General features: G+C 44.1%; 8 protein-coding genes across 11 annotated transcripts; 4 read left to right on the plus strand and 4 right to left on the minus strand.

The window, feature by feature from the left end:
• Positions 1-10,694: 10,694 nt before the first annotated feature.
• Positions 10,695-11,713, minus strand: LOC130297903 (DNA damage-regulated autophagy modulator protein 1-like). Its single transcript, XM_056550752.1, has 2 exons — positions 11,450-11,713; positions 10,695-11,363 (listed from the first exon to the last, which is right to left on the minus strand). The coding sequence occupies exons 1-2, from the start codon at positions 11,572-11,574 to the stop codon at positions 10,763-10,765; spliced, it is 726 nt and encodes a 241-aa protein (XP_056406727.1). The 5' UTR covers positions 11,575-11,713; the 3' UTR covers positions 10,695-10,762.
• A 26,693-nt stretch (positions 11,714-38,406) lies between these two features.
• On the plus strand, positions 38,407-41,243 carry LOC130297896 (gastrula zinc finger protein XlCGF17.1-like). The gene is made up of 2 exons (XM_056550744.1): positions 38,407-38,704; positions 40,318-41,243. Exons 1-2 carry the CDS (start codon positions 38,476-38,478, stop codon positions 41,166-41,168), a joined length of 1,080 nt encoding a protein of 359 aa, XP_056406719.1. The 5' UTR covers positions 38,407-38,475; the 3' UTR covers positions 41,169-41,243.
• Positions 41,244-56,060: 14,817 nt separating this feature from the next.
• LOC130297890 (zinc finger protein 605-like) lies at positions 56,061-61,871 on the minus strand. The gene is made up of 5 exons (XM_056550735.1): positions 61,775-61,871; positions 60,968-61,094; positions 60,820-60,884; positions 59,816-60,653; positions 56,061-57,764 (listed from the first exon to the last, which is right to left on the minus strand). The coding sequence occupies exons 2-5, from the start codon at positions 61,053-61,055 to the stop codon at positions 56,239-56,241; spliced, it is 2,517 nt and encodes an 838-aa protein (XP_056406710.1). The 5' UTR covers positions 61,056-61,094; positions 61,775-61,871; the 3' UTR covers positions 56,061-56,238.
• Positions 61,872-72,198: 10,327 nt separating this feature from the next.
• LOC130297920 (uncharacterized) lies at positions 72,199-218,002 on the plus strand (the record flags this gene model as incomplete). Its single annotated transcript, XM_056550769.1, is given in 15 exon segments — positions 72,199-72,558; positions 97,669-97,774; positions 97,858-97,922; positions 98,518-98,800; positions 105,468-106,309; positions 111,433-111,800; positions 113,028-113,253; positions 138,092-138,740; positions 159,531-160,870; positions 201,281-201,454; positions 204,081-204,207; positions 204,291-204,355; positions 204,522-204,783; positions 216,835-217,418; positions 217,420-218,002. Coding segments are annotated over 15 exon segments (5,913 nt in total), but the record flags the coding sequence as incomplete, so codon positions are not given.
• LOC130297897 (oocyte zinc finger protein XlCOF8.4-like) lies at positions 118,416-129,481 on the minus strand. The gene is made up of 3 exons (XM_056550745.1): positions 129,358-129,481; positions 128,894-129,274; positions 118,416-119,010 (listed from the first exon to the last, which is right to left on the minus strand). The coding sequence occupies exons 1-3, from the start codon at positions 129,443-129,445 to the stop codon at positions 118,424-118,426; spliced, it is 1,056 nt and encodes a 351-aa protein (XP_056406720.1). The 5' UTR covers positions 129,446-129,481; the 3' UTR covers positions 118,416-118,423.
• LOC130297908 (gastrula zinc finger protein XlCGF66.1-like) lies at positions 133,828-138,082 on the plus strand. Of its 2 annotated transcripts, XM_056550759.1 has the most exons (5): positions 133,828-133,963; positions 135,292-135,439; positions 136,308-136,487; positions 137,633-137,759; positions 137,843-138,082. In XM_056550759.1, the coding sequence occupies exons 2-5, from the start codon at positions 135,362-135,364 to the stop codon at positions 137,935-137,937; spliced, it is 480 nt and encodes a 159-aa protein (XP_056406734.1). In that variant the 5' UTR covers positions 133,828-133,963; positions 135,292-135,361; the 3' UTR covers positions 137,938-138,082. The 2 variants fall into 2 exon arrangements, with proteins under 2 accessions (XP_056406734.1, XP_056406733.1); XM_056550758.1 differs by having other exon boundaries at positions 137,633-138,082.
• Positions 182,538-199,057, minus strand: LOC130297893 (oocyte zinc finger protein XlCOF7.1-like). 2 transcript variants are annotated; one of them, XM_056550739.1, is made up of 7 exons: positions 198,985-199,057; positions 197,285-197,432; positions 196,329-196,487; positions 194,959-195,085; positions 194,811-194,875; positions 194,284-194,644; positions 182,538-183,449 (listed from the first exon to the last, which is right to left on the minus strand). In XM_056550739.1, the coding sequence occupies exons 2-7, from the start codon at positions 197,360-197,362 to the stop codon at positions 182,596-182,598; spliced, it is 1,644 nt and encodes a 547-aa protein (XP_056406714.1). In that variant the 5' UTR covers positions 197,363-197,432; positions 198,985-199,057; the 3' UTR covers positions 182,538-182,595. The 2 variants fall into 2 exon arrangements, with proteins under 2 accessions (XP_056406714.1, XP_056406713.1); XM_056550738.1 differs by having other exon boundaries at positions 194,272-194,644.
• Positions 218,003-235,314: 17,312 nt separating the features above from the next.
• LOC130297894 (oocyte zinc finger protein XlCOF7.1-like) lies at positions 235,315-247,389 on the plus strand. 2 transcript variants are annotated; one of them, XM_056550740.1, is made up of 5 exons: positions 235,315-235,422; positions 241,076-241,202; positions 241,286-241,350; positions 241,517-241,880; positions 246,342-247,389. In XM_056550740.1, exons 1-5 carry the CDS (start codon positions 235,363-235,365, stop codon positions 247,361-247,363), a joined length of 1,638 nt encoding a protein of 545 aa, XP_056406715.1. In that variant the 5' UTR covers positions 235,315-235,362; the 3' UTR covers positions 247,364-247,389. The 2 variants fall into 2 exon arrangements, with proteins under 2 accessions (XP_056406715.1, XP_056406716.1); XM_056550741.1 differs by having other exon boundaries at positions 241,517-241,868.
• The last annotated feature ends 27,143 nt before the right edge of the window (positions 247,390-274,532 follow it).

A 274,532-nucleotide genomic window follows, 5' to 3' on the forward strand; every position in this document is an offset into this window, starting at 1 on the left:
CACCTGCTGTGGCCTGACTTTTACCTGCGCAATTTTCTACTTTGGATATAAAACATTACAGGAATTATTCTATGATGATGAAGACTGGGACGAGATCCGTGAAATCACCACCATAATCATCGAGTGGGTGATGCTTCTACTGATCCTGATAAACACCGTGACCTATTATTCCACCATGCAGAGGTTAATGTTAACCGTCTCCAGGAACAGCTGCAAACTCTCTCTTAGAGTAAGAATTGATGACTTCGGGGTGTAGACCACCACGTGGGCCATCAAGTGGACTTCTGGGAGAGATACTGCACAGGACACGGGAAAACCATAAAAAAAATAATATGAGCTGGTGATATTACCTATACAAAAAAATAATATGAGCTGGTAATATTACCTATACAAAAAAATAAAAAAAACATAAAAGAAAAATATTGGTGTGTGATGTGTAATACCTACCGTATATACTCGAGTATAAGCCGAGATTTTCAGCACCATTTTTCGTACTGAAAATGCCCCCTCGGCTTATACTCGAGTGATCTCTCCGCCTGTCAATCCCTTCTCAGTGGTCTTCAATAGTGTTGCTCGCGAATATTCGCAATTCGAATATTATTCACGAATATCGCATATTCGCGAATTTCGCGAATATAGCGCTGTATATTCGTAATTACGAATATTCGTTTTTTTTTGTTTTTTTTTCTTCACAGTACACATCACAGTGATCACCCCTCTCTGCTTCCAGCTTGTGTGGTGTAAAGAAGGCTGTAATACTACTGTGTGAGACTGGCGTGCGAAAATTTGCATATGCGACAATTAGCATATGCTAATATTCGCATATGCGAAAAATTGCATATGTTAATTTTCGCATACGCGTATTTCCGCACACGCGAAAATAAAACGAGAATATAACGAATATGCGAATATTCGCGAATATATGACGAATATTCGTCCATATATTCGCAAATATTCGCGAATTCGAATATGGCCTATGCCGCTCAACACTTGTCTTCAACCTGCGGACCTCCAGATGATGCAAAACTACATCCAGCCCCCTCCTTTTGTCATTGCGGGCTGTCCATTAGTTAGTGGATGCGGGCTGTCCATTTTCACCAGGGGGCCCTCTTTTCCACGCTTCGGGTCCGGTCACGGACTAGTGACGTTGCCTTGATGACGACGCACAGGGACGTTCATGCACAATGTCCCTGTGCATCGTCGTCAGGGCAACGTCACTAGGACCAGCTCACCCTAACTTCCTGCCGAGGGGAGGCGAGTACAAAACAAAAAGGTGAGGGGGGGGGGGGGGGTGGGGGGCTGGATGATGACGAAGGCCGCAGTGGTCTTCAACCTGCGGACCTCCAGAGGTTTCAAAACTACAAATCCCAGCATACCCAGACAGCCGATGGCTGTCCGGGCATGCTGGGAGTTGTAGTTTTGCAGCATCTGGAGGTCCGCAGGTTGAAGACCACTAATGAAGGGATTGACAGGCGGTGATGATGCAGGGGGTGGGATGATGACGGGGGTCTGGATGATTACATGGGGGGATGATGTATTTCCCACCCTAGGCTTACAGTCGGGTCAATAACTTTTCCTGGGTTTTTGGGGTGAAATTAGGGGCCTCGGCTTATATTCAGGTCGGGTTAGAAAACCAGAATCAAATTCATCAGATTCTTTTCATTTGACCGAATGGAATGTTCTTCTTCCATTGTTTCCGATGGCAACTGTTAAAGTCGAGGTAGCTGTTTGCATCCACCTTCTCAAAATAGGTGTCAGTATGCAGACAGCCATCCGGAATATAGATATTTAAATCCAGGAACTCAAATGTTTTGGGGGGACTGATGCAGCTCTGCCTTTGGCAATCTCTGGCTCTGCCATAGCGCTTTTTTTGAAGGGGCGTGTCGGCTGCCGCTTCGTCTGGTGGTCAACACGCGCTATCTGGCCAGCGAGCCAGGGCCCCGTACAGGAGATCGCGGGGGCCCACCAGCGGTCGGACCCCTCGCAATCTGAAACTTATCCCCTACCCTTGGGATAGGGGATGCTTTTCAGCACTGGACTACTCCTTTAATGGCCTCCAAAATGAAGTTCCTCCGATGTATGGGCATCAAGGGATCTTCCACTAAAAAAGATGACACAGCTTCCACTCCTCTGTCATGTGGTATATTACTATATAATGAAGAAACATCTAGTGTTGCCCACATATAGTCCTCTTCCCGTATGATATCTCTCAATAGGGTTAATAAACGCCCTTTATCTCTGAGGTTTGCTGGTAAAGACCCCGCACATTTCTGTAACTGATGGTCTATATATTCAGATAAACATCAGGCAACTATCGGACAACAAGGGGATTTTTTTTTCCCGGTCTTTATGTACCTTAGGTAGAAAATAAAAATAAGGTACATTTGGGTTGGTTTTAAATATATATCATGTTTTTCCCTCTTAACCCCTTAAGGACTCAGCCCATTTTGGCCTTAAGGACTCAGACAATTTAATTTTTACGTTTTCATTTTTTCCTCCTCGCCTTCTAAAAATCATAACTCTTTTATATTTTCATCCACAGACTAGTATGAGGGCTTGTTTTTTGCGCGACCAGTTGTCCTTTGTAGTGACATAACTCATTATATCATAAAATGTATGGCGCAACCAAAAAACACTATTTTTGTGGGGAAATTAAAACGAAAAACGCAATTTTGCTAATTTTGGAAGGTTTCGTTTTCACGCCGTACAATTTATGGTAAAAATGACGTGTGTTCTTCATTCTGAGGGTCAATACGATTAAAATGATACCCATTATTACATACTTTTATATTATTGTTGCGCTTAAAAAAAATCACAAACTTTTTAACCAAATTAGTACGTTTATAATCCCTTTATTTTGATGACCTCTAACTTTTTTATTTTTCCGTATAAGCGGCGGTATGGGGGCTCATTTTTTGCGCCATGATCTGTACTTTTTTTTGATACCACATTTGCATACAAAAAACTTTTAATACATTTTTTCTAATTTTTTTTAAAATAAAATGTATTAAAAAAGTAGGAATTTTGAACTTTTTTTTTTTCGTTCACGCCGTTCACCGTACGGGATCATTAACATTTTATTTTAGAAGTTCGGACATTTACCCACGTGGTGATACCAAATATGTCTATAAAAAAAGACTTTTTACGCTTTTTGGGGGTAAAATAGGAAAAATCTGACGTTTTACTTTTTTATTGGGGGAGGGGATTTGTCATTTTTTTTTAACTTTTACTTTTACATTTTTTTACATTTTTTTTTACACTTGAATAGTCCCCATAGGGGACTATTCATAGCAATACCATGATTGCTAATACTGATCTGTTCTATGTATAGGACATAGAACAGATCAGTATTATCGGTCATCTCCTGCTCTGGTCTGCTCGATCACAGACCAGAGCAGGAGACGCCGGGAGCCGGACGGAGGAAGGAGAGGGGACCTCTGTCCGGCGTTCTGAATGATCGGATCCCCGCAGCAGCGCTGCGGGCGATCCGATCATTCATTCAAATCGCGCACTGCCGCAGATGCCGGGATCTGTATTGATCCCGGCACCTGAGGGGTTAATGGCGGACGCCCGCGAGACCGCGGGCGTCGGCCATTGCCGGCGGGTCCCTGGCTGTGATCAGCAGCCGGGATCAGCCGCGCATGACACGGGCATCGCTCCGATGCCCGCGGTTATGCACAGGACGTAAATGTACGTCCTGGTGCGTTAAGTACCACCTCACCAGGACATACATTTACGTCCTGCGTCCTTAAGGGGTTAAAGGGGTACTACGCACCTAGACATCTTATCCCCTCTCCAGAGGACCCCCGTGATCTCGGTTGCAGCACCCTGCTGTCAGCAAACTTGCTCTGTGTGTAATGACGGGTGATACAGGGGCCAGAACATCGGCATAGCCATTGACTGTCCTGGCATGCTGGGAGTTTTGCAACAGCTGGAGACACCCAATTTGGGAAGCACTGCCGTAGGGTAATTTGGTGGTGGATGCAAATCCCTAATTTAGGCCTCAAATGCGCATGGTGCTCTTTCACTTTGGAGCCCTCTCATATTTCAAGGGAACAGTTATGGGTTACACATTTTTTTTCTCTTCTTTTACCCCTTAAGAAAAGGTAAATTTGGGGTCTACACCAGCATGTTAGTGTAAACAAATTTAATATTTTACACTAACATGCTGGTGTTGCCCCATACTTTTAATTTTCACAAGAGGTAAAAGGAAAAAAAAATTGTATATTTTGACGCAAAGTGCTCTGCAGGCGCATAACATGGCTCAGAAGGGAGAGTGCACCATATACATTTGAGGCCTAAAGTCACAGCAGTTCTGACATAAACATAAAAAAAACACCCACATTGACCCCATTTTGAAAACTACATCCCTCACGTACAGTAACAAGGGGTATAGTGAGCCTTAACATCCCACAGGTGTTTGACAAATTGGAGGCGAAAATAAAAAAAATTAATTTTTTTTAACTAAAATGCAGATGTTACCCCAATTTTATCATTTTCCCAAGGGGTAATAGGAGAAAAAGCCCTGCAAAATTTGTAACCCCATTTCTTCTGAGTCAGAAAATACCCCACATGTGGATGTAAAGTGCTCTGCGGGTGAACTACAGGGCTCAGAAGAGAAGGAGCACCATTGGGCTTTTGGAGAGAGAATCTGGCTGAAATTGAAGGTCATGTGAGTTTAGGCCTCCATGGTGCCGGAACAGTGACCCCCCCCCCCTACATGTGACCCCATTTTGGAAACTACACCCCTAATAAGAGGTGCAGTGAGAATTTACACCTCACAGGTGTCTGATAGATTTTTTGAGCAGTGGTCTGTGAAAATGAAAAATGAAAATTTTTCATTTGTACAGCCCACTGTTCCAAAGATCTGTCAAGTGCCAGTGGGGTTTAACATACACATATGAGGTATTTCCTTACTCGAGAGAAATTGGGCTACAAATTTTGGGGGGCTCTTTCTCCTATTACCCCTTGTAAAAATTCAAAAACTGGGTCTACAAGAACATGCAAGTGTAAAAATATTGAGATTTTGAATTTCCTCCTTCACTTTGCTGCTATTCCTGTGAAACACCTAAAGAGTTAACACACTTACTGGATGTCATTTTGAATACTTTGAGGGGTGCAGTTTTTATAATGGGGTCATTTGTGGGGAATTTCTAATATGAAGACCCTTCAAATCCACTTCACAACTGAACTGGTCCCTGAAAAATTCCGATTTTGAAAAGTTTGTGAAAAATTGGAAAATTGCTTCTGATCTTTTAATCCCTCTGATGTTTTCCAAAAGTAAAAACATCTCAACTTTATGATGCAAATATATAGTACACATATTGTATTTGTGAATCAATATATAATTTATTTGGAATGTCTGATATCCTTACAAGCAGAGAGCTTCAAAGTTAGAAAACTGCAAAATTTTCAATTTTTTCATCGAATTTTGGAATTTTTCCACCAAGAAATGATGCAAGTATCGACAAAAATTTATCACTCACATAAAGTAGAATATGTCACGAAAAAACAATGTCAGAAACAGAATGAAAAGTAAAAGCATCCCAGAGTTATTAATACTTAAAGTGACAGTGATCAGAATTGCAAAAAATGCTCCCGTCCTTAGGGTTATAATGGGCTCCGTCCCCAAGGGGTTAAGAGGGAAAAACATGATATATATTTAACCCCAACCTAAATGTACCTTATTTTTATTTTCTACCTAAGGTACATAAAGACCGAAAAAAAATACATCAGAGGAACGTCATTTTGGAAGCAATTAACCCCTTCCCGACCTATGACATACCTGTACGTCATGGGTGGCAAGGTGTTCCCGACCCATGACATACAGGTACGTCATGAACATTTTTGCCGCTACTCGCGGCATCCCGCAGCGCCCGGAAAGATGGTGGCTATCACTGATAACCAGCCATCTTACCATGCGACCACGGGGGGTTTCATCCCCCACCCCCCCCCCCCCCCCCCAGCGATCGCTGCTATCAGCTGGTCAAATCTGAATACTTAGCAGCGCGGTGTGTGAGTCCCGATCACGGGGAGCGGGACACACACCGCTCTGCTAAGTGTCCCTGACCTGTCCCCCGGCGTCACTTACCCGTCCGAGCAGTGTCCCGAGCGGTCCCGGCGCGAGCGGCGTCCTCCATGCGGTCCCGGCGGCGCTGCGTCCCGGAGGTGAGTTTCAAAACTGGGAGTTTCAAAACTGCAACTCCCAGCATGCCCAGACAGCCTTTGGCTTTCTGGGCATGCTGGGAGTTGTAGTTTTGCAACATCTGGAGGTCCTCAGTTTGGAGACCACTGTATAATGGTCTCCAATCTGTGCTCTTCCAGATGTTGCAAAACTACAAATCTCAGCATGCTCAGTCTGTCCAGGCATGCTGGGAGTTGTAGTTCCCTAACATCTGGAAGAGCACAGATTGGAGACCATTATACAGTGGTCTCCAAACTGTGGACCTCCAGATGTTGCAAAACTACAACTCCCAGCATGCCCAGACTGCCCAAGCATACTGGAAGTTGTAGTTCGGCAACATCTGATCCTTCAGATATTGCTGAACTACAACTTCCAGCATGCCTGGGCAGTCTGGGCATGCTGGGAGTTGTAGTTTTGCAACAACTGGAGGCACACTAGTTGGGAAACATTGTCCGTTTCCTACCTCAGTGCCTCCAGCTGTTGCAATTGTTGCAAAACTATAACTCCCAGCATGCACTGACAGACCATGCATGCTGGGAGTTGTAGTTTTGCAACAGCTGGAGGCACACTGGTTTGGAAACACTAAGTTTGGTTGCAAAACACTTGAAAGTTTATTACTTAACTTAGTGTTTCCAAACCAGTGTTCCTCCAGCTGTTGCAAAACTACAACTCCCAGCATGCACGGACAGCCAAAGGGCATGCTCGGAGTTTGCAACAGCTGGATGTTTGCCCCCTCCCCCCAATGTGAATGTACAGGGTACACTCACATGGGCGGAGGTTTACAGTGAGTGCTGCAATGGCGCAAATTTTGCGCTGCAGCTCAAACTTCCAGCGGCAAACTTGCTGTGAACCTCTGCCCATGTGACTGTACCCTAAAAACACTACACTACACTGACACTAACCTAAAATAAAAAGTAAAAAACACTACATATACACATACCCCTACACAGCCCCCCCTCCCCAAAAAAATGAAAAACGTCTGGTACACTACTGTTTCCAAAACGGAGCCTCCAGCTGTTGCAAAATAATAACTCCCAGTATTGCCGGACAGCCATTGACTGTCTAGGCATGCTGGGAGTTTTGCAACAGCTGGAGGCACCCTGTTTGGGAATCATTGGCATAGAATACCCCTATGTCCACCCCTATGCAAATCCCTAATTCAGGCCTCAAATGCGCATGGCGCTCTCTCACTTTGGAGCCCTGTCGTATTTCAGGGCAACAGTTTTGGGACACATATGGGGTATCGCCGTACTCGGGAGAAATTGCCTTACAAATTTTGGGGGGGCTTTTTCTTCTTTAACCCCTTATGAAAAGGTGAAGTTGGGGTCTACACCAGCATGTTAGAGTAAAAAAATAAATTATTTACACTGACATGCTGGTGTTGCCCTATACTTTTCATTTTCACAAGAAGTAAAAGGGAAAAAAGACCCTCTAAATTTGTAATGCAATTTCTCCCGAGTACGGAGATACCCCATATGTGGGCGCAAAGTGCTCTGGGGGCGCACAGCAAGGCCCAGAAGGGAGAGTGCACCATGTACATTTGAGGCGATTTGCACAGGGGTGGCTGATTGTTACAGCGGTTCTGACAAACGCAAAACAATAAATATCCATATGTGACCCCATTTTGGAAACTACACCCTTCACGGAATGTAATAAGGGGTACAGTGAGCATTTACACCCCACTGGTGTATGATAGATTTTTGGAACAGTGGTCTGTGAAAATGAAAAATAAAATTTTTGATTTGCACAGTCCACTGTTTCAAATATCTGTCAAACGCCAATGGGGTGTAAATGCTCACTGCACCCCTTATTAAATTCTATGAGGGGTATAGTTTCCAAAATGGGGTCACATGTGGGGGGGGGGGGTCCCCTGTTCTGGCACCATAGGGGCTTCCTAAACGGGACATGCCCCCCAAAAACCCTTTCAGAAAAACTCACTCTCCAAAATCCCATTGTCGCTCCTTCCCTTCTGAGCCCTCTACTGCGCCCGCCGAACACTTTACATATGCATATGAGGTATTTCCTTACTCGAGAGAAATTGGGTTACACATTTTAGGGTGATTTCTCTCCTTTTACCCCTTGTAAAAATTCAAAAATTGGGTCTACAAGAAAATGTGTAAAAAATGAAGATTTAGAATTTTCTCCTTCACTTTGCTGCTATTCCTGTGAAACACCTAAAGGGTTAAAACACTTACTGAATGTCATTTTGAATACTTTGGGGGTGCAGTTTTTATAATGGGGTCATTTATGGGGTATTTCTAATATGAAGACCCTTAAAATCCACTTCCAACCTGAACTGGGCCCTGAAAAATTACGATTTTGAAAATCTTGAGAAAAATTGGAAAATTGCTGCTGAACTTTGAAGCCCTCTGATGTTTTCCAAAAGTAAAAACTTGTCAATTTTTTTATGCAGACACAAAGTAGACATATTGTATATGTGAATCAATATGTAATTTATTTGGAATATCCATTTTCCTTTCAAGCAGAGACTTTCAAAGTTAGAAAAATGCTAAATTTTCAAAATTTTCATGAAATTTTTAGATTTTTTACCAAGAAAGGATGAAAATATCAGTGAAATTTTACCAATAACATAAAGTAGAATATGTCACGAAAAAACAATCTCAGAATCAGAATGATAAGTAAAAGCATTCCAGAGTTATTAATGTTTAAAGTGACAGTGGTCAGATGTGCAAAAAATGCCCAGGTCCTGAAGGTGAAAATGGGCTGGATCATGAAGGGGTTAAAGGAGTAGTCCAGTGCTGAAAAACATCCCCTATCCCAAGGGTAGGGGATAAGTTTCAGATTGCGGGGGAGGGGTCCGACCGCTGGGGGCCCCCGCGATCTCCTGTACGGGGCCCTGGCTCGCTGGCCAGATAGCGCTTGTTGACCACCAGACGAAGCGGCAGCCGACACGCCCCTTCAAAAAAAGCGCTATGGCAGAGCCAGAGATTCCCAAAGGCAGCGCTGCATCAGTCCCCCCAAAAATTTGAGTTCCTGGATTTAAATATTTATATTCCGGATGGCTGTTTGCATACTGCCACCTATTTTAAGGAACTACCTCGACTTTAACAGTTGCCATCGGAAACAATGGAAGAAGAACATTCCATTCGGTCAAATGAAAAGAATCCGGAGGAATTGTTCTTCCACACAAAAATGCCAGCAACAACTAGATAACCTGGAGGATCGTTTTAAACAAAAAGTGTATCCCAAACCCCTTATACAAGGAGCACGCCAGAGAGTGGACGAATTAGAACAAAGTGCTTGCTTGAAAAATAATAAACAGGGTAATGCAGAGGGAGGTTATAATGATGAATTTGATTCTGGTTTTCTAACTACCGTATATACTCGAGTATAAGCCGACCAGAATATAAGCCGAGACCCCTAATTCCCCCCCCCCCCCCCCCCCCACCCCCACCAAAAAAAAAATAAAAAATATATATATATATATATATATATATATATATATAGAAAAGTTATTGACTCGACTATAAACCTAGGGTGGGAAATACCTCATCCCCCCATGTAATCATCCAGACCCCCGTCATCATCCCCCCCCCCCTTCATCATCATCGCCTGTCAATCCCTTCATCAGTGGTTTTCAACCTGCGGACCTCTAGATGTTGCAAAACTACAACCCCCAGCATGCCCGGACAGCCATCGGCTGTCTGGGCATGCTGGGAGTTGTAGTTTTGAAACCTCTGGAGGTCCGCAGGTTGAAGACCACTGCGGCCTTCATCATCATCCCCCCTTAATCATCATCCCCCTCCCTTTCATCATCACCGCCTGTCAATCCCTTCATCAGTGGTCTTCAACCTGCAGACCTCCAGATGTTGCAGAACCACAACTCCCAGCATGCCCAGACAGCTATCGGCTGTCCGGTCATGCTGGGAGTTGTAGTTTTGAAACCTCTGGAGGTCCGCAGGTTGAAGACCACTGTGGCCTTTTTGTTTTGTACTCACCTCCCCTTGGCAGGAAGTTAGGGTGAGCTGGTCCTAGTGATGTTGCCTTGACGACGACGCACAGGGACGTTGTGCATGAAGAGGGCCCTCCGGTGAAAATGGACAGCCCGGAACGAGTATCCCTCCCCACCGGATGGTCCCTGCAGCATAGATGGCCCGGACCAGCTCTAACTGTGGGGGGGGGGGGGGGGTGAGTACAAAACAAAAGAGGGGGGGGGGGGCCTGGATGATGACGAAGGCCGAAGTGGTCTTCAACCTGCGGACCTCCAGAGGTTTCAAAACTACAACACCCAGCATGCCCAGACAGCCGATGGCTGTCTGGGCATGCTGGGAGTTGTAGTTTTAGAACATCTGGCGGTCCGCAGGTTGAAGACCACTGAAAAGGGATTGACAGTCGGAGAGATCACTCGAGTATAAGCCGAAGGGGGCGTTTTCAGCACGAAAAATGGTTATACTCGAGTATATACGGTAGGTATTACACATCACACACTAATATTTTTTTACATTTTTTTTATTTTTTTGTATAGGTAATATCACCAGCTCATATTTTTTTTTATGGTTTTCCCGTGTCCTGTGCAGTATCTCTCCCAGAAGTCCACTTGATGGCCCACGTGGTGGTCTACACCCCGAAGTCATCAATTCTTACTCTAAGAGAGAGTTTGCAGCTGTTCCTGGAGACGGTTAACATTAACCTCTGCATGGTGGAATAATAGGTCACGATGTTTATCAGGATCAGTAGAAGCATCACCCACTCGATGATTATGGTGGTGATTTCACGGATCTCGTCCCAGTCTTCATCATCATAGAATAATTCCTGTAATGTTTTATATCCAAAGTAGAAAATTGCGCAGGTAAAAGTCAGGCCACAGCAGGTGCATCTACTATGGTGGATGACTTTGTTTGCTCCTGGTAATTTATACATCTGGATGGACTGCCCAAGGTAGTATAAGGCTTCACATGTAATGGAAATTATCGTGCTGACAAAGTGTATCCTGGGATATTCTTCGGGGGACAATACATGCATAACAGCTGTACCAAAACAGGAGGCCCACACAATGGCCAGCAGGATCCTCTGGATCAGGACCTGATGACCCCTGAACTCTTCAGTATGCATAACCATATACTTATAAATAAGAAAGGTTAGTACCAAAGTGCCAATGGATGTCCCTATGAAACCAATTCTCAATAATATGTTTTCGGGAAAGAAATTTCCCACGTCACTGTGAAGGAAAAGAAACCAATGTTATTGTGGATATTTCCTCACTCCCAACCCATGAAATAAGAATCTTGTGCTTGTTTATCTTACCTGATGTGCATCAGTGGCGAGGCGGCATGGCCGAGGACGACCGTCACGATGTAGCTGGTGGCAAGCCAGGCCGCACACCAAAACGCCAACAGAAGGGGGACGAACCCCAAACCTTTTAGCTCCATCTCAGTCAAGAAGAAGAAATAGAAGTTGCTAATCGCACTGTAACAATCTACAGAATGAAGGCTCGGGCGGCTGTCAGTGGAATGTCAGGACTCCAGCTGTCTATGACATCACATGTCTGATGTCACGATGACTGCTTGTTTCTTAGAGCTGCCATGATTTAGTATCTGCTATGGACAGAACCTGATGTTTCTACTATGGACCTTACAGACCCCAGAACCCAAGTAATTAGCGCAGGGGCTCCATTTTGATCATCTCATATTTCACATTATTTGAGTTCCAGGGCTCGGATACATTTGCACCCTCTATAGCAGTGGTCTCTAAGCTGTGAACCCCCAACCGCTGCAAAATGTATGAATATAGGAATAATTCCATATAAGATACAAAAAGTTGGCATCCTCCATTTCTGGAAAAGTTTCTGAGTTGCCAATAGCAACCAATCAGATTGCTTCCTTCATTTTTCAGAGGTCTTTTAAAAAATGAAAGAAGCAATCTGATTGGTTGCTATGGGCAACTGCATAACTCTTCCTCTACACTGGTTTTGATGAATCTCCCCCATAGAGAGAGATTTATCAAAACCTGACCAGAGGAAAAGCTGCTGAGTTGCCCATAGCAACCAATCAAATTGCTTCTTTTATTCTTGAAAAAGCCTATGAAAAGAAGCGATCTGATTGGTTGCTATGGGCAACTCAGAAACTTTTCCTCAGGACAGGTTTTTATAAATCTCACTCTATGGGGGAGATTCATCAAAACCAGTGTAGAGGAAGAGTTATGCAGTTGCCCATAGCAACCAATCAGATTGCTTCTTTCATTTTTGAAAAGGCCTCTGAAAAATGAAAGAAGTGATCTGATTGGTTGCTATGGGCAACTCAGAAACTTTTCCAGGAAAGTAAAGTTTAACCACAACCAGGGGCGGATCCGGAGTCTAGTCTCGGGAGGGGCACTATTAGAGAATTTTGCGTTGGCGGACAGAAAATAAGGTGTTTCTTAAAGAACTTACAATATTATTAAATGTATCCAGTATAATAACCAAATACACCAATTGCCACAGAATGGGAAAGCGCTAAAGATGTTTTTACCATTTAAAACTACAGCTCCCAGTATGACCTAAGCAGTGGTGAGGAGATGCTGGGAGTTGTTGTTTCACCCATCATTACTGCAAAACTTACAAGTGACTACAGCTCTGATGGGACAGTCAGGACAATACACAATGATATCAGTGACTACAGGTGACGTCTTCTCTATAGTCTTTCCTTATCTAATTCAGATGGTACATACCGCCTGGTCCAGCTAAATGTTCTCGCTGAAGAACTTGACGCCCAGACGGCTCCTCACTATGTCAGCGCATTCTGATCCTCTATATGAAAAAAGTATTATTGTAATACTGCCAAACACCATATCCTTTGAATATAATTCTGACACACTGTACCCTCCGAATATACTACAACTCACTTTACCCTTTGAATACAATACTGCCACACACTGTACCCAATGAATATAATACTGCCACACACAGTCCCCTCTGAATATAATACTGCCACACACGGTACCCACTGAATATAATACTGCCACACACTGTACCCACTGAATATAATACTGCCACACACGGTACCCACTGAATATAATACTGCCACACACTGTACCCACTGAATATAATACTGCCACACACGGTACCCACTGAATATAATACTGCCACACACTGTACCCACTGAATATAATACTGCCACACACTGTACCCACTGAATATAATACTGCCACATACGGTACCCACTGAATATAATACTGCCACACACTGTACCCACTGAATATAATACTGCCACACACTGTACCCACTGAATATAATACTGCCACACACTGTACCCACTGAATATAATACTGCCACACACTGTACCCACTGAATCTAATACCGCCACACACTGTACCCTCTGAATATAATACTACCACACACTGTACGCTCTAAATATCCCTCTGAATACAATACCGTGATGTATTGTGGCTAATGAAAACCGTACTACCCCAGAAATTCCTTATACTCTGTGCCCCTCATATATGGTAGTAATGCCCCATCCTGTGCCCCCACATATAACTATGACCTGTCCTGTTCCCCCTCATAATAATTATGCCCTCTGTCCTGTGTCCCTACCATATAATGCTCCCTGTGCTGTGCCCCTCACATAAACTGCCCCTGCAATGTTCCCCTCACATATAATGCCCCTCAATCCTGCTCCCTCAGGGGGCATTATAAGTGAGGGGAACATAACAGGGGGGCATTATAAGACAGGACACATTATATGTTAGGGGCACATGACAGGGGAGCATTATATGTGAGGGGTACATGACAGGGGGTTCCTCACTTATAATGCCCCGCTATCATGTGCCCCTCACATATAATGCCCCTGTAATGTTCCCCTCACATATAATGCCCCCTGTCCTGCCCCTTCAGGGTGCATTATAAGTAAGGGGCACATAACAGGGGGCATTATAAGTTGAAGTACATTATATGTTAGCGGCCTAAGACAGGGGGGCATTATAAGTGAGGGGCCCAAGACAGGGGGGCATTATAAGTGAGGGGCTCAAGACAGGGGGGGTATTATAAGTGAGAGCCTGTTATGGGCCCCTCACTTATAATGCCCCCCTGTCATGTGCCCCTCACATTTAATGCCCCCTGTTATGTGCCCCTAACTTAGAATGCCCCCCTGTTATGTGCCCATCACTTATAATGCCCCCATGTCATGTGCCTCTCACATTTAATGCCCCCTGTCATGTGCCCCTCACATTTAATGCCCCCTGTTATGTGCCCCTAACTTATAATGCCCCCTTCATGTGCCCCTCACTTATAATACCCCCTGAGGGTGCAAGACAGGGGGCATTATATGTGAGGGGAACATAACGGGGCATTATAAGTCGAAGCACATTATATATTAGCGGCCCAAGACAGGGGGGCATTATAAGTGAGGGGCACGTGACAGGGGGCATTATAAGTGAGGGGCACATGACAGAGGAGCATTATAAGTGAGGGGCACATGACAGGGGGGCATTATAAGTGAGGGGCACATGACAGGGGGGCATTATAAGTGAGGGGCACATGACAGGGGAGCATTATAAGTGAGGGGCACATGACAGGGGGGGCATTATAAGTGAGGGGCACATGACAGGGGAGCATTATAAGTGAGGGGCACATGACAGTGGGGGCATTATAAGTGAGGGGCACATGACAGGGGAGCATTATAAGTGAGGGGCACATGACAGGGGGCATTATAAGTGAGGGGCACATGACAGTGGGGCATTATAAGTGAGGGGCACATGACAGGGGGCATTATAAGTGAGGGGCACATGACAGGGGGGGCATTATAAGTGAGGGGCACATGACAGGGGAGCATTATAAGTGAGGGGCACATGAAAGGGGGGCATTATAAGTGAGGGGCACGTGACGGGGGGCATTATAAGTGAGGGGCACATGACAGGGGAGCATTATAAGTTAGGGGCACATGACAGGGGGGCATTATAAGTGAGGGGCACATGACAGGGGGCATTACAAGTGAGGGGCACATGACAGGGGGGCATTATAAGTGAGGGGCACATGACAGGGGGGCATTATAAGTGAGGGGCACATGACAGGGGGCATTATAAGTGAGGGGCACATGACAGGGGGGCATTATAAGTGAGGGGCACATGACAGGGGAGCATTATAAGTGAGGGGCACATGACAGGGGGGCATTATAAGCGAGGGGCACGTGACAGGGGGGCATTATAAGTGAGGGGCACATGACAGGGGAGCATTATAAGTGAGGGGCACATGACAGGGGGGCATTATAAGTGAGGGGCACATGACAGGGGGCATTATAAGTGAGGGGCACATGACAGGGGAGCATTATAAGTGAGGGGCACATGACAGGGGAGCATTATAAGTGAGGGGCACATAACGGGGCCCTGTCAGTCTGCCGGAACTGGCCATTCCAATGTCCCCCGCAGGAAGCTCCGTGCAGGGTTCAGCACCCCCTTCCATCAGACTGCAGGGGCCCTGTTCAGGAGATTGTAGGGGGTCCTAGCGCTCGGATCCCGCACAATCTATAACTTATCCTCTGTCTCTGCGTCTAAATAGGCTGTAAGTAAATGAAAAATAGATGCTGGCAGCAGTGGGATAGATATGATATAGATATGTAGATAGATATGAGATAGATAGATAGATATGAGATAGATAGATAGATATGAGATAGATAGATAGATATGAGATAGATAGATATGAGATAGATAGATAGATAGATAGATAGATAGATATGAGATAGATAGATAGATATGAGATAGATAGATATGAGATAGATAGATAGATAGATAGATATGAGATAGATAGATAGATATGAGATAGATAGATAGATATGAGATAGATAGATATGAGATAGATATGAGATAGATAGATATGATATAGATATGAGATAGATAGATAGATAGATATGAGATAGATAGATATGAGATAGATAGATAGATAGATAGATATGATATAGATATGTAGATAGATAGATAGATAGATAGATATGAGATAGATAGATATGAGATAGATAGATAGATAGATAGATATGATATAGATATGTAGATAGATATGAGATAGATAGATAGATATGAGATAGATAGATAGATAGATAGATATGAGATAGATAGATGATATATGTTAGATAGATGATATATATTAGATAGATAGATAGATGATAGATATGAGATAGATAGATAGATATGAGATAGATAGATATGAGATAGATAGATATGAGATAGATAGATAGATTATATATATTAGATAGATAGATAGATAGATAGATAGATGATAGATATGAGATAGATAGATAGATAGATAGATAGATAGATAGGAGATAGATACATACATAGATATGAGAGATAGATAGAAGATAGAAAGCCTCCAGCTGTTGTAAAACTACAACTCCCAGTATGCCCACAAAGCCAAATACATGCTGGGAGTTGTAGTTTTACTACAGTTAGAGGCCTCTGCTGGGAAACACTGATAAGAGTTCCCCTTTATCTGTCTCCCGAGCCTGACCCCCCAAAGTTACTTACCACGAAGGGCAGCATCAGGGTGGGCAGGGGGGTCCGGAGGCATTGGGTGGGTGTCCGGGTCTGTGGTGGAGGGCAGTAAGCTGAGCCCGGCCTGCAGGAAACACAGAGGGGTGAGAGGGGGAGGAGCTTATCTCTTCCCAGCCCCCGCACAGTGTAATGGCTGCAGACTGAATGATGCTGAGACCGGAGCATTCTCAGCACTGACAGGCAGACCGTGCGGCCTGCAGAGAATTTTGTCCTGCAGAGAATGGTGTCCTGCAGAGAATGGTGTCCTGCAGAGGATGGTGTCCTGCAGAGAATGGTGTCCTGCAGAGAATGGTGTCCTGCAGAGAATGGTGTCCTGCAGAGAATGGTGTCCTGGAGAGAATGGTGTCCTGCAGAGAATGGTGTCCTGCAGCTGCAGAGGATGGTGTCCTGCAGAGAATGGTGTCCTGCAGAGAATGGTGTCCTGCAGAGGATGGTGTCCTGCAGAGAATGGTGTCCTGCAGAGAATGGTGTCCTGCAGCTGCAGAGGATGGTGTCCTGCAGAGAATGGTGTCCTGCAGAGAATGGTGTCCTGCAGAGGATGGTGTCCTGCAGAGAATGGTGTCCTGCAGAGAATGGTGTCCTGCAGAGGATGGTGTCCTGCAGAGAATGGTGTCCTGCAGAGAATGGTGTCCTGCAGAGGATGGTGTCCTGCAGAGGATGGTGTCCTGCAGAGGATGGTGTCCTGCAGAGGATGGTGTCCTGCAGAGAATGGTGTCCTGCAGAGAATGGTGTCCTGCAGAGAATGGTGTCCTGCAGAGGATGGTGTCCTGCAGAGGATGGTGTCCTGCAGAGAATGGCGTCCTGCAGAGAATGGCGTCCTGCAGAGGATGGTGTCCTGCAGAGAATGGTGTCCTGCAGAGAATGGTGTCCTGCAGAGGATGGTGTCCTGCAGAGGATGGTGTCCTGCAGAGAATGGTGTCCTGCAGAGAATGGCATCCTGCAGAGGATGGTGTCCTGCAGAGAATGGCGTCCTGCAGAGAATGGCGTCCTGCAGAGAATGGTGTCCTGCAGAGAATGGCGTCCTGCAGAGGATGGTGTCCTGCAGAGGATGGTGTCCTGCAGAGGATGGTGTCCTGCAGAGAATGGTGTCCTGCAGAGGATGGCATCCTGCAGAGGATGGTGTCCTGCAGAGAATGGTGTCCTGCAGAGAATGTTGTCCTGCAGAGAATGGTGTATAACCAAAATACCTCCTAAAGGGTCTATGGGCACTTTAATCAGAAACAAAAAACCTTGGGGATGCAACTCCCCTCAGGGTAAACCCTGAATAGAGACCCTCTCTGGTCTAAAACTTAACTTTTAATTTTACAAATAATAACTATATTGACGTGCTCAAAATTGCCCACTAGGTGGCAGTGTGTGATTAAAATTACAATCCCGTATTCATTTGTGTTAGTTTTATGGCATATTTATGCTTGGATGTATTTGACCAGGGGGCTCTGTATGCAGTGCTCTGCTCAAATGCCGTCTATAGACTTAGCATCTCAGAGCTCCGTGGTCCATCCATATGTTACTGCCGGGATTGAGCTAAAATCTGTTCTCCTCTGAATCAACGTTTCGCCGGTGAGACCCGGCTTTTTCAAGAGTTTGAGGTACACTGCGTTATGGCCGCTTTCTTATTTATGCCCTCGCTACTAACGCGCTGATTGCTCGGCGTTCCGCTTCTACCAATAGCACATCGTACTTTTACTTACATGATCCTCCGTCACTCATTCCGCTCATATTCATTGGAGGTTGTCATTTCTTTTTTTTAAACACGTTTTATTGAAAAGTAAGGAACAATCGGCACACAGGCCCACTAAAGTGTCAACATGGTATTACACGTTACATTGATTCAAGAGCGCCTGAGCAAAGTACAGTCTGACAGAATGTAAACGACAGGGTTACTTGTCTTAGAGTGCAAAATAAAGAACATTAAACAGGCAACCGCAAACCGGGAGAACCCGGGATACTCGAGAAACTAGGAATTGGAGCACCCCCACGGAGCATACCCTGAGTAAAGTTGTGTACCATCATAGTTAAGAGAAAAAGGTAAGAGATGGAGAGAGAGAAGGGGGAAGGTGGGAAAGAAAAGAAAGGAAAGAAAGCAGACCCGTGCAAGAAAAGAGAGCAGAGAGGACCAGCTAACATATCACATAAAAAGAGAGAAGATGGCAAGCGCACCATGCAATCACACACGATCTCCAAGAATCGGAGATGGAGGCCCACGAGGAGACATAGAGTATGAGCATTGCGTGGACGGAGAGGAGCACCACTCACCCCACACTGAAAGAAATTTACCGGGACATTTCCTATGTTTATATACCAAACGGGAGAAGGGTATCACTGCATTCACCAAAGCCTTCCATTGAGATAAAGTAGGAGGGCCGGGGTCCATCCACTTAAGTGCAATAGCCTTCCTGGCCATGAATAATGTTTCCCTCAAGAAGACGCGGACATGATGAGTCCACATCTCCTCATCTAAAACACCAAATAGACAGATTAAGGGGTCAGCAGATAAGGGAGGCTGGGCAAGCGTGTTGAGGAATCGAATAACCTCCCCCCAAAATGCCTCAATAGTGGGACAAGCCCAAATAAGATGCCAAAAGTCCGCTCCGGCATCACCACAGCGGTGACAGGCATCAGAGTCGGAACGACCCATTCTAAACAGTCTGAGAGGGGTAACATAGCTGTAATGAATGACATTCAATTGAATTAATTTATTATTAGCCGCTGGGGACACCAGCATATGCGTATAAAATATTTCCTCCCAGATCTCTGTAGACACATTGGGGATGTGAGACTCCCAATGCCGGACTGCCGGCAACTGGGATCCGGAAATCTTGGCCTGAATGAGGTGTGTATATAGGATGGACACCAGCCCCCTAGGACCCTGAGATCGCAGCACACCTATTAGAGGGAAGGCTGAGATAGGGGCGCTGCCCACAGGGAACTGAGCATTAAGCGCATGGCGCAACTGTAAATACCTGAAAAAACAGTGCCTGGGCAAAGCATGGGTGGATTGCAACTGATCAAAGGAACACAGTAAATTGTCACGGTACACATGGTCTAAAGTAAGAATCCCGAGCCCCCTCCAAAAGGGCGGGTCCAGAGAGACAGTAATGTGTGGGAGGAAGGGGTTGTCCCACATCAGGAGATCCAATGGCACACCAGTATAACCATAGAGCACCTTAGCTGCATGCCAAACCTTGATCGCCAGTTTATGAAGGGGTAGGTAAGCCCGCCCGCCAAGGGTGGGACTCTCCAGTAGAAGTCTCGGGGTCAAGAATGGGACAAAGCTAGTTAAGGATCGCTCCGGGCCTGTTCCAACATCCTCTCCTATCCATTGCCTGAGATATCGTAGCTGGCCCGCCAAATAGTAAAGGTAGAAGTCGGGTAATGACATACCTGCCGCTAATTTAGGGCGTTGCAAAGTAGAAAGTCGAATTTTGCGTCTATTCGGGCCCCAAATAAATGGGGACAGAAGAGAGTGAAGGGAGTCAAAGAAACATTTAGGGACAGGCCCAGAGGCGTGTTCCAACATATATAGGCATTTAGGAAGGATAATGAGTTTAATAAGATTAACACGCCCAGTAACAGATAGCGGTAACGTAGCCCAAACTCTAAATTTGGATTTGACATATGGGATCAGTGAGAGGATGTTAGACGATAGGTCACCAGCCGGGTCCCTGTGGATGAAGATCCCCAGGTACTTAAACTCCGTTACCACTGGAAGGCCACACATAATGGGGGGCCAAGTTTTACGCAGGAGGGGCATAATAACGGATTTAGACCAGTTAATGAGCAGCCCAGAATAGAATCCGAACCTATCCAGTAAGGCCATAGCATACGGCAGTGTCGCCAACGGGTCTGAAAGAAAGAGCACTGTATCATCCGCGTACAGACCAATGCGTTCTTCCCTGTCTCCCACCGGCATACCACGGAAACCAGGGTCCTGGCGGATACGCAGTGCAAGGGGCTCCACCGCCACCGCAAACAGGAGCGGGGACAGAGGGCACCCCTGACGCGTACCCCTGCCCAAGGGAAATGGGCGCGAGCAAGTACCATTAACCAGGACCTGGGCCCGCGGACACCGGTAGAGGAGGGAGACCCACTTCCGGAAAGCAGGACCAAAACCGAACCTAGAGAGCACTGCCTGCAGGTACCCCCACTCCACCGAGTCAAAAGCCTTGGCAGCATCTAAAGATGCCAAGGCCCAATCACCACCCAGAGCCCCTCCCACCTGGACGGCAGTTTGAACCCTACGGATATTGTCCGATGTGGACTTGCCCGGCATGAATCCGGTCTGATCTGAGTGTATAATGGACACTACTACCTGATTCAACCGCTTAGCTAAAACTTTTGTGAGAATTTTATAATCCAGATTTAATAAAGAAATCGGCCGATAGGAGCCACATTCTAAGGGATCTTTGTCAGGTTTCAAGAGGACAACTATGGTCGCCTCGTACATAGAGTCAGGTAGAATATCATCTATAAATGCCTTTTCAAACATAGCCAACAGGGGAGGAAGGAGAATCTCCGAGTACCGAAGATAAACCTCCAATGGGAGGCCATCCGGGCCCGGGGACTTACCCCTACTCATATCAGCTACTGCTTCCTGCACTTCCAGAAGCATAAGAGGGGCATCTAACATGTCTCTATCACTATCAGATAAAACAGGGAAATCTATGCCGTCCAGGTAAGAGGCCAGCTCCGCATCATCATATTGAACCTGCGAAGAATAGAGGTTAGTATAAAAAGCAGAAAAACTTTGTGTCATCTCCTCCACCCCCAGCAGCATAGACCCATCTGGGGCTTTAAGTCTAAGAACCTGAGCAGCTGCAGTAGATTGCCGTACTATGTGAGCTAACAGTTTACTGGATTGATTACCATGTTCGAAATAGAATTGCTTGGTGAAAAACAATTTCCTATTGGCTTTTTCGTGAAGATGTAGCATATATTGTCTGCCCTCCCGCAGCCAAGCCGCCTTATTTGACTCTGAGGGGTCCGCCACATATCTGGCCTCCAGAGCGGTGCAGGAACTGGCCAGTTCCTCCTCCCGCCGAGATGCAGATTTCTTAATAAAAGAGATCGTAGATCGCAGGCAGCCCCGCAGGTATGCCTTTAGAGTCTCCCACACCAGTACAGGAGAACCTCCAGGAACATTGGCTTGAAGGAACACCTGAAGCTGGTCCGGGATACGGTCATTTGGGCCAATCTGATCCAGCCAGAAAGGGTGTATTCTCCATCTATGCGGTGTAACAGAATCGGCCACGCGAATGTCCAGCAATAATGGAGAATGGTCAGATACAGCACGCGGTTCATACGAAACCGCCGAGACCTGAGACATGAGAAGCGGATTACCATAGGCGAGGTCGATTCTGGACAGCGCATTGCGACCCAGAGTGTGGCAGGAGAATTGTCTAGTATGAGGATGGCGATCCCGAAAGATGTCCACCCAGCCAATTTCATCTACCAACAAAGAGAGAGGAGTGGTGCCAGTACCCGAAGGAACCCCCCTGGTACTGTGGCGATCCATGACCATGTCAGGCACCATATTAAAATCTCCCATACACAGCACACGAGCGGAAGGGTAGCCAGAAGCAAAAGTGACAGCACTATGCAATATCTCCATGGAGGCCGGCGGGGGATTATAAATACATAGCAGCACATAAGGCACATTGTTAATATAGGCATACACAAAAAAAAAACGACCTTGTGAGTCCCTCCGCACAGTTACAGGATCCCATCTCACTGACCTAGCAACCAAAAGTGAAACACCCCTAGAAAAAGATGCATGGAAGGAGTGGTGAGACCACTGCACCCAAGGTTTGGTAAACTGGTGGGCTCTGTCTGGGGTGAGATGTGTCTCTTGTAATGCTATCACATGAGGGCGAAACTTCCTAATATGTGCAAAGACCATTGTACGTTTACGAGGGGCCCGGGCCCCCCGTATATTCCATGACATTACTCTAAGGTCCGCCATGGCAAAAGAGAGTAAACACAAAGAACACAGCATGAGACACAGAAAGACAACACAAACATCAGCCATCCACACCAACAGAATATTACAAACACACACGGGTCCATGAAAATAGAAAGGGCACCAGGGTGGTGAGAGGTAGAAGTGGTACAAGATAAGCTCCATTGTGAATGCACATTCTGACAAGAGAAACCTCCCCTAAACATGGGGAACAAACATAGAAGAAAACAAGAAAAGCAAACATAACCACTGCAGGAAAAGCAGTGAGAGAGCAACAGCTTCATCTAGTGGGGAGAGCCTGCTCAAACATGGGGTAGATGAGAGCCTCTGGATTATATAAATTGCAGAAGGGGCAAGGGGGACAACAGATAGAAACAGGAAGGAAAAACAGGGAAACAAATAAAGAAGCGAGGGGGGGGGGGGAAGAAAATGACCACCAATGAAATAAAGAGGCAAGGGGAGAAAAAATAAAAAAATAAAAATAAAAAAAAATAAAAAATAAAAAAAGGGGGGGGGGGGGGGGAAGGAGGCTTAAGGTATGATACTCAGGAGGGGGAAGAAACCAAGGCAGGAAAGAGGAAACAGATGAGGAGACATCAGGAGACAGAGCGAGAATTGGAGGAGTAGAAAGTATAATAAACAGTGCAAAACGACCACCATTAACACCAGTCTCCCGCCACCCACCCAGCAGGAGAGCAGTCATCATAACCCACACCCCATTTAACCCATAAAGGGCACATGGAAGTGACCTCGCTTCAGAGGTCAAGCAGGGGCATAGGGAGGGAGGGAATTCAGCATTAGGAATGTCCAGGCAGGGGGATCCAATTTGTGGGGGGAACTGGAAGAAAGTCTTGAAAGTTCCATCCAATGAGGGTAACCAAAAACAATGGGGAGAGCAGTCCGGGTATGAGGGTCCAGCCGACCGGAGGAAAGACAGAGGGGCATGCTCCCCACAGAAGTCTGGCCCAGTCCCACGTGGGCAAACTTAAAACGTCCCAGGGGTAATAAAAAAAAAAAAAAGGGGAAAACACAGGGCAGTCTGGACTGGAGGGGAGAGGGTGTAAAAAAAAAAGGGGGGTGACAAATAGGTGGGATAGCAGGGAAATACACAGTACCTCAAACACTGCAGGGAACCAGGGTAGACAGGAGATGTAGAAAAGGGACACATGCTGGGACTCCATGGCTGTCACCCACAGCAATCCGATCAGGCAGCTAGGTCTCGCCAGGGGTAGCAGGTTCACCTCCGCCTACTCAGCCATTCATCTGCATCCTGCGGGGTGGCAAAGAAAATCGCCCGGTCTCCATCCACCACCCGGAGTCGGGCAGGGTAGACCATGGAATACGGCACCCCCCTGTTCACGCAACCGCGCCTTAACAGAAGTGAAGGAGGCCCTCTTGCGCTGGAGATCGGAGGAGAAGTCCGGGAAGATGGACACCTTGGCATTCTGGACCGTGATCTCCGGCAGCCGTCGGGCAGAATGGAGTATCAGGTCCCGGTCATTGCAATTGAGGAATCTTGCTAGCAGCGGGCGAGGAGGGGCCCCCGGTACAGGTGGTTTCGCCGGCACTCGGTGCGCCCGCTCCACCGCATAAGCAGCAGAGAAGGGAGCATCTGGCATGAGCTCCCGAATCCATGTTTCCACGAAGGCCCCGGGATTCTGGCCCTCTGCGCGTTCCGGGAGACCTATCACCCGTATATTGTTCCGGCGCAGCCGGTTCTCGAGGTCGTCATTCTTCTGGCGGGCCGACTCCAGCTGCTCCTGCACCGCTCGTAGGGAGGAAGGTAGGGGCTGTACCGTGTCCTCTAGAGTGGAGATGCGGGTCTCCGTCTCCCCAACCCGCTCCCGGAGACTCTGCAGATCTTGCCGGAGAAGGCCGACATCCACCCTGACCTCCTCCATCTTGCCCGTAAGTGAGGTCCGGCACGTCTGAATGGCCATCAAGAGGGTGTCGCTCACCTCCCGGAGGGTCAGCTCAGGGCCGGCAGAGTCGTCATCAGGTAACAAGGCCTCTCGCTCCTCTGCTTCCTCCGCTCGACTCTGCGGCCCAGCCCGCCCAGCGCCATCTTGTTTCACCGCGCGGGCATAGTCTCGCAGCTTCTCCACCGCAGATCTATCCTTCTGTTTTGTAGGATCCAGTTTAGGTGCCATCGTTCTGGTCCTGAGTCGGGTCAGCGGAGTCAGAGGCTCCAGGATTCAGTACAGGATAGGTAAAATGCAGGCTCTAAGCGGGAGCACCTACAATGTGCGACCGCTCATCTCAACCGCCAGGCCACGCCCCTGGAGGTTGTCATTTCTATGTTGGCCAATGTGAATTGTTCCTCTGCGCATGGCAAGGAACTTAGTTCTGCCGACTAACTTTGCTTGCTTGTCGTACTTGTTTCTGGGCATGTCTTTGAACTTATACTATTTTCCAATGCCGAATTAACTCTGCGCATGTCTTTGGACTTAGTTTAGAAAAACTAAGTCCAAAGACATGCGCAGAGTTAATTCGGCATTGGAAAATAGTATAAGTTCAAAGACATGCGCAGAAACAAGTACTACAAGCAAGCAAAGTTAGTCGGCAGAACTAAGTTCCTTGCCATGCGCAGAGGAACAATTCACATTGGCCAACATAGAAATGACAACCTCCAATGAATATGAGCGGAATGAGTGACGGAGGATGATGTAAGTAAAAGTACGATGTGCTATTGGTAGAAGCGAACGCCGAGCAATTAGCGCGTTAGTAGCGAGGGCATAAATAAGAAAGCGGCCATAACGCAGTGTACCTCAGACTCTTGAAAAAGCCGGGTCTCACCGGCGAAACGTTGATTCAGAGGAGAACAGATTTTAGCTCAATCCCGGCAGTAACATATGGATGGACCACGGAGCTCTGAGATGCTAACTCTATAGACGGCATTTGAGCAGAGCACTGCATACAGAGCCCCCTGGTCAAATACATCCAAGCATAAATATGCCATAAAACTAACACAAATGAATACGGGATTGTAATTTTAATCACACACTGCCACCTAGTGGGCAATTTTGAGCACGTCAACATAGTTATTATTTGTAAAATTAAAAGTTAAGTTTTAGACCAGAGAGGGTCTCTATTCAGGGTTTACCCTGAGGGGAGTTGCATCCCCAAGGTTTTTTGTTTCTGCAGAGAATGGTGTCCGGCAGAGAATGGTGTCCTGTGGAGGATGGTGTCCTGTAGAGAATGGTGTCCTGCAGAGGATGGTGTCCTGCAGAGGATGGTGTCCTGCAGAGGATGGTGTCCTGTAGAGAATGGTGTCCTGCAGAGGATGGTGTCCTGCAGAGGATGGTGTCCTGTAGAGAATGGTGTCCTGCAGAGGATGGTGTCCTGCAGAGGATGGTGTCCTGTAGAGAATGGTGTCATGCAGAGGATGGTGTCCTGCAGAGAATGGTGTCCTGCAGAGAATGGTGTCCCCGGCGGTTTACACGCTGCAGGTGAGGGGACAGTGCAGCCGGGGCTGACAGCTCCCGCTCATCACTAATATAGTATCGGGAGGGGCAGCAATCTCTGTTTTACATGCCGTGACATCCCCATAGACCACAATGGGCCTATTGGTTTCAATGGGCAAAAACGCACAGAGTTAATGCACTAGTCACAGTTCCCTATACCATTAAAGAAGGAAGGGCTCAATATTCACGAATATGCGCATAAATTTTCGCATATGCACAAAAAAATGAATATTCGTAATTACGAATATATAGTGCTATATTCTCAATATTCGTGAATTCGCGAATATGCGATATTTGCGATTAAAATTCGAATTGCGAATATTCGCGAGCAACACTATTCCCCATCCCCCATCGTGCTCAGCTAACGTTAAAGAAACATATTTCATTCTCGTACGTTTCCTGCCCCAAAGTAGTGAATTTAAGAAAGAAATAAGAGCTTGGAACCATTTTTCTGATATCCATACAGGAGATGCTTTTAACCCCTTAAGGACATAGGGCGTATCCATACGCCCCCGTTTCCAAGTCCTTAAGGACCGAGGGCGTATGGATACGCCCTGAGCATTTCCGGCCCCCGCCGCTAGCCGGAGGGGAGTCGGGGCCGGATGCCTGCTGAAATCGTTCAGCAGGCATCCCGGCATATCGCCCAGGGGGGTCATTATGCCCCCCCATGTCGGCGATTGCCGCAGATCGCTGGACAATTCAGTGACCCAATGACCCGGAATTACTGGCTGATCGGGGCCGTCAGAGACGGCCCCGAACAGCCAGAGCTTGCAGGGGTGAGGTGGCACTGGTGCCACCTCACAATCGCCCTGATTCGTCGGCCGGATTACCGGCCGACCAATCAGGGCGCCTGCTGCGGGTGTCACTCCCGCACCCGCTCCGCCCCTCTTCCGGAGGACGTGAGCGGGTGCGGGACGTGCACCCCGGGTGCTGGGGACCCCGATCCCCGGCATCCCTGTTGGGATCGGGGCCCCAGGAGCGACGGCGGCGGCGAGGGACTGACCTGTGCGGCGGCATCGTGGAGCAGCAGCAGGAGGTGAGTGACAGCCTCCTGCTGTTGCTTAGCAACAGCTCCCAGCATGCAAAAAGGGCATGCTGGGAGCTGTAGTTATGCAACAGCAGGAGGCAGACCACCACAACTCCCAGCATGCCCTTATGGGCATGCTGGGACTTGTAGTTTTGCAACAGCTGGAGGCACATTTTTCTATGGAAAAGTGTACCTTCAGCTGTTGTTTAACTACAACTCCCAGCTTGCACAATCAGCTAAAGTGCATGCTGGGAGTTGTAGTGGTGCATCTGGTGGTTGCATAACTACAACTCCCAGCATGCCCGTTGGCTGTCAGTGACTGCTGAGAGTTGTAGTTTTGCAACAGCTGAAGGCACACTGAGTTAAGTAGCAAACCAGTGTGTCTCCAGCTGTTGCATAACTACAATCCCCAGCATCCCCAGCCAAAGTATTATGCCTCCGGCTGTTGCATAACTACAAGACCCAGCATGCCCTTATGCTGTCCGTACATGCTGGGGGTTGTAGCTTTTGCAACAGCTAAAGGCACACTGGTTGCAAAACACTGAGTTTGTTACCAAACTCCGTGTTTCACAACCTGTGTGTCTCCAGCTGTTGCAAAACTACAGCTCCCAGCATGCACTGATAGACCGTACATGCTGGGAGTTGTAGTTTTACAACAGCTGGATGTTTCTCCCCCCCCAATGTGAATGTACAGGGTACACTCACATGGGCGGAGGTTTACAGTAAGTATCCGGCTGCAAGTTTGAGCTGCGGCAAATTTTCTGCCGCAGCTCAAACTGCCAGCGAGAAACTACTGTGAACCCCCGCCCGTGCGACTGTACCCTAAAAACACTACACTACACTAACACACAATAAAATAAAAAGTAAAAAAACACTACATATACACATACCCCTACACAGCCCCCCTCCCCAATAAAAAGGAAAAACGTCTGGTACGTCACTGTTTCCAAAACGGAGCCTCCAGCGGTTGCAAAACTACAACTCCCAGCATGCACTGATAGACCGTACATGCTGGGAGTTGTAGTTTTGCAACAGCTGGATGTCCCCCCCCCCCCCCCCCCACAATGTGAACGTACAGGGTACACTCACATGGGCGGAGGATTACAGTAAGTATCCGGCTTCAAGTTTGAGCTGTGGCAAATTTTCTGCCGCAGCTCAAGCTGCCAGCGAGAAACTACTGTGAACCCCCGCCCATGTGACTGTACCCTAAAAACACTACACTACACTAACACACAATAAAATAAAAAGTAAAAAACACTACATATACACAAAACCCTACACAGCCCCCCTCCCCTCCCCAATAAAAATGAAAAACGTCTGGTACGTCACTGTTTCCAGAACGGAGCCTCCAGCTGTTGCAAAACAACTACTCCCAGTATTGCCAGATAGCCACTGACTGTCTAGGCATGCTGGGAGTTTTACAACAGCTGGAGGCTCCCTGTTTGGGAATCACTGGCGTAGAATACCCCTATGTCCACCCCTATGCAAGTCCCTAATTTAGGCCTCAAATGCGCATGGCGCTCTCACTTTGGAGCCCTGTCGTATTTCAAGGCAACAGTTTAGGGCCACATATGGGGTATCGCCGTACTCGGGAGTAATTGTGTTACAAATTTTGGGGGGTATTTTCTGCTATTACCCTTTTTAAAAATGTAAAATTTTTGGGAAAACAAGCATTTTAGGTAAAAAAAATATATATTTTTTTTTTTACATATACAAAAGTCATGAAACACCTGTGGGGTATAAAGGTTCACATTACCCCTTGTTACGTTCCCCGAGGGCTCTAGTTTCCAAAATGGTATGCCATGTGTTTTTTTTTTTTTGCTGTTCTGGCACCATAGGGGCTTCCTAAATGCGGCATGCCCCCAGAGCAAAATTTGCTTTCAAAAAGCCAAATGTGACTCCTTCTCTTCTGAGACCTGTAGTGCGCCAGCTGAGCACTTTTCACCCCCATATGGGGTGTTTTCTGAATCGGGAGAAATTGGGCTTCAAATTTTGGGGGGGTTTTCTGCTATTACCCTTTTCAAAAATGTAAAAATTTTGGGAAACCATGAATTTTAGGTTAAAAAAATTTTTTTTTTTCACATATGCAAAAGTCGTGAAACACCTGTATGGTATTAAGGTTCACATTACCCCTTGTTATGTACCCCGAGGGGTGTAGTTTCCAAAATGGTATGCCATGTGTTTTTTTTTTGCTGTTCTGGCACCATAGGGGCTTCCTAAAGGTGACATGCCCCCCAAAAACCATTTGTCGCTCCTTCCCTTCTGAGCCCTCTACTGCGCCCGCCGAACACTTTACATAGACATATGAGGTATGTGCTTACTCGAGAGAAATTGGGTTTCAAATACAAGTAAAAATTTTCTCCTTTTTACCCCTTGCAAAAATTCAAAAATTGGGTCTACAAGAACATGCGAGTGTAAAAAATGAAGATTGTGAATTTTCTCCTTCACTTTGCTGCTATTCCTGTGAAACACCTAAAGGGTTAAAACGCTGACTGAATGTCATTTTGAATACTTTGGGGGGTGCAGTTTTTATAATGGGGTCATTTATGGGGTATTTCTAATATGAAGACCCTTCAAATCCACTTCAAAATTGAACTGGTCCCTAAAAAATAGCGAGTTTAAAAATTTTGTGAAAAATTTCAAAATTGCTGCTGAACTTTGAAGCCCTCTGGTGTCTTTCAAAAGTAAAAACTCATAAATTTTATGATGCAAACATAAAGTAGACATATTGTATATGTGAACCCAAAAAAAAATTATTTTGAATATCCATTTTCCTTACAAGCAGAAAGCTTCAAAGTTAGAAAAATGCAAAATATTCATTTTTTTCATCAAATTTGGGGATTTTTCACCAAGAAAGGATGCAAGTTACCATAAAATTTTACCACTAAGTTAAAGTAGAATATGTCACGAAAAAACAATCTCGGAATCAGAATGATAACTAAAAGCATCCCAGAGTTATTAATGTTTAAAGTGACAGTGGTCAGATGTTAAAAAAATGCTCTGGTCCTTAAGGTGAAAAAGGGCTCGGTCCTTAAGGGGTTAATATAGAATCATAGAATGTGTCGGCAGATAAGAACCATTTGGCCCATCTAGTCTGCCCAATAATCTGAATCCTATCAATAGTCTCTGGCCCTATCTTATATGAAGGATAGCCTTATGCTTATCCCTATCTTATATGAAGGATAGCCTTATGCTTATCCCATGCATGCTTAAACTCCTTCACTGTATTTGCAGCGACCACTTCTACAGGAAGGCTATTCCATGCATCCACTACTCTCTCAGTAAAGTAATACTTCCTGATATTACTGCAGAAACCTTTGCCCCTCTAATATAAAACTGTGTCCTCTTGTGGTAGTTTTCCTTCTCTTATATATTCTTTCCTCCTTTCCCGTGTTGATTCCCTTTATGTATATAAAGTCTCTGTCATATCCCCTCAGTCTCTTCTTTCTTCTATACATGTAAAGGTCCTTTAACCTTTCCTGGTAAGTTTTATCCTGCAATCCATGTACTAGTTTAGTATCTTCTCTGAACTCTCTATAGAGTATCTATATCCTTTTGGAGATACAGCCTCCAGTACTGTGCACAATACTCCAAGTGAGGTCTCACCAGTGTTCTGTACAGAGGCATGAGCACTTCTCCCTATACACCCATGAGCACTTCTCTATACTGCTTATACCTCTCCCTATACATCCATGAGCACTTCTCTCTTTCTACTGCTTATACCTCTCCCTATACATCCATGAGCACTTCCCTCTACTGCTTATACCTCTCCCTATACACCCATGAGCACTTCTCTTTTTCTACTGCTTATACCTCTCCCTATACATCCAAGCATTCTACTAGTGTTTCCTGCTGCTCTACTACATTGTCTTCCTACCTTTATGTCTTCTGAAATAATTCCTCCTAAATCCCTTTCCTCAGATACTGAGGTCAGGACTGTGTCAAATATTCTATATTCTGCCCGAGGGTTTTTATGCCCCAGGTGCATTATCTTGCACTTATCCACATTACATTTCAGTTGCCAGAGTTCTGACCATTCTTCTAGTTTGCCTAAATCCTTTTCCATTTGGCGGATCCCTCCAGGAACATCAACCCTGTTACATATCTTTGTGTCATCAGCAAAAAGACCAATACCTTACCATATAAAGAATCTGTGGGAGTAATATCATCTTGGTGATAGGGGCCCTGTCTGCCATTGCAATGGGAAGTCTAAGCCATGTATCAATTGTATTTTTTAATGTTATTTAATAAAGGGGATACATTTTGTTCAGGAAAAAGGCCTGGGTTCATTCTAACTGATTTCCCAAGATACTCAATAGTATTGTCAGGCTCCAAGACTTTCAGCCCGACCCCAACTCAATTACTAACTATATCAAACAGTAATAGGCTCGACTTGGACCAATTAACCTTCAATCCAGAAAAATTCCCAAAACATTCAATTGTTTGCATAGCTTTCGGGATTGATTTTTCAGAATTTTGAAGCGTAAGAAGCAGATCGTCTGCGTAGAGCAAGAGTTTACTATCCTTACTGTAAATACCAACCCCCCCCCATCTCCTCCGTTTGCCTAATAGCTATTGCAAGGGGTTCAATGTATAAAAGAAATAGAAGGGGGGTCAGGGGGCACCCCTGTCTAGTCCCTCTCTCCAAATTAAATGTTTCTGTATGATTCCCATTGACTATAAATTGAGCTGAAGGTTGATCATACAGGACTCTGACTTATTCCAAAAATCTGCCACCCAACCCAAACCTCTCAATCGCTGCCTGAGGTAGCTACAATCTACCCTGTCGAAGGCCTTCATGGCATCTATCGACAGGATGGATCGGAGCCCCTACTCCGGCATATGAATATTAGCAGACAGCTTAATCAAATTATCATGACTATTTCGGCTCGGTACAAAGCCGGTTTGGTCAGTAGCAATAATTTTGTTACAAACCTTTGCCAATCTCATTGCCAAAACCTTGGCAATAGTTTTGGCATCTGAATGTAATAGAGAGAAGGGTCTATATGAATCAGCTTTTATAACAGCAGAATTATGTTTGCTTCACGCATAGTCAATGGGAGAGACCTACTAATACAGGATTTTATTACAAGCAAGAGGCGAGTATTATAGTGCCAAATCTTTCTTTAAGTAAAAAACAGCAGCATTAGAGGGCAGTGTCAAAGATCATTAGGGCAGTAGTGCAGATCATTAGGGCAGTAGTGCAGATCATTAGAGGGCAGTGTCAAAGATCATTAGGGCAGTAGTGCAGATCATTAGGGCAGTAGTGCAGATCATTAGAGGGCAGTGTCAAAGATCATTAGGGCAGTAGTGCAGATCATTAGGGGGCAGTGGTGCAGATCATTAGGGCAGTGTCAAAGATCATTAGGGGGCAGTGGTGCAGATCATTAGGGGGAAGTAGTGCAGATCATTAGGGGGCAGTGTCAAAGATCATTAGGGGCAGTGGTGCAGATCATTAGGGGGCAGTGTCAAAGATCATTAGGGGGCAGTGGTGCAGATCATTAGGGCAGTAGTGCAGATCATTAGAGGGCAGTGTCAAAGATCATTATGGCAGTAGTGCAGATCATTAGAGGGCAGGGTCAAAGATCATTAGGGGGCAGTGGTGCAGATCATTAGGGGGCAGTGGTGCAGATCATTAGGGGCAGTGTCAAAGATCATTAGGGCAGTAGTGCAGATCATTAGAGGGCAGTGTCAAAGATCATTATGGCAGTAGTGCAGATCATTAGGGCAGTAGTGCAGATCATTAGGGCAGTGTAAAAGATCATTAGGGGGCAGTGGTGCAGATCATTAGAGGGCATTGTCATAGATCATTAGGGCAGTGTCAAAGATCATTAGGGCAGTAGTGCAGATCATTAGGGCAGTGTAAAAGATCATTAGGGCAGTAGTGCAGATCATTAGGGGGCAGTAGTGCAGATCATTAGAGGGCATTGTCATAGATCATTAGGGCAGTAGTGCAGATCATTAGGGCAGTGTCAAAGATCATTAGGGGGCAGTGGTGCAGATCATTAGGGGGCAGTGTCAAAGATCATTAGGGCAGTAGTGCAGATCATTAGAGGGCAGTGTCAAAGATCATTAGGGCAGTAGTGCAGATCATTAGTGTTGAGCGGCATAGGCCATATTCGAATTCGTGAATATTCGCGAATATATGGACGAATATTCGTCATATATTCGCGAATATTCGCATATTCATAATATTCTCGCTTTATGCGAAAATTAACATATGCGAAAAAATTCGCATAGACAAAAATTAGCATATGCGAAAATTTGCACGCCAGTCTCACACAGTAGTATTAGAGCCTTCTTTACACCACACAAGCTGGAAGCAGAGAGGGATGATCACTGTGATGTGTACTGGGAAAAAAAAAAAAAACAATATTCGTAATTACGAATATATAGCGCTATATTCGTGAAATTCGCGAATTCGCGAATATGCGATATTCGCGAATAATATTCGAATTGCGAATATTCGCGAGCAACACTACAGATCATTAGGGGGCAGTGTCAAAGATCATTAGGGGGCAGTGGTGCAGATCATTAGGGGGCAGTGTCAAAGATCATTAGGGCAGTAGTGCAGATCATTAGGGGCAGTGGTGCAGATCATTAGAGGGCAGTGTCAAAGATCATTAGGGGGCAGTGGTGCAGATCATTAGGGGGCAGTGGTGCACATCATTAGGGGGCAGTGGTGCAGATCATTAGGGGGCAGTGTCAAAGATCATTAGGGCAGTAGTGCAGATCATTAGGGGGCAGTAGTGCAGATCATTAGGGGGCAGTGGTGCAGATCATTAGGGGGCAGTGGTGCAGATCATTAGGGGGCAGTAGTGCAGATCATTAGGGGGGCAGTAGTGCAGATCATTAGGGGGCAGTAATGCAGATCATTAGGGGGCAGTAGTGTGGTAGTCGGGTGATACAAGCTAGCTGCAGGGTCTGGTGGTATTAACCCGGTGTGGGGGCGAGTTGGTATTAACCCCTTACTTGTATCGTGACGCCGGGGTGAAGGTTTTTCCAGTTGGTTCACTGCCGCTAATCTGCCCAGAAACGGTGATGGAAGTAATAGAATGTCCACGGCTGAAGTTATGCAGAACGTTAACTCTTTACTTGTAGCTTGTGCAGCAATAACAACCATTAACAGTCTTTACGGTTCTGAGGTCTCTGGTTTGCAGGTAACCTCGCACATTTGTCAGGACTGAGCATACACTTGAGTGAACCACTGTGCTACTGTTACTTTGGCTTGGAAGTAGTCCCGGAGTTATAAGTGGCTGCTGTGAGATGGCTTGAGGCCTATCTGAGATGAGTAGAGATAAGAGATAAATCTGTGCTTGTCTTATCTGATGATACCGGAACTAACACAGGAACAAACAGGAAGAAGGATCAGAATACAGCCCTTTATATAGTGTGGGCTAGACTAATGCTCATTGGTGGCAAGTTACTTAGTTACCTGTGACCATTCAATCATGGGTACATCACATGACTCGCAGGTCCTAACATATAACTCCATACAAATATCACGATAAACGTATCACATGACTTAAGGTCCTATATAGCACCAATCACATATACTATACAATTTATAGAACTTCAATTATGACTGGCAGAGAATATAGAAGAAGAAATAGGGTTCTTGTCATAAGTGGGACAGGGTTCAGAGCCAAGGGCATGAAGTGACTCTGATTAAGGGGACCCTTACCATGGGACAGAACCATGTTCTGTACCGGGACACCACAAACCCCCTTACTTAAAAGAAGTCGTCCCCGGCGTAAGTCCTCTGGCAGAGGAACGGAATGTCCAAGGCCTAATGCAGTCCTTGAGCTCAAGTTCGTTAGTGTCCATTCCAGGCTGATGTGGAAAAATAAATGAGCAAAGTAAACAAAAAGTCTCTTGTATTCCATAAGAAAGTCCATGTATGCTTTGTATGCTCCGGCACTGTTTTGGAAGTGTCCATGCCTATAGAACCGGATAAAAGACATATATATATATATATATATATATATATATAAATATATATATATATATATATATATATATATATATATAGCAGAAAAGAAGGAAAGAAGCACTTCCAGGTGATCAAATAGTAGGTGCACGCCAGTCTATGGGGTCCCGGTCACGGCCCAACATACATCCAAAATAGCAAGGCGACTGCGGCACACAGAATTGTGAAAAATGAAAGTTGTGTTTATTCCATGAACCAGAGCGACGTTTCGGTGTTCTCACAACACCATTCTCAAGCTAAATAACAGTGATCCAACCAGGTATTTATACATACAAGTGCAAATCAATTACAATCAATCAGTGCACATAATCATACAAATTCAATTAATACAAAACCATAAAAAATGTGCAAAAACATTATAAATATAAAATACCCAGATATAGTGATTAATATAATAAAATTACTACACAATTATGTAGCAAAGGTAAAAACAGAGAATGGTCTGTTAATTACAAACATGTGCTTATTAATGTAAAATAATACTTATGTTTGGAGAGGGCGGGATGTTCAGGACGCTTCACATGTAAACGAATGTGTATCCGCCATATCAGCATGGGTGATTCTGCACTGCGGCTGCGCCGCATTCTGCGTGACTATGGTAACAATGGTTGTGAGAAAATATGACCAATCAGGGGGCGCCACATCACCTATCCCACAATACTCCTGTGGCGATCACCTGATCGGTCATGTGATCTACAGGTTGTGTTGCTTCGATCTCCAATCAGGGGTGGTAACGTGGCAAACATGTGATCTGTGTCAGAGATCGCATGGGGCCGGGAATACACGCACAGGCGCATTGGGTCATCGATCCGCCGCGCATGCGCGTTGTCATCTGGAGGAGAGCCGACTTCCATCTTGCTTCAGGGAAGGTAAATAAACGAAAAAAATAAATGATACAAAATATGAATAGATAAAAAGCAAAAAACAAAAAACACAAAAAACTAAATATAATGAGAATAAATAAATAAAGAAATATATCAACAAATAATATAAAAAAATATAAAAAATATATAACTAAAAAAATAATAGTGTAGATGACCCATCAACCATGGAGAGAGACAGGAACAAGATGGCCGACAGGATCATAAACCTCACCCTACAGATACTCTTCCGGCTTACTGGAGAGGTGAGGGATTCTGGGAGTGATGTCACATGACCTCATTCTTATCTATGTAATAACAGATGGATATGACCGGAGAGGTGAGGGATTCTGGGAGTGATGTCACATGACCTCATTCTTATCTATGTAATAACAGATGGACATGACTGGAGAGGTGAGGGATTCTGGGAGTGATGTCACATAACCTCATTCTTATCTATGTAATAACAGATGGATATGACTGGAGAGGTGAGGGATTCTGGGAGTGATGTCACATGACCTCATTCTTATCTATGTAATAACAGATGGATATGACTGGAGAGGTGAGGGATTCTGGGAATATATGTAGTGATATTAATGTGTCTCTCCATACACAGGATTACACAGTAGTGAAGAAGTCCTCTAGTGGGCGCTGTCGGGCCCCTGTGTGTGAAGGTTGGGGTAGAACCCTGAGCCCAATCCCGGGGCCCCCACCTCACTCCCTGATACATGAGGAAATGGATGAACAGAAAATCCGAGAACTCATCAACAAGATGATGGAGCTGCTGACTGGAGAGGTGACCCTGCTGGGACATTATACAGTAATGGAGGGGTCTGGTGATGACTGGAGAGGTGACACTGCTGGGACATTATACAGTAATGGAGGGGTCTGGTGATGACTGGAGAGGTGACCCTGCTGGGACATTATACAGTAATGGAGGGGTCTGGTGATGACTGGAGAGGTGACCCTGATGGGACATTATACAGTAATGGAGGGGTCTGGTGATGACTGGAGAGGTGACACTGCTGGGACATTATACAGTAATGGAGGGGTCTGGTGATGACTGGAGAGGTGACCCTGCTGGGACATTATACAGTAATGGAGGGGTCTGGGGATGACTGGAGAGGTGACACTGCTGGGACATTATACAGTAATGGAGGGGTCTGGTGATGACTGGAGAGGTGACCCTGCTGGGACATTATACAGTAATGGAAGGGTCTGGTGATGACTGGAGAGGTGACACTGCTGGGACATTATACAGTAATGGAGGGGTCTGGTGATGATTAGAGAGGTGACACTGCTGGGACATTATACAGTAATGGAGGGGTCTGGTGATGACTGGAGAGGTGACACTGCTGGGACATTATACAGTAATGGAGGGGTCTGGTGATGACTGGAGAGGTGACACTGCTGGGAATGTTGGAACATTATACAGTAATGGAGGGGTCTGGGGATGACTGGAGAGGTGACACTGCTGGGACATTATACAGTAATGGAGGGGTCTGGTGATGAATGGAGAGGTGACACTGCTGGGACATTATACAGTAATGGTGGGGTCTGGTGATGACTGGAGAGGTGACCCTGCTGGGACATTATATAGTAATGGAGGGGTCTGGTGATGACTGGAGAGGTGATCCTGCTGGGACATTATACAGTAATGGAGGGGTCTGGTGATGACTGGAGAGGTGACACTGCTGGGAATGCTGGGACATTATACAGTAATGGAGGGGTCTGGTGATGACTGGAGAGGTGACACTGCTGGGACATTATACAGTAATGGAGGGGTCTGGTGATGACTGGAGAGGTGACACTGCTGGGACTTTATACAGTAATGGAGGGGTCTGGTGATGACTGGAGAGGTGACCCTGCTGGGACATTATACAGTAATGGAGGGGTCTGGTGATGACTGGAGAGGTGACACTGCTGGGACATTATACAGTAATGGAGGGGTCTGGTGATGACTGGAGAGGTGACACTGCTGGGAATGCTGGGACATTATACAGTAACACCACTGGAGGGGTCGGGGTGATGACTGTATCATTATGTGTCAGGTTCCTATAAGGTGTCAGGACGTGGCGGTCTATTTCTCCATGTAGGAGTGGGAGTATGTAGAAGGACACAAGGATCAGTACAAGGATCAGGTCATGATGGAGGATCAGCAGCCCCTCACATCACCAGGTAATAGACATGACTATATACACACGTCCTCTCATTATTTGTATGTAAAGAATGAATTCAGTCTCTGTATATGTTCCCTACAGTCAGATCCAGTAAGAGAACAGCACCAGAGAGGTGTCCCCATCCTCTTGATCAGCAGAATATGGAGGTCATTACTACAGGGAAAAATCGGATCTATATTAATGCTACAGATATAAAGGAAGAGACGGATGTGAGCGGTGATGAGCAGTATAAGGAGGACAAGGGCATTTCTACAGGGAAAGGTCTGACTTATATAAATGCTACAGACATAAAGGAAGAAGAAGAGACAGATGTGAGCGGTGATGAGCAGTATATGGAGGACAAGGACAGTCCTATAGGAAAAGATCTGATCTATATGAATGCTTCAGACATAAAGGAAGAAAAAGAGACAGATGTGAGCAGTGATGAGCAGTATAAGGAGAACATTCCTACAGGGAAAGATCTGATGTATATTAATGCTACAGACATAAAGAAAGAAAAAGAGATGGATGTGAGCAGTGATGAGCAGTATAAGGAGGACATTCCTGCAGGTAACCGCCCAGGTGAGTATTGACTACTAAATACAGAGAAGGGTCACAGATTCTATTCAGTCACCGGCTACAATAATATTTTCGGGAAGTATTGGTGTAACTAGAATCTCCAGGGCAAATACTATCCCCCTCCCCCCTATATTGACTCTATAGCAGTCGACTTGATCACATCACCACTACATAGTGACTGAATAATACCGCCATACTGTTTATGAATCAAACACATTATATACAGACTAATATTCCCCCATATAGCAGTAGATACCAGCTCTCTGTCGCTCTGTCTCTCTGGAGTCGCTATCTTTCCTTTTTCATCCTGAGGATAGGGAATAAGTGTCTGATCGTGGGGGGTCCGACTGCCGGGACCCCCTGTGATCTCCTGCCCAGCACCCCAGCTCTCTCCAGGCACAGGTGACCTCCGCTCCGTGCAGGGATTACTGTCAACCACCGCACCAAGAGGTGCCCGACATGTCTCTCCATGAATCTCTATGGGAGAGCCGGAGATACACAAATGGGATGCCAGGCAGGAGATCGCGGGGGTCTCAGTGGTCGGACATATATCCCCTATCTTCATTAGTGGATAAGGACTCATGTACTAGAATTTTCCGTTAATCCCTTAACGACGCAGGATGTAAATGTACGTCCTGGTGAGCTGGTACTTAACGCACCAGGATGTACATTTACGTCCTATACATAACCGCGGGCATCGCAGAGATGCCCGGATCATGCGCGGCAGGTCCTGGCTGATCGCAGCCAGGGACCCGCCAGTAATGGCGGACATCCGCGATTGCGCGGATGTCCGCCATTAACCCCTCAGATGCCGTGATCAATATAGATCATGGCATCTGCAGCATTGCGGACACTAAAATGGATGATCAGATCGTTCGCAGCGCTGCCGCGGTGATCCAATCATCCAGAACGGCGCACGGAGGTCCCCTCACCTGCCTCTGCTGCCTTCCACGGGTCTTCTGCTCTGGTTTGCGATCGAGTAGACCAGAGCAGAAGATCACCGATAACACTTATCAGTGCTATGCCCTATGCATAGCACTGAACAGTATTAGCAATCAAACGATTGCTATAAATAGTCCCCTATGGGGACTATTAAAGTGTAAAAAAAAGGATTTAAAGAAACTAAAATAAAATGTGAAAAATCCCCTCCCCCAATAAAAACATAACTTGTCCCATTTTCCCTATTTCACCCCCAAAAAGTATAAAAAATAAATATATATATACCGTATATATATTTTATATACATATTTGGTATCGCCGCGTGCGTAAATATCCAAACTATTAAAATAAAATGTTAATGATACTGTACGGTGAATGGCATGAACGTAAAAAAAAAAGTCCAAAATAGCTGCTTTTTTATAACATTTTATTCCCCCAAAAAATTATAAGAAATGTATTAAAAGTTTTATATAAGCAAATATGGTATTAAAGGGGTATTCTAGGCCAAAACTTATTTTTTATATATCAACTGGCTCCGGAAAGTTAAACAGATTTGTAAATTACTTCTATTAAAAAATCTTAATCCTTCCAATAGTTATTAGCTTCTGAAGAATGAAAAATGTCCTGGGTTGTTAAGGGGTTAATACTGATAATAAAATCTGTGTTATTCTCTGCAGATTTTTGTACCAGGAGATCAGAGGAGAATCTTATATCTTCAGATTATAAAGCAGATGATGATATCACACAAGATACATATGAAGAACATTCCATTATCCCAGATACACCCTCAGCCCTTCACAGCCAAGATCTGTCATCTCCTCCTTATATACAGGTCCTGTCTTCTCAGTCATCACAGGATGTTCAGCTAAATAAAGGTCACAAAAGGAATGATGGAGATCAACAAGCTCATACAGGAAATAAACCATATTCATGCTCAGAATGTGGGAAATGTGTTACTTCTAAATCAAGTCTTGTTAAACATCAGAGAATACACACAGGGGAGAAGCCATTTGCATGTTCACAGTGTGGAAAATGTTTCACGCAGAAATCATATCTTGTTGAACATCAAAGAACTCACACAGGGGAGAAGCCATTTTCATGTCCAGAATGTGGGAAATGTTTTACTAATCAATCAAGTCTTCTTCAACATCAAAGAACTCACACTGGAGAGAAGCCATTTTCATGTCCAGAATGTGGGAAATGTGTTACTAATCAATCACATCTTATTCAACATCAAAGAACTCACACTGGAGAGAAGCCATTTTCATGTCCAGAATGTGGGAAATGTTTTACTAATCAATCAAGTCGTCTTCAACATCAAAGAACTCACACTGGAGAGAAGCCATTTTCATGTCCAGAATGTGGGAAATGTTTTATTGATCAATCAAGTCTTATTCTACATCAAAGAACTCACACTGGAGAGAAGCCATTTTCATGTGCAGAATGTGGGAAATGTTTTACTCAAAAATCAGGTCTTATTCAACATCAAAGAACTCACACAGGGGAGAAGCCATTTTCATGTGCATAATGTGGGAAATGTTATACTGTGAAATCAAAGCTTGTTAAACATCAAAGAACTCACACAGAGGAGAAGCCATTTTCATGTGCAGAATGTGGGAAATGTTATACTGTGAAATCAAATTTTGTTAAACATCAAAGAACTCACACAGGGAAGAAGCCATTTTCATGTGCAGAATGTGGGAAATGTTTCACTGATAAATCTAAGTCTTATTCAACATCAAAAACTCACACAGGCTAGAAACCATTTTCTGTTTCAATAGTTTTTATTGAATATTTTTTGACAATCTAAAAGAACAATGCAAGTCCCTTCCAGGGAACTAAGTAGAAGAAAAGCAAGTATATAAACAGGTAAACATACAAGTAAAAAAAAATTAAAAGAACCTAAGAACAAAGGTGGAATAAGTTGACTTGTACAATTGCAAGAATATATGGCAATGTGTCTTTGAACTCTAATGGGCTAGTCATATAGTAATAGCGAGCGTTGACCTACTACAGGGTTTGAGTGTCAAGAGTTTAGTTACTCTGCGTGGCATGTAAACAGTCTACATCCTGATATCTATCTCAGTAGGAAATGATGGGAGCGGTAATGGAGGGTAAAGGAACAGGTAGGGGTAGGAGGGTGTAGGGGTAAGAGGTGTAAGGAGTCAGGAGAAGGTGTTGAAAGGATAGGCAGGTAGGGGGGGGAGGATCGTAGAAAAGGGACCCGCGAAGGAAATGTAAGTGATCTCAGCAGGTTATATAGTACCAGTAGCGTGTGTTGTGGAAGACCACCTATTCCATCACTTGTAAAATATGAGCCGTTACCATAGGCGATGATGCGTTCATATGTGTAGGTGGTATTTACTTTATTAATGTCCATGTCTATAGATGGGGTGTTGGGTGATTTCCACATGCTGGTAAGTGAAATTTTCATCACAATTAGGATAATACATATTAAATCTCTCTCGGCTCTAGGTATATCAGATAAATCGAGAAACAATAGAATCTGCTGTGGGGTCCAGGCCCTCTCCTCCCCTAAAACCTCATTCAAGAGCTGTTTGCAGGTGAGCCAGTAGGCTTTAATGGAGGGATATTCGCACAAAATGTGTAACAATGTGCCCCTCTGTTCACAATCACGCCAACATAGTCCAGTCATTTCTGAGTAGATGTGGGACAGGGGCTCAGGAGTGTAGTACCACCTCAATATGGTCTTCATAGCAGACTCAACATGTGAAACACATTGAAAGGCTCTACGTATATTCTGGAAAGCCGCTCACCATTGGGATTCAAAGATAGATTTTCCCAGCTCGTTTTTCCAGGAACGAAAGGGGTGTGATTTGCGAAATTGGGAAGTATGGGATACATTAGAATATAAGGGGTGAAGGCCCTTTAGGTTGCTAGAGAGAAAAATTTAAGAGGGTTTATGTAACTGGATGGAAGATGGTGGAGTATGAAGTAAGAAATGATGCAAGCGCAGAAACTTGTAGACGTCAGAGTGAGAAATAGAAAAGGTAGAGTGCAATTCTGAAAAGGGTAGTAGGGTTTCAGATAAATAAAGTTGGTGGAGATGTGTAAGCCCACTGTGAATCCATGGGACCAGCGATATGTCAGGGCTCATGCTTTGTATAAGAGATATGGGAATGAGAGTTTTGTCCGTGGTTGTGGGGGTGTCCACTAGGGAGAGGTTTGTTACCCATGCCTTATATGAGGCCGCCACAATAGCGTTGGAAGAGGGGGCGGTGTGTGGAGACCAGTATGGCAGAAAAAGAACGTCTTTAAGTAAGTATGGGGAAACCAAGGAGTTTTCTATATGGACCCAAGCAGTGGTCAAATCTTCCTTGCGCCAGCCTCTCAACATCCCCACCAGGGTGGCAAGATAATAACACCACAAATCTGGTGCCCCAAGTCCTCCCATGTCTCTGGACTTAGTCAATATGGATGCGGCCAATCTGCGCCTGTGGCCTGACCACACAAAGGATGACTAAATGGCTTGTGCCTTAGAAAAGAAGGATTTAGGAACAGCAATTGGGAGGGTTCTAAAGAGATAGAGGAAGCGGGGTAGAAGAAGCATCTTAAAGGCTGCTACTCTGCCTGTCCAAGATATGTCGAAAGAGCTTTGTCTGTCCGCTTCAACGCCGATGGTCTGTAGGAAAGGTTCATAGTTATTGGAGTATAGTAGGTTATGAGGGTATGTTAGTTTGATTCCTAGATATTTAACACTAGTGGTTTACCAATCAAAGGGATGCACATTTTTAAGGGTATCTACCAGGGCGGGGTGAAGGTTTAGAGGAAGGGCCTGAATTTTAGTGGCATTAAGGTGGTAATAGAAAAGCTGACCAAAGTGAAGTATGGAGGTCATGGCAGCCGGCACAGAGACAGAGGGATCAGTAAGTGATAAAATAATATCATCTGCATATAATGAGATGATGTGATGTCGTCCTGCGATGGAAACTCCAGAGATTTGTTCTTCCTGCCTCAGCGCCTGCGCTCATGGCTCCAGACATAAATTAATATAAGGGGTGAAAGGGGGTGTAATAGATTTATCTGTGTAAAAAAATGTTCATTTAGGAGGCCCCCCTTCCCCATCTGTTTTCCCTCTCTGCTCCTTCCGGTATCTTGGCCCCCGCCATCGTGTGAAGACTGAACAAAAGAGACTTGTGAAACAGTTACAGGAAGTTGAGAGACACGAGGACAAGGCACATCCCCCATGCTATTTGCTCACTCCATATATGCTAGAAAATCCCCTAGCAGGGGGTGGGAACTTATGTTAATGACAAAGGTGATATAAGCTTGAACGATTTGAAATAAACGCTGAGTGGACAGAACACAGGGAACGCTAAAGCACAATGGCTCTGTCTGATTTATTTCTCTATGCTTCGGTATATACATACTGTATACGGATTTGGTAAGATAGTTACAAAAACGCTGAGTTAAATCCACCACAGATGTCGCCCAATGTCGTGGGGCTGGATTATAGGCCTCATGTGCAGGTCTGGTCGCAATACCCAGACCAGACGATTGAACAAAGGCGGACGCAGATGGGATTCAACTCCAGCCGTACGGTAGGACATACTTGTACCTAGCCAAAAGTACCCATGTCTCCCCTTTGTTTTGTCATGCTGATCTAGCTGACTTGCATGTGACATTACAGAGAAAGATAGATACATTCTCGTCCAGAGACAATTACCCATGTATAATGTAGCTATCTTACTGCCCGAGTGTGTATGAAATGTGTGTGAGTGAATAAGTGGAATTGGGACTGTTCATTGGGGAGTTGAGTTGCGGAGTACGTTGTCATAGATAAGCATTGGGATGTTAAGGCATCATCAGAATGTTTAGGACAGAGTCATAAACAGATAAGTGATCTAGGACGCATATGGTGCTGGTTGCCTGGTATAACGTCATAATTATAGCTTATCTAGGACTGGGGGTACAAGGGATTTTCCCGGCAATAGCAGATTCCTGGAACTTGTCCCATTGCAACTGATTGAATATGTGAGATGTGTCTTGTCTTGTGTGTGTGTGTCCATGGATTATTGTTAAATTAGCTAATTCAGACGAAGAGGGGGAAATAACTTCCCTTCTAATACTAGATCTAATGTATTAGTGTTTTAAAGATATCTCCTAAAAGTACAGCAAGGTTTTTGAGAGGGTTTTAGTTGGCAACAGCTGGGGGCACCCTAGCGGTTGTGGGCTTTTTGGAGGAGACAGAGGGGGCTGAAGAGAGCTGCAGGGCTTTGGAATGTGCAGAAGTAACCTGAGCTCACTGAGGGAATTGCACGGAGTTGTATAGAAGGAAAATGCAGTTTGATGGAAAGCATGTGGTGAGTTCAAAATGGAATTGATAAATTATAGATATTAAGGCAGTTGCAAGTTTGAAATATTGCTGGTTGATAGGATAAGAAGCTTTATATATATGGCAGTGTAATATACAGTTATATATAACAGCGTGATTCTTGAGAACAATTGTGATTTGACTTAGTTATATTGTAACCATCTGAATGGATATAGATAGGCAAAAGAATGTGAGGTGAATAGATAGGCATAAGGTGTTGGCTGCAAGTATGATGCAAATATTTAGGTATTGACGTTAACACCGATGTACAGACATACATTTGTTTCTAAACTGGTGATAGGATATGTGAATTATCATATTTTCAATTAAGAGGGTCTTTGTAGTAAGCAGAGGGGAGGGACTGTGAAAATTGAACTACATGTATAATATTATTAATATTATGGAGCTAAGAATCCCTTATGGAGTGACACCCTAATACTAATTCCTAAAGTTATAAACCCAGATCTTACCTTTCTTCATTCCATGCTTTTTTTCTCTCTCTTTCCATGAGGCTGCTAGTCTCTGCCACATGCTTATTCTGTATGGGGAGGCAGCCATGTTACCACTCCCAGAAGTGAAGTTCCTCCCCCAGCAGCCATTTTAGCTCATGCAATTAGTTCTCACCTCCACTCTCCAGCAGCCATTTTAACACACCTAGTCAATTGAAGCATATATGATAGATTAGGAATACATGGAGAATGACCAGTGAATGGATTTAGGTGAAACTGGGTATGTACATGTTTATGTCATAATGAAACTACTTGATGATATTTTATTAATCTCTTAATAAGTTTGTTTTCGCAGGAGTGCAAGATGGATAAAAAAAAAAAAAAGGAAATTTATAAGGAAATGCAATTACCGGTCTGATTATATTATAGGAGTAACAAGAGAAGTTTGGCCAAGGAGAATAAAATAAAACGTAAAATAAATGAAAAAGTGATCACTGTTTAATTAATGAATATTACTTTAAGCATTTAAAATCAGCTAATGGTTTATTGATTATAAATAATGCACATTGACGATGATTTTTTTTCCCAATTTTTGAAAGAACTCTGTATATTTTTTATTCTTTTACATTTTGTTTTTGGTGAGAATGTGGGCCCTGTGCGTGTTGTATGTTGAGTATTTGTAAATGCTGGTATTGTTGCATGTGACATGTGTATGGTATGTCTTCATGTAGGCACTGATTGCTCAAGAATTTTTGAAGAATGAACAAACTGAAAGAAAGACAAAAAGCCAGACTCAAAGGGGTGGTGACCAGTGACATAGGAGTAGGAGGAGAAAGGTGGGGCTTATAGGAAGATTGACAGAACAGCCTTGGTCTAATGAAACACATTCATATTAAATTGAGGGAACTACAAATCTATGGTTTAAACTTGAATGTGTTATAGTACCTGCATACGCAACGTGATATACCTGTACATTCTACATTGTATTTATTTGAATAACATAAATTTTAAGTGGATAACTTTATAATGATATTTAGTGTAATACGAAGATGCTGATTGTCTTAAACTTATAAGATTAAAAAATAAATAAATTAAAAAAATTAATTTCAAGAGCCATGATAGGATATTGGAGAATCCATGGTTAATGCTGAGTTATAAATGTAAGTTTGTTCTAAGTAATGTAAAGATGTAATACATAAGACAGGATATATGGTGACCACACGCAGAATGAAGTTCTACTGCAATAAACCACTCGATCTGAGCTGGTGGTTCAGAGAAGTAGAGTTGAAGGTATTCACTGAGATGTGTAAGATATCTGAAGGTATGACACAATGAGTACGGGTCCACTTTAATTACCGCCCACAAGTATGGGCCTATTGACGTAAGAGTGTTCTTGAATACCTGAGCGAACCAATCTGTAGTTTGTAATTCAAGTGTTCAAAGTCCGAGAGCTGCCAGAGAAAGTGGCCATCGTAAAGATCAGAGACACATGAAGGAAACAGCCCCAGAAGCCAAGGGGACTGAATGGTGAAGGAGGCTGCCAAGGCTGCAGTGCCCCTGTTCCCCCACAATGATGGTACAAAGTGTACAGGTGGATGGGCAATGTGGAATTTTCTGGTTAGGTCTCTTGCGGGAACCAGCTATGCATGCTGAGAGAGACCAATGGAAGAAGAAAGAGGTGGTACAGGGCAAAGAAGGCATCCGGAAAGAGTTGGTAAGAAAATGTATGTGCCAGCAGTCTTGTACCCCATGGTAACATATATGACCCCATACACTAAGCAGAGGGGAGCTATGTGCATAGTAATGTCAGTACATTGGGTCGCCTCAGGATTCTACAATGCAGAAAGAAGGTTTGTACAGACGTCATCATTTACATCTGACATATGACCTAGGTGAAAACAATAAAGGTACCTGACCAACACTCTCCATAATCATCTTACCTGTTTCAGAGAATATGAGTAGACTTCATCTAACTGCCTGGGGTAGGTCAATATCAGTATCTCCTTGTCTAATTGTACTAATCCCTAACCATAGATACAGTGAAGTATACAATTAAGAACCTTTTTGTGAAACTACCTAGTTCAGATTCTGTAATTGTCACCCATTTCTTCAAAACCTATGCAGGAAATAAGTAAGGAAAGAGAAGATTGCATATGATGATCCCGTATAGATGTATCTCTGATAACTGTTAAATCTATGTCTGTGCATAACCATGGTTGTTCCAAAGGGAAAGATAATCACAACGGATTGTTAGGATGTGACGTTGTATGAGGAGAATCAGTAGGTGAACATGTACAAAAAGCGGGGTGCAACAAGTATTTCAGTGAGTGATAATGTTATAAAGGAAAGGAATACTTGGTGTAAGATTATAGAAAGGATAGACCTAGCTAGCCAGATGAGTAAATAGTAACTATCGTAAAGTATGGGATACTTGGGGATATGAAGTTTAGAGTTAAATTAGAAAGGAATTAAACTGGGGAATACACATTAGTCACGACACGACTGCCCATACACACTTCCATTACAGAACCTACAAAGAAATCTAAACCACACTTTAGAGGAAAACATACAGCCCCTGCTGGGAGTTTCGATCCCTTTGTGTATATTGATGTTAAAGGAGTCCCAAGAGGGGCCCCAGATGAGTTTATAGCTAGAGGACAAATAAAAAGATGGAGTTGAGTCAATAATATCCCAGATTTCCATGAGTAAAATTAATTACATCTATTATAACCAACTAAGATTAATACATTTCTTTGTAAATGCTTTTCAATGTTAGACCGAACAACTAAGAGTCACATCCACTATAATATTCCAAAATGGTACGGCATTAGATATGATGTATGGTGTAAAAGGAAAAAGGGGGGTATACAAGATGTTTGGGAGACTTGTTGCACGTATATCTCAGCCAGTATAGGACCAGTAAAATAACCATACTTCTAATTCTAATAATCTTGCTTTGTTGTGTTTTGCCTAAAGAAGAAGTGTGAGACAACCGACAAGAATACCACGCCAGTAATGACAAGTGAGGACTTTGAGATTACAGATGAAGCCTATACCCCATTACAGAGCTTCAATGCCATCTATAACACCAGTGACCCATAGGGACAGCATCTGACTCCATATGTGTAAAGTCTGAGGCTAAGGGGGTCCATGGATAAGCCATGGGTCGTCTAAAGTACAGTGAAAACACATTGGGGCAGATGAGTTAGGATGATGGAAATTAGGGAAAGGGAAAATTGGTCATTTTAGGGGGGACTGTGATAGATATTTACATGTGTGTATACATACATTTTATATACTGTATATGTAAAATGTCCATTTAGGATGAAGACTCCACATTTCTGTTACTTGTCCACTCCTCCCCTATCTGCTCTCTCCCCATCTGTTCTCTCTCATATCACCCCTCCCATCATGTGAAGAGTTTGAAAAAAGGAAGCCCGGGAAAGTTACAGGAAGTGGAGTGCCATGAGGACACGGCACATTCCTCATGATATTTGCACACTCCCGAAATCAGTGATGGCGAACCTATGGCACGCGTGCCACAGGTGGCACACCGAGCCCCCTCTGTGGGCACGCGGCCACAGGCCCCCGTCACATTCCGGACATCCTTGTGTCCCGAAAGGTCATGTCGGGACACAAGGATATCCCGGTTACCTCTCTGCGGTCCCGCGTTCGCTTTAAAAATGCAGGGACCGCCGGGAGGTAGAGCACGCAGGGACATCACGTCACTGACGTCGTATGCGTGCGCCCATAAAGCAGAGCGGAGCATCGGGGAGAACTGAGGATGACACGCGTCTGGTAAGTGACCAGTGGGACGTCATCTTCGGTGTTCTGACACACACATACAGCCTCCAGCCATACACTGTATATGGCTGGAGGATGTATGTCGGTGGGGGGACACTGCCTGCCTAATGTGGGGAAACACTGCCTGTCTAATGTCGGGGAACACTGCCTGTCTAATGTCGGGGAACACTGCATGTCTAATGTGGGGGAACTCTGCCTGCCTAATGTGGGGGGAACTTTACTGCAGACCTTGTGGGGGGAATTATACTGCCAACCTTGTGGGGGGGAATTATACTGCCAACCTTGTGGGTGGGGGGGAAGTATACTGCCAACCTTGTGGGTGGGGGGGAAGTATACTGCCAACCTTGTGTGGGGGGAATTATACCGCCAACCTTGTGGGGGGAAGTATACTGCCAACCTTGTGGGGGGAACTATACTGCCAACCTTGTGGGGGGGGGGGGAATTATACTGCCAACCTTGTGGGAGGAAGTATACTGCCAACCTTGTGGGGGGAACTATACTGCCAACCTAATGTGGGGGGAACTATACTGCACCTAATGTGGGGAACTATACTGCACCCAATGTGGGGGAACTATACTGCCAACCCTAATGTGCGGGGAACTATACTGCACCTAATGTGGGGGAATTATACTGCCAACCTTGTGGGTGGGGGGGGGAAGTATACTGCCAACCTTGTGGGTGGGGGGGAAGTATACTGCCAACCTTGTGTGGGGGGAATTATACTGCCAACCTTGTGGGGGGAAGTATACTGCCAACCTTGTGGGGGGAACTATACTGCCAACCTTGTGGGGGGGGGATTATACTGCCAACCTTGTGGGAGGAAGTATACTGCCAACCTTGTGGGGGGAACTATACTGCCAACCTAATGTGGGGGGAACTATACTGCACCTAATGTGGGGAACTATACTGCACCTAATGTGGGGGAACTATACTGCCAACCTAATGTGGGGGAACTATACTGCCAACCCTAATGTGGGGAACTATACTGCCAACCTAATGTAGGGGAACTATACTGCACCTAATGTGGAGAACTATACTGCCAGCCTAATGTGGGGGAACTATACTGCAAACCTAATGTGGGGGAACTATACTGCACCTAATGTGGGGGAACTATACTGCCAAGCTAATGTGTATTCTGATTTAATTTCTGTGCTGGCACTTTGAGGGGAAAAAAGTTGGCGTGCATTACGATTCGGGCACTCGGCCTCAAAAAGGTTCGCCATCACTGCCCTAAATGCTAGAATATCCCCTAGCAGGGGGTGGGAACTTATGTTAATGACAAAGGTGATATAAGCTTGAACGATTTGAAATAAAGCCAGTGGACAGCACACAGAACGCTAAAGCACAATGGCTCTGTCTGATTTATTTCTCTATGCTTCAGTATATACATTACGTACAAGAACGATGAGTTAATCTACCACAATAGTAACTGTTGACCTGTGTTCTATATGAGGGTTCATGGGTGACTGGTGTATATTGGTCGTGGTACCTGAGGGTGCTGGGCCAGAAAGATTATTGAGTTGTGTCGATGGTGGTGTGGATATGGCTGAAATGTTCTCGGGCCGAGTCGGTAGTGAAGTGGATATGACAGGAGTGTTGGAGTTATGTATCGGCATACTCTGTCCAGACTCTGGTTTATTATTATGTTGCGAGAGTATTTGTATTTACTATTGGTGAAATGACGTGGATTTCTAATGTGGTTGCCAGGGGTAACCCGTTGATATTGTGATTTAGAAAATGGTGGACAATTTTCAGATACTTTGGAGTATGATCTGGGAGGGTTTGTAGTGGTGTTGGTGTTATTAGAGTTGCAGAGGTTATGATTATTGTTATTATTTTTGTTGTTATTTTTATGCCAGGACCATGGGTCACCAGTGTTATAGTCGGTGCGGTCTCTGTTATATTTATTGGCTTATTTCTCTATCAACTCAGTTTCTAGTTTGATTAGCCGAGTGGATATATTATGATTAATTTTATCAAAGTCATGGAATGAAGAAAAAGATTTAAGTTCATTTTGTAAACTTAATATTTCAGTATTGAGTGTAATGCAACGTGAAATTTGTTTCTCACAGATATTCTTTAATAAGCAATGCATGCCAATTAGTAACATATTACTATCATCATGAAAAGAAGGGTTAAAAGTCAGTCTTAGACCCCGTGGGGTAATTTTCTCTTTGAGATATAGTTCGAGGAAATTGGCATCAATATGCTGCTGCATCTCTTCTTTTAATTTGTTTTCCAATGAATGAAAGAGAGATGTCATAGTCTGAACATCAATTGGATCTTGAACATCTATCGTTTCAATAGTATCTGGTGCGGTAGTACCATTATAAAAAGACAAAGTGAGCCTGGAGATAAGCTGCTCCCGCTGGCTCAACCGATTAGCATAGTAATTCATGATGTCTGGTCCTGGCGCGGCAAGCCTCGAGTGGAATGCAATTCAACCGGTCACCAGATAAGTGCCATGGAATAACTAATATATAAATGGAAAAAAAAAAACAACAAGAGGTGTGCCCATAGTGAGGACCGTTTAACATGAGTGAGGAGATGAGACAAAGATGGGTTACCCCTAGGTGTTGCACTCAGAGCACAACACCTACAATAGCGTCTGGATGTAGATAGTCAGATGGAACCGCTGCCACGAGGAACTTCCCGGTGTGACGTCAGTCGGACTGGAGGAATAGGATAGCAGGAGATGTGTGAATAAGTTCCTCTACAAAAGGCGCTGGTAACCAAAAGTGGAGATAAAACTTCTTTATTTGCTACGCGTTTCGATCCCGAACCGGGATCTTCATCAGGCATAAAATTCCGTGCAATACAGTTACATTTATAGTCTAAGAAGATTGATGACCACTTCCGGAACACCGGAAAAAGACGTATCACTAAGATAATGTAATTGTGCAATAAATGCAATGTATAAGAATCAGCGCAATAGTATTGTTAAAATCATTAAAGATTATTAATATTTTATGTTAAAAAGTATTAAAAACAAGTCAAACCAGCCTCCACTTTTTATCCTTTTTATAAACAAGCTCCTTATATTGAAGTTTTTAAGGAAAAAATTTATCAAGTACCCAGAAAGAAACCGAATATTACCAAACATGAGCAAAAAGCACTAAAAGATCTTCAAAATAATAGAAACATTGTACTACGACCGCCAGATAAGGGTGGCGGCTTAGTTATTATGGATCTTGATTATTATGAAAATGAATCTACTAATATTTTATCCAATACATTATATTATAGCATTACTGATAATGATCCCTTTATGAAAGTAGAAGCAGACCTCCAGAATCTCATTAATGATGCTTTCAAACAGAGTATTCTCACCAAAGAAGAACGCAATTATATTACTATAAAAAAATGGCAATAAGCCCTATTTCTACTTCTTGCCTAAGATCCACAAGGATGTAAAAAAAAAAAAACAGGTCGTCCTATTGTTTCCTGCACATTATCAGCGACGAGCAATTTAGCTCACTATATAGATTTAAACCTACAAGAACATGTTCTGAAATTGACGAGCCATCTCCGAGATTCATCTCATCTGATTGAATACCTTTTAGATATAAAGTGGAAGCCAGGATGGAAGTTTATCACCTGTGACGTATCAGCGCTCTACAGCAATATTAATCACGATAGAGGCATCCATTGTGTCAAAGAATTTTTAGAGCAAGATGCCACTTTGTCCATCCCACATAAAGAATTTCTCATTAATGGCCTGAGTTTCATTCTAAAGAATAACTATTTCACCTATAATGGAAAAATATACCATCAGGAAACAGGCACGGTGATGGGCGCGAAAGTGGCACCTTCGTTCGCTAACTTATTCATGTGCTCTTTTGAAATTTTTTTTATTTGGGATAATCCCATTTTATTACCCCATATTAAACGTTATCTTCGTTTTATAGACGACCTGTTTTTTATATGGGAAGGAAATGACGGATCAGAGGCTCTTTTACTGGAAATATTAAATAACAATGACTGGGGCATTTCTTTTACATGGAATCAAATTTTAACAATATCACATTCTTAGATTTATGTATATCACATGATGACCACAGTATTTTTACATCTACTCATTTTAAATCCGTTGATGCGAACAGTTACCTAGAATTTCAGAGTGGGCATTACAAGAAATGGATCAACAATATTCCCTTCAGTCAATTCCGGCGTATCAGAAAAAACTGCACAAAAGATAGTGATTTTTTACCCAGTCACGTATTTTAAATAAACGTTTTAAATCTAAAAAATATCCCGAACAAATTATTCAGAATGCTTTTGAGAAAGCCAGAAATTTACATAAAAAAAGATTTTTAGCCCCCAAACAGAAGAACACCAAAAAAGAGGTTAATAAATTCTCTACAAATTTTATTACAACTTTTAATAAAAAACATATCGTCAATTAAACATATTTTAAAATCACACTGGCATGTCCCACAACAAGATAGCGATCTCAAGCAACATCTACCAAACAGACCACAGTTTACCTTTCGGAGAGCACCAAATCTGAAAAGTTTACTATCCCCGAGCCAGTTACGCCAACACCGCTCTCAAACCAATGATAACTGTAAAAATCCTTCTACAAAACCCGGCAGTTATAAACATTACAGCAAAAACTGCACGTGTTGTAAAGAAATCACACACGGCTGTACTTGGATCACCTCTAAATAAACAGGGGAAAGATTCAATATAAAAACCCGCCTGACATGCCAGTCAGATTTTGTGATATATGTCATTCAATGCATATGTTCACTTCAATACGTTGGAAGAACCACTCAATCACTCCTCAATAGGTTAAATAAACATCGATATAACATCAAGAATAAGGTTGTACTTCATGGAGTTTCAAAGCACTGTGCTCAACCTGATACAAACAATCCGATCACCATTACCCCTCTGGAGGCTATACCACAAAATGTCTCCAATAGATTCCAGCAATTAAAACGCAAAGAAGTGTATTGGATATATAGGATGGGAACTTTGGTTCCCGATGGTCTTAATGAACTCTCTGAAGTTATTTTAGAATACATTAGATCACTTCATGCTAAAAGATAGAGGGATTCTTTTTCTCTTTTAAACACCTTGTCAATTATCTATATATATTCATTGTGTACATCTAATTATATATAAAATAGATATTAATTCATCTTTTCTCTTTTAAACATCTGACCAACTATATATATTTATTGTATACATCCAACTTATTATTATATCCATTACTATTATCCACATTAATTTTTCCCACTCAAATAGTAGATGTTCCGTCCACGCATCTAGCTGGAGTCTTTTCTCTGCTTTTTGCTGCGCATGTCACTTTAACTTATGTAAAAACACAGGGTTTCATTGCCATCTAGTGGTGTTTTTTGAGTACTAACACCACACATTGTCTTTAGAGATGAGCGAACTTACAGTAAATTCAATTCGTCACGAACTTCTCGGCTAGGAAAGAGTCTCCTAGGACTGTATCCACCTTTTCCAGCCCACGGGAGCACCTGAAAGCTGAACTCATTTATGCAGGATAAGTCATCAACTGCCGAGCCGAGAAGTTCGTGACGAATCGAATTTACTGTAAGTTCGCTCATCTCTAATTGTCTTCTCCACATCATTGTACTACAACACTGCCACCCAATGGTTGTTTTGAGGTACTGTTTTTCATTCATTTTTAATCAGTTTCACAAATAAAAGTTTTTAATACTTTTTAACATAAAATATTAATAATCTTTAATGATTTTAACAATACTTTTGCGCTGATTCTTATACATTGCATTTATTGCACAATTATCTTAGTGACACGTCTTTTTCCGGTGTTCCGGAAGTGGTCATCAATCTTCTTAGACTATAAATGTAACTGTATTGCATGGAATTTTATGCCTGATGAAGATCCCGGTTCGTGATCGAAACGCGTAGCAAATAAAGAAGTTTTATCTCCACTTTTGGTTACCAGCGCCTTTTGTAGAGGAACTTATTCCCACATCTCCTGCTATCCTATAATATAGAGCAAGATCATATATCTCTGCTAATCAGTCTTAATGTCTTACCAAGATCATGTATAGAAAATAGTCCAGAATGGGGCGGAAGTATATTACATTTCTTCCATGTTTATTTCCTTAGATGGATTTGCCCATTCTTGGAGTCATGTGATTTGTAGTTGGTTAGAAGGGGGCGGAGTGTATTTAGCATTCCATATTGATATGTCTATGATTAGATATTGCCTATCTTAATATCATGAGGTTCCTCTGAATAGAGTGATATGTAACCTTTTTCTTATATCATATTCCTAACCTAGTAGATTTTGTTTTATTGTAACAAGTTACTTACTACTCACATGTATTGTTCTACTATATGTAGTCAATTAACAAGCTTGTAATGTTTACTAATATATAATTGATATTCATTTGCATATATCATTGTGTTTGTTACTAATTTATGTCTATAACCTAATAACCAATAAATCTGCATACTTTTATAATACCTGTGTATTATTGTATATTGCAAAACTTCATCCTTAAGCGTTACCGTCATCCCGTCATAAAAAGAACTTGTTGATATCTGAGGAAATAGTCAGACTCAGATGTGAATTGTAGAGATGAGAGAACTTACAGTAAATTTGATTCGTCACAAACTTCTCGGCTCGGCAGTTGATGACTTTTCCTGCATAAATTAGTTCAGCTTTCCGGTGCTCCGGTGGGCTGGAAAAGGTGGATACAGTCCTAGGAGACTCTTTCCTAGGACTGTATCCACCTTTTCCAGCCAACCGGAGCACCAGAAAGCTGAACTAATTTATGCAGGAAAAGTCAGCAACCGCCGAGCCGAGAAGTTTGTGACGAATCGAATTTACTTTAAGTTCGCTCATCTCTAGTGAATTGTATTGATTAGCTTTGTCTACAATTCACCAGGTCATAATTTTGATATTTTTAATAATTTTCAATTGTTTTAATTTTTCATAATTAATATTTTATGACCATAATTCATAATTGAGTTCTTACCGCACGACAATACATACAGATGTGTTATTTGGATTCTATTTGCATTTTGGAAAACAGACATTTCTGTAGGTGTATAACAAGATGTGCTTTCCGAGTAAAACATTTCCCACATTCAGAACATGGAAACGGCTTCTCCCCTGTGTGAGTTCTTTGATGTTCAACAAGAGTTGATTTCTTAGTAAAACATTTCCCACATTCTAAACATGAATATGGTTTTTCCCCTGTGTGAGTTCTCTGGTGTTCAATAATATTTGATTTAGAAGTAAAACATTTCCCACATTCTGAACATGAAAATGGGTTCTCCCCTGTGTGAACTCTCTTATGTTTAACAAGCCGGGATTTAGAAGTAAATTTTTTTACACATTCTAAACAAGAAAATGGCTTCCCTCCTGTGTGAGTTGTTTGATGTTCAACAAGATTTGATTTCTTAGTAAAACATTTCCCACATTCTGAACATGGAAATGGCTTCTCCCCTGTGTGAGTTCTCTGATGTTCAACAAGCCGTGATTTAGAAGTAAAACATTTCCCACATTCTGAACATGAACACAGTTTCTCCCCTGTGTGAGTTCTCTTATGCTGAACAAGCCATGTTTTAGAAGTAAAATGTTTTCCACATTCTGAACATGAAAATGGCTTCTCTCCTGTGTGGGTTGTTTGATGTCCAACAAGATGCGATTTCTGAGTGAAACATTTTCCACATTGTGAACATGCAAATGGCTTCTCCCCTGTGTGAGTTCTCTGATGCACAACAAGATCTGATTTAGAAGAAAAACATTTCTCACATTCTGAGCATGAAAATGGCTTCTCTCCTTTGTGAGTTCTCTGATGTGTAACAAGACTTGATTTCTGAGTAAAACATTTCCCACATTCTGAGCATGAATATGGTTTCTTTCCTGTGTGAATTCTCTGATGTTCAACAAGCCGTGATTTAGAAGTAAAACATTTCCCACATTCTGAACATGAACACAGTTTCTCCCCTGTGTGAGTTCTCTGATGCTGAACAAGCCACGTTTTAGATGTAAAATGTTTTCCACATTCTGAACATGAAAATGGCTTCTCTCCTGTGTGAGTTGTTTGATGTCCAACAAGATGTGATTTCTGAGTGAAACATTTTCCACATTGTGAACATGCAAATGGCTTCTCCCCTGTGTGAGTTCTCCGATGCACAATAAGATCTGATTTAGAAGTAAAACATTTCCCACATTTTGAACATGAAAATGGCTTCTCTCCTGTGTGAGTTCTCTGATGTGTAACAAGACTTGATTTCTGAGTAAAACATTTCCCACATTCTGAGCATGAAAATGGTTTCTTTCCTGTGTGATTTCTTTCATGTCCAACACCCCTTCTGTGACCTTTATTTAGCTGAACATCCTGTGATGACTGAGAAGACAGGACCTGTATATAAGGATGAGATGACAGATCTTGGCTGTGAAGGGCTGAGGGTGTATCTGGGATAATGGAATGTTCTTCATATGTATCTTGTGTGATATCATCATCTGCTTTATAATCTGAAGATATAAGATTCTCCTCTGATCTCCTGCTACAAGAATCTGCAGAGAATAACACAGATTTTATTAATAATTGTGCTCATATTTATAGTCTTTTTAGTAGAACATTATAAGTGCAGCATGTGACATCATGGAACCTTCTCCCCGTCCTCCGGATAATAAATAGTTAATGTAGACATAATATAGGGTCTTCAGGTCACATACACCCCACTCCTGGACCCCATCACACTCCCATCCAGCAGCAATGAACAATCCATAGGGCACAAATCAGACGACAGCCGAGGCGGTTCAGAGCCCCCAGCAATACAGAAGTGCTGGGAAATATCCCAAATTATTCCTCTAGTCGTCTACATGGAAATCCTGCTGACTATATAAGATGGAGACAACAGGGACAATAAACACAACAGCGCAAGGACTTTAACCCCTTAATGACAATGGACGTTAATGTACGACCTGGTGCGGCAGTACTTCGCGCACCAGGATGTACATTTGTGTCCTGTACATGACAGTGAGTATCGGAGTAGTGCTCACAACATGCACGGCAGGTGCTATCAGCAACAAGGGAACCGCCGGTAATGGCGGACATCAGCAATAGCGCTGATGTCCACCGTTAACCCCTCAGATGCCGTGATCAATACAGATCACGGCATTTGTGGCGGCGCGGCACTTGTAATAGCTGATCTGATTGTCGGCGGCACGGAGGTCCCCTCACCTGCCTCCACCGCTCTCCCGGGGTCTTCTGCCCTGATTTGCCTTCCAGCAGACCAGAGCAGAAGATCGCTGATATTACGGATCAGTACTATGCCTATGTATGGAACGGAACAGCATTGACAATCTAATGATTGCTATAGATAGTCCCCTATGGGGACATAAGGAGTTAAAAAAAAAAGTTAAAAAAAAAGTGTAAAAAGTAAAAACAATACATTTAAAATCCACCCTAAAAAAATGTAAATCATTATTTTCCCCTTTTTTACTCAAAAAAGTATTAAAAAAAATAATTATTAAACATATTTGGTATTGCTGCCTGCATAAATGTCCGATCTATCAATGTTAATGATCCCGGTGAAAAGCGTAAACATAAAAAAAGTACAAAAAATTGGAACAAAAAAAAAAAACTACAGGTCATGGTGCAAAAAACTGAGCCCTCATACCGCCCCATATACGGAAAAATTAAAAAGTTATAGGTTGTCCAAATAGGGAGACTGATTTTGTAAAAAAAAAAAAAAAAAAAGAAAAAGTTTGAGATGTTTTAAAAGCCGGACAATAATAGAAAAGTGTATAATCATGGGTATAATTTTCATCGTATTGACCAACAGAATAAAGAACTGTAAAGGGTACAGTGTGAAAACCAAACCCTCCAAAATCAGCAAAATTGTGGTTTTCATAAAAATTTCCTCACAAAAAAAAAAATTGGGGTTTGCCGTACACTTTATGGTAAAATGATTGATGTTATTACAAAGTACAATTGGTCGCACAAAAAAACAAGCCTCTTATGGGTCTGTGGATGTAAATTTTAAAGAGTTATGGATTTTAGAAGGTGAGGAGGAAAAAGCGAAAAATAAAAATAAAATTGGCCTGGTCCTTAAGGGGTTAAAGACAAAACGCATGCTCAGTATCAATAAGGGCCACACTTTGAGACCACGGATCTAAAACATAATCCTGTCCGGCTGCAGCATCATCTTTGTCCCAGCTGAAGCACAGACCTGGCAGGACTAGTACTCCTCTGTGCTCACTCCTGTCCTATCAGACTGCAGCATGAAAGCAGAGAGGAGGGGGTTACAGAGCAGACTGCAGTGATTGGATAAAGAGACCCGGCACAGCAGACCCAGGGAGGAAGTGAATGAATGGTGAGTGAGGGCCGGCTCAGTGCTTGCCTCGGACACTCCCCTTCCTGAACAGTTTACGTCAGAATAAGTGAGCAGCAGAACAGAGGGATTTGTAAGCCAAATACAGAAGACAAATAAAACAGACCTGTATAGCATCTGGATGACCTAGTGAGTAACATATATGAACATTATTTTTTTATGTGATTACTGCAGCTGTGACTGAGTAGAATCTGTGACTCTTCTCTGTATTTAGTGGTTACTACTCACCTGGGTGGTTACCTGTAGGAATGTCCTCCTTATACTGCTCATCACCGCTCACATCTGTCTCTTCTTCTTTCTTTTTGTCTGTAGCATTAATATAGATAAGATCTTTCCCTGTAGAAATGTCCTCCTTATACTGCTCATTACTGCTTACATATGTCTTTTCTTCTTCCTTTATGTCTGTAGCATTAATATAGATGAGATCTTTCCCTGTGGGGCTGTCCTCCTTATACTGCTCATTACCGCTCACATCTGTCTCTTCTTCTTTCTTTATGTCTATAGCATCAATATAGATCAGATCTTTCCCTGTAGGAATGTCCTCCTTATACTGCTCATCACCGCTCACATCTGTCTCTTCTTCTTTATTTATGTCTGTAGTATTAATATAGATCAGATCTTTTTCTGTAGGAATGTCCTCCTTATACTGCTCATCACAGCTCAAATTTGTCTCTTGTTCTTCCTTTATGTCTGTAGTATTAATATAGATCAGATCTTTTCCTGTAGGAATATCTTCCTTATACTGCTTATTACTGCTCACATCTGTCTCTTCTTCCTTTATGTCTGTAGCATTAATATAGATCAGATCTTTTCCTGTATTAATGTTTTCCTTATACTGCTTATTACAGCTCACATCTATCTCTGGAGCATTAATATAGATCAGATCTTTCCCTAAAGGAATGTCTTCCTTATACTGCTCATAACCGCTCACATCTGTCTCTTCTTCTTCCTTTATGTCTGTAGCATTAATATAGATCAGATCCTTCTCTGTAGGTAAGTTCTCCTTATACTGCTCATCACCGCTCACATCTGTCTCTGTAGCATTAATATTGTTCGGATCTTCACCCTGATTCATAAGATGTGGAAGAAATATAGTAAAAGTCATCAGACATTAGGAGAAGTCACGTGGGATGTTATAGATGAGCAGGAGATGAGGAGTCATGGAGGGTGAGGGGACTGACCACAAGAGCTTCACAGCCCTTCTACAGATCATAGGGAATATCTCCATCTACCTGATCATCCTGTGGAAGAAGACGACGGGGACACCTCTCTGGTGCTGTTCTCTTACTGGATCTGACTGTAGGGAACACATACAGAGACTGAATTCATTCTTTACATACAAATAATGAGAGGACGTGTGTATATAGTCATGTCTATTACCTGGTGATGTGAGGGGCTGCTGATCCTCCATCATGACCTGATCCTTGTACTGATCCTTGTGTCCTTCTACATACTCCCACTCCTCCATGGAGAAATACACCGCCACGTCCTGACACCTTATAGGAACCTGTATTGTGAATAAACATTTAATTCTATACAATTCCAGGATGTTATATGGAGACATTTGAGGGGATATTCCTGCACATGATTTATCTTCTCGCTCTCGGATGATGAGGTGAATACTTGTCGGGGCAGATCCTCTATATTATGGTCACATGTCCCGAACTGACCGCAAGTCTGATGATCCAGCTGTCAGTTCAGGTCATTATACCCAAAGCGCCCGTCCCATGGAGTGTAAGGAGTTAAGTGATATTTCATAGTATCACTGCTCCCCTCCCCCGGGACTATATAGATGGCTGCTTACTGTCTGGCCCCTAAGGATAGAATTGGCAGTGCTGTGCGCCACTTAACCCTAGCTAGACTGGTTGCTCTTATCCCAGCGAGTAGAAGGGACAATAAGCAGCTATCTGTATAGTGTGTGGCCCCAAAAAAGTTAAGGCAATTCATCACCACCATTTAACTCCTTCATGGCTGACTGGGCAGGAGGTATATAATGTATAGCCATGGGCCCAGCTCCGGAGCAGGAGACGCATCAAATCTGACATATCTTCTGCTCTTGTGCAGGAAACCCCTTCAGAGCAGGGACTCCTGTCATTAAAGTGATAAGATTTGGAGGGGAGGGAGGCCGCTGCCAGTCTATGAAGCACAGTCAGGAGTTCAGCACGATTCATAGTCCCTAGGTCCTACCTGCTATCAGCATCTGGGACTCATTGCTAATGCCGGACATCACCAATGCCAAAAATCTATTTCCGGTAGCTCAGTGGAGCTGATAATGACACCCACAGTGAAATAGCGGGGTCCTGGTCAGCTGAGAGAGCGGGTGGAGGTCCCTAACCTCGCTCCACGCTGTCTGAACGACGCTCCAATCCTGCAGGCAGCCTCAGCATCACAGCATTGATCAGTGTATGTAATCTATAGATTCCATGTAATAGTCTACTACAGGGACTAAAAAACTGGGAATAAGGTAAAAAGAACATTAACTTAATGTGAATAAGCCCCTCCCCTAATAAACGATTAATCTTCCCCATTTACCAATTATTATTTTTATAAAAACATATACATATGTTTAACCGCACGGTCAATGGCGTAAACGTAAAAAAACACCACTTCATGGACCAGAAAAAATTCATAAAAAGTGATCAAAAAGTCTCATCAAAACTAAAGTGGTTCCGATAAAAATTACAGATCACGGCGCAAAAAATGACTTTCATACATCCCCGTATACGGAATAATAAGAGAGTTATAGGGGTCAAGGTAGGACAATATGATGCATAATAATTTTTGTACAAAAAGTTAGAATATTTTTTATATTTTAAAAGTGTTAAAATAAAACCTATATAAATCATTTATCATTGTAATCGTTTAGACCTACAGAATAAAGAGAATTATTACCGTAATGTGCACTGCGTCCAAACAGAAGACCCCACATTTTAAAAATCTGTAATACGATTTTAAAAATTTTAATATTTTTTTGGCCCTTGTTTTGCAGTAAAATGAGTGATGTCATTACAAAGTACAAATCTGTGGTGCAAAAAACAACAACAAAAACAACAATCTTCTTATGGGTTTGTAAAGAGGAAATTACAAGCCTTCTGCCTATTAGAAAGCGAGGAGGAAAAAAGTTAAAATCGCTGTGTCCTTAAGGGGTTAACAATCAAAACTGCCGAGTCCTGAAGGGGTTAATAGTACAAAAACCATCTGACAGCCTCCACATGTGACCACACACATACCTCCACATGCAGACTGTACAGGAGCCGTGTGCTTACAGGACCTGCATGATGTCACCGTCATGTCATCAGTCACATGGAGGAGGAGGAGTCACATGATCAGGGGCTGCTGCTCTAGGCTCATCTGCTCAGTGTATGCAGGACTCTGCTGTCATATGACCATTATCACAGGACCTTCACCCGCAATCCTGCACTGCTGAGCTCCGCCCACTCCTGTCACATGATCCTTCCCACAGGTCCTTTAGCCACAGTCACATCTAGGCTGCTAAATTTGCCCGCAAAATGTACTGGTCACATGATTGTGACATCATCACAGGTCCTACACCTCCAGCATGTAGCAGATACAGAGCAGGTCCTGTTGGGGCAGTCACTGCTGTTGTGTGTGGAGATCTCTCAGAGCAGCAGCCCCTGATCATGTGACGACTCCTCCTCCATGTGACTGATCACATGACGGTGACATCATCGCAGGTCCTGTAAGCACACGGCTCCTCTACAGATACAGGTATGTGTGTGCGGTCACCATCAGATCAGAATTATTGGGGATGTTTATTATTAACCCTTAAGGACATGATATATATTTACATTCTCCGCCCCATATGGGACTTTGAGGTGAGCTCAGGAGCTATAAGCAGCCAGGACTCACCACTAATGACGCTTATCACCATTAACCCTTTAGATTCCGAGATTAAAGTTGATTACAGGATCTAAAATGAGTAAAATGCAGTTGTTGGGGGCGGAGTCTAGATCAGCTGAGATGACGGTCCGGGGGGCCCCTTACCGTGCTCTGTGCTCAGATCGGTGCTCTAAGTATACAGACACCTCCACAGCCTGTATAAGCCGAGCACCGATAACACTGATCACTATGGCAGAGCGTTATTCAGGGTTTGTAATAGAAGCCCCTCCCCTAATAAGTTTATATCCCATTTTTGTAATAAAATGATGTAGGTGGGCGTGGCTTAGACATGGCGCTGTGCGGTTGTTTTTCTAGGGAGCGCCGTGCCGACCAGCGGTTGTTTCCTGATTTCCTGCCTATACTGCCCCCCAGGGGATGTCTGGATGGTGAAGGTATCAGGTCACTTACCCGCCCATCCTGTCACCTGGTCAGTCTCTTTTCTCCGGGTATCAGCCACTTCTTCCATACAGGACTATGTAAGCATCAGGTTTTTTAAGTTTCTCCCGCGCCCCTATTATTACTATAGACAGTGTTTCCAAACCAGCGTGCCTCCAGCTGTTGTGAAACTACAACTCCCAGCATGCCCTGACAGCCAAATGCTGTAACAGCTGGAGGCACCCTGCTTGGGAAACACTGACTCCGGTGATGGCCCAGACCCTGCGTGTGTAACGGTATATGATGCTCGGCCTCTGCTGCAGGTAATAGCAGGTTCTTCCGGGGGACATATCACAATTCACATAAAATCCTGATGTAATTGTGATGTATATTGTGCCCCCTAGTGGACACATTTCAGTATTCTCCATTGGACAATGTCATATTGAATCCCTCTATTCTTCTCCCTGCTCTGATGAAGACGTTCTGAATACACCGCAGCCTCAGAGATTAGGAGAAATGGATTCACAACGTCTTCAGCAGAGCAGGGAGAGCGACCTCAGAAGACCTGGAGGACCAGAGCGCCACCACTGGACGGGAGAGGGGAGTGCGCTCTAGTCTCTTATTTTACAGCCCTCGGACAATGGATTTTGTTTTATAGAGAAATCTGAAAACTCCTATAATGTCTCCTCAGATGTTTCCCCAGATTATCTCCAGGAAATGGATTTTATTTCTCCATAGAATCTGGTGCGGTTTATCATCGTCTCCTCTTCTTCCCTTCAGGTTTCTCCAATCCAGGATCCTCTGCTGATATCTTCTATATAAGAGAATTCTCCTGGATGACCCATCAACCATGGAGAGAGACAGGAACAAGATGGCCGACAGGATCATAAACCTCACCCTACAGATACTCTTCCGGCTTACTGGAGAGGTGAGGGATTCTGGGAGTGATGTCACATGACCTCATTGTTATCTATGTAATAACAGATGGATATGACTGGAGAGGTGAGGGATTCTGGGAGTGATGTCACATGACCTCATTCTTATCTATGTAATAACAGATGGATATGACTGGAGAGGTGAGGGATTCTGGGAGTGATGTCACATGACCTCATTGTTATCTATGTAATAACAGATGGATATGACTGGAGAGGTGAGGGATTCTGGGAGTGATGTCACATGACCTCATTCTTATCTATGTAATAACAGATGGATATGACAGGAGAGGTGAGGGATTCTGGGAGTGATGTCACATGACCTCATTCTTATCTATGTAATAACAGATGGATATGACTGGAGAGGTGAGGGATTCTGGGAGTGATGTCACATGACCTCATTCTTATCTATGTAATAACAGATGGATATGACTGGAGAGGTGAGGGATTCTGGGAGTGATGTCACATGACCTCATTCTTATCTATGTAATAACAGATGGATATGACTGGAGAGGTGAGGGATTCTGGGAGTGATGTCACATGACCTCATTCTTATCTATGTAATAACAGATGGATATGACTGGAGAGGTGAGGGATTCTGGGAGTGATGTCACATGACCTCATTCTTATCTATGTAATAACAGATGGATATGACTGGAGAGGTGAGGGATTCTGGGAATGTATGTAGTGATATTAATGTGTCTCTCCATACACAGGATTACACAGTAGTGAAGAAGTCCTCTAGTGGGCGCTGTCGGGCCCCTGTGTGTGAAGGATGGGGAAGAACCCTGAGCCCAATCCCGGGGCCCCCACCTCACTCCCTGATACATGAGGAAATGGATGGACAGAAGATCCGAGAACTCATCAACAAGATGATGGAGCTGCTGACTGGAGAGGTGACCCTGCTGGGACATTATACAGTAATGGAGGGGTCTGGTGATGACTGGAGAGGTGACCCTGCTGGGACATTATACAGTAATGGAGGGGTCTGGTGATGATTGGAGAGGTGACACTGCTGGGACATTATACAGTAATGGAGGGGTCTGGTGATGACTGGAGAGGTGACACTGCTGGGACATTATACAGTAATGGAGGGGTCTGGTGATGACTGGAGAGGTGACACTGCTGGGACATTATACAGTAATGGAGGGGTCTGGTGATGACTGGAGAGGTGACACTGCTGGGACATTATACAGTAATGGAGGGGTCTGGTGATGACTGGAGAGGTGACACCGCTGGGACATTATACAGTAATGGAGGGGTCTGGTGATGACTGGAGAGGTGACACTGCTGGGACATTATACAGTAATGAAGGGGTCTGGTGATGACTGGAGAGGTGACACTGCTGGGACATTATACAGTAATGGAGGGGTCTGGTGATGACTGGAGAGGTGACCCTGCTGGGAATGCTGGGACATTATACAGTAATGGAGGGGTCTGGTGATGACTGGAGAGGTGACACTGCTGGGAATGCTGGGACATTATACAGTAATGGAGGGGTCTGGTGATGACTGGAGAGGTGACCCTGCTGGGAATGCTGGGACATTATACAGTAATGGAGGGGTCTGGTGATGACTGGAGAGATGACACTGCTGGGACATTATACAGTAATGGAGGGGTCTGGTGATGACTGGAGAGATGACACTGCTGGGACATTATACAGTAATGGAGAGGTCTGGTGATGACTGGAGAGGTGACACTGCTGGGACATTATACAGTAATGGAGGGGTCTGGTGATGACTGGAGAGGTGACACTGCTGGGACATTATACAGTAATGGAGGGGTCTGGTGATGACTGGAGAGGTGACACTGCTGGGACATTATACAGTAATGGAGGGGTCTGGTGATGACTGGAGAGGTGACACTGCTGGGACATTATACAGTAATGGAGGGGTCTGGTGATGACTGGAGAGGTGACACTGCTGGGAATGCTGGGACATTATACAGTAATGGAGGGGTCTGGTGATGACTGGAGAGGTGACACTGCTGGGACATTATACAGTAATGGAGGGGTCTGGTGATGACTGGAGAGGTGACACTGCTGGGACATTATACAGTAATGGAGGGGTCTGGTGATGACTGGAGAGGTGACACTGCTGGGACATTATACAGTAATGGAGGGGGTCTGGTGATGACTGGAGAGGTGACACTGCTGGGACATTATACAGTAATGGAGGGGGTCTGGTGATGACTGGAGAGGTGACACTGCTGGGACATTATACAGTAATGGAGGGGTCTGGTGATGACTGGAGAGGTGACACTGCTGGGACATTATACAGTAATGGAGGGGTCTGGCGATGACTGGAGAGGTGACACTGCTGGGACATTATACAGTAATGGAGGGGTCTGGTGATGACTGGAGAGGTGACACTGCTGGGACATTATACAGTAATGGAGGGGTCTGGTGATGACTGGAGAGGTGACACTGCTGAGAGTGCTGGGACATTATACAGTAATGGAGGGGTCTGGTGATGACTGGAGAGGTGACACTGCTGGGAATGCTGGGACATTATACAGTAACACCACTGGAGGGGTCGGGGTGATGACTGTATCATTGTGTGTCAGGTTCCTTTAAGGTGTCAGGACGTGGCGGTCTATTTCTCCATGGAGGAGTGGGAGTATGTAGAAGGACACAAGGATCAGGTCATGATGGAGGATCAGCAGCCCCTCACATCACCAGGTAATAGACATGACTATATACACACGTCCTCTCATTATTTGTATGTAAAGAATGAATTCAGTCTCTGTATGTGTTCCCTACAGTCAGATCCAGTAAGAGAACAGCACCAGAGAGGTGTCCCCGTCCTCTTCTTCCACAGGATGATCAGGTAGATGGAGATATTCCGTATGATCTGTAGAAGGGCTGTGAAGCTCTTGTGGTCAGTCTCCTCACCCTCCATGACTCCTCATCTCCTGCTCATCTATAACATCCCATGTGACTTCTCCTACTGTCTGATGACTTTTACTATATTTCTTCCACATCTTATGATTTAGGGAGAAGATCTGAACAACATTAATGCTCCAGAGACAGATGTGAGCGGTGATGAGCAGTATAAGGAGGACATTCCTACAGGGAAAGATCTTATCTATATTAATGTTACAGACATAAAGGAAGAAGAGACAGATGTAAGCTGTGATGAGCAGTATAAGGAGGACATTCCTACAGGAAAAGATCTGATCTATATTAATGCTACAGTCATTAAGAAAGAAAAAGAGACAGATGTGAGCGGTGATCAGCAGTGTAAGGAGGACATTCCTACAGGAAACGATCTTAACTATATTAATGCTACAGACATAAAAGTAGAAGAAGAGACAGATGTGAGCGGTGATGAGCAGTATAAGGAGGACATTCCAACAAGTAACCGCCCCGGTGAGTAGTAACTTCTAAATATAGAGAAGAGTCACAGATTCTACCACCATTCTGTCTTCTGTCAGATTGTTACCTCGGCTTTCAAACCATCCCCCCATGCCTCCTGGTTCCAGATCATCTTTAAAGGGGTACTACGACCCTAAGACATCTTATCAAAAGGATAGGGGATAAGCTGCCTGATCATGGGGGTCCCGCTGCTGGGGACCCCCACAATGTTTTATGCAGCATCCTGTTATCATCAGCCTGCGGAGCGATCATCGCTTCGGGTCTGATGAATCACGATCTCAGGGCCGGAGTTTTGTGATGTCACGGCTCCACGACTTCCTCCACACCCCCTCCCATAGGCTTGCATTGAGGGGGCGGATCGTGATGTCACACAGGGGCGGGGCCGTGACGTCACAATACTCAGGCCCCGTGATCGTGATTCATCAGACCCGGAGCGATGTTCGCTCTGGAGGCTGAAGATAGCGGGGTGCTGCATGAAAGATTGCAGGGTTTCCCAGCGTCGGGACCCCGGCGATCAGGCATCTTATCCCCTATCCTTTCAATAAGAGGTAAGATGTCTTAGGGTCAAAGTACCCCTTTAAAGGTCAAACCAATGCAGCTCAGGTCCACCCCCCTTTCTGCGGAGGAGAGGGATTAGAGTAGGAGGTAGGGGCTGTGTCTTTATTGTGGCAAATCGGGCCCTTAGCTCTGATCATGCCAATCCTGGCCGGGAAACACTTGGTCCTGTTCCATGCCAGGGACAACTTTTGGGTGGGCTTTCTTCATCCACAGAGATCCTCAAGGACAAACCTATGAATAAGATTATCCTCTCATGGGCTAATTCCTCTGTGGTCACGCAGGTCCTCGTGGTCTCCAGTGCCGATGGGTATTTTGATTATGTGTTTTTAGCTTCGGGTCCTCACCTCCTTCCATTGAAGCAATTGATTGACGACCCTTACAGCCCCCTCACCCTATTCCTGAGACAGTTCCCTTGTCTGTGTTGCTCGGGCCTCAGTCACTTCCAGGACTGGAGACGAGACGTTATGTCCCACCCCCTCGTTTCGTGGGGATGTGGCATTTTGTCACATCTCCAGTCCACACAGGATATCACCAGGGTACTACAAAGGATGCGCTAAGACCCAGGCGCCCAGGGTGTACCTGTACGCCCTGAGTCCTTTAGAGGTTAAAAATAAATAAAACTTTGGCTTTTTATTCATTTTTTTATGGTATAAAAAGTGACCAAAAATATACTTGGAATATATTTATATTTATTTATGTTTATATTAAATTTTATTTACATTTTTTTTTTTAAATGGGAAAAGGGGGGTGATTTAAATTTCTATTTGGGAAGGGGTTAAATCGCATTTATTAACTCTTTTTTACACTTTTTTTTGCAATGTTATAGCTCCCATAGGGGGATATAACATGCAGTACATTGATTGCCAGCACTGATCAATGCTATGCCATAGCCTTGCATTGATTAGTGTTATCGGATGTCGATTGCTCAAGTCTGGATCTCAGACTTGGAGCAATCGCTGATCGGAGGCAGGTAAGGGACCCTCCGCTTGCCTCCCAGCGGATCCAGACACTGCGGTGGTCCCGATCAGCCCGACTGAGCTCCCGGGAATACTTTTTTTTACATTTTAGATGGGTTAATACTGGACATCACCGCGATCTGGGATGTCTGGTATTAGCCCTGGGTGCCAGCTACCGTTAGCCGCTGGGACCGACCCGATATGACATGGGGTCACGCAGGGCCCCTGCGTTACATCGCGGGAGCGGGCGCAGGACGTACAGGTACGCCCTGTGTCCCCAAGAGGTTAAAGACAGCGTGCGGGGAAGGGAGCAAGTAGGAGGGCAAAAAGGTGTATTAGAACCACGTACGGGAGATACAAAGGTCTCAGTAGAATAATAGATACAAGGTTAATGTCCTAAGCTGATCTGAGAATTTTTCGGTTTTTTTCCATTCCTGGATAACCCCTTTAAAGGGGTACTCTGGTGAAAAACTTTTTTTTTTAAATGAACTGGTGCCAGAAAGTTAAACAGATTTGTAAATTACTTCTATTAAAAAATCTTAATCCTTCCTGTACTTATTAGCTGCTGAATACTACAGTGGCAATTCTTTTCCATTTGAAACACAGAGCTCTCTGCTGACATCACGAGCACAGTGCTCTCTGCTGACATCTCTGTCCATTTTAGGAACTGTCCAGGGTAAAAGGAAATCCCTATAGAAAACATATATGCTGATCTGGACAGTTCATAAAATGGACAGAGATGTCAGCAGAGAGCACTGTGCTTGTGATGTCAGCAGAGAGCTCTGTGTTTCAAATGGAAAAGAATTGCCACTGTAGTATTCAGCAGCTAATAAGTACAGGAAGGATTAAGGTTTTTTAATAGAAGTAATTTACAAATCTGTTTAACTTTCTGGCACCAGTTGATTTAAGAAAAAAAGTTTTTCACCGGAGTACCCCTTTAAGGCTTTTCCGAGTAGATTGTGTAGGGTTTATTGTGTCACATGTGTGTTGCGCCAGAATTTCCAACAAAAAAAATCCAAAAACCCCACTAACTCTCCACTTTACTCAGAAAACCCTACAAAGGGGACGGGGCCATTAAGGAAATATATATATTTTCAAATGAAATCTACAAATTTAAGTTTCTGCATAAAACGTGGTGAATTTGAGCTCTGGAAAACACAACAGCTCAGAGCAATTGTAAGAAGAGGAAAACGTAGGGAAATGGCGAGTATGTGCGTCTGTTACTAATGGGGATCACACTAAGGGCTCGTTCACACGAGAGGATTTATTTGCAGGTTTCCCGCTACTTGTTATAAAGGGGGCGGGCTATCCGCAGGAGATTTTCGGCTGTGGAATTTCCGATGCGGAAAACTCGCCGCCAGCCCCATTGAAGAGCCCATCCCCCTTTCTAACACGAAGCAAGAACCGTGTATATAAATCAGCTCGTGTGAATGAGCCCTAAGTGTGTGCGGCAAGATGGTAAGACGCACTACTAGCTCTACTATTTTCTATTTTATTTACTGTATTTTTATTAATTAAAATGTTATTCCTAAAATGTTATATTTTTTACATTTTATTTAATGTTTCATTTAATTTTATTTTTTTCTATTTACTTTTTTCTTATTTTACCAGATTTTTTTTATTTTATAAATTTTTTATACTTTTTTTATTTTTCTGTCATTCCTTTTTTTTTTTATCTATCCCATTCTATCTATATTAATGTCCCATTATAGTTATGTTAATATTTAACCACAATACATCATAATTTTTTTGTTGATTTTTAAGTTTAATAATTTCACCTTTTTATCCCCACAATCCTAGAGAACTAATTTTCCACTATAAACTACAATACGTCACGTAAAAACAATATCAGAATCGCTTCAGTCAGTAAAAGCGCCCAAAGGTAATACAACATAGAGAGACATCGGTTACATTTGAAAATGGGTCTTGGTAATTAAAGGGGAACTCCGGTGGTAAACAATTATTATTATTTTTTTATCAACTGGTGCCAGAAAATGAAACAGATTTGTAAATTACTTCTATTAAAGTAAATGAATAGGACTTATCAGCTGCTGTATGCTCCACAGAAAGTTGTGTAGTTTTTTCTGTCTGACCACAGTGCTCTCTGCTGACACCTCTGTCCATGTCAGGAACTGTCCAGACCAGGAGAGGTTTCCTTCAAAGGCTTCAAGGAAAGTAATTATAACTATTTGCACAACTATGTTTTTTGACAAGTACTACAACATTACATAGGGTCTTTAGGATGTGAATACTCCTTTAAAGTTATTAAAATCTGTGTTATTCTCTGCAGATTCTTGTACCAGGAGATCAGAGGAGAATCTTCTATCTTCAGATTATAAAGCAGATGATGATATCACACAAGATACATATGAAGAACATTCCATTATCCCAGATACACCCTCAGCCCTTCACAGCCAAGATCTGTCATCTCATCCTTATATACAGGTCCTGTCTTCTCAGTCATCACAGGATGTTCAGCAAAATAAAAGCCACAGAAGGGGTGTTGGACATCAACGAGCTCATACAGGAAAGAAACCATATTCATGCTCAGAATGTGGGAAATGTTTTCCTTTTAAATCAAGTCTTGTTCAACATCAAAGAATTCACACAGGAGAGAAGCCATTTTCATGTTCAGTATGTGGGAAATGTTTTACTCAGAAATCAGACCTTGTTGTACATCAAAGAACTCACACAGGGGAGAAGCCATATTCATGTTCAGAATGTGGGAAATGTTTTAGTGTTCAATCACATCTTGTTCCACATAAAAGAACTCACACAGGAGAGAAGCCATTTTCATGTGTAGAATGTGGGAAATGTTTTACTGCGAAATCAACACTTAAATATCATCTAAGAACTCACACAGGAGAGAAGCCAATTCAAAGCAATAAATGATGCAGATAACACATCTATATATTCACCATGTACATAGGATATCTGACATTTATACATATATCATATACTGCATCTCCAAACTTGTTACCAATTGTTAATAAAAGTTTTCTTTCTTATATGATTTATTATTCTTATATTCATCTCCGCACACTGGACTTATAATAAATGTAATATTGTCCCTGACGTTGTATATAGGGAATGTAACGCGTCAGTGTTGTCCCCGCCCCCCTCTCATTATGATTATAGAGACTTTAATTCAAGGCATCAGACAGGATCCGCGCGTCTCCCTTGAAGATCGTCTCTTCTGAACATAAGACGCTGCAGATACTTTTATTTATCACAAACCCTAGACCAGCGTTTCCCGTCTTGACGTCTATTTACGTAATTTTTTAATCAGATTTTAAAATACATTTTTCTAAATCAGAAGCCGTTAATAATATTTGCCGCTTGTTATATATGGTAAAATCTGAAGACAGGTTCCTATTAAATAATTGTTTAGTTAAAGGGGTATTTCTGTGCTCAAGCGTTCTTGAATTTTGTTCAGGACGCTGGGAGTCGGTGGCCGTGGTAGTGATGTCATAGCCACGCCCCCTAGTGATGTCATGCCACATCCCCTCCATTTATGTCTATAGAGATGAATAGAGGGGGAGTGGCCGGGAGGTCACCACCACTGCTGCACGGACCCGGCGTATGTTTAGAACAGCAGCAGGACCCCCACAATCAGACCTCTTATCTTCTATACTTTGGATAGAGGATTAGATGTCTAGCAGCGGAGTACCCCTATAAATAATTGTTACGTTTTAGGCGAGATGTCGGGATTTTGTATTTATTTTCCTATCTATTTCTTCTTTTTTTTTGTCGTCTTTCTTGTTCTCTTTATAAAGTGTTTATATTCATCTTTTTTTATTGTGGCAATATGAATATTACTGTTTGGCCCTTTTCACACTACAAAATTACTCCGTTTTATAAATCTGTTTGAAATTCCTTTAGAAAATATTAAAAAAAGGATGTTCTACGTCTGTTACAAAATCCCATTAAAGTCTATGTGATTTTTCTATTATCCATTATGACCTGTAATAGTTCGTTATAACTAACGGAATTTAGTGGTGACGGAACATGTGACGGGATGTGCACTAATTATTTATCCGTTTCAAGAAACGGATAAATTAACATCCGTTATATTTTAACATTGAGGTCTATGGCTGACGGACGTTACCAAATACATCCGGAAATGTCCGTTATTGTAACGGACATTGGTTTTACTGAGCATGCTCAGTAAAGCCTTCTCTACCCTGAAGTCACATGGTGTAGTGCTCACACCCCCCTGTTAGGACATCCTAAAGATTACTATGTTATCCCGGATTAAATACATTTATTTCTCTACCTTATATTTTAGCTCCTATAAAGTACAAAACAATAAAGGGAACACTAAGATAACACATCCTAGAGCGATCATCGCTCCTTAACCCCTTCCCACAAATGGACTTAATTGGACGTCCATTTTTTTCTGTGCGTTCCTGCAAATTGACGTACAATCGCGTCCAGTCACGATCACAGCGCCGCGGGTGTGCGGCGGTAATCAGCGGCGGGGGCGGCGATCTACTTTATAAGGAGAGAATCTGAAATTCAAAAAAAATGCTAGATTTTAAATTTTTCATGAAATTTTTGGTGTTTTTCACACTAATGCAGAATGTATGGACCAAAATTTACCACTAACATTAAAGGGTATTCCAGGAAAAAACTTTTTTTTTATATCAACTGGATTCAGAAAGTTAAACAGATTTGTAAATTACTTCAATTAAAAAATCTTAATCCTTTCAATTATTATCAGCTGCTGAAGTTGAGTTGTTCTTTTCCGTCTGGCAACAGTGCTCTCTGCTGACATCTCTGCTTGTCTCGGGAACTGCACAGAGTAAAAGAGGTTTCCTATGGGGATTTGCTTCTAAACTGGGCGGTTCCTGAGACACGTGTCATCAGAGAGGACTTAGACAGAAAATAACTCAACTTCAGCAGCTCATAAGTACTGAAAGGATTAAGATTTTTAATAGAAGTAATTTACAAATCTGTTTAACTTTCTGGAGCCAGTTGATATATAACAAAAGTTTTTTCCTGGATAACCCCTTTAAGTACAATGTGTCATGAAAAACCAATCTGAGATTCCCTTTGATAATTTAACGTTCCCGCAGTTATTACAACATAAAGGGGACAGGACAGGATTATAAATGAGCCTTGGTTAACATCAGACTGGATTCCCTTCGTCAGTTGGTATCCATAGGGGGCGCTCTCTGTGTACACTACTTTCCCTGTCTCACATATGCACCAAGCACATAGCAGGCTGCATTAACTGACAAAAGCATCAGCCAATCGGAGTGCTGGGCCAGTGCAATATGCAAATGAGCTGCCACAGGTGACGTAACCGCCCCCTTTCTGTCCCGTTTTATAAAAGAAGGAAGATGTTTAGTCTGTGAGAGGGCGGAGGAGGGGCGGGCGGAGGAGGTCGTTCTCTTGTCAGGTCCTTTTCCATTCACTTGTCATATACACCTCTCCCCAAGTACAAGGTCTCCCCCCCCCCCATGGGCCCATAAATAGAGCGGCTGTTATAGTAGAGGACGGTAGGTGAGATGTGGACAGTCATCTAGGAGCCACAGAGCCTCTTTGCTGGTGGACAAACAATGTCACATCCCTTGTGGGCAAACTGAGCCGCACTCTCATTGGGTACCTACCTTATTAAGCTTAGGATTCACACCCTAATTCCTACCAACATTATTATTGCTTTTGGAACCCAACAGGTTGGGGGGGAGGGGCAGAGTTTCCAAAATCCCGGGGTCCAGCCCTTTGGAATGACATCTACATGTTATCCGTTTGGGCTTCGCTGGTAGGATTGGCCGCACCTAACACAACCACAAGTAGGACCCATCTTAGTGTTCTCCAATCTAATATGTGGCAGGAGGCCTGATAGTCCCCTGAGGGGCAGAGACATTGATCTGGGTGAGAGGAGGAGACAGGGGCCTGTGTACAGAGATGGACAATGCACAGTCCCACTTACCTGGCTGCCGTGATAGAGACATGGCGCCCCACTGGCCCCCGCACACACAGTCGGTGTGATGACTGTGTAATGTCTGATGTCTGCCATAAGCGGTGAGTCACGGCTGCTTGTAGCAGCTGATACTCAGAGTCTATAAGGCAAGTGCAGGGAAAGTGTCCGGTGTCCAGACAGAGTTTGTGAGAGGAGTCTTTACTCTTTCTGGTAGCCAGGACTGTGAATAAGTGACCCTGAGCCCATTGTATGTGCAGACTATTGGGTAGAGTCCTGAGCACTTGGATATGACTACCTTACCGGCTGGCACCCGTATGGTGGCGCTAGTGAGCAGTTCTCCAGTGTAATCCAGGTAATAGCGATGATGACTGTGATGATGTCATGTCCCGGGCAGAGAATGAAGCGCTGACTGTGAGATCAGGGGAAAACACTAATCCCAGATGTCTGGTGGGTGACGACTTCTATACCGCAAGATGGCTGAGTGGTTAGTGCTCTTGCCTTACAGCGCCGAGGTCGTAGGTTCAAATCCAACCAAGGACGACATCTGCAGTGAGTTTGTATGTGTTTACGTGGGCTTCCTCCAGGTACTCTGGTGTCCTCCGGTTGGGTAATGTACATGTAGCTGAGCTGTATGTGTACACAGTAGTGCTGTATATGTGTAATGTACATGTAGCTGAGCTGTATGTGTACACAGTAGAGCTGTATATGTGTAATGTGCATGTAGCTGAGCTGTATGTGTACACAGTAGAGCTGTATATGTGTAATGTACATGTAGCTGAGCTGTATGTGTACACAGTAGAGCTGTATATGTGTAATGTACATGTAGCTGAGCTGTATGTGTACACAGTAGAGCTGTATATGTGTAATGTACATGTAGCTGAGCTGTATGTGTACACAGTAGAGCTGTATATGTGTAATGTACATGTAGCTGAGCTGTATGTGCACACAGTAGAGCTGTATATGTGTAATGTACATGTAGCTGAGCTGTATGTGTACACAGTAGAGCTGTATATGTGTAATGTGCATGTAGCTGAGCTGTATGTGTACACAGTAGAGCTGTATATGTGTAATGCGCATGTAGCTGAGCTGTATGTGTACACAGTAGAGCTGTATATGTGTAATGTACATGTAGCTGAGCTGTATGTGTACACAGTAGAGCTGTATATGTGTAATGTACATGTAGCTGAGCTGTATGTATACAGTAGAGCTGTGGATAGGAGACTACGTTCTAAAAGAAAACTTTTATTAACAATTGGTAACAAGTTTGGAGATGCAGTATATGATATATGTATAAATGTCAGATATCCTATGTACATGGTTAATATATAGATGTGTTATCTGCATCATTTATTGCTCTGAATTGGCTTCTCTCCTGTGTGAATTCTTTGATGCTGAAGAAGAGCTGATTTCCAAGTAAAACATTTCTCACATTCTGAGCATGAAAATGGTTTCTCTCCTGTATGAGTTCTTAGATGACTGATAAGGTTTGGTTTGCGAGTATAACATTTCCCACATTTTGAACATGAAAATAGTTTCTCCTCTGTGTGAGTTCTTTGGTGTTTTTTAAGATTTGATATTTTAGTAAAACATTTCCCACATTCTGAACATGAAAATGGCTTCTCCTCTGTGTGAGATTTTTCATGTTCAGCGAGAGTTGATCTGTAAGTAAAACTTTTTCCACATGCTGAGCATGAAAATGGCTTCTCCCCTGTGTGAGTTCTTTGATGTTTAAGAAGATTTGCTTTCTCAGTAAAACATTTCCCACATTCTGAACATGAAAATGGTTTCTCCACTTTGTGACATCTCTGATGTTTAAGAAGATTTGCTTTATCAGTAAAACATTTCTCACATTCTGTACATGAAAATGGCTTCTCCCCTGTGTGAGTTCTTTGATGTTGAACAAGATGTGATTTCTGAGTAAAACATTTTCTACATTCTGAACATGAAAATGGCTTCTCTCCTGTGTGAGTTCTTAGATGTACAATAAGACCTGATTCAAAAGGAAAACATTTCCCACATTCTGAACATGAAAATGGCTTCTCTCCTGTGTGATATCTCTGATGTCTAACAAGACTTGATTTAGAAATAAAACATTTCCCACATTCTGAGCATGAATGTGGTTTCTTTCCTGTATGAGCTCGTTGATGTCCATCATTCCTTCTATGACCTTTATTTTGCTGAACATCCTGTGATGACTGAGAAGACAGGACCTGTATATAAGGATGAGATGACAGATCTTGGCTGTGAAGGGCTGAGGGTGTATCTGGGATAATGGAATGTTCTTCATATGTATCTTGTGTGATATCATCATCTGCTTTATAATCTGAAGATATAAGATTCTCCTCTGATCTCCTGCTACAAGAATCTGCAGAGAATAACACAGATTTTATTTTTGAGTATTAACCCCTTAACAACCCAGGACATTTTTGCATTTCTAAGCAATAGTACTTTGTACCCTTCATTTTTAAATAAGATTTACTGCAAAACTGAAGAAAGATAGTTGCTATGATAGCGGAGCAGCCATACAACAGTGGTGTCAAACTGTGGACCTCCAGATGTTGCAAAACTTCAACTTTCATTATGCCTGGACACCAAAAGTTTTGCCTGCCTCCTACAGAGGATGCACACTGTCCCCGAAAGGTAAATCAAGGCTTCCCTCTCATGGTATCCCTTAGTGCGGTGGTCTTCAAACTGCGGCCTTCCAAATGTTGCAAAACCCAGCATATCCGGGAGTTGAAGTTTTGCAACATCTGGAGGGCCACAGTTTGACACCACTGCCTTACAAGAAGCAGGGACACCCGTCTTTGACAATCATGTGGACACAGCCTCAGGGAAAATCACTGTTATGGGGCCCAGTCAGGGACCAAATGACCGTGCCCCCCAATCCACCTGACCCCGCAGGTTATAATGGAGCAGTCATCCAAACCGCCCTCTTTATAATCCTCATGCCAGCCAGAGAATTCAGGCAAAGGATAGGGCAGTGGTTCTCCCCCAGGGGTACTTAGCAATTCTCCAGGGGGTACTTGAAAAAACGCAGTAATGGCAGCCACAGCCACTGGTTACTGGTCTGGACCACTTTGAAAGAAATGGTCGGCTGACGTCACTGCACAGAGGAGCGGAGGACAGTAAAGGGGAAGAGCGGGCACTGGGTGCTGTGGGCAGGAACTACCATCAGCTTTGTTGCTCCACTGTCCCTGCAGACCGGGGACCTACTGCTCTGAGCCATAGGAATAGGTCCCCAGACCAGAGGAGCAGTGGACACCAAAGCGGGAAAGTATGGGGGCCTACAGCTATATATGGGGACAGTATGGTGGCCTACAACTATATATGGGGACAGTATGGTGGCCTACAGCTATATATGGGGACAGTATGGAGGCCTACAGCTATATATGGGGACAGTATGGAGGCCTACAACTATATATGGGGACAGTATGGAGGCCTACAACTATATATGGGGACAGTATGGAGGCCTACAACTATATATGGGGACAGTATGGTGGCCTACAACTATATATGGGGACAGTATGGTGGCCTACAACTATATATGGGGACAGTATGGTGGCCTACAGCTATATATGGGGACAGTATGGTGGCCTACAGCTATATATGGGGACAGTATGGGGGCCTACAACTATATATGGGGACAGTATGGTGGCCTACAACTATATATGGGGACAGTATGGGGGGCCTACAGCTATATATGGGGACAGTATGGAGGCCTACAACTATATATGGGGACAGTATGGGGGCCTACAACTATATATGGGGGCAGTATGGGGGCCTACAACTATGTATGGGGACCTACAGCTATATATGGGGACAGTATGGTGGCCTACAACTATATATGGGGACAGTATGGTGGCCTACAACTATATATGGGGACAGTATGGTGGCCTACAGCTATATATGGGGACAGTATGGTGGCCTACAACTATATATGGGGACAGTATGGTGGCCTACAACTATATATGGGGGCAGTATGGAGGCCTACAACTATATATGGGGACAGTATGGAGGCCTACAACTATATATGGGGACAGTATGGTGGCCTACAACTATATATGGGGGCAGTATGGTGGCCTACAGCTATATATGGGGGCAGTATGGTGGCCTACAGCTATATATGGGGGCAGTATGGTGGCCTACAACTATATATGGGGACAGTATGGGGGCCTACAACTATATATGGGGACAGTATGGAGGCCTACAGTTATATATGGGGGCAGTATGGTGGCCTACAGCTATATATGGGGGCAGTATGGTGGCCTACAACTATATATGGGGACAGTATGGTGGCCTACAGCTATATATGGGGGCAGTATGGTGGCCTACAGCTATATATGGGGGCAGTATGGTGGCCTACAACTATATATGGGGACAGTATGGGGGCCTACAACTATATATGGGGACAGTATGGGGGCCTACAGCTATATATGGGGACAATATGGTGGCCTACAACTATATATGGGGACAGTATGGTGGCCTACAACTATATATGGGGGCAGTATGGGGGCCTACAACTGTATATAGGGACAGTATGGTGGCCTACAACTATATATGGGGGCAGTATGGTGGCCTACAACAATATATGGGGACAGTATGGGGGCCTACAACTATATATGGGGGCAGTATGGGGGCCTACAACTATATATGGAGGCAGTTTGGGGGCCTACAGCTATATATGGGGACAGTATGGTGGCCTACAGCTATATATGGGGACAGTATGGTGGCCTACAGCTATATATGGGGACAGTATGGTGGCCTACAACTATATATGGGGACAGTATGGTGGCCTACAACTATATATGGGGACAGTATGGTGACCTACAACTATATATGGGGACAGTATGGTGGCCTACAACTATATATGGGGACAGTATGGAGGCCTACAACTATATATAGGGACAGTATGGAGGCCTACAACTATATATGGGGACAGTATGGAGGCCTACAGCTATATATGAGGACAGTATGGTGGTCTACAACTATATATGGGACGGTATGGTGGCCTACAGCTATATATGGGGACAATATGGTGGTCTACAACTATATATGGGACAGTATGGTGGCCTACAACTATATATGGGGACAGTATGGTGGTCTACAACTATATATGGGACGGTATGGTGGCCTACAGCTATATATGGGGACAATATGGTGGTCTACAACTATATATGGGACAGTATGGTGGCCTACAACTATATATGGGGACAGTATGGTGGTCTACAACTATATATGGGACAGTATGGTGGCCTACAACTATATATGGGGACAGTATGGTGGCCTACAGTTATATATGGGGACAGCTTGGCGGCCTACAGGTATATATGGGGACAGTATGGTGGCCTACAACTATATATGGGACAGTATGGCGGCCTACAGGTATATATGGGGACAGTATGGTGGCCTACAGGTATATATGGGACAGTATGGTGGTCTACAACTATATATGGGGGCAGTATGGTGGCCTACAGCTATATATGGGGACAGTATGGGGGCCTACAACTATATATGGGGACAGCATGGTGGCCTACAACTATATATGGGGACAGCATGGTGGCCTACAACTATATATAGGGACAGTATGGTGGCCTACAACTATATATGGGGACAGTATGGTGGCCTACAACTATATATGGGGGCAGTATGGGGGCCTGCAACTATATATAAGGACAGTATGGGGGCCTACAGCTATATATGGGGACAGTATGGGGGCCTACAACTATATATGGGGACAGTATGGTGGCCTACAACTATATATGGGGGCAGTTTGGGGGCCTACAACTATATATGGGGGCAGTTTGGGGGCCTACAGCTATATATGGGGACAGTATGGTGGCCTACAACTATATATGGGGGCAGTATGGTGGCCTACAGCTATATATGGGGACAGTATAGTGGCCTACAACTATATATAGGGGCAGTTTGGGGGCCTACAGCTATATCTGGGGGCACAGAGGGGGACCTAACAACTTTATGGGGACACAATGCGGGTCCTATTACTGTGAGTGACAATAAACATGGGGAGTTAGTAAATAGGTGGGTATTGTACTGCAGAAAGGAGCCTAAAATGTCTGTTTGTCTGGTTCTGTGGAGACGTCTTGGAGAAATCTTCATGGCGGTCTAGGCCAGATAGTGAACATAAGAAAAGTAAACAACTCCGGTTAGAGAAGACGTCACCTGTAAATCAGGGACTGGGGGGATATGGAGAGGAACAGGGGCCTGTTATAGAGGAAAGTATATGAATGATACTATAATCATTACAAATGTCTCTAATATGGGGGGACAATTTTTTGGGAATGGGCTGTTAAGGGGAACTCAGGCAAAAAAGAACCAGTGGGATAGGGGATACATTATAGATCACGGGGTCCGACGTTTGGGACTCCCAGCGATCTCCTGAATGGGGCCCTGGCAGTCTGCTTGAAGGGAGCAAACCAACCCCCGTATGGAGCGGTGGCCGACACGCCCCCTCAAAGTATCCCATAGAAATACATGGAGTAGGTGTGTCGGCCGCGGCATCCTGTGGGGTTTGGAACGGCCACTTCCGACAGACTGCCAGGGCCCCATTCAGATCGCGGGGAGTCCTAAGGGTCGGACCCCCGTGATCTATAACCTATCCCCTATCCTGTCTAGGCAGAGAGTATCACATTTTTGTCTTTTGACTATTAATGTGTATAGAAAGACTTATGTCCTAATAAAGTTAGTGAAGTTTTCCAGGAAACAAGTTATAAGGGGAACCTTTATTTTTAATGATTTTCGCTCTCGGCTCGCCAGCCGCACCTATACCTCCATTTGGACCCACACAGGTGACCCGAACCGGAACATTTCCATATCAGAGGGAAAGAATGAAGGGATTTAAAGGGGTTCTCTGGTGCTAGACATCTTATCCAAAGGATGGGGGATAAGATGCCTGATCGTGGGGTCCGGCTGCTGGGCCCCCCAGGATCTCCCGCAGCACCCTGCGTTCTAAACAAAAGGCAGATTCCTGGAGCAGTGGTTGTGACGTCACGGCCACGCCCCCTAGTGTTGTCGCGCCCCCTCCCATAGACATGAATGGAGGGGGTGTGGCCCTGTATCTCCGGCTCTTCCATAGATCTCCCAGCAGCAGGACCCCTGTGATCAGACCCTAGTTGTCTAGGGGCGGAGTACCCCTTTAAAGACCAGTGCACATACCATTCATCAGAAAAAGGCTCATGCACGGAACTTGCTGGGTGTCCTACAGTGGCCTCGAATCCTGTGGATAGTGGATATATGTTTGATCACTGGGGGTCCGACCACTGAGACCCCTGCCATCTCCTGCCTGGCATCCCGTTTGTGTATCTCCAGCTCTCCCATAGAGATTCATGGAGAGACATGTCGGGCACCTCTTGGTGCGGCGGTCGACAGTAATCCCTGCACGGAGCGGAGGTCACCTGTGCCTGGAGAGATCTGGGGTGTCGGGCAGGAGATCATGGGGGTCTCGGCGGTCGGACCCCCACAATCAGACACTTATCCCCTCTCCTCAGGATTCTTTGGAAGGTACCAACGCATCTTGTGTAGCGGTTCGGACATAAGTTTACAGCTTCTTTGTCGCTGACTGACCCCTGACCCCATAGCTGGGGTAACTGAACTAAGGCTTTTTGGGGTCTTTGGGGCAGAAGAAAGTGTCCAGGACAATTAAAGACATGGGATCTATGCAGAGTTACTACAACGAGTCCGCTCAGCGTACAAAAGGGAAGAGAACGACTCCAGGAAGACATCACCTGTTTGCCCGGAAGTCCCAAAGATTCTAGTTACAAAAATACTTCCGAAAAATATTATTGCAGCCGGTGACTGAGTAGAATCTGTGACCCTTCTCTGTATTTAGTGGTTACTACTCACCTGGGCGGTTACCTGTAGGAATGTCCTCCTTATACTGCTCATCACTGCTCCTATCTGCCTTTTCTTCTACTTTTACTATTATGTCTGGAGCATTAATATAGATCAGATCTTTCCCTGTAGGAATGTCCTCCTTAAACTGCTCATCACCGCTCACATCTGTCTCTTCTTCCTTTATATCTGTCGTATTAATATAGATCAGATCTTTCTCTGGATGAATGTCCTCCTTATACTGCTCATTACTGCTCACATCTGTCTCTTCTTCTTCTTCCCTTATGTCTGTAGCATTAATCGAGATGAGATCTTCCCCTGTAAGAATGTCCTCCTTATACTGCTTATCACCGCTCACATCTGTATCTTCTTCTTTTATATCTGTAGGATTAATATAGGTCAGAGCTTTCCCTGTAGGAATGTCCTCCTTATACTGCTTATCACCGCTCACATCTGTCTCTACTTATTTCTTTATGTCTGTAGTATTAATATAGATCAGATCTTTCCCTGTAGTAATGTCCTCCATATTCTGCTTACCAAGAGGACAGGGACACCTCTCTGGTGCTGTTCTCTTACTGGATCTGACTGTAGGGAACACATACAGAGACTGAATTCATTCTTTACATACAAATAATGAGAGGACGTGTGTATATAGTCATGTCTAATACCTGGTGATGTGAGGGGCTGCTGATCCTCCATCATGACCTGATCCTTGTACTGATCCTTGTGTCCTTCTACATACTCCCACTCCTCCATGGAGAAATAGACCGCCACGTCCTGACACCTTATAGGAACCTGACACATAATGATACAGTCATCACCCCGACCCCTCCAGTGGTGTTACTGTATAATGTCCCAGCATTCCCAGCAGTGTCACCTCTCCAGTCATCACCAGACCCCTCCATTACTGTATAATGTCCCAGCAGTGTCACCTCTCCAGTCATCACCAGACCCCTCCATTACTGTATAATGTCCCAGCAGTGTCACCTCTCCAGTCATCACCAGACCCCTCCATTACTGTATAATGTCCCAGCAGTGTCACCTCTCCAGTCATCACCAGACCCCTCCATTACTGTATAATGTCCCAGCATTCCCAGCAGTGTCACCTCTCCAGTCATCACCAGAACCCTCCATTACTGTATAATGTCCCCGCAGTGTCACCTCTCCAGTCATCACCAGAACCCTCCATTACTGTATAATGTCCCAGCAGTGTCACCTCTCCAGTCATCACCAGACCCCTCCATTACTGTATAATGTCCCAGCATTCCCAGCAGTGTCACCTCTCCAGTCATCACCAGACCCCTCCATTACTGTACAATGTCCCAGCAGTGTCACCTCTCCAGTCATCACCAGACCCCTCCATTACTGTATAATGTCCCAGCATTCCCAGCAGTGTCACCTCTCCAGTCATCACCAGACCCCTCCATTACTGTATAATGTCCCAGCAGTGTCACCTCTCCAGTCATCACCAGACCCCTCCATTACTGTATAATGTCCCCGCAGTGTCACCTCTCCAGTCATCACCAGACCCCTCCATTACTGTATAATGTCCCAGCAGTGTCACCTCTCCAGTCATCACCAGACCCCTCCATTACTGTATAATGTCCCAGCAGTGTCACCTCTCCAGTCATCACCAGACCCCTCCATTACTGTATAATGTCCCAGCAGTGTCACCTCTCCAGTCAACACCAGACCCCTCCATTACTGTATAATGTCCCAGCAGTGTCACCTCTCCAGTCATCAGACCCCTCCATTACTGTATAATGTCCCAGCAGTGTCACCTCTCCAGTCATCACCAGACCCCTCCATTACTGTATAATGTCCCAGCAGTGTCACCTCTCCAGTCATCACCAGACCCCTCCATTACTGTATAATGTCCCAGCAGGGTCACCTCTCCAGTCATCACCAGACCCCTCCATTACTGTATAATGTCCCAGCAGTGTCACCTCTCCAGTCAGCATCTCCATCATCTTGTTGATGAGTTCTAGGATCTTCTGTTCATCCATTTCCTCATGTATCAGGGAGTGAGGTGGGGGCCCCGGGATTGGGCTCAGGGTTCTTCCCCATCCTTCACACACAGGGGCCTGACAGCGCCCACTAGAGGACTTCTTCACTACTGTGTAATCCTGTGTATGGAGAGACACATTAATATCACTACATACATTCCCAGAATCTCTCACCTCTCCAGTCATATCCATCTGTTATTACATAGATAAGAATGAGGTCATGTGACATCACTCCCAGAATCCCTCACCTCTCCAGTCATATCCATCTGTTCTTACATAGATAAGAATGAGGTCATGTGACATCACTCCCAGAATCCCTCACCTCTCCAGTCATATCCATCTGTTATTACATAGATAAGAATGAGGTCATGTGACATCACTCCCAGAATCCCTTACCTCTCCAGTTATATCCATCTGTTATTACATAGATAAGAATGAGGTCATGTGACATCACTCCCAGAATCCCTCACCTCTCCAGTAAGCCGGAAGAGTATCTGTAGGGTGAGGTTTATGATCCTGTCGGCCATCTTGTTCCTGTCTCTCTCCATGGTTGATGGGTCATCCAGGAGAATTCTCTTATATAGAAGATATCAGCAGAGGATCCTGGATTGGAGAAACCTGAAGGGAAGAAGAGGAGACGATGATAAACCGCACCAGATTCTATGGAGAAATAAAATCCATTTCCTGGAGATAATCTGGGGAAACATCTGAGGAGACATTATAGTCACAATGATTTCGGATGAGTTCTCCTCTATGATGACGTCCTCGGAAATTATCAGAAAATCTTTCAGAATCTTTGGCGGCAAAGAATCAAATACAGAAGAACAAACACCGAGAACACGAAAAGAAAGACAAGAAGGTAAACGTAAAGAAAAGAGAAGGAAAAGGGAGGATAGAGGGTGAAGGGAAACAAGGGGGGAGGAGCATAAGGCGGGAATGGGCGACCAATCACATGACCCAGCAATATAGCAGAGAACACGCTGGAGGACACAACAGGACGGCGACTCCACAGGATCCTGGAATCACATCCACGGGGGCCACGTCTGGTAGAATCTATCATGAGACTCATGGATGGCGACTAATCTATCACCTTGGACACCAGAGCCGGAGGAGATGGGAAGATTTATAGGATGTGGAAGATGAAGGGTTAATGTATAATTTTACTATATTTTAGCTCAATGTCTGTCCCCTCCCCCAGAGAGAGGAGAAGATGTCTGGGGGCGGAGTCACCTTTATAAGGGTTCATTGTGTCACGTCACAGCCACACCCCCTCGTGATGTCACAGCCACACCCCCTCATGATGTCACAGCCACACCCCCTTGTGATGTCACAACCACACACCCTCGTGATGTCACAGCCACACCCCCTCGTGATGTCACAGCCACACCTCCTCATGATGTCACAGCCACACACCCTCGTGACGTCACAGCCACACCCCCTCATGATGTCACAGCCACACACCCTCGTGATGTCACAGCCACACCCCCTCATGATGTCACAGCCACACACCCTCGTGATGTCACAGCCACACACCCTCATGATGTCACAGCCACACCCCCTCATGATATCACAGCCACACCCCCTCCTGATGTCACAGCCACCCCCCCTCCTGATGTCACAGCCACCCCCCCTCGTGATATCACAGCCACACCCCCTCCTGATGTCACAGCCACCCCCCCCCCATTCATGTCTATGGGAGGGGGCGTGTCGGCAGAGCCTGGATCCACAGAGGAGTCGGCCCAGTTCTCCATAAACCTCCTTCTACAAGATGGCGGCGGCCGGGGAGACATGTGGACACCGCGGGGAGAGAACCAGAAGGAGAAGAAGAACCTGACATATTAGAGGTAAAGACATAACAGGAATAGGGCCACAAGGACAGGAGGGCGGGGCTTCTAGCTGGGGGCCAACTGGGCGGAGATATAGGAAATGAGTAAAGATGGCGGAAAAACACAAACAGCAGCAGAAACAACACAATATATTAACCCTTCTCTCACCAGGAGCAAAGATAAAATAATATTATAGTAAAAAACACAAAAATACATAAAAATAATCCCCAAAGGAGAAATCACAGGATGAGGGGATCGGCCTCTATATAGGGGAGGGGGTGCGATTAACCCTTGTAAGGTTTTATTGTCAGTACAATGCATGGGTCATACCAGGGTGCGGGGGGAGGGGAGGAATATACCATCTGTGCTGCTGGAGGGAGATAAGGGAATATGGACAGGGAGAGAACACACATACCTGTATCTGTAGAGGAGCCGTGTGCTTACAGGACCTGCGATGATGTCACCGTCATGTGATCAGTCACATGGAGGAGGAGGAGTCACATGATCAGGGGCTGCTGCTCTAGGCTCATCTGCTCAGTGTATGCAGGACTCTGCTGTCACATGACCATTATCACAGGTCCTTCAACTACAATATCTTCTCGACAACACTGCTGAGCTCCGCCCACTCATGTCATATGATCCTCCCCACAGGTCCTTCAGCCACAGTCACTTCTTTACTGCTAAACTTTACCCCCAAATGTACTGGTCACATGATTGTGACATCATCACAGGTCCTACACCTCCAGCATGTAGCAGATACAGAGCAGGTCCTGGTGGGGCAGTCACTGCCGTTGTGTTGTGTGTCGAGATCTCTCAGAGCAGCAGCCCCTGATCATGTGACTCCTCCTCCTCCGTGTGACTGATCACATGACGGTGACATCATCGCAGGTCCTGTAAGCACACGGCTCCTCTTTTCCATCCCCTTTGTTACCACAAACAACGTGTTCCAGATGAAAAGGATCCATAACGTGGGTACCTGGAGGGACAACATCCACGTCAGGATTCAAACTCCCGACATAGTGTCGTACCAACCCTGGATACCAGATTGGATTTCTGCTCAGATTCTGGACAATTACGTAACATTCCTGGACAATAATTCCCAGTGTGACGCGCATTCAACTATGATCCCTCCAACGCTTTATGTGAACTAAAGTACGAAAAGCACAGAGAAGTGTCATGTGACCATGTCAGAAAAGTCTTTACAACCCCTGAGGGGAGGCACAATGGTTTGTTTGCAGTAGGATACATACAATGAAGGAATATCAGGTCTAGATGTCCTCAGTCCACTATGAGAGAAGGTGAGATGAGGTAAAGCCGCTCACAATAAGCGTATACGTATGTATATAATAGAAGGTGATAATGTGAGAAAATCCTTGGAATTAGTAGGAGGCAGAAGGTCTCGATCCTGTGTGGAAATATCCCGGATGGATGATCCCTTTATCAATGATTCCAGTGCGGTGTCACCAAATCCCTTATATGTGTAACTGTTTATTGTCTGGAGTCCTGATATTTGGCGCCCTCCAGTGGTCGGGGTAAACACCTAGTTGGCATCAGAATAACTGACTATAGTTAAAATAGGATGGTAAGAGAAGGTGTGTGACATAGGACAGTGACCTCCTGACCTCCGACGATGACAGGTCACATCTACTGGATGATGAAGAGTCCTCAGACACTTTGTCCACCATTTCCCTCTTCTCACCACTCGTGGCTTCTGGTATTACCTGGATAACATGGACAGTGGATTCCTGTCTCAATATTCTACCCATCCCCCATAACTCCGCCCCAGACTATGATGGATCCCCTGAATAGGTTTATAGCCTCCATGATTGTGACTATAATGTCTCCTCAGATGTTTCCCCAGATTATCTCCAGGAAATGGATTTTATTTCTCCATAGAATCTGGTGCGGTTTATCATCGTCTCCTCTTCTTCCCTTCAGGTTTCTCCAATCCAGGATCCTCTGCTGATATCTTCTATATAAGAGAATTCTCCTGGATGACCCATCAACCATGGAGAGAGACAGGAACAAGATGGCCGACAGGATCATAAACCTCACCCTACAGATACTCTTCCGGCTTACTGGAGAGGTGAGGGATTCTGGGAGTGATGTCACATGACCTCATTCTTATCTATGTAATAACAGATGGATATGACTGGAGAGGTGAGGGATTCTGGGAGTGATGTCACATGACCTCATTCTTATCTATGTAATAACAGATGGATATGACTGGAGAGGTGAGGGATTCTGGGAGTGATGTCACGATTCGGCAGGCTGGAGGTGGATCCTCTGTGCCAGAGAGGGATTGGCGTGGACCGTGTCGGTGGACCGGTTCTAAGTTGCTACTGGTATCCACCAGAGCCCGCCGCAAAGCGGGATGGTCTTGCAGCGGCGGTAGCAACCAGGTCGTATCCACCGGCAACGGCTCAACCTCTCTGACTGCTGAGATAAGCGCGGTACAAGGGAGTAGACAAGAGCAAGGTCGGACGTAGCAGAAGGTCAGGGCAGGCAGCAAGGATCGTAGTCAGGGGCAACGGCAGGAGGTCTGGAACACAGGCTAGGAACACACAAGGAAACGCTTTCACTGGCACAATGGCAACAAGATCCGGCAAGGGAGTGCAGGGGAAGTGAGGTATAAATAGGGAAGTGCACAGGTGAAGGTACTGATTAAAACCCATGCGCCAATCAGTGGCGCACCGGCCCTTTAAATTGCAAAGACACGGCGCGCGCGCGTGCGCCGGGTCAGCACGGACGGGGAACGAGTCTGGTAAGCGAGTCGGGATGCGCATCGCGAGCATCGCATCGCAAATCGCATCCCGGCTGGGAACATTATCGCAGCGCACCCGGTCGGCAGGTCTGACCGGGGCGCTGCGAATAGGAGAACGCTGTGAGCGCTCCGGGGAGGAGCGGGGACCCGGAGCGCTCGGCGTAACAGTAACCCCCCCCCCCCCTTGGGTCTCCCCCTATTTTTGGAACCCGAGAATTTGAGGATAAGGTTCTTGTCAAGGATGTTGTCCTCGGGTTCCCATGACTTCTCCTCTGGGCCGCAATTCTCCCAATCAACAAGAATTTTTTTTTTACCTCTGACCGTTTTGGATGCCAGAATTTCTTTCACCGAAAAGATGTCAGAGGGCCCGGAAACTGGAGTGGGAGCAACAACCTTGGGAGAGAAGCGGTTAAGGATGAGTGGTTTAAGGAGAGAGACATGGAAAGCATTGGGAATACGGAGAGAAGGAGGCAGAAGGAGTTTGTAAGAGACAGGGTTGATTTGGCACTTGATTTTGAAAGGACCAAGATAATGTGGTTCCAGTTTATAACTGGGGACACGAAAGCGGACATACTTGGCGGAGAGCCACACTTTGTCTCCGGGAGAAAAAATGGGGGGAATTCTTCTTTTTCTATCGGCATGTTTCTTCATCCGGGATGAGGCCTGTAAGAGAGAATTTTGAGTCTCTTTCCAGATGGTGGAGAAGTCCCTAGTCACCTCATCAACAGCGGGCAAACCAGAAGGCATGGGGGTGGGAAGGGGGGGGGAAGAGGGTGACGGCCGTACACCACAAAAAATGGAGATTTAGCAGAAAACTCAGAGACTCTGAAATTGTACGAGAATTCGGCCCATGGTAGAAGATCGGCCCAGTCATCCTGGCGGGAGGAAACAAAATGTCGCAAATAGTCACCCAGAACCTGATTAATTCTTTCCACTTGCCCATTGGATTGGGGATGATAAGAAGACGAGAAGTTTAATTTGATTTTAAGTTGATTACAGAGGGCCCTCCAGAATTTTGACACAAATTGAACGCCTCTATCCGAGACGATATGCGTAGGAAGCCCGTGAAGGCGAAAAATGTGTATAAAAAATTGTTTCGCCAACTGAGGCGCAGAAGGAAGACCTGGAAGAGGGATAAAATCTGCCATCTTGGAGAATCGATCAACGACCACCCAAATAACTGTGTTGCCATGGGATAAAGGTAAGTCAGTAATAAAGTCCATACCAATCTGAGACCATGGTCGCTCAGGAACAGGCAGAGGATGGAGGAGACCAGCAGGCTTCTGGCAAGGGGTCTTGTCTCGGGCACAGACTGTACAAGCCCGCACGAAATCAACAACATCAGCTTTCAGGGTAGGCCACCAATAAAATCGAGAGATGAGCTGCGAGGTGTGGGGAGTGTCCCCACTTGAGAATCCTGAGGCGCTGGCGTGGAGAGACGAAGGTCTTCCCTGGAGGAGTTTGTCTGATGGAGGCTGGAGAAGTGGAGATTAGACAGTCCGGAGGAATAATGTGTTGCGGGGAAGCTTCCACTTCAGAGGCATCCGATGAACGAGAGAGGGCGTCAGCCCTAATGTTCTTGTCAGCAGGGCGAAAATGAATTTCAAAGTTAAAACAGGCAAAGAACAACGACCACCTAGCCTGGCGAGGGTTCAGCCGTTGGGCAGACTGAAGATAAGAGAGATTCTTGTGATCAGTGTATATAATAACTGGATATTTGGATCCCTCCAGCAGGTGCCTCCATTCTTCAAGCGCCAATTTTATGGCCAGTAGTTCTCGATCATCAATAGAGTAGTTTTTCTCCGCCGGAGAGAAGGTCCTAGAAAAGAAACCACAAGTAACAGCATGTCCGGAAGAATTTTTCTGTAGGAGTACTGCTCCAGCTCCCACCGAGGAGGCGTCTACCTCCAGCGAGAAGGGCCTAGATGGATCAGGTCTGGAGAGTACGGGAGCAGAAGAAAAGGCAGTTTTGAGATGATTGAATGCATCTTCCGCTTGAGGAGGCCAGGACTTAGGGTTGGCGTTTTTCTTGGTTAGGGCCACGATAGGAGCCACAATAGTGGAAAAATGCGGAATAAATTGTCTGTAATAATTGGCAAACCCCAAAAAACGTTGGATAGCACGGAGTCCGGAAGGGCGTGGCCAATCCAATACGGCTGATAGTTTATCTGGGTCCATTTGGAGTCCCTGGCCAGAGACTAAGTATCCTAGGAAGGGAAGAGATTGACATTCAAAGAGACATTTTTCCATTTTGGCATATAATTGATTGTCCCGAAGTCTCTGAAGAACCATGCGGACATGCTGGCGGTGTTCTTCTAGGTTAGCAGAAAAAATCAAAATATCGTCTAGGTAGACCACAACACAGGTATATAGAAGGTCCCGAAAAATTTCATTTACAAAGTCTTGGAAGACGGCAGGGGCGTTGCAAATCCCAAAGGGCATAACCAGATATTCAAAGTGTCCATCTCTGGTGTTAAACGCGGTCTTCCACTCGTCCCCCTCCCTGATGCGGATGAGATTATATGCACCTCTTAAGTCCAGCTTGGTAAAGATGTGGGCGCCTCGTAGGCGGTCAAAGAGTTCCGAGATAAGAGGTAGGGGATAGCGTTTTTTTACAGTGATTTTATTAAGTCCGCGGTAATCAATGCAAGGACATAAGGAGCCGTCTTTTTTGGAAACGAAGAAAAATCCAGCTCCGGCAGGGGAGGAAGACTTGCGGATAAACCCCTTTTTTAAATTCTCTTGGATGTACTCCGACATGGCTTGTGTTTCCGGATCAGACAGAGGATAGATTCTGCCCCGGGGTGGAGTAGTACCCGGGAGGAGGTCAATAGGACAGTCATAAGGCCTGTGAGGAGGCAAAGTCTCTGCTTGTTTTTTGCAAAAAACATCAGCATAGTCCAGATAGGCCTTGGGGAGACCAGGTATCGGAGGAGCCACAGGGTCTTGACTGACAGTACAGGGAGCAGGCTTAAGACAATTCTTGTGGCAAGTAGTACCCCAGTTCTTGATCTCCCCGGTGGACCAATCAAGGGTTGGGGAATGGCCTTGAAGCCACGGTAGTCCAAGAAGAATTTCCGAAGTGCAGTTAGAGAGGACCAGAAATTCAATCTTTTCGTGATGGGGTCCAATGCACATTAAGAGGGGTTCCGTGCGGTAATGCACAGTACAGTCCAATCTTTCATTATTAACAGAGGCGATGTAGAGGGGTCTGGCGAGACTGGTCACCGGGATGTTGAACCTGTTGATGAAAGAGGCCAAAATAAAATTTCCTGCAGATCCGAAATCCAAGAAGGCCACAGCTGAGAAGGAGAAGGTAGAAGAAGAAATCCACACAGGCACAGTAAGACGTGGAGAAGCAGAGTTCACATCAAGAGCTGTCTCACCTTTGTGCGGAGTCAGAGTGCGCCTTTCCTGACGTGGAGGTTGGATAGGACAATCCTTCAAGAAATGTTCGGTACTGGCAAAGTACAGGCAAAGTTTCTCCATGCGGCGTTGTGTCCTCTCTTGAGGTGTCAAGCGAGACCGGTCAACTTGCATAGCTTCCACGGCGGAAGGCACAGGAACGGATTGCAGTGGACCAGAGGAGAGAGGAGCCGGGGAGAGAAACCGCCTCGTGCGAACAAAGTCCATATCCTGGCGGAGCTCCTGACGCCTTTCGGAAAAACGCATGTCAATGCGGGTGGCAAGATGAATAAGTTCATGCAGGTTAGCAGGGATTTCTCGTGCGGCCAGCACATCTTTGATGTTACTGGATAGGCCTTTTTTAAAGGTCGCGCAGAGGGCCTCGTTATTCCAGGACAATTCGGAGGCGAGAGTACGGAATTGGATGATGTACTCGCCAACAGAAGAATTACCCTGGACCAGGTTCAGCAGGGCAGTCTCGGCAGAAGAGGCTCGGGCAGGTTCCTCGAGGACACTTCGAATCTCCGTGAAGAAAGTGTACAGAGGCAGTGACAGGATCATTGCGGTCCCAGAGCGGTGTGGCCCATGACAGGGCTTTCCCAGACAGAAGGCTGACTACGAAAGCCACCTTTGACCTTTCAGTTGGAAACTGGTCCGACATCATCTCCAAATGCAGGGAACATTGTGAAAGAAAACCACGGCAAAATTTAGAGTCCCCATCAAATTTGTCCGGCAAAGATAAACGAAGGCTGGATGCGGCCACTCGCTGCGGAGGAGGTGCAGGAGCTGGCGAAGGAGATGGTTGTTGAAGCTGTGGTAGAAGCTGCTGTAGCATCACGGTCAGTTGAGACAGCTGCTGGCCTTGTTGCGCTATCTGTTGCGACTGCTGGGCGACCACCGTGGTGAGGTCAGCGACAACTGGCAGCGGGACCTCAGCGGAATCCATGGCCGGATCTACTGTCACGATTCGGCAGGCTGGAGGTGGATCCTCTGTGCCAGAGAGGGATTGGCGTGGACCGTGTCGTTGGACCGGTTCTAAGTTGCTACTGGTATTCACCAGAGCCCGCCGCAAAGCTGGATGGTCTTGCAGCGGCGGTAGCAACCAGGTCGTATCCACCGGCAACGGCTCAACCTCTCTGACTGCTGAGATAAGCACGGTACAAGGGAGTAGACAAGAGCAAGGTCGGACGTAGCAGAAGGTCAGGGCAGGCAGCAAGGATCGTAGTCAGGGGCAACGGCAGGAGGTCTGGAACACAGGCTAGGAACACACAAGGAAACGCTTTCACTGGCACTATGGCAACAAGATCCGGCAAGGGAGTGCAGGGGAAGTGTGGTATAAATAGGGAAGTGCACAGGTGAAGGTACTGATTAAAACCCATGCGCCAATCAGTGGCGCACCGGCCCTTTAAATCGCAACAGACGGGGAACGAGTCTGGTAAGCGAGTCGGGATACGCATCGCGAGCGGGCGCGTCCCGCATCGCGAATCGCATCCCGGCTGGGAACATTATCGCAGCGCACCCGGTCGGCAGGTCTGACCGGGGCGCTGCGAATAGAATGCTGTGAGCGCTTCGGGGAGGAGCGGGGACCCGGAGCGCTCGGCGTAACAACCTCATTCTTATCTATGTAATTACAGATGGATATGACTGGAGAGGTGAGGGATTCTGGGAGTGATGTCACATGACCTCATTCTTATCTATGTAATAACAGATGGATATGACTGGAGAGGTGAGGGATTCTAGCTTGTCTACTCCCTCCCATTGTATGTGTGCCTAGTCCACACTGCAGGTGACTGAGGAGCAATCTGCAAGTCGGACCTATGACTGCCATATTTTGGTTCCTGGTTTTATTTATCTGGCCAGGTAGGTTAGCTGATAGGTCCTGCACCATCTGAGAAACCTTGGCGTGGTGTGTGGGCTCAAGTGTGTCCTTCATATAAGGATATACTGGCTAATGTCTCAGTTTTACATCAGTTTTGAGGGTTAGCTAATGTCATTGTTCACATTAACCACAGTAGTGAAACCATATTGCGAGCCATAGGTGCAGGTCCTCCACTCCAACGTAGGTGCACAACTGCACTTGGGGTTGAGCACCTTGTGTCACCTTAGATCACATCAATGTAAGTGATGTCACATGACCTCATTCTTATCTATGTAATAACAGATGTATATGACTGGAGAGGTGAGGGATTCTGGGAGTGATGTCACATGACCTCATTCTTATCTATGTAATGACAGATGGATATGATTGGAGACGTGAGGGATTCTGGGAGTGATGTCACATGACCTCATTCTTATCTATGTACTAACAGATGGATATGACTGGAGAGGTGAGGGATTCTGGGAGTGATGTCACATGACCTCTTTCTTATCTATGTAATAACAGATGGATATGACTGGAGAAGTGAGGGATTCTGGGAATATATGTAGTGATATTAATGTGTCTCTCCATACATAGGATTACACAGTAGTGAAGAAGTCCTCTAGTGAGCACTGTCAAGCCCCTGTGTGTGAAGGATGGGGAAGAACCCTGAGCCCAATCCTGGGGCCCCCACCTCACTCCCTGATACATGAGGAAATGGATGAACAGAAGATCCTAGAACTCATCAACAAGATGATGGAGCTGCTAACTGGAGAGGTGACCCTGCTGGGACATTATACAGTAATGGAGGGGTCTGGTGATGACTGGAGAGGAGACACTGCTGGGACATTATACAGTAATGGAGGGGTCTGGTGATGACTGGAGAGGTGACACTGCTGGGACATTATACAGTAATGGAGGGGTCTGGTGATGACTGGAGAGGTGACACTGCTGGGACATTATACAGTAATGGAGGGGTCTGGTGATGACTGGAGAGGTGACACTGCTGGGACATTATACAGTAATTGAGGGGTCTGGTGATGACTGGAGAGGTGACACTGCTGGGACATTATACAGTAATTGAGGGGGCGTGGTGAGGACTGGAGAGGTGACACTGCTGGGACATTATACAGTAATGGAGGGGTCTGGTGATGACTGGAGAGGTGACACTACTGGGACATTATACAGTAATGGAGGGGTCTGGTGATGACTGGAGAGGTGACACTGCTGGGACATTATACAGTAATGGAGGGGTCTGGTGATGACTGGAGAGGTGACCCTGCTGGGACATTATACAGTAATGGAGGGGTCTGGTGATGACTGGAGAGGTGACACTGCTGGGAATGCTGGGACATTATACAGTAATGGAGGGGTCTGGTGATGACTGGAGAGGTGACACTGCTGGGACATTATACAGTAATGGAGGGGTCTGGTGATGACTGGAGAGGTGACACTGCTGGGACATTATACAGTAATGGAGGGGTCTGGTGATGATGGGAGAGGTGACACTGCTGGGACATTATACAGTAATGGAGGGGTCTGGTGATGACTGGAGAGGTGACACTGCTGGGAATGCTGGAACATTATACAGTGATGGAGGGGTCTGGTGATGACTGGAGAGGTGACACTGCAGGGACATTATACAGTAATGGAGGGGTCTGGTGATGACTGGAGAGGAGACACTGCTGGGACATTATACAGTAATGGAGGGGGCGTGGTGAGGACTGGAGAGGTGACACTGCTGGGACATTATACAGTAATGGAGGGGTCTGGTGATGACTGGAGAGGTGACACTGCTGGGACATTATACAGTAATGGAGTGGTCTGGTGATTACTGGAGAGGTGACACTGCTGGGACATTATACAGTAATGGAGGGGTCTGGTGATGACTGGAGAGGTGACACTGCTGGGACATTATACAGTAATGGAGGGGTCTGGTGATGACTGTAGAGGTGACACTGCTGGGAATGCTGGGACATTATACAGTAATGGAGGGGACTGGTGATGACTGGAGAGGTGACACTGCTGGGACATTATACAATAATGGAGGGGTCTGGTGATGATTGGAGAGGTGACACTGCTGGGACATTATACAGTAATGGAGGGGTCTGGTGATGACTGGAGAGGTGACCCTGCTGGGACATTATACAGTAATGGAGGGGTCTGGTGATGACTGGAGAGGTGACACTGCTGGGAATGCTGGGACATTATACAGTAATGGAGGGGTCTTGTGATGACTGGAGAGGTGACACTGCTGGGAATGCTGGGACATTATACAGTAACACCACTGGAGGGGTCGGGGTGATGACTGTATCATTATGTGTCAGGTTCCTATAAGGTGTCAGGACGTGGCGGTCTATTTCTCCATGGAGGAGTGGGAGTATGTAGAAGGACACAAGGATCAGTACAAGGATCAGGTCATGATGGAGGATCAGCAGCCCCTCACATCACCAGGTAATAGACATGACTATATACACACGTCCTCTCATTATTTGTATGTAAAGAATGAATTCAGTCTCTGTATGTGTTCCGTACAGTCAGATCCAGTAAGAGAACAGCACCAGAGAGGTGTCCCCGTCCTCTTCTTCCACAGGATGATCAGGTAGATGGAGATATTCCCTATGATCTGTAGAAGGGCTGTGAAGCTCTTGTGGTCAGTCCCCTCACCCTCCATGACTCCTCATCTCTAGTGTTGCTCGCGAATATGCGCAATATTATTCGTGAATATCGCATATTCGCGAATTTCGCGAATATAGCGCTATATATTCGTAATTACGAATATTCGTTTTTTTTTTTTTTACTTCACAGTACTCATCACAGTGATCATCCCTCTCTGCTTCCAGCTTGTGTGGTGTAAAGAAGGCTGTAATACCACTGTATGAGACTAGCGTGCGAAAATTCGCACATGCGAAAATTCGCATATGCGAAAATTAGCATATGTTAATTTTCGCATATGCAAATTTTCACATGTTAATTTTCGCATACGCGTATTTTCGCATATGCGAGAATATAACGAATATGCGAATATTCGCGAATATATGACGAATATTTGTCCATATATTCGCGAATATTCGCGAATTCGAATATGGCCTATGCCGCTCAACACTACTCATCTCCTGCTCATCTATAACATCCCACGTGACTTCTCCTACTGTCTGATGACTTTTACTATATTTCTTCCACATCTTATGAATCAGGGAGAAGATCCGAACAATATTAATGCTCCAGAGACAGATGTGAGTGGTGATGAGCAGTATAAGGAGCACATTTCTACAGGAAAAGATGTGATCTATATTAATACTACAGATATAAAGGAAGAAGCAGAGACAGATGTGAGCGGTGATGAGCAGTATAAGGAGGACATTCCTACAGGGAAAAATCTGATCTATAGTAATACTACAGATTTAAGAGAAGAAGAAGAGACAGATGTGAGCAGTGATGAGCAGTATAAGGAGGACATTCCTACAGGTAACCGCCCAGGTGAGTAGTAACCACTATATGCAGGGAACAGTCTCAGATTCTGCCCAGTCACCGGCTGTAATAATTTATTTATGGAATCTTTTAAAGGGGTACTCCGATAGAAAAAAATTTTTTAATCAACTGGTGCTATAAAGTTATTCAGAATTGCAAATTACTTCTATTTAAAAATCTTAATCCTTCCAGTACTTCCACAGAAAGTTGTGTAGTTCTTTTCAGTCTGATCACAGTGCTCTCTGCTGCCACCTCTGTCCATGTCAGGAACTGTCCGGAGCAGGAGAGGTTTGCTATAGGTATTTGCTTCTGTTCAGGAAAGTTCCTGAAATGGACATAAGTGGCAGCAGAGAGCACTGTGGTCGGACTGGAAAGACCTACACAACAAAAAGAACATACAGCAGCTGATTATCCTTTCAGTACTTAAGATTTTTAAATAAAAGTAATTTACAAATCTGTTTAACTGTGCTCATCAGACCACATGGACCACCCAAAGGATAGGGGATAAGATGTCTGATCGCGGGAGTCCCTCCGCTCGGACCCCCTGCGATCTCCATGCAGAGATTTCACTGCGGCGGTCCCGACCAGCCCACTGAGCTAACCAGCATGTGTCTTCTTCTTTTTTAGATGCCGCGACTTTGATGCCGGACACCAGCCTGATCGGCGATGTCCGGTATTAGCCGCTGGTCCTGGTTGCTGATAGAAACAGAGACTCATCGGGTATGAAGCGCGATCAGCTCCTGAGCGCGCTTCACATAATGGGAGCCGGGAATGGATGTAAACATATGTCTATTGTGTTTAAGGTTCCCGGTTTAGGTTGTATTGTGTTTTTAGTCACTGACTGTGTTATGCAGCTGTCCTCACTCTGTATACATCATGCTGTGCTGAATGGGATTTTGTCATAGACTTCCATGGTCTGTACTTACACTGTACGTCTCTTTACTCACTTTTATAGTAAAATGAGTTTAAATTAAAAAAAAGAGTTAAAGATAACGCTATGTTATACATAGGGATCGTACCAACCTGATCTATGAGGATAACAAGTCAATTTTACGGCACATAACATGATTGTTCCCGCAAAAAAAAAGCAATAGGGTCTGGAGATGGAAAAATGAGTGATGGCTCTTAGGAGAGGAGGAAACAAATGAAGATGCAAAAATGTATTTTCCTGGATCGTTATGGGATCTAACTAGTGTAAGGCACCATTGAAATTGTGCTGTGGAGCAGGGACACCTGTCAAAGACAATGTCTCTGTTCCTTGTAAGGTGTCTCTGCATCAGAGATGCTTTGTAATAGAAGTAGCAGAGACCGATACCTGCAGATATTAGCAGAGAATAAGAGACAAGAGATGAAGCAGTGATTTATGGGACGACTTATATATTACACAATGGAATCAGATGGTTAAAAGTGATTGATGAAAGTGCATAGGTCATGTGATCTGTACATGGGGGAGGGGAGGAGAGAGCGGCCGACATGGGGAGAATCCACTGAAGACATAAATGGGGTGTAGGTATGAAAGTGAATGTAATGAAGAAGACCTATGGTGTATACAGGGGTAGGGGCACATACATGGGAACAATGATAGAATGACAGAGGGAAGGAGACTGGGAACGAGGAGGAGATATACACAGCGAAGAGAAGATTATCATGGAGACATTACAGGAGACTATACACAGCGAGGAGAAGATTATCATGGAGACATTACAGGACTATACACAGCGAGGAGAAGATTATCATGGAGACATTACTGGAGACTATACACAGCAAGGAGAAGATTATCATGGAGACATTACAGGAGACTATACACAGCGAGGAGAAGATTATCATGGAGACATTACAGGACTATACACAGCGAGGGGAAAATTATCATGGAGACATTACAGGAGACTATACACAGCGAGGAGAAGATTATCATGGAGACATTACAGGACTATACACAGCGAGGAGGAGATTATCATGGAGACATTACAGGAGACTATACACAGCGAGGAGAAGATTATCATGGAGACATTACAGGAGACTATACACAGCGAGGAGAAGATTATCATGGAGACATTACAGGAGACTATACACAGCGAGGAGAAGATTATCATGGAGACATTACAGGAGACTATACACAGCGAGGAGAAGGTTATCATGGAGACATTACAGGACTATACAAAGCGAGGGGAAGATTATCATGGATACATTACAGGAGACTATACACAGCGAGGAGAAGATTATCATGGAGACATTACAGGAGACTATACACAGCGAGGAGAAGATTATCATGGAGACATTACAGGAGACTATACACAGCGAGGAGAAGATTATCATGGAGACATTACAGGAGACTATACACAGCGAGGAGAAGATTATCATGGAGACATTACAGGAGACTATACACAGCGAGGAGAAGATTATCATGGAGACATTACAGGACTATACACAGCGAGGAGAAGATTATCATGGAGACATTACAGGAGACTATACACAGCGAGGAGAAGATTATCATGGAGACATTACAGGAGACTATACACAGCGAGGGGAAGATTATCATGGAGACATTACAGGAGACTATACACAGCGAGGAGAAGATTATCATAGAGACATTACAGGAGACTATACACAGCGAGGGGAAGATTATCATGGAGACATTACAGGAGACTATACACAGCGAGGAGAAGATTATCATGGAGACATTACAGGAGACTATACACAGCGAGGAGAAGATTATCATAGAGACATTACAGGAGACTATACACAGCGAGGGGAAGATTATCATGGAGACATTACAGGAGACTATACACAGCGAGGAGAAGATTATCATGGAGACATTACAGGAGACTATACACAGCGAGGAGAAGATTATCATGGAGACATTACAGGACTATACACAGCGAGGAGAAGATTATCATGGAGACATTACAGGAGACTATATACAGTGAGGAGAAGATTATCATGGAGACATTACAGGACTATACACAGCGAGGAGAAGATTATCATGGAGACATTACAGGAGACTATACACAGCGAGGAGAAGATTATCATGGAGACATTACAGGAGACTATACACAGCGAGGAGAAGATTATCATGGAGACATTACAGGAGACTATACACAGCGAGGAGAAGATTATCATGGAGACATTACAGGAGACTATACACAGCGAGGAGAAGATTATCATGGAGACATTACAGGAGACTATACACAGCGAGGAGAAGATTATCATGGAGACATTACAGGAGACTATACACAGCGAGGAGAAGATTATCATGGAGACATTACAGGACTATACACAGCGAGGAGAAGGTTATCATGGAGACATTACAGGAGACTATACACAGCGAGGAGAAGATTATCATGGAGACATTACAGGAGACTATACACAGCGAGGAGAAGATTATCATGGAGACATTACAGGAGACTATACACAGCGAGGAGAAGATTATCATGGAGACATTACAGGACTATACACAGCGAGGAGAAGATTATCATGGAGACATTACAGGAGACTATATACAGTGAGGAGAAGATTATCATGGAGACATTACAGGACTATACACAGCGAGGAGAAGATTATCATGAAGACATTACAGGAGACTATACACAGTGAGGAGAAGATTATCATGGAGACATTACAGGAGACTATACACAGCGAGGAGAAGATTATCATGGAGACATTACAGGAGACTATACACAGCGAGGAGAAGATTATCATGGAGACATTACAGGAGACTATACACAGTGAGGAGAAGATTATCATGGAGACATTACAGGAGACTATACACAGCGAGGAGAAGATTATCATGGAGACATTACAGGAGACTATACACAGCGAGGAGAAGATTATCATGGAGACATTACAGGAGACTATACACAGTGAGGAGAAGATTATCATGGAGACATTACAGGAGACTATACACAGCGAGGAGAAGATTATCATGGACACATTACAGGAGACTATACACAGCGAGGAGAAGATTATCATGGAGACATTACAGGACTATACACAGCGAGGAGAAGATTATCATGGAGACTATACACAGCGAGGAGAAGATTATCATGGAGACATTACAGGAGACTATACACAGCGAGGAGAAGATTATCATGGAGACATTACAGGAGACTATACACAGCGAGGAGAAGATTATCATGGAGACATTACAGGAGACTATGCACAGCGAGGAGAAGATTATCATGGAGACATTACAGGAGACTTTACACAGCGAGGAGAAGATTATCATGGAGACATTACAGGAGACTATACACAGCGAGGAGAAGATTATCATAGAGACATTACAGGAGACTATACACAGCGAGGAGAAGATTATCATGGAGACATTACAGGAGACTATACACAGCGAGAAGAAGATTATCATGGAGACATTACAGGAGACTATACACAGCGAGGAGAAGATTATCATGGAGACATTACAGGAGACTATACACAGCGAGGAGAAGATTATCATGGAGACATTACAAGACTATACACAGCGAGGAGAAGATTATCATGGAGACATTACAGGACTATACACAGCGAGGAGAAGATTATCATGGAGACATTACAGGAGACTATACACAGCGAGGAGAAGATTATCATGGAGACATTACAGGAGACTATACACAGCGAGGAGAAGATTATCATGGAGACATTACAGGAGACTATACACAGCGAGGAGAAGATTATCATGGAGACATTACAGGAGACTATACACAGCGAGGAGGAGATTATCATGGAGACATTACAGGAGACTATACACAGCGAGGAGAAGATTATCATGGAGACATTACAGGAGACTATACACAGCGAGGAGAAGATTATCATGGAGACATTACAGGAGACTATACACAGCGAGGAGAAGATTATCATGGAGACATTATAGGACTAGACACAGCGAGGAGAAGATTATCATGGAGACATTACAGGAGACTATACACAGCGAGGAGAAGATTATCATGGAGACATTACAGGAGACTATACACAGCGAGGAGAAGATTATCATGGAGACATTACAGGAGACTATACACAGCGAGGAGAAGATTATCATGGAGACATTACAGGACTATACACAGCGAGGAGAAGATTATCATGGAGACATTACAGGGACTATACACAGCGAGGAGAAGATTATCATGGAGACATTACAGGAGACTATACACAGTGAGGAGAAGATTATCATGGAGACATTACAGGGACTATACACAGCGAGGAGAAGATTATCATGGAGACATTACAGGAGACTATACACAGCGAGGAGAAGATTATCATGGAGACATTACAGGACTATACACAGCGAGGAGAAGATTATCATGGAGACATTACAGGGACTATACACAGCGAGGAGAAGATTATCATGGAGACATTACAGGAGACTATACACAGCGAGGAGAAGATTATCATGGAGACATTACAGGACTATACACAGCGAGGAGAAGATTATCATGGAGACATTACAGGAGACTATACACAGCGAGGAGAAGATTATCATGGAGACATTACAGGAGACTATACACAACGAGGAGAAGATTATCATGGAGACATTACAGGAGACTATACACAGCGAGGAGGAGATTATCATGGAGACATTACAGGAGACTATACACAGCGAGGAGAAGATTATCATGGAGACATTACAGGAGACTATACACAGCGAGGAGAAGATTATCATGGAGACATTACAGGAGACTATACACAGCGCGGAGAAGATTATCATGGAGACATTACAGGGACTATACACAGCGAGGAGAAGATTATCATGGAGACATTACTGGACTATACACAGCGAGGAGAAGATTATCATGGAGACATTACAGGAGACTATACACAGCGAGGAGAAGATTATCATGGAGACATTACAGGAGACTATACACAGTGATCATTAACACAAGGTAGGATGATGATTGTTCCATTACATCATATTCTGGACAAGATTTAACTATGAGTATATGAAACGTTTAACTCCTTAATGACCCATTATGTTTATTTACCTTATGGGGCAGTTAAGGGTGTATGGGGTGGGCCCGGGACCTGTGCCCCCTCTGACATAGAGCAATCTCTGGTGCTGGCTATTAACCAATTAGATGCTACAGTCAAAGCTGACATCAGCATTTATACAGCCTCAGTGATAATCATTGGTGAAGCAGTGGTAAGTATTGGCTCCCCACAAAGCGAATATGGGGGGGGCCTATCCATCATCATGGCAGCCCGAGGCCTTTGCTAGGACTCTGCTATTGATACAGCCTGTCTATGGTCGGCTCTAATGGGTCAATGTAGTAAATATGTACTGCACTGATCTGTATGAGCAATCCAATGACTGCTTATACAAGTCCTATAGAGGGACCAAAAAGTGTAAAAAATAAATAAATTCAAAAGATGTTTTTAAAAATGTAAATGAACCCCCTCCAATAGTATTTTGACATTATTTTGTTGTAATTGTTTTTAAAAAGTAACGCGTAACGAAAACTATGCAAATTAGATATCGCTGTGATCATATGGACCTGACATATATTTTAATGCTTGTTAATACAATGTAAGATCGGTCCCACAAAAAACAAGCTCTTAAACACAGTGTAGATGGAAAAATAAAAGAGTTATGGCTATGAGGAGAGGAGAGAAAAAGAAAACACAAAAGCTTAAATGTCCTGGGATGTTAAGGAGTTAATACTAATAGTAAAATCTGTGTTATTCTCTGCAGATTCTTGTACCAGGAGATCAGAGGAGAATCTTATATCTTCAGATTATAAAGCAGATGATGATATCACACAAGATACATATGAAGAACATTCCATTATCCCAGATACACCCTCAGCCCTTCACAGCCAAGATCTGTCATCTCATCCTTATATACAGGTCCTGTCTTCTCAGTCATCACAGGATGTTCAGCAAAAAAAACGTCACAGAAGGGGTGTTGGACATCATCAAGCTCATACAGGAAAGAAAACATATTCATGCTCAGAATGTGGGAAATGTTTTACTAAGAAATCACATCTTGCTGGACATCGAAGAACTCACACAGGAGAGAAGCCATTTTCATGCTCAGAATGTGGGAAATGTTTTACTTTTAAATCAAATCTTGTTGTACATCAGAGAACTCACAAAGGAGAGAAGCCATTTTCATGTTCAGAATGTGGGAAGTGTTTTACTCGGAAACCAAATCTTATTGAACATCAAAGAACTCACACAGAAGAGAAGCCATTTTCATGTTCAGAATGTGGGAAGTGTTTTACTCGGAAACCAAATCTTATTGAACATCAAAGAATTCACACAGAAGAGAAGCCATTTTCATGCTCAGAATGTGGGAAATGTTTTACTTTTAAATCAAGCCTTGTTGTACATCAAAGAACTCACACAGGAGAGAAGCCATTTTCATGTGCAGAATGTAGGAAATGTTTTACTGAGAAATCAAGTCTTGTTGTACATCAAAGAACTCACACAGGGGAGAAGCCATTTTTATGTTCAGAATGTGGGAAATGTTTTACGTTAAAATCAAGTCTTGTTAAACATCAGAGAACTCACACAGGAGAGAAGCCAATTCAGAGCAGTAAATGATGCAGATAACACATCTATATATTAACCATGTACATAGGATATCTGACATTTATACATATATCATATACTACATCTCCAAACTTGTTCCCAATTGTTAATAAAAGTTTTCTTTCTTATATGATTTATTATTCTTATATTCATCTCCGCACACTGGATTTATAATAAATGTAATATTGTCCCTGACGTTGTATATAGGGAATGTAACGCGTCAGTGTTGTCCCCGCCCCCTTCTCTTTATGATTATAGAGACTTTAATTCAAGGCATCAGACAGGATCCGCGCGTCTCCCTTGAAGATCGTCTCTTCTGAACATAAGACGCTGCAGATACTTTTATTTATCACAAACCCTAGATGAGCGTTTCCCGTCTTGACGTCTATTTACGGTCTCAGATCATAAAATCCATTTTTCTATATGAGAAGTCGTCAATATGTCAGCGTCCCCCGGGTTCAGTAAACATCGGTGTAATTCTTTTCCTTTTCTTTGTCCTCCCCGGGGTATAAAATCCCTAGAGATCTGATCACATCTGGTACAAGATCTCTTTACTTCACACTTTGCGCCATTATTACACGGATTGAAGACCCAGTTACACGCTCGTAAATTCCCATATATGTCGTGGATTGGAAGGAAAAAGGTTCTTAAATCTTATATTTACCAATAATATTTTATATTTGTACAGTCCGTCCCTATCATAGTACGGAATTGTTATTTTTCTTCTATCCGATGGTTATTTAGTAATTTTGTTATGATTCAGAAGAGACCACGTGTCCCGTATAGACGCTCACCCTGAAGACATTAGACGGCGGTTTTGTGTTTCCGGATTTACACACTTATTATAAAGCTTTTCCTTCGTCTGGATTATTAGAGCTCGTTCGCTCTTCTTTTTCTCATCCTCCCCTTTATATTCCTCCTCATGTGGATATGGAATTCTCCTCAGTCTCTCCTTCTATAGGGCCCATTTTGTGGCCCCCGCACTCCTCCTTGGCCTCTCTAGTTCTTTCCTCTTTTATACGTAGAACAAATAGGAGCAAAAATACCAATGAGGCCCAATAAGATAAAACGTGACTTTTACTGCTACATTAGAATATTACAAAAATACACAATATAGAATTTACAGTAAATGGAAATACAGATACATCAAATGTCAACAAATGTATAATAGTAGTAACAATGAATGAAATTATGCCATCAATAAAGAATCAATAGGGGGTGGGGGCAGGGGTACAGGTGACCATCCCTAATCTCCGCCCACTAGAGGCTATCCCTACCTAACCGATACTTACCCTTACCTAATATAATGTGTGGAAGGGTATAGGAAAGTTAGTATTGAGTGGTTATATGGTCTCCGAGATAACTATATGGTTCACACAAAACCGTATCACTAAATCTCTGACTCCTTCTTCCAACGTGTTTCTCTCATAATACCATTTGAGTTAATCAGGGATGGAGGAGATATGCATAGAACTATATACAATGTGAGTGGAGAACAGACACAAAAAACATACAATAGACTATTATACAAAAACATAGGAATATTGAAGATTATTAGTAAATAACCATCATGTTAATACATTTCCTGTAATTAGATAGACATGAGGACATAAGATCGGTAACAAATGATCATTGGTGAAGATTCCATCCAGTATTCATAGTATGGTCCAGTATATAAGAATTAAGAGCCAGAACAAAAAGATAGAATATATTATTCCCAAATCCTTATTAATAGAACCTTAGGGTATAGAGAGAATAATACCAAGTAGTTCTCATATATCCCAAGTAGATGAATATTCCACAATAGGAACAATCTGCAGCCGCTATTCCTGCAATTCCTTATTATGGTTCCCACATAGTGATAGAGGCTCCGCACAAACTCACAGAAGTGATGGAGTATAGAGAGGTATATGGGAAGAAAGACGCCATTAATGAGGAGACGATATATATAGAGATCATGAAGTCACACAGGATAGTGGGAATAGATAGATGGACAAATAGTAAGAAGAAAACAACAATATCAAGGACTCAGGGGATGTTAGGTACCAAACTGCTAAATATAAGATGTACAGGAATGGTGGATGGAATAGATAGAAATGATGGGAGCGACCTGAGAAATGGGAAGGACCATAGAAAATGTCCCAAAAATACATCATGATGGACCTGAGGACACATTACACATATACAGCTCTACTGTGTACACATACAGCTCAGCTACATGCACATTACACATATACAGCTCTACTGTGTACACATAAAGCTCAGCTACATGTACATTACACATATACAGCTCTACTGTGTACACATACGGCTCAGCTACATGTACATTACACATATACAGCTCTACTGTGTACACATACAGCCCAGCTACATGTACAGTACACATATACAGCTCTACTGTGTACACATACAGCTCAGCTACATGTACATTACACATATACAGCTCTACTGTGTACACATACAGCTCGGCTACATGTACATTACACATATACAGCTCTACTGTGTACACATACAGCTCAGCTACATGCACATTACACATATACAGCTCTACTGTGTACACATACAGCTCAGCTACATGTACATTACACATATACAGCTCTACTGTGTACACATACAGCTCAGCTACATGCACATTACACATATACAGCTCTACTGTGTACACATACAGCTCAGCTACATGTATATTACACATATACAGCTCTACTGTGTACACATACAGCTCAGCTACATGTACATTACACATATACAGCTCTACTGTGTACACATACAGCTCAGCAACATGCACATTACACATATACAGCTCTACTGTGTACACATACAGCTCAGCTACATGTGCATTACACATATACAGCTCTACTGTGTACACATACAGCTCAGCTACATGTACATTACACACAGCTCTACTGTGTACACATACAGCTCAGCTACATGTACATTACACATATACAGCTCTACTGTGTACACATACAGCTCAGCTACATGCACATTACACATATACAGCTCTACTGTGTACACATACAGCTCAGCTACATGTACATTACACATATACAGCTCTACTGTGTACACATACAGCTCAGCTACATGTACATTACACACATACAGCTCTACTGTGTACACATACAGCTCAGCTATATGTACATTATACATTGTGAGAAGGTGAAAGGGATCATAGTGGATGGACGCTATGTGTCACCAAGGCTCCTGTCCTTGGTGAAGTAAAGCCGAGTTTTTCTCTAGTGTCTGCTGATGCAGCTGGACACTAGGGCTGTCGTGTGGCTGGAAGGCCAATATGGGACGGCTTTACTGGGAATGACCAAGTGTAGGGTGGGGGTCATTCCCCACAATCCAGGCCAGCTTTTTCCTGGCTTTAAAAGGTAGCCTACCTCACCAGGTGAGGGGGATTGTCTTTTGGCAGCTGACACTGCATGGAGAGGCTGTGTGTGGAGCTCTGCTCTGGAGGTCAGGAAAAGCCCTTGCTGTGTGCCACACCGCACAAACCCCAGGTGTGAACAAACACCAAAGAGAGTGAAGGTGAACTTTGTTATGCTGTTTTCCTTTATCCTACATTAAAGACTGTGTTTGCTGTTTATTTAAGTGTCAATAAAACACTGGACTTTGATTTAAAAACACTGTCTACTTACCTCAATACTGCAACCGCATCTATTTGCAAGAGCGAGTCTTCACATTTGGTGGAGGATGCGGGCAATGCAGTGAGGCCAGCGTTGAAGTTGCAGTACGCTTTTGACAAGAGACGCTGATGGTGTTGCTAGGGCCAACTGCATGATAAAGACACTGCAATTTAATTCTGTGGACATTTAGAAGGCCAGAAGCGTATGTCCTGGGTGAAAGCTGCTGCTGCACTTTAGGGCCCATCCAACACCATGGAAGAGGCGATTAGACAGCTGATACAAGCACAACAGCAGTCCATGGCACTCCAGCAGGAGACCACCAGGCAACACCAGCAGACCATGGCAAAACAACAGCACACCTGCATGAGACCAACCAGCTACTGTTGCAGCAGATGATGGCGCTGCAGACCGCAGCAACGACAAGGACCTACTATGACGCCCGGATGGCTGTACGGATGTCGATGCCAAAGATGACAGCGGCCAATGATGTAGAGGCTTATTTGGCGGTGTTGGAGAGAGTGGGCTGAGAGGGAGAAGCTACCCCATGACCAGTGGGCTGAGGTCATCACCCCCTTCCTGACTTCTCAGTCCCAGCAGGCCTACTTTGATTTGCCAGATGACCAAGCGGCAGACTACAGCACGGTGAAGGGTGAAATACTCGCAAGACTGGGGGTTACTGTGTAGGTCTGGGCCCAGCGTGTGAGGGAGTGGGAATATAATCTGGCTGAACCTGCCCGGCCGCAATACTATGACTTGTTGTAGCGGCTCCAGAAGTGGCTACAGCAAGAGGTCCTGCTGTCCCCCTCTGCTATGCTTGACCATTTCCTGGCCAACATGTTTTATAGGGCTTTGCCCACTCCCCTCCGGAGTTGGGTTGGCCAGATATCCCCTAGCAATGCCCTGGGCATGGTGGACTTGGTGGAAAGGTACAAGGCCACCAACAGACTGTGGGAGGAGGCGGTTAAACCCCGGAGGACCCCATCCTTGCCCAAGATGTCACTAGTCCCTAGGGTTCCCCGGGAGGTATTACCTAAAAACCCTGCCCCGTTGCTGTGTTGGGGCTGTCACGAACCAGGACATGTCTAGGCCAATTGTCTTAACCTGGGAGAACCTATGGACGTTAACCTTGCTCACTGCCCCTCCATGTATGCCCAGAGACTATGTGCCGCAGGAATCCCCAAGGCAGGAGAGTCAGGACACCTGTGCAGGGTGAAGTTGAGAGGGCGTGAGGTGGAGGCACAACTGGACTCGGGCAGCATGGTGACTCTGGTGAGGTCGGAGTTGGTACCCCGCATAGACTATACAGGATGTGCATACACGGGGACTTGAGAGACTACCCCACCGCCCTGGTGACTGTAGCATCCCCATCCGGCCAGTGGACCCATGAAATGGCTGTGGCTACAAAACTCCCTCACAAACTGATCATTGGGAGAGACTTTCCAGGTTATGTGTTTTTTTGGCCCCAGATAAAAGTCCCCCAAACCTGTGAGGCAGGTGCTGTCCCCAATAGATTGGCCTTATTCAGGGGTGACCCCAGAACCTTGGGAATCTGATCCTGATGTACCCACGGTAGGGGTGACCACTCACAGAGAAGAAGACACACAAGCGTCTCCCTTGCATGTAATGGTGGGAGATGTAGAGGAGCTGCCTCCAGGGCCCGAGTTGGCAGACCTCAACGTCTCTGGGGGCAATTTTGGTACTGCCCAACACCAAGACCCAACGTTGTCTCGGGCCTGGGAAAATGTCTTGGTGGTGGAAGATGCACCCCAACAACCGGGGGCCGAGACGGTATATCCCCATTTTGTGGTTCACCAAGGGATGTTGTACCGGGTAAATCAGGTACAGGGTGAGAATGTGGAACAGTTGGTGGTAAAACAGCTACGGACCTCGGTGTATCACCCCCAGACAGATGGCCTGGTAGAAAGATTCAACCAAACATAAAAAAATATGTTAAAGTGAGTGGTGGCTAAAGATGGGAAGAATTGGGATCTTTTGCTGCCCTATCTCATGTTCGCAGTGCGAGAAGTGCCCCGGGCCTCTACTGGGTTCTCGCACTTTGAACTGTTATACGGGAGACATCCACGTGAACTATTAGACATAGCTAAAGAAGCATGGGAACAACAGCCTACCCCGCACAAAAGTGTAGTTGAGCATGTCACTCAGTTACGGGAACGAATGGAAACAGTGTTGCCCTTAGTCAGGGTTACATATGGAGGCCGCTCAGCGAGCTCAGAGCAGGGTTTATAATCGTCAGGCTAGGGTATGGAATTTTAACCCAGGAGATCGGATTCTGGTTCTCGTACCAACGGTTGATAGTAAGTTCCTGGCTAGGTGGCAGGGTCCCTACGAGGTGGTTGAAAAGGTAGGGGAAGTAACCTACAAGGTACACCAGCATGGATGAAGAAAGCCAGAGCAGGTATACCATGTAAATCTCCTAAAACCTTGGAAAAATAGGGAGACTGGTGAGAATGACAGCTGCCGGCCAGACTTATTAGGGGTAGAGGTTCCTGTCCCTCAGTCTTGTGCAAGGGAAGCGGCGGCCACAGTAAAGATGGCTGACAGCCTTTCCACTGCACAAACTCTGGAGGTCATGGAGTTCGTCAGTAGGAACACCGATGTGTTCTCAGATCTCCCGGGATGTACTTGTGTCATCGCCATGACATTGTCACTGAACCTCAGGGGAAAATACGGTTGAAACCATACCGGGTACCTGAGGCGCGGTGACAAGCCATCGTGGAGGAAGTACAACAAATGTTGAAGTTGGACGTTATTGAGGAATCGAAAAGTGAGTGGGTTAGCCCGATAGTCTTAATACCCAAACCAGACGGTACGTTACGGTTCTGTAACGATTTCCGGAAACTGAATGAAGTTTCCAAGTTCAATTCGTATCCCATGCCCAGAGTGGATGAGCTTATTGAGAAGCTGGGACAAGCCCGGTAAATTTCTCTTTTGGACCTCACAAAAGGGTACTGGCAGGTACCCTTGATGGAGGCTGCCAAGGAGAAAACCACATTTGTTACACCAGAGGGCCTGTTCCAATACAAGGTGTTACCCTTTGGTCTACATGGTGCTCCCCCTACGTTCCAAAGGTTAATGAACATTGTGCTCCGACCACATCGTCGGTATGCTTCAGCCTACCTGGACGATATCGTCATTTACAGCGCAGATTGGGAAAGTCATCTTCCAAAAGTGCAGGCCGTGGTAGACTCCCTCAGGAAAGCTGGGTTAACGGCTAACCCCAAAAAAATTGCCATTGGTCTGGAAGAGACCAAATACCTGGGGTACATCATTGGGCGTGGGGTTGTTAAACCTCAGGTAAACAAAGTGGAGGCCATACGGAATTGGCCACGTCCTGTCACTACCCGACAAGTGAGTTCATCCCCATTTCGCTACAGTTGCTGCGCCCTTAACGGACCTCTTGAAAGGACGCAAGTCGGTAATGGTGGGGTGGAATGAACAAGCAGAGCAGGCTTTCTCCGCTTTAAAGCCGGCCCTATGCGGGTCTCCGATTCTGGTGACACCCGATTTCAAAAAGGAGTTTATAGTGCAGTCCGAGGCCTCTGAGGTAGGTCTCTGTGCTGTACTCTCACATGAAGTCAATGGGAAGAACATCTCGTTGTCTTCCTCAGTCGCAAACTTGCCCCGGCCGAGACCAGGTATAGTATAGTGGAGAGTACCTGGCCATTAAGTGTCTGGCCACAAAATTTTAAATTCACAGTTGAGCACAGGACTCGGTTGCTTGGCAATGCCGATACCATGTCCCGGGTACACTGTTACATGAGTGTTCACCCCCTCAGGCTTGAACAAAGGGGGGGGGGGGGGGGGTATGTGAGAAGGTGAAAGGGATGGTGATTGATGGACGCTATGTGCCACCAGGGTTCCTGGCCTTGGTGAAGTAAAGCCACATTATTTATCTAGTGTCTACTGCGGTGCAGCAAGTCGATAGTTCTGTAGTGTGGCTGGAAGTGTGGCCAACCTGGGACGGCTTTACTGGGAATGAGTAGGGTGGGGGTCATTCCCCACAATCCTGGCTTTAAAGGGGCGGGGGATTGTCCAGTTCGGCAGCTGACAGAGCAAGGACAGGCTGTGTGAGGAGCTCTGCTCTGGAGTCCAGGAAAAGCCTTGGAAAAGCTAATGTACATGTACCTGAGCTGTATGTATACACAGTAGAGCTGTATATGTGTAATGTACATGTAGCTGAGCTGTATGTGTACACAGTAGAGCTGTATATGTGTAATGTACATGTAGCTGAGCTGTATGTGTACACAGTAGAGCTGTATATGTGTAATGTACATGTAGCTGAGCTGTATGTGTACACAGTAGAGCTGTATATGTGTAATGTACATGTAGCTGAGCTGTATGTGTACACAGTAGAGCTGTATATGTGTAATGTACATGTAGCTGAGCTGTATGTGTACACAGTAGAGCTGTATATGTGTAATGTACATGTAGCTGAGCTGTATGTGTACACAGTAGAGCTGTATATGTGTAATGTACATGTAGCTGAGCTGTATGTGTACACAGTAGAGCTGTATATGTGTAATGTACATGTAGCTGAGCTGTATGTGTACACAGTAGAGCTGTATATGTGTAATGTACATGTAGCTGAGCTGTATGTGTACACAGTAGAGCTGTATATGTGTAATGTACATGTAGCTGAGCTGTATGTGTACACAGTAGAGCTGTATATGTGTAATGTACATGTAGCTGAGCTGTATGTGTACACAGTAGAGCTGTATATGTGTAATGTGCATGTAGCTGAGCTGTATGTGTACACAGTAGAGCTGTATATGTGTAATGTGCATGTAGCTGAGCTGTATGTGTACACAGTAGAGCTGTATATGTGTAATGTGCATGTAGCTGAGCTGTATGTGTACACAGTAGAGCTGTATATGTGTAATGTGCATGTAGCTGAGCTGTATGTGTACACAGTAGAGCTGTATATGTGTAATGTGCATGTAGCTGAGCTGTATGTGTACACAGTAGAGCTGTATATGTGTAATGTGCATGTAGCTGAGCTGTATGTGTACACAGTAGAGCTGTATATGTGTAATGTGCATGTAGCTGAGCTGTATGTGTACACAGTAGAGCTGTATATGTGTAATGTGCATGTAGCTGAGCTGTATGTGTACACAGTAGAGCTGTATATGTGTAATGTGCATGTAGCTGAGCTGTATGTGTACACAGTAGAGCTGTATATGTGTAATGTACATGTGGCTGAGCTGTATGTGTACACAGTAGAGCTGTATATGTGTAATGTACATGTAGCTGAGCTGTATGTGTACACAGTAGAGCTGTATATGTGTAATGTACATGTAGATGAGCTGTATGTGTACACAGTAGAGCTGTATATGTGTAATGTACATGTAGCTGAGCTGTATGTGTACACAGTAGAGCTGTATATGTGTAATGTACATGTAGCTGAGCTGTATGTGTACACAGTAGAGCTGTATATGTGTAATGTACATGTAGCTGAGCTGTATGTGTACACAGTAGAGCTGTATATGTGTAATGTACATGTAGCTGAGCTGTATGTGTACACAGTAGAGCTGTATATGTGTAATGTACATGTAGCTGAGCTGTATGTGTACACAGTAGAGCTGTATATGTGTAATGTACATGTAGCTGAGCTGTATGTGTACACAGTAGAGCTGTATATGTGTAATGTACATGTAGCTGAGCTGTATGTGTACACAGTAGAGCTGTATATGTGTAATGTACATGTAGCTGAGCTGTATGTGTACACAGTAGAGCTGTATATGTGTAATGTACATGTAGCTGAGCTGTATGTGTACACAGTAGAGCTGTATATGTGTAATGTACATGTAGCTGAGCTGTATGTGTACACAGTAGAGCTGTATATGTGTAATGTACATGTAGCTGAGCTGTATGTGTACACAGTAGAGCTGTATATGTGTAATGTGCATGTAGCTGAGCTGTATGTGTACACAGTAGAGCTGTATATGTGTAATGTGCATGTAGCTGAGCTGTATGTGTACACAGTAGAGCTGTATATGTGTAATGTGCATGTAGCTGAGCTGTATGTGTACACAGTAGAGCTGTATATGTGTAATGTGCATGTAGCTGAGCTGTATGTGTACACAGTAGAGCTGTATATGTGTAATGTGCATGTAGCTGAGCTGTATGTGTACACAGTAGAGCTGTATATGTGTAATGTGCATGTAGCTGAGCTGTATGTGTACACAGTAGAGCTGTATATGTGTAATGTGCATGTGGCTGAGCTGTATGTGTACACAGTAGAGCTGTATATGTGTAATGTACATGTGGCTGAGCTGTATGTGTACACAGTAGAGCTGTATATGTGTAATGTACATGTAGCTGAGCTGTATGTGTACACAGTAGAGCTGTATATGTGTAATGTACATGTAGATGAGCTGTATGTGTACACAGTAGAGCTGTATATGTGTAATGTACATGTAGCTGAGCTGTATGTGTACACAGTAGAGCTGTATATGTGTAATGTACATGTAGCTGAGCTGTATGTGTACACAGTAGAGCTGTATATATGTAATGTACATGTAGCTGAGCTGTATGTGTACACAGTAGTGCTGTATATGTGTAATGTGCATGTAGCTGAGCTGTATGTGTACACAGTAGAGCTGTATATGTGTAATGTGCATGTAGCTGAGCTGTATGTGTACACAGAGCTGTATATGTGGAATGTACATGTAGCTGAGCTGTATGTGCACACAGTAGAGCTGTATATGTGTAATTTACATGTAGCTGAGCTGTATGTGCACACAGTAGAGCTGTATATGTGTAATGTACATGTAGCTGAGCTGTATGTGCACACAGTAGAGCTGTATATGTGTAATGTACATGTAGCTGAGCTGTATGTGTACACAGTAGAGCTGTATATGTGTAATGTACATGTAGCTGAGCTGTATGTGTACACAGTAGAGCTGTATATGTGTAATATGCATGTAGCTGAGCTGTATGTGTACACAGTAGAGCTGTATATGTGTAATGTGCATGTAGCTGAGCTGTATGTGTACACAGTAGAGCTGTATATGTGTAATGTGCATGTAGCTGAGCTGTATGTGTACACAGTAGAGCTGTATATGTGTAATGTACATGTAGCTGAGCTGTATGTGTACACAGTAGAGCTGTATATGTATAATGTACATGTAGCTGAGCTGTATGTATACACAGTAGAGCTGTATATGTGTAATGTACATGTAGCTGAGCTGTATGTGCACACAGTAGAGCTGTATATGTGTAATGTACATGTAGCTGAGCTGTATGTGTACACAGTAGAGCTGTATATGTGTAATGTACATGTAGCTGAGCTGTATGTGTACACAGTAGAGCTGTATATGTGTAATGTACATGTAGCTGAGCTGTATGTGTACACAGTAGAGCTGTATATGTGTAATGTACATGTAGCTTAGCTGTATGTGTACACAGTAGAGCTGTATATGTGTAATGTACATGTAGCTGAGCTGTATGTGTACACAGTAGAGCTGTATATGTGTAATATACATGTAGCTGAGCTGTATGTATACACAGTAGAGCTGTATATGTGTAATGTACATGTAGCTGAGCTGTATGTGCACACAGTAGAGCTGTATATGTGTAATGTACATGTAGCTGAGCTGTATGTGTACACAGAAGAGCTGTATATGTGTAATGTACATGTAGCTGAGCTGTATGTGTACACAGTAGAGCTGTATATGTGTAATGTACATGTAGCTGAGCTGTATGTATACAGTAGAGCTGTATATGTGTAATGTACATGTAGTTGAGCTGTATGACATGACATAGCTGCATAAGTTTCAAAAGAAAACTTTTATTAACAATTGGTAACAAGTTTGGAGATGCAGTATATGATATATGTATAAATGTCAGATATCCTATGTACATGGTTAATATATAGATGTGTTATCTGCATCATTTATTGCTCTGAATTGGCTTCTCTCCTATGTTAATTCTTTGATGCTGAAGAAGAGCTGATTTCCAAGTAAAACATTTTCCACATTCTGAGCATGAAAATGGTTTATCTCTTGTGTGAGTTCTTTGATGACTAATAAGTTTGTTTTCCAAGTATAACATTTCCCACATTCTGAACATAAAGATGGCTTCTCCACTGTGTGAGATTTTTCATGTTCAACGAGACTTGATCTGTAAGTAAAACTTTTTCCACATGCTGAGCATGAAAATGGTTTCTCCCCTGTGTGAGTTCTATGATGTTGAACAAAACTTGATTTCCCACATTCTGAACATGAAAACAGAAGAGAAGCCATTTTTAAATCAAGTCATTTTGTACATCAAAGAACTCAGAAATCAGTAAAACATTTCCCACATTCTGAGCATGTATATTGTTTCTTTCTTGTGTGAGCTTCTCAATGTCCAACAGCTCTTCTGTGACCTTATTTTTTTTCTTACCATCCTGTGATGAATAAGACGACCGGACCAAGGTTTAATGTATAATATTCTAGTACCTGGTGACATATATACAGATGTGTTATTTGGATTCTATTTGCATTTTGCGTAACAGACATTTCTGTAGGTGTATAACAAGATGTGCTTTCCGAGTAAGACATTTCCCACATTCTGAACATGGAAAGGGCTTCTCACCTGAGTGAGTTATTTGATGTGCAACAAGATGTGCTTGCTGAGTAAAACATTTTCCACATTGTGAACATACAAATGGCTTCTCTCTTGTGTGACTTCTCTTATGTCTAACAAGATCTGATTTAGCAGTAAAACATTTCTCACATTCTGAACATGAAAATGGCTTCTCTCCTGTATGAGTTCTCTGATGTACTACAAGACTTGATTTCTGAGTAAAACATTTCCCACATTCTGAGCATGAATATGTTTTCTTTCCTGTATGAGCTTGTTGATGTCCAACACCCCTTCTGTGACCTTTCTGTGATGACTGAGAAGACAGGACCTGTATATAAGGATGAGATGACAGATCTTGGCTGTGAAGGGCTGAGGGTGTATCTGGGATAATGGAATGTTCTTCATATGTATCTTGTGTGATATCATCATCTGCTTTATAATCTGAAGTTATAAGATTCTCCTCTGATCTCCTGGTACAAGAATCTGCAGAGAATAACACAGATTTTATTATCAGCATTAACCCCTTAACAACCCAGGACATTTTTGCATTTCTAAGCAATAGTACTTTGTACCCTTCATTTTAAAATAAGATTTACTGCAAAACTGAAGAAAGATAGTTGCTCTGATAGCGGAGCAGCCATACAACAGTGGTGTCAAACTGTGGCCCTCCAGATGTTGCAAAACTTCAACTCCCTGCATGCCTGGACACCAAAGGTCTGTCTGCCTCCTCCAGAGGATGCACACTGTCCCTGAAATGTAAATCAAGGCTTCCCTCTCATGGTATCCCTTAGTGCAGTCATCTTCAAACCGAGGCCCTCCAAATGTTGCAAAACTTCAACTTCCAGCATGCCCGGGAGTTAAAGTTTTGGAACATCTGGAGGGCCACAGTTTGACACCACTGCCTTACAAGGAGCAGGGACACCCGTCTTTGACAATCATGTGGACACAGCCTCAGGGAAAATCACTGCTATGGGGCCCGGTCAGGGAACAAATGACCGTGCCCCCCAATCCACCTGACCCCACAGGTTATAATGGGGCAGTCAACCAAACCGCCCCCTTTATAATCCTCATGCCAGCCAGAGAATTCAGGTAAAGGATAGGGCAGTGGTTCTCCCCCAGGGGTACTTAGCAATTCTCCAGGGGGTACTTGAAAAAAATCAGTAATGGCAGCCACAGCCACTGGTTACTGGTCTGGACCACCTTGAAAGAAATGGTCGGCTGACGTCACTGCACCGAGGAGCAGGAGGACAGCAAAGGGGAAGAGCGGGCACTGGGTGCTGTGGGCAGGAACTACCATCAGCTTTGTTGCTCCACTGTCCCTGCAGACCGGGGACCTACTGCTCTGAGCCATAGGAATAGGTCCCCAGACCAGAGGAGCAGTGGACACCAAAGAGGGACAGTATGGGGGCCTACAGCTATATATGGGGACAGTATGGGGGCCTACAACTATATATGGGGACAGTATGGTGGCCTACAACTATATATGGGGGCAGTATGGTGGCCTACAGCTATATATGGGGACAGTATGGTGGCCTACAGCTATATATGGGGACAGTATGGGGACCTACAACTATATATGGGGACAGTATGGTGGCCTACAGCTATATATGGGGACAGTATGGAGGCCTACAACTATATATGGGGACAGTATGGGGGCCTACAACTATATATGGGGACAGTATGGTGGCCTACAGCTATATATGGGGTCAGTATGGTGGCCTACAACTATATATGGGGACAGTATGGGGGCCTACAGATATATATGGGGACAGTATGGAGGCCTACAACTATATATGGGGGCAGTATGGAGGCCTACAACTATATATGGGGGCAGTATGGGGGCCTACAACTATATATGGGGACAGTATGGGGGCCTACAGCTATATATGGGGGCAGTATGGTGGCCTACAAATATATATGGGGACAGTATGGAGGCCTACAACTATATATGGGGGCAGTATGGGGGCATACAACTATATATGGGGACAGTATGGTGGCCTACAACTATATATGGGGACAGTATGGTGGCCTACAGCTATATATGGGGGCAGTATGGTGGCCTACAGCTATATATGGGGACAGTATGGTGGCCTACAACTATATATGGGGACAGTATGGTGGCCTACAACTATATATGGGGACAGTATGGTGGCCTACAACTATATATGGGGACAGTATGGTGGCCTACAACTATATATGGGGACAGTATGGGGGCCTACAACTATATATGGGGGCAGTATGGGGGCCTACAACTATATATGGGGACAGTATGGGGGCCTACAACTATATATGGGGACAGTATGGTGGCCTACAACTATATATGGGGACAGTATGGTGGCCTACAACTATATATGGGGACAGTATGGGGGCCTACAACTATATATGGGGACAGTATGGTGGCCTACAACTATATATGGGGACAGTATGGTGGCCTACAACTATATATGGGGACAGTATGGGGGCCTACAACTATATATGGGGACAGTATGGGGGCCTACAGATATATATGGGGACAGTATGGGGGCCTACAACTATATATGTGGGCAGTATGGGGGCCTACAACTATATGTGGGCAGTATGGGGGCCTACAACTATATATGGGGACAGTATGGGGGCCTACAACTATATATGGGGACAGTATGGGGGCCTACAACTATATATGTGGGCAGTATGGGGGCCTACAACTATATATGGGGGCCTACAACTATATATGGGGGCAGTTTGGGGGCCTACAGCTATATATGGGGGCAGTATGGTGGCCTACAACTATATATGGGGACAGTATGGTGGCCTACAGCTATATATGGGGACAGTATGGTGGCCTACAGATATATATGGGGACAGTATGGTGGCCTACAGATATATATGGGGACAGTATGGGGGCCTACAACTATATATGGGGACAGTATGGGGGCCTACAACTATATATGGGGACAGTATGGGGGCCTACAACTATATATGTGGGCAGTATGGGGGCCTACAACTATATATGGGGGCCTACAACTATATATGGGGGCAGTTTGGGGGCCTACAGCTATATATGGGGGCAGTATGGTGGCCTACAACTATATATGGGGGCAGTATGGGGGCCTACAACTATATATGGGGGCACTATGGTGGCCTACAACTATATATGGGGACAGTATGGTGGCCTACAGCTATATATGGGGACAGTATGGTGGCCTACAACTATATATGGGGACAGTATGGTGGCCTACAGATATTTATGGGGACAGTATGGGGGCCTACAACTATATATGGGGGCAGTATGGGGGCCTACAACTATATATGGGGACAGTATGGGGGCCTACAACTATATATGGGGACAGTATGGTGGCCTACAGCTATATATGGGGACAGTATGGTGGCCTACAACTATATATGGGGACAGTATGGAGGCCTACAGCTATATATGGGGACAGTATGGAGGCATACAACTATATATGGGGACAGTATGGTGGCCTACAGCTATATATGGGGACAGTATGGAGGCCTACAACTATATATGGGGACAGTATGGAGGCCTACAACTATATATGGGGACAGTTTGGGGGCCTACAACTATATATGGGGACAGTTTGGGGGCCTACAACTATATATGGGGACAGTATGGTGGCCTACAACTATATATGGGGACAGTATGGGGGCCTACAACTATATATGGGGACAGTATGGAGGCATACAACTATATATGGGGACAGTATGGAGGCCTACAACTATATATGGGGACAGTATGGAGGCCTACAACTATATATGGGGACAGTATGGAGGCCTACAACTATATATGGGGGCAGTATGGGGGCCTACAGCTATATATGGGGACAGTATGGTGGCCTACAACTATATATGGGGGCAGTATGGTGGCCAACAACTATATATGGGGACAGTATGGGGCCTACAACTATATATGGGGGCAGTATGGGGGCCTACAACTATATATGGGGGCAGTATGGGGGCCTACAACTATATATGGGGCAGTATGGGGGCCTACAACTATATATGGGGACAGTATGGAGGCCTACAGCTATATATGGGGGCAGTATGGTGGCCTAGAGCTATATATGTGGACAGTATGGGGGCCTACAACTATATATGGGGACAGTATGGCGGCCTACAACTATATATGGGGGCAGTATGGAGGCCTACAGCTATATATGTGGACAGTATGGGGGCCTACAACTATATATGGGGACAGTATGGAGGCCTACAACTATATATGGGGGCAGTTTGGGGGCCTACAGCTATATATGGGGACAGTATGGTGGCCTACAACTATATATGGGGACAGTTTGGGGGCCTACAGCTATATATGGGGACAGTTTGGGGGCCTACAGCTATATATGGGGACAGTATGGAGGCCTACAACTATATATGGGGACAGTATGGGGGCCTACAACTATATATGGGGACAGTATGGGGGCCTACAGATATATATGGGGACAGTATGGTGGCCTACAGCTATATATGGGGACAGTATGGGGGCCTACAGCTATATATGGGGGCAGTATGGGGGCCTACAACTATATATGGGGACAGTATGGAGGCCTACAGCTATATATGGGGACAGTATGGTGGCCTACAGCTATATATGGAGACAGTATGGTGGCCTACAACTATATATGGGGACAGTATGGTGGCCTACAGCTATATATGGGGACAGTTTGGGGGCCTACAACTATATATATGGGGACAGTTTGGGGGCCTACAACTATATATGGGGACAGTATGGAGGCCTACAGCTATATATGGGGGCAGTATGGTGGCCTACAGCTATATATGTGGACAGTATGGGGGCCTACAACTATATATGGGGACAGTATGGAGGCCTACAACTATATATGGGGACAGTTTGGGGGCCTACAGCTATATATGGGGACAGTTTGGGGGCCTACAGCTATATATGGGGACAGTATGGAGGCCTACAACTATATATGGGGACAGTATGGGGGCCTACAACTATATATGGGGACAGTATGGGGGCCTACAGATATATATGGGGACAGCATGGTGGCCTACAGCTATATATGGGGACAGTATGGGGGCCTACAGCTATATATGGGGACAGTATGGTGGCCTACAGCTATATATGGGGACAGTATGGTGGCCTACAACTATATATGGGGGCAGTATGGTGGCCTACAACTATATATGGGGACAGTATGGTGGCCTACAACTATATATGGGGACAGTTTGGAGGCCTACAACTATATATGGGGACAGTATGGTGGCCTACAACTATATATGGGGGACAGTATGGGGGCCTACAACTATATATGGGGACAGTATGGGGGCCTACAACTATATATGGGGGCAGTATGGGGGCCTACAACTATATATGGGGACAGTTTGGGGGCCTACAACTATATATGGGGACAGTATGGGGGCCTACAACTATATATAAAGAAGAAAATGTCCAGCGCAGAAGGTGCAGTGAAAACTCGCTTTATTTTCTTTGGCAAGAAGACATAGTGCAAATCAGGAACGTCTGACGCGTTTCGCACCAGCCGGTGCTTAATCGTAGTTAAAATAACAAAATACAAGGGTCACATGTATCAATACCTCACAATTAGAGATGAGCGAACTTACAGTGATTCGATTCGTCACAAACTTCTCGGCTCGGCAGTTGATGACTTTTCCTGCATAAATTAGTTCAGCTTTCAGGTGCTCTGGGGGCTGGAAACAGTGGATACAGTCCTAGGAGAGAGTCTAATAGGACTTTTCCACCTTTTCCAGCCCCCAGAGCACCTGAAAGCTGAACTAATTTATGTAGGATTAAGTCATCAACTGCCGAGCCGAGAAGTCCGTGACGAATCGAATCACAGTAACTTCGCTCATCTCTAGTCACAATGAAATCCTTACAATAACCAGACATGGATATACGGATTGTGTCCTTCTTGTGAACCCATTCATTGGTTTTCTCTGAACAAGAAGATATTTCCATGACTTCAGACAAGCGGCTCATTAGACCTGGGAACTTCTCATTTCTTTTACCTGTAATCACCTGTATATTCATATGGAATCCTGTAGGAAATCTAGATTCATCCTGACAGATTAGACACAACCCGACCATATACAGACCAGAAAAGGATCAGACAGATTTTATATATTACAGTCACTGTTTATTATTTACAATACTTCTTATCAATTACCATTGGGATTAATGTATTTATATGTAATGTAATCAGGACTGGGGTAATGTAATATATTCCAGTGTACATCAGGGTATATACCAACCTCAGCTGAATGCGGGAAACGTTCCTTATCAATTACCATTGGGATTAATGTATTTATATGTAATGTAATCAGGACTGGGGTAATGTAATATATTCCAGTGTACATCAGGGTATATACCAACCTCACCTGAATGCGGGAAACGTTCCTTATCAATTACCATTGGGATTAATGTATTTATATGTAATGTAATCAGGACTGGGGTAATGTAATATATTCCAGTGTACATCAGGGTATATACCAACCTCACCTGAATGCGGGAAACGTTCCTTATCAATTACCATTGGGATTAATGTATTTATATGTAATGTAATCAGGACTGGGGTAATGTAATATATTCCAGTGTACATCAGGGTATATACCAACCTCAGCTGAATGCAGGAAACGTTCCTTATCAATTACCATTGGGATTAATGTATTTATATGTAATGTAATCAGGACTGGGGTAATGTAATATATTCCAGTGTACATCAGGGTATATACCAACCTCAGCTGAATGCGGGAAACGTTCCTTCTTATCAATTACCATTGGGATTAATGTATTTATATGTAATGTAATCAGGACTGGGGTAATGTAATATATTCCAGTGTACATCAGGGTATATACCAACCTCAGCTGAATGCGGGAAACGTTCCTTCTTATCAATTACCATTGGGATTAATGTATTTATATGTAATGTAATCAGGACTGGGGTAATGTAATATATTCCAGTGTACATCAGGGTATATACCAACCTCAGCTGAATGCGGGAAACGTTCCTTCTTATCAATTACCATTGGGGTTAATGTATTTAATATGTAATGTAATCAGGACTGGGGTAATGTAATCCATTCCAGTGTACATCAGGGTATATACCAACCTCAGCTGAATGCGGGAAACGTTACTTATCAATTACCATTGGGATTAATGTATTTATATGTAATGTAATCAGGACTGGGGTAATGTAATATATTCCAGTGTACATCAGGGTATATACCAACCTCACCTGAATGCAGAAAACGTTCCTTATCAATTACCATTGGGATTAATGTATTTATATGTAATGTAATCAGGACTGGGGTAATGTAATATATTCCAGTGTACATCAGGGTATATACCAACCTCAGCTGAATGCGGGAAACGTTCAGGGATATTGTACCCGATTCTCTATGGAGATTCCCATCTGCTATGTCAGTCTGTCATAATGAGGTCTCGCCTCCTGTTCACACCTTGTAGATGTCTGGTGTGGAGGAGAAACATCCGGTAAGTCTCCCTATTGATGAGTCTCCTAACATCTCCCCCTCTTACACCTATTTTAACTGTTTCCGCACCAGACATGTGCAAAGAATCCATGATACCCACATGTACTTACCTAAAATGCCGGACAACATTGATAATATATCCACAAGGTGTGAACAGGAGGCGAGACCTCATTATGACAGACTGACATAGCAGATGGGAATCTCCATAGAGAATCGGGTACAATATCCCTGAACGTTTCCCGCATGCAGCTGAGGTTGGTATATACCCTGATGTACACTGGAATATATTACATTACCCCAGTCCTGATTACATTACATATAAATACATTAATCCCAATGGTAATTGATAAGAAGGAACGTTTCCCGCATTCAGCTGAGGTTGGTATATACCCTGATGTAGACTGGAATATATTACATTACCCCAGTCCTGATTACATTACATATAAATACATTAATCCCAATGGTAATTGATAAGGAACGTTTTCTGCATTCAACTGAGGTTGGTATATACCCTGATGTACACTGGAATGGATTACATTACCCCAGTCCTGATTACATTACATATAAATACATTAATCCCAATGGTAATTGATAAGAAGGAACGTTTCCCACATTCAGCTGAGGTTGGTATATACCCTGATGTACACTGGAATATATTACATTACCCCAGTCCTGATTACATTACATATAAATACATAAATCCCAATGGTAATTGATAAGAAGGAACGTTTCCCGCATTCAGCTGAGGTTGGTATATACCCTGATGTACACTGGAATATATTACATTACCCCAGTCCTGATTACATTACATATAAATACATTAATCCCAATGGTAATTGATAAGGAACGTTTCCCGCATGCAGCTGAGGTTGGTATATACCCTGATGTACACTGGAATATATTACATTACCCCAGTCCTGATTACATTACATATAAATACATTAATCCCAATGGTAATTGATAAGAAGTATTGTAAATAATAAACAGTGACTGTAATATATAAAATCTGTCTGATCCTTTTCTGGTCTGTATATGGTCGGGTTGTGTGTAATCTGTCAGGATGAATCTAGATTTCCTACAGGATTCCATATGAATATACAGGTGATTACAGGTAAAAGAAATGAGAAGTTCCCAGGTCTAATGAGCCGCTTGTCTGAAGTCATGGAAATATCTTCTTGTTCAGAGAAAACCAATGAATGGGTTCACAAGAAGGACACAATCCGTATATCCATGTCTGGTTATTGTAAGGATTTCATTGTGACGTATTGATACATGTGACCCTTGTATTTGGTTATTTTAACCATGTTATATCTGGAACTTAGTCTACGATTAAGCACCGGCTGGTGTGAAACGCGTCAGACGTTCCTGATTTGCACTGTGTCTTCTTGTCAAAGAAAATAAAGTTTTAGCTGCACCTTCTGCGCTGGACATTTTCTTCTTTGGACTTTGTCTATGAAACCGGGGCGGGGCCGACAGGTCCGATGGCGCAGGTGTCAGCTTAAGGTTGGTCCAGGTGAGTGGACAAAAACAATTTCTCTGTCTACAACTATATATGGGGACAGTTTGGGGGCCTACAGCTATATTTGGGGCACAGAGGGGGCCTAACAACTTTATGGGGACACAATGCGGGTCCTATTACTGTGTGTGACAATAAACATGGGGAGTTAGTAAATAGGTGGGTATTGTACTGCAGAAAGGAGCCTAAAATGTCTGCTTGTCTGGTTCTGTGGAGACGTCATGTACGGGAGAAATCTTCATGGCGGTCTAGGCCAGATAGTGAAGATAAGAAAACAACTCCGGTTAGAGAAGACGTCACCTGTAAATCAGGGGACTGGGGAGAGGAACAGGGGCCTGTTATAGAGGAAAGTGAAGCATATGAATTATACTATAATCATTACAAAATGTCTCTAATATGGGGGGACAATTTTTTGGGAATGGGCTGTCAAGGGGAACTCAGGCAAAAAAAGTTGAGAACCACTAGGATAGGGGATACATTATAGATCACGGGGGTCCGACCCTTGGGACTCCTTGCGATCTCCTGAACGGGGCCCTGGCAGTCTACTTGAAGGGGGCGGACCAACCCCTGCATGGAGCGGCGGCTGACACTCCCCCTCCATGTATCCCATAGAAATACATGGAAGCAGTGTTGCGGTCCACTTCCTGCAGACTGCCGGGGCCCCATTCAGGAGATCACGGGGAGTCCCAAGGGTCGGTCCCCCGCGATCTATAACCTATCCCCTATCCTGTCTAGACAGACAGTATCACATTTTTTGTCTTTTGTCTATTAATGTGTATAGAAAGACTTATGTCCTAATAAAAGTTATTGAAATTTTCCTGGATCCAAGTTAAAAGGGGAACCTTTATTTTTAATGATTTTCGCTCTCGGCTCACCAACCGCACCTATACCTCCATTTGGACCCACACAGGTGACCCGAACCGGAACATTTCCGTATCACAGGGAAATAATAAAGGGATTTAAAGGGCTACTCCACTGCTAGACATCTTATCCATTATCCAAAGGATGGGGGGATAAGATGTCTGATCGCGGGGGTCCGACTGCTGGGGCCCCCCAGGATCTCCCGAAGCACCCCGCATTCTAAACAAAAGCCAAATTCCAGATCACTGCTGGTATCTACTGCTATATGGTCTCTATATGGAGTAATATTAGTCTGTATATAATGTGTTTGATTCATAAACAGTATGGCGGTATTATTCAGTCACTATGTAGTGGTGATGGTATCAAGTCGACTGCTATAGAGTCAATATAGAGGGGGAGGGGGATAGTATTTGCCCTGGAGATTCTAGTTACACCAATACTTCCCGAAAATATTATTGTAGCCGGTGACTGAATAGAATCTGTGACTATTCTCTATATTAAGTTGTTACTACTCACCTGGGCGGATACCTATAGGAATGTCCTCCTTATACTGCTCATCACCGCTCACATCTGTCTCTTCTTCTACTTTTACTATTATGTCTGGAGCATTAATATAGATCAGATCTTTCCCTATAGGAATGTCCTCCTTATACTGCTCATCACTGCTCCTATCTGTCTCTTCTTCTTCCTTTATGTCTGGAGCATTAATAAAGATCAGATCTTCCCCTGTAGGAATGTCCTCCTTATACTTATTATCACTGCTCAAATCTGTCTCTTCTTTCTTTATGTCTGTAGCATTAATATAGTCCAGATCTTTCCATGTAGTAATGACCTCCATATTCTGTTCTACAAGAGGACGGGGACACCTCTCTGGTGCTGTTCTCTTCCTGGATCTGACTGTAGGGAACACATACAGAGACTGAATTCATTCTTTACTTACAAATAATGAGAGGACGTGTGTATATAGTCATGTCTATTACCTGGTGATGTGAGGGGCTGCTGATCCTCCATCATGACCTGATCCTTATACTGATCCTTATGTCCTTCTGCATACTCCCACTCCTCCATGGAGAAATAGTCCGCCACGTCCTGACACCTTATAGGAACCTGACACATAATGATACAGTCATCACCCCGACCTCTCCAGTGGTGTTACTGTATAATGTCCCAGCATTCCCAGCAGTGTCACCTCTCCAGTCATCACCAGACCCCTCCATTACTGTATAATGTCCCAGCAGTGTCACCTCTCCAGTCATCACCAGACCCCTCCATTACTGTATAATGTCCCAGCAGTGTCACCTCTCCAGTCATCACCAGACTCCTCCATTACTGTATAATGTCCCAGCAGTGTCACCTCTCCAGTCATCACCAGACCCCTCCATTACTGTATAATGTCCCAGCAGTGTCACCTCTCCAGTCATCACCAGATCCCTCCATTACTGTATAATGTCCCAGCATTCTCAGCAGTGTCACCTCTCCAGTCATCACCAGACCCCTCCATTACTGTATAATGTCCCAGCAGTGTCACCTCTCCAGTCATCACCAGACCCCTCCATTACTGTATAATGTCCCAGCAGTGTCACCTCTCCAGTCATCACCAGACCCCTCCATTACTGTATAATGTCCCAGCAGTGTCACCTCTCCAGTCATCACCAGACCCCTCCATTACTGTATAATGTCCCAGCAGTGTCACCTCTCCAGTCATCGCCAGACCCCTCCATTACTGTATAATGTCCCAGCAGTGTCACCTCTCCAGTCATCACCAGACCCCTCCATTACTGTATAATGTCCCAGCAGTGTCACCTCTCCAGTCATCACCAGAACCCTCCATTACTGTATAATGTCCCAGCAGTGTCACCTCTCCAGTCATCACCAGACCCCTCCATTCCTGTATAATGTCCCAGCAGTGTCACCTTTCCAGTCATCACCAGACCCCTCCATTGCTGTATAATGTCCCAGCAGTGTCACCTCTCCAGTCATCACCAGACCCCTCCATTACTGTATAATGTCCCAGCAGTGTCACCTCTCCAGTCATCACCAGACCCCTCCATTACTGTATAATGTCCCAGCAGTGTCACCTCTCCAGTCATCACCAGACCCCTCCATTACTGTATAATGTCCCAGCAGTGTCACCTCTCCAGTCATCACCAGACCCCTCCATTACTGTATAATGTCCCAGCAGTGTCACCTCTCCAGTCATCACCAGACCCCTCCATTACTGTATAATGTCCCAGCAGTGTCACCTCTCCAGTCAGCAGCTCCATCATCTTGTTGATGAGTTCAAGGATCTTCTGTTCATCCATTTCCTCATATATCAGGGAGTGAGGTGGGGGCCTCGGGATTGGGCTCAGGGTTCTACCCCATTCTTCACACACAGGGGCCCGACAGCGCCCACTAGAGGACTTCTTCACTACTGTGTAATCCTGTGTATGGAGAGACACATTAATATCACTACATACATTCCCAGAATCCCTCACCTCTCCAGTCATATCCATCTGTTATTACATAGATAAGAATGAGGTCATGTGACATCACTCCCAGAATCCCTCACCTCTCCAGTCATATCCATCTGTTATTACATAGATAAGAATGAGGTCATGTGACATCACTCCCAGAATCCCTCACCTCTCCAGTCATATCCATCTGTTATTACATAGATAAGAAGGAGGTCATGTGACATCACTCCCAGAATCCCTCACCTCTCCAGTCATATCCATCTGCTATTACATAGATAAGAATGAGGTCATGTGACATCACTCCCAGAATCCCTCACCTCTCCAGTCATATCCATCTGTTATTACATAGATAAGAATGAGGTCATGTGACATCACTCCCAGAATCCCTCACCTCTCCATTCATATCCACCTGTTATTATAGATAAGAATGAGGTCATGTGACATCACTCCCAGAATCCCTCACTTCTCCAGTCATATCCATCTGTTATTACATAGATAAGAATGAGGTCATGTGACATCACTCCCAGAATCCCTCACCTCTCCAGTCATATCCATCTGTTATTACATAGATAAGAATGAGGTCATGTGACATCACTCCCAGAATCCCTCACCTCTCCAGTCATATCCATCTGTTATTACATAGATAAGAATGAGGTCATGTGACATCACTCCCAGAATCCCTCACCTCTCCAGTAAGCCGGAAGATTATCTGTATGGTAAGGTTTATGATCCTGTCGGCCATCTTGTTCCTGTCTCTCTCCATGGTTGATGGGTCATCCAGGAGAATTCTCCTATATAAAAGATATCAGCAGAGGATCCTGGATTGGAGAAACCTGAAGGGAAGAAGAGGAGACGATGATAAACCGCACCAGATTCTATGGAGAAATAAAATCCATTTCCTGGAGATAATCTGGGGAAACATCTGAGGAGACATTATAGTCACAATCATTGAGGCTGTAAACCTAGTCAGGGGAGCCATCATAGTCTGGGGCAGAGTCATGGGGGATGGGTAGAATATGGAGACAGGAATCCAATGCTGTTTAGTTCTTACTGACGTGTCTATGGGGGGGGGGGGGGGGTTAGGTTTTTGGCTTTTTAACTATATTTTTTCCTGGCAACAGGAACTTTCGCTTTCTCTTTCCTGCATTCTACACAGGATCCGGCCCGTTGTCTTCTCCGAGCTCCAGGAACAGGACCTCACTTTCTCTGTTGGACGGTGATCACATGGGGGATGAGAAGGGATTAATGGACATTTTAGATTAAAATAACTATTGGTAATCGCTGTCGACGATTTCCTTTACCAATAAATTGTGCACCAATTAGTTGTTTCAGAAATCCTCAAAAGTAGAGCGCAGCATACCACGGTGACATCATCATTACGGATGACCATTGGGGCCGTACGGCTGGGCTTATGATCTAGAAGAAATGCCAAGTCAGGGTTAATGACTATTTCCCAGTTTCGGAAGGCGTCTCCACTCCCCCTCAATGTCCTCTATCTCCCAGGATACAGAGCACGATCATAATCCTGGAGTTACGGGAGACGGTCGGGCGATGACTTTCATCAGGACTTGATCATTGGATATAACGGTCATATTGGGTAAACGGCGCTGACATCTGTCCTGTATTATAACAGCGTTTACCACATTGTCCTCAGTTATTGACGCGGTCACATGACACATTTCTGTGCTTTTCGTACTCGGATTCACATAAAGCGTTAGTGGGATCATAGTTTAATGGATCCGCGTCACACTGGGAATTATTGTCCCGGAATGTTATTGAATTGTCCAGAAATGGGGCAGAAAGCCAATCTGGTCTCCAGGGTTGGTACGACACTATGTCGGGAGTTTGAATCCTGACGTGGATGTTGTCCCTCCAGGTACCCATGTTATGGACCCTTTTCATCTAGAACACATTGGCCCTCATTTACTATTCTAAACCCGACCTCTTTTGTCGGGTTTTTTTGGCGCATCTTTGTCTGCGCCATGTCGCAGACATCGTGTGCCAGTCTGCAACACGATGCGACATTTTTTCCCGACGGACCCGATGTGGATTCTCCCAAACCCGAAAAAGGGGCGTAACCCGACAATTCTGAGATTTCCCACGTATTTATAAAGGTTTCCAACCCGAATTTGTTGAATTGTTGTGGATTTTTTCCCGACAACTCAGAGGAGTTGGAAACCAAAACCTACAAAACCCACGTGCGACAAACAAGATGCGACATAATAATAAATACCAGGGGGGAAAATGCAGTCGGGTAAGAAAGCAACATAGACTTACAACCCGATTTTCTAAGTAAATGAGGGCCATTGTTTTTGGTAACGAAGGGAGGTGGGGAGATCCACCTGGACCACAGTGGCGGCCATCTTAGATTAATATCTGGAGGCCGCTCAGGATCGTAACCTCCAAATGAAGTGTCCGATACCGGAGGAAGAAGACTGATCAAGTGACAGGATGGGCGGGGAGGTGACCTGCAGCTCTTCACCATCCAGACATCCCCTGGGGGGCAGTATAGGCAGGAGATCAGGTAAATGAGTGCTGGCCGGCACAAAGCTTCCACAGAGCTTTGATTGTGAGATCTAAAGGGTTAATGATGGTGACCAACACTAGTGGTGAGTGCTGGCTGCTTATAGCTCCTGAGCTCACCTCAAAGTCCTATAGAGGGTGCAGAGTGTTATTATATACTGTGTCCTTAAGGGGTTAATAATAAACATCCCCAATAATCCTGATCTGATGGAGACCGCACATACATACCTGTATCTGTAGAGGAGCCGTGTGCTTACAGGACCTGCGATGATGTCACCGTCATGTGATCAGTCACATGGAGGAGGAGGAGGAGGAGTCACATGATCAGGGGCTGCAGCTCTAGGCTCATCTGCTATGTTACTATGTTACATTCTCTTCTCTCCTGCACTGTTGAGCTCCGCCCATTCCTGTCACATGATCCTTCCCGCAGGTCCTTCAGCCGCAGTCACATCTATACTGCTAAACTTTACCCCCAAATGTACTGGTCACATGATTATGACATCATCACAGGTCCTACACCTCCAGCATGTAGCAGATACAGAGCAGGTCCTGGTGACAGTGACGTCATCGCAGGTCCTGTAAGCACACGGCTCCTCTACAGATACAGGTATGTGTGTGCGGTCACCATCAGATCAGGATTATTGGGGATGTTTATTATTAACCCTTAAGGACATGGTGTATATTTACATTCTGTGCCCCATATGGGACTTTGAGGTGAGCTCAGGAGCTATAAGCAGCCAGGACTCACCATGAAATACGCTCATCACCATTAACCCTTTAGATTCCATGATCAAAGTCGATTGCAGGATCTAATATTAGTAAAATGCAGTTGTTGGGGGGGCGGAGTCTAGATCAGCTGAGATGATGGCCGGAGGGCCCCTTACCGTGCTCTGTGCTCAGATCAGTGCTCTAAGTATACAGACACCTCCACAGCCTGTATAAGCCGAGCACCGATAACACTGATCACTATGGCAGAGCGTTATTCAGGGTTTGTAATAGAAGCCCCTCCCCTAATAAGTTTATATCCCATTTTTGTAATAAAATAATGTAGGTGGGCGTGGCTTAGACATGGCGCTGTACGGTTGTTTCTCTAGGGAGCGCCGTGCCGACCAGCGGTTGTTTGCCTGATTTCCTGCCTATACTGCCCCCCAGGGGATGTCTGGATGGTGAAGGTATCAGGTCACTTACCCGCCCATCCTGTCACCTGGTCAGTCTCTTTTCTCCGGGTATCAGCCACTTCTTCCATACAGGACTATGTAAGCATCAGGTTTTTTAAGTTTCTCCCGCGCCCCTATTATTACTTAAGACAGTGTTTCCAAACCAGCGTACCTCCAGCTGTTGTGAAACTACAACTCCCAGCATGCCCTGACAGCCAAATGCTGTAACAGCTGGAGGCACCCTGCTTGTAAACACTGACTCCGGTGGTGGCCCAGACCCTGCGTGTGTAACGGTATATGATGCTCGGCCTCTGCTGCAGGTAATAGCAGGTTCTTCCGGGGGGACATATCACAAATCACATAAAATCCTGATGTAATTGTGATGTATATTGTGCCCCCTAGTGGACACATTTCACTATTCTTCATTGGACAATGTCATATTGAATCCCTCTATTCTTCTCCCTGCTCTGATGAAGACGTTCTGAATACACCGCAGCCTCAGAGATTAGGAGAAATGGATTCACAACGTCTTCAGCAGAGCAGGGAGAGCGACCTCAGAAGACCTGGAGGACCAGAGCGCCACCACTGGACGGGAGAGGTGAGTGCGCTCTAGTCTCTTATTTTACAGCCCTCGGACAATGGATTTTGTTTTATAGAGAAATCTGAAAACTCCTATAATGTCTCCTCAGATGTTTCCCCAGATTATCTCCAGGAAATGGATTTTATTTCTCCATAGAATCTGGTGCGGTTTATCATCGTCTCCTCTTCTTCCCTTCAGGTTTCTCCAATCCAGGATCCTCTGCTGATATCTTCTATATAAGAGAATTCTCCTGGATGACCCATCAACCATGGAGAGAGACAGGAACAAGATGGCCGACAGGATCATAAACCTCACCCTACAGATACTCTTCCGGCTTACTGGAGAGGTGAGGGATTCTGGGAGTGATGTCACATGACCTCATTCTTATCTATGTAATAACAGATGGATATGACTGGAGAGGTGAGGGATTCTGGGAGTGATGTCACATGACCTCATTCTTATCTGTGTAATAACAGATGGATATGACTGAAGAGGTGAGGGATTCTGGGAGTGATGTCACATGACCTCATTCTTATCTGTGTAATAACAGATGGATATGACTGGAGAGGTGAGGGATTCTGGGAGTGATGTCACATGACCTCATTCTTATCTATGTAATAACAGATGGATATGACTGGAGAGGTGAGGGATTCTGGGAGTGATGTCACATGACCTCATTCTTATCTGTGTAATAACAGATGGATATGACTGGAGAGGTGAGGGATTCTGGGAGTGATGTCACATGACCTCATTCTTATCTATGGAATAACAGATGGATATGACTGGAGAGGTGAGGGATTCTGGGAGTGATGTCACATGACCTCATTCTTATCTATGGAATAACAGATGGATATGACTGGAGAGGTGAGGGATTCTGGGTGTGATGTCACATGACCTCATTCTTATCTATGGAATAACAGATGGATATGACTGGAGAGGTGAGGGATTCTGGGAATGATGTCACATGACCTCATTCTTATCTATGGAATAACAGATGGATATGACTGGAGAGGTGAGGGATTCTGGGAGTGATGTCACATGACCTCATTCTTATCTATGGAATAACAGATGAATATGACTGGAGAGGTGAGGGATTCTGGGAGTGATGTCACATGACCTCATTCTTATCTATGGAATAACAGATGGATATGACTGGAGAGGTAAGGGATTCTGGGAATGTATGTAGTGATATTAATGTGTCTCTCCATACACAGGATTACACAGTAGTGAAGAAGTCCTCTAGTGGGCGCTGTCAGGCCCCTATGTGTGAAGGATGGGGAAGAACCCTGAGCCCAATCCCGGGGACCCCACCTCACTCCCTGATACATAAGGAAATGGATGAACAGAAGATCCGAGAACTCATCAACAAGATGATGGAGCTGCTGACTGGAGAGGTGACCCTGCTGGGACATTATACAGTAATGGAGGGGTCTGGTGATGACTGGAGAGGTGACCCTGCTGGGACATTATACAGTAATGGAGGGGTCTGGTGATGACTGGAGAGGTGACACTGCTGGGACATTATACAGTAATGGAGGGGTCTGGTGATGACTGGAGAGGTGACACTGCTGGGACATTATACAGTAATGGAGGGGTCTGGTGATGACTGGAGAGGTGACACTGCTGGGACATTATACAGTAATGGAGGGGTCTGGTGATGACTGGAGAGGTGACACTGCTGGGACATTATACAGTAATGGAGGGGTCTGGTGATGACTGGAGAGGTGACACTGCTGGGAATGCTGGGACATTATACAGTAATGGAGGGGTCTGGTGATGACTGGAGAGGTGACACTGCTGGGACATTATACAGTAATGGAGGGGTCTGGTGATGACTGGAGAGGTGACCCTGCTGGGACATTATACAGTAATGGAGGGGTCTGGTGATGACTGGAGAGGTGACACTGCTGGGACATTATACAGTAGTGGAGGGGTCTGGTGGTGACTGGAGAGGTGACACTGCTGGGACATTATACAGTAATGGAAGGGTCTGGTGATGACTGGAGAGGTGACACTGCTGGGACATTATACAGTAGTGGAGGGGTCTGGTGAGGACTGGAGAGGTGACACTGCTGGGACATTATACAGTAATGGAGGGGTCTGGTGATGACTGGAGAGGTAACACTGCTGGGACATTATACAGTAATGGAGGAGTCTGGTGATGACTGAAGAGGTGACGCTGCTGGGACATTATACAGTAATGGAGGGGTCTGGTGATGACTGGAGAGGTGACACTGCTGGGACATTATACAGTAATGGAGGGGTCTGGTGATGACTGGAGAGGTAACACTGCTGGGACATTATACAGTAATGGAGGAGTCTGGTGATGACTGGAGAGGTGACACTGCTGGGAATGCTGGGACATTATACAGAAATGGAGGGGTCTGGTGATGACTGGAGAGGGGACACTGCTGGGACATTATACAGTAATGGAGGGGTCTGGTGATGACTGGAGAGGTGACACTGCTGGGAATGCTGGGACATTATACATTAACACCACTGGAGTGGTCGGGGTGATGACTGTATCATTGTGTGTCAGGTTCCTATAAGGTGTCAGGATGTGGCGGTCTATTTCTCCATGGAGGAGTGGGAGTATGTAGAAGGACACAAGGATAAGTACAAGGATCAGGTCATGATGGAGGATCAGCAGCCCCTCACATCACCAGGTAATAGACATGGCTATATACACACGTCCTCTCATTATTTGTATGTAAAGAATGAAATCAGCCTCTGTATGTGTTCCCTACAGTCAGATTCAGTAAGAGAACAGCACCAGAGAGGTGTCCCCGTCCTCTTCTTCCACAGGATGATCAGGTAGATGGAGAAATTCCCTATCATCTGTAGAAGGGCTGTGAATCTCCTGTGGTCAGTCCCCTCACCCTCCATGACTCCTCATCTCCTGCTCATCTATAACATCCCACGTGACTTCTCCTACTGTCTGATGACTTTTACTATATTTCTTCCACATCTTATGAATCAGGGTGAAGATCCGAACAATATTAATGCTCCAGAGACAGATGTGAGCGGTGATGAACAGTATAAGGAGGACATTCCTACTAGGAAAGATCTGAACAATATTAATGCTACAGATATGAAGGAAGAAGAAGAGACAGATGTGAGCAGTGATGAGCAGTATAAGGATGACAATCCTACAGAGAAAGATCTTATCTATATTAATGCTACAGACATAAAGGAAGAAGAAGAGACAGATGTGAGCAGTGATGAGCAGTATAAGGAGGACATTCCAACAGGAAAAGATTTGAGCAATATTAATGCTACAGATGTGAAGGAAGAAGAAGAGACAGATGTGAGCAGTGATGAGCAGTATAAGGAGGACATTCCAACAGGAAAAGATCTGAACAATATTAATGCTACAGATATGAAGGAAGAAGAAGAGACAGATGTAAGCGGTGATGAGCATTATAATGAGGACATTCCTACAGGGAAAGATCTGATCTATATTAATTCTACAGACATAAAGGAAGAAGAAGAGACAGATGTGAACGGTGATGAGCAGTATAAGGAGGACATTCCTACAGAGAAAGATTTGATCCATATTAATGCTACAGACATAAAGGAAGAAGAAGAGACAGATGTGAGCAGTGATGAGCAGTATAAGGAGGACATTCCTACAGGTAACCACCCAGGTGAGTAGTAACTACTAATTGCAGAGATCAGTCACAGATTCTGCTCAGTCACCGACTGTAATAATTTTTTATGGAATTTTTTTAAGTGGTACTCCGATGGATAACTTTTTTTTTTAATCAACTGGTGCTAGAAAGTTATTCAGAATTGTATATTACTATTTAAAAATCTTTAGCCCTCCAGTACTAATCAGCTCTTATCCACCTCTGTCCGTGTCAGGAACTGTCCAGAGCAGGAGAGGTTCGCTATGAGGATTTTCTCCTACTCTGGACAGTTCCTGACATGGACAGAGGTTTCAGCAGAGAGCACATCCTGTGGTTTCAGTGTGTGCAGCTGTCGGGTGTGGCTCCATTTGCTCTCCAGACTTCCAGGCAGAGAAGCAGGTTTTTACATCGGGCTTTCCCAGGAGCGTGGCAGGCTCCTTGGGAGGGCTTTCCTGCATGGAGCCTCGGGCTTCTACCTCTCATTCCCGGCTGGCGAGAGGGGGGAAGAAAGTGTCTACAGCCGGATTCAAGGTCGGGGTGAGATGTTCCAGCAGGGCCCGCAGAAATGTGGAGCCCACTCCCCTGACCGGATCAGAGGGACATAAGGCATCAGCAAAGACCAGCGGTCCTTCTGTTACCCCGGAACCCCAGCAATGGGGGGCACGGGGACCAAGGGAGTCATTGGCGACATATGGCTCAAGCATACAAGCAAAGATGGCGGAGTACGAAGAGCTGGGCAGGAAGCTGAGGAGTCTGAGAGAGGACCTGAGATTTGCCCGCTACCAGGCTGACCAGGGCCCTACAGGTAAGAGGCAGAAGTTCACTGCCCAGGTGCGGGCTCTGAAGATAGAGGTGGCGGAGGTGGAGGAGGCCAAAAGAAAAATCTCTGAAGGGGCAGGATTCCTAAAAGAAAAACTGGTTAATGAGGAGAGATTCAAGGAAAGGAAGTATGGTGCATGCTGCCCTCAGGAGAGCAGTGAGGAGGAAGGAGGGGAGGAAGATGGCGGAGAGTCGGCTGTGGGAAGTGAAATGGATGCCACCCCTAGTGTGTGTGAGCCCCAGCCCCCCCAAGATAGCTACCCTGAGCCAGCCCAGGTGGCGCTACCCTCCAGTGATGGGGAGACAGAGGAGAGCGGTGAGGAGGAGCTGGCCAGTGGGGGTTTGCTGCAAGCCATTATACAGCAGGAGTCCCCTACCCGTATGGAGGATTTTACCTTTGGTGAGGATCTCGGTAAAGATGATCTAGTAAAGAAAAGGAAGAAAAGGCAGAAGGTTCAGGAGACTGTGACTTATGTGTTTCGTCCTTTCCAGCAGTCCGGGCCAGCTGTAAAGTTGGTTCAGACTGCTGGGCCCCCCAAACTGCCAGTCCCCGTTTCTGTGGTGAAGCAGGGCCAGAAAGGGGGGTACAGCATGGCGTCCAAGACGGCAGAGGACGCTATAGAGCCAGCAAGTCCTATTGGGCTTAAGGTGAGCAGCCCTGGTGCTGCGGGAGCGCCCCAGGGTGGTGGGGGGCGTGTCCAGGCACCAGGGGCAAGCTATGCTACTGTTTGCTTGGGGAGCGGTTCCCCAGGTGTTGCTGGCACTGAGGGGCACTTCCCTGTGAGGGGGGGGAGTGTCCAGATAAGTGATATGTCTGTGTGCTTGGGGGGCGGTCCCCCGAGTGCCGTGGACATTACTGGCGCTGCAGGGCACTCCTCTGTGAGGGGGGGGGAGTGTCCGGGCATCGGGAGTGGAAAACGGTCGGTCTGTGTGTTCTGTGGGTGCTGCGGGGCACTCTCCTGTGAGGGGGGAGAGTGTCCGAGTGCCAGTGCCAGCCTCAGAGCCCGTGCAGTCGGGAAGACATGGTGATGGCGTTGTGGGAGGAGCTGGGGTGCGCTCGGAGGGGCAGCCCCAGGCTCAGGCAGTAACATCGCCCATGGAGGAGGAGCCATCAGAGTCGACCCCAGCAACAGCAAAGCCAGCAAAAAAGACTCTGTTAAAACCGGCAGTACTACAAGTCCCAGCCAGCCCAGGATATGTTAGGCACAACGCGAGTGTAGGGGGTGAGGATGATGGGTGTGGTAGTGTTGTGAATGAGAAGAGTGCATGTGGGAGTGTTAGTGGAGTGAATAATGGTGGGAGTAGTGGTGGTATGAATACGAAGTCTGGTATGGATGATGAGAATTGTGGTGTGAATGTTGGTGGGTGTAGTGGTGTGAATGGTGGTCCTGGGTCTGAGTCTGGTTCGGCTGCCCCCCGGTAGTGACTGCTCCTAGGAGCTATGCTCATGTCGCTGCCGGGGGGTCCCCCTCTCCATCCGGCCCCGGGGGTCACTTGCAGCAGCGCCTCCTGGAGGCTCTACGTAGGGGCGACAGGTCAATCGAGGTAGAGGGAAGGGGTGAGGTCGACCTGTCTTTCTGGATAGAGAGGCACGGTTTGGGGGCATTCCGAGAGCAGAATGGGGAGGTGGGTCTGGTCCCTCCCGACACCCGGGCAGGACAATAACCGTAGGAACGTGGTCCGTCTGATTTGGAGGGGCAAGGATGTGTGCCCGCCTCGCGCTAAAGTGGTTGAGCTCCTCCTCCAGATGGAATTCAGGGCGAGTGACATCTTTGCCCTGATTCACCCCTATGGTTCGTCCGAATTTGACGTCAGTTTTGTTCGACCGGAGGGTCTCGAACTCTTCTGGTCGAACTACGAAGTGGCGAAGAATGAGCCCGGCTGGCGGGATTTTGCTGTAAAGGCTATTTCCCGTCAGAACTCAGTCAAGAAAGTGACCGTTTTGACTCGTAACGAGTCACTCTCCTGCTATGACATCATGACCTGGCTGGGACGGTATGGGGATGTGACGGACATGCCCAAGAAAAATCTAGATGAGCACGGGATCTGGTCTGGGGCCTGGACGTTTTCCGTCAAACTCAAGCGTTCAGGTAGTACAGTTGCCCACATTCCGTCAGCTGCCTTCCTTGGACGTGACAGAATCCAGGTCTTTTACCAGGGGCAGCCTAAGGTCTGTCACAGGTGCGGTAGCCCCACCCATTTTAGTGCAGCCTGTACTGTACAGGTTTGTGCTTTGTGTGGTGGGGTGGGTCATCTGGCTGCATCCTGCAGACAGATCCGGTGCCACCTGTGTGGTGTCCTCGGGCACCCTTTCAGCCGTTGTCCAAGCGCCTTCGCCCGTGCTGGGGCCGCTCCGGCCGGGGAGAGCTGTGAAGTTGCCCCGGCTGGGGAGGGTACGAGCAGGGATGGGGGCATAACAGGGCTAGTGACGAGGAAAAAGGGCCCTGCCAAACTAAGGCGGGAGGAAAATCGTAGGAGGAGTAGGGAGCTGGAGAGTGCCCAGGTGACTGGGGTAGCTCCGGCCCCTGCTCCTGAAGCTGGCCCTGTAACCACTGAAGCCCTGGGGGAGAACGTGCTGGATGAGGAGATCAGGAGGCTGCGCAGAGAGGAAGGCAAAATGGCCGACCCTTCTGATTCCTCCCACTATGAAAGTGTGGATGAGGAGAGTGGGGAAAGGCCAAAAAAGAAAGACAAGGGCAAAAGGAAAGGGAGAAAGAAGAGGTCGGAGCCCTCTGTTAAGCCTTGTACTACGGACCAGGTCCAAAACGGAAGCCTGACTGCCCCCCCTCTGATTGACCTGTCAAACCGGTACCTCGTCCTCGATACCATCTCCTCCCCCTCCTATTAATTGTGCTAGTATAAAGTCTGATACGGCTAGATTCGCAGCCTTCAATTTTCTTGGCCGTGTTGAAGCCGATATTTTCTTTTTACAGGAGACCAGGTTGTCAGATCTAGCCTCTCTGGTGAAAGCCAGAAGAGAGTGGAGGCGCGGGCCCTCCCACTGGTCTCTTGCGGCTGAGCCGTATAGTGGGGTGGCGGTCCTTTTTACCGCTCCGGTTGAATGCAGACGGGTTATTGAGTTAGAAATGGGGAGGTGCCTGATCTTAGATGTCCTCATGAAGGGACAAGAGCTCCGGCTCATAAACATCTATGCCCCACAAACTAAGCTGGGCCGTAAAAATCTTTTTATGAGGATTAAGCCCTTCCTTTTTACAAGCCGGCAAGTGATCTTTGGAGGGGACTTCAATAATGTCACGAGGTCCCAAGATAGGAGAGGTTCCAATGGTCCGCTGGATTGCGATAGTGTGGTCCTTAATAATATAGTTAGGGAAGCTCGCCTAGAGGACGCCCACATCCGGAGCCCCTCAGGCCACGCGGGTTTCACCTATCATCAAGGTAGTCGCAGGTCTAGGATAGATAGGTTTTATTTGAAGGAGGAAGCCGTCTCTTCCGCAGTGTCCGTGGTTGAGGTGGAGTTCTCCGATCACTGTATGATTTTGTTTTCCTTGAATGTTTCAGAGACCCCCCGGATGGGTAAAGGTTATTGGAAGCTGAATTCGTCCCTCCTGGAGGAAGCAGAGATAAGACAGTCCTTTGAGGATTTTCTTCAGAGTCAGGTACCTTTACTGGGCCTTTGTAGTAGTAAGTCAGAGTGGTGGGAGATATTCAAGAAGCGGGTTGCGGGGTTCTTCCGCCAGCTCTCGAGCCTCAGGTCCCTGAACAGGTATCGCTTGTATCAGGGTCTGAGGAGGAAACTCGAGCTCCTTGTCTCGACTGGAGGTAGTCGGGAGGATATCTCCAGAGTGAAGTCCTTGCTGATGAGGTGTCAGTACGATAGGCACGCATCTTTGGTTTTTGAGAGGGATTTCGGGAAGTACCGCTCGCCCGACCCTTACAGGAACTGCAAGATGTCAGTGAGTAGTAAAGTAGTCTCAGGACTGGTTGATAGTACGGGATCCCTGAATCGGTCCAGATCAGGGATCCTGGAGGTCGTCAGATCTTTCTACTTGCACCTCTTGGGGAGGAAGGATCTAGATCGAGACAGGATGTCGGCTTTCCTGGCTGAAACCATTCCTGAGCCAGGGGTAGACCCCTCTCTTGATGTTTTGGCAGAAGATATCAGGGAAGAGGAAGTGAGACTGGCGATTGAGGGGCTCGCCCCCAAGAAGTCGCCAGGTCCGGATGGCTTAACATCCGAGTGGTATAAGACCTTTAAGGAGTCTTTAGCTCCCCTCTTGACCAAGGTATTCAATGAGTGTCTCTCCTCGGGCACTCTGCCGAAGTCAATGAGGAGGTCGGCCCTGATTCTTCTCTCAAAAGGTAAAGATCCCAGCCGTATTGAGAATTGGAGGCCCATAGCTCTTCTCAATACGGACAGGAAGCTTCTGGCCAAGATACTGTTTAATCGGCTGGTGAAGTTTGCACCCCGGCTCCTTTCGGGGGCTCAGCACTGCTCTGTTCCAGGCCGAAGCACTTTAAGTGCTGTCCTCAGTGTCAGGGAGGCAGTGGAGCGGAGTAGTGCGGGTCTCTGGAAGGGGTACTTACTGTCCTTGGATCAGGCCAAAGCATTTGATCGGGTGAACCACGAGTACCTCTGGTCCGTCCTCCTGAGGTATGGCTTACCGTGTACTTTTGTTAATTGGCTTAAGATCTTGTATGCCGGGGCAGAGAGTTTCCCACTGGTGAACGGGTGGTCTGGCCGCTCTTTTGAGGTGGGGTCCGGAGTCCGTCAGGGTTGTCCTTTGAGCCCGCTTTTATACGTATTCGCGATTGATCCCTTCGTCCGGAGGGTAGATCGTGGGCCGTTGGCGGGAGTCGGGATGAGTCTGGTGGAGCTGGATGTCACCCAGAGAGTGGTGGCGTACGCTGATGATGTCACTATTTTCGTCTCCTCGAGGGAGGAGGTCGATGTGGTGATGTCAGAGGTGGAGCGCTACTCGGAGGCATCCGGGTCCAAGATCAACCGGGAAAAGTGTGAAAGTCTCTGGCTGGGAGGGGGGGATCCCACGTTTGATCTCCCGCACACCCTCCCAGGGCCCCAAGACTCAGCAAAAATTCTAGGCATCACATTCGGCCAGGATGATTATTCCACCAAAAACTGGGACGGTAAGCTCCATGATGCCACTCAGAGGGTGAACCAGTGGAAGGGTTGGTCTATGACCCTCAGGGAAAGGGTGCACCTGATCAAATCATACCTGCTCCCCTTGTTTATCTATCTGGGCAGTGTATGTATCTTGCCAGATGCTTACTACACTAGGGTCTACAGCCTGTTTTTCCAACTGTTATGGGGGAACAGGTTGAATCTAGTCAAGAGGGAGGTTACGTACCGTACGAGGAGACTAGGGGGTTTATCTATGGTAAACCCTGTGGTGTTCTTAACCAACACCTTCTTGAAAGCTAACATCTCGAACCTCTGGAAAGAGAGGGCTCCTCCGTGGGTACTCTCCTGCAGGGAATGGTTTCGGCCTTTCTTCCAGGAATGGGAGAGAGGAGGGCAAGTGAAGGACCTCCGTACACCACATGGATATCTTCCGGCTTACGCTACCCCGACTCTGAAGGCGATACGTCGGTGGGGTCTGGGAGTGTGGGAAATCAGGACCCAGTCAAGGCAGTTCCTTGACAAACGGGTTCTGTTGACCCACTTCCAGAAGCCTCTGGCGCTCAGGGACTGCCCAGGTCGGGATCTGAGGGTGGGGTTGTATCTTTTAAACTTGAAAAGGATCCCCCAGAAGTTTTGGGACTTGGCCTGGCGCTGCTTTCAGGGGAAGCTAGGTGTAAGGGACAACCTGAAGTACAGGAACTCTGATGACCGGGGGTGTCCACGAGAAGAGTGTGTGGACACGCTGGAAAGCATGGACCACTTCCTGCTTCATTGTCCCTTTAACGTAGGGGTCTACAACCGGGTGGGCGCTTCCATCGGCTGGAGTCAACTTGCCGGCCTTACCTATCCAGAGTGGGCTTATGGGGCATTCAGGACCCTCGGTGGCCGAGATCGGGGCACTTTATTTTTAGTCAGCTTAGTGGTTAAGTATCACACGTGGAATGCACGGTGTTTAGTGTCCACCCAGCAGAAAGTCCTCTCCGAGGTGGAGGTCTGTAGGAACATCACCGGTGACCTCGGGAAGATCAGGTCTTTGGAGTATGGCAGTCTTGGTACCAGTAGGGCTTCTCTCCTATGGAGAGGGTTTTCTTTTCATGTGCCCTAGGTACTAGACCTTTTTGGTAGAGTACCTTTATTTTGGTTAGGGACAGGCATACAGGGATAGAGATAGGGTGATAGTAGGGTCAGTTTTAATGAAGGGATAGAATTAGGGAGAATAGTAGGGGGAATTAGGGAAAGAGTTTAAATTTCTTCAGTGTATCAGATCTGCCATCCTTCTCCCTGGTGGTGGGCTGTTGCATGTGCACCATAGCTTTTTGTTTTGTTTACAGCTGATATGGTATGAAGGGCTTACAGGCACTGAACTTGGGCCTAAATTGGGTTGTGGTCTTGTATATAAGGTTGTATTTAGTTTGTTGGTTGGAGTGCTAGGTGGGGAGGGGGTGTTTTTTTTTTTTTTTTTTTTTTTTTTTCTCCTTAGGGGATCTGACATGGGTCAGTTAAGGACTGGACTTAAGAACTGTACGAACGGTTATGGACTGACCCATGTACAGGAGGGGTGGTGTGGGAGAGGGCACAGTTTTAGTGTAGGATTTATTTTAGGGTTTTTGTAGGTATTTTTGTGAGGCACATTTATTATATTTGTATGTATACTGTGCTATGTTTATTGTTTTATATTATTTATTTGTTGGTATAGTGTGTCATGTATTTTGTTTTATATTGTTGCATTAGCCATAAGAAAAGGGCAGTCGGACCAGTTGTAGTTCTGTATTATTATTATTATTATTATTATTATATGTAGGTGTTTTTGTCTGTGTATATATAACTTATTTAAAAAACGTTTTATTTTTTAATTTTTTTTTTTTTTTATTATATATATATATATAATTTTTTTTTTTTTTTTTTTTTTTGATAAGCCAAGTTGTGCTGTTGTTATGTTCATTCTCAATATGTGTGTGTGTGTGTGTGTTTGTTAGTTTTGGAGATTATGCGTGTGTTATGTTTTCTGTTGCTTGATTTATTTATTTATTTATTTATTTTCCCAAGTATGGATCATTTTATCATTTTGAGTTATAGCCAGGTGGTGCTGAATTTTATGTTGGTTTATTTATTTCATTTAATTAGCCAAGTTGAGCTAATTTAATTTTTGTATATTTTTTTTATTTTTATTATTATTATTATTATTTTTAATGTTATGTGTGTGAGTGTGAATTTCATAGTTTGCTTAGGTGTATAGGTATAGTATAGTTGTAGTTTGGTATATTTTACAATTTATTAAAGCTGGGCTGGCCGGTTAGGCAGGGTTTTATTTTATTTTGCATTTCTGTTGTAGCTGGTTAAGCTTGTTTTGTGTTTTTGTTTTTTGGAATTGTTTTGTATTTTTATAATAAAAAAGAGTGTCAGCAGAGAGCACTGTGGTCAGACAGAAAACAACTACACATCTTCCTGTGAAGCAGACAGCAGCTGATAAGTTCTGGAAGAATTAAGATTTTTAAATAAAAGTAATTAAGAAACCTGTTAAACTTTTGGGGACCAGGTGATTTAAATAAAATTGTGTTCCACTGGAGTACCCCTTTAAGCCCCGTGTCCTGTCAGTCTTTTCTGCTGTATATTCCTTTATTCAGTCAGAATATAAACTATAAATGATGAGAATGTGAGACGGTTGAGAATATAATAAAGGTGATTTGTTCTGATCATCTCCATCTGGTTTTGTGGTTCCTGACATTACACAAGGGCCATGAATCCGGATGATGCAGACAATCCACCAGCACCAAACATTTTCACTATAATGGATCTGCAGGATCAGAGGATTGAGCAATTGGCACTTGTAATGCAGACGCTTTAGAATCGTACGTCTCCCCTAGAGCCTCCTGTGCCTCAACCGGCAGCCACCTACCCTCCTGCTCTGACAACTATTTCTGCTGCCATAGAAGCCATTGCCTCCTGTGGGTTTACTGGATCTGCCCCGCTTCCCCAGCATTATGGGGGCGATCCTAATGAATGTAGAGGCTCCCTGAACCAAGTGGGCATTTATCTGGAAATGGTCCCGCAGTCCTGTCCTAATGATAGAAGTAAGGTAGGATTCCTGATCTCCCTCCTTACTGATAACGCTTTATCCCGGGTGAATCCTCTTTGGAGACTGATAAACGTATTATCTACGACTACAGAGACATTTCATCTCCCTGTCCGTTCTCCCTCTGCGGCAGAGCAGCTCATGTCCATGTAACAGGGGACGAGAACTGTGGCCAAGAATTCAATAGAGTTGTGTATTCTAGCAGCAGAAGTGTGCTGGGATAAGGAAGCGCTGGTGGACACGTGCTCTAGTGGACTCTCCGATATTATACAAGATGAGATTGTGGCCTCCTGGATCATCTGAAAGGGTGAAACCAATGCAGCTCAGGACCACCCCCCTTTCCGTGGAGGAGAAGGAATATATTAGGGGGGAGGGGATGTGTCTTTATTGTGGCCGTTTGCTCGGATCATGCCAAACCTGGTGAGAAAACACTTGGGGTCCTGCTAGAGACAGATATTGGGTGGGCTTTCTTCATCCCCAGAGTTCCACAAAGACAAAGCTATGATTAGGATTATCCTATCATGGTATATTTCCTCTGTGGTCACGCAGGTCCCCGTGGTCTCCAGTGCTGATGGGTATTTTAAGGATCATGTGTTTGTAGCCAAAAACTCTATCCCACTCCAGCTTTGGGTCCTCTGGCCATGGAAGTGATTTATAGAAGACCCTTACAGCCCCCTCACCTTATCCATGAGACAGTTCCCTTGTCTGTGGTGTTGGGAGCACTTTACCAGGAGACCCTCTAGTTCCAGGTGATTATCTCTCTGCATTATCCTGTTGTGCTCGGTTCTCTTTGTTTCCAGAGACATAATCCCCGTTTGGACTGGGTCACAGCTGAGGTTTGTCTTGGTCCCCTCAGTTTGCTTCTACCTGTATATATAGATCGGTTTGGTTGGTTTGTATCTCCTCGGTCTGTCGTATAATTGTACACGACAAAGATCTTCTCTTCCTAAAGTATACCAGGAGTACAACAGCAATGTGTTTGATAAGATGTAGGCGGGGGGCACTACCTCCCCACAGACCCCATGATTGTACCATTGAGCCTCAACCAGGTGCTATACCCCCAAAGGGCCGAGTCTACCCTCTGTTTGTGGCAGAGAACCAAACCATAGAGGAGTATGTTACAGATGGACTGTCCCAGGAGTTCATCCAGAAATCTAGTTGAGGCCCCTGGGATTGGTGAGTTGAGGCCCCTGGGATTGGTGAGTTGAGGCCCCTGGGATTGGTGAGTTGAGGCCCCTGGGATTGGTGAGTTGAGGCCCCTGGGATTGGTGAGTTGAGGCCCCTGGGATTGGTGAGTTGAGGCCCCTGGGATTGGTGAGTTGAGGCCCTGTATCAATCGCAGGGGCCTCAATCACATTACAGTCTTATCCAAAGTAACTTATAGAGAATCTGACCCCTTGTTCTCCACACTAAAGCCAATATACGGGGTTATAGTGGGGTAAACAGCTTTACAAAGAGGGGTCACTTACTCACATCCGTTTAGTATATGCAGAGTTCCGGCGCTGTAATCTTTAGCTGCATTGCTACGTTGCGAGAGATTGTTCTGTATTACAAACTGGAGAAATGTGAATTCCACGAAGGTCACAAACGTTTTCCACCCTGAAAGCTGCCGTCACCACAGCTCCCATCCTGGGTCACCACAACCCAGCTTTCCCGTTCATACGATGCGTCTGAGACAGAATAGGTGTCTCACCTTCCTACCCCAGAGAGACCATTTTATCCTTATAGCTTTATTACCAGGAATCTTTCCTCAGTGGCCATCATTTGTCCCTCAAGGAGTGGCCGCACTTGTCTGTGGGTACTACCGGACCTATTCTAATTCTTCTGGATCACAAACACTTCATTTACCTCCCTGCGGCCAAATGTTTATCTCTAGGACAGGCTAGGTGGCCTCTCTTCTTCTTCTCCCCATTTTATTATGTGTCTCCTTTCTTCTTGGCACTAAGAACACTAAGGCCGGGTTCAAATGGCTGAAAATGTGCGGAATGAACACCCAGAAAACACGGGCGACATTCCGCAGATTTGAAGGATCCGATGGTCGTCTCATTTCCGGACAGAATCTGCAGAAAGAATAAACAAGTCTAATCTGGAGATTCCATCCATAGAGATCAGACAGAAAGTTTTCAGTTCCATAAAGGAACAAGACAGGGACGTCCTCTCTCGCTCTTCTTATTATTTGTGGAACCTCTAGTATTTTTGGTGAAAGATATCGTTCCCTATGAGGGATTTGGACTGAAAGACACGTCTCAAAAAATTCTTGCTTATGCAGATGACATTTAACTTTTTGTAAAAAAATCTGCCCCAGGACCTCATATCAATCATGGCAGCAATTGAAGGGTTTGGCGGTTTTGGGAATGGAAATAAACTGGAATAAATGAAATTTCCTCCCTCTTGATAATGAGATAAGGGAAAGCTTTGTCCCTCTTAAGATACTTAAAAAGATCGATAGTATAGAGAACCTGGGTGTGAAGATTACGCCTTTAACCCCTTAAGGACCCAGGGCATATGGGTACGCCCTGACTTCCTTGTAGTTAAGGACCCAGCGCGTACCTGTACGCCCGTGGGAATTTCGGTCCCTGCCAGGCACCCCCCCCCCCATGTCGGCGATCACACCGGCGATTTGCGGCTATTCCGGGTTATGCGGATCTACAGTGACCCGGAAAATAAGGGGGATCAGGGTTGTCCAAGACACCCACGATCCCCCTGAAGGGATAGGAGTGAGATGGCAGAGGTACCACCCCTCCTATCCCCGCTATTGGTCGTCTAGACGCGACCACCAATAGCTGATCGGGGGCGGGGGGGTTAACTTTCGGTTTCCCCGTTCTGCCCACCCACAATAGGCGGGGCAGAACGGGGAAACTGGCGCCGAAGGTCCACTTACCCATTGGCGGCGATGATCGGCGGGCGGCAGTGACTTGCGGCTGACTCCCTGGATCCTATGGAAGGCGGTGAGTTGCCTAGCAACATCTGGAGGGCTACAGTTTGAGACCACTATACAGTGGTCTCTAAACTGTAGCCCTCCAGATCTTGCAAAACTACAACTCCCAGCATGCCCAAACAGCAAACAGCTGTCTCGGCATTCTTGGAGTTGTAGTTGCGTACCTCCAGTTGTTGCATAACTACATCTCCCAGCATGCCCTTTGGCGAACAGTACATGATGGGAGTTGTAGTTTTGCAACAGCTGGAGGCACACTGATTAGAAAATACTGAGTTAGGTAACAGAACCTAACTGAAGGTTTGCCAACCAGTGTGCCTCCAGCTGTTGCAAAAGTACAACTCCCAGCATGCACGGTCTGTCAGTACATGCTGGGAGTTGCAGTTTTGAAACAGTTTTGACCCCCCATTTTGTATGTACAGGGTACATTCACATGGGCAAGTTTACAGTGAGTTTCCTGCTTCAAGTTTGAGCTGCGGCAAATTTTTCGCCGCAACGCAAACTCCTAGCGGGAAACTCAGTCACCCGCCAGTGCAAATGTACCCTAAAAACACTACACTACACTACACTAACACATAATAAAGAGTAAAACACTACATATACACCCCCTTACATTGTCCCCCCCAATAAAAATGAAAAACGTCTTTTACGGCAGTGTTTCCAAAACGGAGCCTCCAGCTGTTACAAAACAACAACTCCCAGCATTTCAGGACAGCCACTGACTGTCCAGGCATGCAGGGAGTTTAGCAACAGCTGGAGGCACCCTGTTTGGGAATCACTGGCGTAGAATACCCCTATGTCCACCCCTATGCAATCCCTAATTTAGTCCTCAAATGCGCATGCTGCTCTCTCACTTTGGAGCCCTGTCATATTTCAAGGAAACAGTTTAGGGCCACACTGCAAATTTTGGGGGGCTTTTTCTCATTTTACCCCTTATGAAAAGGAAAAGTTGGGGGCTCCACCAGCATGTTAGTGTAAAAAAAAAAAAAAAAAAAATGTACACTAACATGCTGGTGTTGCCCTATACTTTTTATTTTCACAAGAGGTAAAAGGAAAAAAAGACCCCCAAAATTTGTAACAAAATTTCTCCTGAGTACGGAAATACCCCATATGTGGGCGTAAAATGCTCTGCGGGCGCACAGCAAGGCTCAGGAGTGAGAGCGCACTATGTACATTTGAGGCCTAAATTTGCACAGGGGTGGCTGATTTTACAGCGGTTCTGACATGTGACCCCATTTTGGAAACTACATCTGTCACCAAATGTAATAAGGGGTATAGTGAGCCTTAACACCCCACAGGTGTTTGACGAATTTTTGTTAAATTTGGATGGGAAAATGAAAAAAAAAATTTCACTAAAATGCTGGTGTTACCCAAAATTTTTAATTTTCACAAGGGAAAATAGGAAAAAGCCCCCACCAAAATTTGTAACCCCATTTCTTCTGAGTAAAAACATACCCCATATGTGGATTAAAGTGCTCTGCGGGCGAACTACAATGCTCAGAAGAGAAGGTGCGCCATTGGGATTTTAAGAGAAAATTTGTCCGGAATTGAAGGCCACATGTGTTTGCAAAGCCCCCATAGTGCCAGAACAATGGACCCCCCCCCCACACACACACACGTTACCCCATTTTGAAAACTACACCCCTCATGTAATGTAATAAGGGGTACAGTGAGCATTTATGCCCCACAGGTGTCTGACAGATTTTTTGGAACAGTGGTCCGTGAAATTGAAAAATGTAACTTTTCATTTGCACAGCCCACTGGTCCATCTGTCAAACGCCAGTGGGGTGTAGATACTCACTTCACCACTTATTAAATTCTGTGAGGGGTGTAGTTTCCAAAATGGGGTCACATGTGGGAGGGTCAACAGTTCTGGCACCACGGGGGGCTTTGTAAATGCACATGGCCCCTGACTTCCATTCCAAACAAATTCTCTCTCCCAAAAGCTCAATGACGCTCCTCCTCTTCTGAGCATTGTTAGTTTGCCAGCAGAGCACTTGACGTCCACACATGGGTTATTTCCATACTCAGAAGAAATTGGGTTACAATTTTTGGGGGTCATTTTCTCCTATTTCCCCTTGTGAAAATGTAAAATATGTGGAAAAAACTACATTTTTGTGAAAAACCAGCATGAATTTTTTTTCATTTACACATCCAACTTTAACAAAAAGTCATCAAACATCTGTGAGGTGTTAAGGCTTAATGTACCCCTTGTTACGTTCCTTGAGGGGTGCAGTTTCCAAAACAGTATGCCATGTGTTTTTTTTTTTTTTTGCACCATAGGGGCTTCCTAAATGCGACATGCCCCCCAAAAAACCATTTCAGCTCAATTTGCTTTCCAAAAGCCAAATGTGACTCCTTCTCTTCTGAGCATTGTAGTTCGCCCGCAGAGCATTTTATGTCCTAACATGGGGTATTTCCATACTCAGAAGAGATGGGGTTACAAATTTTGGGGGGCATTTTCTCCCATTACCCTTTGTAAAAATTGTAAATTTGGGGGGGAAAACTGCACTTTAGTGAAATGTTTTTTTTTTTTTCATTTATACATCCGACTTTAATGAAAAGTCGTCAAACACCTGTGGGGTGTTAAGGCTCACTGGACCCCTTGTTACATTCCTTGAGGGGTGTAGTTTCCAAAATAGTATGCCATGTGGACGTTTTTGTTGTTCTGGCACCATAGGGGCTTCCCAAATGCGACATGATCCCCAAAAATAATTTCAGCAAAATTAATTCTCCAAAATCCAAAATTGTCGCTCCTTCCCTTCTGAGCCTTCTACTGCGCCTGCTGAAAACTTTACACATATGAGGTATTTCCTTACTTGAGAGAAATTTGGTTACAAATTTTGGGGGACTTTTTCTCCTATTACTCGTTGTAAAAATTAAAAAACTGGGTCTACAAGAACATGCGAGTGTAAAAAATGAAGATTGTGAATTTTCTCCTTCACTTTGCTGCTATTCCTGTGAAACACCTAAAGGGTTAACACACTTACTGAATGTCATTTTGAATACTTTGAGGGGTGCAGTTTTTATAATGGGGTCATTTATGCGGTATTTCTAATATGAAGACCCTTCAAATCCACTTCAAAACTGAACTGGTCCCTGAAAAATTCCGATTTTGAAAATTTTGAGAAAATTGAAAATTGCTGCTGAACTTTGAAGCCCTCTGATGTCTTCCAAAAGTAAAAACATCTCAACTTTATGATGCAAATATAAAGTAGACATATTGTATTTGTGAATCATTATATCATTTATTTAGAATTGGTTATTTTCCTTATAAGCAGAGAGCTTCAAAGTTAGAAAAATGCAAAAAATTTTATTTTTTCATCACATTTTGGAATTTTTCACCAAGAAATGATGCAAGTATCAACAAAATTTTACCATGAACATAAAGTAGAATATGTCACGAAAAAACTATCTCGAAATCAGAATGAAAGGTAAAAGCATTCCAGAGTTATTAATGCTTAAAGTGACAGTGGTCAGATGTGCAAAATATGGCCGGGTCCTACAGTGAAAATTGTCTGGGTCCTTAAGGGTTTAAAAGGTACTCGGTGCAAAACATCTTATCCCCTGTGAAAAGGATAAGATGTTACATCGTGGGGGTCCCACCGGGGATCCTCGCAATCTAACATCTTATCCCCTATCCTTTTGATAAGGGATAAGATGTCTAGGGGCGGAGTACCCCTTTAATTTAAAACCAACTATTAAAAAGATGGAGAAAAAAATGGAGGTATGGTTAAAACTTCCACTTTCTATGGCTGATAAATAGTATTATCCAAGATGATTCTTCTTCCTACTATTTTATATGTTATTAACGCATTTCCAATTCCTATTAAGGAAATCTGGTTTAAAAAGAATCGACAGGATTCTTAATTCCCTTCTATGGGAAAGAAAGAGAGTCCGTATTAAACTTAAAGGGGTACTCCGGTGAAACCTTTTTTTCTTTTAAATCAACTGGCTACGGAAAGTTAAACAGATTTTTACATTACTTCTATTAAAAAATCTTAATCCTTCCTGTACTTATTAGCTGCTGAATACTACAGAGGAAATTCTTTTCTTTTTGGAATGCTCTCTGATGACATCACGAGGACAGTGCTCTCTGCTGATGTTATAATAATAAGTCTTTATTTATTTTATTGTTGTCCTTAGTGGGATTTGAACCCAAGGCCCCAGCACTGCAAGGCAGCAGTGTTATCCACTGAGTCACCATGCTGCCCTTAGCATACATCTCCTATGCAAGGTTGCTAAAATGGACAGAGATGTCAGCAGAGAGCACTGTGGTCGTGATGTCATCAGTGTTCCAAAAAGAAAGGAATTTCCTCTGTAGCATTCAGCAGCTAATAAGTACTGGAAGGATTAAGATTTTTTAATAGAAGTAATTTACAAATATAGAATGCAAAGAGAGACTTGGCACCACCTCTGTGAGCACTAAGGATACAACAATATACTCGGCTTCCCTATGTCTTCCCTTGCAACAGCTGGAGGGACTTCGGTGGTGCTCAACGTGCAAAGCAAGTCCATACAATATACATGCAGTAGAAAAGGAGCAAAACGGAGCAACTCACCACACCGACCCAGGTATTCTATGCAAGTGGTACTTTATTCCAAAGTTTCAACCATGGAAGACAGGCAGGGGAGAGTGAAGGTAGGACGTGGGGGTATTCTCTCTCCCCTGCTTGTCTTCCATGGTTGAAGCTTTGGAATAAAGTACCACTTACATAGAATACCTGGGTTGTGTGGTGAGTTGCTCGTTTTGCTCCTTTTCTACTGCATGTAATTTACAAATATGTTTAACTTTCTGGCACCAGTTGATTTAAAAGAAAAAAGGTTTTCACCGGAGTACCCCTTTAAAGGGGTACTCCACTGGAAAACTTTTTTTTTTTTTAAATAAACCGGTATCAGAAAGTTATACAGATTGAAAATTTCTTGTATTAAAAAAATCTTAATCCTTCCAGTACGTACCAGCTGCTTTTATGATCCACAGAAAGTTATTTTGTTTTTGAATTTCCTTTCTGCCTGACCACAGTGCTCTCTGCTGACACCACTGTCCATTTTAGGAACTGTCCGGAGCAGAAGCAAATCCCTATAGAAAACCTCTCCTGCTCTGGACAATTCCTAAAATGGACAGAGGTGTCAGCAGAGAGCACTGTGGCCAGACAGAAAGGAATTTCAAAAAGAAAAGAACTTCCTGTGGATCATGACAGTAGCTGATAATTACTGGAAGGATTAAGATTTTTTTAATAGAAGTAATTTACAAATCTGTTTAACTTTCTGGCACCAGTTGATAAAAAATTTTTTTCCAGTGGAGTACCCCTTTAAATACTTGATGATTCCAGGGAGGTTAGGAGGGCTCTCAATTCCAAATTTCAGAATGTATCTTTAGTGTCACATTTGGGATTTATCGTCAATGAGGTTGGACAGGGCTGGATTCAATACCTAAGGGGAAAATCTATTAGAATTATTAGAGACTAATTTGACTGCACTAGAGGTAGGTCGTAAATATCCCACATTAATTAGTATTCATAAGTCTTGGGGTAAAATTAAGATTTTGTTAGAGGTAAAGAGAAGTCTTCCTTCCACGACACTGATGAACAATAATTACTTGGTGGAATTTTTAAAAATTGGTGGATATTTGACATGGAAAAAATGGGGGTTGATACAAGTGGCACAATTTATTGAAGATGGATACAGCTCATCCAATTTGATACATTTAAGAGAATGTAGGGGTTAAAGGAAAGCTTTCAATTTTATCAAAATCAACAGCATTTATTGCTGCTATTAATAAAGATAGGTTAAAGATAAAGATCTTCTAGGGAATATAATTAGAAGTCAATCTTTTTTATAATAAAATTAAATAAAATGATCAATGATTCTGTCTCACGAAGAATTGAGTTTCTTAGCAAGAAGAATTGGGAAAGGGAAATGGGTGAAATATCTAAACTTAAATGGAGCTCTATAGTAAAAAGTCTGAAAATTGTTTTGAGATTCAAATTATAATGAGAATCATAAAATAATTAAATCTAAAACTATTCATAGGTTATGTTATACACCGGAGATGTGGTGTGAGAGCCTCTGCTGAATGTCCTTGTTATAATATACACCGGAGAGTCTATATAATGTGGTGTGAGAGCCTCTGCTGAATGTCCTTGTTATATTATACACCAGAGAGTCTATATAATGTGGTGTGAGAGCCTCTGCTGAATGTCCTTGTTATATTATACACCGGAGAGTCTATATAATGTGGTGTGAGAGCCTCTGCTGAATGTCCTCGATATATTATACACCGGAGATGTGGTGTGAGAGCCTCTGCTGAATGTCCTTGTTATATTATACACCAGAGAGTCTATATAATGTGGTGTGAGAGCCTCTGCTGAATGTCCTTGTTATATTATACACCGGAGAGTCTATATAATGTGGTGTGAGAGACTCTGCTGAATGTCCTTGTTATATTATACACCGGAGAGTCTATATAATGTGGTGTGAGAGCCTCTGCTGAATGTCCTTGTTATATTATTGTTACGCCGAGCGCTCCGGGTCCCCGTTCCTCCCCGGAGCGCTCGCCTCATCCTCGTTGCTGCAGCGCCCCGGTCAGATCCACTGACCGGGTGCGCTGCGGTACCGCCTCCAGCCGGGATGCGATTCGCGATGCGGGTGGCGCCCGCTCGCGATGCGCACCCCGGTCCCCGTACCTGACTCGCTCTCCGTCGGTCCTGTCCCGGCGCGCGCGGCCCCGCTCCCTAGGGCGCGCGCGCGCCGGGTCTCTGCGATTTAAAGGGCCAGTGCACCAATGATGGTGCCTGGCCCAATCTTCCCAATTACCTTGATTAGTTTCCACCTGTGCACTCCCTACTTATACCTCACTTCCCCTGCACTCCCTGGCCGGATCTTGTTGCACTTGTGCCTAGTGAAAGCGTTCCCTTGTTTGTTCCTAGCCCGTGTTCCTGACCTCCTGCCGTTGCCCCTGACTACGATCCTTGCCGCCTGCCCCCGACCTTCTGCTACGTCCGACCTTGCTTCTGCCTACTCCCTTGTACCTCGCCTATCTTCAGCAGTCAGAGAGGTGAGCCGTTGCTAGTGGATACGACCTGGTCACTACCGCCGCAGCAAGACCATCCCGCTTTGCGGCGGGCTCTGGTGAAAACCTGTAGTGACTTAGAACCGGTCCACTAGCACGGTCCTCGTCAATCCCTCTCTGGCACAGAGGATCCACCTCCTGCCAGCCGGCATCGTGACAATTATACACCGGAGAGTCTATATAATGTGGTGTGAGAGCCTCTGCTGAATGTCCTTGTTATATTATACACTGGAGAGTCTATATAATGTGGTGTGAGAGCCTCTGCTGAATGTCCTTGTTATATTATACACTGGAGAGTCTATATAATGTGGTGTGAGAGCCTCTGCTGAATGTCCTTGTTATATTATACACCGGAGAGTCTATATAATGTGGTGTGAGAGCCTCTGCTGAATGTCCTCATTATATTATACACCGGAGAGTCTATATAATGTGGTGTGAGAGCCTCTGCTGAATGTCCTTGTTATATTATACACCAGAGAGTCTATATAATGTGGTGTGAGAGCCTCTGCTGAATGTCCTCGTTATATTATACACCGGAGAGTCTATATAATGTGGTGTGAGAGCCTCTGCTGAATGTCCTCATTATATTATACACCGGAGAGTCTATATAATGTGGTGTGAGAGCCTCTGCTGAATGTCCTTGTTATATTATACACCGGAGAGTCTATATAATTTGGTGTGAGAGCCTCTGCTGAATGTCCTTATTATATTATACACCGGAGAGTCTATATAATGTGGTGTGAGAACCTCTGCTGAATGTCCTCGTTATATTATACACCGGAGAGTCGATATAATGTGGTGTGAGAGCCTCTGCTGAATGTCCTTATTATATTATACACCGGAGAGTCTATATAATGTGGTGTGAGAGCCTCTGCTGAATGTCCTCGTTATATTATACACCGGAGAGTCTATATAATGTGGTGTGAGAGCCTCTGCTGAATGTCCCCGTTATATTATACACCGGAGAGTCTATATAATGTGGTGTGAGAGCCTCTGCTGAATGTCCTTGTTATATTATACACCGGAGAGTCTATATAATGTGGTGTGAGAGCCTCTGCTGAATGTCCTTGTTATATTATACACCGGAGAGTCTATATAATGTGGTGTGAGAGCCTCTGCTGAATGCCTTGTTATATTATACACTGGAGAGTCTATATAATGTGGTGTGAGAGCCTCTGCTGAATGTCCTTGTTATATTATACACCGGAGAGTCTATATAATGTGGTGTGAGAGCCTCTGCTGAATGTCCTTGTTATATTATACACTGGAGAGTCTATATAATGTGGTGTGAGAGCCTCTGCTGAATGTCCTTGTTATATTATACACCAGAGAGTCTATATACTGTGGTGTGAGAGCCTCTGCTGAATGTCCTCATAAAAAATGAAAATATACGTATTAGGCATATGTGTTTTATATTTGCTGATTATTTACCCAGGGTCTATGGAAGTGTTGCATATGTTTTTTCATACATGAATGCTTTTTTTACATTTACATATGTATGAAATGTAACAAGTGGACGTATTTATGTTTAATATTTTTATGAATGCAATAAAAAAAGTTATGATAATAATAATAAAAAAGATATCATTGTGATTGTATTGACCTTATATTTTAATGCACAGTGAATGAAGTGTTAATACAATGTTCGATTGGTGCTGCAAAAAACAAGCTCTCAAACTGCTCTGTAGATGGAAAAATAAAAGATTTATGGGAATGTGGAGAGGAGGAAAGAAGAAAACACAAAAGCTTAAATGTCCTGGGATGTTAAGGGTTAATACTGATGATAAAATCTGTGTTATTCTCTGCAGATTCTTGTACCAGGAGATCAGAGGAGAATCTTATATCTTCAGATTATAAAGCAGATGATGATATCACACAAGATACATATGAAGAACATTCCATTATCCCAGATACACCCTCAGCCCTTCACAGCCAAGATCTCTCATCTCATCCTTATATACAGGTCCTGTCTTCTCATTCATCACAGGATGTTCAGCTAAATAAAGGTCACAGAAGGGGTGTTGGACATCAAAAAGCTCATACAGGAAAGAAACCATATTCATGCTCAGAATGTGGGAAATGTTTTACTCACAAATCACATCTTGTTCGACATCAAAGAACTCACACAGGAGAGAAGCCATTTTCATGTTCAGAATGTGCGAAATGTTTTACTCAGAAATCAAGTTTTGTTGTACATAAAAAAACTCACACAGAGGAGAAGCCATTTTGCTGTGCAGAGTGTGGGAAATGTTTTATTGTGAAATCACAACTTGTTCAACATCAAAGAACTCACACAGGGGAGAAGCCGTTTTCATGTTCAGAATGTGGAAAATATTTTTCTCAGAGATCAAATCTTGTTAAACATAAAAGAATTCACACAGGGAAGATACCGTTTTCATGTTCGGAATGTGGGAAATGTTTTGCTCAGAAATCAGATCTTGTTAGACATCAAAGAACTCACACAGGGAAGAAGCCATTTTCATGTTCAGAATGTGTGAAATGGTTTGCTCAGAAATCAGATCTTGTTAGACATCAAATAACTCACACAGGAGAGAAGCCATTTTCATGTTCAGAATGTGGGAAATGGTTTTCTCAGAAATCAGATCTTGTTAGACATCATAGAACTCACACAGGTGAGAAGCCATTTTCATGCTCAGAATGTGGAAAATGTTTTACTGAGAAATCAAGTCTTGTTAAACATAAACGAACTCACACAGGGGAGAAACCATATTCATGTTCAGAATGTAGGAAATGTTTTTCTAACAAATCAAGTTTTGTTGTACATAAAAAAACTCACATGGAGGAGAAGCCATTTTGCTGTGCAGAGTGCGGGAAATGTTTTAGTGTGAAATCACAACTTGTTCAACATCAAAGAACTCACACAGGGGAGAAGCCATTTTCATGCGCAGAATGTGGGAGATGTTTTATTAAGAAATCACATCTTGTTCAACATCAAAGAACTCACACAGGACAGAAGCCATTTTCATGTGCAGAATGTGGGAAATGCTTTACTCAGAAATCACATCTTGTTAAACATAAAAGAACTCACACAGGAGAGAAGCCATTTTCATGTTCAAAATGTGGGAAATGTTTTAATTGGAAATCAGGTCTTCTTCAGCATCAAAGAACTCACACAGGGGAGAAGTCAAGTCAGAGCAATAAATGATGCAGATAACACATCTATATATTAACCATGTACATAGGATATCTGACATTTATATATATATCATATACTGCATCTCCAAACTTGTTACCAATTGTTAATAAAAGTTTTCTTTCTTATATGATTTATTCTTTATATTCGTATACAGGAGAGTTCATATAAGTTATATTGTCGGGGGTATCGGACTCCTCCTCTCCTTTTGTCACAGGGTATTCCAGAATCTTCTCAATGTTGGAGGTGTGGGATTGAGTCGTGGACTCTTTTACATATACAGGGGTCTTGCTTGAAAATGTAATCATTCTGGCGGGAAGATATTTTGATTACCGTATATACTCTAGTATAAGCGCGTTTTTTCATTGTGAAAATTCCCCCCTCGGCTTAAACTCGAGTGAAAAAAAAATTAGTACTGACATCAGTCCAGGCGTACAGATGGTGGTGGTCTGGGTCGTCCATTTTCACCGGGAAGCCCCCCTTCTCCGCTTCGGGCCGACTCCGGACTCATCTATGGTAGGGACTGTCTGCACAGGGACCATCTGCATACTGGCAGGAAAAGTGAGCTGATCTTGTCCGTCCATCCGGCCCCTGACTAGTGATGCTGGGGTAGGGTTCGCCACCACGCAGGGATTCCCCTGACGACACGGACCTCTCCCTTTCCCGGCTCCCAGGCAACAGGAAAAGACCTGCCGCCGCCGAGAGCTACAACTGGGGAGGTGATTAGACGATAAGAGAGGGGGATGGGTAATGACAGGAAGGGGATGGGTGTTTGTTGCAGTGGGTGATGATAGGCTTATACTCGAGTCAAGAGGTTTCCCCCCCCAGGTTTTTGTGGTAAAATGAGGGGCTTCGGCTTATACTCCAGTATATACAGTATTTTCTTGGTTACAACAAAAAGAGATAAATTTTACTCTGGAAATGGTTCTTCTTGCGGTTACATCTTCGGATTTATGTCCTATGTCGACTTGCTGAATCACACACCTACTATTGGTGACTAGACGGCTTATTCCGATATACTAGAAATCTTCTACCTCCTCCAACCATTTCGCAGCGGTGCCAAAAAAAAGTTCCCAGTTCAAAATTTGAATGTTATGGGGTATTAACACAGAATGTAATTATCGTTATATATGATGTGATTAAAAAATAAAAACCAATGATTTGTAACTTTTTTTTAATCTTTTTTTTATCTTTTGTTAACAATAAAAGAGACATTGGGGGAAAAAAAGTGTTTCTTTTATAAGGTAGTCACCGATCCAGCGATGTCATCTCTATAATTTTACATGGGAGGAAAAGAGTCTCATATATGGCTACAAGGTAACAGGACATGAGCAGATTAGACATATAAAATCACTTCTATCTTCTGGCTTCTACGACCTTCTGATCCTATAGGTCAGGGGTCCTCAAACTACGGCCCGGGGGCCACATGTGGCCCGCTGAGGACATTTATCCGGCCCACCGCTGCCTATGGACATCCCTGTGTCTCGAAAGATGTTTTCGGGACACAGGGATGCGCTCTCTGCAGCGGCCCCTGCGTTTACTTTAAAATGCAAGGACCGTCGGGAGATGACTGATGTCCCGTGTGTGCGCCCATAGCAACAGAGCGCGGGTCACTGACATCCCGTGTGTGCGCCCATAGCAACGGAGCGCGGAGGAGTGGAGCATCGAGGAGGACGTGCACTGGCCAGCTTGGTAAGTGTTACCAGCGGCACGTCAGCTTCGGTGCTCTGACCACCGCTCCCGGGACCTACTGCTATGGCCGTACCAGAGGAGTAGTGGTTGGAGCACAGAAGTGGGGCAGTACACCAGCATACAGCCTCCAGCCATATACTGTATGGCTGGAGGCTGTATGTCTGTGGGGGAACATACTGCCAGCCTAATGTGGGGGGAACTGTACTGCAAACTAAATGTGGGGGAACTATGCTGCCAACCTAATGTGGGGGAACTACAACCTAATGTGGGAGAACTTTACTGCCAACAAAATGTGGGGAGCTATACTGCACCTAATGTGGGGAACTATACTGCCAACCTAATGCGGGGAGAACTATACTGCCAACCTAATGTGGGGGGAACTATACTGCACACCTAATGTGGAGGGAACTATACTGCACACCTAATGTGGAGGGAACTATACTGCACACCTAATGTGGAGGGAACTATACTGCACACCTAATGTGGAGGGAACTATACTGCACACCTAATGTGGAGGTAACTATACTGCACCTAATGTGGGGGGAACTATACTGCCAACCCTAATGTGGGGAGAACTATACCAACCTAATGTGGGGAGAACTATACTGCCAACCTAATGTGGGAGGAACTATACTGCCAACCTAATGTGGGGGAACTATACTGCACCTAATGTTGGTGAACTATACTGCCAACCTAATGTGGGGGGAACTATACTGCCAACCCTAATGTGGGGAGAACTATACTGCCAACCTAATGTGGGGGAACTACAACCTAATGTGGGAGGAAATATACTGCCTACCTAATGTGGGGGAACTATACTGCTAACTAAATGTGGGGAACAACAACCTAATGTGGGGGGAACTATACTGCCAACCAAATGTGGGGGAACTACAACCTAATGTGGGGGGAACTATACTGCCAACCTAATGTGGGGGAACTATGCTGCCAACCTTATGTTGGGGAACTATACTGCCAACTAAATGTGGGGGAACTACAACCTAATGTGGGGGGAACTATACTGCCAACAAAATGTGGGGGAACTACAACCTAATGTGGGGGGAACTATACTGCCAACTAAATGTGGTGGAACTATACTGCCAACCTAATGTGGGGGTAACTATACTGCACCTAATGTGGGGGGAACTATACTGCACCTAATGTGGGGAACTATACTGTCAACCTATTGTGGGGGAACTTTACTGCCAACCTAATGTGGGGGAACTACAATCTAATGTGGGGGGAACTATACTGCACCTAGTGTGGGGGAACTATACTGCGAATCTAATGTGGGGGAACTATACTGCCAACTAAATGTTGGGGAACTATACTGCCGACCTAATGTGCGGGGAACTATACTGCCAACCTAATGTGGGGGGAACTATACTGCACACCTAATGTGGGGGAACTATACTGCCAACCTAATGTGGGGGAATATACTGCCAACCTAATGTGGGGGAACTATACTGCCAACCTAATGTGGGGGAATATACTGCCAACCTAATGTGGGGGAACTATACTGCACACCTAATGTGCGGGGAACTATACTGCCAACATAATGTGGGGGAATATACTGCCAACCTAATGTGGGGGAACTATACTGCCAACCTAATGTGGGGGGAACTATACTGCCAACCTAATGTGGGGGAATATACTGCCAACCTAATGTGGGGGGAACTATACTGCACACCTAATGTGGGAGAACTATACTGCCAACCTAATGTGGGGGAATATACTGCCAACCTAATGTGGGGGGAACTATACTGCACACCTAATGTGGGGGGAACTATACTGCCAACCTAATGTGGGGGAATATACTGCCAACCTAATGTGGGGGAACTATACTGCACACCTAATGTGCTGGGAACTATACTGCCAACCTAATGTGGGGGAACTATACTGCCAACCTAATGTGGGGGGAACTGTGCTGCATACTTAAAGGGGTAGTCCACTAATAAAATATATAAGTGGGCATAGGAATTTGTTCATAGTTTTTTTTTTTTAACTATAGTCAGGCCCTCCAACGGTCTGAGGGACGGTAAACTGGCCCCCCTGTTTAAAAAGTTTGAGGACCCCTGCTATAGGTGTTAGATTAGTGGGGTCTCCTACTCTACACAGGGTCCTTCCTTAGGTTATAGAGGGAAGAACAAGTTGCATTCGGCCGAAGTGCGGAGAAGAATTAACCAGGTGGCGCTATGGTTGGTTCCCAGCTCTCTGAGGGGCTGAAGCCAGCTGTGCTCTCTCCGTTAAAGGAAAGGACTTGTTAGACGGAATTTGTTAATTTAAAGGGGTATTCCAGGAAAAAAAAATTTTTTATATCAACTGGCTCCAGAAAGTTAACAGATTTGTAAATTACTTCTATTAAAAAATCTTAATCGTTCCAATAATTATCAGCTGCTGAAGTTGAGTTGTTCTTTTCTGCTGACATCTCTGCTTGTCTCGGGAACTGCACAGAGTAGAAGAGGTTTGCTATGGGGATTTGCTTCTACTCTGGACAGTTGCCGAGACAGGTGTCATCAGAGAGCACTTAGACAGAAAAGAACAACTTAACTTCAGCAGCTCATAAGTACTGAAAGGATTAAGATTTTTTAATAGAAGTAATTAACAAATCTGTTTAACTTTCTGGAGCCAGTTAATATATAAAAATGTTTTTTCCTGGATAACCCTTTAACCCCTTAAGGACACAGCCCATTTTCACCTCTAGGACGGAGCCCTTTTTTGCACATCTGACCACTGTCACTTTAAACATTAATAACTCTGGAATGCTTTTACTTATCAATCTGATTCCGAGATTGTTTTTTCGTGACATATTCTACTTTAACATAGTGGTAAATTTTTGTGGTAACTTGCATCCTTTCTTGGTGAAAAATCCAAAATTTGATGAAAAAATTGAAAATTTTGCATTTTTCTAACTTTGAAGCTCTCTGTTTGTAAGGAAAATGGATATTCCAAATATTTCTTTTTGGGATTCACATATACAATATGTCTACTTTATATTTTCATCATAAAATTTATGAGTTTTTACTTTTGGAAGACATCAGAGGGCTTCAAAGTTCAGCAGCAATTTTACAATTTTTCACAAAATTTTCAAACTCGCTATTTTTCATGGACCAGTTCAGGTTTGAAGTGGATTTGAAGGGTCTTCATATTAGAAATACCCCATAAAAGACCCCATTATAAAAACTACACCCCCCAAAGTATTCAAAATGACATTCAGTAAGCGTTTTAACCCTTTAGGTGTTTCACAGGAAAAGCAGCAAAGTGAAGGAGAAAATTCAAAATCTTCATTTTTTACACTTGCATGTTCTTGTAGACCCAATTTTTGAATTTTTACAAGGGGTAAAAGGATAAAATTTATACTTGAATTTGTAGCCCAATTTCTCTCGAGTAAGCACATACCTCATATGTCTATGTAAATTGTTCGGCGGGCGCAGTAGAGGGCTCAGAAGCGAAGGAGCGACAAGGGGATTTTGGAGAGTACGTTTTTCTGAAATGGTTTTTTGGGGGCATGTTGCATTTAGGAAGCCCCTATGGTGCCAAAACAGCAAAAAAAAAAACATGGCATACCATTTTGGAAACTAGACCCCTTGAGGAACGTAACAAGGAATTAAGTGAGCCTTAATACCCCACAGGTGTTTCATGACTTTTGCATATGTAAAAAAAATAAAATAAATTTCACTAAAATGTGTGTTTCCCCCCAAATTTCACATTTTTGCAAGGGTTAATAGCAGAAAATACCCCCCAAAATTTGTAACCCCATCTCTTCTGAGTATGGAGGTACCCCATAAGTTGACCTGAAGTGCATTACGGGCGAACTACAATGCTCAGAAGAGAAGGAGTCATATTTGGCTTTTTGAGAGCAAATTTTGCTCGGGGGGCATGTCGCATTTAGGAAGCCCCTATGGTGCCAGGACAGCAAAAAAAACCGACATGGCATACCATTTTGGAAACTAGACTCCTTGAGGAACGTAACAAGGGATAAAGTGAACCTTAATACCCCACAGGTGTTTCACGACTTTTGCATATGTAAAAAAAAAAAAATTTTTTTTACCAAAAATGCTTGGTTTAGCAAAAATTTAACATTTTTAAAAAAGGTAATAGCAGAAAATACCCCCCCAAAATTTGAAGCCCAATTTCTCCCGATTCAGAAAACACCCAATATGTGGATGAAAAGTGCTCTGCTGGCGCACTACAGGTCTCAGAAGAGAAGGAGTCACATTTGGCTTTTTGGAAGCAAATTTTGCTCTGGGGGCATGCCGCATTTAGGAAGCACCTATGGTGCCAGGACAGATAAAAAAAAAACACATGGCATACTATTTTGGAAACTAGACCCCTTGGGGAACGTAACAAGGGGTAAAGTGAACCTTAATACCCCACAGGTGTTTCACGACTTTTGCATATGTAAAAAAAAAAAAAATTTTTTACACTAAAATGCTTGTTTTCCCCCAAATTTTACATTTTTACAAGGGATAATAGCAGAAAATACCCCCCAAAATTTGTAACCCCATCTCTTCTGAGTATGGAAATACCCAATAAGTGGACGTGAAGTGCACTGGGGGCGAACTACAATGCTCAGAAGAGAAGGAGCATCATTGAGGTTTTTGAGAGAGAATTTGGCCATGTGCATTTCCAAAGCCCCCCCGTGGTGCCAGAACAGTGGACCCCCCCACATGTGACCCCATTTTTAAAACTACACCCCTCACGGAAGGTAATAAGGGGTGCAGGGAGAATTTAAACCCCACTGGCATTTGACGGATCTTTGGAACAGTGGGCTGTGCAAATTAAAAATTTTATTTTTCATTTTCACAGACCCCTGTTTCAAAGATCTGTCAGACACCTGTGGGGTGTAAATGCTCACCGTACCCCTTGTTACATTCCGTGAGGGGTGTAGTTTCCAAAATGGGGTCACATGTGGGTATTTATTGTTTTGCACTTATGTCAGAACCGCTGTAAAATCAGCCACCCCTGTGCAAATGACCAAATTAGACCTCAAATTTACATGGTTCATTCTCCCTTCTGAGCCTTGTTGTGCGCCCCCAGAACACTTTGCGCCCACATATGGGGTATCTCCGTCCTCAGGAGAAATTGCGTTACAAATTTTGGAGGCTTTTTTTCTTTTACCGCTTGTGAAATTTTAAAGTATGGGGCAACACCAGTATGTTAGTGTACAAAAATGTTTTTTTTTTACACTAACATGCTGGTGTAGACCCCAACTTTACCTTTTCATAAGGGGTAAAAGGAGAAAAAGCCCCCCAAAATTTGTTAGGCAATTTCTCCCGAGTACGGAAATACCCCATATGTGGCCCTAAACTGTTGCCTTGAAATACGACAGGGCTCCAAAGTGAGAGCGCCATGCGCATTTGAGGCCTAAATTAGGGATTTGCATAGGGGTGGACATAGGGGTATTCTACACCAGTGATTCTCAAACAGGGTGCCTCCAGCTGTTGCTAAACTCCCAGCATGCTTGGACAGTCAATGGCTGTCCGGAAATGCTGGGAGTTTTTGTTTTGCAACAGCTGGAGGCTCCGTTTTGGAAACACTGCTGTAGGATACGTTTTTCATTTTTATTGGGGGGGAAGGGGTGGTGGTGGTGGGGGGGGCAGTGTACGTGTGTATATGTAGTGTTTTCCTCTTTATTTTATGTTAGTGTAGTGTTTTTAGGTTACATTCACACTGACGGCGGATTACACTGAGTCTCCCGCTAGGAGTTTGAGCTGCGGCTGCGGCTGGAACTCACTGTAATCCGTCGCCAGTGTGAATGTAACCTGTACATTCACATGGGAGGGGGGGGGGGAACTACAACTCCCAGCATGCACTGACAGAACGTGCATGCTGGGAGTTGTAGTTTTGCAACAGCTGGAGGCACACTGGTTGGAAAATACTGAGTTAGGTAATAGAACCTATTACCTAACTCGGTATTTCCCAACCAGTGTGCATCCAGCTGTTGCAGAACTACAACTCTCAGCATGTACTGATTGCCAAAGGGAATGCTGGGAGATGTAGTTATGCAACAGCTGGAGGCACGCAAGTACAACTCCCAGCATGCCGAGACAGCCATTTGCTGTTCCTGAATGCTGGGAGTTGTAGTTTTGCAAGATTTAGAGGGGTTCAGGCTGGAGATCACTGACAGTGGTCTCTAAACTGTGGCCCTCCAGATGTTGCAAAACTACAAATCTCAGCATGCTAAGACAGCAAACTGCTGTCTGGGCATGCTGGGAGTTGTAGTTTTGTAATATCTGGAGGGCTACAGTTTGGAGACCACTGTCAGTGATCTCCAGCCTGAACCCCTCTAAATCTTGCAAAACTACAACTCCCCAGCATGCCAACACAGCAAACAGCTGTCAAGGCATGGTGGGAGTTGTAGTTTTGCAACATCTGGAGGGCGACAGTTTAGAGACCACTCTCTAAACTGTCGCCCTGCAGATGTTGCTAGGCAACAGACTCTGCACACGCGGCGTCATACTTACCTCCACCGCCGCCGTAATCACAGCCGCCGCCGCCGGGTAAGTGACCGCCGCTGCCGCCGCTATTACACGTTTCCCCCCGCTGTGCCCGGACACCGATGGGTGGGCATAGCGGGGGGAACCGAACTTTAACCCCCCCGCCCCCAGTCTGCTATTGGTCGGCCGCTCCGCCGATCAATAGCAGGGATAGGAGGGGTGGCAACCCTGCCACCTCACTCCTATCTCTTCAAGGGGGATCGAGGGTGTCTTGGACACCCCCGATCCCCCTTATTTTATCGCGGCGCCGCGATTGATGGGCAGGGGGAGAGCGCTCCCCCTGCAAACACCGTAGATGCCGTGATCAGAACTGATCACGGCATCTATGGGGTTAATGCTGCCGGGACCGGCGCGATCGCGGCCCCGGCAGCTGCGGTGGGACTCCGGCTGTGATTGACAGCTGAGTCCCACCCGCGATCTCCTGCACTGCCCGCGGCCGAGCAGGAGATCGCTTGGACGTATGCATACGTCCAATAGCGGGAAGGGGTTAAAGATCATGGCATCTGGAACAACATAACTGGATAAGACATATTCTCTCACATTTCCATCCATAGGTCATGCTCCTCCCAGTTCCCCATTAAAGGGGTATTCTAGTGCTCCAGCGTTCTGAACATTTTGTTTGTGATCGTGACGTTACAGCAACTCCCCTCGTGATGTCCTGCCACGCCACTTCCATTCATGTCTATGGGAGGGGGCGTGTCAGCCGACATGCCCCTCCCATAGATATGAATGGAGGGGGCGTGGCATGACCTCATGACCACTGCTGCAGAAACCAGGAGTTTGTTTAGAACACCCGATGCTGCGGGAGATTGCAGAGGGCCCCAGAAGCTGGACTCGTGATCAGACATCTTATCCCCTATCCTTTGTATAGGGGATAAGATGTCTAGCTGCGGAGTGTCTCTTTAATGTTCTCACTTTAGGTAAATTCCCACAGTATAACTTCTAACAAACCGAATCGGTGAGCAGGAAAACCACTATTCCCTAAGTTAGTGAAGACAATGTCCTTCTCTTAGTGCATACAGGAATACTTAGGGGATAATAGTATTATACGTGATAGCCAGCATGGGTTTACTAAGGATAGTCAAACACTCACGGCAGTAGTGGATCTGCAGGGCCTGTGTGGAAGATGACGTGGGCTGTGCCAGGGAGCGGAGCCTTAGGTGCAGAGATACCCCTGGCACGACTCGTCCATATAGGTTGCTGAGATGTAATGTGGTACAGGAGGCATACGGCAACTCGTGGTCAGGATAGCAGAAGGTCAGGGCTGGCAGCACAGGTGAGTGGTCATGAATGTGGCAAGAGATCAATAGGTAGGCGGCACTGGAGCAAAGTATGGTATGGTATGGCAAAGAAAGAACACTTTCTTTAAGGCACAATGGCAAACAAAGATCCGGCAATGAGTGCCGTCCTGTTTTAGTAGTTTAAATGCTTTATTTTTGTCATTTATTGCCCCCTTAACATTTTTATTCATCCATATTGGTTTTCTTTTATTTGTGACCCTTTTATTCCCATAAGGTAGATACATCTTACAGTGAGAGTTTAAGATATTTTTAAAAGTCTCCCATTTAGTGTCAGTATTGTTGTTTTTGAGGACATTATCCCAATTTATATTGTTAAAGGGGTACTCCGGTGAAAACCTTTTTTTCTTTTAAATCAACTGGTGCCAGAAAGTTAAACATATTTGTAAATGACTTCTATTAAAAAATCTTAATCCTTCCAGTACTTATTAGCTGCTGAATGCTACAGAGGAAATTCCTTTCTTTTTGGAACACTGATGACATCACAACCACAGTGCTCTCTGCTGACATCTCTGTCCATTTTAGCAACAGTGCATAGCAGATGTATGCTAAGGGCAGCATGGTGGCTTAGTGGTTAGCACTGTTGCCTTGCAGTGCTGGGGCCTTGGGTTCAAATCCCACTAAGGACAACAATAAATAAATAAAGACTTATTATTATAATAAGGTCAGCAGTGCTCGTGATGTCATCAGAGAGCATTCCAAAAAGAAAAGAATTTCCTCTGTAGTATTCAGCAGCTAATAAGTACAGGAACGATTAAGATTTTTTAATAGAAGTAATTTACAAATATGTTTAACTTTCCGGAGCCAGTTCATTTAAAAGAAAAAAGGTTTTCACTGGAGTACCCCTTTAACCCCTTAAAGACACAGCTCATTTTCACCTTAAGGATGCAAGCCTTTTTTGCAAACCTGACCACTGTCACTTTAAGCATTAATAACTCTGGGACGCTTTTAGTTATCATTCTGATTACGAGATTGTTTTTTCGTGACATATTCTACTTTATGTTAGTGGTAAAATTGTGTCGATACTTGCATCATTTCTTGGTGAAAAATTAGAAAATTTCATGAAAAATTTGAAAATGTTGCATTTTTTTTTACTTTGAAACTCTCTGCTTATAAGGAAAATGGAAATCGCAAATAAATTATATATTGATTCACATATACAATATGTCTACTTTGTGTTTGCATCATTAAGTTGACATGTTTTTACTTTTGGAAGACATCAGAGGCTTCAAAGTTCAGCAGCAATTTTCAAATTTTTCACATTTTCAAAATCAGAATTTTTTAGGGACCAGTTCAGTTTTGAAGTGGATTTGAGGGGTCTTCATATTAGAAATATCCCACAAATGACCCAATTATAAAAACTGCACCCCTCAAAGTATTCAAAATGACATTCAGTGTGTGTTTTAACCCTTTAGGTGTTTCACAGGAATAGCAGCAAAGTAAAGGTGAAATTTCAAAATCTTCATTTTTTCCACTCGCATGTTCTTGTAGACCCAGTTTTTAAATTTTTACAAGGGGTAAAAGGAGAAAAATCTTCCTAAAATTTGTAACCCAATTTCTCTCGAGTAAGGAAATACCTCATATGTATACGTGAAGTGTTCTGTGGGTGCACTAGAGGGCTCAGAAGGGAAGGAGCGACAATAGTATTTTGGAGAGTGAATTCTTCTGAAATGGTTTTTGGGTGGGGCATGTCACATTTAGGAAGCCCCTATGGTGCCAGAACAGCAAGAAAACCCACACATGGCATACTATTTTGGAAACTACACCCCTCAGGGAACATAACAAGGGGTCCAGTGAGCCTTAACACCCCACAGGTGTTTGACGACTTTTCGTTAAAGTTTGACGTGTACACGAATTTATTTATTTTTCTAACTAAAATGCAGTTTTTTCCCCAAATTTTACATTTCTACAAGGGGTAATAGGAGAAATGCCCCCCAAATTATTAACCCCATTTCTTCTGAGTATGGAAATACCCCATGTGTGCACTAAAAGTGCTCTGCTGGCGCATTACAATGCACAGAAGAGAAGAGAAGCGCCATTGAGCTTATGGAGAGAGAATTTGGTTGGAATATTAGTCGGGGGCCTTGTGCATTTACACAGCCCCCCGTGGTGCCAGAACAGTGTTCCAAAAATCTGTCAGACACCTGTGGGTCGTAAATGCTCACTGTACCCCTTATTACATTCCGTGAGGGGTGTAGTTTCCAAAATGGGGTCACATGTGGAGGGGTCCATTGTTCTGGCACTATGGGGGGGGGGGGGTTTTGTAAACACACGTGGCCTTGAATTCCGGACAAGTTTTCTCTCCAAAATCCCAATGGCGCTGCTATTCTTCTGAGCATTGTAGTTCGCCCGCAGAACACTTTCCATCCACATATGGGGTATGTTCTTACTCAGAAGAAATGGGGTTACAAATTTTGGGGGGCTTTTTTTTTTCTATTTTCCCTTGTGAAAATGAAAAATTTAGGGTAACACCAGCAAAGTTTTTTCTTCATTTTCCCATCAAACTTTAACGTAAATTCTTCAAACAACTGTGGGGTGTTAAAGCTCACTATACCCCTTGTTACGTTCCGTGAGGGGTGTAGTTTGCAAAATGGGGTCACGTGTGGGTATTTATTTTATTGCATTTATGTCAGAACTGCTGTAAAATCAGCCACCCCTGTGCAAATCACCAATTTAGGCCTCAAATTTTCATAGTGCGCTCTCACTCCTGAGCCTTGTTGTGCGCCCGCAGAGCATTTTACGCCCACATATGGGGTATTTCCGTACTCAGGAGAAATTGTGTTACAAATTTTGGGGGTCTTTTTTTTCCTTTTAATGTTAGTGTAAAATTTTTTTTTTTTTTTTACACTAACAAGCTGGTGTAGCCCCCAACTTTTCCTTTTCATAAAGTTGGGGGCTACAGGGCTCCGAAGTGAGAGAGCGCCATGCGCTTTTGAGGACTAAATTAGGGATTGCACAGGGGTGGACATAGGGGTATTCTATGCCAGTGATTCCCAAACAGGTTGCCTCCAGCTGTTGCTAAACTCCCAGCATGCCTGAACAGTCAGTGACTGTCTGGAAATGCTGGGCGTTGTTGTTTTGCAACAGCTGGAGGCTCTGTTTTGGAAACACTGCCGTACGATGTTTTTTATTTTTATTGGGGGGGACAGTGTAAGGGGGTGTATATGTTGTGTTTTACCCTTTATTATGTGTTAGTGTAGTGTTGTGTTGTGTTTTTAGGGTACATTCACACTGACAGGTTTACAGGGTGTTTCCCGCTAGGAGTTTGCGCCGCGGCAGAAAATTTGCCACAGCTCAAACTTGAAGCAGGAAACTTACTGTAAACCTGCCCGTGTGAATGTACCCTGTACAATCACATGGGGGGGGGGGGCGCAAACCTCCAGCTGTTTCAAAACTACTTTTGCAACAGCTGGAGGCACACTGGTTGGAAAACCTTCAGTTAGGTTCTGTTACCTAATTCAGTATTTTCCAACCAGGGTGCCAACTGTTGCAAAACTACAACTCCCAGCATGTTCTGATTGCCGAAGGGCATGCTGGGAGATGTAGTTATGCAACAGGTGGAGGTACGCAACTACAACTCCCAGCATGCCGAAACAGCTGTTTGGGCATGCAGAGATTTGCAGTTTTGCAACATCTGGAGGGCTACAGTTTTGACTCCTGCACACTGATCTCCAAACTGTGGCCCTCCAGATGTTGCAAAACTACAAATCCCAGCATGCCCAGACAGCAATTGGCTGTCTGGGCATGCTGGGAGATGTAGTTTTGCAACAGCTGGAGGCAAACAACTACAATTCCTAGCATGCCCAGACAGCCGTTTGCAGCCGGGCATGCTGGGAGTTGTAGTTTTGCAATATCTGGAGAACCACTGTTTGGAGACCACTGGGTAGTGGTCTCCAAACTGTGATCCTCCAGATCTTGCAAATCTACAACTCTGGGCATGCCCAGACAGGCATTGGCTGTCTGAGCATGCTGGGAGTTGTAGTTTTGCAACATCTGAAGGATCACAGTTTGGCGACCACTACACAGTTGTCACCAAACAGTGGTCCTCCAGATGTTGCTAAACTACAACTCCCAGCCTGCCCAGACAGCTAATGCCTGTCTGGGCATGCCAGGAGTTGTAGTTTTGCAGCATCTGGAGCATCACTCACTGGCCAGTCAGATCCCGCCGCAGCCTGCAGGATCCGCCACCGGGTAAGAAGGATTTATTCCCTCTGTGCCCCGCTTTCCCCGGACTAACACATGTGGGCAGAGGTCTGGCAGCGGCGATGGCGGGTGCGTGGCGATGGCGGGGGCACTTACCCCCGCCATCGCCGCTGCCAGACCTCCGGATCGCCGCTGCCGGACACACGGATCGCCGGTCATCAAACGCCCACCCCCTGCCGACCACCTCCCACCGCCCCCTACACACCCGATCGCTGATTGGGTTAATCAAATGGGGTGTCGGGCGGGAGTGGTCTCCTGCCGGACACCCGGGACTTTAGCTAATTAACCCGATCAGCGCCGCGGGAGCGCGCACAAAGAACGCGGAATGCGCAATGGTATCACGTTATCCGCCGTATAAATGCGGCACCAGCCCGACGGGGGTTAAGCTGAACTTCTCACCTGCCGGAGACAACCGGAGGTGAAAAGTTCAGCCCCCGGGATGCAGCAGCAACTGCAATTATGTGAATGACGGGTATACTCTGCACGAATGCACTTCAGCAGCTGACGGGTATACCCGTCATTCTGCGTTAAGGGGTTAAAGGGGTATTCCAGGCAAAAAAATTTTATATATATATCAACTGGAAAGTTAAACAGATTTGTAAATTACTTCTATTAAAAAATCTTAATCCTTCCAATAGTTATTAGCTTCTGAAGTTTTCTGTCTAACTGCTCAATGATGATGTCACGTCCCGGGAGCTGTGCATGATGGGAGAATATCCCCATAGGAACTGCACAGCTCCCGGGACGTGAGTCATCAGACAGCAGTTAGACAGAAAACAGCAACTCAACTTCAGAAGCTAATAACTATTGGAAGGATTAAGATTTTTTAATCGAAGTAATTTACAAATCTGTTTCACTTTCCGGAGCCAGTTGATATATAAAAGAAAGTTTTGGCCTGGAATACCCCTTTAATCCTTTGCAGTACTTATTAGCTGCTGAATACTACTGAGGAAATTCTTTTCTTTTTGGAATGCTCTCTGATGACATCACGAGCACAGTTCTCTCTGCTGACGTTATAATAATAATAATAAGTCTTTATTTATTGTTGTCCTTAGTGGGATTTGAACCCAAGTCCCCTGCACTGCAAGGCAGCAGTGCTAACCACTGAACCACCATGCTGCCCTTAGCATACATCTGCTATGCACAGTTGCTAAAATGGACAGAGATGTCAGCAGAGAGCACTGTGCTCGTGATGTCATCAGTGTTCCAAAAAGAAAGGAATTTCCTCTGTAGCATTCAGCAGCTAATAAGTACTGGAAGGATTAAGATTTTTTAATAGAAGTAATTTACAAATATGTTTAACTTTCGTGCACCAGTTGATTTAAAAGAAAAAAGGTTTTCACCGGAGTACCCCTTTAAGATTTTTTAATAGAAGTAATTTAAAAATATGTTTAACTTTCCGGAGCCAGTTGATTTAAAAGAAAAAAAGATTTCACCGGAGTACCCCTTTAAAGTCCCCCATTATTATCACCTCATTCTGATTTGCTGCCATGTTTATTTGCCTCGGTAATTGATCTTCTGCTTCTTCCATTATGTTTGTGGTTTATAACAAACCCCTATCAGAATTTTATTATTTTTATCTCCATATATTTCTACCCATAATGACTCCACATTATCGTTTCCCTCCCATATATCCTCCCGCAGTGCGGCCTTCAGACTGGACTTTACATAAAGACAGACTCCTCCCCCTTTCCATTTTGTCCGATCCTTCCTGAATAGACTATAACCCTGTATGTTACCGCCCAGTCACAGCGATCGTCCAACCAAGTCCCTGTTATACCCACTATGTCATAATTTTCCTCAGACATAGTTACATAGTTACATAGTTAGTACGGTCGAAAAAAGACATATGTCCATCAAGTTCAACCAGGGAATTAAGGGGTAGGGGTGTGGCGCGATATTGGGGAAGGGATGGGATTTTATATTTCTTCATTAGCATTAATGTTATTTTGTTCCAGGAATGTATCTAATCCTGTTTTAAAGCTGTTAATTGTTCCTGCTGTGACCAGTTCCTGAGGTAGACTGTTCCATAAATTCACAGTCCTCATGGTAAAGAAGGCGTGTCGCCCCTTTAGACTAAACCTTTTCTTCTCCAGACGGAGGGAGTGCCCCCTCGTCCTTTGGGGGGGTTTAACCTGGAACAGTTTTTCTCCATATTTTTTGTATGGGCCATTTATATACTCACATACATTGATCATATCCCCCCTTAAATGTCTCTTCTCAAGACTAAACAAATGTAAGTCTTTTAGCCGTTCCTCATAGCTGAGACGTTCCATGCCCCATATTAGTTTAGTCGCATGTCTCTGTACCCTTTCCAACTCCGCAGTGTCCCTTTTATGGACCGGTGACTAAAACTGAACAGCATATTCCAGGTGAGGCCGTACCAATGCTTTATAAAGGGGGAGTATTATGTCCCTGTCCCTTGAGTCCATGCCTCTTTTGATACATGACAATATCCTGCCGGCTTTGGAAGCAGCAGCCTGACATTGTGCTATTCTGTAGTCTGTGATCTACAAGTACATCCAGATCCTTCTCTACCAGTGACTCTGCCAGTTTAATCCCCCCTAAGACATACGACGCATGCAGGTTATTAGTATACACAGCCCCCCTCTATATACACAGCCCCCCTCTATATACACAGCCCCCCTAAGACATATGATGCATGCAGGTTATTAGTACCCAGATGCATAACTTTACATTTATCCATATTGAACCTCATTTGCCAAGTGGATGCCCAGACACTTAGTCTATCCAAGTCATCTTGTAACTTATACACATCCTCTATAGACTGTACCCCCCCCCTCTATATACACAGCCCCCCTCTATATACACAGCCCCCCTCTATATACACAGCCCCCCCTCTATATACACATCCTCTATAGACTGTACCGTGCTACAAAGCTCGGTGTCATCTGCAAAGATAGAAACAGAGCTGTTATTACCATCCTCTATATACACAGCCCCCCCTCTATATACACAGCCCCCCTCTATATACACAGCCCCCCCCCACTATATACACCTCCTCTATAGACTGTACCGTGCTACAAAGCTTGGTGTCATCTGCAAAGATAGAAACAGAGCTGTTAATACCATCCTCTATATCATTGATAAATAAATTAAACAGCAGCGGGCCCAGTACTGAACCTTGGGGTACACCACTAATTACCGGGGACCAATCAGAGTACGAATCATTGACCACCACTCTCTGGGTACGATCCATGAGCCAGTGTTCAATCCAGTTACAAACTAAAGTTTCCAACCCAAAGACCTTAACTTACCTGTCAGACGTCTATGAGACGATTAGCAAAATCCAAAAACACTATGGGGGACATTTATCAATGTTTGCTTATGTATTCCTTTTTTTAGTTTGTTTTTTCTTACAATTTTTTTGCTTATGTGCAACTTATTTATCAACTGCTTTCAGCCTGTTGATAAATTTCTTTCATGTAATCAATTTTTCTTTTTTTGCTTTGGTAGTGGCTTTTTCTGCTCCAGGTCTGGGCTGGAGTAAATTTAGTAGTTTTTTTCATGTTATTGCTTAGGACACATCACAATCAAAAAGTCGCAGAAAAAAGAGAGTAGTCGCAAGTGCGACTTTTTTGCGACAATTTTAAGCAAAAAGAAACTACTAAATGCTTTGATAAATTTCCCCCTTTATCCACAGCCATTCCTCTGTCAAGGCTTCTACTCACCTCTTCATAAAAGCAAATTAGATTGGTTTGACAACTTCTATCCTTAGTAAACCCATGCTGGATATCACTTATAATACTAATAACCCCTAAGTATTCCTGTATGCACTAAAAGAAGGACATTGTCTTCACTAACTACGCTGATAGACATCTTATCCCCTATCCAAAGGAAAAGGGATAAGATGTCTGATCACGGGGGTCCCACTGCTGGGGCCCTCTGCGATCTCCCGATCTAAACAAACACCGTGTTCCTGCAGCAGTGGTCATGATTTCACACCACGCCCCCTCCCATAGACATGAATGGAAGTGGCGTGGCGTGACATTATGAGGGGCGTTGCTGTAATGTCACGATCACGAACAAAATATTTAGAACGCTGGAGCACCAGAGTACCCCTTTAATGGGGAACTGGGAGGAGCATGGCCTATGGCTGGAAATGTGAGAGAATATGTGTTATTCAGCTATGTTGTTCCAGACGCCATGAGTGTTAAATGAACAAATGACGTCTAACAAGTCCTTTCCTCTAACGGAGAGCGCACAGCTGGCTTCATCCCCTCAGAGAGCTGGGAACCAACCATAGAGCCACCTGGTTAATTCTTCTCCGCACTTCATCCGAATACAACTTGTTCTTCCCTAAAAACACTAAAAATCTTCATTTTTACAGTGAAATTGTTTCATCCACCTCCCTTCTACTCTATGTAAATTCTCTTTGTTTATTTCCACCAATAATTTTTTGTATATTTGGGTCATATCTTTTTTATTATAGAACCCATTCCCCAAAAATTCAATAATATTATGTGAATCAACCTGAAATAGTGTTTTATCTACAGTGCATTTATACACGTGATATATTTGATAATATCTGAATCTATAGGATTCCATCTTACTTTTAATTGTACAAAAGTGCACGTTTTCCCTTTCACAAAAATGTGTTCAATTAATCTTACCCCGACCTTAATCCGAGAACCACTATCTTGAAATTCATTAAATTCCTTCAACCTAGGGTTAAACCACACCGGTGTAAACCTAAGATTATTTTTTATATGACAAATTATTTTAAGATTAACCCATATTTTCCTAAATAATTTGCATTGCGTGATAGTAACAAATCATTGTTACACCACAATAATATTCATATTGCTGCAATAATACAGAAATTACAGACTCTAAATAATAAACTCTTTAGAAAAAAAAAGAAGGAAAGATAGAAATAGATAGGAAAAGAAACAGATAAACCTGACGTCTAGCATAAAACGTAATAATCAATTAGTTAATGAAAAGGTTCTCAAGGAATTGCTCAAGAAATTTTGCCATGAAACAGGTTTCTCAAATTTTGAACTGGGAACTTTTTTTGCGCCGATGGTTGGAGGGGGTAGAAGATCTCTAGTATATCGGAATAAGCCGTCTAGTCACCAATAGTAGGTGTGTGATTCAGCAAGTTGAGATAGAACAGAAATCTCAAGAAGTAACCGCAAGTTGAACCATTTTCAGAGTAAAATTAATCTCTTTTTGTTGTAACCAAGAAAATACCGTATATATACAGGAGTATAAGCCAAAGCCCCTAATTTTACCACAAAAACCAGGGGAAAAAACTATTAATTCAAGTATAAGCCTATCATCACCCACTGCAACAAACACCCATCCCCCTTCCTGTCATCATCCATCCCTCTCTTATCGTCTAATCACCTCCCCAGTTGTAGCTCTCGGTGGCGGCAGGTCTTTTCTTGTTGCCTGGAAAGGGACAGGTCCGTGACGTCAGGGGAATCCCTGCATGGCGGCGACCCTACCCCAGCATCACTAGTCAGGGGCCGGATAGATGGACCAGATCAGCTCACTTTTCCCACTGGTATGTGGACGGTCCCTGTGAAGACAGTCCCTATCATGGATGAGTCCGAGGCTGGACCGAAGAAGGGGGGCCTCCCAGTGAAGATGGACGACCCAGACCACCACCATCTGTATGCCTGGACTGATGTCAGTACTAATTTTTTTTTTTCCACTCAAGTTTAAGCCAAGGGGGGGAATTGTCACCATGAAAAAATGTGCTTATACTCGAGTATATACAGTAATAGAAATATCTTCCCACCAGAAAGATAACATTTTCAAGCAAGACCCCTGTATATGTAAAAGAGTCCACAACTTACTCCCACACCTCCAACATTGAGAAGATTCTGGAATACCATGTGGCAAAAGGAGAGGAGGAGTACCAAACCCCCGACAATATAACTTATGTAACGGAGCTGGATGTGGATCCTCTAACCTTTGTGGCTGATGACTCTGACCGTATCGGAAGTGGAGTCTAAGGTGCTCCTGGTCTTCACCAGAGCCCGTCGCAAGGCAGGATGGGCTTGCTGGTCGCTACCCATGACACGGCTTGACCACACAGGTAGCTGGGCAAGGCGAGGTACAGGAGGATAAGGCAGTAGCGTAGTCAACATAGCAGAAGGTCAAGGCAGGTGGCAAAGTTGCGGAGTCAAATAATGTAGTGGAAGGTCTGGATGCACGGGCAAGGCAAACAGGCTAAAGGGAACGCTTAATCTCAGGCCAGGGGCACTGAAGATCCGGCAGGGAAGTGTGGGAGGTGCAGGGACTTTATAAGATAGTGTCAGGTGCAAACAGTAATTATGAGCCTACTGGCCTTTTAAATTTCAGAGCTCCAGCGCACGCGTGCCCTAGGAGACGGGGATGCATGTGTCAGAGCTGAAACACAGCAGAGGAGGCGGCAGTTGTACAGAGTAAGTGACGGGCTGGGACTCGCATGCGGGCGCGTCCCGCAATGCGAATCCCAGCCCCGCCGACAGCCGGGGACAAGTGTACACTGCGCTGGCGGCTGGTGCAGGCGGCTGGGCGCGGGACTTAACTTATATAAACTCTCCTGTATACGAATACAGGGGGAGAAGCCACGTGAGCGCTAGAGATAAATCCGCACTGTTCTTCAGAGTTGGATATTCAGCTCCTCTTCTCATATAAGATGCATTTTGGTTACCATTAGGAGCAGAAGAAATCAGATAAGAATAAAGCTTAGATATTATTATTATTTAGGAAATAAATACAATCTCTCTAACCAATTTCAGGGACGTATGTTAGTATAACGCTTAAAACATTGGAGAGTAAAGATAAATTTACTTATAAAACCCCAGAAAGCCTGAGATTCCTCTATGGCCAAAGTCTTAGTAGAAGAATATAAATCTCGTAACGTAAAAGAATGTAAATGTTCCCACAAAGGGGAAGAGGGAAAATGTGTTTAGTAATAACCATAGGGAGTAAAGAAAGTGGGGTTAGGGGAGAAGGGAAATCAGAATCAGTCGTAGAGCAGTCTCGTAATACCGACAAAGTTATATATAAAAGAGGAAAGAACTAGAGAGGCCAAGGAGGAGTGCGGGGGCCACAAAATGGGCCCTATAGAAGGAGGGACTGAGGAGAATTCCATATCCACATGAGGAGGAATATAAAGGGGAGGATGAGAAAAAGAAGAGCGAACGAGCTCTAATAATCCAGACGAAGGAAAAGCTTTATAATAAGTGTGTAAATCCGGAAACACAAAACCGCCGTCTAATGTCTTCAGGGTGAGCGTCTATACGGGACACGTGGTCTCTTCTGAATCATAACAAAATTACTAAATAACCATCGGATAGAAGAAAAATAACAATTCCGTACTATGATAGGGACGGACTGGAAAAATATAAAATATTATTGGTAAATATAAGATTTAAGAACCTTTTTCCTTCCAATCCACGACATATATGGGAATTTACGAGCGTGTAACTGGGTCTTCAATCCGTGTAATAATGGCGCAAAGTGTGAAGTAAAGAGATCTTGTACCAGATGTGATCAGATCTCTAGGGATTTTATACCCCGGGGAGGACAAAGAAAAGGAAAAGAATTACACCGATGTTTACTGAACCCGGGGGACGCTGACATATTGACGACTTCTCATATAGAAAAATGGATTTTATGATCTGAGACCGAAAATAGACGTCAAGACGGGAAACGCTGGTCTAGGGTTTGTGATAAATAAAAGTATCTGCAGCGTCTTATGTTCAGAAGAGACGATCTTCAAGGGAGACGCGCGGATCCTGTCTGATGCCTTGAATTAAAGTCTCTATAATCATAATGAGAAGGGGGCGGGGACAACACAGACGCGTTACATTCCCTATATACAACGTCAGGGACAATATTACATTTATTATAAGTCCAGTGTGCGGAGATGATTATAAGAATAATAAATAATATAAGAAAGAAAACTTTTATTAACAATTGGTAACAAGTTTGGAGATGCAGATGATATATGTATAAATGTCAGATATCCTATGTACATGGTTAATATATAGATGTGTTATCTGCATCATTTACTGCTCTGAATTGGCTTCTCTCCTGTGTGAGTTCTTTTATGATTAACAAGACTTGATTGCTGAGTAAAACATTTCCCACATTCTGCACATGGAAATGGCTTCTCCCCTGTGTGAGTTCGTTTATGTTCACCAAGAATTGATTTCTTAGCAAAACATTTTCCACACTCTGCACATGAGAATGGCTTCTCCCCTGTGTGAGTTCTTTGATGATAAACAAGATTTGCTTTCTCAGTATAACATTTACCACATTCTGTACATGAAAATGGCTTCTCTCCTGTGTGAGTTATTTGATGTTTATAAAGAGTTGATTTGTGAGTAAAACATTTCCCACATTCTGAACATGAAAATGGCTTCTCTCCTGTGTGAGTTATTTGATGTCTAACAAGACTTGATTTAAAAGTAAAACATTTCCCACATTCTGAACATGAAAACGGCTTCTCTTCTGTGTGAGTTCTTTGATGTTGAACAAGACCTGAATTAGAAGTAAAACATTTTGCACATTCTGAGCATGAAAATGGCTTATCTCCTGTGTGAGTTCTTTGATGTACAACAAGATCGAATTTAGAAGTATAACATTTCCAACATTCTGAACATGAATATGGTTTATATACTGTATGAGCTTGCTGATGTCCAACACCCCTTCTGTGACCTTTATTTTGCTGAACATCCTGTGATGAGTGAGAAGACAGGACCTGTATATAAGGATGAGATGACAGATCTTGGCTGTGAAGGGCTGAGGGTGTATCTGGGATAATGGAATGTTCTTCATATGTATCTTGTGTGATATCATCATCTGCTTTATAATCTGAAGATATAAGATTCTCCTCTGATCTCCTGGTACAAGAATCTAGAGAGAATAACACAGATTTTATTATTAGTATTAACCCCTTAACAACCCTTAAGGACAACCCTTATTAACCCCTTAACAATCCTTAAGCTTTTGTGTTTTCATTTTTTCCTCCTCTCCTCATAGCCATAACTCTTTTATTTTTCCATCTACACTGTGTTTGAGAGCAGTTTTTTAGTGGGACCGATCTTACATTGTATTAACACCCTTCATTTACTGTGCATTAAAATATAAGTCCGTTCAATCACAGCGATATCTAATTTGCATAGTTTTTGTTACACTTTACTACTTTTTAAAAACAATTACAACAAAAAGCAAAAAAACGTTTTTTGAAAAATGTACATTTTTAAAAACATCTTTAGATTTTTTTTTCTATACACTTTTTGGTCCCTCTGTAGGACTTGTATGAGCAGTCATTGGATTGCTCATACAGATCAGTACAGTATTTACTGCATTGATCCATTAGAGCCGACCATAGACAGGCTGTATGAATAGCAGAGTCCCGGCAGTGACAGAGTCCTAGCAATCATGTTATGTGCCCTAAAATTGACTTGTTCTCCTCATAGATCAGGTTGGTACGATCGGTATGTATAACATAGTGTTATCTTTTACTCCATTTTTTTTATTTAAACTTATTTTAGTAAAAAGTGAGTAAAGAGACGTACAGTGTAAGTACAGACCATGGAAGTCTATGACAAAATCCCATTCAGCACAGCATGATGTATACAGAGTGAGGACAGCTGCATAACACAGTCAGTGACTACAGACACAATACAACCTAAACCGGGAACTAGAGCCTACGCAGAACTGGTTGTTCAATCCCACTCCCGCCCGCTCCCAATTATTTTTTTGACCAATTTACCCATGCGTGTAGGGTGTTTGCTCCACTCCTGCTAAAATGCCTGTCCAATCCCGCCCGCTAACATAGGAATGTACAGACACTAGGGTGCAATGCTCTGCACATACTCCCCATGTAAACTTTCCATTTCTATGCAGAGCACTTTTCAGTAAAAATGACACCTTAGCCGGTGGCAGGGGGAGGAGACTATTGGGAGGGGCACTCTGAGTGTGAGACCCGCAGCCATAGTGCCTGACTGCCCGTACGCAGCAGCCTCCTGACCATCTGCGTATTTGGAGTTGGGTCCCGTGGGATCCCAATCCCAGTGTATCCCTCTACCGGGAATTTTAAAGGTGTGCTCCGCCCACAGGATACAAAGGATAGGGGATAAGATGTCTGATGGTGGGGGTCCTACCACTGGGGACCGCCGTGATCTCTGTGCAGCACCCGACATTCCCTAAAGTTTTTTTCAGAATGCTTGGTTTGGGCGGCCGGAGATGTGACATCATGCCACGCCCCCTCCCATAGACATGAATGGAGGGGGCGTGACATAACATCCCGGCCACCCAAACTCGGCACTGTTAACATACTGTTTAGAATGCCGGGTGTTGCACGGAGATAACAGCTGCAGGACCCCCGTGATGAGACATCTTATCACCTATCCTTTGGGTAGGGGATAAGGTGTCTGTGGGCGGAGTAACATGTGGTGGCGCAGTATGGGAGTTATTACCAAGTACCCTTGCTGTCCTGTCGGGCAACCTTCCCTCAGTGTCCCCTGGGCCCCCCCTTGCACCTGCCCCCCTCCCCCCCCAATGAACATATGTTTACCATGTATTATACTGTGTAATGTGTGAAGAAAGCCTTGTCACTTTAGGAAAGGTTAAAAGGGGTTATCGGTTATCCAGGAAAAAACTTTTATATATATATATCAACTGGCTCCAGAAAGTTAAACAGATTTATAAATTACTTCTATTAATAAATCTTTTTTTTTTTTTTTGTAGTTTTATATTATATATACAAACACAGAGAAACAAACATAAAAATGCTATTATAATACAAGTCTTCCTTAGTTAAAGGAAGCAACCAGTATACCTCACTATAAATATAATATGTAAAGAAGAAGAAAAGAGGAAAAAAAAATAATCTATTAAGAAATCTTAATCCTTTCAGTACTAATGAGCTTCTAAAGTTAAGGTTGTTCTTTTCTGTCTAAGAGCTCTCTAATGACACGTGTCTCGGGAACCGCCCAGTTTAGAAGCAAATCCCCATAGCAAACCTCTTCTTAACTGGGCGTTTCCCGAGACACGTGTCATCAGAGAGGATTTAGACAGAAAAGAACAACCTTAACTTCAGAAACTCATAAGTACTGAAAGGATTAAGATTTTTTAATAGAAGTAATTTACAAATCTGTTTAACTTTCTGGAGCCAGTTGATATATATAAAAAAAAGTTTTTTCCTTGAATACCCCTTTAACATGTGAGTTATCATTTGATTGTTACCCAGGAGGTATCAGTGACCATGTGACCAATGGGACCTCCCCTATAAAAGCCCTGGGAGGAGCTAGCTCTCTCTCTTTCTGCTAAGCTGAGGTCCAGTGAAGTGGAGCCTAGGAGGGTGTTCAGAGTCATAGGAGCCTCAAGTCCAGTCTGCAGCCACAAGATACAAACCTGCAAGTAACCACAGTCACAGTATTGTCAGTCATCAGTCAAGTCTGTCACAGTCATCATTTGTCTAGTCAAAGTGGCCTGCACTAAAATGTCCACAGCTACTACAAGTCCCAGCAAGCCCTTCAGGTCTCTGAAATCCCTGGTCACCTCCTCTGGCCCTGGCTGAACTGTATAGACTTTTCCACCTGTCTAACCTCAGTAAAGCTACCGTTGTCCGTATCTTGGCGTCAGATTCCTTATTGCCCCCGTGCCTAGCCCAGGATCCAGCGGCATACCTTCGGGTGGTATTGAGGATAAACCATACCCTGGCGTCACAAACACAAGGGGTTAATGCCATCTGCCCCTAGGATAGTTCCATCTGCCCTATATCACACCCCCATACCACAAACACTTTAAACTTGAGCAGGTAACACCTCCTGAGCCACCACGGATAGGGTAGGACCCTAGACTGAGCTGGAAAGAATTCCCTCCCTTGGGCAGAGGGACCCCCCACACTACCCACCAGAAAAGGAAGAAAGGAGAAAGACAGAAGAGGAAAGGGTTAAAGAGAGGAGCCAACTACTATATATACTGATCCTATAGAGATGATAACAGTATATAGATAGAGCTGGAGGGGAGGTGTATAACTATGATATATACTGATCCCTTAGAGATAGCAGCAGCAGTATACATATATAACTAGAGGGCAGGTGTATAACTACAATATATCTTGATCCCATAGAGAAAGCAGCAGTATACAGATAGAGCTGGGAGAGGAGGTTTCTGGGAGCTTCCAGGATAATCTGATATGTGATGATGTCATCCTGTAGTTCATAGGGAGTCAGCTGACCTAGGACTGACCACTTACCCTGACACATTAAACTCTGATTTTCTGTGGGTCAGACTTATCACCACATGACCCAGTTACAGTAATTAACCCCTTCATGACCCAGCCCATTTTCACCTTCATGACCTGGGCATTTTTTGAAAATCTGACCACTGTCACTTTAAACATTAATAACTTTGGAATGCTTTTACTTATCATTCTGATTCCGAGATTGTTTTTTCGTGACATATTCTACTTTATTTTATCGGTAAAATTTCACTGATATTTTTATCCTTTCTTGGTAAAAAAATCTAAAAATTTCATGAAAATTTTGAAAATTTAGCATTTTTCTAACTTTGAAAGTCTCTGCTTGAAAGGAAAATGGATATTCCAAATAAATTACATATTGATTCACATATTCAATATGTCTACTTTGTGTCTGCATAAAAAAATTGACAAGTTTTTACTTTTGGAGGGCACCAGAGGGCTTCAAAGTTCCGCAGCAATTTTCCAATTTTTCTCAAGATTTTCAAAATCGTAATTTTTCAGGGCCCAGTTCAGGTTGGAAGTGGATTTTAAGGATCTTCATATTAGAAATACCCCATAAATGACCCCATTATAAAAACTGCACCCCCCAAAGTATTCAAAATGACATTCAGTAAGTGTTTTAACCCTTTAGGTGTTTCACAGGAATAGCAGCAAAGTGAAGGAGAAAATTCTAAATCTTCATTTTTTACACTCGCATTTTCTTGTAGACCCAATTTTTTAATTTTTACAAGGGGTAAAAGGAGAGAAATCACCCTAAAATTTGTAACCCAATTTCTCTCGAGTAAGGAAATACCTCATATGCGTATGTAAAGTGTTCGGCGGGCGCAGTAGAGGGCTCAGAAGGGAAGGAGCGACAATGGGATTTTGGAGAGTGAGTTTTTCTGAAAGGGTTTTTGGGGGGCATGTCCCATTTAGGAAGCCCCTATGGTGCCAGAACAGTGGACCCCCCCACATGTGACCCCATTTTGGAAACTATACCCCTCATGGAATGTAATAAGGGGTGCAGTGAGCATTTACACCCCACTGGCGTTTGACAGATATTTGAAACGGTGGACTGTGCAAATCAAAAATTTTATTTTTCATTTTCACAGACCACTGTTCCAAAAATCTGTCATACACCAGTGGGGTGTAAATGCTCACTGCACCCCTTATTACATTCCGTGAAGGGTGTAGTTTCCAAAATGGGGTCACATATGGATATTTATTGTTTTGCGTTTGTCAGAACTGCTGTAACAATCAGCCACCCCTGTGCAAATCGCCTCAAATGTACATGGTACACTCTCCCTTCTGGGCCTTGCTGTGCGCCCCCAGAGCACTTTGCGCCCACATATGGGGTATCTCCGTACTCAGGAGAAATTGCATTACAAATTTAGAGGGTCTTTTTTCCCTTTTACCTCTTGTGAAAATGAAAAGTATAGGGCAACACCAGCATGTCAGTGTAAAAAATTTATTTTTTTACACTAACATGCTGGTGTAGACCCCAACTTCACCTTTTTATAAGGGGTTAAAGAAGAAAAAGCCCCCCAAAATTTGTAAGGCAATTTCTCCCGAGTACGGCGATACCCCATATGTGTCCCAAAACTGTTGCCCTGAAATACGACAGGGCTCCAAAGTGAGAGAGCGCCATGCGCATTTGAGGCCTGAATTAGGGATTGCATAGGGGTGGACATAGGGGTATTCTACGCCAGTGATTCCCAAACAGGGTGCCTCCAGCTGTTGCAAAACTCCCAGCATGCCTGGACAGTCAATGGCTGTCCGGCAATACTGGGAGTTATTATTTTGCAACAGCTGGAGGCTCCGTTTTGGAAACAGTAGCGTACCAGACGTTTTTCATTTTTTGGGGGGAGGGGGGCTGTGTAGGGGTATGTGTATATGTAGTGTTTTTTACTTTTTATTTTAGGTTAGTGTCAGTGTAGTGTAGTGTTTTTAGGGTACAGTCACATGGGCAGAGGTTCACAGCAAGTTTGCCGCTGGAAGTTTGAGCTGCAGCGCAAAATTTGCCCCATCTCAAACTTGCAGCACTCACTGTAAACCTCCGCCCATGTGAGTGTACCCTGTACATTCACATTGGGGGGAGGGGGCAAACATCCAGCTGTTGCAAACTCCGAGCATGCCCTTTGGCTGTCCGTGCATGCTGGGAGTTGTAGTTTTGCAACAGCTGGAGGAACACTGGTTTGGAAACACTAAGTTAAGTAATAAACTTTCAAGTGTTTTGCAACCAAACTTAGTGTTTCCAAACCAGTGTGCCTCCAGCTGTTGCAAAACTACAACTCCCAGCATGCATGGTCTGTCAGTGCATGCTGGGAGTTATAGTTTTGCAACAATTGCAACAGCTGGAGGCACTGAGGTAGGAAACGGACAATGTTTCCCAACTAGTGTGCCTCCAGATGTTGCAAAACTACAACTCCCAGCATGCCCAGACTGCCAAGGCATGCTGGAAGTTGTAGTTCGGCAATATCTGAAGGATCAGATGTTGCCGAACTACAACTTCCAGCATGCTTGGGCAGTCTGGGCATGCTGGGAGTTGTAGTTTTGCAACATCTGGAGGTCCACAGTTTGGAGACCACTGTATAATGGTCTCCAATCTGTGCTCTTCCAGATGTTAGAGAACTACAACTCCCAGCATGCCTGGACAGACTGAGCATGCTGAGATTTGTAGTTTTGCAACATCTGGAAGAGCACAGATTGGAGACCATTATACAGTGGTCTCCAAACTGTGGACCTCCAGATGTTGCAAAACTACAACTCCCAGCATGCCCAGAAAGCCAAAGGCTGTCTGGGCATGCTGGGAGTTGCAGTTTTGAAACTCTCAGAGGCAGCAGTGAGATCGCTTTACGGCGATCTCACTGCTGCCAATGAAGATGCCGCCCTGCTGCCGGAAACTCACCTCCGGGACGCAGCGCAGCCGGGACCGCACGGAGGACGTCGGGACCGCACGGAGGACGCCGGGACCGCTCGGGACACAACTCCGACGGGTAAGTGACGCCGGGGGACGGGACAGGGACACTTAGCAGAGCGGTGTGTGTCCCGATCCCCGTGATCGGAACTCACACACCGCGCTGCTAAGTATTCTGATAGCGAAACGCTGCTATCAGCTAGTCAGATTTGACCAGCTGATAGCAGCGATCGCTGGGGGGGGGTGGGGGATGAAACCCCCCGTGGTCGCACGGTAAGATGGCTGGCTATCAGTGATTGCCACCATCTTTCCGGGCGCTGCGGGATGCCGCGAGTAGCGGCAGTAATGTCCATGACGTACCTGTATGTCATGGGTCGGGAACACCTTGCCACCCATGACGTACAGGTATGTCATAGGTCGGGAAGGGGTTAAAGGGGTTCTCCGGTGCTTAGACATCTTATACCCTATCCAAAGGATAGGGGATAAGATGCCTGATCGCGGGGGTCCCGTCGCTGGGGACCCCTGTGATCTTGCACGCCACAACCCAGTTAAAATCAGTCCCCGCAGCGTGTTCGCTCCGGGTCTGATTACTGGCGACCACAGGGCCGACAGCATGTGACGTCACGCCTGCGCCCCCGTGTGACATCATGCTCCGCCCCTCAATGCAAGCCTACGGGAGGGGGCGTGATAGAGAACACGCTCCAGGGGCTGATTTTAACTGGGGTGCGGCGTGCAAGATCACGGGGGTCCCCAGCGACGGGACCCCCGCGCGATCAGGCATCTTATCCCCTATCCTTTGGATAGGGGATAAGATGTCTAAGCGCCGGAGAACCCCTTTAACTAACAGAAAAGTTAAAGGAGTAAGCTCAGGGCATATTTAAGAATATATATATATTTTAAAAAGAATAAAACATTTTTTTAAACTAGTCATAAAAAAATATGTAAATTGGGAATCGTTTAAATCGTACTGACCTAAGAATCAAATTAGCAAAAGTGCATTTTCTTTTCAGTTTCACCTCACAAATAATCATTTTTTCCAGTTTTATAGAATATTTTATGGGAATGAAGGATTTCATTATCACTTACAGTGGATCCTGCAAAATACATGTCTGTGTCTATTAACGGGGGAGGAAAAAATTAAAGATGCAAAAATTATAACTGGCTACATCATTAACCTGTTAAGTACCAAGGGAGTACCTGTATGCCCTGAGTCCGCTCCCTTTCTATAATGCGGGGCCACAGCCGGGACCAGTAACTAATAGCGCGCGGCACTGATCGCGGTGCCACGCACTATTAACCCTTTAGACGAGGCGTTCAAAGTTGATTGCCACATCTGAAGTGAAACTAAACTACCACCGGCTAGCTCAGTGGGCTGTTCGGAACCGCCGTAGTAAAATCGCGGCATCCCGAACAGCTGTAGGACACAAGGAGGGTCCCCCTACCTGCCTCCTGGTGTCCGATCGCTGAATGACTGCTCAGTGCCTGAGATCCGGGCATGAGCAGTCAAGCAGCAGAATCATTGATCAATGTTATCCTATGGGATAACAAAGATCAATGTAAAAGATCAGTGTGTGCAGTCTTATAGTCTCCTATGGGATAACAGTGATCAATGTAAAAGATCAATGTGTGCAGTGTTATAGTCCCCTGTGGGATAACAATGATCAGTGTAAAAGATCAGTGTGTGCAGTGTTATAGTCTCCTATGGGAGCTATAACATTGCAAAAAAAAGTGGAAAAAAAAAGTAAATAAAGGTAATTTAACCCCTTCCATAATAAAAATTTGAATCGCCCCTTTTCCCATAAAAAAAAGTGTAAATAAAAACAAACATATGTGATATCGCCGTGTGCGGAAACATCCAAATTATAAAAATATATCATTAATTAAACCGCACGGTCAATGGCGTAAGCGCAAGAAAATTCTAAAGTCAAAAATAGCGTATTTTTGTTCACTTTTTATATCATGAAGAAATTTATAAAAAGCGAACAAAAAGTCCAATCAATACAAATGGTACCGCTAAAAACTTCAGATCATGGCGCAAAAGATAAGCCATCATACCGCCCTGTACGCGGAAAAACAAAAATGTTATAGGGGTCAGAAGATGACAATTTTAAACGTATAAATTTTCCTGCATGTAGTTATGATTTTTTCCAGAAGTACGACAAAATCAAATTGGGTGGTCTTTGAACTGTTGCCTTTAAATAGCCAGGACCCAGCAGGGAAGGGGCTGGCTGACTGAAAGGTAGCCAGGGAAATAAGTAGCTGCTCATTAATATCAGCTGAGGTTTTGCTGTTTGAGAAACCAGCAGTGGAGCAAAGGCAAGAGCCCTCCCAGTACCCACCTCTAAACAAGCCCTCCACATACGGGAGCAACATATTTGTGAAGGGATTAAGCATGAAGGGCACGGAGAAGGGCAGGAGCGCGTACATCTATAGCTGGAACCCAGGACCGTTCCTCTGGTCCATAGCCTTTCCAGTGGATTAGATACTGGAGGCCGCCCCTGGACACATGGGAGTCAAGGATACTGCAGACCTCATAATCCGACCCAGTCAAGGAGGTAGTGAGGTGTAGAGAACAACAACTTTAACCCCTTAAAAATTTTCATTTTTGCTATTTAAATTTTCTTCCTTATTGTTATTGATTTAAAATAAGTAATGTCATTACAAAGTACAATTGGTGATGCAAAAAACAAGTCATATGTGTCTATAGGGGGGAAATTACGTGTTATGATTTTTAGAAGATAAAAATCATAAGTTTAATTTCCCCCCTATAGACCCATATAAGGGCTTGTTTTTTGCATCACCAATTGTACTTTGTAATGACATTACTTATTTTAAAACATAATTGGCTGCAAAACAAAAAAAATAAAAATTTGTGGGGTGAAATAAAAAAAATGCAAATTAGCAAATTTTTAGGGCTTCCGTTTCTACGCACTGCAATTTTCGGTAAAAATTACACCTTATCTTTATTCTGTAGGTCCATACAGTTACATGGATACACAATTTATGTAGGTTTTATTTATTTTACTACTTTAAAAAAAAAATTATAACTACATGCACCATGTAAAATTGTCATCTTTTGACCCCTATAACTTTTATTTTTCCGTGTTCGGGGCGGTTTTTGCGCCGTGGTCTGTAGTTTTTATCGGTACCATTTTTGTTTTGATGGGACTTTTTGATGGCTTTTTGTTAATATTTTTATGGTATATGAACTTTTTTTTAGCCCTCACAGGGAGCTACAACATGCAATCTTTTGATTGCATACACTGATCAATGCTATGCCATAGCATATCATTAATCAGTGTTATCAGCGCTCTGCTGCTCCAACCTGCTAAGCAGGCATGAAGCAGTAGATCGCCAATCGGACGACAAGGAGGTAGGTGAGGACCCTCCCGCCGTCCAGTAAGCTGATCGGGACATCACAATTTTGTCTCAATAGTCCAGATCAGCTCAGCTGAGCTGCAGCGGAACTTTTGGTTTCGTTTTAGATGCTGTTATCAACTTTGATCGTGGCGTCTAAAGTGTTAATGCCGGGCATCGGCACAATTGGCCGTGCCCCGGCATTAACCTTGGGTCCCGGCTGCTGATAGCAGTCGGGACCCATGGGGTTTGAAGCGTTCAATGCTCGGGAGAACGGTTTAGACCCCGGTAATGGGACTCAGGACGTACAGGTACGCCCTGAGTCCTTTAGTGGTTAAGAATAAAATGTGGAAGACCTTGGAAGTCCGCATGGAGGGCGCGAGGTAAGTCCATAGGAAACCGGGTTAACCTGTCAAAGTACGTGGTAGGGCAAAATATACAGGGGAGCCATTTTTTGGGGTAGAAGTGCAGGGAATCAAGTTGTGGGGGAACAACCATACCCTCTCCCCGATCTTCAAGGAGGGTGTCACTAATTGCCTTACAGTCAGTCTGGAGCTTCTGCTACATGGACCTCTAGAGCGATCCTTGGATTTTAGTATATGTGCTGTCGAAGTGACTTCAATAAGATTCTGCTGCACTGTGCACACAATGGAATTTACAGATTAGACTTGTCCAGATAGACTTGTGTATTCTTTCTGCAGATTCCGCTCGGAAATGCATTACAGTATACGAGACGCAGCATTTCTGAGCCGTCCTATCGGCTATCGGAGCATTCTAATCTGCGGAATGTCGCCCGTGTTTTCTGGGAGTTTTTTCTGCACTTTTTCAGCCATTTGAACCCGGCCTTAGTGTTCTTAGTGCCAAGGAGAAAGGAGACACATAATAAAATGGGGAGAAGAAGAAGAGAGCCCACCAAGCCTGTCCTAGAGATAAACATTTGTTTGTTTTTAACCTCTCTTGCTCTGGACAGTTCCTGACACGGACAGAGGTGTCAGCAGAGAGCACTGTGGTCAGACTGAAAAGAACTAGACAACTTTCTCTGCAGCATACAGCAGCTGATAAGTACTGGAAGGCTAAAGATGATTTTGAATAACTTTTTAGCACCAGTTGATTAAAAAAACAATTTCCATCGGAGTCCATACAAAAGTTATTACAACCGGTAACTGAGCAGAAACTGTTACTGCTCTCTGCATTAAGTGGTTACTACTCACCTAGGCAGTTACCTGTAGGAATGTCCTCCATATACTGCTCATCACCGCTCACATCTGTCTCTTCTTTTATGTCTGTAGTATTAATATAGATCAGATCTATCCCTGTAGGAATGTCCTCCTTATACTGCTCATCACTGCTCACATCTGTCTCTTCTTCTTCCTTTATGTCTGTAGCATTAAAATAGATTAGATCTTTCTCTGTTTGAATGTTCACCTTATACTGCTCATCACCACTCAAATCTGTCTTTTCTTCTTCCCTTATGTCTGTAGCATTAATATAGATGATCTCTTTCCCTGTAGGAATGTCCTCCTTATTCTGCTCATCACCGCTCACATGTGTCTCTGGAGCATTAATATTGTTCGGATCTTCTGCCTAAATCATAACATGTGGAAGAAATATAGTAAAAGTCATCAGACAGTAGTAGAAGTCACGTGGGATGTTATATATGAGCAGGAGATGAGGAGTCATGGAGGGTGAGGGGACTGACCACAAGAGCTTCACAGCCCTTCTACAGATCATAGGGAATATCTCCATCTACCTGATCATCCTGTGGAAGAAGAGGACGGGGACACCTCTCTGGTGCTGTTCTCTTACTGGATCTGACTGTAGGGAACACATACAGAGACTGAATTCATTCTTTATATACAAATAATGAGAGGACGTGTGTATATAGTCATGTCTATTACCTGGTGATGTGAGGGGCTGCTGATCCTCCATCATGACCTGATCCTTGTACTGATCCTTGTGTCCTTCTACATACTCCCACTCCTCCATGGAGAAATAGACCGCCACGTCCTGACACCTTATAGGAACCTGACACATAATGATACAGTCATCACCCCGACCCCTCCAGTGGTGTTACTGTATAATGTCCCAGCATTCCCAGCAGTGTCACCTCTCCAGTCATCACCAGACCCCTCCATTACTGTATAATGTCCCAGCAGTGTCACCTCTCCAGTCATCACCAGACCCCTCCATTACTGTATAATGTCCCAGCAGTGTCACCTCTCCAGTCATCACCAGACCCCTCCATTACTGTATAATGTCCCAGCAGTGTCACCTCTCCAGTCATCACCAGACCCCTCCATTACTGTATAATGTCCCAGCAGTGTCACCTCTCCAGTCATCACCAGACCCCTCCATTACTGTATAATGTCCCAGCAGTGTCACCTCTCCAGTCATCACCAGACCCCTCCATTACTGTACAATGTCCCAGCAGTGTCACTTCTCCAGTCATCACCAGACCCCTCCATTACTGTATAATGTCCCAGCATTCCCAGCAGTGTCACCTCTCCAGTCATCACCAGACCCCTCCATTACTGTATAATGTCCCAGCAGTGTCACCTCTCCAGTCATCACCAGACCCCTCCATTACTGTACAATGTCCCAGCAGTGTCACCTCTCCAGTCATCACCAGACCCCTCCATTACTGTATAATGTCCCAGCAGTGTCACCTCTCCAGTCATCACCAGACCCCTCCATTACTGTATAATGTCCCAGCAGTGTCACCTCTCCAGTCATCACCAGACCCCTCCATTACTGTATAATGTCCCAGCAGTGTCACCTCTCCAGTCATCACCAGACCCCTCCATTACTGTATAATGTCCCAGCAGTGTCACCTCTCCAGTCATCACCAGACCCCTCCATTACTGTATAATGTCCCAGCAGTGTCACCTCTCCAGTCATCACCAGACCCCTCCATTACTGTATAATGTCCCAGCAGTGTCAACTCTCCAGTCATCACCAGACCCCTCCATTACTGTATAATGTCCCAGTGTCACCTCTCCAGTCATCACCAGACCCCTCCATTACTGTATAATGTCTCAGCAGTGTCACCTCTCCAGTCATCACCAGACCCCTCCATTACTGTATAATGTCCCAGCAGTGTCACCTCTCCAGTCATCACCAGACCCCTCCATTACTGTATAATGTCCCAGCAGTGTCACCTCTCAATTCATCACCAGACCCCTCCATTACTGTATAATGTCCCAGCAGTGTCACCTCTCCAGTCATCACCAGACCCCTCCATTACTGTATAATGTCCCAGCAGGGTCACCTCTCCAGTCAGCAGCTCCATCATCTTGTTGATGAGTTCTAGAATCTTCTGTTCATCCATTTCCTCATGTATCAGGGAGTGAGGTGGGAGCCCTGGGATTGGGCTCAGGGTTCTTCCCCGACAGCGCCCACTAGAGGACTTCTTCACTACTATGTAATTCTGTGTACGAAGAGACACATTAATATCACATTCCCATACATTCCCAGAATCCCTCACCTCTCCAGTCATATCCATCTGTTATTCCATAGATAAGAATGAGGTCATGTGACATCACTCCCAGAATCCCTCACCTCTCCAGTCATATCCATCTGTTATTCCATAGACAAGAATGAGGTCATGTGACATCACTCCCAGAATCCCTCACCTCTCCAGTCATATCCATTTGTTATTACATAGATAAGAATGAGGTCATGTGACATCACTCCCAGAATCCCTCACCTCTCCAGTCATATCCATCTGTTATTACATAGATAAGAATGAGGTCATGTGACATCACTCCCAGAATCCCTCACCTCTCCAGTCATATTCATCTGTTATTACATAGATAAGAATGAGGTCATGTGACATCACTACCAGAATCCCTCACCTCTCCAGTCATATCCATCTGTTATTACACACATAAGAATGAGGTCATGTGACATCACTCCCAGAATCCCCCACCTCTCCAGTCATATCCATCTGTTATTACATAGATAAGAATGAGGTAATGTGACATCACTCCCAGAATCCCTCACCTCTCCAGTCATATCCATCTGTAATTACACAGATAAGAATGAGGTCATGTGACATCACTCCCAGAATCCCTAACCTCTCTGGTCATATCCATCTGTTATTACATAGATAAGAATGAGGTCATGTGACATCACTCCCAGAATCCCTCACCTCTCCAGTCATATCCATCTTTTATTACATAGATAAGAATGAGGTCATGTGACATCACTCCCAGAATCCCTCACCTCTCCAGTAAGCCGGAAGAGTATCTGTAGGGTGAGGTTTATGATCCTGTCGGCCATCTTGTTCCTGTCTCTCTCCATGGTTGATGGGTCATCCAGGAGAATTCTCTTATATAGAAGATATCAGCAGAGGATCCTGGATTGGAGAAACCTGAAGGGAAGAAGAGGAGACGATGATAAACCGCACCAGATTCTATGGAGAAATAAAATCCATTTCCTGGAGATAATCTGGGGAAACATCTGAGGAGACATTATAGTCACAATCATGGAGGCTGTAAACCTAGTCAGGGATCCATCATAGTCTGGGGCGGAGTCATGGGGGATGGGTAGAATATGGAGACAGGAATCCAATGCTGTCTTGTTCTTACTGACGTGTCTATTGGGGGGGGGGGGGGTTAGGTTTTTTGGCTTTTTAACTATATTTTTTCCTGGGAGCTTTCGCTTTCTATTTCCTGCATTCTACACAGGATCCGGCCCGTTGTCTTCTCCGAGCTCCAGGAACAGGACCTCACTTTCTCTGTTGGACGGTGATCACATGGGTGAAGAGTAGGGATTAATGGACATTTTCGATTAAAATCAATATTGGTAATCGCTGTCGATGATTTCCTTTACAGATAAATCGCGCACCGATTAGTTGTTGCAGAAATCCTCAAAAGTAGAGCGCAGCATACCACGGTGACATCATCATTACGGATGACCATTCGGGCCGTACGGCTGGGCTTATGATCTAGAAGAAATGCCAAGTCAGGGTTAATGACAATCTCCTGGTTTCGGAAGGCGTCTCCACTCCCCCTCAATGTCCTCTATCTCACCAGGATACAGAGCACGATCATAATCCTGGAGTTACGGGAGACGGTCGGGGGCGATGACTTTCATCAGGACTTGATCATTGGATATAACGGTCATATTGGGTAAACGGCGCTGACATCTGTCCTGTATTATAACAGCGTTTACCACATTGTCCTCCTCAGTTACTGACGCGGTCACATGACACATTTCTGTGCTTTTTGTACTCGGATTCACATAAAGCTTTGGTGGGATCATAAGTGAATGGATCCGCGTCACACTGGGAATTATTGTCCCGGAATGTTACATAATTGTCCTGAAATGGGGCAGAAAGCCAATCTGGTCTCCAGGGTTGGTACCACACTATGTCGGGAGTTTGAATCCTGACGTGGATGTTGTCCCTCCAGGTACCCATGTTATGGACCCTTTTCATCGTTGTTTGTGGTAACAAAGGGGAAGGAACAGAGGGGCCCGAGCAGAGAAGGCTGAGGGAGAATCCTCTGAGGAGAGACCATATGTTACCACTGTGCCTCGTGTACAGGCTGTGCGGCTGTAAAGAAGGAGCTAGAAGCAGCCACAAGGACCACAGTGGCGGCCATCTTAGATTGCTGTATGGAAGAAATGGCTAATACCCAGAGAAGAAATTAACCAGATGACAGGATGGGCGGGGAGGTGACCTGCAGCCCTTCACTATACAAACACGCCTCCTTCCATAGACCTGGTCAAATCGCCCGCTTGCTGCAAACTGCTGGGCCCCCATACAGGAGATTGCAGGGGATCCCAGCAGTTGGACCCCCGCAATCTATATCTTATCCCCTATACTTTGGATAGGGGATGTTATTTTTCACTGCACTAGTCCTTTATGGGTTAATAGTATCCCCAATAATCCTGATCTGATGGTGACCGCACACACATACCTGTATCTGTAGAGGAGCTGTGTGCTTACAGGACCTGCGATGATGTCACCGTCATGTGATCAGTCACATGGAGGAGGAGGAGGAGTCACATGATCAGGGGCTGCTGCTCTGAGAGATCTCCACATACAACAGCAGTGACTGCTCCACCAGGACATGCTCTGTATCTGCTACATGCTGGAGGTGTAGGACCTGTGATGATGTCACAATCATGTGACCAGTAACATTTTGAGGCAAAGATTAGCAGTAAATAAGTGACTATGGCTGAAGGACCTGTGGGGAGGATCATGTGACAGGAGTGGGCGGGGCTGAGCAGTGCAGGATAGAAGAGATTGTGATTGAAGGACCTGTGATAATGGTCATGTGACAGTAGAGTCCTGCATACACTGAGCAGATGAGCCTAGAGCAGCAGCCCCTGATCATGTGACTCCTCCATGTGACTGATCACATGACGGTGACATCATCGCAGGTCCTGTAAGTACACGGCTCCTCTACAGATACAGGTATGTGTGTTCTCTCCCTGTCAGGATTCCCTTACGTCCCCCCAGCAGCACAGATGGTATATTCCTCCCCCCCGCACACTGGTATGACCCATGCATTGTACTGACAATAAAACCTTACAAGGGTTAATCGCACCCCCTCCCCTATATAGAGGCGATCCCCTCATCCTCTGATTTCTGTATTTTTTGTGGTTTTTACTTTAATATTATTTTATCTTTGCTCCTGGTGAGAGAAGGGTTAATATATTGTCTTGTTTCTGCTGCTGTTTGTGTTATTCCGCCATCTTTACTCATTTCCTATATCTCCGCCCAGTTGGCCCCCAGCTAGAAGCCCCGCCCTCCTGTCTTAGTGGCCCTATTCCTGTTATGTCTTTACCTCTAATATGTCAGGTTCTTCTTCTCCTTCTGGTTCTCTCCCCGCGGTGTCCACATGTCTCCCCGGCCGCCGCCATCTTGTAGAAGGAGGTTTATGGAGAACTGGGCCGACTCCTCTGTGGATCCAGGCTCTGCCGACACGCCCCCTCCCATAGACATGAATGGAGGGGGTGGGGCTGTGACATCATGAGGGGTGTGACTGTGACATCACGAGGGGGTGTGGCTGTGACATCACGAGGGGGTGTGGCTGTGACATCACGAGGGTGTGTGGCTGTGACATCACAAGGGGGTGTGGCTGAGACATCCCGCCTTATGCTTCCCCCCCCCCCTTGTTTCCCTTCACCCTCTATCCTCCCTTTTCCTTCTCTTTTCTTTACGTTTACCTTCTTGTCTTTCTTTTCGTGTTCTCGGTGTTTATTCTTCTGTATTTTGTTTTTTGCCGCCAAAGATTCTGAAAGATTTTCTGGTAATTTCCGAGGACGTTGTCATAGAGGAGAACTCATCCGAAATCATTGTGACTATAATGTCTCCTCAGATGTTTCCCCAGATTATCTCCAGGAAATGGATTTTATTTCTCCATAGAATCTGGTGCGGTTTATCATCGTCTCCTCTTCTTCCCTTCAGGTTTCTCCAATCCAGGATCCTCTGCTGATATCTTCTATATAAGAGAATTCTCCTGGATGACCCATCAACCATGGAGAGAGACAGGAACAAGATGGCCGACAGGATCATAAACCTCACCCTACAGATACTCTTCCGGCTTACTGGAGAGGTGAGGGATTCTGGGAGTGATGTCACATGACCTCATTCTTATCTATGTAATAACAGATGGATATGACTGGAGAGGTGAGGGATTCTGGGAGTGATGTCACATGACCTCATTCTTATCTATGTAATAACAGATGGATATGACTGGAGAGGTGAGGGATTCTGGGAGTGATGTCACATGACCTCATTCTTATCTATGTAATAGCAGATGGATATGACTGGAGAGGTGAGGGATTCTGGGAGTGATGTCACATGACCTCATTCTTATCTATGTAATAACAGATGGATATGACTGGAGAGGTGAGGGATTCTGGGAGTGATGTCACATGACCTCATTCTTATCTATGGAATAACAGATGGATATGACTGGAGAGGTGAGGGATTCTGGGAGTGATGTCACATGACCTCATTCTTATCTATGTAATAACAGATGGATATGACTGGAGAGGTGAGGGATTCTGGGAGTGATGTCACATGACCTCATTCTTATCTATGTAATAACAGATGGATATGACTGGAGAGATGAGGGATTCTGGGAGTGATGTCACATGACCTCATTCTTATCTATGGAATAACAGATGGATATGACTGGAGAGGTGAGGGATTCTGGGAATGTATGTAGTGATATTAATGTGTCTCTCCATACACAGGATTACACAGTAGTGAAGAAGTCCTCTAGTGGGCGCTGTCGGGCCCCTGTGTGTGAAGGATGGGGAAGAACCCTGAGCCCAATCCCGGGGCCCCCACCTCACTCCCTGATACATGAGGAAATGGATGAACAGAAGATCAGAGAACTCATCAACAAGATGATGGAGCTGCTGACTGGAGAGGTGACACTGCTGGGAATGCTGGGACATTATACAGTAATGGAGGGGTCTGGTGATGACTGGAGAGGTGACACTGCTGGGACATTATACAGTAATGGAGGGGTCTGGTGATGGCTGGAGAGGTGACACTGCTGGGAATGCTGGGACATTATACAGTAATGGAGGGGTCTGGTGACTAGAGAGGTGACACTGTTGGGACATTATACAGTAATGGAGGGGTCTGGTGATGACTGGAGAGGTGGGAATGCTGGGACATTATATAGTAATGGAGGGGTCTGGTGATGACTGGAGAGGTGACACTGCTGAGACATTATACAGTAATGGAGGGGTCTGGTGATGACTGGAGAGGTGACACTGCTGGGACATTATACAGTAATGGAGGGGTCTGGTGATGACTGGAGAGGTGACACTGCTGGGACATTATACAGTAATGGAGGGATCTGGTGATGACTGGAGAGGTGACACTGCTGGGACATTATACAGTAATGGAGGGGTCTGGTGATGACTGGAGAGGTGACACTGCTGGGACATTATACAGTAATGGAGGGATCTGGTGATGACTGGAGAGGTGACACTGCTGGGACATTATACAGTAATGGAGGGGTCTGGTGATGACTGGAGAGGTGACACTGCTGGGAATGCTGGGACATTATACAGTAATGGAGGGGTCTGGTGATGACTGGAGAGGTGACCCTGATGGGACATTATACAGTAATGGAGGGGTCTGGTGATGACTGGAGAGGTGACACTGCTGGGACATTATACAGTAATGGAGGGGTCTGGTGATGACTGGAGAGGTGACACTGCTGGGACATTATACAGTAATGGAGGGGTCTGGTGATGACTGGAGAGGTGACACTGCTGGGACATTATACAGTAATGGAGGGGTCTGGTGATGACTGGAGAGGTGACACTGCTAGGACATTATACAGTAATGGAGGGGTCTGGTGATGACTGGAGAGGTGACCCTGCTGGGACATTATACAGTAATGGAGGGGTCTGGTGATGACTGAAGAGGTGACCCTGCTGGGACATTATACAGTAATGGAGGGGTCTGGTGATGACTGGAGAGGTGACCCTGCTGGGACATTATACAGTAATGGAGGGGTCTGGTGATGACTGGAGAGGTGACCCTGCTGGGACATTATACAGTAATGGAGGGGTCTGGTGATGACTGGAGAGGTGACACTGCTGGGACATTATATAGTAATGGAGGGGTCTGGTGATGACTGGAGAGGTGACACTGCTGGGAGATTATACAGTAATGGAGGGGTCTGGTGATGACTGGAGAGGTGACACTGCTGGGACATTATACAGTAATGGAGGGGTCTGGTGATGAATGGAGAGGTGACACTGCTGGGATATTATACAGTAATGGAGGGGTCTGGTGATGACTGGAGAGGTGACACTGCTGGGAATGCTGGGACATTATACAGTAATGGAGGGGTCTGGTGATGACTGGAGAGGTGACACTGCTGGGACATTATACAGTAATGGAGGGGTCTGGTGATGACTGGAGAGGTGACACTGCTGGGAATGCTGGGACATTATACAGTAATGGAGGGGTCTGGTGATGACTGGAGAGGTGACACTGCTGGGACATTATACAGTAATGGAGGGGTCTGGTGATGACTGAAGAGGTGACACTGCTGGGACATTATACAGTAATGGAGGGGTCTGGTGATGACTGGAGAGGTGACACTGCTGGGACATTATACAGTAATGGAGGGGTCTGGCGATGACTGGAGAGGTGACACTGCTGGGACATTATACAGTAATGGAGGGGTCTGGCGATGACTGGAGAGGTGACACTGCTGGGAATGCTGGGACATTATACAGTAATGGAGGGGTCTGGTGATGACTGGAGAGGTGACACTGCTGGGACATTATACAGTAATGGAGGGGTCTGGCGATGACTGGAGAGGTGACACTGCTGGGACATTATACAGTAATGGAGGGGTCTGGTGATGACTGGAGAGGTGACACTGCTGGGACATTATACAGTAATGGAGGGGTTCTGTGATGACTGGAGAGGTGACACTGCTGGGACATTATACAGTAATGGAGGGGTCTGGTGATGACTGGAGAGGTGACACTGCTGGGACATTATACAGTAATGGAGGGGTCTGGTGATGACTGGAGAGGTGACACTGCTGGGACATTATACAGTAATGGAGGGGTCTGGTGATGACTGGAGAGGTGACACTGCTGGGACATTATACAGTAATGGAGGGGTCTGGTGATGACTGGAGAGGTGACACTGCTGGGACATTATACAGTAATGGAGGGGTCTGGTGATGACTGGAGAGGTGACACTGCTGGGACATTATACAGTAATGGAGGGGTCTGGTGATGACTGGAGAGGTGACCCTGCTGGGACATTATACAGTAATGGAGGGGTCTGGTGATGACTGGAGAGGTGACACTGCTGGGAATGCTGGGACATTATACAGTAATGGAGGGGTCTGGTGATGACTGGAGAGGTGACACTGCTGGGAATGCTGGGACATTATACAGTAATGGAGGGGTCTGGTGATGACTGGAGAGGTGACACTGCTGGGAATGCTGGGACATTATACAGTAACACCACTGGAGGGGTCGGGGTGATGACTGTATCATTATGTGTCAGGTTCCTATAAGGTGTCAGGACGTGGCGGTCTATTTCTCCATGGAGGAGTGGGAGTATGTAGAAGGACACAAGGATCAGTACAAGGATCAGGTGATGATGGAGGATCAGCAGCCCCTCCCATCACCAGGTAATAGACATGACTATATACACACGTCCTCTCATTATTTGTATGTAAAGAATGAATTCAGTCTCTGTATGTGTTCCCTACAGTCAGATCCAGTAAGAGAACAGCACCAGAGAGGTGTCCCCGTCCTCTTCTTCCACAGGATGATCAGGTAGGTGGAGATATTCCCTATGATCTGTAGAAGGGCTGTGAAGCTCTTGTGGTCAGTCCCCTCACCCTCCATGACTCCTCATCTCCTGCTCATCTATAATATCCCACATGACTTCTCCTACTGTCTGATGACTTTTACAATATTCCTTCCACATCTTATGCATCAGGAAGAAGAGACAGATGTGGGCAGTTATGAGCAGTATAAGAAGGACATTCCTACAGGAAAAGATTTAATTTATAATAATACTACAGATGTAAAGGAAGAAGAGGAGACAGATGTGAGCGGTGATGAGCAGTATAAGGAGGACATTCCAACAGGGGAAGATCTGATCTATACTAATGCTCCAGACACAATAGTAAAAGTAGAAGAAGAGACAGATGTGAGCGGTATTGAGCAGTATGAGGACATTTCTACAGGTAATCGCTCATGTGAGTATCCTACATTATAGTTCTTCTCCACCAATCCTTAGTATAAACACTTCTGCGGCCTCCTCCCCTTCTGCTCTGTAGGTGTAGCCTATGTATCCTTATGTCCTGTACAATTTTTAGGGACTTTCATCCTTCTTCTGATGACTGGGTTATGCTGATCCATCACTTGGGTGTTCATAGATACGTTTTACTTTAAAGTTTTTGTCTGCTAAAGTTTTTTGATTAAAGACATCTAAACAGTATAGAGCACCATGGAAATAAGGGAGCAGAGACACCTGTCAAAAACTGGGAACAAGGAGGAGCTATACACAGAAAAGAGGAAGGGGAAACATGATAGAGAAGGCAGAGGATGGAGAAGACAGGCGGTAGAAAGGTATATACGATAGGGTGGGCAGAGGGAGGAGAAGACAGGCGGTAGAAAGGTATATACGATAGGGTAGGAGGAGGATGGAGAAGACAGACGGTAGAAAGGTATATACAATAGGGTAGGAGGAGGATGGAGAAGACAGGCGGTAGAAAGGTATATACGATAGGGTAGGCAGAGGATGGAGAAGACAGGCGGTAGAAAGGTATATACGATAGGGTAGGAGGAGGATGGGGAAGACAGGCGGTAGAAAGGTATATACGATAGGGTAGGAGGAGGATGGGGAAGACAGGCGGTAGAAAGGTATATACGATAGGGTGGGCAGAGGGAGGAGAAGACAGGCGGTAGAAAGGTATATACGATAGGGTAGGAGGAGGATGGGGAAGACAGGCGGTAGAAAGGTATATACGATAGGGTAGGAGGAGGATGGGGAAGACAGGCGGTAGAAAGGTATATACGATAGGGTGGGCAGAGGGAGGAGAAGACAGGCGGTAGAAAGGTATATACGGGGTGGATGGCTGTTAGTTAGTTAAGCTCTGTCTCCTCAGCTCCTTTCAGCGACTAATTTCAGCATTTATCACCAAGATCACCCAAACCTTTTCTCATATCTGAGCTCCTGAACACCTCTGGACCATGCCAGCCCGAAAGAAAAGACATGGCAGACAGGAGAAACTCTCTGCTTTTAACTTTTCCCGGACCACAAGGGGAACACAAGATGGCGAGGAACAGCCTCACTCACCTACTTCTGCCTCCCAGCCTGCACAGCAGAGATCCTCCACATTACTGTGTCCTCCACACAGATCTACTTCAGACCCAGCTCTACACACTCGGTCCCCACCTGGATCAGAACAGCCTGGCTCTCCTGGACCCTCTCTTTCCTCAGCTCACAGTGCTGCAGATCTAATCTCTAACAATGTGGCTGCCCCGGCACTGAAGGCAGGCTGGGGATCGCAGACAAGTACACCTTCTCAAAGCCCTGCAAAGCAGAGACCTAGACTGGACACTTCCCTCTCTACTTCAGAGGTATGTGATTGGGACACTGTGCCTAAGTCCCCTGCAAAGATATCGCTGGAGTTAGATAACATAGCTGTCACTAACACATCTCTCACTGACTCTGCCATGAAAGGAATGCTGCAGGCCCTCCATAAAACATTCCTAGCTGACATCCAGAGCATTGTTGCACCACTTAACTCCTCAGTGTCTGATTTGTCTAGCAGGATGGTTCATGTAGAGTCTAAATTTGAAGAATTCTCCACCTCACATAATGAGCTTATTGACTCACATAATGACATGATAGATGATGTGGCAGCACTAAAAGCTAAAGTGGCTGACCTAGAGGACAGAAGCCGCAGAAATAACATTAAACTCCGAGGGGTTCCTGAAACAGTGCTTCCAGCTAACATTCCTGAATATGTAAGGTCCCTCATCAAAGCTACTCTTCCTTCTTGCTCCATCCAAGAATTAGAAGTGGACCGCGCCCACAGGATCCCGCGTCCAAAGTTTTTGGATGATAGTGTACCCAGAGACATCCTAGCCAGAGTTCACTTTTTCACAGTAAAAGAAAAACTTATGGAATATTCTAGGAAAAACGGGGGTCTCCCAGCTCCATTCCATAAGGTCTCCATCTATGCAGACCTCTCGGCAACTACACTGCAGGCTCGCAGGGAGCTACAACCAATCACAACCACATTGCGGTCTGCGAAAATTGCCTATAGATGGGGCTTCCCTGTCCGCCTGCTGGTGAAAAGAGGTGACTCCATTCATGTAATCAAGTCACTGTCAGAAGGTCAAGCCCTGCTTTCCTCCTGGAACATGGAACTCACTCCAACCGGACAGACTCGCTCACTTTTTTCCCCCGCCCAAGCTAAACGGCAATGAGTGTGTTTTTCTCAATAACCGGTGATATGTTTCCATATGCCTGTTCTTGTAACTTTTTTCTTTAACAGGAGCTGGACTGCTGCCGCCTCCACCTAGGCTTCAGTGCGAACTTTCACCCCCCTGTTCTGATTGGCTTCAGTCGGGTCGATTCGGTGGTCCACACGCCTGAGGCTTCGGGCGGGATTGTTCACCCTCTCAGACCCGCTGACTCCACCAAGATGAGTCGTGTTTTGTTTTTATTATACTGTTTCTTACCCTCTCTGTCATATTGTTGTACAGATTTTCTCTTTTTATCCCCCTCCCCTTCACCCCCTCCATTCTCTGCTGTACTACCTGTATTCATTAAGAGAGCGCGTGCTAGCTGGGAGGCGTGCTCTCTTCCCTGTTCTATACAATGTTTATTGTGTTATCTACTGAACAAATACTCGCATTATGGTTATAAATATAGTTAGTTTGAATGCGAACGGTCTAAATGTGCCCCATAAGCGCTCTCATTTTTGGAGAGAAGTCCTTGCCCTTAAATGTGATGTAATATGCGCACAAGAGACTCACTTACTTAGCACGGACGCTCATAGACTTCGTCACCCAGCTTTTACACATACTTTTCATTCTCACCACGACTCCAAGTCTAGAGGTGTATTTGTAGGTATTAGAAACACTGTATCGTTTGAGTTGGTACATGTAGAGACAGACGCCAAGGGTAGATTTATCATACTTTACTGCTCTATTAACTCCTTGCCTATCACATTAGTTTCTCTATATGCGCCCAACACGGGACAAATTAGGTTTCTGAACTCCCTTCTTAGGCGTTGCCATAAGCGTAAATGGGGCTCCCTTGTTTTATGTGGGGACTTTAATACAGTGATGCACCCATCAGTTGACTCCACCTCTCACTCACGTGTCCCCTCCCTTTCATTGTCCCCTTGGGCTTGGGAACATGATTTATATGATGTCTGGCGGTTACATCACGACTCAGCTAGCGATTACACGCACTTATCTGCAGTGCATAATACTTACTCTAGGTTGGACATGTTCCTCGTGGACAGACAGCTACTCCAGTCAATTCGACAAACCGACATAGGCAGGATCTCATGGTCAGATCATGCCCCAGTCTCTCTTTCATTAGCAGATTCTGTGTCATCGCCACCTACATATATGTGGCGTATCAGTCAATTTCTTCTGTCCCACGGGGAGTATTCCCAATGTCTCTTGCGAGATATCAAAGATTATTTCCTACTAAACAGCGACCCTGAGATCAGCCCGGTCACTGTATGGAACTGCCATAAGGCAGTTATCCGAGGTATGTGCATCAAATATTGCTCCATACTTAAAAAACGAAAAGATCAGCAACTCAGTAGCTTACTGACTCAAATAGAAACTTTAGAAAAGGCTAACAAATCGACTCCCTCGGAACCCATGGCTGCTCAATTACTGTCCCTTAGAAGAGACCTTCGCTGCCTTATGCTGGCTACATATGAGAAGGCCCTTAGGAAGTCTAATGCAAAATATTATGCCCAAGACAATAAATCTGGCAAACTTCTAGCCAACCGCCTTAAATCACGCCAACTAAAATCTAAGATCCCTTTACTTGTCCACCCAACCACAGCCAAACGTCTTTACACCCCTAAAGATATTGCGGACGGTTTTAAAACATTTTATGCCAGCCTTTATAACTTAAACTCCACTATACCAGAACCCCCTAACGCCACTGATGCGGTTCAATCCTATCTAAATAGATTAAGTCTTCCTTCCCTCAACCCCACTCAACTTTCCGCCCTCAATGACCCTATCTCTGTCTCAGAAATTCAAAAGGTGATTCGCTCTCTCCCCTCTGGCAAAGCCCCGGGACCCGACGGTTTTGATAGCTCTTACTATAAAGTTTACAGTAATTCCTTAGCCCCCTCTCTAGCCTCCTTCTGCATGACTGCTTTTACAACTGGTACCCTCCCCAAAGAAAACTTACAGGCCCTCATCACCACACTCCCTAAACCAGGTAAATCCTCAGATGTACCACAGAACTTCAGACCCATCTCCCTATTGAATCAGGACATTAAAATATTAGCCAAACTCCTAGCCACCCGGATTGCTACTACCCTGCCTAGTCTTGTTGGCTCCGACCAATCTGGTTTCATAACTGGACGCCAAACTTCGGACAATACCAGAAGACTTATACATATATTTCATCAGATTGAGTCTCATAAAACTCCCGCGGTGGTCCTGGCGCTCGACGCAGAAAAAGCGTTCGATCGTCTCAAATGGTCTTATGCTTTTGCGGTTCTGAAACGACTGGGCTTCGCAGGACATATTTTGTCTGCGATCTCAGCTTTATATTCTGGACCTACAGCTAGGGTGTTGGTCAATGGCACTCTCTCTGATGAATTCGAGATAACTAATGGTTCCCGTCAGGGTTGCCCGCTTTCACCCCTCATCTACATTCTCTCTATAGAACCATTAGCTCAAGCCATCCGTCTAGATAATAGAATATCGGGCATACCTATTGGCCCTACGCCCCACACCATCTCGCTGTATGCGGACGATGTGGTCCTTACCTTAGGAGATCCGTCATCCTCCCTACCCGCAGTCTTAGATAACATAACGGAATTCGGTGCCCTATCCTATTATAAGCTCAATACCCTGAAGACCCAAGCATTGCCTCTTAATCTCCCCGCTAGGATATTATCCAAATTGAAAACCACACATCAATTTGATTGGCGGTCCTCGCATATTGACTACCTGGGTACCCACATTTCATACCCTACGGACACGTTATACAAGTTTAACTATGATCCTCTACTCACCTCCCTCTCTATGGAAGCTAATCACCTTTCGCGCCATGACATATCATGGACTGGTAGAATTTCCACGTTTAAAATGTTTCTCCTCCCCAAACTTCTTTACCTTTTCCGCACACTGCCTATCCCTCTTCCTAATTCCTTCTTTGTCAAAGCCCAACGTATCCTGTCCAACTTTGTTTGGGCAGAAAAAAAGCCTAGATTAGCAGCATCCCTTTTACTACGCTCCAAACTGGCGGGAGGCCTGGGCATCCCTAATATACAGGGTTATTATATTGCCACTCTTGTGGCACAACTTAAGCATTGGTGGTCATCGGACAACCTGTTCCCCTGGTTACTCATTGAGCGTCAAGCTGTTTCCCCATGTACGTTACAGGACTTACTACTTTTTCCTATTTGGAAGCTGCCCCCACCCAACGTTTCCAACCCAGTTATTTCAGCCTCCTTCTCTGCATGGCGTACCTTCCTTAATAAACTAAATTGTCCTTGGACATTAGGACCCCATGATATACCCCTATCGGTAATCCAATCCCATCTAATTGACATCCCTCTCCACAACTGGATAACTCAAGGCATCACACACGCGGGACTTCTTTATAGACAAAATGTGCTCCTTCCCTTTGACATCATCCAGGGTCTATATAACATACACAAATCTGACTTTTACAAATATCTTAGAATCCGCCACTTCCTCTCTAGTCTGACAACACCCTCGATAGGCCTGCACACACAAGTCTTGAAATATTTTCAATCCACAGGCAAAGGCCTCCGGCCACTTTACACTATGCTCATGGATTCAGACAATTTAGTCAAAAGTTACCCACTACGATTGTGGGATAGGGATTTAGATAGATCCATTGAACTACCAGACTGGCAAAGGTCCCTCCGAAGTGCGAATAGGGCCCTACAATGCTCTTCGTACTTAGAATCTTACTATAAAACGGTCCTCCGCTGGTATTTCACTCCAGACAAAATTTCGCTAGCTTACCCAAACTCTTCTCCGCTCTGCTGGCGTGGTTGCGGTCAGAAAGGCTCATTATACCACATTTTATGGTCCTGCCCCCTTATATCACATTTCTGGAACGCTTGTAAACAGCTTTTATTCTCCATCCTCCCATATCGCTTCCCATGGTCCCCGGACTTGGTCCTATTATTTCTGAACATAGATAAAATACTCCCACAACATAGAGACTTTTTTTGCATTTTTTGCATCACAGCCAAGGTACTCCTTACTAGCTGCTGGAAAACTGCAGCCACACCATCACTAGACTCATTAATAGGTAAGCTTAACACTACTTATTCCTATGAGAAAATAATTGCTATGGGATCTCAGAGACTGAAACACTTCTCTGCTAGATGGGCAGTCTGGCTTACATCCACACATTGCAAGGATATTTGATTTGACGATGAATCAATACCCATACCTCATTTAATAAAGCTCCTCATTATACCAACTCATTAACATTCCCCATCTGATTACATCTTTATATGGGCACAAGACCGTTCTCCGTAAGTACACCATTCCAGACCTACACTCATTTCCATTAGTACAGGTATTGCACACTTGATTTTTATATTGCACAACACCTACTTGTCCTCCCTTTGGTTTACCCCATTGATTTTGTTGAGTTCTATGTTATCATTTTTCTATGACAGCTGCGCCTGTCCCACTGTTTAATTTCTGCCGTTATCTATAAGACAGCTGCGCCTGTCTCGATGCTTGTTTTATCTTGATACTTATTTTGTGTCACTTGAACGAAAATTTCTTAATAATAAAAAAGTATTGAACGTAGAAAGGTATATACGATAGGGTAGGAGGAGGATGGGGAAGACAGGCGGTAGAAAGGTATATACGATAGGGTAGGAGGAGGATGGAGAAGACAGGAGGTAGAAAGGTATATACGATAGGGTAGGCAGAGGATGGAGAAGACAGGCGGTAGAAAGGTATATACGATAGGGTAGGAGGAGGATGGAGAAGACAGGCGGTAGAAAGGTATATATGATAGGGTAGGCAGAGGATGGAGAAGACAAGCGGTAGAAAGGTATATACGATAGGGTAGGCAGAGGATGGAGAAGACGGGCGGTAGAAAGGTATATACGATTGGGTAGGAGGAGGATGGAGAAGACGGGCGGTAGAAAGGTATATACGATAGGGAGGGCAGAGGATGGAGAAGACAGGCGGTAGAAAGGTATATACGATAGGGTAGGCGGAGGATGGAGAAGACAGGCGGTAGAAAGGTATATACGATAGGGTAGGAGGAGGATGGAGAAGACAGACGGTAGAAAGGTATATACGATAGGGTAGGCAGAGGATAGAGAAGACAGATGGTAGAAAGGTACGGTATATACAGTAGGGTAGGCAGAGGATGGAGAAGACAGGCGGTAGAAAGGTATATACGATAGGGTAGGCGGAGGATGGAGAAGACAGGCGGTAGAAAGGTATATACTATAGGGTAGGCGGAGGATGGAGAAGACAGAAGGTAGAAAGGTATATACGATAGGGAGGGCAGAGGATGGAGAAGACAGGCGGTAGAAATGTATATACGATAGGGTAGGAGGAGGATGGAGAAGACAGGCGGTAGAAAGGTATATATGATAGGGTAGGCGGAGGATGGGGAAGACAGGCGGTAGAAAGGTATATACGATAGGGTAGGAGGAGGATGGAGAAGACAGGCGGTAGAAAGGTATATACGATAGGGTAGGAGGAGGATGGAGAAGACAGACGGTAGAAAGGTATATACGATAGGATAGGCAGAGGATGGGGAAGACAGGCGGTAGAAAGGTATACATGATAGGGTAGGCAGAGGATGGAGAAGACAGGAGGTAGAAAGGTGTATACGATAGGGTAGGCAGAGGATGGAGAAGACAGGCGGTAGAAAGGTATATACGATAGGGTAGGCAGAGGGAGGAGAAGACAGGAGGTAGAAAGGTATATACGATAGGGTAGGAGGACGATGGGGAAGACAGGCGGTAGAAAGGTATATACGATAGGGTAGGCAGAGGATGGAGAAGACAGGCGGTAGAAAGGTATATACGATAGGGTAGGCAGAGGATGGAGAAGACAGGCGGTAGAAAGGTATATACGATAGGGTAGGCAGAGGGAGGAGAAGACAGGAGGTAGAAAGGTATATACGATAGGGTAGGAGGAGGATGGGGAAGACAGGCGGTAGAAAGGTATATACGATAGGGTAGGCGGAGGATGGAGAAGACAGGCGGTAGAAAGGTATATACGATAGGGTAGGCAGAGGGAGGGGAAGACAGGTGGTAGAAAGGTATATACGATAGGATAGGCAGAGGATGGGGAAGACAGGCGGTAGAAAGGTATATACGATAGGGTAGGCAGAGGATGGAGAAGACAGGCGGTAGAAAGGTATATACGATAGGGTAGGAGGAGGATGGAGAAGACAGGCGGTAGAAAGGTATATACGATAGGGTAGGAGGAGGATGGAGAAGACGGGCGGTAGAAAGGTATATACGATAGGGTAGGCGGAGGATGGAGAAGACAGGAGGTAGAAAGGTATATACGATAGGGTAGGAGGAGGGAGAAGACAGACGGTAGAAAGGTATATACGATAGGGTAGGAGGAGGATGGGGAAGACAGGCGGTAGAAAGGTATATACGATAGGGTAGGAGGAGGATGGAGAAGACAGGCGGTAGAAAGGTATATACGATAGGGTAGGCGGAGGATGGAGAAGACAGGAGGTAGAAAGGTATATACGATAGGGTAGGAGGAGGATGGGGAAGACAGGCGGTAGAAAGGTATATACGATAGGGTAGGCAGAGGATGGAGAAGACAGGCGGTAGAAAGGTATATACGATAGGGTAGGAGGAGGATGGAGAAGACAGGCGGTAGAAAGGTATATACGATAGGATAGGAGGAGGATGGGGAAGACAGGCGGTAGAAAGGTATATACGATAGGGTAGGCGGAGGATGGAGAAGACAGGCGGTAGAAAGGTATATACGATAGGGTAGGCAGAGGGAGGGGAAGACAGGTGGTAGAAAGGTATATACGATAGGATAGGCAGAGGATGGAGAAGACAGGCGGTAGAAAGGTATATACGATAGGGTAGGAGGAGGATGGGGAAGACAGGCGGTAGAAAGGTATATACGATAGGGTAGGCGGAGGATGGGGAAGACAGGAGGTAGAAAGGTATATACGATAGGGTAGACAGAGGATGGAGAAGACAGGAGGTAGAAAGGTATATACGATAGGGTAGGTGGAGGATGGAGAAGACAGGAGGTAGAAAGGTATATACTATAGGGTAGGAGGAGGATGGAGAAGACAGGAGGTAGAAAGGTATATACCATAGGATAGGATAGGCAGAGGATGGGGAAGACGGGCGATAGAAAGGTATATACGATAGGGTAGGAGGAGGATGGAGAAGACAGGCGGTAGAAAGGTATATACATAGTTAGTATGGTTGAAAAAAGACATACATCCATCAAGTCCAACCAAGGAATTGAAGAGACGGGTGTAATGGGATAATGGGAAGGGATGTAGTTTTATAATTCTGCATAAGCATTAATGTTATTTTGTTCCAGGAATGTATCTAATCCTGTTTTAAAGCTGTTAATTGTTCCTGCTGTGACCAGTTCCTGAGGTAGACTGTTCCATAAATTCACAGTTCTCATGGTAAAGAAGGCGTGTCGCCCCTTGAGACTAAACCTTTTCTTCTCCAGACGGAGGGAGTGCCCCCTCGTCCTTTGGGGGGGTTTAACCTGGAACAGTTTTTCTCCATATTTTTTGTATGGGCCATTTATATACTTATATACGTTTATCATATCCCCCCTTAAACGTCTCTTCTCAAGACTAAACAATTGTAACTCCTTTAATCGCTCCTCATAGCTAAGATGTTCCATGCCCCATATTAGTTTAGTCGCGCGTCTCTGCACCCTTTCCAGCTCCACAGTGTCCCTTTTATGAACAGGCGACCAAAACTGAACAGCATATTCCAGGTGAGGCCGTACCAATGCTTTATAAAGGGGGAGTATTATGTCCCTGTCCCTTGAGTCCATGCCTCTTTTTATACATGACAATATCCTGCCGGCTTTGGAAGCAGCAGCCTGACATTGTGCTATTCTGTAGTCTGTGATCTACAAGTCACCCAGATCCTTCTCTACCAGTGACTCTGTAGGAGGAGGAGGATGGAGAAGACGGGCGGTAGAAAGGTATATACGATAGGGTAGGCAGAGGATGGAGAAGACAGGCGGTAGAAAGGTATATACAATAGGGTAGGCGGAGGATGGAGAAGACAGGCGGTAGAAAGGTATATACGATAGGGTAGGCAGAGGATGGAGAAGACAGACGGTAGAAAGGTATATACGATAGGGTAGGCAGAGGATGGGGAAGACAGGCGGTAGAAAGGTATATACGATAGGGTAGGCAGAGGATGGGGAAGACAGGCGGTAGAAAGGTATATACGATAGGGTAGGCGGAGGATGGAGAAGACAGGCGGTAGAAAGGTATATACGATAGGGTAGGCAGAGGATGGAGAAGACAGGCAGTAGAAAGGTATATACGATAGGGTAGGAGGAGGATGGAGAAGACAGGCGGTAGAAAGGTATATGCGATAGGGTAGGAGGAGGATGGAGAAGACAGGCGGTAGAAAGGTATATACGATAGGGTAGGCGGAGGAGGGAGAAGACAGGCGGTAGAAAGGTATATACGATAGGGTAGGAGGAGGATGGAGAAGACAGGTGGTAGAAAGGTATATACGATAGGGTAGGCGGAGGATGGGGAAGACAGGCGGTAGAAAGGTATATACGATAGGGTAGGCAGAGGATGGAGAAGACAAGCGGTAGAAAGGTATATACGATAGGGTAGGCGGAGGATGGGGAAGACAGGCGGTAGAAAGGTATATACGATAGGGTAGGAAGAGGATGGGGAAGACAGGCGGTAGAAAGGTATATACGATAGGGTAGGCAGAGGATGGAGAAGACAGGCGGTAGAAAGGTATATACGATAGGGTAGGTGGAGGATGGGGAAGACAGGCGGTAGAAAGGTATATACGATAGGGTAGGAGGAGGATGGAGAAGACAGACGGTAGAAAGGTATATACGATAGGGCTTCATAACAGAAAGTGAAGTGCTGGCACTGCTCTCCCTCTATATATTCTCCCTTAAGTAGTCTATATGCGCACTCTAGCTAGCAGCGTATCTTCATGTGGTGGTGCTCATGTACTGCGATAGTGATAAGATAAATGCAAATCCATATAGTTAAGAAGAAAGTACAGGCAACTCACCACGTTGTAGTAACTTCGTGTTTATTACTGGGACATGCAGGTAAAGCGGCTCCACGCCACACCGGGATGCCGAACACTAGTGCGTTAACCGATTAACCGATTAATCGGTTAACGCACTAGTGTTCGGCATCCCGGTGTGGCGTGGAGCCGCTTTACCTGCATGTCCCAGTAATAAACACGAAGTTACTACAACGTGGTGAGTTGCCTGTACTTTCTTCTTAACTATATGTATATACGATAGGGTAGGTGGAGGATGGAGAAGACAGGCGGTAGAAAGGTATATACGATAGGGTAGGAGGAGGATGGAGAAGACAGACGGTAGAAAGGTATATACGATAGGGTAGGCAGAGGATGGAGAAGACAGGCGGTAGAAAGGTATATACGATAGGGTAGGAGGAGGATGGAGAAGACAGGCGGTAGAAAGGTATATACGATAGGGTAGGCGGAGGAGGGAGAAGACAGGAGGTAGAAAGGTATATACGATAGGGTAGGAGGAGGATGGAGAAGACAGGCGGTAGAAAGGTATATACGATAGGGTAGGAGGAGGATGGAGAAGACAGGCGGTAGAAAGGTATATACGATAGGGTAGGAGGAGGATGGGGAAGATGGGCAAATCATTGGATTTGTAGTGTAGTGTTTCGAACGTGCTGGACCTTGTAGTGCCACCAATGTTGTTGACACAATGCACAATCAGACCAGATCACAATGATCGTTGGATGGTGAATGTTCCATTATGTCAAATTTGGCCATTTTCGTCTGTTTTATTCTCTGCAGATTCTTGTAGCAGGAGATCAGAGGAGAATCTTATATCTTCAGATTATAAAGCAGATGATGATATCACACAAGATACATATGAAGAACATTCCATTATCCCAGATACACCCTCAGCCCTTCACAGCCAAGATCTCTCATCTCATCCTTATATACAGGTCCTGTCTTCTCAGTCATCACAGGATGTTCAGCAAAATAAGGAGATCTTATTATCATGTTTTACTCAGAAAACAGATGTTGTCCAACATCAGAGAAGTCACACAGGGGAGAAGCCAGTTTCATGTTCAGAATGTGGAAAATGTTTTACTCGGAAATCCTATCTTACTGAACATGCAAGAATTCATACTGGAGAGAAGCCATTTTCATGTTCAGAATGTGGGAAATGTTTTACTCGGAAATCATATCTTACTGAACATGGAAGATTTCATACCGGAGAGAAGTTATTTTCATGTTCACAATGTGAAAAGTGTTTTACTCAGAACTCAGATCTTGTTAGACATCAAAGAACTCACACAGGGGAGAAGCCATTTTCATGTTCAGACTGTGGGAAATGTTTTACTCACAAATCAAATCTTGTAAAACATCAAAAAAACTCACTCAGCACTGAAGCGATTTCCATGTTCAGAATGTGGGAAAAGTTTTTCAGAGAAAACAGATCTTGTTCAGCATCAAAGAAATCACACAGGGGAAAAGCCATTTTCATGTTTAGAATGCGGGAAATGTTTTACTCGAAAACCATATCTCACTGAACATGAAAGAACTCACACAGGGGAGAAGCTTTTTTCTTGTTCAGAATGTGGGAAACATTTTACTCAGAAATCCAGTCTTGGTCGACATAAAATAACTCACACAGGAGAGAAGCCATTTTCATGCTCAGAATGTGGAAATTGTTTTACTAAGAAATCCAGTCTTGTTTATCATAAAAGATCTCACACAGGGGAGAAACTATTTTCATGCTCAGAGTGTGGGAAATGTTTTACCCGGAAAACACAGCTTATCAAACATCTAAGAATTCATGCAGGTGAGGAGACAATTCAGAGCAATAAATGATGCAGATAACACATCTATATATTAACCATGTACATAGGATATCTGACATTTATACATATATCATATACTGCATCTCCAAACTTGTTCCCAATTGTTAATAAAAGTTTTCTTTTAGAACGTAGTCACCGATCCAGCGATGTCATCACTATAGTTTACATGGTAGGAGAAGAGTGTGATATATGGTTGTGATTAGAGATGAGCGAGCTGAATTCGGCAAACACTGAACCAGCTCTAGTAGCAAGTGCCGTAATCTGTATCTAGCCTGTCGTTCTGTAGCATTTCATATATTTCCGCAAACACAGTCAGTACTCATTGTGCTGTCATTTCTGCCAGTCAAAAAGTGTGTTGAAGTTACACGTATCTAGCCTGTAGTGTAAATTCAAGTCTGTTGCATTTCATATTGTTCCACAAACACCTTCAGTCCTCATAATAGGAGAAGAGTGTGATATATGGTTGTGATATTCACTGCTCCTCATGGAGAAGTCCCAATGGACATACTCCATAACCCATCCAAACAGTGGTCTGTCCATTGGCAGTCAAGTTTCACCCTCTAAGCCAGTGTTTCCCAACCAGGGTGCCTCTAGATGTTGCAAAACTACAACTCCCAGCATTCCTGGACAGCCTTTGGCTGCCTTTGTGTAAGCTCTGCTGAGACAGTCTTAAAGGGATACTCCGATAGAAAAAAAAATTCAAATCAACTGGTGCCAAAAAGTTAAACAGGTTTGTAAATTACTTCTGTATGCTCCAGAGGAAGTTCTTTTCTTTTTGAATTACTTTTCTGCCTGATCACAGTGCTCTCTGACACCTCTGTCCATGTCAGGAACTGTCCAGAGTAGGAGCAAGTCCACACAGCGAACCTCTCTTGTTTCGGACAGTTCCTGTCATGGACAGAGGTGTTAGCAGAGAGCACTGTGTTCAGACAGAAAGGAACTACACAACTTCCTTTGCAATATACAGCAGCTCTAATAAGTACTGGAAGGATTAAGATTTTTTTAATAGAAGTAATTTAGAAATCTGTTGAACTTTCTTGAGCCAGTTGATATGAAAAAGAAAAAAATTTAGGCGGCGTTCATTAAATGTGTGCTCCCGCGGCACTGATCAGGTTAATTAGCTAAAGTCCCGGGGTGTCCGGTGGGAGACCACTCCCGCCCGACACCCCATTTGATTAACCCACTCAGTGATCGGGTGTGCAGTGGCGACATGTGCGCGACGGGATCGCTACAGGAGCAGCGGGTGTCTGGAGGCGTCCACGATGACGGGGGTAAGTGCCCTCCCCCTTACAAGTTGCAAAACTACAACTCCCAGCCTGTCCAGACAGCCATTTGCTGTCTGGGCATGCTGGGATTTGTAGTTTTGCAAGATCTGGAGGACAACAGTTTGGAAATCACTGTGCATCTTGCAAAACTCCAAACTGTGCCCTCCAGATCTTGCACAACTACCAGCATGCCCGGTAACAAGCAGCTGTCAGTATATGCTGGGAGTTGTAGCTTTGCAACAGCTGGAGGCACATTGGTGGGTAAACACTGAGTTAGTCTGTTACCTAATTCAGTGTTTTCCCACCAGTGTGCCTCCAGCTGTAGCAAAACTACAACTTCCAGCATGCACAGTATGTCAGTTCATGTTTAGAGTTGTAGTTTTGCAACAGCTGGAGGTTTGTGCCCGTAAACACCCCCTCCCCCCCCCACAATGTGAATGTACAGGGTACATTCACACGGGCAGGGGTTTACAGTGAGTTTCCCAATGAAAGTTTGAGCTGTGGCAAATTTTCCAACGCAGCTCAAACTCAAAAACCAGCGGGAGACTCACTGTAAGCCCCCGTCTGTGTGAATGTACCATAAAAACACTACACTACCACAAAATAAAAAGTAAAACACTACATATACACCCTTACACAATTACAAAAAAAAAATGCATTTCCAAAACAGAGCCTCCAGCTGTTGCAAAACAACAACTCCAGGCATTGCCGGACAGCCATTGACTGTCCAGGCATGCTGGGAGTTTTGCAACATCTGGAGGCACCTTGTTTGAGAAACACTGGAATAGGTATTTTTTGGCGGCGGAGGCAAGAGTAACACTTGCATTCGTGTCCGCCCCTATGCAAATCCCTAATTTAGGCCTCAAATGTGCACTCTCACTTTGGAGCCCTGTCGTATTTCACGGCAACAGTTTAGTGCCACACATGGGGTATTTCCGTACTCGGCAGAAATGGCGTTACTAATTTTGTGGGGCTTTTCCTCCTTTTACCCCTTATGAAAATGAAAAATTGGGGTCTACACCAGCATGTTATTGTATATTTTTATTTTATTTTTTACACTAACATGCTGGTGTTGCCCCATACTTTTCATTTTCTCAAGAGGAAAAAGGAAAACTAGACCCCAAAAATTTGTAACGCAATACCCCATATGTGGACGTAAATGCTCTGCAGGTGCACAACAAGGCTCAGGAGTGAGAGCGCACTATGTACATTTGAGGCCTAAATTGGTGATTTGCACAGGGGTGGCTGATCGTTACAGCGGTTCTGACATAAACGCAAAAAAAAAAAAAAAATAAACACATGTGACCTGATTTTAGAAATTACACCCCTCAGGGAACGTAATAAGGGGTATAGTGAGACTTAACACCCCACAGGTGTTTGACAAATTTTTGTAAAAGTTGGACATGAAAATAAAAAATTAGATTTTTTTTCCCCACTAAAATGCTGGTGTTACCCCCAAATTTTTCATTTTCACAAGGGGTAATATTCAAAAAAAGCCGCCAAAAATTTGTAACCCCAATTCTTCTGAGTACATAAATACCCCACATGTGGATGTAAAGTGCTCTGCTGGCGAACTATAATGCTCAGAAGAGAAGGAGCGCCATTGGGCTTTCGGAGAGAGAATTTGGCTGGAATTGAAGGCTATGTGTGTTTACAAAGCCCCCCGTGGTGCCAGAATGGTGCCCCCCCCCCCACGTGACCCCCATTTTAGAAAATACACCCCTCACATAATATAATAAGGAGTACATTGAGCATGTACGCCCCACAGGTGTCTTGGCAGATTTTTGAAACAGTGGTCCATGGAAATGAAATTTTTTTTTTTCCATTTGCACAGCCCACTGTTCCAAAGATATGTCAAACGCCAGTGGGGTGTAAATGCTCACTGCACCCCTTATTAAATTCTGTGAGGGGTGTAGTTTCCAAAATGGGGTCAGACTTCTATTCCAACCAAATTCTCTCTCCAAAAGCCCAATGTCGCTCCTTCTCTTCTGAGCATTGTAGTTCAACCCGCAGAGCACTTTACATCCACATATGGGGTATTTCCATCAGAAGAAACAGGTTTAAAATTTTGGGAGGCTTTTTCTCCTATTATCCCTTGTGAATATAAAAAAATTGAGGTAACACCAGCATTTTATTGAAAAAAATCTAATTTTTCATTTTCATGTCCAACTTTAGTGGAAATTTGTCAAACACCTGTGGGTTGTTAATGCTCAATGTACCCCTTGTTACGTTCCTTGAGGGCTGTAGTTTCCAAAATAGTAAAACATTTTTGCTGTTCTGGCAGCATAGGGGCTTCCTAAATGCGACATGCCCCCAAAAACCATTTCAGCAAAATTTGCTTTCCAAAATCCAAATGTGACTCCTTCTCTTCTGAGCATTGTAGTGCGCCCACAGTGCACTTGACGTCCACACATGGGGTTACAAATTTTGTGGGGCATTATCTCCTTTTACCCCTTTTAAAAATTAAAAAAACTGGGTCTACAAGAAATGTTAGTGTAAAATTTTAAGATTTTAAATTTTCTCCTTCAATTTGCTGCTATTCCTGTGAAACACCTAAAGGGTTAATAAACTTTCTGAATATCATTTTGAATACTTTTAGGAGTGTAGTTTATATAATGGGGTCAATTATGAGGTATTTCTCACAGAAAGGTCTTTCAAATACACTTCAAACTGAACTGGTCCCTGAAAAATTCTTTTATAATTTTCGTTAACAATTGGAAAATTGCTGATGAACTTTGAAGCCTCTAATGTCTTCAAAAAGTCCGGCAGACTAATGGTCTAATAGGAAGATTCAATCAGATGCCCATAGCAACCAATCACATCTCAACCAATGACTCATCACTATGGCAAAATAAAACCTGAACTGTGATTGGTTAATATGGGTAATAGCAATACATCTCCACTATTATGTGTGTGTGTGTATGTGTATATATATATATATATATATATATATATATATATATATATATATATATATTTTTTTTTTTTTTGTAAGGATTCCATCTTGGGGATTAGCTCTAGGATCGTCCTGGTCACTTGCCACGGGACACGTTATCTCACAATAACTCGCCAGACAACCGTTCTGCATACAAGTCGGGCTCCTCGCCAGCTTTATTTACACAGGTTGCAGGTAAAACATAACAAAAATAAAGCCCTAGACCGTCTGGTCACTGACTACACATATCAGCATGCCCTGACTACTATCTGTTGAGCTACCATCAGCCAGCATAAAACATGTGCCCCTGCAACCTGTTACTCACAGTTCACACTGTCACTTGGGGCCACTCACAGATTCCAGCTGTGTGCTTCCTCAACAAGGTCCGTGTGTCTCCCCCTACAGCGATGTGCTGTTTCCCAGGGAGAGCCCCAACTATTCTGTTTCCTTTCCTTTTAAATACTTTCCCTTCCTGATACCTCATTAATCAGGCCACAGGTGGAGCATTCAGCAGAGTTAGCAAGGGAAATACACCCTTTCCTTGCCACAATATATATATATATATATATATATATATATATATATATATATATATATATATATATACCCGTATTTATTGGGGTATACCACGCACCCGCCTTTAACACGCACCCTCATTTTTCCAAGGAACTTTTGGTAAAAATGAGGGTGCGTGTGTGTGCAGGTGTACCTCGATAAACTGTTTCTGGCAGCTTCTGCAGTTCAATGATTTAAAGCAAGCGCTTTAAATCATTGACGTGCAGAGGCTTCTGTGGGGCCAGAGTGCCGCTGCTCTATTCCCTCCCCGTCCCCGGTTTTATAGTTAAATATCCCACCGCCGCCCCGGACCAATTCCCTCCCCGTCCCCGGTTTTATAGTTAAATATTCGGCTGCCGCCACTGCCCAATTCCCTCCCCGTCCCCGGTTTTATAGTTACATGTGCCCCGGGGGCTGCGGCCCTTCATGCTCCGGCGGTCTCCTCATCTGTCACTGTGCGCCGCGTAATGACGAGTGACGTTGTGTTGAGGACGGTGGCAGGATATTTAACTATAAAACCGGCGACGGGGGGGATATTGGGCAGTGGGACTCTGGCCAGGCAGAAGCTGCTGCAGTTCAATGATTTAAAGCGCCTGCGGGGTCACAAACAGTCTTTCGGCCTATAACACGCAGATAGACTTTAGGCTAAAAAATTTTACATTAAAAAAGGTATGTTATACGCCGATAAATACAGTATAGAAATTTATATATATATGAATACACAGGAAATTTATGTTCAGAAGTAAAAAGCGTGTATTCTACCGAACATGTCACTATTACTAAGAGCCTAAATTGTATACACATACAGCTCAGCTACATGTACATTACACATATACAGCTCTACTGTGTACACATACAGCTCAGCTACATGTACATTACACATATACAGCTCTACTGTGTACACATACAGCTCAGCTACATGCACATTACACATAAACAGCACTACTGTGTACACATACAGCTCAGCTACATGTACATTACACATATACAGCTCTACTGTGTACACATACAGCCCAGCTACATGTACATTACACATATACAGCTCTACTGTGTACACATACAGCTCAGCTACATGTACATTACACATATACAGCTCTACTGTGTACACATACAGCTCAGCTACATGTACATTACACATATACAGCTCTACTGTGTACACATACAGCTCAGCTACATGTACATTACACATATACAGCTCTACTGTGTACACATACAGCTCAGCTACATGTACATTACACATATACAGCTCTACTGTGTACACATACAGCTCAGCTACATGTACATTACACATATACAGCTCTACTGTGTACACATACAGCTCAGCTACATGTACATTACACATATACAGCTCTACTGTGTACACATACAGCTCAGCTACATGCACATTACACATAAACAGCACTACTGTGTACACATACAGCTCAGCTACATGTACATTACACATATACAGCTCTACTGTGTACACATACAGCCCAGCTACATGTACATTACACATATACAGCTCTACTGTGTACACATACAGCTCAGCTACATGTACATTACACATATACAGCTCTACTGTGTACACATACAGCTCAGCTACATGTACATTACACATATACAGCTCTACTGTGTACACATACAGCTCAGCTACATGTACATTACACATATACAGCTCTACTGTGTACACATACAGCTCAGCTACATGTACATTACACATATACAGCTCTACTGTGTACACATACAGCTCAGCTACATGTACATTACACATATACAGCTCTACTGTGTACACATACAGCTCAGCTACATGCACATTACACATATACAGCTCTACTGTGTACACATACAGCTCAGCTACATGTACATTACATATATACAGCTCTACTGTGTACACATACAGCTCAGCTACATGTACATTACACATATACAGCTCTACTGTGTACACATACAGCTCAGCTACATGTACATTACATATATACAGCTCTACTGTGTACACATACAGCTCAGCTACATGTACATTACACATATACAGCTCTACTGTGTACACATACAGCTCAGCTACATGTACATTACACATATACAGCTCTACTGTGTACACATACAGCTCAGCTACATGTACATTACACATATACAGATCTACTGTGTACACATACAGCTCAGCTACATGCACATTACACATATATAGCACTACTGGGTACACATACAGCTCAGCTACATGTACATTACACATATACAGATCTACTGTGTACACATACAGCTCAGCTACATGCACATTACACATATATAGCTCTACTGTGTACACATACAGCTCAGCTACATGCACATTACACATATACAGCTCTACTGTGTACACATACAGCTCAGCTACATGTACATTACACATATACAGCTCTACTGTGTACACATACAGCTCAGCTACATGTACATTACACATATACAGCTCTACTGTGTACATACAGCTCAGCTACACGTACATTACACATATACAGCACTACTGTGTACACATACAGCTCAGCTACATGTACATTACACATATACAGCTCTACTGTGTACACATACAGCTCAGCTACATGTACATTACACATATACAGCTCTACTGTGTACACATACAGCTCAGCTACACGTACATTACACATATACAGCACTACCGTGTACACATACAGCCCAGCTACATGCACATTACACATATACAGCTCTACCGTGTACACATACAGCTCAGCTACATGTACATTACACATATACAGCTCTAACGTGTACACATACAGCTCAGCTACATGTACATTACACATATACAGCTCTACTGTGTACACGTACAGCTCAGCTACATGTACATTACACATATACAGCTCTACTGTGTACACGTACAGCTCAGCTACATGTACATTACACATATACAGCTCTAACGTGTACACATACAGCTCAGCTACATGTACATTACACATATACAGCTCTACTGTGTACACATACAGCTCAGCTACATGCACATTACACATATACAGCTCTACTGTGTACACATACATCTCAGCTACATGCACATTACACATATACAGCTCTGCTGTGTACACATACAGCTCAGCTACATGTACATTACACACATACAGCTCTACTGTGTACACATACAGCTCAGCTACATGTACATTACACACATACAGCTCTACTGTGTACACATACAGCTCAGCTACATGTACATTACACATATACAGCTCTACTGTGTACACATACAGCTCAGCTACATGAACATTACACATATACAGCTCTACTGTGTACACATACAGCTCAGCTACATGTACATTACACATATACAGCTCTACTGTGTACACATACAGCTCAGCTACATGTACATTACACACATACAGCTCTACTGTGTACACATACAGCTCAGCTACATGTACATTACACATATACAGCTCTACTGTGTACACATACAGCTCAGCTACATGTACATTACACATATACAGCTCTACTGTGTACACATACAGCTCAGCTACATGTACATTACACATATACAGCTCTACTGTGTACACATACAGCTCAGCTACATGCACATTACACATATACAGCACTACTGTGTACACATACAGCTCAGCTACATGTACATTACACATATACAGCTATACTGTGTACACATACAGCTCAGCTACATGTACATTACACATATACAGCTATACTGTGTACACATACAGCTCAGCTACATGTACATTACACATATACAGCACTACTGTGTACACATACAGCTCAGCTACATGTACATTACACATATACAGCTCTACTGTGTACACATACAGCTCAGCTACATGCACATTACACATATACAGCTCTACTGTGTACACATACAGCTCAGCTACATGCACATTACACATATACAGCTCTACTGTGTACACATACAGCTCAGCTACATGTACATTACACATATACCGCTCTACTGTGTACACCTACAGCTCAACTACATGTACATTACACATATACAGCACTACTGTGTACACATACAGCTCAGCTACATGTACATTACACATATACAGCTCTACTGTGTACACATACAGCTCAGCTACATGCACATTACACATATGCAGCTCTACTGTGTACACATACAGCTCAGCTACATGTACATTACACATATACAGCTCTACTGTGTATACATACAGCTCAGCTACATGTACATTACACACATACAGCTCTACTGTGTACACATACAGCTCAGCTACATGCACATTACACACAGCTCTACTGTGTACACATACAGCTCAGCTACATGTACATTACACATATACAGCTCTACTGTGTACACATACAGCTCAGCTACATGTACATTACACATATACAGCTCTACTGTGTATACATACAGCTCAGCTACATGTACATTACACATATACAGCTCTACTGTGTACACATACAGCTCAGCTACATGTACATTACACATATACAGCTCTACTGTGTACACATACAGCTCAGCTACATGCACATTACACACAGCTCTACTGTGTACACATACAGCTCAGCTACATGTACATTACACATATATAGCTCTACTGTGTACACATACAGCTCAGCTACATGCACATTACACATATACAGCTCTACTGTGTACACATACAGCTCAGCTACATGTACATTACACATATACAGCTCTACTGTGTATACATACAGCTCAGCTACATGTACATTACACATATACAGCTCTACTGTGTACACATACAGCTCAGCTACATGTACATTACACATATACAGCTCTACTGTGTGCACATATAGCTCAGCTACATGTACATTACACATATACAGCTCTACTGTGTACACATACAGCTCAGCTACATGTACATTACACATATACAGCTCTACTGTGTATACATACAGCTCAGCTACATGTACATTACACATATACAGCTCTACTGTGTACACATACAGCTCAGCTACATGTACATTACACATATACAGCTCTACTGTGTACACATACAGCTCAGCTACATGCACATTACACATATACAGCTCTACTGTGTACACATACAGCTCAGCTACATGCACGTTACACATATACAGATCTACTGTGTACACATACAGCTCAGCTACATGTACGTTACACATATACAGCTCTACTGTGTACACATACAACTCAGCTACATGCACATTACACATATACAGCTCTACTGTGTACACATACAGCTCAGCTACATGCACATTACACATATACAGCTCTACTGTGTACACATACAGCTCAGCTACATGTACATTACACATATACAGCTCTACTGTGTACACATACAGCTCAGCTACATGTACATTACACATATACAGCTCTACTGTGTACACATACAGCTCAGCTACATGCACATTACACATATACAGCTCTACTGTGTACACATACAGCTCAGCTACATGCACATTACACATATACAGCACTACTGTGTACACATACAGCTCAGCTACATGTACATTACACATATACAGCTCTACTGTGTACACACACAGCTCAGCTACATGTACATTACACATATACAGCTCTACTGTGTACACATACAGCTCAGCTACATGCACATTACACATATACAGCTCTACAGTGTACACATACAGCTCAGCTACATGTACATTACACATATACAGCTCTACTGTGTACACATACAGCTCAGCTACATGTACATTACACATATACAGCTCTACTGTGTACACATACAGCTCAGCTACATGTACATTACACATATACAGCTCTACTGTGTACACATACAGCTCAGCTACATGTACATTACACATATACAGCTCTACTGTGTACACATACAGCTCAGCTACATGTACATTACACATATATACAGCTCTACTGTGTACACATACAGCTCAGCTACATGCACATTACACATATACAGCTCTACTGTGTACACATACAGCTCAGCTACATGCACATTACACATATACAGCTCTACTGTGTACACATACAGCTCAGCTACATGTACATTACACATATACAGCTCTACTGTGTACACATACAGCTCAGCTACATGTACATTACACATATACAGCTCTACTGTGTACACATACAGCTCAGCTACATGTACATTACACATATACAGCTCTACTGTGTACACATACAGCTCAGCTACATGTACATTACACATACAGCTCTACTGTGTACACATACAGCTCAGCTACATGTACATTACACATATACAGCTCTACTGTGTACACATACAGCTCAGCTACATGCACATTACACATATACAGCTCTACTGTGTACACATACAGCTCAGCTACATGCACATTACACATATTCTGCTCTACTGTGTACACATACAGCTCAGCTACATGTACATTACACATATACAGCACTACTGTGTACACATACAGCTCAGCTACATGTACATTACACATATACAGCTCTACTGTGTACACATACAGCTCAGCTACATGTACATTACACATATACAGCTCTACTGTGTACACATACAACTCAGCTACATGTACATTACACATATACAGCACTACTGTGTACACATACAGCTCAGCTACATGTACATTACACACAGCTCTACTGTGTACACATACAGCTCAGCTACATGTACATTACACATATACAGCTCTACTGTGTACACATACAGCTCAGCTACATGTACATTACACATATACAGCTCTACTGTGTACACATACAGCTCAGCTACATGTACATTACACATATACAGCTCTACTGTGTACACATACAGCTCTACTGTGTACACATACAGCTCAGCTACATGTACATTACACATATACAGCACTACTGTGTACACATACAGCTCAGCAACATGCACATTACACATATACAGCTCTACTGTGTACACATACAGCTCAGCTACATGCACGTTACACATATACAGATCTACTGTGTACACATACAGCTCAGCTACATGCACATTACACATATACAGCTCTACTGTGTACACATACAGCTCAGCTACATGTACATTACACATATACAGCTCTACTGTGTACACATACAGCTCAGCTACATGTACATTACACATATACAGCTCTACTGTGTACACATATACAGCTCAGCTACATGTACATTACACATTACACTGTGTACACATACAGCTCAGCTACATGCACATTACACATATACAGCTCTACTGTGTACACATACAGCTCAGCTACACGTACATTACACATATACAGCTCTACTGTGTACACATACAGCTCAGCTACATGTACATTACACATATACAGCTCTACTGTGTACACATACAGCTCAGCTACATGTACATTACACATATACAGCTCAGCTACATGTACATTACACATATACAGCTCTACTGTGTACACATACAGCTCAGCTACATGTACATTACACATATACAGCTCTACTGTGTACACATACAGCTCAGCTACATGTACATTACACATATACAGCTCTACTGTGTACACATACAGCTCAGCTACATGTACATTACACATATACAGCACTACTGTGTACACATACAGCTCAGCTACATGTACATTACACATATACAGCTCTACTGTGTACACATACAGCTCAGCTACATGCACATTACACATATACAGCTCTACTGTGTACACATACAGCTCAGCTACATGTACATTACACATATACAGCTCTACTGTGTACACATACAGCTCAGCTACATGCACATTACACATATACAGCTCTACTGTGTACACATACAGCTCCGCTACATGTACATTACACATATACAGCTCTACTGTGTACACATACAGCTCAGCTACATGTACATTACACATATACAGCACTACTGTGTACACATACAGCTCAGCTACATGTACATTACACATATACAGCTCCACTGTGTACACATACAGCTCAGCTACATGTACATTACACATATACAGCTCTACTGTGTACACATACAGCTCAGCTACATGTACATTACATATACAGCACTACTGTGTACACATACAGCTCAGCTACATGTACATTACACATATACAGCTCTACTGTGTACACATACAGCTCAGCTACATGTACATTACACATATACAGCTCTACTGTGTACACATACAGCTCAGCTACATGCACATTACACATATACAGCTCTACTGTGTACACATACAGCTCAGCTACATGTACATTACACATATACAGCTCTACTGTGTACACATACAGCTCAGCTACATGCACATTACACATATACAGCTCTACTGTGTACACATACAGCTCAGCTACATGCACATTACACACAGCTCTGCTGCAGACATATATAACACACACATACACAGCTCTGCACCACGCACATCACACACACACAGCTCTGCTGCATACACATAACTTCAGCTCATCCAGCAGCGATCACAACCAGCACAGCAGAGTCCTGCATACACTGAGCAGATGAGCCTAGAGCAGCAGCCCCTGATCATGTGACTCCTCCTCCTCCATGTGACTGATCACATGACGGTGACATCATCGCAGGTCCTGTAAGTACACGGCTCCTCTACAGATACGGGTAGGTGTGTTCTCTCCTCAGGATTATTGGGGATGTTTATTATTAACCCCTTATAGCAGTTGTGTGGTGTATAGGGGACAAGTGTCTGACCGCTGGGCCCCCCGATCTCCTGTAGGGGGCCCCACTTTCCTTGTGCTCGGAGATGACCGCCTCCATGTATGTCTATGGGAGAGGCTGCAGTATATGATCGCTGTATCTCCTCCTCTCCCATAGACATACATGGTGTGTGCTGTGCTTCCTGCCGGGGACGACACCTTCTTCCCTGCAGAGAGTCAGGGCCCCGTGGAGGAGATGGTGGGGGCCCCAGCGGTCGGACACATAATTCCTTTACACTGTACATTTACACCGTGCGCCCCCTACAGGACTTTGATGGGAGCTCAGGAGCTATAAGCAGCCAGGACTCACCCTAATGGGTCATCACCATTAACCCTTTAGATTCCATGATCAAAGTCGATTTTGGGATCTAAAATTAAAACAAGACAGCAATCGCCAATGGCAACTGATCATACGCTAGAAAATATAAATACAGCAAAACAGGCGTATAGTGATCAATGTATCAAAACTTTATTGACATGAATGCACACAAACATTTAAAAGACATTAAAATACAAGTATGAAACAAGAAAAGGAAATATACACATTAGAGATCGACCGATTATTGGTTTGGGCGATATTCACGATTTTGGATGTTATCAGCAATTACCTTGCCGCTAATCCCCCGCACCGCCCCCACCGCACCCCCCACCACCGCGCCGCACCCCCCACCACCGTACCGTGCCACACTGCACCCCCCACCACCTCACCGTGCCACACTGCACCCCCCACCACCGTACCGTGCCACACTGCACCCCCCACCACCTCACCGTGCCACACCATGCCGCACCCCCCACCGCACCGGCCCAGCCAGAGACTGCCGCCGCCGCTGACCCATTGCCTCCCCCATCCCTAGTTTTATAATTACCTGTTCCTGGGGTCCGCGCTATTTCTGGCTCCTGCGCGTCCTGTGTTACGCTGTGTGCTGCGCAGTGCAATGACCAGTGACGTCAACGCGACATCACTGTCATTGCGCACAGTGACAGCTCAGGAGGACGCCGCAGGAGCCAGAAGAAGTGTGGACCCCGGGAACAGGTAATTATAAAACCGGGGATGGGGGAAGTAACGGGACAGCGGCGGTATATTATACCCCTTTTCCCATTTTTGTAATAAAATAATGTAGGTGGGCGTGGCTTAGACATGGCGCTGTAAGGACGTGTCTCCAGGGAGCTCCGTACCTGTGGTTGTTTACCTGATCTCCAGCCTATACTGCCCCCCAGGGGATGTCTGGATGGTGAAGGTATCAGGTCACTTACCCGCCCATCCTGTCACCTGATCAATCTCTTTTCTGCGGGTATCGACCACTTCTTCAGGGGCCACGATCCTGAGCGGCCTCCAGATGGTAATCTAAGATGGCCGCCACTGTTGTTATGGTTACACAGCCAGACACACGAGGCCCAGTGGTCTCTCCTCAGAGGATTCTCCCTCAGCCTCCTCTGTATTTATCAGCCATTAGTACATACATGTGACATGTGATCATTATTCCTCATGTGTATGTGATTTCCATTGGACACGGCCATATTGAATCCCTCTATTTGTACATGGAGCAGATTATATTTGGAAGGAAGGATTGTCCGGCACCAGGTATGCTCTAAAAGATTGCTTTTATTCATGCCATAGCAAGGAAACAGAAATCACAGGACTATGGTAATCTGACGCGTTTCGCTCTCTCTTGAGCTTAAACGTAGACTACGTTTCTACGTTTAAGCTCAAGAGAGAGCGAAACGCGTCAGATTACCATAGTCCTGTGATGTCTGTTTCCTTGCTATGGCATGAATAAAAGCAATCTTTTAGAGCATACCTGGTGCCGGACAATCCTTCCTTCTATACGCTGTTGAAGCCGGGGCGGGACCGGCGGGTCCGTGACAGCACAGGTGTGTCGGAGATTCGGCTCCGGAGGTGAGCGGACACCACTGCATTTGGCAGATTATATTTGGGACGTATTCATTGTCCTAATTCTCGGATGTAGTTACCATCAAGGTGATATGTTGGATTTGGTTCATCACAAAGACTTTGACTGAAAGTTCTGAACATTATAAATGGAGTCCGGACCCCCCAGTGCTGCGTTCTACCATAATCCATTTATATAACTAATAGATTAATTGTAATGAGGGGGGGGGGGGGGATTTGTGGGGCTAATTGTATGGATATAAAATAATAACGTGATATCATTGAGTCCTCCATGTTGGATTCCATTAGACTGTCTGTCACACGTTCCTGTAGGACTTGTAGTCTCTTGTTTGTGTCTCGTTGTTGTAATGTTTCCGCCATGTTTGCTCTGAGTGAAGGTCTTTACACCCCTGAGGGGAGGCACAATGGTTTGTTTGTGTCTCGTTGTTGTAATGTTTCCGCCATGTTTGCTCTGAGTGAAGGTCTTTACACCCCTGAGGGGAGGCACAATGGTTTGTTTGTGTCTCGTTGTTGTAATGTTTCCGCCATGTTTGTTCTGAGTGAAGGTCTTTACACCCCTGAGGGGAGGCACAATGGTTTGTTTGTGTCTCGTTGTAATGTTTCCGCCATGTTTGCTCTGAGTGAAGGTCTTTACACCCCCTGAGGGGAGGCACAATGGTTTGTTTGTGTCTCGTTGTTGTAATGTTTCCGCCATGTTTGGTCTGAGTGAAGGTCTTTACACCCCTGAGGGGAGGCACAATGGTTTGTTTGTGTCTTGTTGTTGTAATGTTTCCGCCATGTTTGCTCTGAGTGAAGGTCTTTACACCCCCTGAGGGGAGGCACAATGGTTTGTTTGTGTCTCGTTGTTGTAATGTTTCCGCCATGTTTGCTCTGAGTGAAGGTCTTTACACCCCCTGAGGGGAGGCACAATGGTTTGTTCGCAGTGGGATACATACAATGAAGGAATATCAGGTCTAGATGTCCTCAGTCCACTATGAGAGAAGGTGAGATGAGGTAAAGCCGCTCACAATAAGCGTATACGTATGTATATAATAGAAGGTGATAATGTGAGGAAATCCTTGGGATTAGTAGGAGGCAGAAGGTCTCGATCCTGTGTGGAAATATCCCAGATGGATGATCCCTTTATCAGTGATTCCAGTGCGGTGTCACCAAATCTCTTATATGTGTAACTGTTTATTGTCTGGAGTCCTGATATTTGGCGCCCTCCAGTGGTCGGGGTAAACACCTAGATGGCAGCAGAATAACTGACTATAGTTAAAATAGGATGGTAAGAGAAGGTGTGTGACATAGGACAGTGACCTCCTGACCTCCGACCATGACACGTCACATCTACTGGATGATGAAGAGTCCTCAGACACTTTGTCCACCATTTCCCTCTTCTCACCACTCGCGGCTTCTGGTATTACCTGGATAACATGGAGGGTGGATTCCTGTCTCCATATTCTACCCATCCCCCATGACTCCGCCCCAGACTAAGATGGATCCCCTGACTAGGTTTACAGCCTCCGTGATTGTGACTATAATGTCTCCTCAGATGTTTCCCCAGATTATCTCCAGGAAATGGATTTTATTTCTCCATAGAATCTGGTGCGGTTTATCATCGTCTCCTCTTCTTCCCTTCAGGTTTCTCCAATCCAGGATCCTCTGCTGATATCTTCTATATAAGAGAATTCTCCTGGATGACCCATCAACCATGGAGAGAGACAGGAACAAGATGGCCGACAGGATCATAAACCTCACCCTACAGATACTCTTCTGGCTTACTGGAGAGGTGAGGGATTCTGGGAGTGATGTCACATGACCTCATTCTTATCTATGTAATAACAGATGGATATGACTGGAGAGGTGAGGGATTCTGGGAGTGATGTCACATGACCTCATTCTTATTTATGTAATAACAGATGGATATGACTGGAGAGGTGAGGGATTCTGGGAGTGATGCCACATGACCTCATTCTTATCTATGTAATAACAGATGGATATGACTGGAGAGGTGAGGGATTCTGGGAGTGATGTCACATGACCTCATTCTTATCTATGTTATAACAGATGGATATGACTGGAGAGGTGAGGGATTCTGGGAGTGATGTCACATGACCTCATTCTTATTTATGTAATAACAGATGGATATGACTGGAGAGGTGAGGGATTCTGGGAATGTCTGTAGTGATATTAATGTGTCTCTCCATACATAGGATTACACAGTAGTGAAGAAGTCCTCTAGTGGGCGCTGTCGGGCTCCTGTGTGTGAAGGATGGGGAAGAACCCTTAACCCAATCCCGGGGCCCCCACCTCACTCCCTGATACATGAGGAAATGGATGAACAGAAGATCCGAGAACTCATCAACAAGATGATGGAGCTGCTGACTGGAGAGGTGACCCTGCTGGGACATTATACAGTAATGGAGGGGTCTGGTGATGACTGGAAAGGTGACACTGCTGGGACATTATACAGTAATGGAGGGGTCTGGTGATGACTGGAGAGGTGACACTGCTGGGACATTATACAGTAATGGAGGGGTCTGGTGATGACTGGAGAGGTGACACTGCTGGGACATTATACAGTAATGGAGGGGTCTGGTGATGACTGGAGAGGTGACACTGCTGGGACATTATACAGTAATGGAGGGGTCTGGTGATGACTGGAGAGGTGACACTGCTGGGACATTATACAGTAATGGAGGGGTCTGGTGATGACTGGAGAGGTGACACTGCTGGGAATGCTGGGACATTATACAGTAATGGAGGGGTCTGGTGATGACTGGAGAGGTGACACTGCTGGGACATTATACAGTAATGGAGGGGTCTGGTGATGACTGGAGAGGTGACACTGCTGGGACATTATACAGTAATGGAGGGGTCTGGTGATGACTGGAGAGGTGACACTGCTGGGACATTATACAGTAATGGAGGGGTCTGGTGATGACTGGAGAGGTGACACTGCTGGGAATGCTGGGACATTATACAGTAATGGAGGGGTCTGGTGATGACTGGAGAGGTGACACTGCTGGGACATTATACAGTAATGGAGGGGTCTGGTGATGACTGGAGAGGTGACACTGCTGGGACATTATACAGTAATGGAGGGGTCTGGTGATGACTGGAGAGGTGACACTGCTGGGACATTATACAGTTATGGAGGGGTCTGGTGATGACTGGAGAGGTGACACTGCTGGGACATTATACAGTAATGGAGGGGTCTGGTGATGACTAGAGAGGTGACACTGCTGGGACATTATACAGTAATGGAGGGGTCTGGTGATGACTGGAGAGGTGACCCTGCTTGGACATTATACAGTAATGGAGGGGTCTGGAGATGACTGGAGAGGTGACCCTGCTGAGACATTATACAGTAATGGAGGGGTCTGGTGATGACTGGAGAGGTGACACTGCTGGGACATTATACTGTAATGGAGGGGTCTGGTGATGACTGGAGAGGTGACACTGCTGGGACATTATACAGTAATGGAGGGGTCTGGTGATGACTGGAGAGGTGACACTGCTGGGACATTATACAGTAATGGAGGGGTCTGGTGATGACTGGAGAGGTGACACTGCTGGGACATTATACAGTAATGGAGGGGTCTGGTGATGACTGGAGAGGTGACACTGCTGGGAATGCTGGGACATTATACAGTAATGGAGGGGTCTGGTGATGACTGGAGAGGTGACACTGCTGGGACATTATATAGTAATGGAGGGGTCTGGTGATGACTGGAGAGGTGACCCTGCTTGGACATTATACAGTAATGGAGGGGTCTGGTGATGACTGGAGAGGTGACACTGCTGGGACATTATACTGTAATGGAGGGGTCTGGTGATGACTGGAGAGGTGACACTGCTGGGACATTATACAGTAATGGAGGGGTCTGGTGATGACTGGAGAGGTGACACTGCTGGGACATTATACAGTAATGGAGGGGTCTGGTGATGACTGGAGAGGTGACACTGCTGGGACATTATACAGTAATGGAGGGGTCTGGTGATGACTGGAGAGGTGACACTGCTGGGACATTATACAGTAATGGAGGGGTCTGGTGATGACTGGAGAGGTGACACTGCTGGGAATGCTGGGACATTATACAGTAATGGAGGGGTCTGGTGATGACTGGAGAGGTGACACTGCTGGGACATTATACAGTAATGGAGGGGTCTGGTGATGACTGGAGAGGTGACACTGCTGGGACATTATACAGTAATGGAGGGGTCTGGTGATGACTGGAGAGGTGACACTGCTGGGACATTATACAGTAATGGAGGGGTCTGGTGATGACTGGAGAGGTGACACTGCTGGGACATTATACAGTAATGGAGGGGTCTGGTGATGACTGGAGAGGTGACACTGCTGGGACATTATACAGTAATGGAGGGGTCTGGTGATGACTGGAGAGGTGACACTGCTGGGAATGCTGGGACATTATACAGTAATGGAGGGGTCTGGTGATGACTGGAGAGGTGACACTGCTGGGACATTATACAATAATGGAGGGGTCTGGTGATGACTGGAGAGGTGACACTGCTGGGACATTATACAGTAATGGAGGGGTCTGGTGATGACTGGAGAGGTGACACTGCTGGGACATTATACAGTAATGGAGGGGTCTGGTGATGACTGGAGAGGTGACACTGCTGGGACATTATACAGTAATGGAGGGGTCTGGTGATGACTGGAGAGGTGACACTGCTGGGACATTATACAATAATGGAGGGGTCTGGTGATGACTGGAGAGGTGACACTGCTGGGACATTATACAGTAATGGAGGGGTCTGGTGATGACTGGAGAGGTGACACTGCTGGGACATTATACAGTAATGGAGGGGTCTGGTGATGACTGGAGAGGTGACCCTGCTGGGACATTATACAGTAATGGAGGGGTCTGGTGATGACTGGAGAGGTGACACTGCTGGGACATTATACAGTAATGGAGGAGTCTGGTGATGACTGGAGAGGTGACACTGCTGGGAATGCTGGGACATTATACAGTAATGGAGGGGTCTGGTGATGACTGGAGAGGTGACCCTGCTGGGACATTATACAGTAATGGAGGGGTCTGGTGATGACTGGAGAGGTGACACTGCTGGGACATTATACAGTAATGGAGGGGTCTGGTGATGACTGGAGAGGTGACACTGCTGGGACATTATACAGTAATGGAGGGGTCTGGTGATGACTGGAGAGGTGACACTGCTGGGACATTATACAATAATGGAGGGGTCTGGTGATGACTGGAGAGGTGACACTGCTGGGACATTATACAGTAATGGAGGGATCTGGTGATGACTGGAGAGGTGACACTGCTGGAACATTATACAGTAATGGAGGGGTCTGGTGATAACTGGAGAGGTGACACTGCTGGGACATTATACAGTAATGGAGGGGTCTGGTGATGACTGGAGAGGTGACCCTGCTGGGACATTATACAGTAATGGAGGGGTCTGGTGATGACTGGAGAGGTGACACTGCTGGGACATTATACAGTTATGGAGGGGTCTGGTGATGACTGGAGAGGTGACACTGCTGGGACATTATACAGTTATGGAGGGGTCTGGTGATGACTGGAGAGGTGACACTGCTGGGACATTATACAGTAATGGAGGGGTCTGGTGATGACTGGAGAGGTGACACTGCTGGGACATTATACAGTAATGGAGGAGTCTGGTGATGACTGGAGAGGTGACACTGCTGGGAATGCTTGGACATTATACAGTAATGGAGGGGTCTGGTGATGACTGGAGAGGTGACACTGCTGGGACATTATACAGTAATGGAGGGGTCTGGTGATGACTGGAGAGGTGACCCTGCTGGGACATTATACAGTAATGGAGGGGTCTGGTGATGACTGGAGAGGTGACACTGCTGGGACATTATACAGTAATGGAGGGGTCTGGTGATGACTGGAGAGGTGACACTGCTGGGACATTATACAGTAATGGAGGGGTCTGGTGATGACTGGAGAGGTGACACTGCTGGGACATTATACAGTAATGGAGGGGTCTGGTGATGATTAGAGAGGTGACACTGCTGGGACATTATACAGTAATGGAGGTATCTGGTGATGACTGGAAAGGTGACACTGCTGGGACATTATACAGTAATGGAGGGGTCTGGTGATGACTGGAGAGGTGACTCTGCTGGGACATTATACAGTAATGGAGGGGTCTGGTGATGACTGGAGAGGTGACACTGCTGGGACATTATACAGTAATGGAGGGGTCTGGCGATGACTGGAGAGGTGACACTGCTGGGACATTATACAGTAATGGAGGGGTCTGGTGATGACTAGAGAGGTGACACTGCTGGGACATTATACAGTAATGGAGGGGTCTGGTGATGACTGGAGAGGTGACACTGCTGGGACATTATACAGTAATGGAGGGGTCTGGTGATGACTGGAGAGGTGACACTGCTGGGACATTATACAGTAATGGAGGGGTCTGGTGATGACTGGAGAGGTGACACTGCTGGGACATTATACAGTAATGAAGGGGTCTGGTGATGACTGGAGAGGTGACTCTGCTGGGACATTATACAGTAATGGAGGGGTCTGGTGATGACTGGAGAGGTGACACTGCTGGGACATTATACAGTAATGGAGGGGTCTGGTGATGACTGGAGAGGTGACACTGCTGGGACATTATACAGTAATGGAGGGGTCTGGTGATGACTGGAGAGGTGACACTGCTGGGACATTATACAGTAATGGAGGGGTCTGGTGATGACTGGAGAGGTGACACTGCTGGGACATTATACAGTAATGGAGGGGTCTGGTGATGACTGGAGAGGTGACACTGCTGGGACATTATACAGTAATGGAGGGGTCTGGTGATGATTAGAGAGGTGACACTGTTGGGACATTATACAGTAATGGAGGGGTCTGGTGATGACTGGAGAGGTGACACTGCTGGGACATTATACAGTAATGGAGGGGTCTGGTGATGACTGGAGAGGTGACACTGCTGGGACATTATACAGTAATGGAGGGGTCTGGTGATGACTGGAGAGGTGACACTGCTTGGAATGCTGGGACATTATACAGTAATGGAGGGGTCTGGTGATGACTGGAGAGGTGACACTGCTGGGACATTATACAGTAATGGAGGGGTCTGGTGATGACTGGAGAGGTGACACTGCTGGGAATGCTGGGCCATTATACAGTAATGGAGGGGTCTGGTGATGACTGGAGAGGTGACACTGCTGGGAATGCTGGGACATTATACAGTAATGGAGGGGTCTGGTGATGACTGGAGAGGGGACACTGCTGGGAATGCTGGGACATTATACAGTAATGGAGGGGTCTGGTGATGACTGGAGAGGTGACACTGCTGGGACATTATACAGTAATGGAGGGGTCTGGTGATGACTGGAGAGGTGACACTGCTGGGACATTATACAGTAATGGAGGGGTCTGGTGATGACTGGAGAGGTGACACTGCTGGGACATTATACAGTAATGGAGGGGTCTGGTGATGACTGGAGAGGTGACACTGCTTGGAATGCTGGGACATTATACAGTAATGGAGGGGTCTGGTGATGACTGGAGAGGTGACACTGCTGGGACATTATACAGTAATGGAGGGGTCTGGTGATGACTGGAGAGGTGACACTGCTGGGACATTATACAGTAATGGAGGGGTCTGGTGATGACTGGAGAGGTGACACTGCTGGGACATTATACAGTAATGGAGGGGTCTGGTGATGACTGGAGAGGTGACACTGCTGGGAATGCTGGGACATTATACAGTAATGGAGGGGTCTGGTGATGACTGGAGAGGTGACACTGCTGGGAATGCTGGGACATTATACAGTAATGGAGGGGTCTGGTGATGACTGGAGAGGTGACACTGCTGGGACATTATACAGTAATGAAGGGGTCTGGTGATGACTGGAGAGGTGACACTGCTGGGACATTATACAGTAATGGAGGGGTCTGGTGATGACTGGAGAGATGACACTGCTGGGAATGCTGGGACATTATACAGTAACACCACTGGAGGGGTCGGGGTGATGACTGTATCATTGTGTGTCAGGTTCCTATAAGGTGTCAGGACGTGGCGGTCTATTTCTCCATGGAGGAGTGGGAGTATGTAGAAGGACACAAGGATCAGTACAAGGATCAGGTCATGATGGAGGATCAGCAGCCCCTCACATCACCAGGTAATAGACATGACTATATACACACGTCCTCTCATTATTTGTATGTAAAGAATGAATTCAGTCTCTGTATGTGTTCCCTACAGTCAGATCCAGTAAGAGAACAGCACCAGAGAGGTGTCCCCGTCCTCTTCTTCCACAGGATGATCAGGTAGATGGAGATATTCCCTATGATCTGTAGAAGGGCTGTGAAGCTCTTGTGGTCAGTCCCCTCACCCTCCATGACTCCTCATCTCCTGCTCATCTATAACATCCCACGTGACTTCTCCTACTGTCTGATGACTTTTACTATATTTCTTCCATATCTTATGAATCAGGGAGAAGATCTGAATAATATTAATGCTCCAGAGACAGATGTGAGCAGTGATGAGCAGTGTAAGAAGGACATTCCTACAGGGAAAGAAAATGCTACAGACGTAAAGGAAGAAGAAGAGACAGATGTGAGCGGTGATGAGCAGTATAAGGAGGACATTCCCACAGGGAAAGAACTGATCTATATTAATGCTACAGACATGAAGGAAGAAGAGACAGATGTGAGCAGTGATGAGCAGTATAAGGAGGACATTCCTACAAAGAAAGATCTGATCTATGTTAATGCTACAGACATAAAGGAAGAAGAAGAGACAGATGTGAGCGGTGATGAGCAGTATAAGGAGGACATTCCTACAGGTAACCGCTCAGGTGAGTAGTAACTACTTAATACAGAGAAGAGTCACAGATTCTACTTAGTCACCGGCTGCAGTAATCACAGAAAAATGAATGCCCATATATGTTACTCACTAGGTCATCCAGATTCTATACAGGTCTTTTTTATTTGGCTTCTGTATTTGCCTCACAATTCCTTCTGTTCTGCTGCTCACTTATTCTGACATGCACTACTCAAAAAGATCAGCCGAGATGACGGACAAGGGTCCCTTCACCTGCCTCCGCCGCTCTCCCGGTGTCTTCTGCTCTGGTCTGACATCGAACAGAGCAGAAGATGACCGATAATACTGATCAGTGCTATGCCCTATGCAGAGCACTGAACAGTATTAGCAATCTAATGATTGCTATAGATATTACCCTATGGAGATTAAAAAAGTGTAAAATAAATGTAAAAAAATAAGTTTAAAAAAAGTGTAAAAATAAAAATGTGAATAAAGATTTAAATCACCCCTTTTCCCCATTTTAATAAAAAAAAAGCTTAAAAAATGATAAATGCTAAACATATTTGGTATCACCACATGTGTAAATGTCTGAACTATAAAATATAATGTTAATGATCTCCTACGGTGAACAGCATAAAGGTAAAAACAAAAGTCCAAAATTTCAGAAAAATTAGAAAGTTAGAGGTGGTCAACAAGAGTCAATTTTAACCCCTTAAGGACTGAGCCCTTTTTCACAATTCTAACCACTGTCACTTTAAGCATTAATAATTCTAAGACGCTTTTACCGATTATTCTGATTCTGAGATTGTTTTTTCGTGACATATTCTACTTTATTTTGGTGGTAAATTTTCGGCGTTACGTGCATCCTTTCTTGGTGAAAAATCCCCAAATTTCATGAAAATTTTAACATTTTGCATTTCTCTAAGTTTGAAGCTCTCTGCTTGTAAGGAAAATGGACATTCCAAATAAATTATATATTGATTCACAAATACAATATGTCTACTATATGTTGACATCATAAAATGGACATATTTTAGCTTTTTGAAAAAATTTGAGGGCTTCAAAATAGAGCAGCAATTTTCAAAAATTTCATGAAAATTGCAAAATCTGAAGGGACAGATGTTACAGAACTACAACTCCCAGCATGTCTGGGCAGTCTAGGCATGCTGAGAGTTGTAGTTTGGCAACATCTGGAGGGCTACTGTTTGGGCACCACTGTAACAGTGGTCACCAAACTGTGACCCTCCAGATGTTGCAAAACTACAACTCCCAGCATGCTCAGACAGCCTTTGGCTTGCTGGGAGTTGCAGTCCGGCCTTCCTAGTCGTTGCCACAGTAAAGATCACATTACTTTCACTTTCATTTCTCCCCCCCACCGTCGATTCCCTACCTGAGCCGTGATCTCTGGTGGATGTCTGCGATGATCGCCGGGCCCCACGCATCTGGTCCTCAGGTAAAGGCCTCCATCTTCTCCCCCCCTGTTCTGCCCGACATCCAGGGGTGGGCAGAACGGGGGGTTTCCATGGCAACCCCCTGTCCTGCGCTGCCATTGGTCAGAACTCAGTTCTGACTAATGGCAGGGGATAGGAGGAGATCGCAGCACTGCAACCTCACTCCTATCCCTTAGGATGATCTGGGCTGTCACTGAAAACTCCGATCATCCCTATTTTTCGGGTGATCGGGTGAATTGACATGCGATTTTCTCCAATCGCCGACATGGGGGGGTCTCAGGAACCCCCTGGGCGATGTGCCGGGGTGCCTGCTGAATGATTTCCGCAGGCATCCGGCTCCGGTCCCCAACCGGCTAGCGGTGGGGACCGGATTTCCCACGGGCGTATGGATATGCCCTCGGTCCTTAAGGACTCGGAATGCAGGGCGTATCCATACGCCCTGTGTCCTGAAGAGGTTAAATACACTGATAATGTAAAAAAAAAAAGTAGAAATTTTTTAAAACCAGCACAATGATAGAAAAGTATGTAACCATGGGGATCATCTTAATCATATTGACCCAGAGAATAAAGAAAACGTCATTTTTACCATAAATTGTACAGTGTGAAAACGTGTTATTTTTGTTTAAATTTCCTTACACAAAAAAACATTTTTTTGGGTTCACCATACATTTTAGGGTAAAATGAGTGATGTCATTGTAAAGTACAACTAGTCACGCAAAAAAAAAGCCTCATGTGGGTCTGTGGATGTAAATATAAAAGAGTTATGGAGGGAGATTTATCAAGGGATTTAAGCAGCTTTTTTTGCTTATAAAAGTTGTGCGTGCGCCTAAACAATTTTTGTCGGTAAGCAAAAAAATACCAGTCTGCCCTATTAAAGCAATTTTAAGTTCCAGTATTTATCATTGCAAAAGTCGCACGTAAGCAAATAAAAGTCGCAAACCCCTTCAAAAGGTCACAAGTGTAAGCAAGGTCAGACCAGGCTTACAAACTTGTCTATGACAGCATTTTCAAAAAGTCGCGGGACGAGCGGGTAGGAGCTGACAGGAGGGTGACAAGCTGTGACGCAACACTACTACAACTCCCAGCATGTACTTACTGTAAAGACATGTTGGGAATTGTAGTTGTGCGGCACTTGGGGAGTGTGTCAGATGGGCGGACAGATGGCAAGCTTGTCACCCGCCTGCGCCGCATGACTACAACTCCCAGCATGTCTTTACTGTTAGGGCATGCTGGGAGTTGTAGTCATGCAGTGGGGGGCAGGTGACAAGCTTGTCACCCGCTTGCACATCTCCCCCGAGCCCTGCTGCATGGCTACAACTCCCATTATGTCCTTACCGTCAGGGCATGCTGGGAGTTGTAGTCACGTGGGAAATGTGCAGGTGGGTTACAATAAATGTACTAACCTATTTTCCTTTTTTTTTTTTTTCACTCTCATTTCAGATCCGTGAATCCTGTGGACTACCACGATGACCAGTGTGTTTTTTTGTTTTTTTTGTTTAATAAAATGGTAAAAGAGGGCTTTTGAGGGAGTGTTTTTTGGAATAAAAATTTTTTAAACATGTTTTTTTTTTACTTAATTTACTTGACAGGCTCAGTACTGGAAGCCATCTTATGGACTGAGTCCATTACTAATCCGGGACTTAGCACCCCACAGGTGCCGGGGAGAGCCAGTACGTACAGGCCCCGGCGCATCAAAAAGGGTGCTCCTGGGCCTAGGCGGTAACAGGCTGGCGTAATTTAGGCAGGGGAGGGCCAGAAACAATGGTCCTCGCCCACCCTGGTAACGTCAGGCTGTTGCTGCTTGGTTGGTATCTGGCTGTGAATAAAAATATCGGCAAACCTATGCGTTTTTTTCCCCATAAATAATTAAATAAAAAAAGGGAAATGCATAGGGTTCCCTGTATTTTTATTCTCAGCCAGATACCAACCAAACAGCAACAGCCTGATGTTATCAGGGTGGGCGAGGACCATTGTTACTGGCCCTCCCCAGCCTAAATAACGCCAGCCTGTTACCGCCTAGGCCCAGGAGCGCCATTTTTGATGCTCCGGGGCCTGTTGGTATTGGCTCTTCCCAGCACCCCTGTGGTGGTGGGTACCGGGGTAATAATTGGGGGATGTGCTAGATGTTTTTGGGGCTAATGCTAAGCCCCGACATAGTAATGGACTCCGTATAAGACGGCTTCCACTACTAAGCCTGTAAAGTAAATAAAATTAAAAAAACACATTTAAAAAACTTTTATTTAACCCCCCCCCCCCCCACAAGCTCTCGTTACAAAATGTTAATATTAAACAAAATAAGCTGGTCATCAAATCTGAAGTAGCCCACAGGATAGACGAATTTGAAATGAAAAGAAAAAATAAACAAACAAATAATGGGTTAGTATATTTAGGAGGGGGGGGGGGGGGAAGTGTTACCATTTTTTTTAATAAACACATTTTTTTGCTTATGTGTGCTAAGAAAATGGTATTCCAAAGTAATTCTATTGGTTTTTGCTTATGTGAGCCAAATGTATCAACCCCCTGTGATAGTATAATAAATATGTCCCACATAAGCCGAACCAATGCAAAAAATAAAATGCCTACAGAACTCGCTTACCAAAGCAACGATGATAAATGTCCCCTATGGAAACGCAAAAAATAATGGGCCTGGTTCCTAAGGTGTTAAATTCCTTGTTTGCGCTGTTGTGTTTATTGTCCCTGTTGTCTCCATCTTATATAGTCAGCAGGATTTCCATGTAGACGACTAGAGGAATAATTTGGGATATTTCCCAGCACTTCTGTATTGCTGGGGGCTCTGAACCGCCTCGGCTGTCGTCTGATTTGTGCCCTATGGATTGTTCATTGCTGCTGGATGGGAGTGTGATGGGGTCCAGGAGTGGGGTGTATGTGACCTGAAGACCCTATATTATGTCTACATTAACTATTTATTATCCGGAGGACGGGGAGAAGGTTCCATGATGTCACATGCTGCACTTATAATGTTCTACTAAAAAGACTATAAATATGGGCGCAGTTATTAATAAAATCTGTGTTATTCTCTGCAGATTCTTGTAGCAGGAGATCAGAGGAGAATCTTATATCTTCAGATTATAAAGCAGATGATGATATCACACAAGATACATATGAAGAACATTCCATTATCCCAGATACACCCTCAGCCCTTCACAGCCAAGATCTGTCATCTCATCCTTATATACAGGTCCTGTCTTCTCAGTCATCACAGGATGTTCAGCAAAATAAAGGTCATAGAAGGAGTGTTGGACATGTAAGAAATCATACAGGAAAGAAACCATATTCATGCTCAGAATGTGGGAAATGTTTTACTGAGAAATCAAGTCTTGTTAGACATAAAAGAACTCACACAGGAGAGAAACCATTTTCATGCTCAGAATGTGGGAAATGTTTTACTCAGAAATCACAGCTTGTTCAACATAAAAGATCTCACACAGGAGAGAAGCCATTTTCATGTCCAGAATGTGGGAAATGTTTTACTAAGAAATCACAGCTTGTTCAACATAAAAGAACTCACACAGGGGAGAAGCCATATTCATGTTCAGAATGTGGAAAATGTTTTCCTGGGAAAAAAAATCTTGTTCAACATCAAAGAACTCACACAGGAGAGAAGCCATTTTCATGCTCAGAATGTGGAAAATGTTTTACTCAGCAAACAAGTCTTCTTAGACATCAAATTACTCACACAGGGGATAACTCATTTTCATGCTCAGAATGTGGAAAATGTTTTCCTTGGAAAACATATCTTGTTCAACATCAAAGAACTCACACAGGGGAGAAGCCATATTCATGTTCAGAATGTGAGAAATGTTTTACTATTAAAGCAAATCTTGCTGTACATCAAAGAACTCACACAGGGGAGAAACCATTTTCATGTTCAGAATGTAGAAAGTGTTTTACTGACACATCAGGTCTTCTTAAACATCAAAGAACTCACACAGGGGAGAAGCCATTTTCATGTTTAGAATGTGGGAAATGTTTTACTCGGAAATCAGCTCTTCTTCAGCATCAAAGAATTCACACAGAAAAGAAGCCAATTCAGAGCTGTAAATGATGCAGATAACACATCTATATATTAACCCCTTAACAACGCAGGACATAAATGTACATCCTGGTGAGGTGGTACTTAACGGACCAGGTCGTACAATTTACGTCCTATACATAACTGCAACGTAAATGTAGGACGTTCATGCACGGCTGGTCCCAGCTGCTGATAGTAGTCAGGGACCCGTCGGTAATGGCCAACATCCGCGATTGTGCGGATGTTCGCCATTAACCCCTTAAATTGCGGTCACTAAAATGGATGATCGGATTGTCCGCAGCGCTGCTGCGGCGATCTGATCATTCAGAATGGCAGACGAAGGTCCCCTGACCTGTCTCCACTGCCTTCCATGGGTCTTCTGCTCTGGTCTGCGATTGAGCAGACAATACAAGAAGATCACCGATAACACTGATCAGTGCAATGCCCTATGCATAGCAATGAACAGTATTAGCAATCCTATGATTGCTATGAATAGTCCCCTATGGGGACTATTAAAGTGTAAAAATAAAAGTAAAAAAAAAGGGAAAATCCCCCTCCCCCAATAAAAATGTAAATTGTCCCATTTTCCCTTTTTCACCCCCCAAAAAGTAAAATAAATAAATAATTTATATACATATTTGGTATCGCCGCGTGCGTAAATATCCGAACTATTAAAATAAAATGTTAATGATACCGTACGGTAAAAAAAAAGTACAAAATTGCTGCTTTTTTTATAACATTTTATTTAAAAAAAAAAAATGTCAAAAAAAAAGTATTAAGTCTTAAGCAAATATGGTATCAATAAAAAGTGCAGATCACGGCGCAAAAAATGAGACCACATACCGCCGCTTATACGGAAAAATGAAAAAGTTATAGGTCTTCAAAATAGGGGGATTTTAAACGTACTAATTTAGTTAAATAGTTTGCTTTTTTTTTTTTTTAGCGCAACAGTAATAGAAAAGTATAGAATCATGGGGATCATTTTAATCGTATTGACCCAAAGAATAAAGAACACGTCATTTTTACTGTAAATTGTACGGCGTGAAAACGAAGTTATGATTTTTTGAAGGCGAGGAGGAAAAAACGAATACGTAAAAATAAAATTGTCTGAGTCCTTAAGGCCCAAATGGGCTGAGTCCTTAAGGGGTTAACCATGTACATAGGATATCTGACATTTATACATATATCATATACTGCATCTCCAAACTTGTTACCAATTGTTAATAAAAGTTTTTTTTCTTATATGATTTATTATTCTTATATTCATCTCCGCACACTGGACTTATAATAATGTAATATTGTCCCTGAGGTTGTATATAGGGAATGTAACGCGTCAGTGTTGTCCCCGCCCCCTTCTCATTATGATTATAGAGACTTTAATTCAAGGCATCAGACAGGATCCGCGCGTCTCCCTTGAAGATCGTCTCTTCTGAACATAAGACGCTGCAGATACTTTTATTTATCACAAACCCTAGACCAGCGTTTCCCGTCTTGACGTCTATTTTCGGTCTCGGATCTTAAAGGGGAACTCTAGTGGAACAAAAAAAGGTTTTCAAATCAACTGGTGCAAGAAAGTTAAACAGATTTGTAAATCAGGGAAAAAAAGGGGAGGTACCAAATGCCTCTAGACTAATACCATAAAATGGTACATGATGATGGAATTACAGAAAAAATAAATCGGACTGTGCTTCACTTTAAATGATGTACAAATTTAATATAAATTAATATAAAATATTACAAATAAGACATAAAATAAATAATGCAAATCTAATACATAAATGTCTCCTACCACAGGGCCCTTGTGGGGAGGTATGATATTTAAATACAAAACATATATTAAAAGATGTTAAAATATAGCATGTGGATTATATTCTACCGCTATCCCAATATATTGCAAACCGACATAGTGTACTTTTATGTGGTACACTCCGTTCTCATGTGATCTAGAACAGTTCACAAAGTGATATAGTTACCAACTCCTAATAGTAGTTTTGGCTGGAGTTGAAAACTACTATTAGGAGTTGGTAACTATATCACTTTGTGAACTGTTCTAGATCACATGAGAACGGAGTGTACCACATAAAAGTACACTATGTCGGTTTGCAATATATTGGGATAGCGGTAGAATATAATCCACATGCTATATTTTAACATCTTTTAATATATGTTTTGTATTTAAATATCATACCTCCCCACAAGGGCCCTGTGGTAGGAGACATTTATGTATTAGATTTGCATTATTTATTTTATGTCTTATTTGTAATATTTTATATTAATTTATATTAAATTTGTACATCATTTAAAGTGAAGAACAGTCCGATTTATTTTTTCTGTAATTACATCATCATGTACCATTTTATGGTATTAGTCTAGAGGCATTTGGTACCCCCCCTTTTTTTCCCTTATATATTATTTTGTACTAGTATTTTATTTGGTGTAAATACTTTCCATTTAGCCTCGATTAATTTATATTGTGAGCTGCACATACCCTATTTTTTAGATTTGTAAATCACTTCTATTTAAAAATCATAACCCTTCAATTACTTATTAGCTGCTGTATACTACAGAGAAATTTGTGAAGTTCTTTTCTGTCTGACCACACTGCTCTCTTCTGACACCTCTGTCCGTGTCAGGAACTGTCCAGAGCAGGAAAGGTTTTCTATGGGGATAAGATTCTAATCTGGACAGTTCCTGATATGAACAGGGATGTCAGCAGAGAGCACTGTGGTCAGACAGAAAATAAATTCACAAATTTCTCTGTTTTATATAGCAGCTAATAAGTACTGGAAGGATTAAGATTTTTTTTAATAGAAGTAATTTACAAATCTGTTTAACTTTCAGGCACCAGTTGATTTGAAAATATTTGTTTTCTACTTATTTCCACCGGAGTTCCCCTTTAAAATCCATTTTTCTATTGTCGTCAATATCTAGGCGTCCCCCCGGGTTCAGTAAACATCGGTGTAATTCTTTTCCTTTTCTTTGTCCTCCCCGGGGTATAAAATCCCTAGAGATCTGATCACATCTGGTACAAGATCTCTTTACTTCACACTTTGCGCCATTATTACACGGATTGAAGACCCAGTTACACGCTCGTAAATTCCCATATATGTCGTGGATTGGAAGGAAAAAGGTTCTTAAATCTTATATTTACCAATAATATTTTATATTTTTACAGTCCGTCCCTATCATAGTACGGAATTGTTATTTTTCTTCTATCCGATGGTTATTTAGTAATTTTGTTATGATTCAGAAGAGACCACGTGTCCCGTATAGACGCTCACCTTGAAGACATTAGACGGCGGTTTTGTGTTTCCGGATTTACACACTTATTATAAAGCTTTTCCTTCGTCTGGATTATTAGAGCTCGTTCGCTCTTCTTTTTCTCATCCTCCCCTTTATATTCCTCCTCATATAGATATGTAATGGATGTGTGTGTGTATATATATATATATATATATATATATAATATATATATTACTATTTGACAATGCCCATCCCCCCCCCCCCCCCCACCGAGAAGAGGAATTTCCTGTTACCTTGGACAACTCCTTGAAGCCCTCCAAAAATCTAACAGTGGGTATACCTTATAATGGTATACCAGAGCTAAAAACACCTCCCTAGTGAGGGCAGGAACTTATGTTAAGTGCAATGGTTATATAAGCTTGGACAACCGCCTAATAAAGGAAAACTATGAAATATTTGAAACTGACATAACTCTGTTTGATTTACTTTGGTGTATACCTTCTGATAACGAATTTGGTCAGGAGTACGATATTTACTAGGTCACTGATAAAATCCATATCAGTTTTGGCGCCCAAACAAGGACCGTGGGTTATGGTACCATGAGGCAGTCACCCAATATACAAGTCATTAAGATTGGACCATAGACATGGAACAGACGGGAGCTGCTCACCTCTTCAAGAGTACGGTAGGACAATTTCTTGTACCTAGTCAAAGTACCACTGTCTCCCCCTCTGGTTTATCTTGGTGCCTTAAGTCGACTGTCTCATGGCCAACAAAAAACAGGTAACATAAATTCTTGCCCAGAGTCATTCACCTGTACCTGTCATAATGTAACTATCTGCTATCGGAGTCTCTGTGAAATGTGAGTGAGTGAATAAGCAGGATCTTGGGTCTCTGGGGGGATTGAATTGTTTCGGAGTAACCTGATGATCATCCATAGAGAGGATATCAGTGGAGTTTGGCGCAGGACGCCGATTAACTGGGACTGTTTCTTCAGGGAATTGAATTCTGGGGTAAACTGATAATCGCTCCTCCAGAAGTCTGTCTGTGAGAGAAGATATCAGAGGATACTGTCATAAGTAGACACTGAAGGCGTGTCTAGGCCAGAGTGTACACTGTACACGGGACTCTCCAAAAATAACATAATCCCAGGGACACGTCCTGTTGGGTCTATAATATTCTGACATATCAATTGCCATACCTATATTCATATACTTTTGCTAAATGCTGTAGCTAGAAATATTGCAAAGAACTTCGCTTTCCTTAATTCAAAACATTTCAGCTCGCTTTTGGCCTTAATCAAGATAAGAACCGCGGGATACAGATTAATGACAACAAGTTAGGATTTGAAGTCTAAACATTTGAACTTTTAAGGAAGGATGGAAAAACCTCAAGAGGGAGACGTTGAATTATGCTTCGAGTGCTAAAATTTGCTGCGCCATGCTCAAATGACCAATCAGTATATAATACGATGATTTGGAGGAGTTTATTCCTCCCCTATATCAACTGTAAAAACGAACGTGATTTCCTGTTTTAATAAAGAGAACGCTCATTGGGGGCTCTGTGGAACAGCTCCTGGGCTTCCTGCTGATTTTAAAAGGTTTTATACCACAAATCCTGTCTGGTGTATATTTTCTTGCAAAGAACTTAGCAAAGAATAACAGTACGGTCAATGACATTTAAAAGCCTCTCCTTGGCCGATCCTTGACAGTTGGTGCCCTGCTCGGATGGTGACGAGGTTCATGCATATCTGTTCCCTGGATCACACTCGAGGAAAGAGCCAAATCTGGGGGAGCGACAGCTTTAACCATCCAGAGGAATCTGGAACTGCTCAAAATTAAGGGCTTGATCACCCCTACGGTACATGGCAAGGCTCCTTTCACACTATAGAAGTTCACCCGTTATATACACACGTTAGAAAAGCTATATTAAACGTTCGGTAAACAACCCCATTCAACTCTATGGTGTTTTTATATTCCACGTTATGACCCGTTATAGCCCCTCATTAATAACGGACGTTATTTCTAACGGGAGAAAAAACGTGACATGCACTCATTTTCTGCCCATCACAAGAAACGTGTAAATTAACGTCCGTTATTTTTTAACATTGAAGTCTATGGCCGACGTACGTTAGTAAATACACCTCTTAATGGCCATTATTATAACAGATGTTATTTTTACTGAGCATGCTCAGAAGAGGTGACATCAGCAGACTGCTGCAGTGCTGAGGGACTGCTACTACTCCCATCATGAAACAGACTTGTTTCCATGATAGGAGTAGTAATTCCCCACTGCTGAAGTCTGCCGGTGGCTTGGGAGGTTACATTAGTGTTTGTACTACAACCCCCATCATGGAACAGAGTCTGTTCCATGTTGGCGGTAGTAGTACAAGGGCTGAGGGATTGATCGCCCTGGGTCTCACATCTGACACCCGATCTGATCAGAAGTTATTGAGCAGGGGAGCGGGTGGCATGGTCCGCAACCCTGCGATCACAATGTATTTTTTACTTTCATTTTTAAATTCCCCGTGGGGATCCCTGAATGGCCGGTACAGAGGAGCCATTCAGGGCACCTGCAGGGTTTTTAAAATGGACAATGTGAGGGGACATATGTATATTAAAAGTGTTGTGGGGGGGGGGGGGCATAGAGCGCTATATATCTAGCCCCCCAGCGCATTAATAAAAATGTATATATGTATATATCTATACCCAAGCCAGAGCATAATGTGACCCAGTCGGCACATTTGTCTTAATTTTCCATTGCAGCGCTATATGTGACAAGTATATCTATCACAACGCATCCAGCAGCCGCCGGCCAGATGATCCTGATTGATATACTATTCATTCATAGCGCCGGAGGCTGCATATGTATATAAATGTGCTGGGGGGGCAGACATATAGCGTTATCTGCCCCTCACAGCACATCTATATACATATGCAGCCGCCGCTCTATGAATGAAAAGTATATCTGTCAGCATCATCGGCCGGGTGGCTGCTGGCTGCGTATATCTATTAGCAGCGCATAGTGCCGACAGCCGTCTCCTGACACTATGCCCTGCTAATAGAAATACTTTCCATTAATAGCGCTGCAGGGGTATATGTATATAGATGTGCTGGGGGAGGCAGACACATAGCGTTATCTGCCCCCCCACAGCGCTTCTATATACATATGCAGCTGCAGCGCTATGTATGAAAAGTATTTTGGGCGGCCGATGCTGCTGCTAGAATGCTTTTCACATATAGCGCTGCTGTGGCATAGGTATATAGAAGCGCTGCGCTGCGAGGCTACATTATACATGCGCTGCGGGGGGTATTTATTTGATGCGCTGGCGGGGGTATATATCTAATGCACTGCTGGGGGCTAGATATATAGGCTATATGTCTGTCCCCCTCCTGCAGCGCTATATATCTTGCCCCCACAGCGCTTTTAATATACTGCTGAGAACCCTGATTGGCTCCTCGGTACCGGCCATTCAGGGCTCCCCACAGGGGATTTAAAGATGAAGCCCGCTCCCCTGCTTAATAATTTCAGATCGCATCAGGTCTCAGAAGTGAAACCCGGTGCGATCAATCCCTCAGCCCCTGTACTACAACCCCCATCATGGAACAGACTCTGTTCCATGATGGGGGTGTTAGTACAAACACTAATGTAGCCTCCCCAGCTGTCTGCAGACTGCCGCAGCCAGTGAATTACTACTCCCATTATGGAAACAAGTCTGGTCCATGATGGGAGTAGTAGTTCCGGCTGTGGGAGTCTGTAGGCAGAGGTGTTTGGCCATACATGAGGGATAACGGGTCTTAAAGGATGAATATTTATTCAGCTATTCGCACCCGTTAGTTCATCCGTTATTAAACGTCAGTTTTTTACACAGAAAACGTTTAATAACGGGTGAACTTCATAGTGTGAAAGAAGCCGAAGTCTACTGGTTTTATAAGACTGTAGATTATCAGTGTTTATTTGAGCGGATCTGAGAAGCCAAACAGATGGTTTTGTCGCGCCCCTACATTAACCCTATGATGGCGGGGAATCTTTCCACTGTGTCATCTAATTTATTTATAAATTATAGCCGTTCGTCATTGACTGTAACTGGTTAAAAACTTTTAACTTAGTATGATAGATGTATATGTGTGTATATATAAATTTTATATACTGTATATGTAAAATGCCCATTTAGGATGAGGACTCAATACTTCGCTGTTACTTGTCCACTCCTCCCCCATCTGCTCTCTCCCTCCTCGCCCCCACCATCGTGTAAAGCCTTTTGAACAAAGAAGTCCGTGAAAGGCATAGTAGGGGGGTGGGAACTTGCTAATTACAGAGGTAATATAACCAAGTGAAGGACTGAATAAAGGCAGAGAAGCATTTGAAACCGACATGGCTCTGTTTGATTTACTTTGGTATACTTCGGTATATAAATTCTGTATACGGATTTGGCCGGGAGTAAGATAGCTACAAGAGCACTGATAAAATCTATATCAGGTGGCGCTGCACAGTGGGGCCTGAGTTTAGGCCTCATGTGCAAGTCGCAATACCCAGAGCAGACGGATTGAACAAAGGCGGACGCAGACGGAATTTGATCAACCCCAGGCATACGATAGGACATTCTAGTACCTAGCCAAAAGTACCTATGTCTACCCTTTGTTTTATCTTGCTGCTTTAGTCGACTTGCTCGTGACCTACCAGAGACAGACAGGTAAAATTCTCACCTAGAGCCAAATACCCATGTACCTGTCATAAAATTACTACTGCCCGAGTGTGTATGAAGTGTGAGTGAGTGGATAAGCAGGATCCTGTTGGGGAGAGGAGTTGATTGAGTTGCCTGGGGGAATTGCATTGTTTGGGGTATGATGTCTCTTGGGGGATTTCCAGGGACTCCCAAAAGTTACAGATTCTCGGGACTCTTTCCTTGGTCGCCTTGGAGGATTGAGTTGTTTGGGGTGAGCTGATGATCCGAAGAGAGGGTATCAGTGGAGTTTTGGCGCAGGACGCCGATTAAACGGGCCTATGTCCCTTGGGGGTATTTACTTTTGGGGTAGACTGTCATCTAGGACAGTGTGTCTTAAAATAACATATTTCCAGGGACTCCCCAAAAATAACATATCCTCGGGACCTTGCCCCATTATAACTGATTGTATATGTGTTATATTTCATTTTTAATGTGTCCATGGATTATTGTTAAATTAGCTAATTCAGACGAAGAGGGGGGGGGGGGGGAACTTCCCTTCTAAAACTAGATCTAATGTATTAGAATTTTAAAGATATCTCCTAAAAAAAGGGGGTTAAGAGGGGTTTTAGTTGGCAACAGCTAGAGGCCCACCAGGGAAGGGGGGCTTGTGGGCTATGAGACAGAGGGGGCTATGGAGTTTGCAGATGTAACCTGACCTCACTGATAGAATTGCTGACAGGAAGTAGGGGAAGGGAATTGCACAGAGTTGTATAGAGAAAAAATGAAGTTTTGATGGAAAACGTGGTGAGTTCACAATGGAATTGATGATTTATAGATATTAAGGTAGTTGCAAGTTTGAAATATATTGATGGTTGATAGGATAAGAAGGTTTATATATATAGCAGGGTAATATACAGTGATATACAACCGTGTGATTCTTGAGAACATTTGCGATTTGACTTAGTTATATTGTAGTCATCTGAATGGATATAGATAGGCAGAAGTTGTTGGCTGAAAGTATGATGAAAATTTTTAGGTAATGAAATTAACACTAATGTACAGACATAAATTTTTTATAAACTGGTGATAGGATAGTGAGAATTATCATATATTCAATGAAGAGAGCCTTTGTATTAGGGTGGGAGGATGAAAAATGGAGATTGATTGAGGGGGGGGGGAGGGAGTGTGAAAATAGAACTGTCTGTATAATGCTATCATTATGGAGCTAAGAATCCCTTATGGAGTGACACCCTAAAATCACAACCCCAGACATTGTTAAGATCTTACCTTTCTTCATCCCATGCTCTCTCTCTCTCTCTCTCTTTCTGGAGATAGCTATGAGGCTGCTAGTCTCTGCCACATGCTTACTCCGGATGGGGGGCAGCCATGTTACCACCCCCAGAAGTGAAGTTCCTCCCCCAGCAGCCATTTTAGCTTTCCCAATTAGTTCCCACCTCCACTCGCAGGCAGCCATTTTAACACACCTAGTCTAGTGAAGCATGTATGATAAATTAGGAATACATGGAGTGTGACCAGTGAATGGTTTCAGGTGAAGTTGTGTATGTACATGTTTATGTCATAATGAACCTATTTGATGATATTTTATTAATCTCTTAATAAGTTTGTTTTCGTAGGAGTGAAGATGGATAAAAATAAAAAGGGAAAGAAATTTATAAGGAAATGCAAGTAATGGTTTCATTATATATAGGAGTAACGAGAGAAGTGTGGCCAAGGAGAATAAAATAAAACGTAAACTAAATTAAAAAGTGATCACTATTTAATTAATAAATATTACCTTAACCCCTTAAGGACACAGCCCTTTTTCAACTTAAGGACTGAGCCCTTTTTTCGCAATTCTGACCACCGTCGCTTTACGAATTAGTAACTTGAAAACGCTTTTAACGAATATTCTAATTCTGAGATTGTTTTTTCGTGACATATTCTACCTTCTTTCGGCGTTACTTGCATCCTTTTTTGGTAAAAAATCCCCAAATTTTATGAAAATTTAGAAAATTTGGCATTTTTCTAACTTTGAAGCTCTCTACTTGTAAGGAAAATGGATATTCCCAATACATTTTATTTTTATTCACAAATACAATATGTCCGCTTTATGTTAGCATCATAAAATGAACATATTTTTGCTTTTTGAAAAAATGAGATAGTTTCAAAGTAGAGAAGCAATTTTCAAAAATTTCATGAAAATTGCTAAATCTGAAGGGACAGATGTTACAGAACTACAACTCGCAGCATGCCTGGGCAGTCAAGGCATGCTGAGAGTTGCAGTTTGGCAACATCTGGAGGGCTACCGTTTGGGCACCACTGTAACAGTGGTCTCAAAACTGTGACCCTCCAGATGTTGCAAAACTACAACTCCTAGCATGCCCATGTCTGGGCATGCTGGGAGTTGCAGTTTGGCCTTCCTAGTGGTTGCCACAGTAAAGATCACTTTCCTTTCACTTTCCTTCCCCCCCCCTCTCCCCCAACGTGGTTTCCCAACCTGAGCCAGGATCTTTGCAGTCTCCAGGGACGATAAGCGGTTCCCAGGCATCTTCTCCTCCAGGTACCAGCCTCCATCTTCTCCCCATGTTCCCCTCGACATCCAGGGGTGGGCAGAATGGGGGGTTGTGATGGCAACCCACTGTCCTGCTCTGCCATTGGTCAGAATCAGTTCTGACCAATGGCAGGGGATAGGAGGAGATCGCATCACTGCGACCTCACTTCTAGGCTTCAGGATGATCGGGGCTGTCACTGACAGCTCTGATCATCCCTATTTTCCGGGTGATCGGGTCACCAGAGACCCGGTCAGCCCGGAATAGCAGAAAATCGCATGTCTGAATTGACATGCGATTTTCTGCGATTGCCGACATGGGGGGTCTCAGGACCCCCCTGGGCGATGTGCCGGGATGCCTGCTCAAGTAAAAGCTGGATTTGAGTCTATAATACCCCAGATTTCCATAAACAAGAATGTAGATTGGATTAACTATATCTATTATAATCAGCAGAAATTTATAAATTTCTCAGTGGATGCTCTTAAAGGTCAGGCCGAACAACTAAGTGCCACTATGACATTCCAAAATCGTATGGTATTAGATATGGTGTTAGTGGAAAAAGGGGGAGTATGTAAAATGTTTGGGGAAACCTGTTGTACCAACACAGGACCCAATGGTAAAGTAACCATAGCCATAAAGAAATTAGAAGACCTATTGATTGAACTTTTAAAAGAATTCTGGAATCTCAGACCCCTGGGATCAGTATTTTGATTGGATGGGAGGGTGGAAAAAGACTTTGGCCCAGATAGGAATAACCATACTTATAATCCTGATAATCCTTGCCTTTGTTGTGTGTTGTGTTTTGCCTTGTTTAAAGAAGATGTGTGAGAAGGCTGTTGAAAATGCAACATCAGTGATGACGAATTTGGACTTTGAGACTACAGAAGAGGCCTATACCCCATTACAGAGCTTTAATGCCATCTATAAAATCAGTAAACCATAGGGACAGCATCTGACTCCATATGTGTAAAGTCTGAGGCTAAGGGGGTCCATGGACAAGCCATGGGTCGTCTAAAGTACAGTGAAACGTTCGAGAAAACTCATTGGGGAAGATTAGTTAGGATGATGGAAATTAGGGAAAGGTAAAATGAAAATTTTTAGGGGGGGCTTGTAATAGATGTGTCTACGTTTTCCTTCCATGTAAAAATGTTCATTTAGGAGCCCCCCTTCCCCATCTGGCCCCTCCCCTCTATGCGCACTCATCTGGCCCCCACCATCGTCTGAAGACTTTGAACAAAGAAAGCCCGCGAAGGACTCAGGAATGGGATGCCTTTCCCCCTAGCAGGGGGTGGGAACTTATGCTAATTACAGAGGTTATATAAATCAGGGGCCTGCTTAATAAAGATCATAAGTATTTTACCACTGACCATGTGTGTGTCTGTGTGAATTACTCCAGTGCATGCACAAAGAATCAAAGGCCTTTTTGTATTTGGTCGGGAGTAGGATACTTACCAGGCTAGCTAATTAAATCTATATCACCCTAATGATCTTTGACACTGCCCTCTAATGATCTGCACTACTGCCCTAATGAACAGTTTAGATGTTTTCAGAATACTTTACCCAGTTCCCTGCTTGTCTTTCCATTAACCTGTAGACCTGACCTCTTGGTTCCACCCAACACCCCCCAGCAATCTACTTTTGTTACTATTGCTTATTTTTACATGTATATATGGATTTGCTCTATTCTTGACTTTATTTTTGGTATGAACTTTTGCTAATAATCAGAGGTGGCTCTCCTATTAGGCGAGCTGGGCTGCTGCCTAAGGCCTCGCGCTGGAGGGGGGGGGGGGGCGTAAAGGGGGCTGCTGCTGCTTCTACTTCCTAAATGGGACTTCTGCTACTACTGTCTAAAATGAGCTACAAATACTACATACACACTCACACACTCAGCTCTGCTACATACACAAACTCACACACTCAGCACTGCTACATACACACTTACACACTCAGCTCTGCTACATATACACAATCACACACTCAACTCTGCTGCATACACACACTCAGCTCTGTTACATACACACACTCAGTTTTGCTACTTACACACACTCAGCTCTGCTGCATACACACACTCACACATTCAGCTCTGCTACATACACACACCCACACACACACAATCACACACAACTCTGCTGCATACACACACTCGGCTCTGCTACACACACACACTCAACACTGCTACATACACACATTCACACTCTTAGCTCTGCTACATACACACATTCACACACTCCGCTCTGCTACATACACACAATATCGCACTGTGCTCTGCTACATACACACATTCACACACTCAGCTCTGGTACATACACACACTCACACACTCAACTCTGCTGCATACACACTCAACTCAATTTTCACAAAGTCTAGAGCCTCTCATAGAACTCTTGGCTTATATGCATTATGATCGTGTCATCAATGATGCTGAATGTTTTGATTCTATGATTTTCACTTTTACCTTTTCATGTATATTTAGTCCACAATATGACAGGTTTCTTAGGTTTATATATATTTATTAAAAGTCTTACTTTTCCTTTGTGGGAAATTTGGTTATGATACCGTTCTGTAGACACGTTATGAGATGTCCCCTTATTGCCGTGTGGTCATATGTCACCTCTGGGTCTCCGTCCTTTGCCAGCAACTCATAAGCAAAAGCGATGGCAAACACTCCACAGTCGTAGTTATTACTCTGCTGGTCTACGTCCAGAAAGTGCATATGATTAACCCCTTAAGGACCAGGCCATTTTACACCTTAGGACCAGAGCGTTTTTTGCACATCTGACCACTGTCACTTTAAACATTAATAACTCTGGAATGCTTTTAGTTATCAATCTGATTCCGAGACTGTTTTTTTGTGACATATTCTACTTTAACATAGTGGTAAAATTTTGTGGTAACTTGCATCCTTTCTTGGTGAAAAATCCCAAAATTTGATGAAAAATTTGAAAATTTAGCATTTTTCTAACTTTGAAGCTCTCTGCTTGTAAGGAAAATGGATATTCAAAATATTTTTTTATTTTATTCACATTTCCAATATGTTTACTTTATGTTTGCATCATAAAATTGACGTGTTTTTACTTTTGGAAGACACCAGAGGGCTTCAAAGTTCAGCAGCAATTTTCCAATTTTTCACAAAATTTTGAACCTCGCTTTTTTTCAGAGACCAGTTCAGGTTTGAAGTGGATTTGAAGGGTCTTCCCATTAGAAATACCCCACAAATGACCCCATTATAAAAACTACACCCCCCCAAAGTATTCAAAATGACAATCAGTAAGTGTTTTAACCCTTTAGGTGTTTCACAGGAATAGCAGCAAAGTGAAGGAGAAAATTCACAATCTTTATTTTTTACACTTGCATGTTCTTGTAAACCCAATTTTTGAATTTTTACAAGGGGTAAAAGGAGAAAATGTATACTTATATTTGTAGCCTGATTTCTCTCGAGTAAGCACATACCTCATATGTCTATGTAAAGTGTTCGGCGGGCGCAGTAGAGGGCTCAGAAGCGAAGGAGCGACAAGGGGATTTTGGAGAGTACGTTTTTCAGAAATGGGTTTTGGGGGGCATGTTGCATTTAGGAAGCCCCTATGGTGCCAGAACAGCAAAAATAACCCACATGGCATACCATTTTGGAAACTAGACCCCTTGGGGAACGTAACAAGGAATAAAGTGAGCCTTAATACCCCACAGGTGTTTCACGACTTTTGCATATGTAAAAAAAATAATTTTTTTTCCGCTAAAATGTGTGTTTCCCCCCAAATTTCGCATTTTTGCAAGGGTTAATAGCAGAAAATATCCCCCAAAATTAGTAACCCCATCTCTTCTGAGTATGGAGGCACCCCATAAGTTGGCATGAAGTGCATTACGGGCGAACTACAATGCTCCGAAGAGAAGGAGTGATATTTGACTTTTTGAGAGCAAATTTTGCTCGGGGGGCATGTCGCGTTTAGGAAGCCCCTATGGTGCCAGAACAGCAAAAAAAAAAACACATGGCATATCATTTTGGAAACTAGACCCCTTGAGGAACGTAACAAGGAATAAAGTGAGCCTTAATACCCCACACGGGTTTCACGACTTTTGCATATGTAAAAAAAAATATATATTTTTTTCACTAAAATGTGTGTTTCCCCCCAAATTTCACATTTTTGCAAGGGTTAATAGCAGAAAATACCCCCCAAAATTTGTAACCCCATCTCTTCTGAGTATGGAGGTACCCCTAAGTGGACCTGAAGTGCACTACGGGCGAACTACAATGCTCAGAAGAGGAGGAGCACCATTGAGCTTTTGGAAAGAGAATTCGTTTGGAATGGTAGTCAGGGGCCATGTGCATTTACAAAGCCCCCCGTGGTGCCAGAACAGTGGACCCCCCCCCCACATGTGACCCCATTTTGGAAACTACACCCCTCACAGAATTTAATAAGTGGTGCAGTGAGCATTTACACCCCACTGGCTTTGACAGATCTTTGGGACAGTGGGCTGTGCAAATGGAAAATTACATTTTTCATTTTCACGGATCACTGTTCCAAAAATCTGTCAGACACCTGTGGGGCGTAAATGCTCACTGTACCCCTTATTACATTACATGAGGGGTGTAGTTTCCAAAATGGGGTCACATATGGGGGGGGGGGTCCATTGTTCTGGTACCATGGGGCTTTGTAAACACAAGTGGCCTTCAATTCCGGACAAATTTTCTCTTCAAAATCCCAATGGCGCTCCCTCTCTTCTGAGCATTGTAGTGCACCCATAGAGCACTTTACATCCACATATGGGGTATGCTCTTACTCAGAAGAAATTGTGTTACAAATTTTGGGGGGCTTTTTTTTATTTTCCCTTGTGAAAATGAAAAATTTAGGGTGACACCAGCATTTTAGTGAAAATTTTTATTTTTTTTCATTTTCCCATCCAACTTTAATGAAAATTTGTCAAACACCTGTGGGGTGTTCAGGCTCACTATACCCCTTGTTACGTTCCGTGAGGGGTTTCGTTTCCAAAATGGGGTCACATGTCTGTATTTATTGTTTTGCGCTTATGTCAGAACTGCTGTAAAATCAGCCACCCCTGTGCAAATCACCAATTTAGGCCTCAAATGTACATGGTGCGCTCTCACTCCTGAGCCTTGTTGTGCGCCCGCAGAGCATTTTACGCCCACATATGGGGTATCTCCGTACTAAGGAGAAATTGCGTTGCAAATTTTGGGGGTCTTTTTTTCCTTTTACCTCCCGTGAAAATAAAAAGTAAAGGACAACACCAGCATGTTAGTGTAAAAAAAAATTTTTTTTTACACTAACAGGCTGGTGTAGACCCCAACTTTTCTTTTTCATAAGGGGTAAAAGGAAAAAAAGCCCCCAAAATTAGTAACGCAATTTCTCCCGAGTACGGAGATACCCCATATGTGGCACTAAACTGTTTCCTTGAAATACGACAGGGCTCTGAAGTGAGAGAGCGCCATGCGCATTTGAGGACTAAATTAGGGATTGCACAGGGGTGGACATAGGGGTATTCTACGCCAGTGATTCCCAAACAGGGTGCCTCCAGCTGTTGCTAAACTCCCAGCATGCCTGGACAGTCAGTGGCTGTCCGGAAATGCTGGGAGTTGTTGTTTTGCAACAGCTGGAGGCTCTGTTTTGGAAACACTGCCGTACAATACGTTTTTTATTTTTTATTAGGGGGACAGTGTAAGGGGGTGTATATGTAGTGTTTTACTCTTTATTATGTGTAAGTGTAGTGTAGTGTTTTTAGGGTACATTCACACTGGCGGGTTTACAGTGAATTTACCGCTAGGAGTTTGCGCTGCGGTGAAAAATTTGCCACAGCCCAAACTTGAAGCAGAAAACTTACTGTAAACCCGCCAGTGTGAATGTACCCTGTACGTTCACATGGGGGGGGGGGCAAACCTCCAGCTGTTTCAAAACTACAACTCCCAGCATGTACTGACAGACCTTGCAGTTGTAGTATATATATATATATATATATATATATATATATATATATATAAATATCCAATAAGAACAGCACCTCCAAAAATGTCAAGAAAAAAAGAAATTGGGGTGCCCGCATATTCTGAACCTCGGTCCACTGGTTCCTCAATGCATACAAAAATATAGAAGCAGCACACCACAGGTAGAGTTCAGAAGAACGGTGAATTTATTCCATGATGTGAGAGACTACGTTTCTCCAGCCTCACGCTTGAGAAAGCCAGCGTGAGGCTGGAGAAACGTAGTCTCTCACATCATGGAATAAATTCACCGTTCTTCTGAACTCTACCTGTGGTGTGCTGCTTCTATATTTTTGTATATATATATATATAGATATATACACACACAGCAGGGAGTTGTAGTCCCTGTTATGTGTGTGTATGCTAGTGTTTACAAACCAGTGTGCCTCCAGCTGTTTCAAAACTACAACTTCAAGCATGCCCTGACAGACTTTGGGCATGCTGGGAGTTGTAGATTTGCAACAGCTGGAGGTACACTGGTTGGGAAACACTGTTCTAGCCTATTCAGCATACACATCATGTTACACCAGTGTTTTTTAACCAGTGTGCCTCCAGCTGTTGCAAAACTACAACTCCCCGCATGCCCTGACAGACTTTGGGCATGCTGGGAGTTTTAGTTTTGCAACACCTTGAGGCACCCTGGTTGGGAAACACTGGTGTATGCCCTATAGAGGTGTGGTGAACTACAACCCCCAGGAGACTACAGAGGCAGCATGCTGGTGTTATACCACAGACTGAAGACTCCTGAATGACACATGCTGGGAGTTGTAGTCCCTTTTGTGTGTGTATGACAGTGTATCCCAACCAGGGCTGATTATATTAGTGTGCTGTGTATAAGGGGTCCGACCCGGGAAAATAGTAGGATGGGTAAAGGGCGGAACAAAAAAAAAAAAAGGAGCTGCCCCAACCCAGCAAGGCATGTGGCATGCTGGGATTTGTAGTTTTCAGCACAGCAAGAAACAGGAAATAGAAGCAAAGATAGGAAAACAAAGTGGGGGATAAAAAGACAAGAAAGAACGGAAATAGAGTCGGCTAAACAACAAGAATAGAAATGAAACAAAACAAATAGGGTAAGTCACAAACGGAAAAACACGTTGACCACCGGAGTACCCCTTTAAGGACCAGGGGTTTTTCTGTTTTTGCACTTTTTTTCCTCCTTACTTTTAAAAAATGATAACTCTTTAAATTTTGCACCTAAAAATTCATATGATGGCTTATTTTTTGCGCCACCAATTCTACTTTGTAAGGACTTCAGTAATTTCACCCAATAATCTACGATGAAACGGGAAAAAAAATCATTGTGCGACAAAATTAAAGAAAAAACACAATTTTGTAAATTTTGGGGGTTTACATTTCTACGCAGTACATTTTTCGGTAAAAATGACACCTTCTCATTATTCTGTAGGTCCATACGGTTAGAATGATCCCCTACTTATATAGGTGATTTTGTCCTATTTCTGGAAAAAAATCATAACTACATGCAGGAAAATGTATACGTTTAAAATTATCATCTTCTGACCCCTATAACTTTTTTATTTTTCTGCGTATGGGGCGGTATGAGGGCCCATTTTTTTCGCCGTGATCTGAAGTTTTTATTGGTACCATTTTTGTATTGATCGGACTTTTTGATCGCTTTTTAATCATATTTTCATGATATAAAAAGTGACCAAAAATACACTATTTTGGACTTTGGAATTTTTTTGCGTGTACGCCATTGACCATGCGGTTTAGTTAATGATATATTTTTATAATTTGGACATTTGCACACGCGACGATACCACATATGTTTATTTTTATTTACACAGATTTTTTGTTTTTGTTTTTTTAAATGGGAAAAGGGGGGGGGGGTGATTGAAACTTTTATTAGGGAAGGGTAATACAAAACAAAAGGGCACTATCCAAGATTCGGTAGAACACTGGTGCGTCACTAATACACGTAAATCCCCAAACACCACAACACATAAATAGAGGGAAATTCATAATGCTTTATTACACAAAAATAAATAAAAACACTTTAAAAGAGACAACAACAAGCAGAAAACCTTCTGCCGCTAATCACATAAGGTATATAAACAGGACAGGGAGGCAGATATATATAGAAAGTGACTAATGCCATCTATAAAGATACAAAAGTGCAGCGTACATAGATGGAAGCAATGGAAACACTTCAATGGTTAAGGCAATTGCCAAAAGATAAATTACACATATCCCAAAAGTGACAACAAATCCTGGAGAATCATATCGGCAATTGTTCCAACCTCTAAGCCCGGTAATGAAGGCCGATCAAATGTGGAGGCAACAGGACACAACCAAATCCACATGCAGGTCTACTTGGGGGCAAATAATGTATTTACCAAAGAGGAGGGACAATTACCTAGTCACATAACACATACCCATGCAGCACGTCACACCCCAACGTGTTTCACTGTGAAGGCTTCCTCAGGGAGTGTGTACATAACGGTCCTTATATATAGGCGATTGCCAATCACAATCCAGAATAGATAAAGAGACACAGGTGCCAACTAGATTTACCTTAATGTGAAACGCCACCTATAATAGCGGCCGCCATGATGGATCTCACTGCGCATGCGCAATGACGTGACGCGACCGCCAACGTCATCCCGTCAGAGACGGGGATTTGCGCATGCGCAATGCAGATCTCCAGTGGAGTGCATAAGGAACGCGCTCCGACCGCGGCCAATCACGGCCGTGCACTGAGAATCGCCAGGCGCGCATGCGCACAAGCGCGTCCAGCAAAAATAAAGACAATAAAGTAATATCAGTGAGCGGATGCATTTACACTAAATGAATGAAGAATAAACATGTCTAATACATAGTATGTGAGATAGAATGGGGAAATAATTCTATGAATGTGAGAAAATAATAAAAAACGCATGGTGCGCATTGGACGCAAAATAGAAAAGTGACCGTCTGGTATACAGCGGAAATGTGAGACATTACAGGAAGAGACAGAAGAGACGAAAGAAAAGAAAGGAAAAGAAAGAAAGAAAGAAAAGAGAAAGAAAAGATATGTAGAAAAGAAGGAAAAAGATGTGGAACGGTGATAAACTGCACAACAAACACACAAAATGCTAAAGGGGAAAAAGTGGAATAAAGTTGCAGTGAAATCTAGTAATAGTATTTAAGGGGCAGTGAATAGGAAAAAGACGACAACAGTCACATGTGTAACACATTGCATTAGTGTATAGATGAGAAATCTTATTAATCCACGGGACATATAAAGATATTCAGAATGTTCATGTGATGGAGAACTCATGAAAAGTGCAAAACGGGAATGTGAGAGAATGGAAAAAACAAGTGAAAGTGCAGCAGACGAGAGAGGGGTAAAATGACAATTGGTGGATAGTAATGTCAGAAGAAAGAGAGTAAGGTGTCTGATCACTGCTGAAATCTATTATAAATAGCAGATAGTATACATGTAAATATATATTCATAATAGTAGAATATCCAGGGAGAACACAGGCTGGAAGCCATCTTCATTTAACCAGGTAAAAGGCATCGGTGAGAAAAAGGAAGAAAAAAGAAGAAAACAGCAAAAGAAAAAGAACAAGGGAAAAAGAAGAGGAAAACGACAAAAAGGAGAAGGAAGGAAGGAAGTAGAGAGAAAAGAAAAGAGGAAAAAGAAAGGGTAAGTGTGCAGAGAAAGAAGAAAAAGGTGATAAAACCAATTAATACATAAAATGATAAAACCAAATAGACCAAAAAATCAGAACAGAACAATAGCAACATAACTAAAACCATTAATCCGCCATATGGGTTTTATTAGGGAAGGTTTTTTTTTTTTGCAATGTAATAGCTCCCATAGGGGACTATAACACTGCACACACTGATCTCTTATACTGATCATTGTTATCCCATAGGGGATTATAACACTGCACACATTGATCTCTTATACTGATCATTGTTATCCCATAGGAGACTATAACACTGCACACACTGATCTCTTATACTGATCATTGTTATCCCATAGGGGACTATAACACTGCACACATTGATCTCTTATACTGATCATTGTTATCCCATAGGAGACTATAACACTGCACACACTGATCTCTTATACTGTTCATTGTTATCCCATAGGGGACTATAACACTGCACACACTGATCTCTTATACTGATCATTGTTATCCCATAGGGGACTATAACACTGCACACACTGATCTCTTATACTGATCATTGTCATCCCATAGGAGACTATAACACCGCACACACTGATCTCTTATACTGATCATTGTTATCCCATAGGGGACTATAACACTGCACACACTGATCTCTTATACTGATCATTGTTATCCCATAGGAGACTATAACACTGCACACACTGATCTCTTATACTGATCATTGTTATCCCATGGGAGACTATAACACTGCACACACTGATCTCTTATACTGATCATTGTTATCCCATAGGAGACTATAACACTGCACACACTGATCTCTTATACTGATCATTGTTATCCCATAGGAGACTATAACACTGCACACACTGATCTCTTATACTGATCATTGTTATCCCATAGGAGACTATAACACTGCACACACTGATCTCTTATACTGATCATTGTTATCCCATAGGAGACTATAACACTGCACACACTGATCTCTTATACTGTTCATTGTTATCCCATAGGGGACTATAACACTGCACACACTGATCTCTTATACTGATCATTGTTATCCCATAGGAGACTATAACACTGCACACACTGATCTCTTATACTGTTCATTGTTATCCCATAGGGGACTATAACACTGCACACACTGATCTCTTATACTGATCATTGTTATCCCATAGGAGACTATAACACTGCACACACTGATCTCTTATACTGATCATTGTTATCCCATAGGAGACTATAACACTGCACACACTGATCTCTTATACTGATCATTGTTATCTCATAGGAGACTATAACACTGCACACACTGATCTCTTATACTGATCATTGTTATCCCATAGGAGACTATAACACTGCACACACTGATCTCTTATACTGATCATTGTTATCCCATAGGAGACTATAACACTGCACACACTGATCTCTTATACTGTTCATTGTTATCCCATAGGAGACTATAACACTGCACACACTGATCTCTTATACTGATCATTGTTATCCCATAGGAGACTATAACACTGCACACACTGATCTCTTATACTGATCATTGTTATCTCATAGGAGACTATAACACTGCACACACTGATCTCTTATACTGATCATTGTTATCCCATAGGAGACTATAACACTGCACACACTGATCTCTTATACTGATCATTGTTATCCCATAGGAGACTATAACACTGCACACACTGATCTCTTATACTGTTCATTGTTATCCCATAGGAGACTATAACACTGCACACACTGATCTCTTATACTGATCATTGTTATCCCATAGGAGACTATAACACTGCACACACTGATCTCTTATACTGATCATTGTTATCCCATAGGAGACTATAACACTGCACACACTGATCTCTTATACTGATCATTGTTATCCCATAGGAGACTATAACACTGCACACACTGATCTCTTATACTGATCATTGTTATCCCATAGGAGACTATAACACTGCACACACTGATCTCTTATACTGATCATTGTTATCCCATAGGGAACTATAACACTGCACACGCTGATCTCTTATACTGATCATTGTTATCCCATAGGAGACTATAACACTGCACACACTGATCTCTTATACTGATCATTGTTATCCCATAGGAGACTATAACACTGCACACACTGATCTCTTATACTGATCATTGTTATCCCATAGGGATATATAACACTGCACACGCTGATCTCTTATACTGATCATTGTTATCCCATAGGAGACTATAACACTGCACACTGATCTCTTATACTTATTATTGTTATGATAGGGGACTATAACACTGCACACACTGATCTCTTATACTGAACATTGTTATCCCATAGGAGACTATAACACTGCACAAACTGATCTTTTACATTGATCATTGTTATCCCATAGGAGACTATAACACTGCACACACTGATCTTTTACATCGATCATTATCCCATAGGAGACTATAACACTGCACACACTGATCTCTTATACTGATCATTGTTATCCCATAGGAGACTATAACACACTGCACACACTGATCTCTTATACTGATCATTGTTATCCCATAGGAGACTATAACACTAAACACACTGATCTCTTATACTGATCATTGTTATCCCATAGGGGGGCTATAACACTGCACACACTGATCTTTTACATTGATGATTGTTATCCCATAGGGGACTATAACACTGCACACAATGATCCTTTACATTGATCATTGTTATTCCATAGGAGACTATAACACTGCACACACTGATCTCTTATACTGATCATTGTTATCCCATAGGAGACTATAACACTGCACACACTGATCTCTTATACTGATCATTGTTATCCCATAGGAGACTATAACACTGCACACACTGATCTCTTATACTGATCATTGTTATCCCATAGGAGACTATAACACTGCACATGCTGATCTCTTATACTGATCATTGTTATCCCATAGGAGACTATAACACTGCACACACTGATCTCTTATACTGATCATTGTTATCCCATAGGAGACTATAACACTGCACACACTGATCTCTTATACTGATCATTGTTATTCCATAGGGATATATAACACTGCACACGCTGATCTCTTATACTGATCATTGTTATCCCATAGGAGACTATAACACTGCACACTGATCTCTTATACTTATTATTGTTATGATAGGGGACTATAACACTGCACACACTGATCTCTTATACTGATCATTGTTATCCCATAAGGGACTATAACACTGCACACACTGATCATTTATACTGATCATTGTTATCCCATAGGAGACTATAACACTGCACACACTGATCATTTATACTGATCATTGTTATCCCATAGGAGACTATAACACTGCACACACTGATCTCTTATACTGAACATTGTTATCCCATAGGAGACTATAACACTGCACACACTGATCTTTTACATCGATCATTATCCCATAGGGGGGCTATAACACTGCACACACTGATCTCTTATACTGATCATTGTTATCCCATAGGAGACTATAACACACTGCACACACTGATCTCTTATACTGATCATTGTTATCCCATAGGAGACTATAACACTAAACACACTGATCTCTTATACTGATCATTGTTATCCCATAGGGGGGCTATAACACTGCACACACTGATCTTTTACATTGATGATTGTTATCCCATAGGGGACTATAACACTGCACACAATGATCCTTTACATTGATCATTGTTATTCCATAGGAGACTATAACACTGCACACACTGATCTCTTATACTGATCATTGTTATCCCATAGGAGACTATAACACTGCACACACTGATCTCTTATACTGATCATTATTATCCCATAGAGGACTATAACACTGCACACACTGATCTCTTATACTGATCATTGTTATCCCATAGGAGACTATAGCACTGCACACACTGATCTCTTACACTGATCATTATTATCCCATAGGAGACTATAACACTGCACACACTGATCTCTTATACTGATCATTGTTATCCCATAGGAGACTATAGCACTGCACACACTGATCTCTTACACTGATCATTATTATCCCATAGGAGACTATAACACTGCACACACTGATCTCTTATACTGATCATTGTTATCCCATAGGAGATTATAACACTGTACACACTGATCTTTTACACTGATCATTGTTATCCCATAGGAGACTATAACACTGCACACACTGATCTCTTATACTGATCATTGATATCCCATAGGAGACTATAACACTGCACAGACTGATCTCTTATACTAATCATTGTTATCCCATAGGAGACCATAACACAGCACACACTTATCTCTTACACTGATCATTGTTATCCCATAGGAGACTATAACACTGTACACACTGATCTCTTACACTGATCATTGTTATCTTATAGGAGACTATAACACTGCACACACTGATCTTTTACATTGATCATTGTTATCTCATAGGAGACTATAACACTGCACACACTGATCTCTTATACTGATCATTGTTATCCCATAGGAGACTATAACACTGCACACACTGATCTCTTATCCTGATCATTGTTATCACATAGGGGACTATAACACTGCACACACTGATCTCTTATGCTGATCATTGTTATCCCATAGGAGACTATAACACTGCACAAACTGATCTTTTACATTGATCATTGTTATCCCATAGGAGACTATAACACTGCACACACTGATCTTTTACATTGATCATTATCCCATAGGAGACTATAACACTGCACACACTGATCTCTTATACGGATCATTGTTATCCCATAGGAGACTATAACACTGCACACACTTATCTTTTACATTGATCATTGTTATCCCATAGGGGACTATAACACTGCACACACTGATCTTTTACATTGATCATTGTTATCCCATAGGAGGCTATAACACTGCACACACTGATCCTTTACATTGATCATTGTTATCCCATAGAATAACATTGATCAATTATTCTGCCGCTTGACTGCTTATGCCTGGATCTCAGGCACTGAGCAGTCATTTGGCGATCAGACATGCAGGAGGAAGGTAGGGACCCTCTTTGTGTCCTCCAGCTGTTTAGGACGCCACAGTGGTCCCCAACAGCCCACTGAGCTACCGAGAGTCTAGTTTTACTTCAGACACAGCAAACAACTTTCAACGCTGTGTCTAAAGGGTTAATAGCGCGAGGCACCGGGTCCCGCCCATTATTAGAGGCCGGGTCCGACCCACTATGATGCCCTGTATCCTTAAGGAGTTAAGGGGGTACTCTGGTGGAAAACTTTTTTTTTTTATAAATCAACTGGTGCCTGAAAGTTAAACAGATTTGTAAATTACTTCTATTAAAATTTTTTAGTCCTTCCAATACTTATTAGCAGCTGTATACTACAGAGGAAATTATTTTCTTTTTGGACTTATTTCCAGTCTGACCACAGAGCTCTCTGCTGACACCTCTGTCCATTTTAGGAAATGTCCAGAGCAGGAGAGGTTTGCTATGGGGTTTTGTTCTTGCTCTGGACAGTTCCTGACATGGACAGAGGTGTCAGCAGAGAGCACTGTGCTCAGACAGAAAAGAAATAAAAAAAAAGAACTTCCTCTGTAGTATACACTGGAGTACTGGAAGGGTTAAGATTTTTTAATAGAAGTAATTTACAATCCTGTTTAACTTTCTGGCACCAGGTAATGTTATGGATTAGTTTTTGCGCCACGAATTCTACTTTGTATTGACATTAGTCATTTTACCAAAAAATCCACAGTAAAACAAAAAAATAATAATTGTGCGACAAAAAACCCCCGCCATTTTGTAACTTTTGGGGGCTTCCGTTTCTACGCAGTACAATTTTCAGTAAAAATGACACCTTCCCTTTATTCTGTAGGTCCATACGATTAAAATGATCCCCTACTTATATACAGTCATGGCCATAAATGTTGGCACCCCTGAAATGTTTCTATAAAATGAAGTATTTCTCACAGAAAAGGATTGCAGTAACACAGGTTTTGCTATACACATGTTTATTCCCTTTGTGTATATATATATAGATCTCCTCTCCTCTGTATATATATATATATATTGCAGTAACACAGGTTTTGCTATACACATGTTTATTCCCTTTGTGTATATATATATATATATATATATATATATATATATAGATCTCCTCTCCTCTGTATATATATATATATATATATATATATATAGATCTCCTCTCCTCTGTATATATATATATATATATATATATATATATATATAGATCTCCTCTCCTCTGTGTATATATATATATTGCAGTAACACAGGTTTTGCTATACACATGTTTATTCCCTTTGTGTGTGTATATATATATATATATATATATATATATATATATAGATCTCCTCTCCTCTGTATATATATATAGATCTCCTCTCCTCTGTATATATATATTGCAGTAACACAGGTTTTGCTATACACATGTTTATTCCCTTTGTGTGTATATATATATATATATATATATAGATCTCCTCTCCTCTGTATATATATATATAGATCTCCTCTCCTCTGTATATATATATATAGATCTCCTCTCCTCTGTATATATATATATATATATATATATATATATATATATATATAGATCTCCTCTCCTCTGTGTATATATATATAGATCTCCTCTCCTCTGTATATATATATATATTGCAGTAACACAGGTTTTGCTATACACATGTTTATTCCCTTTGTGTGTGTATATATATATATATATATATATATATATGTATATATATATATATAGATCTCCTCTCCTCTGTATATATATATATATAGATCTCCTCTCCTCTGTATATATATATATATATAGATCTCCTCTCCTCTGTATATATATATATATTGCAGTAACACAGGTTTTGCTATACACATGTTTTTTCCCTTTGTGTGTATATATATATATATATATATATAGATCTCCTCTCCTCTGTATATATATATATAGATCTCCTCTCCTCTGTATATATATATATATAGATCTCCTCTCCTCTGTATATATATATATATATATATATATATATTGCAGTAACACAGGTTTTGCTATACACATGTTTATTCCCTTTGTGTGTATTGGAACTAAACAAATGTCACCAGAATGTCACCAAACTCCAAAAATGGTCTGGACAAAATTATTGGCACCCTTTC

Source organism: Hyla sarda (assembly GCF_029499605.1).
Source record: "Hyla sarda isolate aHylSar1 chromosome 1 unlocalized genomic scaffold, aHylSar1.hap1 SUPER_1_unloc_1, whole genome shotgun sequence".
NCBI classification, from domain to species: Eukaryota; Metazoa; Chordata; class Amphibia; order Anura; family Hylidae; genus Hyla; species Hyla sarda.

Excerpts from the sequence above, each read along its gene's own strand:
- LOC130297908 (XM_056550758.1), top strand. The coding sequence starts at position 135,362 with ATGGAGAGAGACAGGAACAAGATGGCCGACAGGATCATAAACCTCACC. Across the intron at positions 135,440-136,307 it reads TCTTCCGGCTTACTGGAGAG|GATTACACAGTAGTGAAGAA; the intron begins GTGAGGGATTCT and ends CTCCATACACAG. Across the intron at positions 136,488-137,632 it reads TGGAGCTGCTGACTGGAGAG|GTTCCTATAAGGTGTCAGGA; the intron begins GTGACCCTGCTG and ends ATTGTGTGTCAG.
- LOC130297893 (XM_056550738.1), bottom strand. The coding sequence starts at position 197,362 with ATGGAGAGAGACAGGAACAAGATGGCCGACAGGATCATAAACCTCACC. Across the intron at positions 195,086-196,328 it reads TGGAGCTGCTGACTGGAGAG|GTTCCTATAAGGTGTCAGGA; the intron begins GTGACCCTGCTG and ends ATTATGTGTCAG. Across the intron at positions 183,450-194,271 it reads TCCTACAGGTAACTGCCTAG|ATTCTTGTACCAGGAGATCA; the intron begins GTGAGTAGTAAC and ends TATTCTCTCTAG.
- LOC130297896 (XM_056550744.1), top strand. The coding sequence starts at position 38,476 with ATGGAGGACAAGGACAGTCCTATAGGAAAAGATCTGATCTATATGAAT. Across the intron at positions 38,705-40,317 it reads TCCTGCAGGTAACCGCCCAG|ATTTTTGTACCAGGAGATCA; the intron begins GTGAGTATTGAC and ends TATTCTCTGCAG.
- LOC130297897 (XM_056550745.1), bottom strand. The coding sequence starts at position 129,445 with ATGGAGGAGTGGGAGTATGCAGAAGGACATAAGGATCAGTATAAGGAT. Across the intron at positions 129,275-129,357 it reads GCAGCCCCTCACATCACCAG|TCAGATCCAGGAAGAGAACA; the intron begins GTAATAGACATG and ends TGTTCCCTACAG. Across the intron at positions 119,011-128,893 it reads TCCTATAGGTATCCGCCCAG|ATTCTTGTACCAGGAGATCA; the intron begins GTGAGTAGTAAC and ends TATTCTCTGCAG.
- LOC130297903 (XM_056550752.1), bottom strand. The coding sequence starts at position 11,574 with ATGGAGCTAAAAGGTTTGGGGTTCGTCCCCCTTCTGTTGGCGTTTTGG. Across the intron at positions 11,364-11,449 it reads TCGCCACTGATGCACATCAG|TGACGTGGGAAATTTCTTTC; the intron begins GTAAGATAAACA and ends TTTCCTTCACAG.
- LOC130297894 (XM_056550740.1), top strand. The coding sequence starts at position 235,363 with ATGGATGAACAGAAGATCCGAGAACTCATCAACAAGATGATGGAGCTG. Across the intron at positions 241,203-241,285 it reads GCAGCCCCTCACATCACCAG|TCAGATCCAGTAAGAGAACA; the intron begins GTAATAGACATG and ends TGTTCCCTACAG. Across the intron at positions 241,351-241,516 it reads TTCTTCCACAGGATGATCAG|GGAGAAGATCTGAATAATAT; the intron begins GTAGATGGAGAT and ends CTTATGAATCAG.
- LOC130297890 (XM_056550735.1), bottom strand. The coding sequence starts at position 61,055 with ATGGAGGAGTGGGAGTATGTAGAAGGACACAAGGATCAGTACAAGGAT. Across the intron at positions 60,885-60,967 it reads GCAGCCCCTCACATCACCAG|TCAGATCCAGTAAGAGAACA; the intron begins GTAATAGACATG and ends TGTTCCCTACAG. Across the intron at positions 60,654-60,819 it reads TTCTTCCACAGGATGATCAG|GGTGAAGATCCGAACAATAT; the intron begins GTAGATGGAGAT and ends CTTATGAATCAG.